Source organism: Pleurodeles waltl, chromosome 9, assembly GCF_031143425.1.
Source record: "Pleurodeles waltl isolate 20211129_DDA chromosome 9, aPleWal1.hap1.20221129, whole genome shotgun sequence".
Lineage (NCBI taxonomy): Eukaryota > Metazoa > Chordata > Amphibia > Caudata > Salamandridae > Pleurodeles > Pleurodeles waltl.
In genome coordinates this window covers 896372963-896661320 of record NC_090448.1, presented here as the reverse complement: position 1 = coordinate 896661320, position 288358 = coordinate 896372963, and the positions used below count along the sequence as shown (strand labels likewise).

Genomic DNA, 288358 nt, shown 5'->3' with positions numbered 1-288358 from the left:
AGGCTGAAGAGGAGCATGAAGAAACTCTTACTCGCATGCCACCTCCTGGATCAGATGTTGCAAGAGCAGCAGAGGGATGTTCATGTCAAGATAATCTGACTAACATCTATTTTGAAGAACAATAAAACAATTTGTTATACATGTAAATAAAAGAATAGCTCAAAGTGTAATGATCAAACCTCCCAAAAAATTATGGACAAAATATCTGCTATCATTTTTAATTTTTTTTTACCATAAAATAAAGCAATTATTCACTTGCTCAAAAAATCTTTCTAAAGTTTAGGTGACTAGTTATACCTTTGTAATCCACTACATGACCTTTGTAGAGAATGTTGGCTGCGCCTTTCTTGCCCTTCAATACTGTGACATCTAGTGTTCATGGTTGTAGCAGGTTCACCCACAGAAATACTGCTCACACTTGAGCCCTTTTCGATTTTCCCAACAGAGCTTGGTGGCCTATTTCCAGCATTAGCAATTTGCATTTTTAACGGGGTTGGTTATTTTTGCAAGGCTCTTAGCTACATCATCACTGTGGTCCACCAACTCAATCTGCATTTTAGCTGTTCTCCTACACATTGTTGATGTCATAGAAGCCAAACTTTTCACAGATAATTCTATTTCTTCTGGACAATTGTGTCTGTTGACTCCAGGGTGAAGCGGAGACTTGTGCCATTTGAGCAGCCATATTTTTTATTGCCACAGTTAAGTCCTCAAAGCCTGCTCTCGTAACATCATCGCCTTCTCGAATTGCTCTCTCTATTATTTCCACTCTTCTACTTAATTGGGATGTTGTTCTTTGAGACTTACATTGTATTTCCACATGGATTGCTCCAATACATAAAACAGTGCAGTAGTAGTACATGGGTGTCTTGCCTCTGATACCTCACATTCTGTCTTAGAGGCCTTCCTCTTCTATGCACTGCAGGTACCAATGCCATGTTTTGCTCTTCTTTGTCTGCTGAATTGTCATGAGTTTTAATTTATTAATATATTATATTAAAGCTGTGGTGTTGATCTGACTGCTTGCTGATCTGTCTGGGTCAGTATGAACTAGGCCTCGGCGCAGTTCACGGAGTTCTGCTAAGTTGAACTCCGCGAAATGCCGAAAAAACTCCACAAAGCGACGCTGAGTTCCACGAACTGTAGAGTTTGGGTAAGTTGCACTGTTTGCACGGAATTTCAGTGCCAGGAGTTTCTCCTGTGCTGTAAAATCAGTGTGAACGGCATCACACAGAGCGGAAGAGGGCGCTAACCTCTTTCTGCAGTAGTAGCTTCCTCAATGTGAGCAGCAGTTTTCTCATTCCGAGCGGTTGCGGCATACTGGCCCATATCTTAGACCATATTTGCTTTTTAGTCGTTTTTCTGCGCTGGGTGTGGTCCACATTCCGTCCATTTGTGACATTTGCAAATTGTGATTCATACCAATTCACATTTAATGATTTGGTATTTAAAAACATTGAATCATACCAAACCTCAATTTGGGTAAAGTAAAGCTAGGTAAATAAAAATTTGTATTTCGTAATTCGTGAGGAAGTAAAGGTCGTAAATTAGGAATCTGTAAATTGGATTTTCAGGAATCAGACCCAAACTTCTGAAAAACTCTACATCTGTAAAAACCAAATTCCAAATTATCATGTGAATGTTAATCATGGCTTTCAATCATGCCGACAACTGCAGAAACGCTGTAGCTCTTTTGTCGCATGGAGACTTCACAATTTGTACGTTTCCCCCTCTCTATATTTTTATAGCTGAATAATGGTAAGACTTTAGGCCTGTACTGACTTCCCGCAACACAGAGCAATAAGGGACATTGCTGTGTTGCATTGCGTGAAAGTGAAAGCCCAGGACAGTTCATATGTACAACGATATGGTGCAGTTCAGCTCTCTCCTTGCGCTGTTGCACTTTGTGCTGCCCAGCACCAATACAGGCACCCTTACTCGATGGTGCAAGAGTGTCTGTTTTAAGGTCCAGATAGATATTGTGCAGGAACAGATACCTCAGTTGAGGCTTATTCCTTTCTGTATGTGTGCTGCAGAAAGCAGCACACTTGCAAAGAGGAAATAAGAAGGAGAAAAGTGTACTTCTTGTTACATCAGCTTAGGATAGGCATACTATTTTGACACAAACCCATATTTACAAGTCTTTATAAATGTGGTTTTGCGTCAAAACACATGGGTGAATGCACACCAATGCCCAGGTTCCACCCATGTAATGTCTGCCTGATGCACATTTTTTTAACAAAGCCATGCAAAGCCGCGCAAATCAGGCTTTGCGTTGCTTTGTAAATACCAAAAGTGATTTAATGTTTGGGATGCGCCAAAAAAGTTTGTGCCAGAAAAGTGACACAACCCTCTCGCAAAAACTCAGTAACTCCCAAACTTTTAGGAGTAGCTGTACTGTTTTAGCCATTAAATCTAGTGATAGTATTGGTTCCACAGAAATTTACTGTCATTTCCTTCCCAGAAATTGTATTGAGTCGACTATGTAATTGTCTATAAGTGCCCACTATAGTGTCAATTTCCATATGATATTCTGAATGCAAGCGTTTCTTACTTATTTGAAAAATGTGTAGATTGTTCAACTGACTATGAATGTAAATACTCAGGTAAAGACAAAGATGATCACTTAGAATTTACCTGCACAGGAGACCTGCCATAAATCAGCATTTCTCCCTCCGCCAAAACCTTTGCTCGTCCTGCCCAGTTTAGAGATGAGAGAAGACCAGATTAACATTGGTTTAGCATTGGCTGGCCATAAGTGAATGCCAGCCATTTTACAAAGTAGTGGAAGTCACAAGTAGGGTAATCAAATATTTCTCCTGATGCTCAGAGACAAAAAATAATTGAGAGTTACAGTCATTAGAATTTTGTGTTTCCAAAAACATCTTCCCCTTCAGGAATGTTTACGGCAAACAAAATAATTCGCTGAATCTGAGTAACAAATATGGCACCCGCTCAACAAAGTTCACAGTCTTTACTGGAACTGCTACACTGCAAGAAGATTTACCGATCTCTGGCAGACAGGTAAGGAAGATTTCTGGCAATGAAGGGGGAACTCTACCAGAGGAGCAAAGGCAAAAGGCTTTGAGGAACTGGGAAAAGGTGGGATGGGCTGGCAGTTTGCAAACACTGAAGGAATGTGATTTACCACAATTCATTACATTCTGATCAGGGTGCCAATCCTTTGTACTACAGATATCATGCTTTTGACAAATTTCAACAAGACATAAGAGGATTAAGGAAAAATTTAAACAAAAACCCATCAATGATATCAATAATCTATAATATTTCCTCATTTACACACAATGCTCACAACAACATAATTACAAATACGCATATAATTGAATAGAGGACACATCTTATGATATGAATTCCGAAAACTTGACATACCTTTCCATATTTTCTCTATTAAAGGATAAAAGCATCATATCCCGTTTTCATGATAAAAAATGGGGTTGTTCTTTGTTTCCACTCTCTTCAATATTTAGATTAGTCTCTGTACTTGGAAACATAACGGTTTGAATAAATTAAATACAAAAACTGACGTGTTGTGCAACAAAAAACAAATGTCATGCCACTTTACAGAATATGCAGACCTAAGATAGGCAATCGTACAGAGCTCTAGAGCTGTGTCAGTAAAAACCACAGGGCCAAGAGCAAACTGAGCTTGAGCCACAAATATAAAAAATAAACATAATAGTGCATTTCTGTAACTCACGTTGTATGTGAAAGAAATGTAAATCAAAAGGAAATTATATTATGAAGTAAAACCAAAAGCACTGGCATTGAAGAGAGCTAGCTTGTGTGTAGATGTGCTCCTTGTAAGAGAGCAATATTTAGTCACTGAAAGTGAAGTCACTTATTGGCTCAAGTAGGCTGACCCCCTGCCCCATGCTATATGCTGTAGTGGGTGGAAGCAAAATATGAAAGACACAACAACAGACCAATTGCTGAAAGATCCTTGATGTAAGTATATTATAATTTTTTTAGTAAAATCAAAAGGTTTTGGCACCCCAGACCTAAAAAGGCCTCAATTAGCCATGCTTGTTAACAGCCAGTAAATGGTTCAGCTGCTGTTCAACAACACAATCATCAATAGGGAGTGTTGCTTCTCCACAATCATACACTGGAGTTGCCAGTCATAGAAGTTTCAACCGAAACAGGGTGGAAGTTCAAGCATCAGAGAATCAATACTGTGTTAGAAGACTATGGCCCTCATTACGACCCTGGCGGTGAGTGATGAAGTGGCGGTAATACCGCCAAAAGGCTATCAGTAAGTACTGCCAAATTATGACTATGGCGGTGATAACTCCCATAGACATCCAATGTACCACACCAACAGCCAGGGCGGAAACAACACTCACCACAATGGTAGCCGTCAACAGCCAGGCGGGAGACAAAGTGACGCCCAACTTATCATGACACTGCAAACTGCCACCTTTTCTGGGGCGGTACCAACGCCAACAAAAGCCTGGTGGAAACAGAGCTCAGAAGTGAAAGGACTCACCATTGGAGACACAGGGAAGAACCACGCAGCCATGGAACCCAAACTGCAAGTTTTCCCGATGATCTTCTACGTTATGCTCTACCTGGAACACCAACACCGACGAAGACAGCGACAGTGAGTACAGTCGCCTAGCACACAAGAGAGGGTGGGAGGAAAAAGAGAATGGCACACACATGCACCACACACATCAGACACACACACACCATATACACAACCAGCTGCACACGTAAACCAATCGCACAAAACACACAGCATAATAAAACACATAACATAATGCTGGAGTAACAACAATGATTAGAATAGCAAAATCCACCACACAAATCAGATATATACAATATATCCATAAAGGGCCAATGCCCAGTCTAAAGTCATGAGGGCACACAAGGCCACAGTGCACAGTCCAAGGCCCAACATGTTTCCTGACAAAGCTGGAGAGAACACTGCAGGGGTATCATTTTGCAAGTGGGAGGCACCTCAGAGGAATGGGGGGGCACCTCAGCCGAATACGTGAATGTTCCCATTGGTTCTGGATGAGGAAACATGGCCACTGCTTTATCCTGGGAAGTACAAGGCCACAGTCTCTGGGGTGGGTGACTTGCCCACTGGTTCTGGATGGGGCAACATGCCCATTGCTTTGTCCTGGGGAGTGCAAGGCCCCAGTCTGCCAGGTGGGTGACTTGCCCACTGGTTCTGGATGGGGCAACATGCCCATTGCTTTGTCCTGGGGAATGCAAGGCCACAGTCTCCGGAGTGGGTGACTTGCCCACTTGTTCTGGATGGGGCAACATGACCATTGCTTTGTCCTGGGGAGTGCAAGGCCATAGTCTCTCAGGTGGGTGACTTGCCCACTGGTTCTGGAGGAGGCAACATGCCCATTGCTTTTTCCTGGGGAGTGCAAGGCCACAGTCTCTGCTCTGGAGTAGGTGACTTGCCTACTGGTTCTGGACGGGGCAACATGCCCATTGCTTTGTCCTGGGGAGTACAAGGCCACAGTCTCTGGAGTGGGTGACTTGCCCACTGGTTCTGGATGGGTCAACATGCCCATTGTTTTATCCTGGGAAGTGCAAGGCCACAGTCTCTGGAGAGGTTGACTTGCCCACTGGTTTTGGATTTGGCAACATGCCCATGGCTATGTTCTGGGGAGTGCAAGGCCACAGCCTATGGAGTTAGTGACTTCCCCACTTGTTCTGGAGGGGGCAGCCTGCACAGTAGCCCCTGGAGGGTGGCCTACATGGCGTCCGCCGGCAGTGACGGCTGCACTGTGGTGGTGGTTGGAGGAGTCTCCCGGGCAGACCTTGCACTCACTGATTGCTGCATTGTGGTGGTGGTTGGAGGAGTCTCCTGGGCAGCCCCTGCACTCACTGATGGGTGCATTGTGGTAGTGGTTGGAGGAGCCTCCTGGCCAGCCCCTGCACTCCCTGATGGCTGCACTTCCACACCTGGCGGGGGGCCATGACAGCTGGTGGTGGTGTTAACCTGACAGCTTCCGCTGGCGTAAAGTACCTTGTCTCCTCCTGTCTATGGGTCGTGGATCCCTTACCCTTCCTGGCAGGGGTGGATGGGCTCTTCCCCTCTCTGCCTGGTTGTGCAGGCTCCTTCCCCTTCTTCACAGCTGGTGCAAGCTCCTTCCCCTTCTTCACAGCTGGTGCAGGCTCCTTCCCCTTCTTCACAGCTGGTGCAGGCCCCTTCGCCTTCTTCACAGCTGGTGCAGGACTCTTCCCTTTCTTCCCTGGTGGTGCTGGCTCCTTCCTCTTCTGTGTTGTAGGTCTGGTATCCTTACCACCGTGAGCAGATGGTGCTACCACTGTCCCCATGGACTGTTTGGCTAAGGTGCTGGGCTGTGTCCTTGGTACACCGCCCATACATACAGGAGGGGGGAGGGGTAGGGAAGAGGTCAATTTGGGAAAGGAAAAGCTTTTTAGGGGCGTTGGGGTGGGAGGAGGGCAGAGTAATGGGAGTGGAGAATGAGGGAGTGGTTGTTAGAGGTGGATGTCTGCTGGATTTGGGTGCAGGTGCATAGGCTGTATGCTGATTTGAGGTGGATGCCTGTTGGGTGTCTGAGTGCTTGCGTTTATGTCCTTTAGGAGGAGGGGGACAGACATGGTGGGAGAGGACACAGGGGACGCGTGCATGGCTGTTGTGGAGTTGTCTGCCAGGAGGTATGTGTCATGTTTGATGTGGTGATGCTGATATTGGATGTAGATGTAGTCCATGCAAGTGTGAGTGTGGACGTGACTGGGAGGGAGGTAGAGGAGGAGGAGGAGGAGACAGTGGAGCCAGTGGATGCTGCCGTGTCTGCAACAGTATGGTGTTTGTGTGAGTGCCTGTGGGATGAATTGTGGTGCTTGTGTTTGACTGTGCCACTCTTGTGTGTTGCCTTGTGTGCATACTCATCTGTATGTGTGCTTGGGATGGGTTGGAGTTGAGGAGAATAGGACTGGGAAGTGGACGTTGGAGGGGAGACGATAGAAACAGGGACAATGGCTGCCTTCAGATAGGAGGCCAGAGCCTGAATCAATCTCTGTTGTGCCGCCAATCCACAGTGAATGCCCTCCAGGAATGCATTGCATTGCTGCATCTGGGATGCCTGCCCCTGGATGGCATTCACAATGGTTAACTGCCCTACAGAGATGGATCTCAGGAGGTCAGTAGCCTCCTCACTCAGGGCAGCAGGGCTCACTGGGGCAGGGCATGAGGTGCCTGGGGCGAAGGAGATGCCCATCCTCCTGGGTAAGCGGGCACGGGCAACTCACTGAGGGGCTACTGGGAGGGTGGTTCTGGTAGGGGGGTCACGGCTGTACCTGCATCTGGGGTGGTCACAGAGGCGTCCGCCACCACCAGGGAGCTCCCATAGGAGGAGTTATTAGAGTCTGTGTTGTCCCCTCCAGCCTCCCCTGTGGTGCTCCCCTCGCCCTCTGTCCCACTGGTTCCCTCGGCGTCGGTGGACTCTGCCTCCAGGGTCATTTGGGATGCAGCTCCCTCTGTCACTGGTGCCCCTTCTCCTCCACCAGATGATGCTAATGCACACAAGGACAGGATGACAAAACAAGAAGGGGGGGGGAGAGAGACAAAGGATGCACTGGGTCAGTGACTGCACCAACACCACCTTTGGCGGACAAAGCATCCTCACACACAGGGAACAGGCCTATGCACTATACATTGCACTACCAGTGAAATGGCTAGTCACCAAGGCATGAGGAGGAGCACACACCGCCAACTGCAGCACACTTGGGACCCACGCAGACTGCCTAGAAGTGACTACTAACAAGCTAGGTTACCTGTTTTTGCCATGCAACCATTACCCTTCAGAGGACCCACTCTGCAATGTCTGGCCTGGCCTTAGGGGCACTCACTAACACACAACCACCACCCGGATACCACACCACCAGCCAAAATATTTAATGATACCCACTGTACTCACCTCCTTGTGGATGCTTTGATTCCCTCAAGTGCCCATCCAGCTCAGGGTGGGCCACCACCAGCATGTGGGCCATCAGGGGGTCAGGGTCTGACAGGCACCCCTTCCTTGTTGGGAGGCCATCCCCAGCTGGGCCTCTGCGGTCTTCCATGCCCAGCATCTCAGGTCCTCCCACCGTTTCCGACAGTGGGTGCTCCGCCTGCCATAGACCCCCAGAGTCCGCTGGCACGCCATATTCCCTTCTAGTGATTGGAGCTGACCTGCATAAGCAATAACGACAGGAAAACCCCATTACGCTAACAGTCCAGGTTGTCACACACATGGCCCACCATGCCTGTTTCCATCACCATTGGCACACACATTGCCCAGCGCATGACATGTACACCACCACTAGATACTCCCCCCTTACACAATGCCTTCAATCACATCCCCATGCATCCATCACACATGCATCAAGCACACAGTGTACTCACCTGTTGGTCTGGAGACCCATACAGCAGTCCGTACTGGGGTAGGACCCCATCCACCAGTCTCTCCAACTCCTCCGAAGTGAAGGCTGGGGTCCTTTCCCCTGTCATACGGGCCATGGTAGGTTCCAGACACAGGTCACAGCAGCACATGCAGTGTAGGACTTCTCCTGTGGAAGGTCAGGAAACAAGTGAGGAATGTTTCAGAAAATGGAGGTCATGTCCATGGTTGTGTACACTGTCATCGCCGGCGTACATCCCCATTAGCCACTTTACCCCATAGGGCCCAATAGTATCAATGAGGAATTGCACGGTGGTTCACGACCGCCTACTGCCACGATGCCCAATGTCGGCAGAATTACCTCACTTCCACCTGCCCCTCCACACAGGTCAGGCAGTCGCCATTTCGGGGGGGGGGGGGTGAACAGGCCTATCGATAATTGCTGTATCACGGGATAAATAGGCACATACTTTGAAAATTACACTGTCCCAATACATAATTGCACGATGTGGACTGCTGTTGTGGTATAGTTGTTCAAATTGTGACAGCCTACTCACTCTTGTGCCCCTTAGATACCTACCACTGTGGATGAATAGGAGATGGAGACATATCCCAGTGTACAGAACCCTGGTGGACTCAGCTACACTGGAGGATACGCACATTATACTCACCTATAGACTGGACAGGGACACAATCACAGAGCTGTGTGCCCAGTTGGAGCCTGATCTGATCTCAGCTATCCGTCATCCGACTGGGAGACCTCCTCTTGTGCAGGTTCTCTCAGTGCTCCATTTCCTGGCAACTGGTTCTTTCCAAGTGACAGTAGGCTTGCCAGCAGGAATGTCACAGCCAATGTTCTTAATCGTGCTGGCAAGAGTGTTGTCTGCCCTGGTAAAACACATGTGCAGCTACATTGCTTTCCCCCAGGTGGAAGATTTGGCCACAGTGAAGGCCAGATTCTATGCAATGGGACATATCCTCAATATTATTGGTGCGATTTACGAAACACATATTACATTTGTCCCACCTGCAAGAATGAACAGGTGTACAGGAATCGTGAGAGTTTCCTCTCCATGAATGTGCAGATGGTGTGCCTGGCGGACCACCACATCAATGCTAAATATCCTGGGTCGGTGCATGATGCCTTTGTTCTGAGGAATAACAGCATCCCAAATGTGATGGGACAACTACAGAGGCACAGGGTGTGGCCTATAGGTGAGCCTTGGTCCCCACCCACTCTATGTTGGTGTATGCCTCTGCTGTTAAACAAATAGAATAGTGTGGGGCTAAATGTTGTCCCTCAATACTTGCAGGTGACTCTGGCTACCCAAATCTATTGTGGCTGCTGACCCCTTTGAGGAATGCCATGACAAGGGCTGAAGAACGTTATAATGAGGCACATGGGTGAACCAGAAGGATCATTGAGAGGACCTTCGGCCCCCTGAATGCCAGGTGCAGGTGCCTCCATCTGACAGGTGGATCCCTGTGGTACTCACTCAAGAAGGTCTGCCAAATAGTAGTGGCATGCTGCCTGTTGCACAACACGCCATGTACCTTTTCTGGAGGAGGAGGAGACCGGAGATGCCCCTGTGGCAGCAGTAGACTCTGAGGACAGTGAGGATGGGAGCAGAGGATGAGGATGTGGACAACAGAACATCAGTGATCCGTCAGTACTTCCAATGACACACAAGTGAGACAGTGCAACTTCACATTTCTAAGACTATTGTTGTATTCTGTGTGACAGTGGCATGCTGGCATTACCCACCTTTCCCTCTACTAACTGTCACCTATGGATTATCTTTTTACAGATGTTCGTGATATGACAACAATGTCCTGATGTGATCACTACAGCCAGCAACAGGTCATTTATTCTATGCTCCCACTATGTACAGTTCATTTGCAATGGATGTAGCTATTTCAATTGTCGCCTAGGCTCTCATTATCCTAATGAGACTACTGGATTTTGAGCGGCAAGATCGTTCACAGTGTGGGGGACTAGGTCTGACCCACGGTGAAGGACCCTTGTCACTCTAAATCCGGGTTTTTGTCTGGCTAACAAGCAGTGCCTCATCTCTCCCAAAGGGAAGAGATAATTGGGCAGCTGAGCGCATTACATCTTTAGTACTTCCCAGGGAAGTCGTGGTCACTCAGGCCACAACCGGTTCTCTCATACACAGTATGGTCTCATATAGAAATGACAAAGGCAGTTTGAGTTTTAAAGATTGGTTTAATAAAACGACTGCATTTTAGATAACAAAGCATGATCTGCAATAACCAGAACTATACAACACAGTAGGATTGAAATAGTAACGGTGAGCGTGTAGCACAAGAATAAGGCTATCTTAGTGCAACTAGATTATGTTCTCTCTAAGTTATATTCTGAGCAGAGCATGTGAAGCTCTAAGCCTGCCTTTCAGGTTCCCCCAGGAGGACATCAACCCTCATACCTGAGCAAAAGCCTGTAATCCACATCAGCATCTGCAACGGGGCAGTCAGCATCTAGTTGTAGGTTCCTGGTCGGAATATCCCTCTGACCTGTACTAGGACTAAGAAGTGTTTTTATAACTAACACACAGATGTTGTAAGAAAATGTCCCTATGTAAGAATGTGTATCTTCTACGAATACTGGAGACTAAACTTCTTCCACGTTTACCGGCAACGTACCAGTCTGTAGCCTTGACTGAAGCACAGGGCGATCAAGAATGCATTATTTGAGAACACAGTGCTGAACTAAGCTAAACAGTGTGATAGAAGGAAATAAAAACAAGACCGTGAAACTGGGTATTGAAAAATAACAGTGCAAGGTTGAATAAAATGTATCTAGGGCAAAGTGCACAGCGGCCTAGTATGTTAAACTAACGTGCATGAAGCTATATTAAAAATGGCTACACTACACCCTCCCCTTGTCGGTAGAAAGTGGTTTGAACCGAAGCTAACATGCCCTAAGCTAAAAGATATTTAAAACCCTATTGAAATTTTAACAAGAGGACACACAAGCATACTAGTTTGCAAATTTAAAACGAGCATGCGACCAAATGCCGAAATCAAAGTAAAAATGTCCAAATCAAGCATCAGTCATGGAAAGCAGGACATTCTCCACCTCGGCAGATGACAAAACCGGTAAGTCCACGTCAAAAACTATCAAGGAGCAGGTGTGTTCCAGAGCCCCAGTGTTAACCAAGGCGGCATCCCGTGCAGTGCCTCCGAACGGGTTTGGCCTACTCGTTCGAAAACCCCCCAAGGAGGTGACAAAACATTGATGATACCCGTTGGTATCTATTGGCCACAATAACCACCAGCCTGGAAGTGTCAGTGAAGTGTTAAATGTAGCATTTTGGACCCATTCACTAAGCTCACTAAAAGATGCATTTGTGTACTTTTGCCAGTTATTAAATTTTGCAGGGGCAGGTATACTGGGCATGTTTAATTCTCTGATCGTAGCTAAACCTAAGCAACTGGTCTGTTGTACTGTTTCCTTTAAAAAAATCATTTGAACAGGAATGAGACATGCTCTAAGCAATGTTTCTCTACCCCTTGTTTGCCATTTTTTTGTTCCCCAAACACTTTTCAAATCAACATTTTGTGACCAATATTCATAACCTTCAATTGTTAACCGTGAAACAAAGGAATCAGAATATATAAATTGTGTGTTGGTCAACAACATTTGTTTATCCCTAGTCGGAGTTATCTTAAAATAATATGACTCAGCCTTCTTTTGATGATGCCCAGAAAAATACGTAAATTAATCAAAATAAGTTTTTGAACTCCCTTGCGGGGCAGTTGGGCAATGTTCCCATTGCGAATAGTCAAATATCGTCTTTGGACTGCTCGCTTTATGTATGAAATGGTGCCCATAATAATTATAGCAAAACATGTCACCATAATTATCTTTAAACTGGTAAACATCCTCGTTTTCATAGACAGTATAATATTGCAATTCTGTCATCATTGAGTCAACTGTATTCACATCCCAATCATCAGATACAATGCCTGGTATTACTATATCATTCATAGATAACTTTAGCACATACGGTATTTGAAATATTTCAGTGGGACCATATTTATCAAACATTACTTTATCCCACACAATCCCATCTGGAATTGGCACAGCAGAAATGTTCACAAAGGACAAGTCTCTTCGAACCTTATGTGATGAAAAAAGTGGTTTCAACACCTCCTCCACCTGTTCAACCGCTGATCTCTAGGGAAGAAAATGACCATGTATCAACAGAAAAAAGGTAATGACAAACCCAATCCAAAGAAAAAATGCTAGCATAGTCAATAAAAGCCACAGATAGTTCCATGGAAAAACAAAATATGTATCTTTGAGCCAACATATCAGCTTACGTGGACCTGACAGGTCAGCAGTCGAAGAGGCAAACAAGTCCGATAGACCATCGTTGTTGTCAGCAAAGTAACCACAGGCAGTTTGTGCAAAAGGCGTTGCGAGGTCAATGGAGGAGTTGGTGTTTCCCATGGTGGTACACTGTAGACAGCACCATCCATCATGTTTGTAGTCATGGTGACTTGATAACATTTTTGTAAGTTGGTCGTTGTTAATGGAAATAATGCGAGATCCTCATCCACCCTCCCCAAGCTCGGAGAGTCAACAGTGTTGGTATAGACAACTTGAAGCGGAACTTCTTCTCCAGTAGTGAGAGGGATTCAGGAACTACTGGACGTTCCTCTTGGTCAGCTGTGTAGAATCGGCCACATGTTATAACATGACATTGTCAATAGAAACAAAGCGATTTTCTTTGGCACCTGGCAACGGGGGTAGAATAACAGTTCTGGTACTGTGTATGCCCAACACAGGGACTGGTGCACGATAAGAGGGGCCAAATTATTTTTTCACTGCGACCTTTTCACGCACAAGATCCCGAACCCTGGGAATCCAGCCCGTAGGTGTTACTGGCACATCCTTAATTCCTGTGGAGGCAGCACTTTTAGAAGAGTAATCTTCACGGAACTGCTGTAATTTCTGTAAAACAGTGACACGATCATTTATGTCAAAAGGTGTCTCTGCCGCCTCCACACCAGGACCATCAAGATCCGGAACAAACATTTGTGTTCCAAACAGGCACTCATGTGTAGTACGACCCCCCAGGGACCTTCTAGGCAGGATATTTTTAGTGCTTCCTGAACTCCATACAGGTAGGTTAGCCAACTATGACCCGTACCTAAGACTCTGGCTGTTAAGGATTGCTTTAAATCGCGGTTTAATCGCTCCACAACAGAATTTCCCTCAGATGAAATGGAGACGAGTACTGGAGCTGGACCCCCAACTAAGCCATGGTGTCCCTGAATGCCCTTGAGGCAAAAGCAGGGCCCTGGTCCGAATGGAATGGCGCAACTGCATATGTACAGACAAAGACTCGCAAATCTTTAATAACAGTCCGAGCGTCAGGCAAGCGTTGTGGCCACACCCACACAAATCTGGAGCAAGAATCCACAGCGACTAGTATATATTTGTATGCACTATCCGGTGTTAGTGGACCTCAATGATCCAAGTACACACATCGTAATGGACTGTTTGATATTAAGAGGGGTGTCTGCGTCGGGCACTTATCTGTTGAAACTTTAATTTGTTGACAGATATCGCAACAAAAGACGTACTGCTTAGTCTCTTTATAGAGACCAGGCCACTAATAACGGGCCTGCAATAGTGAAATTGTAGCTGCCACGCCAGCATGTGCAGATGCCACCCCCTCATGCGCTGCTTTAATCAATTGTGGCCTTACATCTTTATTGGGGATGTCGCGTAAGCCTACGCTTGGAATTTTAACTTCAGCGTTCAGCATACTTCCCATGAAGTATTGATACTTATTAGGAAATCCTTTAGGATAAGGCGTACCATCAACCGTAAGCCATAATATCTGTGTCTGGTTTGGAACTTGAACGAGTCACTGCAGCTACAGTGGCAACTGCCACTGCCAACTTTGCGGCTTCATCAGCCAAGGTATTTCCAGCAACGTGTATTCCATTGCACTGGTGCCCAAGTGTATGCACAGCATGGACTTTGGGTAGCATCTCTTTCAGGTCTGCTACCTTCCCCCACAATAGTCTGTGTTTTATGGTGTTGCCTTTCGAATCTCGGCACCCATTCAAGTGCCAGTAATGCAGGTATTCATTAAAGAACTGGACGCAATAATACGAATCACAAACAATCAGCATGAACTGTGTCGGATCTGTATGTTCTAGTGCTATTAGTAGAGCTTTTAGCTCAGCCAATTGTGCTGTACAATCCCCTAAGGTCTGTGTAAAGGTATGTTGGGGGCAGAATTTCTCCCCCTCCATTTAGCCACTCACAACTGCACATGCAGCAGAATACGGGTGTTTTGTTCCAATCGCTGGTTGCGCAGAGCCATCGGTGTACATGACTACCTGATATTGATCAATAGGAAATGTGTCAGCGGGAACTGGATATTCAACTTCATATTGTAGAAATTCCTGAGTTTGTAACTTTGGGTCAAAAATGTAGTCTACATCAGTGGCTGTTAAAGACGTAGCCCATTGTATCCATCGTGGGTGGAGTGCTTTTGCATTCGGGACGCTAGCTTTTATAACGGCCTCAAGGGCCGGAATAGGAGAAACGACTATCAATGCGTTTTCCCTGGGCAAGAGGTCTCTCTTTAATAACAGCCATCGGTACAGCAGTGAGAATTTTCTATGAGGGAGCAAATCTTTGTTCAGCAGCGGAATACAAGTGTGACTTGTATGCAATCGGGACTGTCTCACCTTCATTAAATGTGACATAAGTAAACCCAATGGCCCCAGCTATCACCCTGATGACGAAATGCGTCTTGTTGTCCCGCGTGTGTAGATGTTTTGCTGCTAGCATATCTGCTTGTAACTCCCAAAGAGTATGTGTATGTTCAATTGTCCAGAATTTGCTTGAAAAATCAGGACATGTTAATTCATATAAAGGTTTTATGCGCGTAGCATAATCAGGAATGTATGTTCTGCCAAAATTTAGAAAGCCCAACAATGATTGTAGTTTTTTAATCGTATTTGGTGGTTGTAATTGTGCACACTTTTCAAAAAATTGTGGTGCTAGGCTCTTTCTTCATTCGACAGCTCATATCCCAGGAACAGGACGCTGAGGAAGGCAATTTTTGATTGTTTGAAATTAAATTTGTAACCGATTTCGGCTAACCCTACAACAATGCGTGCTACCCGTCTTAAATGTTGTAGCAACTTGTAATTCGTGAGATATATATCATCCACATATGACAAACCTTCAGGGTCTAACCCATGTAAAATAGCAGTCACACGAGCTGTAAACAGTCCTGGGCTGTTCTTATACCCCTGAGGCAAACGACAGAATTTTTTCTGGGAGCCTAGTGCGCTAAAGCTTGTTAAATCTCTGCTTTCAGGTGCTATATTCTGGCAGAAGAATCCATTCGAGATATCCAAAGTCGTTTTATATTTTTTCCGCACAATGTACTCATTAGTGCAATGCCATGTGAATTTTGTATAGCATATGTACGTGTATGTACGTACAAATGTCTGTAGTCTAAGACTATTCTTTATGAATGGTCCGGTTTAGCTACAGGGAATAAGGGATTATTCATCGGTGAGACACAGGGTTCGATCACCCCCTGGTATTCTAATTGTGTAAGTATTTCTCTCACCGGTGCCCTTGCTTCATGTTTTATGGGATACTGCAGTTGTGGCTGAGGTTCACCTTTAATGGGAATTACATGGTATGGAGAATCCCTGTCCCACCCTAAGTGATTTCTATATAACGCAGGTGCCTGTGCGAGAGCCCATTCTATAGAATAGGACTCAGCGAGTTCCTCTGGAACAAGGGGCGAGAAGGAAGGTTAAATAACCTCCTCCCCAAGTGGGCAAGTGCGGACAAAATCAGGCGGCCAATCTTGTTCGGCCAACAAAATGTCGTGTATTTTAACCACACGATCCCAAAAGATCGCATGTATGGTGCGTTCAATGTCTCCTTCCAATTGTAGAGTTACTCTATACACCCTATCGGGTCTGTAAACACGCATGTCTGCTGTTTCTACTTGTATGAAGTCATCAGTTGCTTTCACCTCCAGATGCTCTAGAAGATTCCGGCGAACTATTGTGACCTCTGCCGCGCTGTCTAGGAGTGCTAGAGCCCAGATCTTGTTCTTCAAGAGAACCCTCTTCCTGAGTGGCATGTCTAACTGAGACTGCTGCCACTTTTTTCTTTTTAAGATAGAAACCTCCGAAGAGCGTTGTGATTCCTGTCTCGGTTTCACGTACTCTGTTCTCCGCTCTGATCGCCCACCTCTCTCATTTCTCTTTTCCGATAAGTCCTGAAAGGAACGAGATTGGCGTGTATCAGTATATTGATATAATTCAGGCGTTTTTATATTCTCTCTGTTTCTGAGATTATACCTATTCTGCGGGGTCTCCGTACGTGGAGATTCTCCCCTTTCTTTTTTAGGTGTTTGTTGTTTTTTCTCCCAGCGCTTCTTATTACCCTCAGGTTGCTGTTTTGTATTGTCTTTATTCATTTTTCCGTGAAATTTAGGTTTTTGTGGTCTAGCCCCCAGGCTATCTCGACCGATACTTGAATATGTTTCCGCCATTATTTTAGTCAGTTCCCGCTCCTGATCTTGTTGCGGAACGTCACGAAGACACATGCGCACTGCAAGTGCAACTGCTTCCCCTTTAAGATTACATAGGATAATTGAAGAAACCATGGCAAAGTTGCCCATCAGTTGCATTCCTAAATCTAAGGCCGGGGCAGCCCCGTATTCATCTTGAATTTGTTTAAGCACTTCCGGTAGGTTGGCTAGTGTCGGTGTACCGTGTGCCGTTGTATAGAGCGGGGCAAACACCGTGCCCCATGTATTACAGTGTTCACCTGTAGGAACCATCCCAAAGGGCAAGCACATAGTTAATATTCTATGTTTATCCTGAGGTCCCGTATGGGGAAATACTGCCTCCAGCGTATTCCTTTTTTTGTGCCAGCCAAAACGGAGTCTCCTCTCGTTTTGCTGGGACTTTACCCATAATAGAGTGTACAGTCACCGGATTTATACCAGGTGTTACTGCATGTGGTTGTGCTGGAGCAGCACGCGCTGGGTTCGTATTTAGTGTCTGTATCACAAATTGTGCTAATCGTCTATATATTGCTGTTAATTCAGTATATAAGCGTCGAACCTCATCTACCGCTATGTTCGCAAACGCAGGATGAAGTGTATATGTGGCCAATAAAGGCAAGGTAGGACCTTCATTACTTAGTGGACCTAACCTTCATGGTAAAATTGTATGGGTTAGGGCGCCATTAAGCCAATTATTATGTTCTTGATAAGATAAAGGTATCTCTAAGTATGCGTACGCCCTGTACTGCCCAGGCGCGTTCGCAACTGTATATGTATGGAATGTATTCGTATTCCCATCAACTGCTGGAAATGTGACCCAAGAATATAACAGCTCTGTTCTATAAGCTGCGTGAGCGTCCACCACAAATGTGGCTGGACCTCCATGTGCTAATAAATGTGTCGTAAGTGGTTGTCTCATATAAAGAGCTATTTTTACAGCCTTATTGTAAAATAACAGTGCGAGGTTGAATAAAATGTATCTAGGGCAAAGTGCACAGCGGCCGAGTATGTTAAACTAACGTGCATGAAGCTATATTAAAAATGGCTACACTACACAATCAATACAAATTTTCAATACATGAAATACTAGTAGACAAGTTTTATCCAAGGGTGTTTATTGTAGTGCGATGGAATGGGGTGATGATGGAGGAAAGTCCAGGGTATTGTTCCAGTCTGTTTGTAGCACAGGTGCAGTGTCCAGGGGGCCATAGGAAGGGGAGCAATGACAGTTCAAGGTGGACAAGGTAACTGAGTGGGACACAAGGGGGACAATCAGGAGAGTCTCTCTTCCTAGCGGTGGTCCTGGCAAGTGTCTCTGGCTTCTGTCTGGTCTGTAGGGAACGTTTGCGGGGTGGTTCACCTTCTGCAGGGGGAGGGATGCTGGTTGCCTGTGGGTCATGTGGCGGAGTCTCCTGGCCACTAGCAGCAGCAGACATGGAGGGCTGTTCAGTTGACTGGCCGGTGGTAGGGGCCCTCTGGTTTGCTGTTGCCTCCCTCATGATGTTGGCCATGTCTGCCAGCACCCCTGCTATGGAGATCAGGGTGTTGTTAATGGCCTGCAAGTCCTCCCTGACCCCCTGATACTGTCCCTCCTGCAGCCGCCTGTTCTCCTGCACCTTGTCTAGGATCTGGCCCATCGTATCCTGGGAATGTTGGTAGGCTACCAGGATCTTGGAGAGTGCCTCCTAGAGAGTCGGTTCCCTGCTCCTGTCCTCCCCCTGGCGCACAGCAGTCCTCTCAGTTTCCCTGTTGGCCTGTGCCCCTGTCCCCTGAACAGTGTGCCCACTGCCGCTGACCCCAGGTCCCTCATTGTCTTGGGGGCGAGGTGTGGCCTGGGGTCCCTGTACAAGTGGGCACACTGCTGATTGACGTGTCCTAGGAACAGAGTTTTGGGTACACTGGGTGGGTCCTGTGGTGTTGGTTCCTGATGGGGGAGGCTCTGTGGTGGTCTGTGAGTGGGCTTGGGTGACTGGCTGTTCAGTGGTCCCTGACGGGCCAGGTAGGTCCTCCAGATCCAGAAGTCCAGAGTTACTGTAATCACTGGGGGCCTCTTCTGTTGGGGGACTGGATAGCGGTGGCACCTCCTCTCCACTGACATTGACAGGGGTACCTGTGGGGATGTAAATGATGTATTATGCTGCAAGTGTATGACATTTGTACTTCCCTGGCTTTCCCTCTATGGTTAGTGTTTCCCTGCCAGCTTTTGCTTGTGTATGGTTATGTATTGTGGTTATGTTAGTTTTCCTGTGCTGTGCATGCTTTGGTGATGGGTGTCCATGCAGAGCTGGGAGGGGTGTCCATGCATTGTATGGCATGCAGGGCTTGGCATTGGGGTTAGTGAGATGTGTTGGTGCAGTGTGTGAGATGGAGTAGAGTGATGGGAGTGAGGGTGTGGGTGTGAGTTGGCATGCAGGTATTGGGGGGGTGATAGGCAGTAAATATTGACTTACCAGTGTCCAGTCCTCCGGCTACTCCAGCGAGTCCCTAAGGATGCAGTATTGCCAGTACCTGCTCCTCCCATGCTGTGAGCTGAGGGGGAGTAGGTGGGGGTCCACAACCAGTCCTCTGTATGGCGAGCTGGTGCCTTGCTGCTATGAAACGTACCTTCCCACGTAGGTCGTTTCACCTCTTCCCTTGTTCATGGGTGCTGTCCCACGGCGTTCACCCTGTCCACGATTCTCCGCCATAGCTCCATCTTCCTTGCAATGGAAATCTGCTGTACCTGTGATCCAAACAGCTGTAGCTCTACCCTGACAATTTCCTCCACCATGACCCTTAACTCATCCTCAGTGAAACGGGGGTGCCTTTGTGGTGCCATGGGTGTTGTGTGATGTGTGTTGGTGAGGGTGTGTTAGGTAATGTGGTGGGGTGAACGATGGGGTGAAAGATGTGGAGTGAGTGAGGGGTGAATGGGTGTAAGTGGTGTATGTGTCTAGTTATCTCTGTGCTCTTCTTCTCAGTCTCCTGGTGGCAATTCTTGTTCATAAGGGGTTATGGGTAATGTGGGTGTGTGTTTTATAGTGGTGTGGGTGTGTGGGTGTGGAGTGTGTATGGTGTCACATGGGTGTTTTTGATATTGGCCAATGTAGTGTTGTTTTGTATGTGGGTGTCCATTCTGAGCGTAACGGTACATGCCGCCAATGGTTTACCACTGTTGAATGTCCGCTGTGGTGAATCGTGGGTCATAATGTGATGGACGTTGTTTTGTTCGTGTAACAGTATGGGTTTTGGGTCTGCCAGTTTATCACTGACCTTTTGTCTGGAAGATTTTCATATGTGGCTGTATTCTGTCGGATAAGTGTGTGTGTGTCATAATGTGGTATACAGATATCTGCCACTGTGGTGGTATGTTGGTGGCCGTCAGCGTGGCGGTAAGCGATATTTACCACCAGTGTCATAATAAGGGACTATGGGGGTCATTCTGACCCTGGCGGTCTTTGACCGCCAGGGCGGAGGTCCGCGGGAGCACCGCCGACAGGCCGGCGGTGCTCCAATGGGGATTCCGACCGCGGCGGTAAAGCCGCGGTCGGACCGGCACCACTGGCGGGGTCCCGCCAGTGTACCGCGGCCCCATTGAATCCTCCGCGGCGGCGCAGCTTGCTGCACCGCCGCGGGGATTCCGACCCCCCCTACCGCCATCCAGATCCCGGCGGTCGGACCGCCGAGATCCGGATGGCGGTAGGGGGGGTCGCGGGGCCCCTGGGGGCCCCTGCAGTGCCCATGCCACTGGCATGGGCATTGCAGGGGCCCCCGTAAGAGGGCCCCTACATGTATTTCACTGTCTGCTGCGCAGACAGTGAAATACGCGACGGGTGCAACTGCACCCGTCGCACAGCTTCCACTCCGCCGGCTCGATTCCGAGCCGGCTTCATCGTGGAAGCCTCTTTCCCGCTGGGCTGGCTGGCGGTCTGAAGGCGACCGCCCGCCAGCCCAGCGGGAAAGTCAGAATTACCGCCGCGGTCTTTCGACCGCGGAACGGTAACCTGACGGCGGGACTTTGGCGGGCGGCCTCCGCCGCCCGCCAAGGTCAGAATGAGGGCCTATGTTATCTAGCAAACACAATTCCAAAGTCCGTTATAGGTATGTAGTAACCCTTTTAATTGGTATAGATAGCTTATGAAACAAGCAGTTACAACGGGTTTGTCCCGTATTGCCTACAGGTTTTCAGAGGAGAGTTAAAAGCTATATCCCTGTGGATTGTCTAAGACCTCATGTGAAGGCCTTAATATGATTGAGGTTGTGTGAAGGAAACTCTCCCCTCTTACGACTATACTATTGCCCACTGTACTGATGGTAGGAACACATAGATTGACCAAGCTAAACCTATCCTGTCAGTGTCCATGGTCCACATTCACCTGGAGACGTAATCCCTAGAACTTCATGAGCATGCAATATCCTCCTTTCAAAGGAGATTATAGGCTTCTGCTGAACGTTGGGGAAACTTGGACTGAGGCTGTGAAGTTGTGATATCTACCCTAACAAAACATGCAACATAACTAAGGTGAACTACAGATCTCAAGATGCCACAGAACCCTCTTGAGACTTGTCGCAGTCATCTTGATGCATTGGGTATACATTTCTCGTATTGTATGGTATTAATTGCTAGGCAGTTTGTTGCTGCAGCTAGGACTGTTGTTGAAAGAAGTTGAACTTCTTCTTATTGAGCTGTAGATCTTAATGCTGGAGTGTTGTATAAGGAGAGGTACCCCAGATAACACTGTAGACACTTTTAATTTTTGTGCTATGAACTCTATAATAGAGTCATCCGTTTTTGTGATATGAACAAAATACCAGAGTCCTTTGATTTCTTGCTATGAACTCTAAAGTGGGGTTCTCTCATTTTGGTTTCATGAACTGAATACTCAAGTCAATGTGCTGAGTCTACAAACTCCGTACAGCAAATATTCTTAGATCTATGCAGTCTATATCTGTGAAAGATGTGATCAATATAATAATTTCGCAAAGTGTCAATTACATGCTATTGGAAATGAGCATGGTGAACATTTTCTTTACCTTTGTTTATGCGTCTAACCTTATCTGGTTTCTTATTGTTAGATAATAAGGGGACACGTTAGAGGTTTGATAGGTCTTTTGACTGCGCTTAGTGTAGTTCTCACCATAAGACCCAGTTCCAAAATAAATCAATAACAATACCAATCAATAACATCAATAATCTTGGGAGTTAGTCATTTCCACGCACCATGATCCCTTAGTCATGAATAACCACACCTTTGTGTTAAAGTTAGAATGTTTATTTCCCTATATTAACAATGCTAGTATCACGTAACTTAGTCTGAGTATCAGATGATGGACATAGAGAAACAATACTGGTTGACCAAATCTTCTAAAGAATCGCAATTTAATAAAAGCTTGGACCACTACACATTCTAAAGTTACAGTCCAACATCAATAGCAAGAATGACTGTGCAAATGAAATGGCATACATTTAGATTCAGCTAGGAAAATACATCAATTGTTGTTAATATTTAGCAAGCATCATCAGTGAGTATCCTAGCTAACCTTCTGATTAAAATGGCATGTTTGGGCTTCATGCAAAACAATTTAGTACACACAAATTTGGAAAACATCTAACTTTGGCTCAATCAAAATTAGTGGTTGGTATCAAAAACTACTGAACAGATTTACAACATCACAAAAAGCATGCTTTTTAAACAAACCTCAAATTGTCTGCAAAATTTGGTTCAATTCCGTTTAGTTATTTAATCTGTATTGGAAAACAAAGTGTTCTATACTAATTGAAACTAGAAATTGCAGTATTGGGACCCCCCTTTTTCTTGGTCCTATTTGGCAGATCAGTCCACAACGTTCCATGACGTTTCATGCAAATTCATTAAATGGCTCCAAAGTTATTAAGAAAACAATGCCTGACCTAACTACAACTTCACAGGCAAGAGCCTCCTCGGTAATATATATATATATATATTTATATATATATATACATATATATATATATATATATATATATATATATATATTAGCTCAACTAACTATACCTTGTGCCCTGAAGTAACTATAACTCACACCCCACCATGCACACTGAAATCAACAATAATGTGATATCAGATGTTGCGATTATGTTATCATGCATGTCATAGAACATGTCTTTAGTTTTGGAATATTTGAGTTCATAAGCAGTTCACGGTGAGGATGCACGTTATATTTACTTTACGGCACAAGCTATAGTCACTTGAGAAAGCTATAATTGTTGAATTTTTGTGTTTTTTTAGAGTTTAAAATTTTATGTTGTTTCTGAAACATTTACCTAACTATAATGTTACTTTAACTGTTGTGTTTTCAGTGAAATCCTAAGGTTTGTATTTAAAGTAAAGTAAGATATGAGTACTGTAGGAGGCTGGCCTGGTTTGTAGTGGTCCACCTTAGGTACTTACACCTTATACCAGGTCCAGTTATCCCTTATTAGTGAAATGTAGGCATTGTCTAGAAGCCAGGCTCTCTAGGGGTAGCTGTACCTGAGCAGCCAAGGCTTATCTAGGAGACATGCAAAGCTCATGCAATACCAATGTAGTCACATAGTAGTCACACACATGAAAGAAAATACTCAGGCCCTCATTATGACGTTGATGGTAAATGCTGCCGACCGTCACTGTGATGGCCGCCAACATACTGCTGCGGCGGTGAATATCTATTCCCCATTTTATGACACACCAAACCGACAGGATACTGCGACATACACAAATACACAAGCCCAAAGGTCAGTGGTAAAGTGTCGGTACGAACACCCATACCGTTACGCCAACAAAACAATGCCCACCACATAATGACCAGCGAATCACCACAGCGGACATTCAACAGCGGTAAACCATTGGCGGTACACACTGGCACTCTCAGAATGACCAACCAATTACAAACCAGCACAGCATTGGCCAACACCAGAAACACACACCTGACACTCATACACACAACAACAGCACTATAAAACACACACCCACATTACACACAACCCTTTACGAATACCAAAAAGCACCACAAGACTAATACGAAGACCACTGAGACAACTACACACACACGCCACAAACACCCATCCATCCATCATGCACCCCACATCCTCCACCCCACCACATCACTTAACACCCTCTGCACACACACACCACACAACACTCATGCCCCACTAAGGCACCCCTGTTTTACTGATTTGCGGGTCATGGTCGAGGAAATAGTCAGGGTAGAGCCACAGCTGTTTGGAGCACAGGTACAGCAAATATCCATTGCCAGGAAGATGGAGCTATGGTGGAGAATCGTGGTCAGGGTGAACGGCATGGGACAGCATCCAAGAACAAGGGACAACATCAGGAAGAGGTGGAATGACCTACGGGGAAAGGTACGTTCTGTGGCAGCAAGGCACCAGCTCGCCATCCAGAGGACTGGCAGTGGACCCCCACCTCCACCCCCATAGCTCACAGCATGAGAGGAGCAAGTCTTGGCAATACTGCATGCTGAGGGACTGGGCACTGGTGAGTCGACATTTACTACTTATCACCCCCCATACCTGAATGCAATCTCACCCCCTCACCCTGACTCCCATTACCCCACTCCATCCCACACAGTGCACCACCCCAATTACCAAACTTAAATGGCAATCCCTGCATGCCATACCCACTGCATGCACATCCATTCCAGCTCTGCATGGACACCCATCACCAAAGCATGCACAGCAAGGAGAACTAACAAGCACACAATGCATCACCATACACAAACAAAGGTTTCAGGGCAACAGCAACAATAGAGGGGAAGCAAGGGATGTACAATATGTCACAGACAAGAAGTATAATATATCACTTACATCCCACAGGTGCCCCAGCCATTCTCAGTGATGAGGAGGTGTCACGACAAACCAGTCCCCCAACAGAAGTGATGACAGTAAATCTGGACTTCTGGATCGGGATAAACTACCTGGCCCATCAGGGACCACTGGTCAGTCGGCCACCCCAGTCCACTCACAGTCCACCACAGAGCCTCCCCCATCAGTATCCGACACCAAAGCACCCACCCAACGTCCCCACACCTATGTCCCCAGGACACATTAATCAGCAGTGTGCCCACCTATACAGGGACCCCAGTCCACATCTTACACCTAAGACAATCAGGGACCTGGGGTCAGTGGCAGTGGGCACACCTTACAGGGGACAGGGGACAGGGGAACATGGACATTCAGAGGACAGCTGTATGCCAGGGGGAGGACAGGCCCAGGGAACCGACTCTCCAGGAGGCACTCACTAATGACCTGGGGGCTTAGAAACCATCTCAGGACAAGATGGGCCAGATCCTTACCAACATGCAGGAGAACAAGGGGCTGCAGGAGGTACACCATCTGGAGATCAGGGAGGATTTGCAGGCCCTCAACACCACCATGCAGTCCATTGCAGGTGTGCTGGCAGATATGGCCAACATCATGAGGGAATGGACAGCTCACCAGCGGGCCCCTACCATTAGCCAGTCTACTGACCAGCCCACCACCTCTGCTGCCACAGACCCACAGGCCACCAGCACCCCTCGTCCTGCAGAAGGTGAACCACCCGCAAACTTTCCCTGTGACCCAGACAGAAGCCAGGGACACATGCCAAGGCCAAGACCACCACCAGGAAATGAGACCCTCCTGAATGGCCCCCTTGTGTTCCACCTTGTCACCTTGTCCACTTTGAACTGCCTTTGCTCTTCTTCCAATGGCCCTTTGGACACTGGACCTGTGCTACAAACTTACTGGAACAATACCCTGGACTTTCCTCAACCATCACCTCATTCCATTGCACTTTTCCATCAATAATGTGCACAACAATAAACACCCTTGAAACTATGTGAAAGTGTATTATCCGATGAAAATGTGCATTCATGGAAACAGTCACATCATGTGCAAATAATCTGAACACTGTTATAGCATGCATTTTATGACCTGTATCCGTCTGTAGTCATCACATCAGTACACTGTTGTCATATCACCAACATCTTCAAAATGAGAAGCCATAGGTGACAGTATGTAGAGATGCAAAGGAAGTGAATGCCATCTGGCTACAGCCACACAGATAACATTAACAATCAGAGGAATGGTCAGTTCCACTGTCTCACCTGAGTCTCATTGGAAGTATTGACATATAACTGATGCTCAGTTGTCCACATCCTCATCCTCTGCCTCCTCATCCTCATAGTCCTCAAGGTCCACTTCTGCCACAGGGGCAATTCCAGTCTCCTCCTCCTGCAGATAAGGCGCGTTCCGTCCGAGGGCCCAGTTGTGCAACATGCAGCATGCCACTACTATCTGGCAGACCTTCTCGGGTGAGTAGCACAGGGATCCAACTGTCTGATGGAGGCATCTGAACCTGGCCTTCAGGAGGCCGAAGGTCCTTTCAATAATTCTCCAAGTTCACCCACGTGCATCATTATAACGATTCTCAGCACCTGTCCTGGCATTCCTCACAGGGGTCAGGAGCCACAATAGGTTTGGGTAGCCAGAGTCACCTGCAAGTTTTGAGGGACAAACATCAGCCTTATACAATGGTATAGGGTCAACACCAGAAGGCTTACTCTGACATACGTTGGGTGGGGAGTCAGGCTCACCAATTAGCCTGTGCCTCTGTAGTTGTGCCATCACATTTGGGATGCTGTTATTCCTGAGGACGAAGGCGTCATGCACCGACCCAAGATACTTGGCAGTGACGTGTGAAATGTACTGCTCAACCAGGCACACCATTTGCACATTGAGTGGAGTGGAAACTCTTCCAATTCCTGAACACTTGTTCATTTTGGCGGGGGGACAAACGCAACATGTGTACCTTCAATTGCCCCAATAATGTTGGGTCTATGTTCCAATGCATAGAATACAGCCTTCACAGAGGCCAAATCTTCCACCTGGGGGAAAGCAATGTAGCTGCATATGTGTTTCACCAGGGCAGACAAACTCTTGCCAGCACAATTGAGAACATTGGCTGTGACACTCCTACTGCCAAGCCCACTGTCACTTGGAAAGAGCCAATTTCCAGGAAATGGAGCACAGATAGAACCTGCACAAGAGGAGGGGTCCTAGTGGGATGACGGATATCAGATTGGCTCCAATTGAGCACACAACTCTGTGATTGTGGCCCTGTTCAGTCTATAGGTGGGTATTATGTGCCTGTCTTCCAGTGTAGCCAAGTCCACAAGGGGTCTTTACACGGAGTCTTGCCTCCTCCTCCAATTCTCCACAGTGGTAGGTATCTAAGGGACACAAGAGTGAGTAGGCTGTCACAATTTGAAAAATGGAACCACCACCTCAGTGTACATAGAGCAGTAATGTGACTGGACATTATCAATGGCAATGTATGTGCAAATTATAGAAATGACGAAGTTCTTTGTTATTTGAATAGTCTCCACCATCATAAAATGGCGTCCGCCTGTCCTGTAAGTAGGGACAGGTGGAAGTGAGGTAACTCCACTGGTGTTGCAAGTCATGGCGGAAGGCGGTTTTGCATCGCCATGCTATTCCTCATTGGATAACATGGGGCTCTATAGGGTACAGTGGCCAATGGGGATCACCGGCGGCGGTAAAGGTGTACACCACCGCATATGTGACAGCCATTTTCTGCCTATAACCTCACCTGTTTCCTGACTTTCCACAGGACTACACCTACACTGTTTGTGCTGCAGTGACCTGTGTCTGGATCCTGCCATGGCCCGTGTGACGGGGAAAAGGGCCCCTGCCTTCACTTCAGAGGAGTTGGAGCGCTTGGTGGATAGGGTACTACCCCAGTATGAGCAGCTGTATGGGCCTCCAGACCAACATGTGAGTACACCTTCGACACGAGGCACGTGACAAGGTTGCATGGAGATGTGTGTGCAAGCATCGTGTCATTTGAGGGGGTTTGTATGTCTGGTGGTGGTGTACATGGTGGGCACTGGGTGATGTGTGTGCCAATGGGGATGGAAGGGGATTCGTGGGCCACATGTGTAACAGGGTGGATTGTCTGGTTAATGGTGTCCTCCTGTCTGTGTTTCCTCTGCAGGTCAGCGCCCATCAGAAGAAGGGATTGTGGTGTGCCATCGCCAAGGATGTGTGGACCCCGGGGGTCTACAGCACGTGGAGCACCCACTGTAGGAAGAGGTGGGAGAACCTGAGACACTGGGCCCGGAAGATCGCGGAGGCCCAGCTGGGGATTGCCTCTGAACGAGGGTGGGGTGCCAGTCGGAACGTGACACCCCGGATGGCCTGCATTCTGGTGGTGGCCTACCCAGAGCTAGATGGGTGCTTGAGGGCATCACAGCAGCCAAAAATGGGTGAGTACCATGTGCGTTACAACTATAATTGGTAGGTGGCATGGGAACCTGATGGTGGGTGTCAGTTAGTGGGTGCCCCTTAATGTCAGCTCAGAGAATGTAGTGTGATCCAGCTCAAGGGTAATGGTTGTGTTGCTAAATCTGGTAACCTAGCTAGGTTGCATTCTATGTCAGACAAGTCTTTGTGGGTCATTACAACATTGGTGGTAAAAGCCGATTACCGCCGTGCAGAAGACCGCCAACACACCGCCGCGGCCGCAGTATACCGCCACAGCTATTACGACCCACATCTTGGAATCTGGCAAAATCCAGACACCCACACAAGTCCGCCACACCAAAGGTCAGTGATAAACTGGCGATAACAAAACCTCCACCGTCACGCCAACAGGAATACGCCCACACTATCACGACCCACGAATCCACGCGGCGGTCTTTCAACCGTGGTATTCCATTGGCGGTACACACCGCTGCGCTCAAAATACACACACGTTTACAACCACTACCACATTGGACGATTCCAAATACACACACCTGAAACACATACACACACCACACCTACACATTCAATACAATATAAAACACACCCCCACATTACCCACAAACCCTTACGACCAGAAATTTAGACGAAGGCCAGAGAGACAGCACAGCAAAGACAACCTCACCATACAGAGGCACACAAAACCATCACACAGACACATCCACGCACAAAACACCACACACCCCGAAACATCACCCCACACATCACAACACACACCACCTCACACATCACCCACACCACCCCATGGCACTGCAAAGACACCCCAGGTTTTCTGAGGAGTTGCTCAGTGTCATGGTGGAGGAAATCATCCGAGTAGAGCCACAGCTATTCGGATCACAGGTGCAGCACACCACCATAGCTAGGAAGATGGAGCTATGGTGCATAATCGTGGATAGGGTCAAAGCAGTGGGACAGCACCCAAGAACTAGGGATGACATCAGGAATAGGTGGAACGACCTACGGGGGAAGGTACGTTCTGTGGTCTCAAGACACCACATCGCGGTTCAGAGGACTGGCGGCGGACCCCCACCTCCTCCCCCACAACTAACAACATGGGAGGAGCAGGTCTTGGCTATACTGCATCCTGAGGGCCTCGCAGGAGTAGCTGGAGGAATGGACTCTGGAAAGTCAAATCTTTCACTACTTCATCCCCCACCCTACCTGAATGCTATCAGATACCCCCACCCTCACCCTCATCCCCATCACTCCAACTCCTCACATATGTCCCACTATCACAACCCACCCATCCCAACACCAAGCCTTGCATGCAACACCAAAGCATGGACACCCATCACCAATGCATGGCCACTGCACATACCCACACACACCCCTAAACAATTATCACACAAGGTCCCACACCAGAATGCAAGCACTGGGGTACAGGGTCACCCACCCATTGCACACCATGGCACACACAGATGCAATAATTATGCCTTTACACCCCTGAAGGACCCCTACCCAACGTCACTGGACAGGAGGGTCCAGACATGTCCACTCCCCCCACAGAAGAGGCCCACAGTGATGACGGCAGCTCTGTCCAACTGGATCTAGAGGACCAGCCTGGCCCATCTGGGACCTCGGGACAGTCGGTTCCCCTCACACTGGCACAACCCACAACAGAGCCTCCCCCCTCTGGAAACACCAGTACAGCACCCACACAGTGGGCCCATACCTCTGTCCCCAGGACACGTCAAGCAGCAGTGTGTCCACCACTGCAGGGAACCCAGGCTAACCCACCACCCCAACAACAGGGACCTGGGGGTAGTGGCAGTGGGCATCCGGTTCAGGGGACAGAGGCCCAGGAACACAGGGGAACTGGGAGGGCTGCTGTGCGACAGGGGGAGGACAGGCCCAGGGAACCCACTCTCCACGAGGCCCTCTCCAACATCATGGGAGAATACCACCATTCCCAGCAGATGATGGCAACGGTACTGGCTAAGTTTCAGGAGACCCAGCGGCTGCAGGAGGAACAGTATTTGGGGTTCAGGGAGGAACTCAAATCCATCAATACCATCCTGGGCACCATTTTAGGGGTGCTGAAGGAACTTGTGAACACCAGGAGGGACACTGTGGCACAACAAGGGGCCCCTGACACTAGCCTGGACGATGAACTGCCCACCACCTCCGCTGGCGCTAGTGGACAGGAGACACCGCCACAGGACCACGACACCAGCACCCCACCCCCTGCAGATGGAGAACCGCCCCGCAAACGGTCCCTGAGATCCAGGACAAAGACAGAGAACAATGCCAAGACCCCCGCCAAGAAATTAGACCACCCTGATTGTTATCCTTTTGTCCCACTTTGTCACCCTGTCCATCCATCAACTGCCCCAGCTCCACTTCCTATGCCCCTTTGGACAATGCACCTGTGAGACTAATAGACTGGACTCTGCCATGGACATTCATCCACCATCACCCCTGACCATTTTACAACCCCCTCCACTAGTTAGCACTTAAATAAACACCCTTAAATTACAAAACTATCTGGAATCAGTCTGTGCTTTCGAAAATGTGTATTTCCAATAACTGAGGAAAAATGATATATCCATTGTATTTTCAACATACCTATGTCACACAGCTCTAGTCCATGAGGAAACAAAGCAGATGTCACACAGTGGGACCCACATCTGTGAAATCGGAAGGGAAAGTGACATCTCAAGGTCCATACACTGGGTGGAAGTGACAGTCAGATGAGAGGTAGAACAAGTGTGTCAGATGCAGCAGGCAGTGATGTCTTCTTACCTGTGTCTCACTGGAAGTATTGATGAATCACCGTGTTTCTGTTGTCGATATCCTCTTCTTCTGCTTCATCGTCTTCACTGTCCACAGGCTCCACAGCTGCCAAAAGGCCTCCATCTGGACCATCCTACGGCAGAAAAGGCACCTGTCGTCGCAAAGCCAAGTTGTGAAGCATTCAGCAGGCCACGATGATCTAGCACACCTTCTTTGGTGAATAGAATAGGGAACACCCTGTCATATGGAGGCACCTGAACCTGGCCTTCAGGAGGCCAAAGGTCCTCTCTAGAACCCTCCTAGTTCACCCAAGGGCCTCATAGTAGCGTTCCTCTGCCTTTGTCCTGGGATTTCTCACTGGGGTCAGTAGCAATGACAGGTTGGGGTACCCAGAGTCAGCTGCAAATGTTGAGGGACAACTGTTAGACACACACTAACGCTTAGGGACAGCCCCAGACCCAGACACCTAGTCACACTGTATAGGGTCCATGTCCTTACCTAATAGCCACACACGGTGCCTCTGGAGTTGGCCCATCACATAAGGGATACTGCTATTCCTCAGAATGTAAGCGTCATGCACTGAGCCAGGAAATTTGGAGTTCACATGGGAGATGTACTGGTCGGCCAAACACACCATCTGCAGATTCATAGAATGGTAACTCTTCTGCTTTCTGTACACCTGTTCACTCCTGCGGGGGGAAACAAGGCCACATGAGTCCCATCAATGGCACCTATGATGTTGGGGATATGTCCCAGGGCATAGAAGTAACCTTTCACTGTAGGCAAATCCTCCACCTGAGGGAAAACGATGTAGCTGTGCATGTGTTTCAGCAGGGCAGACAACACTCTGGACAACATGTTGGAAAACATAGGCTGGGACATTCCTGATGCTATGGCCCCTGTCGTCTGAAAAGACCCACTTGCCAGGAAATGGATACTGACAGCACCTGCACTAGAGGGGGCATACCTGTGGGATGGCGGATAGCTGACATCAGGTCTGGCTCCAACTGGGCACACAGTTCCTGGATTGTGGCACGGTCCAGTCATTAGGTGACAGTTACATGTCGCTCTTCCATTGCCAACAGGCCCACCAGCGGTCTGTACACCGGAGGATGCGGCCATCTCCTCACCTGCCCCAGAGGATGTGCTCTATGGAGGAGAACAGCGAGCAGAGGGTCAGCCAACACTGAGGTACAAAAACACTACTTTATTGCACACATTTTTCAATCAGCTATGTCCCTGTCTTAATGTGTATGCAAGGCCTAGATATGTGTGACACATTTAAAATTAATGCCATATGGCCCCCTGAAATGGCGGCTGCCTGACCTGTAATGTGGGACAAGGGGATATGAGGTAACTGCACTGGCGTTCTACACCGTCGCCGTAGGCGGTCGAAGACCGTGGCGCAATCCTGCATTAGTTTACATTCGACCCTATGGGTCCCAGGAGCCAATGACGATGTACGCCGGTGGTGAAGGTACGCACCGCAGCTGACATGACCGCCATTTTCTATCTGTTCACTCACTTGATACCTGATCTTCGACAGGAGAGGACCTACACTGCAAGTGCTGCTGTGACCTCTGGAAGAGACAATGGCTCATGTGTCTGGGGAAAGGGCACCCGCCTTCACCACGAAGGAGTTGGAGAAACTAGAGAATGGGGTCCTCCCCCAGTACACGCTACTGTACGGTCTTCCAGACAAACAGGTAAGTACACTGTGAGCATGCGGTATGGGCAATGCCTGTGTGGAGTGGTGTGGATGGAAGATAGTGGGCGGAGAATGAGGCGTGCATGAAACAACGGTGAGTGCATGTGCGTCATGGCAAGAGTAGGAATGCGGGCCAATGACTGTCACGGTCCGGACGTTATATCTTCTCCTTTTCCCCTGTACTATTCCTGTAGGTCAGCGCCTACCAGAAGAAGGATATTTGGCATGCCATCGCCAAGGAAGTCCGGACCCTGGGGGTCCACCACAGACAGAGCACCCACTGCCGTAAAAGATGGGAGGACATTCGCCGCTGGAGCAAGAAGATGGCAGAGGCCTGTCGCACCATGACCCCCCTGATGTTCCGGATCCTGGCGGTGGCATATCCGGAGTTGGATGGGCGCTTGAGAGCATCACAGCAGCCACAAGGGGGTGAGTACACTCTCATTTAGCTGATTCAGCGTGCATTACGAGGTGTCTGGGTGGGGGAGGTGGGCTGTGGGTTCTCCTAGGCCAGGGCGAGTTTAGTAGGCAAGGTCCTGTGACCGGGTGTTCCCGGCACAGAACGCTCCCAGTGACGTATCGGACGGTGCCGATACGTCATTTCCGCATCTCCCCGTTGTCGGGGAAACGCGTCGAGAGCGAGGCTGGCAGAATGCCGTTGCCGGGGAAACCATTATGGTTTCCCGGCACGACAAGGGTCAAAAGGAGAACGCGCCGCAACCAGGCGAGCGACCCGTGAGGGAAAAGAAGAACAGGAGTCAGGAGGAGAGAACCCGCGAGGAGGAACACCAAGAAGAAAAACTAACGAGGACGGCAGAACAAGGGAAGCCGGAAGACCACGAGGAGCTCAAGCTGAAATACACTGAAAGGAGAGAGCCACAGGAGGACCATTACAACGGGCTAACCAAGGTACGGTCCTTGTGGACCCAGAAAAAGGGCATAAATAATAAAAGGACTGGGGAGGGGATATAGAGGAGGGGTGGAAAGGGAGGATTAATAAGTGCACCTCGACCAGCACAAGTGTGGCACTTTTACCCGACCAAACTTTAGTTTGTGGGCACATCATTTCCCCAACTCCTCACTTGCACCAAACCCCTCCTTGTGTCTTTACCTTTTCCCCAGTCAATAAAAGGGAGAGAGAGTGAAAACCCTGTTATAAGACCCCATACTTACCCGAGCATTTTTGTCCTTCTGTTTCCGGTGTCGTCCTGGATACACCTGAGAGAACCAGCCAGCATTCAGCCTAAAAGGGACAACAAGGAAACAAAAGTAGAAGAAACCACCAAGCCTGGGGAAGCAGACGAACAAGACCAAAAGGGGAAAATCCAACCACCTCTGTTATAACACTTTATTTTCACCAATTAATAAGAATAAACCACTTACCTGATCAATTCCATACCTCTCCGTTGCCTTCATACTGTTCGATCTGTCACAGTGGTGTCAGAAGTGGGATCTTGTTTGGACCCCTCCCAGACAACCGAACAGTATACACCATGAGCGACACCCCCTCGTTGGAGGATATGATAAAACAATTAGCCGAAGGCCAGCGACACCTGCAGCTGGTATGGGAGGCCCATCAGCGAGAAGCAAAAGAGGACAGGGAAGCCTTACAGTCGGCTTTGAAAAGTCAGGCAACAATCCTTGCAAATAATCAACTGGTCCACGAGACGGCCATGAAGAAATTAACAGAGACTATTGCTATCAGTAAGGTTCACCCCAATGTCCCAAGTTCTGTGCTGCAGAAGTATCAAGACGGTGAAGACCCCGAAGCCTTTTTCACTAATTTTGAGAGGGTGGCTTCATCTGCTCAATGGCCTGAGGATAGATGGGGTCAGTATGTCGCACCTCTACTTACCGGGATATTACAAGCAGCATATCAAGCAGCAAACCTGGGTGGAACCACGCCGTACCAAGAAATAAAGACTAGTATCTTAGAACGAGTAGGACATGACACTGAATATTATAGGGTCAAATTCCGGAAAATCAAATGGGGACCGAATGAGGACCCCCGAACCTTTTACTATCGTGTAAAGGATTTGGCTTTGAAGTGGTTGGGTCCTTGCGGGAATAGCAGGGAAGAAGTGATCCAAACGATCGTTCTTGAACAATATCTAGATGCCTTGCCTACGGCTACAAAACACTGGATCCGTCAACATCCAAAGGTGAATACGGACATGGCGATTCATCTAGCATGTGCCTATCATCGCTCGGTGGATGTACGAAGTGTACCACCCCGACCCAGTATAAAACCAGGGCTATCCAACCCTAAAAGTACTCCCCGAGGCCTCCCCGACGAACCCGTTCCTCGCAGGCTAATCGAACATCCACCAGTAACTGGACCCCAATGTTACAACTGTGGGGAATGGGGACACATCGCCCGCATGTGTCCGAGGAAACAGGATAGTAGTGAGCCAATGGAGGTAGGAGTAACTCGGCGACGGGTACTGTGTACAGGCAGAGGTAACCTGAAGTTTAAACAGACCCTGAACATCAATGGACGAGCGGTATGGGCCCTGATTGATTCCGGGTGTAGCCAATCTGTAGTAAGGAACGATGTTGTAAACATAGCAGACAAGGAAGTAAAACGATGGGTGAATATTTGCTGTATTCACGGGGACAAAGAGCAATACCCGTTACACAATCTAACCATAGAGTGGAAAAATTACCGGGATGTCCTACCTATGGGACTAATGACCGATCTGATCGAGGAGTGTATCATCGGGACTGATTATGCACATTTCCAAGAAATCCTGGATCACGTCAGAAAACCCAAACTAACACAGGACTGTTGAGGGGAAGCTCCCTTTGCTGACAGTGATATTGAATGTCCCATAACCCGTAGGAAATTGTCACGTAGAGAGAAGCGGGCAGAAAGAGCGAATCACCAGGGAAGAGAGATATCAGGACAAAACCCAGGTCTTGTTGCCGTAACACATGAGGTACCTGTCAGTTTTCCCCAGCGACAGAGAGAAGATCCTTCTCTCGCCCAAGCTTGGAAGTCAGCAAAGTCAGAAGAAAGCGAGGAGGTGGGTCCCTACTTCTTAATTAAGAAAAACCTCTTATACCGGGTAACCACTACTCGTACAGGAGACCATAAACACCAATTATTAGTACCCAATCATTATAGAGAACATGTCCTCACTTTGGCTCATTGTCAACCCGGTGGGGGTCATTATGGGAGGGAAAAAACAGAAGAGTACCTCCTTCGGCGGTTTTATTGGCCAGGGGTTTTCGCCCACATACGCAAATATTGTTCCCAATGTCCCAGGTGCCAACTTACTGAACCGGGTAGACCTAAGAAAGCCCCTCTAATGCCCCTACCCATCATAGACATCCCTTTTAGTAGAATGGGAATGGACCTGATTGGTCCTGTGGTACCCTCAACGAAAGGTCACATGTATATCTTAGTTATGGTTGATTATGCCACTCGATACCCCGAGGCCGTTCCTCTAAAAAGTATTACAACCAAAACAGTTGCCCAAGCAATGATAAATGTCTTCTCTTGAGTGGGGTTTCCGCATGAAATACTCACCGATCAAGGAACCCCTTTTATGTCTACACTTATGAAGCAGGTGTGTAAGACATTAGGTATTTCCCAAATTCGAACTTCGGTGTACCATCCACAGACGGATGGCCTGGTGGAACGGTACAACCGAACAATAAAAACCCTACTGAAGAAAGTAGTGGAGGATTCAGGGAGAGACTGGGATCAGAAGTTACCATTAGTATTATACGCAATACGAACTCATGAACAGGCCTCAACATGCCACAGCCCTTTTGAGCTCGTGTTCGGAAGACAGCCTCGGTCCCTTTTAGACATGGCCATTGAAACATGGGAGGAAGAGGTGGAAGAAGGGGGAAGACCCTTATTAGAATATGCCCACAACTTACGTTCTCAACTACAAGGTTTATGGGAAACAGTCAGAGTAAATATGGAACGGGCTCAACAAAACCAAAAACAGTATTATGACCGAGGGAGTAAGTTAAGGGTTTTACAACCAGGAGACCAAGTACTAATTATGCGTCCCACGTCTGAACAAAAGTTGGTGGCAAAATGGCAGGGTCCCAATAAGGTTTTACGAGCCGTTTCTCCTGTCACTTACCTAGTTGAATTCTCGAACACTCCTCGGAAAACCCAAATTTACCATATAAATCTCTTTAAAAAATGGGAAGAACCAAACAACTCAGACGCTTCCGGAGCAATGGGCCAATTTCTATGTCCTAGCAAACACTTACATATCGAGTTTTGTCCAACCGAACACAATGATGGGGAAGGGCTACCCGCAGTAAACGAAACATTAACTAAATCAGAGATGCAACAGGTATATAGCTTACTAGAGCACTTCAGAAAGTTATTTTCAGAAGTGCCAGGTAAAACTACCATGATAACCCATAACATAAGGACTACACCGGGTAAAATAGTTAGGTTACGGCCATATCGTATCCCCGAGGCAAGGAAACAGATTATGGAGAACGAAATCCAGAAAATGCTAGAACTAGGAGTGATAGAGCCCTCAACTAGTCCCTGGTGCTCCCCAGTTGTCCTAGTACCGAAACCTGACGGTACTATTCGATTCTGTATTGACTTCAGGAAGCTTAACGAATATTCAATGTTCGACACATACCCCATACCTAGAGTGGATGACGTACTAGAAAAACTGGGGAAGGCAAAATATATGTCCACATTAGATTTAACTAAAGGATATTGGCAGATTCCATTAGCCCCAGAGGATAAAGAAAAAACGGCTTTTGCCACTCAGTCCGGTCTTTATCATTTCACCGTGTTACTGTTCGGGCTACACGGAGCGCCTGCTATGTTCCAAAGGTTAATGGACAGACTCTTAAATCCATTCCAAACGTTTGCAGCAGCTTACCTATATGACGTAGTTATCTTTCGTGAAACCTGGGATGATCATCTAATACATTTACAACGGATATTCCACACTCTTGCAACCGCTGGCTTAACTGCCAACCCAAAAAAGTGCGTTATAGGAAAACCCGACATTTCATACTTAGGATATAAAATCAGTCAGGGGAGCCTACAACCTCAAACTAAGAAAGTAGACGCCATTCTAAATGCACCTAACCCTACAACAAAAAAAGATTTGCGCTCATTCCTTGGGTTAGTAGGCTACTATCGAAGGTTCATACCCGACTATTCCACCCTGGCAGCCCCCCTCACAGATCTTCTGTCCAAATCCCATCCAAATCAGTTGGCCCCTTTTTCGGATCAACAGACGGCTAGCTTTGAGCAACTGAAGTCCTGTCTGACTAGAGACCCGATACTACGGTGCCCAGATTTCTCAAAACCCTTCCATCTATACACAGATGCCTCGGATGTAGGTTTGGGGGGAGTACTGGCCCAACCCGATGGGGAGGGTAGGGATCACCCATTAGTATATGTCAGTAGGAAGCTGTTTCCCCGGGAACGCCACTATCCTACCATTGAACGAGAATGTTTGGCCATTAAATGGGCCGTGGACACTTTACAGTATTACCTGTTAGGTCGACCTTTTATACTTTTTACGGATCATGCTCCCCTCACTTGGCTGTCCGCTCATAAGGATACAAATTCCCGGATTTTGAGATGGTTCCTTGACCTCCAACCGTTTTCCTTTCAGGTCCGTCACATACCCGGTCCCCAACAGGCCCCGGCTGATTATTTGTCTAGGTTCCCGGACTCTACTGCGGTCCTCGAACAGGACCGTTCATGGGGAGAGGTGTGTGACTGGGTGTTCCCGGCACAGAACGCTCCCAGTGACGTATCGGACGGTGCCGATACGTCATTTCCACGTCTCCCCGTTGTCGGGGAAACACGTCGAGAGCGAGGCTGGCAGAATGCCGTTGCCGGGGAAACCATTATGGTTTCCCGGTACGACAAGGGTCAAAAGGAGAACGCGCCGCAACCAGGCGAGCGACCCGTGAGGGAAAAGAAGAACAGGAGTCAGGAGGAGAGAACCCGCGAGGAGGAACACCAAGAAGAAAAACTAACGAGGACGGCAGAACGAGGGAAGCCGGAAGACCACGAGGAGCTCGAGCTGAAATACACTGAAAGGAGAGAGCCACAGGAGGACCGTTACAACGCCAGCCACGACCCTGGAGGGTCGTGGATAACCAAGGTACGGTCCTTGTGGACCCAGAAAAAGGGCATAAATAATAAAAGGACTGGGGAGGGGATATAGAGGAGGGGTGGAAAGGGAGGATTAATAAGGGCACCTCGACCAGCACAAGTGTGGCACTTTTACCCGACCAAACTTTAGTTTGTGGGCACATCATTTCCCCAACTCCTCACTTGCACCAAACCCCTCCTTGTGTCTTTACCTTTTCCCCAGTCAATAAAAGGGAGAGAGAGTGAAAATCCTGTTATAAGACCCCATACTTACCCAAGCATTTTTGTCCTTCTGTTTCCGGTGTCGTCCTGGATACACCTGAGAGAACCAGCCAGCATTCAGCCTAAAAGGGACAACAAGTAAACAAAAGTAGAAGAAACCACCAAGCCTGGGGAAGCAGACGAACAAGACCAAAAGGGGAAAATCCAACCACCTCTGTTATAACACTTTATTTTCACCAATTAATAAGAATAAACCACTTACCTGATCAATTCCATACCTCTCTGTTGCCTTCATACTGTTCGATCTGTCACAGGTCCCTTCGTAAGGCAGGCCATGTGGCACCCCACCCCACCAGTGTTCAGAGCCAACTACACCTAGTCAGGCTCATGTGACTTCCATGTGTGCATCAATCGGGCATCAGCCTTGTACCCCATGTCCCTGTGATTAATTAGGGAACTCTAAGTGCACGGCGTAGTGTAGAGGTCTTCTGTGTCTGTAGTGTCCGCCAACGGTAGCGGTATTGCATGCACTCAACATGTCTTTCTTCTGTCTCCCCCCCCCCTTTTTTTGGTCTCCCTGTTCTTGTGTGCAATAGCATCATCAGGCGGAGGAGCAGTGGCACCGGAGCAGGAGGGAGCTGCATCCCTCATGGCCCTGGAGGGCGAGACATCGGAGTCTGAAGGCACCAGTGGGACGGAGGCCGAGGGGAACTCCATGGTGGGTACAGGAGCTGAGACCAGCGACACAGACTCCTTCTCTGATGGGAGCTCCCTTGCAGTGGCGGGCCCCTCTGTGCCCCCGCATCTACAGGTACAGCCGCCACCCCTCCTACCAGCACCCCCCTCCCAGCAGCCCCTCAGCGTGTGGCCTGTGGCCTCTCACCCTGGAGGGTGGGCATCTCCTTTGCCCCAGGCACCTCAGCCCCTGCCCCTGTCAGCCCTGCTGCCCTCAGTGAGGAGGCCATTGACCTCCTCAGATCCCTCACTGTTGGGAAGTCTACCATTCTGAATGCCATCCAAGGTATAGAGAGGCAGTTGCAACAGACCAATGCATACCTTGAGGGCTTTCATTCTGGTCAGGCAGCCCAACAGCGAGCTTTTCAGACTCTGGCCTCAGCACTGATGGCAGCCATTGTCCCTGTGTCCAGCCTCCCTCCCCCCTCCAACTTCTTCCGCCCAGACCCAAATGCCTGTACCTCAGCCTATCCCAAGCACACCATCAGACCAGCATGCACACACCTCAACACACAAGGGAAGCTCTGGCAAACATAAGCACCACACATCCCACAGGCACTCACACACGCATCATACCAATGCAGACATACCAACAGCCACTGCCTCCACTGTCTCCCCCTCCTCCTCGTCCACCCCCTCCCTCCCTGTCACATCTTCACTCACACCTGCATGCACTACATCTTCATCCACTACGTCCATCACCAGCACACTCATCACCACACACCGCTCACGTGCACTCACCACCCCCACTACCATTCACACAACCCCTGTGTCCTCTCCCAGTGTGTCTGTGAGCCCACCTCCCAAGGTACACAAACGCAGTCACACACCCACCCAACAGCCATCCACCTCACCACAGCCTCCAGCCCATGCACCTTCACCCAAAGTCAGCAAACGTACACCTCCTACAACCACTACCTCTTCCTACACTCCCAAACCCCCTCCATCTACCCGTCCCAGTGTGTCTAAAAAACTTTTCCTGTCCAACCTTGACCTCTTCCCCTCACCTCCACAACCCCTTCAGTCCCCTAGGGCATGTCTTTCCAGGTCCCAACCCAGCATCTCAGCCACCACATCAGCGGGAACAGTGGTGCCAGCAGTAACCGGCTTCTGGATTGTGCCAAGCAGCAGGGCAGCCAGTGTGCCAACGAGCAAGACCATGGACAGTCCCCCATCTCAGAAGCATAAAAAGTTGGCCACTGCCCTGAGGGAGAAGGGTAAAACACCTTCCACCAAGGGCCCTCCCAGGACTACAGTTGGGAGTGGGAAGAAAGCTGCGCCACAATCCAAGGTGGGGAAGGGGCAAAGAAATAAAGGGAAGTCATCGCCAACCTGCATGGCGGACAAGACCGCTACTAGCACCGCTGCCCAGGACACCACCGCCACCAGCACCGCTGCCTAGAACACCGCCGCTACCAGCACCACTGCCAAGGACACCGCCGCAACCACCACTGCTGCCAAGGACACCGCCGCCACCAGCACTGCTGCCAAGGACACCGCCGCCAGCAGCACCGCTGCCCAGGACACCGCTGCCCAGGACTCAGCCGCCAGCAGCACACTCACTGAGCCACCCATCAGCAGCGCAGGCCAATGAGCGCCGCAAGCACCGCCGCTACTGAGGCCGCCACGAGCAGGATGAAGCACTCTGGGCATGAAGGCCCCTCCAGAACCAGTAGAGAAAGGCATCCACTACCTCTGTCCTTGGCAGGATGAAGCACTCTGGGCACAAAGCCCCCTCCAGCACCAGTGGAGATTCACATCCACTACCTTTGTCCTTGGCAGGATGAAGCACTCTGGGCACAAAGCCCCCTCCAGAACCAGTGGAGATTCACATCCACTACCTCTGTCCTTGGCAGGATGAAGCACTCTGGGCACAAAGTCCCCTCCAGAACCAGTGGAGATTCACATCCACTACCTCTGTCCCTGGCAGGATGAAGCACTGTGGGCACAAACCCCTCTCCAGAACCAGTGGAGAAAGGCATCCATTACCTCTGTCCTTGGCAGCATGAAGCACTCTGGGCACAAAGCCCCCTCCAGAACCAGTGGAGATTTGCATCCACTACCTCTGTCCTTGGCAGGATGAAGCACTCTGGGCACAAAGCCCCCTCCAGAACCAGTGGAGACTGTTACCCACTTGAGCGACTGTGGCTTTGCATTCCCCAGGATAAAGCAGTGGGCAAACCACCCACTTGAGAGACTTGAGAGACTGTGGCTTTGCGCTCCCCAGGATAAAGCAGTGGGCAAACCACCCACTGGAGAGACTTGAGAGACTGTGGCTTTGCACGCCCCAGGATAAAGCAGTGGGCAAACCACCCACTCGAGAGACTTGAGAGACTGTGGCTTTGCACTCCCCAGGATAAAGCAGTGGGAAAACCACCCATTGGTGAAACTTGAGACACTGTGGCTTTGCATTCCCCAGGATGCAGCAGTGGGCAAACCACCCACTGGAGAGAAGAGGGACTGTGGCTTTGCACTCCCCAGGATAAAGCAGTGGGCAAACCACCCACTGGAGAAACTTGAGAGACTGTGGCTTTGCACTCCCCAGGATGCAGCAGTGGGCAAACCACCCACTGGAGAGACTTGAGAGACTGTGGCTTTGCACTCCCCAGGTTGCAGCAGTGGGCAAACCACCCACTGGAGTGACTTGAGAGACTGTGGCTTTGCACTCCCCAGGATAAAGCAGTGGGCAAACCACCCACTGGAGAGACTTGAGAGATTGGGGCTTTGCACTCCCCAGGATAAAGCAGTGGGCAAACCACCCACTGGAGAGACTTGAGAGACTTTGGCTTTGCACTCCCCAGGATAAAGCAGTGGGCAAACCACCCACTTGAGAGACTTGACAGACTGTGGCATTGCACTCCCCTGGATACAGCAGTGGGCATTATGCCCCCTCGTGGATCTGGCGTCGTGCACTGATCCGGCTGAGGTGCCCCCCATTACCTTCCCCCTGAGGTGCCTGTTGTATTTCTATCTGATGCCCCTGCAGTGTTCTCTCCGTTTTGATCGGTTATCTTGTGTGGGCTTCACCCATGCATTTTGGGCCCAGTGGTCCACAGGCTATAAATGGTGCAATACCTGGACTTGTAAAATTGGTGTATATATTTGTTTATAGTGTATACATATTTTTGAGTAATGGATTTTAATTGATTACAATTGTTACAATCATTTCCTTTAGTCTTTACATTCTGCCAGGGGGTTGGGGGGTGTAACTGTAATGTATCAACATATATTAGTGTGTGTGTTGTAGTGGGTGAGGTTGAAAAGGGGGTGTTTCATGTTTCGTGTGTGTGTCATTTCCCTCCCCTGTGTCGTAGGTGCAGTACTCACCGTGGTCTTCGCCGCCGACGTTCGTGCTCCTGGTAGAGGAGCAGGAAGACAAAGGCAGGTAGAATATGGAGTTCTGTCTCCATGGCGTCCTGGTTCCTCGTGGGGTGAGTAAAGGTGAGCGTTTTCCCTTTCAAGTCCTGTTTCCGCCGTGTTTTTGTTCGCGGTGAAACCGCCCCGGAAAAGGTGGCGGATTAGCCTGTTGTAATACTGTGGTCCTGTCTGTTGGCGGTTACCGCCGCAGTGTTTGTTTGTACTGCCGTGGCAGTCGGAGTGTTAAAGTGGCTGTCTATGTTGGCGGTTTCCTCCATGGTTGTGATTCCATTTTTTCCGCCGGCCTGTTGGCGGTTTTACACCCGCTTTAAGACTGACCGCCAGGGTTGTAATGAGGGCCTTAGTGACTCCCAGGAGGGGTGCAGTTGGAAGTGTTTTCCTCTCATCTTGCTGTGGTACCTAGCAAATGTAATGCCAGTGCAATGCATGGTGCTCAATCATGATCCCTGTGTGTGACGGTAATGTGTATGCAATCTGTGGTGTTGGTGCTGTAATTGACCCAGTGATCCCTTTCCCTCTCCCCGTTTTTTTCTTCTGTCATCCTGTCCATGTGTGCATTAGCATCATCTGGAGGAGGAACAGGGGCACAGGCGACAGAGGGAGCTGCATCCCACAGGACCCAGGAGGCAGAGTTCACTGACGCCGAGGGGACCAGAAGGACAGAGGGGGAGGGGAGCACCACAGCGGGGACAGGAGGTGACAACACTAACTTTGATACCTCCTCCGATGGAAACTCCCTGGTGGTGGCGGACACCTCTGGGACCACCCCAGCTACAGGTACAGCCACCACCCCCATACCAGCAGCGCCCTGCCAGTATCCCCTTACCGAGTTGCCCGTGCCCGCTAACCCAAGATGGTGGGCGTCTCCTTCGCCCCAGGCACCTCAGGCCCTGCCCCATTGTGCCCTGCTGCCCTGAGTGAGGAGGCTATTGACCTCCTGAGATCCATCTCTGTAGGGCAGTCAACCATTTTGAATGCCACCCTGGGGCTGGCATCCCAAATGCATCAATGCAATGCATTCCTGGAGGGCATTCACGCTATATTGGTGGCCCAACAGAGATAGTTTCAGGCTCTGGCCTCCTCTCTAATGGCAGCCATTGTACCTGTTCCTACCGTCCCCCCTCTAGCTACACTTCCCAGTCCCAATCTCCTCAACCCCAACCCATCCCATGCACACATACAGACAAGTATGCACACAAATCATCACACAAGGGTGGCATAGAGAAACACAGGCAGCACACTTCAGGCCACAAGCACTCACACAAACAACAGACATTTGCACACACAACAACATCCACTGTCTCCCCTTCCTCCTCCTCCCACACTGTCACATCCGCACCCTCACCTACATGCACTTCATCAACAGACACCATCACCATACCAAGCAGCACACACATCTCACTTGCAGACACCCCCACAACATCCATACATGAGTCCCCTGTGTCCTCTCCCACCCTGTCTGCCCCCCAGGAGCACAAACACTGGCACTCAGACACCCAACAGCCATCCACCTCACATCAGCACACTGCCCATGAACCTGCACCCAAAGTCAGCAGACATACACCTTCAACAACCAATCCCTCAACCTCCACTCTCATCCCTCCTCCATCATCCCGCCCACTGTCCCTAAGAAGCTTTCCTTGCCCAAATTGACCTCTTCCCTCTCCCTCCCCCTCCCCCGTCCTGCCTGTAAGAGCAGGGTCACAACGGCCCAGTCCAGCACCTCAGCCAAATAGTCCACGGGGACAGTGGAGGCACCTCTTAGTTGTGGAGGAAGGAAAGGAAAGGATCCCACTCCACCACCCAAGAGGGGGACGGATCCCACTCCAACACCCAAGAGATGGAGGGATCCCACTCCACCACCCAAGAGGGGGAGGGATTCCACTCCACCACACAAGAGGGGAAGGATCCCACTCCACCACCCAAGAGAAGAAAGGATACGAATTCACCACCCAAGAGAGGGAAGTATCCCCCTCCAACAGCAGTGGGCAAGTAGCCCTCACCTCCAGCTGGGACACAGCAGCCCTCATATCCAGCTGGGAAACACAGCAGCCCTCACCTCCAGTTGGAACACAGCAGCCCTCACCTCCAGCTGGAACACAGCAGCCCTCACCTCCAGCTGGGACACAGCAGCCCTCACCTCCAGCTGGGAAACAGCAGCCCTCACCTCCAGCTGGTACACAACAGCCCTCACCTCCAGTTGAGACACAGAAGCCCTCACCTCAAGTTGTGACACAGCAGGCCTCACCTCCAGCTGTTACACAGCAGCCATCACCTCCAGCAGGGACACAGCAGCCCTCACCTCCAGCAGAGGGCATGTGGGCCACCCGCCAGGGACTGTTGTACAAGAAGGCCCCTCCAGAACCAGTGGGCAAGTCTCCCAACTCAGAGACTGCGATGTTGTACTCCCCAGCAAATTGTAATGAGCATGGAGCCCCCTCCAGAACCAGTGGAGAAGTCCCCCAACTCAGAGACTGTGACCTTGCACCCCCCAGTTAATTGTAATGGGCATGGAGCCCCCTCCAGAACCAGTGGGCAAGTCCCCCACTTCAGCTGACATGGCCCCATCCCCTTCCCCCTGAGGTGCCTGGCCATTCCCAACATGATGCCCCTACACAGTGTAGTGCGGAATACGTCAGGGAACGAGTTGGGCCTTGAATTGTGCCCTGTGGCCATGTGGGCATTTTGTACTTTGGACAGGCCATTGGCCCTTTCGGAACAGTGAGTCATGTATTGTTTTGTCATATGAATGATATGGTGGCTGTTTACATCCAATTACACTATCAGTTCTGAAATGTTGTAGTCCTTGCATTATTATGACGAGGGTCTGTGACATTGGTTTTCCTCTGCAGCTGGTTGTGTGTGAATGGTGTGTGTTGTGTGTATGTGTGTCATTCTCCTTTGACTCCCTCCCTCCCTTGTGTGCTAGGAGGCTGTACTCACCGTTGCTGTCTTCGTCGACGTTGGTGTTCCAGGTGGAGCATGGCGTAGAAGATCATCGGGAAGGCTTGAAATTCCGGTTCCATGGCGGCGTTGATCTTCTCTGTGTCTCTGATGGTGAGTCTTTCATCTTCTGTGTTCTATTTCCACCAGGCTTTTGATGGCATTGGTACTGCCCCGGAAATCATGGCGGTTTGCAATGTCTTAATATGGTGGTCGGTACTTTGTCTTCCGCCTGGCTGTTGATAGCTACCGACGTGTTCAGTGGTGTTAACACCCTGGCGGTTGGTGTGGTGCATTGGCTGTCTATGGGAGCTATCACCGCCATGGTAATAATTTGGAGGTAATTACACCCAGCCTGTTGGCGGTATTACCACCATCTTAACAGTCACCGCCAACATCATAATGACCACCTAAGTGTCACAAAAATAAAAGTAAAAAAATACCATGGAGACTATACTCCTTTAGGAGGTAAGTAATACACAACCTATATGCACTAGTATGCAGAAATGTGCATAAAAAACAATTAGAAAACAGTGCAATTAGTGAAAATCATAATAGTTAGAAATGGGCCTGGGGAACCTAAACCATATACTAAGAAAGTGGAATGCGAATGTCGGTTTCCCACCTAGGCAAGTGTAGTGTGTGGAGGGGTACAGGGAGTATTAGAAAACCCCAAAGGTAAGTAATAGAACCAACCCCAGAGCAAGGAAAGCTGGAGTAAATCACAGTAACTTTCCTAGAACACACAAGAACACGAGAGAGAAGAATATGCAAGAACCAGAAGAGGCTGCAAGACATCAACAGTGGATTCCTGGACCTGAAGACCTGTGGAAGAAGGAGACCAAGTCCAAGAGGCACAGAAGAGTCCAGGGAGAACAGGAGCCCTTGCTAACCCGGATGAAGGTGCAAAAGAGGAACAACCGGTGAAGAAAAACAGTCAGCACTGCACCCAAGAAGAAGGTTGGTGCAGATGATGTCCCACGCTGGATGGAAGATTGCAGTCTGGTTTGCGTCGCTGGATTCTGCCAACAAGCCTTGGCACATGCAAAGGTCTTGGTTAGCAGAAAATGGCACTGCCTGGACCCAGGAGGGACCTGGTGGACTCTGCCCAGATGGGAGAGTCAGAGGGGGCTCTCAACAACTCAGAGAGCCCTCAGAAGACCAGGCAGCACACACAGGAGTCCCACAGCACAGAGACAAAGGAGGTGTAAAAGGAGGCCAAAACAGCACTACAACAAAGGGTCCTACACTGCTGGAGAACCATGCATGAAGCTGTGCAACGCAGGATAGAGTGCTGGGGACCGGAGCTGGATGGTGCTTGAAGAACTTTGTGGAAGGATGTCAAAAAGCCTTGGCAACTGCAAAACATGCTGTGCACAGGGGTACTGTCTTGCGTGGGGAGGCAAGCTCTTACCTCCACCAAAGTGTGACAGTAGGACGTCAGGACCATTGGGAGCACTTCAGTCCACCACCTGTGATGCTGGATCCATGCAACTTGTCAGGAGAGGGGACCCACGTCACCTGTTGTCGACGCTGAGAGGTGCCTGCTGAAGCAGGGGAGTGACTCCTTCACTCCAAGGGAGATTCCTTCGTTCTTCTGGTGCAACCCGAACACAGGCTCTCCTCTGAGGATGTACGATCTGGAAACAGTTGCAGTTGCTGGCAGGAGCTGAAGATACAATGTTGTAGAAGTCATCTTTGCTCCTTGGTAGCAATTTGTAGAGTTCCGGGAGGGTCCAGATGCAGTTTCTTCAGTGAGAAGGTGAAGTAAAGGATGCAGAGGATTCCTGCTGGAGTCTTGCAATCCGAATCTGAAGAACCTCCCAAGAGAGAGACCCTAAATAGCCCTATAAGGGGGATTGGTCAGCTAAACAGGTAAGCACCTATCAGGGGTGTGCTCTGATGTCACCTGCTGGCCCTGGCCACTCAGATGCTCCCAGAGTTCCCTACCAACTTGGAATCCAAGATGGCAAAACCCAGGGACCCTCTGGAGGAGCTCTAAGTACCACCCCTGGGATAGTGATGGACAGGGGAGAGTTCACTCCCCTTTACTTTGTCCAGTTTCATGCCAGAACAGGGACTGGGGGTCCCTGAACCGGTGTAGACTGGATTATGCAAGTAAGGCACCAAATGTGCCCTTCAAATCATTTTCAAGCTTGTAACACTTATTTCCAAAGGGAGAGGGTGTAACACTTCTCTCCCAAAGAAAATCATTTGTTCTGCTTTCCTGGTCTTGGGCTACTCAGGCAACAGGAGGGCAGAAATCTGTCTGAGAGGTGGCAGCAGCTGGGGCTGCCTGGAAAACCTCAGAAGGCTGGAATAGCAATATCAGGAGTCCTCCAAGGAGCCCCCAGAGTGCATGGAATCATACAACCAATGCTTGAAAAACCACGGGGGTATGATTCCTACATGTTTGATACTAAACATGTCTATGTTCGGAGTTACCATTATGTAGCTGGACATAGGTGGTGACCTATGTCCAGTACACACGTAAAATGGCAGGTTGTAGGGGCATCTCTGCTAGTGCAGGGGTGCCATCACACACAGGCGCTCTGTACCCTGCCCTCAGGGCTGGAGGGCCTGCTATAAGGGTGACCTATAAGTGACCTGGTGCAGTGCAAATGGCAGTGAAAGTGTGCATGTACCTTTTCACACAGCCTGTAATAGCAGTCCTGTAGAAGCCTTTGCATGGGCTCCCTATGGGTGGCAAAAGAAACGCTGCAGCCCATAGAGATCCCCTGGAACCCCAATGTCCTGGGTACCTAAGTGCCATATACTAGGGACTTATAAGGAGACACCAGTATGCCAATTGTGTGTGAAATACTGGGTTACCAGTATGCGACAGCCATAATTTAAGGGAGAGAGCATAACTACTGGTGTCCTGATTAGCAGGATCCTAGTAGACACAGTCAAACACATTGACAAACAGGCCAAAAATGGGGGTAACCAAGTTTCCTACAAGTATGATAAATCATGTTAACCTTTATTTTTGCAGTGAACTTCTAGGAATCTTTAAACATATTGTAAAATTTTGTTACTGTATGCAAATCCAGCCTGTGGCCAGGTCTTTCATCCTACCCCTTGTGGGCAGCCAAACCCATGTTGTGCATTGTTTACAAGCATGAGCGGCATGGCATTGGCCTCAGGGCTTGACCTGCAGCCATGCCATGGATTCAACTACTTGAGGGCAGCCAACCCCACATAGCACATGGCCTTTGCATGCCCAACTCCCTGCAGGTGTTCAGCGCCCTGCAGCACACACCTTCTGGCATGCATAGCGTGCGGTTGGTCTTGCAGGTTCTGGTTGCACTTAGGCAGACTTACTGGCTTTGTAAAGGAGTCACAATACCAAAACATAAAAGTAGGCCGATTGGTTTTATCAAGGGTTGAGCCTATTCAAATATTTAAAGCACCTCTATAAATTTTCTTGAAAAATCACCAATATTTTTACTCAAATACATGTTTTAGTAATTCACACAATGCAATGATTAATAAGTGATTATTGTGAAAATGTTCAGTAAAGTTTGAATTAAAAAATAAAAATCAACATGTATGAAAGTCATTCTTTTAACATGGTTTTTATGATTACATTTTGTGGGCTGGAAATGTTAAAAGAAAGATTTAAAGACATGCTGGTTTTATTTTTGGGAAAAAACATTTTTCTGAAAGCAATCATTAACACAATCACAAGAGGGACTTGCACTCCAGATGAAGAGGATAGAGCTCAAGCTATAAGTGTTTCTTTTTGAATATGGTACGTTCTCCTGGGGTCCCAGGATACTTACTGGTTTTTTAATGTTAATGGTGGGCTGCTTAACTCCCTACAACTACCCACAAGATTAAAAAATTATAAGGGGTGCCCTTCCCTCTTCTAGGGACATCACAAAGCTCAAAAATTTGTAAGTAGCCCTCGCATGGCTTTATTGGGCTCTCCTTCAAGGAGCAGTGAACAGTAACTGAGCGGCACCTGCCTTATTATTCACTCTTTTTTTCTTTATTAGTTTGTATAATATCTTTGTGGCTGTCCCAGTGCCCCACGGGAACACCTACATGTTTAATTTTAGTTGGGGGCAGCAGGTGGAGTCCCAGGCTGCCTGACAGACACACATCATGTGTGCAGATGGGAGCCAGCATGTTTTTCTTAAGGGGGTGCCCTGGTGCCTACCCAGGGCACTCACAGCTACATTGCATGGGGGCTGTGGGGGGAGCCTCAGGCCCCCTGCTGGATCCTCTTGCAGGAGACAGACACTCTTTTAAGTGTAGGTGGGCCATGAATACCATCTGTTACACCCACACTGGAAGGGTATTTGGAGGCTGAGGGGAGCCCCTAGGCACTTCCTGCTCCTGCTTAATCCCTAGCCAACACCATACTGGGAATTAGCAGGAGCTGACACTTTTCCTTTGCTCCCACCAGGAAACATCTATTATCATTTTTGGATGATTAGAGAATATTACATCCAACCAAAACAGGTTTTCAACCTCGAAGTAGCACTGAAACAGCACTGTTAGCAGTCACTGATGAACTGAACTGCTCGATCTGAGTGCAGTCTTTGATACTGCATCCCACCCAAACCTAATCCAGTGATTGGAAGAGGCTGGAATTACCGGTTCAGCATTGAAATGGTTTGATTCTTTTTGGAATAACAGAAGCTTCGAAGTCGATGACAGGTCTTTTCACTCAGTTTCTCATCCTTTAAAGATGGGGGTCACACAGGGATCACCACTGAGATCAACACCATTTATTCGCACTTACTGATATAGTAGCAATTTCCTGTCAACCTAATATCTGTTTAAGGCAAGTATGAGAATGGATTTTCCAATAAAATGTATTTTCACAGTCTTGCAAGTATGGGTTTACCCTTTGAGACTTGGCAGCTTCACACACTTCTTCACGATTACAGGCGGCTGTAGTGGCACAGAGATTCCAATAAAATTACAACCAAATTTTATGCATCACCAGTGGGGAACTGATGCCAGTAAAAGAAGACTCTCATTAAGCCTCACATTGACCAGAAAAGCTAGAATCAAAACCATCTGCCAATGCCATGATGTAAAGACTCTTGAGATCTATATCCTTAGGAGACCCCAAATCAAGTGGGTCGAAACGCGTAGACATCTGCCACTAGGGTATTGATTGAAAGAAACTCTATGAGGAGTGAACTTCCGCGAGCACTGGCCTGTCCTTGTCAAAGGATTTATTACAACCCCTAGTTTATTCAAAAATTGAGTACAGACATTAGAACTTGTAATTTGGACATTTTGACCATGCCGCTTTGTTATGTATATGTCATTGCATTCCAATTTTTGATTGAGCACCTAGTGGTGTAGATACAGCAGAAGTTATTTCTGTGTTCTGTGTGGTTGTGTTTACTAAAAGTGTTGAACTATACTCTGTCATTAATATTTTTTTATTGAGCAAACTTTGTTGGAATTTTCAGCACTTTCATTCAGGAAATCTCTTATCATAACAAAGTACATATAATAATATGGTATCTTGTCTCATTATAACAGTATGATATATGTGAGTCCTTGGAAGTAATCAACAAAAAGATACAAAAACAACACACCTGTCTCTCCGCCTGAAAGTCGGTATTGAGTATGTTTACATGTTCAGGACTATGTTTGCCCCTGTGGCATGAAAAACAGAAGTATATCCAGAGAGACTTCTGCACCCCATCACAGGAGGGAGGTGGAGGGGAAGTAAGTGGCTCCCTAGCTGTCAGGCAAATCTCCTTAGGGCTTTTTGCAGCTAGGCATTCCCCTCAGTGATCCCACAGGAGAACTGGTTTGCAGACACCTTAGGCCATTTATCAGAGCACCCAGGCACGTGCCATATCAAGTGTGCCAATACCTTGTTTGGCCTCTCTCACTAGTGTCCTCCTCTCGCAGTCTGCCCATTTCTCGAACTGCTGGAACCAACTAAGTGGATTGTGAAGCAAAAAATGGCCCTGAGGGAGGTCAAATTCTGCCCGGAAGTCCCCAAACGGCATGAGCTCTGCTGTCTGATAGAGGTCTCCAGGATCTTGTAGTCAACGTTTAGCATCAAAACTGGTTTATATACCCTGTCATCCTGTGCAGGCTTACCAGGTTTGAGAATGGGGACCACCAGGGCCTCTCTGGAGGTCACCTGCTAACCCCTGGTGTTTCTGGACACTGTGTACAAAACAACCAGCCTGGAAACCAGCTCGTCAGCATGAATGATGTAAAGCTCAGTGGGGAGCTCGTCGGCTCCTAGAATCTTACAGATGCCAGGTTCTTGATGGCCACCTGTATTTCTTGTGAAGAGATGTTGCTACTGAGGACCTCTGCTCCCTCCTCAGTGCCGCCCGGGAGGGGCACTGATGTGAAATAGTGCCTGATCATTTCCCCATCATAGGGAGTTGTGCTTTGGTAAAGGCCAGAATAATACCTGCAGAAGTATGCAGTCATGCCCTCCTGACTGAATATGTGGTCCCCATCATTGATCTGTAACTCCATTATGGGTGATCCACACTTTGCTGGATTGATCAGGCAAGCTAGTAATGTTCCCAATCCATCCCACTAAAAGTGTGCCGGGTCCATGTAAGCCCTGAAGTCAAAACAGTTCAGCGTTTCTATCTGCGTCTTCACCCTCTTCTTACTGTTGACTAAGTATTGTGGGAGGTCTGTGTGGCCTGGTCTCTGTATTTGCGCATCACATAGTTCATGCTCTAGCGCTGTCCCTCTCCATCCGTAGTGTGCTCCTGACACCTTATGAAAGCTGCCATGCATTGCCCTCTCATCACCACTGTAAAAGTGTCCCCTTCTACTTGTGGAGTGGCTGCCATCTCCTCATTGTCAGCAAAATACTGCTCTATTTTATTCCTAATATCCTCCCTGAATTCTTGGTCCTCTAAAGGCTCAGGCTTCAGCCTCCATGTAGGAATGGGTTGTATCCAGTTCAAATAGAGGAGAAAACCATTGTGATCAGAGACAGTTTGTGCTAAATATTCTGTATCGTGGACCATTGCATGGACATCAGGAGTGCAGAGAAATGCATCATTGTGTGTGTGTAGTTCACGTAACTCCTAGGAAAAAGTAGTCATTTGACTGGGAGTGGATATGGTGCCAGGAGTCAATTAGTCCCCAATATTTCTGTGAGTAGGCAAACACACAGGCCAATCTTATCGGCTGAGCGTCAGGTAAAGAGGGGTGTGACCTTTCCATCTGGGGGTCTGCCTCAAAGTTAAAATGACCCCCAAAGATGGTTGGACGGGTAAGGAAGGGGGCTAGAGGGCTGGATGATGAAAGCAAGCTGATAAGTATTAGGACCATAGATATTAATAATAACTATCTCAGCCTTCCAATCAGCCTGTCACTCCTACATATTGTCCCTCAGGATTAATTAAACACCTGTATGTTGGAATGGTACCCCTGCTCGAATCTACACCATCGCTCCTGGGGCATATTCAAAGTATGTAGTAAAGTAAAGTTGACCTGAACCCCTCCATCGCCCCTTCAATGCCTGCCCTTCCTTGGCCGTTAAATGGGTTTCCTGTAAGAGTGGAATTTGAATGCCTCACCGGTGCAGATATGAGAGGCCCTTATAAAGTTTAGACATGGTAAGCATGCTACAGATGTTCCATGAGATAATTTTATATGTCTTCGGAAGACCCATTAGACATAAATGACAGGTGCTATGGTCCCTTCTTTCCCCTCGCAACCCACCCAGTCCCACCCATCATTGTCCTAGGATCCAGGGGCAATTGTTCTAGGAGGTTGTAACTCATGTGTTCCCAACATTTTAACAAATAACAAAAAAATTCAACTCCCATTCCCCAGGACGAGTGGGCAGAGGCTCCCCATCCAAACAATCATTTAACAATCTCTTCGTGTAGGAGTTCACACAAATCGGCTTCGTGGGGCTAAGCCAATGAAAGACACCCTGACGACTGTCCACCCACCTGGTGTTGGTTGCTACAAACAATCATAGTATTCATGGAGACATACAAGTTCAGGGGTGGGTTTTCTTCATAGTAGGCATTTCTTGGACGCCTCTGATGTTGCCCATTCAGAGCTGTAGTAGCCGCATCATCAGGATTCCCATCTCAAACAATTTCATCTGACGTTCTGGGCATGACATTCGGTAACACAACAGTAGAGTCCCCAGAAGTCTCAGAACCTCAGTCAATTTCCGAGCTCTCAACAACTCCACTATTCTTCGGTGTCATGGGTGGAGTTCCAATGCCACTTAATGATGCCATCGCCTCCATTGCTCAAATCCTCCCATGTTGGGCCTCGTCTTGTGATGGTGCAGCTGAACTAGGGTGTCTGTTCCTGCATCCTGTTCGAGACCCTCTAGGACAATGGTTCTGATGTCCCCCCTCGGTCATTGATTGTAGGTTTTGTTCGAGCCACTCCCACACCTATTCCGGGTAGGAGGCATCTCCCAAGGTCACTCTTTGCAGCTGTAGCCCTTTTTCCCAGGTGGTGATGATGATCCCGGAGAATCCCCAGGTCTTTTCCTAGAATGTCGATTTTTGTTTCAAGTACTTCTCTGGAGGTCGTAGTGGCCTGTAGAATGTTCTGGGGTGTGGAGCCTCTTTGGGTCCCAGGCCTCTTTGAGTCCCAGGCTGGGAGGCACAACTGCTCATAGCATCCTGGTAGGTAGTAGGGGCCTCTGGCGGCAGGTCCTCCATCCTTCCACTTTTTTCTTTGTAATTTTCCCCATGGCAGCAAGAGAGGCCAAGAAATTTGCGGCCTTGTATATCAGCAAGTTAACTGTAAAGCATACCCCAAGTAGTGAGCGAGTGCTAGAATTACCTTCCAGCTGGTCCACTAAAAAGAGAGGACGCCCTAGTGAACCTGCCCCCTACAGTAGTGCAACAATAGTATCAGTGGTGGGGGGAAGAGTACCAAATATTTTGTCTCCCCCTAGATGGCTGGGGGGTGATAAGGTAGACCCCAACCACATTTGTAGCAGGGGGCATTCCCCACCGTCGATGTATGTGTGTGAGAAACTGGGGCTGATTGCAGAGGCCCCATAACTTTTTGCCCCCATTTTCCACTTTATGCTGGTGTTTTCCTGACTCTGATGGTGCCCTGGGTACTGCTAACCAGTCCCAGGGCCTGTGCTCTGTGTAAAATGGATATGCAAATTAGGCTAATTATAATTGGCTAAGTTAACCTACCTATAAGTCCCTAGTATATGGTAGGGCATGTAGGTTTAGGGACCACAGCATAGGTGGTGCACACCTAGGTGCATTGCTGAGGTGCCCAGTGTCATTTTAAAAGCAAGCCTGCCTTGCTGGCTGCTTTTAAATTAAAGTTATATGCAAATTCGACTTTGGAATTAAAGGTACTTCCAAAGTCTTAAACTACCTTATTTTTACATATAAGTCACCCCTAAGGTGTGCCCTATGTGCCCCTAGGGCTGGGTGCCATGTAACTATAAGCAGGGACTTTATAAAAATAGATTTATAAGCCCTGGTGAGGTAAAAACAGCCAAATTCGTTTTCCCCTCATTGAAGTAAATGGCCTTCATAGGCTAGAATGGGCAGACTTTATTTAAAATTTTAAAGTCTCCTTAAATGTTACATACCAAGAATTTGGTATCAAATTGATTGTTATAATAAATCCCACAACTTCCAGTTGTTGGATTTAATATAACTAGTGCAGGTAAAAAGTTTAGACTTTACCTAAAAAGTTGCCAATTTCAGCTCTGCATTGTTTTTGCTGCTGTGCTCTGATTGGCCAGCCTGCAGCAGCTTCTGCCAGGCCACTTTAATGAGGTGTGAAGTGGCCTGGCTTCACACAAAGGAATGTGCTTGGGGGAGAGAATCTCCCCTCAGCAGATGGTGAGGCAGGAAGGGGGAGGGCTGCCAAACTGGTCTTCAAAGGCAGAGAAGGACATCTGGAGCACCCAGCAACACCCCCACCTCCTGCAACCCCAGACAGCTATGTGCCCCCTTGATTAGATTAGGAGAGGGCAGGAGAGGGGTGTGTTTATGATTTTTAGCCACACCAGTGGGTGGGCTCAGCCAGATCTCTCCTCCAAAAATCAGATTCATCCATTTTGGATTTTTAGAGACTGTTGCCTTCTGGGATGGATTTTTGCCACACTTCCCAGGAAGTGGTCATCACAGGGGGACGACCCTGTCCCTGATTGGAGAACCAGGGCCCCCCTGCTTTTCACCCAGGAGCAAGGATAAAACTGGCAGACCTGCACCCACGCCTCAGATCCCTGCCAGATTTCAAGAAGAAAAGAACTAAAGGAGAAGAAGGACTGCCCTGCTGGACCCCTGGCCTGCACCTGGACCCTGCACTCAGAAAGACTGCACCAGCTGCACACTTGGGCTTCACCACAAGAAGGACTTTGCCTGGCTTCCACTGGTTCAAGGAGGGACTCCCTGTTTGCTACAGGTGAAAAATTGCTAACCAGAGTCCCCTGCACCAACTCCTGAAAAAGTGACCAGCTGACCACTGTCTAGTGGCCAAAAAGGAGTTTGCGCCAGGTGCATTCTGGGAGTTGAAGTCCGCACTTCCCAAGGACCATCACAGAACTTCTGGACCCTTGGGGTGAGCTGTGGACCCCAAAAGAACCTTAAAAGAACATCTGGGTGAAGCCCCAGAAGTTTGGAAAAGATTGGAGAATTTTTGGAAAAAAGCTCCATAAAGTGACCGACCCGACGCGGAAATTCTAGCCGGCTTGCCTCAACCGCGACCCGGCCTGACTTCGTGGTTCGTCCCGGTAAAGAAAAACATCCAAAAAAAAGACTAAGTCCGAACGTAAAAAGTTGACCGGGACCTTCCAGCCATCGTATCCGAGAAGGGCTCCACGGACGTCGGATCAAGATCCAGGTTTACCCCGGTCGAAGGATTTTCATCTCGAAAAAACGACTAAGTCCGAAGGTAAAAATCACCACCGAGGAAACCGACTTCGCGTATACGGACAAGGGCTCCAGGAGGTCGGATCCAACTGGCAGGTTCGTCCCGGGGAAGAAAAACATCAAAAAAGAGACTAAGTCAGAAGGTAACTTTTTAACCGAGGCCTCCCGCGACTTGTAGCCGAGCAGGGCTCCATCGCGGTCGGCCTGAAAGTTTGACTTTGCCCCGGTCCTGGTGCAACCAGATGACCCGATTGGCGCTTTTTGTTTCTAAGCGCTAGAAAATAATAATACTTTAAAAATTCATATCTCCGGTTCCCCTGAACCGATTTTAATCGTTTTTGTGTCATTTTAAAGATAAAAATATAAGCTATTTTTATAAATTGGTTTTGGATTTTTAAACTGTTTCCTGTGTTTTATTTAATTACTGTTTTGTGATATTTGAATGCTTTACACTTTGTCTCCTAAGTTAAGCCTTGACGCTCGATGCCAAGCTACCAAGGGTAGAGCTGGGATTAATTTACTGAGACCTAACTGTACTTTTGTGGAGGTTTGTGGCTTGTTGCTAGGTGTAGGTACCTACCTGCCCTACCAATAACCCATTTTCCAACATAATTGGAAGCAGCGACGGGATCCTGTACTTGTGTTCAATATCACGTTACAGTTTTAGGTAAAACAAATTAAAAATCCTTTAAATTGTCCTAGTGCAAAAATTGTTTTTAATTTTTAATTTGGATTAATTTCAATTATTGAATTTTTGTAATTTTTCTAAATTCTTGTTTCCAATTTTTGCAAAAAGTTTTTGTTGACACAAAACTAGGGAACCATGGAGCTTGATCTGGCTAGCCTACCCACACTGACAGTAGTCCAGCTTAGGGGGTTGTGTCTTGAAAGAGGGTTGCCTGCAACCACTGATCTCAGGAAGCAAATCCTGATTAAATCCCTGACAGCATGGGCTGAGGCCCAAGAGCTAGGCACAGAGGAAGCTCCAGAGGGAGAAGAAAAAGGGGAGGATGCTAACTCTAACCTCTCAGGGGAGGGAAGGCATCTGAGCCCAAGTGAGGATGAGGAAGAACGGTCCTCAGTAAATACAGTCACTAGGGGCAGATCCAAAGCTAGTGGTGGGAAGGGGGTCCTTTCAGGAGGAGAGAACCCATCCATCAGAGAAAGAGAGCTGGAGGCCCAGCTAGCATACATAGCTTTGGAAGCAGAGAAGCTGGCCCTAGAAAAGAAAAAGTGGGCATACAAAGAAAAAAAAGATGGAAGCAGCGATAAAGAAGCTGAGGTGTCCATGGGTGGGGGAGTTTGCCCCAGATTACCCAAGGGGGTAGTTCCTGCTTATGTAGAGGGGGATGACATAGATAAGTGGCTAGGGGCCTTTGAGAGGGCACTCCAAATGAGAAGGGTTAGGCCTCAATACTGGGGTTCCCTTTTGTGGGAGTTGGTCCCCAACTCAGGGAGGGATAGGCTTCTGACCTTAAGGGGGGAGGAGGCAGATTTATACCCTAGTATGAAGAGGTGCTTAGTCAAGAAGTTTGGTCTGACCCCAGAGCAATATAGAATGAAGTTCAGGGACACCCAGAAGGTCAGTACCCAGTCTTGGGTTGACTTTGTGGACACCTCACTAAAGGCACTAGAGGGCTGGATTATTGGCAACAAAGTAAATACTTATGAGGGGTTATACAATCTGATCATGAGAGAGCACATCTTGACCAATTGTATCCAAGAAAGGTTACGCCAGCATCTAGTGGACTCTAAGCTGACCAACCCTAGAGAGCTAGGGGAGGCAGCTGATGAGTGGTTGAGAACCAGGGTGGTTGTCAAGTCCCAGGGGGGAGACTCCAAGAAGGGGGGGACAGGTCCCCAAAAACCTAAGGAGGGAGGTGGTAAGCCCACCACAGAGACTCCCTCTGTACCCCAGAACCCTAAGAAGGAGGAGAGTAAATCCCACTCCCAATCTGACATGCAGAGACAGGGAGACCCAGGGTTAAAAAAGCTCTTGGACAGTAGGGCTTGCTTTGACTGTCAGCAGACAGGTCACTTCAGAGGAGATGCAGCCTGTCCAAAGAAAGTGGTTAGCACTGGGCTGTCCAGTGTAGCCATAGAGGAGGATTCCTCAGACGATGAAGTCCTCCTAGCATTGTGCTGGGAGACAGGACCAGATGGTAAGCTGGTGATCCCTGAGGGTGGGAGTAGGCACTTCCACCACATTCAAGTGAATGGGATCCCTACCACTGGCCTGAGAGACACCGGTGCCAGTCACACTATAGTGAGTGACCGGTTAGTGACCCCAGACATGTATGTCCCAGGAAAGACAAAGAAAGTCAGGATAGCCACAGGGGAGGTCACCTCCAAACCTGTAGCCATAGTGCCCCTAGAGAGGGAGGGTATCCTTGACTGGATTAGGGTGGTAGTCAGTGCTGACCTTCCCCTAGATTGTATCCTGGGCAATGACCTCCCAGAGGTGAGTCTGGTCACAGATGGGGTGGTCGCCCAGGGCGCCCCCCCAACCCAAAGTCCTGGGGAGTCAGTCCCTACAGTTAGGAGACAGGGGTCCCCAAGAAAAGGAAAGAAGAAAAGGAAGGGTAGGCCACTCTTAAAGAGAGTTCCAGGGAGCCAAAGGCCTTCTGCCCCAGTAGGGGGGGAGCCCAGAGTTGGCACTGGTGAGGCCTCACCTGACCCCAAGGAAGTCCTGAGTAGTCAGGCAGCTGTCCAGATGCAAGGTGTTGCCCCTGCACTGACAGAAGGGAGAGTGGAAGGAGGGTGTCTGCCACAGGAGGTGGTAGCCCCCCACTCTAGACAGCAAGAGGGGTGCCAGGACCCCAAAGATGCCCCTAAAGCAGCTCAGCCACCTGTCAGTGGAGAGCTTAGGGTGTGGTTCTGGGTACTGACAGCTGTCAGTAGCCTCTGCTGGGTGCTAGCCTTCCTGGCAGCACTGTACTTGGCCTGGGAGGCAGACCCCAAGGCCAATAGCAAAGTAGGCCCCCTGACCCTATTGGTCATGGTGGGGTTGCTCAAGTGTTGGGTGGCCTCTTTGGGTAAGCTAGGTGTTGCCCTAGCAAAGTTTGGAGTAGGGGAGGTGGGCACCTCACTACCCAAGTTGGCAGAGAGAGAGGAGGAAGACCCCCCTAGAGGGAAGTTTCAGTTTGAGTTGGGTCCTTTTACTGTTGGGATGGCTTCACTACCCAGAGGGAGTGACCCTGACAGGAGGATATAAGGCAGAGTAGGCCCTGCAAAGGGACAGCCAGTTTTCTTCACTGTCTTCCTCGCCTAACAAGCCAGGAAGACTCTCCCAGGGTTGGGCTGAGTCTCCTGGGCGTGTGGGCTGGGGTGGGGGGTTGTGTGAGAAACTGGGGCTGATTGCAGAGGCCCCATAACTTTTTGCCCCCATTTTCCACTTTATGCTGGTGTTTTCCTGACTCTGATGGTGCCCTGGGTACTGCTAACCAGTCCCAGGGCCTGTGCTCTGTGTAAAATGGATATGCAAATTAGGCTAATTATAATTGGCTAAGTTAACCTACCTATAAGTCCCTAGTATATGGTAGGGCATGTAGGTTTAGGGACCACAGCATAGGTGGTGCACACCTAGGTGCATTGCTGAGGTGCCCAGTGTCATTTTAAAAGCAAGCCTGCCTTGCTGGCTGCTTTTAAATTAAAGTTATATGCAAATTCGACTTTGGAATTAAAGGTACTTCCAAAGTCTTAAACTACCTTATTTTTACATATAAGTCACCCCTAAGGTGTGCCCTATGTGCCCCTAGGGCTGGGTGCCATGTAACTATAAGCAGGGACTTTATAAAAATAGATTTATAAGCCCTGGTGAGGTAAAAACAGCCAAATTCGTTTTTCCCTCATTGAAGTAAATGGCCTTCATAGGCTAGAATGGGCAGACTTTATTTAAAATTTTAAAGTCTCCTTAAATGTTACATACCAAGAATTTGGTATCAAATTGATTGTTATAATAAATCCCACAACTTCCAGTTGTTGGATTTAATATAACTAGTGCAGGTAAAAAGTTTAGACTTTACCTAAAAAGTTGCCAATTTCAGCTCTGCATTGTTTTTGCTGCTGTGCTCTGATTGGCCAGCCTGCAGCAGCTTCTGCCAGGCCACTTTAATGAGGTGTGAAGTGGCCTGGCTTCACACAAAGGAATGTGCTTGGGGGAGAGAATCTCCCCTCAGCAGATGGTGAGGCAGGAAGGGGGAGGGCTGCCAAACTGGTCTTCAAAGGCAGAGAAGGACATCTGGAGCACCCAGCAACACCCCCACATCCTGCAACCCCAGACAGCTAGGTGCCCCCTTGATTAGATTAGGAGAGGGCAGGAGAGGGGTGTGTTTATGATTTTTAGCCACACCAGTGGGTGGGCTCAGCCAGATCTCTCCTCCAAAAATCAGATTCATCCATTTTGGATTTTTAGAGACTGTTGCCTTCTGGGATGGATTTTTGCCACACTTCCCAGGAAGTGGTCATCACAGGGGGACGACCCTGTCCCTGATTGGAGAACCAGGGCCCCCCTGCTTTTCACCCAGGAGCAAGGATAAAACTGGCAGACCTGCACCCACGCCTCAGATCCCTGCCAGATTTCAAGAAGAAAAGAACTAAAGGAGAAGAAGGACTGCCCTGCTGGACCCCTGGCCTGCACCTGGACCCTGCACTCAGAAAGACTGCACCAGCTGCACACTTGGGCTTCACCACAAGAAGGACTTTGCCTGGCTTCCACTGGTTCAAGGAGGGACTCCCTGTTTGCTACAGGTGAAAAATTGCTAACCAGAGTCCCCTGCACCAACTCCTGAAAAAGTGACCAGCTGACCACTGTCTAGTGGCCAAAAAGGAGTTTGCGCCAGGTGCATTCTGGGAGTTGAAGTCCGCACTTCCCAAGGACCATCACAGAACTTCTGGACCCTTGGGGTGAGCTGTGGACCCCAAAAGAACCTTAAAAGAACATCTGGGTGAAGCCCCAGAAGTTTGGAAAAGATTGGAGAATTTTTGGAAAAAAGCTCCATAAAGTGACCGACCCGACGCGGAAATTCTAGCCGGCTTGCCTCAACCGCGACCCGGCCTGACTTCGTGGTTCGTCCCGGTAAAGAAAAACATCCAAAAAAAAGACTAAGTCCGAACGTAAAAAGTTGACCGGGACCTTCCAGCCATCGTATCCGAGAAGGGCTCCACGGACGTCGGATCAAGATCCAGGTTTACCCCGGTCGAAGGATTTTCATCTCGAAAAAACGACTAAGTCCGAAGGTAAAAATCACCACCGAGGAAACCGACTTCGCGTATCCGGACAAGGGCTCCAGGAGGTCGGATCCAACTGGCAGGTTCGTCCCGGGGAAGAAAAACATCAAAAAAGAGACTAAGTCAGAAGGTAACTTTTTAACCGAGGCCTCCCGCGACTTGTAGCCGAGCAGGGCTCCATCGCGATCGGCCTGAAAGTTTGACTTTGCCCCGGTCCTGGTGCAACCAGATGACCCGATTGGCGCTTTTTGTTTCTAAGCGCTAGAAAATAATAATACTTTAAAAATTCATATCTCCGGTTCCCCTGAACCGATTTTAATCGTTTTTGTGTCATTTTAAAGATAAAAATATAAGCTATTTTTATAAATTGGTTTTGGATTTTTAAACTGTTTCCTGTGTTTTATTTAATTACTGTTTTGTGATATTTGAATGCTTTACACTTTGTCTCCTAAGTTAAGCCTTGACGCTCGATGCCAAGCTACCAAGGGTAGAGCTGGGATTAATTTACTGAGACCTAACTGTACTTTTGTGGAGGTTTGTGGCTTGTTGCTAGGTGTAGGTACCTACCTGCCCTACCAATAACCCATTTTCCAACAATGTGTCTGCAGTCATTTCTTGTGCCATCTCTAACACGCAAAACCCCACCACCCTTCCCTATGGGCTTGTTGTAAAGTGCTCCAAGTAACCACTCCTTAGGTCTTGCTGTCTGCTATTTATCAGGTTCTCTAGCAGGCAATTTTGAATGGTGATTCAGTTCTGGGGAGTAGCCGGCACTAGCACCGCATGGGTCCGTCCTCACTCACGCTGTAAAGTCTCTTTCGCCCCACAGATTACTGTCTGTTCAATTGAAAGGCAGGGCCACCCCACCAGCCAATACCACAAGTCCAAATGAGGGGATCTCGTGGCTTGAGCTGTTCACTGCCTCTCCAGGCGGAATAATGTGATTGTAGGGACCAGTCAATCAGGGCCCACCCAAGCTCTCAGTTTTGGTAAGGCAGTCTATAGTGTTATGATGGTGCTGCTGTGCCGGTGCCATCCGTGAGCCTAGGCCCTCCAGTATGTTTACCTCCTGGGTGGTCTGTCCCCACAGTTATTGATCAGCCTGGGCAGATAACCTACGGTGCTCAAATTTCTTATTAAGAATTCTTTAGTACGTCAGGAAAAGCAGCTGGTTTAAGCTCATGTTCACAAATTACAGAAGCCCAGAAACCCTCACAGTTATCTTAAGGAACATTTTATGTGAAAAGATAGATATCTCTTTACAGATGACAAGGATAAACATTCCTGGGTTCATGCTCCCATCTTCCGTTCCTTGTCACTTGATAAGTAAGTCCAATGCTTCCAATGTAAGATGTCTCTGACCATTATGGCCATTTTCCAGATCTAGCTTCACTAGCAATTTCAGCTAATATATTTATCATTTTCTCAGCCTCAAATTCAAGGACACACAGATGAACGACCCCTTCTGATTGATTGGGATGCTGGAGGAAGCTTTAGCCAAATCCATGAGCCGTTCCAATGGGACGCCTGCATAGTACTTTGCCTCATTATCAATGAGATCTATCAATCTGTAGTTTTTAGCTTTTGACATGTCGCCCCCCTTGAAGATTGGTGTGTTGATAGACCCTTTTCAGGAGACTGTGATTGTGGCACCTGACAAGGCATGGGAGAAGAGTGGGGCCATATGCCCAGCCCATTTTGTTGGATTTAACTTAAAGATGGCCTGAGGGATTCCATTTGGGCCAGGAGCGCCAGTAGGACTGCCTTCATTGATATGCCATTTTATCATGTCCTCCTCCAAGATTCCCTCCTCCTCTGGGGCGATGGGACCTGGATTGTATTGCCTAACTGCCAACGCTACCCCATGACTGCCCTGAGTGCCTGATATTTTTGTATAGATGTTAAAGTGAGCAGTAAGAAAGGAGACCCAGGCTTCCTTGGATAAGATTGATTTTGCCCATTGCGTGCTTTGTTTTTTAGGGAGTTGACAGTGCACCAAAAAGCATTGGCGTTGTGGTGCTTTATATACCAGATGAGCATTTGTTTCTTTTTGGTCCTGGTGGGCCTTTTTATCTCCTTCATCTTGCTCCTGTGGTTGATTTTGAATGCTTTGCTTTTAGGGAACCGTCATACCGCCCTCAGAGCCCTGTTGAACTCCCTTTAGAGGATTTTTATTTCTCTATGCACACTTTTGTTCCACTTTTATGCTGAGTGGCCATGTGTTGTTTGGGCTGTATGGATAATTACTTTTGAGTCCTACAGTAGGGAGAATGTTGTTAGGAATGTTTCCCAGTTTTGTGTTGTTTGGTTACTATCACTTTGGGCCAGTTTAAGTGATATTCGGCTTTCTTTTTCAGTGAGTTTATGTTGGTTGCTGACCATTTTACCCTTCTTAGGTCAGACAGGTAGGTAGATCCCTGTGGTTCTGCAGTTGGTATGTTTGCAGCCAAGGCCACTAAGAGATCCAGCTCCTGCGGCAGGTGGTCACTCGCTGATCTTTCCCCCATTTTGAAAGTTTGCCCTTGCTGTAAAAGAGGAAGGGATCCGAAAGTGTAGTCAATCAAAGAGTTGCAAGTAGTAGAGTGAAAAGACATTGCTGGCAGGGCATTCTCTTGGAAACAACCATATAGGGCCCATTAGCCCAGATGTTCCAATTTGCCAAACAGGATGTGGCCCCTTTGGTCCCATCTTCCCATCTCTGCATCTACTTGAGGTAGGATGACCCATTGGCACTCTTGTGCCTCAATTATCTCATTTGTTGGGGAGGATCCTAGTTAGTAAGTGTTGAAATCGTTGGTTACTAGGGTCAGAGAGTGCTGCTGGGAGGCTCCTAGCCTAAGGATGCTATTGCACAGTTTTTCCAGCCTGTCTGCATGATCTTTGTGGATTGGAGGTGCGTAAAGATTTAATAGCACCTTTAGGTGGCTTGTGATTGCTGTTCACCCTGTCTGCAGCCCTAGGTGCAGTATTTGAATGTTGACTGAGTCTATTATTTGCTCCTACACACTGATTTTAAGAGTTGTGGAGGCATAAATTGCAAGACTTCTTTTGCTACATCCAAATTTGGACTCTTTAGTCTCCAGGATTGTATGGTGTGAGAACCCTGGGATGGGTACTAGTTCTAGGGCCCAGGTCTCCTGTAGGGGGACCACCAAGAAGTTTCAGAAGTTCTGGACCAGATCATGATTGTCTAGTTTATTAGCTAAGCCGTGGATATTTCAGAAACAGAGTCTTAGATTTTGAGTTTCAGTGTCAGGGGTATTTCCTTGTGTTGTGGCAGTCACCAAGATGTTTGAGGCTTGTTTAAGGGCCTAGCAATCAATTCCCATTCTCTGATCGCTGGTCCAATCTGGGGGTTGGTTCATGGCATGGTGTAATGGATCTGGTTCCATGTCTTTTCCCTTGCTCTGTGGCAGGGAGATAGTTTTTCCTCGTTCGGTGCCCCCTCTTCTTCTTAGTGGGTACGGGTACCCTGATTCTTCTACACTTATACCTTAAGCTAGGAAGTAGTTAGTTTTGCATTGCACCTTGTTTGCAATATCCAGTGTGCTCCAGATGACCTTTGTGGAGTCTTCCTGTAACCCATGGTGTGTTTATAAATTTAGGGCCTGACTTAAGGAAAGTGGCATTGCACCCACTGCAGCGCCACTTTCGTTGTGCCCCTTAGCACCCCTCTAACGCCAGCATTTGTGCGCCGTATCTAAGATATGGTGCATATTGGCGGTAGTCAGGCAAACTAGCCTCAAAAATGTTGACGCTAGTTCAGAGCTTTGTAGGACTAGTGTCAAAACTGTTGCAACTAATTTTGTAAAGCCCATTGAAAACAATGATGTGCCTCCTTTTAACACCTGCTCTGAGCAGGTATTAAAAGTGACAAAAATTGATGCAAAGAAATCTCTTAGATTGCCTGACCTGGCACAGGCATATTGTAGCACAAAGCGTTGCAAAGAGGCGCACTGCATGCATTGCGCCACTTTGTAAATTTGGTGTGGGGATTTTGGCCTCGTTGGACCGCATTAGCATTAAAGAAATAACGCTAATGTGGTGCAAGGAGGCACTAGGGGCCTTAAATCAGCCCCTATGTATTCTATGTCAGCTGTGTTTACCCCACCTAGGTCTGGGATCTGTTTCAAAAGTGTAATGATATTACCTTGTTTGAGGATGTCCTCATTTCCTAATAATCTGTAAAGTGGGTGAAATAGAGTTATGCTGTGTCCTTTTGTAGCTGAGGTCTCATGAATTGTGCTCTTGGCAAGCGGCTGAGCTTTGATGAGTGGTGAGAGACCTGCATGTGTTTGTACTGCCAGGGAGTTCTCCGGTTTGGCCTGAATGGTTCTTGGTAGGTCCTGCTTATAGATTTTTGTGCTTCCTGAGAGGATATCTGAAGTCATTGTTCCAGGGGATCGCTGACCTCCTGCCAACTCGTCCTGGATTACTATCTCTTTCTGAGTGGCAATGAAATTCCTGCTAAGCGTTCCTCTTTTATTAGTTTGTGGGACTTTATAGAGGCTCTATGTGGTTTGGTTGAAGCTGATGGCGCACCCTGCTATTCTTTTGTTTTCTTTTTGTCTCTTGTGGCTGGCGGGGAGTTAGGGATGGAGGAGACCTTGGCTTTTGCTTATTGTCAGCTGGCACATTCCTGCCCTCAGCTGTTGGTGTTGTTTGTTGTAAAGGGAATTCATCTTCTATTATGTCTGCCTCTTCCCCCTCCCTCATTAGGGGACTTTGTCACGTTCCTTTCAGGCATTTGGGTGGTGTTAGCAAAGATAGCGTAGATCCTCTGCCAGTTGGTTTCAGGGAACTATTTGTTCCTTGACCCTTCCTTTTTATTTTTGGTTTTATTTTTATCTTATTTTTGGTCTTGCACTGCCAACTACTCCTGAGGAGCTTTCTGGTAGTATATTTGGAGGTAGACCATTTGGGCCAAAGTGGCTTGACTCTTTACTGCTACAGGGCTCACTGTTAGAATTGCTTCTCTTTATTTCCTGATCATGGCTATGTCTATTTCAGTTACTCTAGGCTCTTGAGCAGTGCTTGGAAGTGGAACGGTGCCTGAGAGACATTTGGCTGCTGAGCGAGTTTTGTTTTTGTGTTTAGTCAGTGTTGTGTTGCCACCATTGTCTGAATGTTTCTTCTGGGGGTAATTTTGGTCCACTATCCATTTAGGGCATCAGGAAGGCCTTTGGCTTGTCGAATAAATTTGCGAGCATGCTTAGTAACGTGCTCAGTTTATCCAGTACTGGGGAACAAGTCCACATAATGTTAGCCCTCTTGCATTGTTTTGGGCCTTTCTAATGAATTTGTTCAAATAAGAGATCTTACCATCGATCCCAGCCACAAAGGAGGCAACAGTGTTCAATATCTCTATGTGGATGTCCATTTTGGCTGAGTGGTATTCCATGGCGTTGACCATTTACTGTATTGTCTTCAGGATAGAAGGCCAGACCCCTGCTTCCAAGGGGGAATTGTTCCTTTACGTTGCAGCCTCAGTTTTACAGATCTCTGATTTTAGAATCGCCACTTTATGTTTGGCTACCAACTCAGTGTTGACAGTGTAGGAGGCTAACATCACGTCCCACTCTTCCTGTGTCAAGTAGGAGGTCTTTGCGTTCTCTGTGTGCTCTGTGCGTTTGTGGAAGTCTGCATGTTGTGGCCTTTTTTGGCCTGAGACTTTTCTATGTGCTTCTGTCAACATTTGGCTGGACCCATCCGATTTAGGGTGAGCTAGGGGAACTAGTGGAGGATCTGTAACTTTGGGCTACTGGAAGTCTGCAGCATCCACTGAAGCGTGGAGAGTGCGTGCTTGGTGCAATGGTTTAGAGTGATCATATGCTGCTATTTTTGGCTACTACGGTCCCAGCAGTCAGGGGGATAGAAGGGTCACCTGATATGTCCTGGTCTGTTGCCTTGTTTCCTGATCTTGCTGGACTAATGCCACTTGCTGGAGTTCCTTTGTTTATAGTTTCTGTTAGACCTTGTGTGCAAGAGCTTGAAATTTGAGGAGGAAATAGGCCTACTGCACCCCAGGCCAATGTATACGGGTTGGTCAGACTGGGGCGCGGGCTAGAGGTTAAGTATATGACCACCTCATAATCTTGAGACTTGCTAGCTGGGCCTGGAAGTGGTTCCTAATTTACACTTTCTGTACCCTCAGGGGGACTTTTATCCACCAGTTGAGGCTAGGAGATGTCCGTTGTTGTCCTAACATGGTGTGGTGCTATGTGATGACACTGCTACATAGTCCTTCCGTCTGTATTATTTTTGTTAATTCTATTGGGGAAGGCAGGCCTCTAGTCTTAGGTGAGTCAAGTACGATGGCCAGGTTTGTATCTCTCAGGAATTGAAATTTAGAGGTGATTCTTTCTTAGTTGTCAGAGCTAGCTGCCTGTCCCTGGAGCTAGTAGATAGTTACAGCAGGAGAGATTACAGGGGAGTGAGTGGATGAGTCACTGTGGAGGCTTCCTCCGTTTGCTTCCTTGCAGCAGTGAGCTCCTGGCTTTCCCTGACCTAATTTTATTGAGGTGTGTGAGTCATATAAGTCATACAATAGTTGAATTGTCTGTCTGGGACTGCTGGCTCCTGGCTGCCACCAGTAACTGAAGGCTGTTTGATGTATGGCTCGGTAACCTTGGGAATGAACTAAGCTGGCTGATTTGATCCTGTTTCTGGAGTTTTTCCCAGCGCTACCACGCCCCTCTCCTACAAAGATTAGCTAACCTGTGGGAGAGAGGAGCACAAGCAAAATATGAGAAGATTGGTGGGGGAGTTCTCTGCTTGCAGCAGGAGCCCTTGAGATCCCATGAGAGCACTTGAAAGTTTGTTATATGGGTGCCTTTGGGGGCTATCTCGAAGATCTTGGTCTTTTTCTAGCGCAGTCACATGCCTCTCTTAGGAGGATGTCTCACCTGGTGGAAGAGGAGAGAGGGGCACAAGCATGCTTTTGAGGCGACGATACTGTGATGCCCGAGGGATGTCCATGGGGTCCAAGATTCTGGGCATGAGTCTTCAGTAAAGCGACACTACCTGTGCCCAGGGCCTGTAAATTATAAGCTACTAGTAGGCCTGCAGCACTGTTTGTGTTATCCACTTAAAGTAGTTCTTTAAACATATCTCAGTTCTGCCATTTCAGTCTGTGTACAGTTTTAAACTGCCATTTCGACTTGGCAAATATTTTTTTTTTGCCAGTCCCACACCTTCTTTTTCAGTATATGTAAGTCACCCCTAGGTTAGGCTCTGGAAAGCCCAGAGGGAGGGTGCTGTGTATTTAAAAAGATGGGCATGTACTTTTAAGTTTTATGGCCCTCATTACAACCCTGCGGACAGAGACCGCCAGGGCTGTTTCGTCGGATTGCACCGCCAACAGGCTGGTGGGGCAATCCTATGTATTACGACCGCGGCGGAAGCGCCACGGTCGCACTGCCGGGACCGGCGGTTTACCACATTGGTCCCGGCGGTTGTAATCCTCCAGGGATTACGAGTCCCCCTCCCGCCAACCTTTTCATGGTGGCAGGAACCGCCATGAAAAGGCTGGCAGAAAGGGTAGTCGGGGGCCTCTGCATAGCAGACAGTGAAAAGCGCGACGGGTGCAACTGCACCCGTCGCTCCGCCGCAACAACGGCGGCTCTATTTGGAGCCGGCTCCCGTGTTGCGGCCAACATCCCCGCTGGGCCGGCGGGCAGAAACTCGGTTTCCGCCCGCCGGCCCAGCGGCAATGTTGAAATGGCCACCGCGGAAGTGCAGCCGCATTGGCGGCCGCGTGTCGGTTACAAGTTGGCGGCTGGCGGTTGCCGCCCACCAAAGTTGTATTGAGGGCCTATGTGTCTTGGTAGCAAAAAAGTGTTAAATTCATTTTTCACTACTGCAAGGCATGTCTCTCCTATAGACTAACATTACAGTTACCTTATTACATTGAATAGGCTGTAATTTCCAAATGAGAGCCATGAAGTAGGTCATGTTTGGTGTCTTTGGAATTGTAATGACAAATCCTACCTTATAAAAAAAAGTCAGATTTTAAATTAAAATTTTGAAAATGCCACTTTTTCAAAGTTGCCATTTTCCTGCCTTAGCCATTTCGTTGCTACAGCCTGTCCCTGTGTCTGACTAGGTGTAGTTGTCAGTTGGTCTCTGTTTATTCCTCCTAGACAAACAAACACAATGGAGAGCTTAGGTGTGCCTGGATGTGCCATCACTGGCAGGATGGGAGCCAAAGGATGCAGGATAGCTGTGGACTTCAAATTGAATTTTTAGAAGCTTCTCCCACCTTCCAGAGGAAGGGCACCAAGTATATATATTGCACTTCACATATCAACTCTGCAGTACACTTCTGACCTGTGGCTACTCTGGCAGTAAGAAAGACTTTTGTACTGCTGACCGAACTGTCACTTTGCTGGTCTGTAGATCCGAAGGAGAATTTCTGCTTTAGAGGAGTTTCACCTGCCTCAAACAGTAACCCAGTTTCTTGCAGACATACCTCACAAACACAGTATATTTCATTACTATGAGACCATCACTGTAACCCATTGAAAGGTTACTGACCACCAAGATTGAATGGTAACTAATTTTCAAAATGGAGTCACCACTGCACCCTTTTCCCAGTGTGATTTGTGGAGGAACTTTATGAGGGAGTTGGCAGTGGTCCAGAGAAGAAACGTTTTTTTAAGGAAATCGTGTTGCTTTAAAAAAATGTCTTTATTTAAACGCGTTCACCAACATGATGGTTTGCTGATCCCTGCAGGCCACCATCCCTGTCATCGTATTTAATTAGAGTGAGCCGCAGAGACTTACCTAATGAAAATTAATTAGGTAGGTCAGACTGCCCCCCACTATTATTTGAATGTTTTGGAACCAGTCTATTGGTACATATGTCCTATGTATGCCCTACATATATATGTCACAATGATTATTGATTGTAAGTTTGCATGTGCTGGAATTTTAGCAAAAGGTAAATAGCAAGAGATATTTGGTTTTACCGGATGCGTGTCTAAAGCACACAAAACTTGTAGTAGGGCACGATGATATCTAACCTCGGAATACCACTGTGCACATCTCATAATGGGGTCTTAATGGAGGATTTGAGAAACAGGCTACACTAGTGTTGAATATGTGCCAGTCCTAATGGTGATCTTTTTCATGACTGTTACAAAATGATTCAGACTGTGTTAAGTTTACGATTATTGTGAAACATTTGGTCAAAGTAACACAGGCAAAAGCAAATGTATTACAGCAATACAGACTGATGAAGCTGATGAGGCATCCAATTTCAGTCAAGACAATTTGGTTTAAACAAAGTTTAAACCAAGTTTACTTTGCGTGGGGTCTTTTTTCACTGTGTAACATCAGTTAATTAACAACAGAGCAAATTCGAAGTGTTCCCTACACTTTGGAATAGCCAATATTTGCCTATGCCTTCAGTGTTGGACATTAGCCTTACAGAGTTAACCAATTTCGAAGACTCAGCAAGAAACACAAGAGGCTCTAGATTGGTAAGAATGCACATTTAACTTCCTATTTTATTTTATTTTCTGATTTCAAATATTTTCTAATTATGTTTTGTGTCCACTACGTTCTAATCAGTTTATTGTTGTACAAGCAAAGAAGTGTGTTCCAATAGGCGAAGGAGTGGTTCGCGATTGAATATATCTTAACTGAGGTTCTTGGTATACTTTAATTTTCAAATGAAATGAATTTCTTTCTCCTCACCTGTGAATGTTAAAAGTTGGTTAGTCTTAAGTTATGAGCGCGGCTTTACTTGTACAGCATCCTGTGTTTCAAATGTTAATTGTTAGGAAATAAACGAAATATTTTCAAAACTTACTTTTAGATCCTACGGAATCAATACAAAAAGTCCAGGTTCACAATCGCTTAGATTTCTTTCTAGAATAATGTGGGCTTGTGACAAATGTGCATGATGTACAAAGGTAAAAAAAAGCCCAAGTTGCACAAATTGCATGTGCGTAAATCTGTGGCACGCCTGCGTAATTTAGGTTAAAACTCCACAATTTATATCTATTTATTGTGAGAACAGACGTAATGAGGTGGGTGTGGAAAGGGGCGAGCGTTCAAGTTGGCTATTTGCATATACAAAATTAGAGGGCCATGGAGGGATCAAACTCCCATGCAATGAGGGCAAAGGCCAAAAAATAGTCTATTCCAGATACAGAATAGCTGATTTGAAAAGGCTGAGCAAAGGACCTCTTACTCATACTCAGCCTGAAATACCAAAACTAAGTAGGGAGAAAAAGTGAGGTGAAGCACATAAAGTTTGAAAAAGACGTATATAAAAAGAGTCGTGTGGATGAGAGACATAATACATGGATTTTAAATCAAGTGATTGCGAGGGAAATAATGTTCTTTAAATTAGGTGTCTTGCATAGGACTTGACCGGCGCAGATAGCTATCAGGCACGTCATCTTTTATGAGAAACTCATACACTTAAAAGCACCTCGTGCATTAACACACATTTTCGGCAATATGTGTATGAAAATCTTTACGAAGCATCCACCAATGTAAATTTATTTTTCCATGTATGATTGTACTTAAATGTTATTAGTTTTAAATTATGTGTACAAAATACAAGTGCCTAGGAAGTGTGAAATGTGTGTGCCCTTAAAGTATATGGTACTAGTTACCTTATTGTAAGAGTGTTGTAGACTTGCACTGAGTAAGAGCAGACATACCTCTACACTGGGGGCATAATTACTAAACTTTAATGTAACGCAGGGCAGCGAGCAAAGTTGCTGCTCTGCGTTGCGTGAAAGGTAGAGGGCAGAAATGCTCCATATTTATAAAGATATGGAGCATTTCTTTTCTCTCCTTTTGCTGGTGATCTTCAGGGAGCACCAATGCACGCACTCTTGCACCATGGTGCATGGTGCATTGTCTCTCGAGACATTTTTCTCTTTCTATGTGTGCTGCAAACTGAAGCACACATAAAAAGAGGAAATAACAAGGAGAAAAAAAAATAATCTTCTTGCCACGCCATCCTCTGGGAGGCGTTGCAATTTCATGCAATTCCAGGTTGATAAACCTCTGAAAATCTGCGATTGCGTGAAATCCATGGATGGATGCATGGAAACACCAAAGTTGCACCCGTGGAACGCCTCCCAGAATGAAATGTACCGCAACACAGTGTAAACTACAATCAGCAGGCAAATGACCGTATACAAGCTAACCAACATCTCTAAAGACATTGAAATGGGGAATGCTGTTATATAAAAACTATGGGTGGGTGAAGAATTCCGCTCTGCCGGCAGAGTTTGCAGAGTTTGCAGAGTTTTCTCCACTCCGCATAGGATTCCGAAAACTCAATGAAGTGACGCAGAGCAGAGTTTTTTCTCTTGCCTGGCTCACCATCGTTAAGTTGGTGAGTGAGAGAAATTGCTAAGTTGGCAAGTGAGATTTCTGAACATGGGCGCTCTCAGCAGGTCACCACCGCTTGCTTTGAGAAAGCTGCTGCTCGTGTTGAGGAAGCTGCCGCCCAAGTAGAAAATCTACCCAAGCGGCAGAAAGAAGTTGGCACCCTCTGGCGCTCCACATGAGGCTGTTTGTGCTGAGAAACACTTGGTGCTGAAAATCAGAGCGAACAACTCAACTTACCCAAACACTGCTGCTCGTGGAACTCTGCGCAGTGGAGTTTTTTCAGCACTTTGCGGAGTTCCATGTAGCAGAACTCCATGAACTCAGCCCAGGCCAAATAAAAACTGAAAATCTACCTATGCATATTGTGTGACTTTTCTGGGCATAGGGATAGAATAGTGTCAGACATTCATTGCACAAGGTCCACTACACAACCTTCTCTTCATTTTAAAGTTCTGACAGTCCCGGTATGTTTTCTAGTGCAGAACCCACCCATCACTAGTCTCCTACATCTTGCTCTATATGATCTTGGAGTGATGCACTTCAGCAGAGTTGTAGGCTCTGTTGGACTGTTGTGGTCCACCCTTCATTATACTCCTATTTACATGAATGACAGCCAACTACGATTAAAAGGTGGTAGCAACTTGTATATTAGGAGGACAGAAAACATTTTGCATGAACCCCTGGAACTATGACTTTCACCTCTCTCTGTTAAATCTGTTTTGTAGGTTATGACTTGGCTCCCTCTTTCTCCTTAACTGTATGTGGAGTATACCTAAGTGTGCATGGGTAACATGAGGTGGGCTAACCAGGTTGGTATCCTCCCTGTATGCATGCAGCTAATTGAAGTGTGTGGAACCAAATACAGTGGTAAAATTCGTACTTACCTTTGGTTGTCTTTCTTCCATGGGCAATGCCATATCTTGAGAACTGAGAAGAATCTCTGCTTATGTTGAAGAAAGTAGGTGTATGCCTTCCTGGTGTGTAGAGAATCTGCCCTGCCAATCCAGAGAAAATCTTAAGCAATAAGCTATTTGCTATAAGGAGGTCAGAGACACTAAACCTGACAGTATCAAAAGCCTGCACAATGATGTATAGCCTGATTGACATTCTCCCTTAAATGTTGTCCTTGAAATTGTGTGTATCGACCCTGAAACTATGACTTACAGAACTTCCCTTAATTTACATCTGCAGCACGATTCTTCTGCTAGTGGTGATCATGTGGGGTGTGTACTGGTATCCTACAAATGTGCTCCTTTTCTGCTATCGTAATGGCTCACAATATGTGATTGACACCCTGCATCTAGCATCCTTTGTATGTGACTTGTGATGGTGTGTGGGCAATGACTTGGCACTCTTCAACTAACATCCTTCTTCTGCGACTTATGACCTTGAGTGGATTGTGCATCTGCATTCTCTATCTGCAATTCTTCTTCGGTGACTTGTGACTAGATGTAGCCTTTGTGTTGGCACCCAGCATTTGCTGACTTTTGGCTATGAACATGGTGATCATGCAAGCTCCCCTGGAGCCCACTGCATCTACCTTCTATTTTAGATTTTTTCCAAACTCCTCTGGATGGCCAGGCTTCATTGCAGAGGCTTATGTACCCATCTCTGTATTGCACTTTTGATGATTATGGCCACACAAGGAAGTCAGCACCAGCAAGTGGCGGTTGCAGAATATTTGAGGACTGCCACCTGCTGCTACTGAATCATAAGAAAAGCATAAACTCATTTTTTATGTAAAGAAAAAGACTAACACTCTGTATACAATCTATGTATATGTGTAGGATGCTTTAGATGTCCTACAACACACCACCCTCCAAGAGTAATCTTTGATCATTCATTTTTGGGGGACTGATTTAAAGTTTGGCAGACAGGATTACTTCATCCCAACATGATGGATATCCCATCCGCCGTATTATTACAATCCTAATATAGCTTATAAAGATCGTAATACATTGGATGGGATATTCATCACGTTTGCGATGGAGTAATTCATCCACAAAAATCTAAATCAGGCCCTCAGTGTAAAAAAGACGTAGTGAGCAATATATTAAGCTTGCAGCACTGCATAGTACTCATGTTCCAAACACCCCAAGTAATTGGCTTGACAAGAAGATGTTGGTGACGTTTGTGTAACAGTTTGATGATTGTTTTGATCATAGCTTCTCTTGAAAGCATGAATGAGTCATATGTCATTACTGAACTATTGATTGCTTACTCATAAATGTGTTTTTTCTAACCATCCAGAATGTGCTTTTCATTGTGGTTTTTGCCAATGGGGTAAGAAGAAGTGAGCTGTGGCCCTTTAAAAACACTATTTTTTTTTTTTTTAATTGTGGACCTTCTGGTTTGTGGATCTTTGCCCTGACTGACAACCCCTGAATAGAGTCTCTTATACAGTAAGCTTCAAGCAAAATGTTTTCAGCTGTAACTGCCAATGTCTGTCTACTGAAATGATTTCCACTGCTTCCCAGCTGGGCAAGACACTCTGAGCTGGTTACAAATGAAACTGTGTGTACATGTTTGCAGGCTGAGTGGGAAAGACTTTTGCCTGATGTAGTCTGGTATCTGCACACAGAGAGCCCTATCATAGATGGGTCCAAGAATTAAATGATTACGGCCTCCATAAGCCTTATAATTTCACTGGCAAGACAAAAAGGAATATTCACTTTATTTTTTGGCTGAGAGTAAGTCCATAGTGCTTCCCTGTATTTACTCTTTGAGTGAAAAGTATGTATCAATGTCAATTTTGGATCTTGGAATCTTGGATCTTTGGATTTTGGAATTTTGGTAGGGTCGTAGAGCCATCATTGCAACATGTCCTATATTTATCTGGGTCCTGAATGCATATACATTTTTAGTTTGGACTTATATATGTTGCTTCATTTACTTTGGGATTTGCAATATTTCCCTGAGCGAGCCCTAATGAGATTCAGGTTTTGAACTACTTTGCTGGCCCAGGTTAAATACTCTGCTGGAAAGACAGCAGTTCAAGCCATCCTACTAGACAATAGGCCTGTGGTTAGAAAGCTCCTGTGAATATGAAGGGGTGGTAAGGAATTTGCAGAGGATGATTAGTTGATACTCTCATACTTGCCTTGGCATCTCTTTCTCATAAGTTCAAAAGGGGAGCAGGAATAACTCTAGTACCAGTCACATCAGGGGTTCCCTTTGAGGTTTTGGAGCAAAGGCACCATTTTTTCAGTATCATTTAGGGGGCACAGCCAGGCTAAGGGAAGAGGTGTGGCTGACCTACACTTAATTCCCCCATCTTGAAAAATCACAAAATGCTGTGAAAGGGTGTGAGCCAGTCTGTGAGCTATCCTTGGTATATGTAATTTAGGGATGGAGGGGTTATGTAACATCTTTGGATGTGGGAGGGATGCTCAACTTCTAGAACTCACCACCACCACTTCTGAAAGCTCGCACAGAGTTGGAAACAGTAAGAAGAATGGAGGAATGGAAGAACAGAAGAACGACAAACAAGCTTGCTGACAAACTGTTCTCTGGACTATTGCATTCCGGACATGTACTCATTGCTCTTTATGAATTTTGTCTTCACGCCTGTGGCAGTGACCTCCCTAATTCTTTTGGCAGACCGTAGAGTTCGAACATGCTGCTGGCAACTCTAAAAGAACAGGATCCTCTTCAGGTTATTTGGGCTAGTTGTGGCTAAAAGTTTCATATGGAAGGGCACTCCAGACTCCTTCAATACCCATAAGTGACTTGCAAATGGTCAGGATGACTTGGGGCAAGGTGAGAATAGGCTGATGCTGTAGTCTGCCTGAAGGCTATAAGGTTTTGCTGCTGGCAGGCCCTTGGTCAGGAGAATATGAGGAAGTGGGGGAAGAAGTGTAGAGGTCCAAAGCTCTTCCTTAACAGAGAAAGAACAGTCTATAGAAAGCTACAGGAAAACCTACTGAAATTTCAGAGGCCAGGCGGCTTTCAAAGAGCACTCCCAGAGGTTAGAGCCCCTCAACGGAAGTTATATGCAAAAATCAACAAGAGTAACAGCACATCAGGGACAGAGAGATCAGCTCCTGCCCTGGCCCAGCAAGTGTGGTATTTTCTAAAGCCTGGTGTGTCCAAAAGGGCTTTCAGACTTTCCAGATCTCTACCCCAGCTTGCTATACTTATCTTAGGGGGGCCTGGGCTTCTGGATCCACTTAGTGATCAGCCATTGTTCAGAGATGTCATACTCATCTATTCCTTGAGTAAAGGTGGGGGCCTCCATGGAATGTTTTACTAAGCAGGGGAGGCCCTCTGCTTATGAATAACAGGCTTGCAAGAGGGAGCCACTCAAGCACAAAATGTACAGTAGTGCTGTCCCCAGCCCGCTCTCAGCGCAGTGACCTGCAGCATGGGGAGAGAGGAGGCTGGGTGGGAGATAGTCAATGAGCCAGTTCTCCCCCCATATGAAGAGTGTGGCTGGCATGGCTCCTGAACAGTTGAGTGGAGCCAAGTCGCCGGTGCTCCAGAACAGAAGCAGGGACACTTGCCATAAAAAACAATAACACTAGTGAGCACAGTTGAAAAAAATTGAAGAGAAAAAGGAAGAATTGAAAGGCTGCAACCTCGTCGAAGGGAGTGCTGAAGTCACTAAGGCTTGTCCTACACTCCCCAATGTAGGCCAACAAAGGCATTCCATATTTGTTGTGATGATGCCCCAGGAAGAGGGCAGGGACACCACCAAAAGAGTATGCACATGCTGTGGAGTGGCAAACCATCCACACTACATCTGAAATCTTTTTAACCTAAATCTCCAGGGGCTCAAAGGAGTGACCACAGGAAATATACTTTCTGAAATTTCAAACACTCTTGAAGCTGGGGCTTTTGACCAGAGGCTCTTGGGTGCATTCACATGTGCTATTGGGTCCTCTGTAGTTGCTAGTCACTGGTGTCAACATAGATGAAATGTTCTCTGTGTTATGGTTTGCTATTGCTGCAATATTATAGTGAATAATGAAAGTTAAATTCAGTGCATATTTCTAATACCATCTTCAATGTGTTGCCATAATTGAAATCAATTCTGATTAAAGGTTTTATGTTCTGCTATTAAATTGTTTGGTTACTTCCTGACCCAGCCAGCTACTATAGGAGATACCATTACATTTTCATTACTTAAACCTGGTGGCCTTTTTTGTTGTATACACAATGTAGTTTGCCATGCACTTTGGAGTATGTTTCATAGGCTTTTTCACCTGCCAGTTTCTGCATTTTTGCTCATAATACCGGTGACCTGACAGTAGTTTAGCGATGACTGTTGCGTTGCTAACTTCCTAGTTTGTAGTCCACAGCACCTACTCAGTCTGCGCTACTCTCAGTTTCAAGTGCCCAAGAGGCTATGTGGTTTCCAGTTTTAGGGTCAGCAGTATGGGAGCCCTGGGAGACCAAAATCAAAAGACCTCAGTTGATGCAATCAGCCCAAGTATTTTCTGACTGCCATGTGACTCTGACCTGGATTTCTACCAATAGGATTGATAGCGCGTCAGAGCCTTGATAAGTAAACTTGCAAGGACACACGCCTAGGTCGATGAACCTTTTGGACCACGTTCGGGGACTTCCCAGTACGAGATGACTTTTGGCATCACAAATTAATAGATCAATATCTCAACAATAATCGCAATAACTAATCATAAAGCTAATCAATAACCTTTAATGAGAGTCAATAAAGTGAACACACCGTGACCTTTCAGTCATGAGTAACCACACCAACTTAGTTAAGTGTTAGGATATTTATTTTCCTATTAGTTACAATCTAGAGTCATTTCTGTTAATCTCATTAGCAATTCATCTCATTAGTAACTTTTCAGATTTGCAATTAGAAATGCAATTAATCAACGTATAGAGAATATTCATTCAGTATTAACACGTCATCAATAAAAAGCAACTTAGCAAAGTCTCCGTAGTGCATGATTCAACAAAGCAAGAACTCAGTAATTTGTCTATTTGTCAGGTATTAGTGAAACACCTTAGCTAACCTTGAATTAGCATCAGCATGTTGGGCTTCATGCAAAACAATTTGACAAACACAAATTTGGAAAACATATAACTATGGCCCATATCAAAAGAGCAGTTGGCACCTAGAAAGAAAAGGCAAACAGACAATTACAATTTTTCATCAGATAGTTACCCATCCCACAGATCAGCAAACAGCGTCAGTCTTCGTCCTCAGGACATCAGTCGTTTTCATCTTCAGCAAAGATAGGACAGGACAAAGTCTCAGCATGGCATAGCTAAAGAACAAGAACTTCCCTCATATGGAGGAAAAGTAAGGATAAGGTAAGGAATAAGTAAAGGATGATTTAGAGTATCAGGACCAACAAACGGCAAAGTCTCAAAGCAAATGGCCTAAATGGCTCAGTAGAATGGCAAAGAATGTCTTGGAGTGGAATGTTTGATTTCTCCTTTGATCATGTGGTTAAATCAATACTACCTAATTTACTCCTAATTCCTCATTGGATAATAATTGGTGCTTCGTTATCTCTGTCCCATAATTCTTCACACACTTCACTAGAATTTTCCACACACCACAGTTCTTATGTCGTTGATTGGCCCATGTTATTGACGTCTTTATCGGTTGGAATGTCAGGTAAGAAAAGTTACACTTTACGCTCCAGTCAGTAGCTCAATTGTTTTCTCCTACTCCAGGCAGCCTTGCACCTTCTATGAATTACACTGTTGCATTCAGCAAGAATGCCTCCCCAAGTCGAGTCTCATGAGAAAGAATTTAATACAGCTACACACACATCTAGCTTCTGGAAAAGTACAGTTTTGTGTCCTGCAGGAAAACAGCACATTGCACGTTAGAAAAACACAGTTTAATATGAGACCTGGCAGCTAGGCCCAGACCCTTGCTAAACTAAGTCCTAATGCTTAATGAACAAACTCCTAATACATGACTCTAATTATGGTATGCTAATATAAATTCAAAACATTAGTACATAATTAATTCAGCATTAACAACTTTCATTAGGCTTCGTATACATTGGTAGCCACTCCCCGTGGGCACAATTCAAACGTGTGCATTATTTTCTACGTTAACACATTTTCTATGCAGCTTCATTACACAATATATTGCAAGCTTTTCATATTACTATTGCTTTCAAAAGACACAGTCCAACAGGATTGTGTATTTTTAGTTTTGTTTTCACCTATCCAAAAAACTATCTCAGTCAATATTACTTTCATTGTATCTACATGCACAATACATGTCGAATTTCTTGGATATAATGCCGTTTGGTAATGATATTCCCTTGTGAGATGTACCTGAAATTATTTGTTAATTTTTCCAGCAAATGTTGTCCATTTGTGTATGCATTGTTTTAATCAACAGTTTAAATGCTTACCAATATGAAGCAACCCTTCTGCCTCTACAGTCAATGTCTACTTGAACATGAAAAGTATTTCGCCAACAAGCCCCTTAATTTTTCAAGCACTGGAAGCAACTTGTCTCCAGGTAGTCAATGATACAAAAATGTTCTGCAAAAACTGCTTTTTCCTATTTTGGCGGATCGGCAAACGTTGTGAAGTGTATTATGAAATGTATTGCAGTGTCAGAGACAGAAATTCTGGAATTTACGTGTCGGTTCCATCACATTTGAAAACCTGCATTCAAAGGATGGATCACGTCACTTACCCCATGGTTGAAGCATAATAATCTAATGTTGCCGAATGCAGGGATTTGTTGCATGCGTTTTGTTGCTGCTTTATCTCTCGCGGCTAAATTCCCATTTTGAAATTATGCATTCCCCTAATACATATTACATCAGGAGTGAGTCGCACAGAGGAAAAGTGGAACAATTTTGCATGTTTTCACTGTTTACATGAAAACAATAATTATCATATTGATACTTAGATCATTTCTCTCAAGTATACATTTTTCCATGTTTCATTCAGGAGGTTCATAAAACTCAATGAAGGTTTAAAGTCGTGCAATGAAAACAACCACTTTCAGTAAACAAAGCCAAAGCCAGTGGCACTTAAGTGCTCTTAAACATTCAAATAGAGATAAAGAAAGTCTTTAAAGAATGGGAAATTTAGGTGACCTTACATTCAAATGGGAAAGGTGTCATTAGTTTTGTTGGAGAAAAGCTTGTCAACAAACTTTAAGACACATTGGGTCTGATTACAACTTTGGAGGAGGGTGTTAATCCGTCCCAAATGTGACGGATATCCTGCCCACGTATCATAGGATATGATGGACTCGTTATACGGCGGGTGGTATATCCGTCACATTTGGAACGGATTAACACCCTCCTCCAAGGTTGAAACCAGGCCCATTAGGTTTTTAGGTCTGGCTACAGACAGCTGTGGCTGTTTGGAAACCTTTATGATCAATTCTTCCAAAGACATTCTAAGAAGGAGTACCGAAAGAGATTAAGATTTGGTCAGCCACCTTCAATCATTGGCTTTCATGTATTTTTCATGGTTTGCCATTGCTTATAAGTGCTGTTCCTCAAACCTTGTACCTCAAGGGTGGTTATACCATATCATTTTTACTTCCATTATGTTTTGGTGATAGGTTATTGTTGGACCTAGCCACGTTTGCAGGTTTAGCCCCCAAAATTTTGCCTTTCTCCACCTATTTTTCTGACCTACCTTTTGTTGGCGTTAGGACTCTGGGCACTTTCCCCCTGCTAATCAGTGCTAAGGTGTGCATGCTCTCACCTCTAAAACTGGTATAATTGGTTTACACCTGTTTGACATATCTGATTTACTTGCAAGTCCCTTGTAAAGAGGTACACCATATACCCAGTACCCGTAAATTAAATGCTATTAATGGGCCTGCAGCACAGATTGTGCCAGCTACAGAAGTAGCCTTTCAAACCTGTCTCAAGCCAGTCACCGCAGTGCTTGTGTGTGCAATTCACTGCCACTTTGACTTGGCAATTAAAACTACTTGCCAAGCCTTGAACTCCCCTTTTTATTGCACAAAGGTCACCCCTGAGGTAGGGCTTCTGCAGCCCTGCGGTCAGCGAGCTGTGTAAGTAAAAGGTAGGACATGTACTTTTATGTTTTGCATGTCCTAGTAGTGACAGAAAGCCTATTTCATTTTTCAATACTGTGAGGTCTGCTCCTCTGACAGGCTGGCAATGGGAATTCCCTTATACACCCTTAAGTGTAGCTTTGTCAGGTTTGGTGTGTTTGGAAAAGTAATGATAAATCCTGCTTACTGGTAAAGTTGGATTCCACATTACTATTTAGAAAGTGGGCATGTCTCTGTGCTTATAACTCTGTGTGCTTTGCAGCCTGTCTCTAGTACATGCCTGGCCTAGGTGACACCTAAACTTTTGTGCACTTTTTAGACAGCCACAACACAGGAAGGGCTGGGTTTGACAGGGGATACCTCTGCATTCATCTGAATACTGGTGGTTTTCCTGGGCTGGGAGAGGGAGAGGCCATCCACACTTTACCTTTGTATAGATTGTGTCCTTCTGTCACACAAACAGCTGATTTTCCTCTTACTGACATTTGGAGCCAGGGCGGGGTTGAAAGGCTTTGTTGTGCACTTGAAAGTATTCCTTTGAAGTCAACCCTTGATCAGAGACAATTGTGAGTACAAGTACAAGAGCTATGACCCCATTATTTTAGGATACTGAGTGGGACTTATAACCAGACGCTGCTGGTTCCACATCTGCACACTGTCAGGAGGACTGCTGTGCTGCCATGAGGAACCACCATTAGGACTATCTGCTTTGTTGTGATCATCTGTGGCCTACTGATTGCTGGGCTGCAGAAGGGACTGCCGCTTTGCAACTTATCTGATGTGATGGCCTGCCTGCCTGTTGCTTCCTGTGTGCCCCCAGTTCTCTCCAAGGGCCTGTTAGCTTCCCCCCTCTTCTTTACAATCTCAGGGCCTAAAGGATTGCCTCTAAGTCCCTCTGATGTGGTACTCCACCTCTTCAGAGTCCAGCAGTAGAGGGCTAGGTGAGGAGCTGTAATTATCTACTCCTCGTCAAAAGATTTCCAAATCATTGTGTTGCAAAGCGTTGGTGATATTATCTGGAAGAGGCGTCCTGGAGTGTGGACTTGACCCCGCAGCACCAAAGAGAGACCTTGACCTGCCTCATGTGCTGGAGAGAAGACCTGGATGGAACACAAACAAACAAACACAAATGATGGATGGAATGTGGAACCAATCAAAGAGTCACCCCAGTCACAGATCTGGGTTTAATCCATCAATTCTTTTGCTCATCATGCCACCCCAGTTTGGACCCAGCCATATGCAAATCAGTCTTGACCCTGATCACCATGGGAACAGTCCAGCCGAACTGCCAGGCCAGGTCCTCCCTGGACCAGAGACAAGCATCCTGGGACCAGTTTCAGGGGATCACCCTTTATCAGCCAGGCTAGCTTGAATCCAGTGGCACAGTGAGCCCGGGACCCACGTCTGGGCATACCCAGCGCACTTATGGCAACAAAAGGAAACAAACACAAATGATGGACGGAATGTGGAGCCAATCAAATATTTACCCCCAGTCACAGATCTGGGTTTAATCCATCAATTATTTTGCTCATCATGCTACCCCAGTTTGGACCCAGCCATATGCAAATCAGTCTTGACCCTGTTCCCCATGGGAACAGTCCAGCCCGAACTGCCAGGCCAGGCCCTCCCTGAACCGGAAACAAGCATCCTGGGACCGGTTTCAGGGGATCTCCCTTCATCAGCCAAGCTAGCTTGAATCCATTGGCACAGTGAGCTGGGACCCACCTCTGGGCATACCCGGCGCACTTATGGCGACAAAAGGAAACAAACACAAATTATGGATGGAATGTGGAGCCAATCAAACATTCACCCCCAGTCCCAGATCTGGGTTCAATACATCAATTATTTTGCTCATCATGCAACCCCAGTTTGGACCCAGCCATATGCAAATCAGTCTTGGCCCTGTTCCCCATGGGAACAGTCTAGCCCGAACTGCCAGGCCAGGTCCTCCCTGGACCGGAAACAAGCACCCTCGGACCGGTTTCAGGGGATCACCCTTTATCAGCCAGGCTAGCTTGAATCCAGTGGTATAGTGAGCCCGGGACCCACATCTGGGCATACCCGGCGCGCTTATGGCAACAAAAGCAAACAAACACAAATGATGGACGGAATGTGGAGCCAATCAAACGTTCACCCCCAGTCACAGAACTGTGTTTAATCCATCAATTCTTTTGCTCATCATGCCACCCCAGTTTGGACCCAGCCATATGCAAATCAGTCTTGACCCTGTTGCCCATGGGAACAGTTTATCTGTTCTCTTTGCATCTGGATGTGACACAGGCACTGCCGTCTCAAAGACTGCATTTGTTTCACCATCACGGCACACAGGTAAATAGTCTGAAATGGCCAGCCGATGTTTCCTTGATGCATTGCTGAGGCAACAAGGAGACTCCCAGCGATGTCAGAGATGTGCTGACCCACCCCCAGGAATACCCGGGTTTGCTAACATGAACCCCCCTTCTTAGGCCCGCCAACAAGTAGACAGCACCATTCTGAGGAATCCCAGTTGAGCTGCGGAGTCCTTACTAGAGGTTTTGTCGGAGACTGGATCCCAGGGGGAACAAGAAAAGCACACCATTCCCGTTTGCAAGCTGACCTATTTCTCACAGTACTTTGTAGTTCCCATAGAGAGAGTGTTCAAGTGGTTCAAGTGGTAGCGGAGGGTTTCAGAACCACTGTGGTTTGAGGGAATCATTGTTTCCACCTTCTGGAGGTGACACCTCCAAGAAATGCACTGCCTGAAAGACTTTTCTTGAGGGGGCTCTAAGAAATTAATGCTTTATAGATAGTGGGTGCGCAAGTGCTCTCATGCCCTACCTTGTTATTGTAAGTTCATTTGTTCCAGCTCGCTGTTCTGTAACCCTGCTAGTAGAAGTGCAGGTGTCCATGGATCCATGGTTACTGACTAATAATAATTAACTTTGTTGTGGTATTTCCTGCACTACCGTTATGACACATAAGTTGGATGCACAGTAATTATGATCCTGGCATAGTATGTACAGTATTTGATTTATGTCGCTTTGGTCTAAGTTACATACAATATATAATATTTTTATGTAACCTTGTGCAGAGTCTCTTTTGTGGTGTAATCATTGTGTTACTGTGTGAGTGTGATGCACAAATGCTTTCCACATTGCCTCTAATGATACGCCAGCCAGCTCTGCTCCAAGCTACCAGAGGGTAAGCACAGGTTATCTTTGGTGCATAACTCACTTGCCCAGACTAGAATGGTAGGTTCTGCCTAGCTTAGGTGCATACCCTAGAAAACCAGAAACCCCATTTCTAACAGGTATCAAATAGTCTTTTTTAAGCTGCAGATGTAATGCAAGTTTATCCTGCAAATGACAGCCAATTTGTATTATCTGACATATTGACTTTGATAACACAATTGCATCTTAATTGCTACTTTATGACATTTGATTGGGACGTGTGTGCTGTTTGAAAGTATTAATATTAATCAGTAATCATTCATTCATTTGTTTTATTTTTCTGCTATGATAATATGCTACAGGGTTTATGGCTTTTATGTTCCCAAACTCAAAATGTGAATACATACATAAGCTTGCTTAAAGATGCAAGTAAAATAATTGTACTTTATCTAATTTATCTGTTATAACTTAGATTGCTATTTATACATGTTTATTTCACTACTTCATCTTTTGGTTCCTTTTTTCATCACACTCTTCTTTGAGGGTACAGCTTAGCTATGTTCGGCAAAGGGACCCTACCCCAAGGTTCTATACTATTGTAGCCACAAATTTGCTTTCATTATAGGATTTGCACAACATCCAACTGCCCAATTATTACTAAACCCTTGTTGAAAGAAAAAGCCTGACCCAATAACCTTGCCAGTTTTATTTACCTAGGTGAATGCCAGATGCAGTGAATGATTATGAAAACAGAGGTGAATCCAGAGTATTATTGAGCAACTTAAATTAGAGATTTCTTAGCCCCTACCTGCAAAGAAGTGCTAACGCTTCCCACCCTAGGTAATTTACTTACTCTGGGACTCGTTTTAGGGCAATGAACCTTTTGACCCTGATTGGAGACACCTTAAGACGAGATAACTAATCAGCATATCAATCGATAGGTTAATAGTCTCATCAATATTCACAACAGCAAATTAATCAAATTAGTTAATGAAATAAATAGGAATCAAACTCACCATGACCTTTCAGCCATGGATAACCACACAAATTTAGTAAGATTTATTTTTATATATTTATTCCCTATTTGTTACACTTTACTAGCAAGTTTATTAGTCTCAATACCAGAAAACACATCAATAATATCACAATATGGCAACTTGAGTAAGATTTAAGCAAAGATGATAAACATTAGGACAAAACACGGCGTCAACATGGATCTATTTAGCAGAGTATCATTAGCGCATCTATTCAACACAGCAAAGATTCAGTCATTTTGTCTATTTGCACCAATATTAGTGAACTCCTTGACTAACCTCGAATTAGCATCAGCATGTTGGGCTTCATGCAAACCAATTTAGTAACACAAATTTGGAAAACATCTAACTATGGACAATTACAATTTCATTATCATATAGTTACCCTCCGTAATGGGTCATCATACAGAGTCAGTCTTCGTCCTCAGGACAGTAGTCGATCCGCCATCAGGCAGGACAGAACAACAAAGTCTCAGCTAACGGGGCAGAAAGTTCTTCCCTCTTAAGGAGGTGAAGTAAATGTTGGGTAAAGAAGATGGTTCAAAGTAAGAAAAAGTCTCTCAAGGTAATGGCTTCAAGGAACGGCAAAGGATGACAAAAGAGTGGACGATTTCTCCTTGCGGCATGTTAATAGATTAAATCCGACGAACAAACCCTTAACTTCCAATTGGGCAAAATCTGGGGCACCACTATCTCTGTCCAATAGTTGAGTGGTCACCTCACTAGAATTTTCACCTACGACAGTTCTCATACAGTTCATTGGCTCCTGTGATTTACGTCTTCAACGGGTAGAATGTCAGGTATAAAAGAGTAACACTCCTTGTTTTAGTCAGTAGCTTCATTGTCTTTACCAGTTTGAGCAACCTTGTACCTGTTGCGAATTACACTGTTGCATTCAACAAGAATGTCTCCTTGAGCAAGTCGGGTCTCATGAGAAAGAATTTACTACGGTTACACACACATCTCCGGCTTCTGGAAAAGTACAGCTACACGTCCTTTAGGAGGACAGCACATTGCACGTTAGAAAAATACATTTAATATGAGACCAGGCAGCTAGGCCCAGACTCTTGCTAACTAAGGTCTAATGACTTATTCGACAAAACTTTAACATATAACTCTTAATGCTAAAACAGAATCATACATTAGTACATTAATAATTCATTATTAATCAATTTCATTAATCATCGTATACATTGGTGGCCACTCCCTGTGGGCACATCTCAAATGCGTACATTAATTTTAGTCAGTCACATTTTCTATGCAGCTCGTTTACACATTAATTTGCAAGCAGTTCATGTTAATTTTTTATTATAAAAGCTACACTCCAACAATCCCTCCTCTGATGACTCTTGTCATCACACAAATCCTTCCTCTAATGACTTTGTCACTTCTTGATCTCTTTTATCTCAATTTCGTCCTTTTGTTTTGCCGTTTCATATTTTGCTCTGGTCATTTTCTCCCTTTTCTTTTTTTCCCTCCTTGCTTTATGTTTTGCCAATTTTGCTTTCATTCTTTTGCTAATTTTGCATGATAATCATAGTCCAAATAAACAAGCTAGAATAATCACTATTCCCTGTATTAATTTTCCCAATATCCCATGCCAAATACTACTAAACCAACTTCCCACATTAGCAAGTCCTTTTCCAACCTTTTCCCAAACTCCTGGTTCCTTCAGTTCCTTCAAATCTGCACTATCTCTTGTTAGGTTAGTAAGCATACTTCTAATCTCATTACTATTGTCAGGTATGTAGGCACAGCAGTGACGCTCATTAAGCATCTTACAGACCCCGCCACTCTTCGCTAAAAGAATGTCTAAAGCAAGCCTGTTCTGAAGAGTCATAGCCCTCTCCGCAGCCAGTTCAGTATCCATCAGGTGTATAGCCCCTGTGAAGTTTGTCAACATGTTATCCACAATAGTAGACAACTTTCGCATTTTTACAGAGTTTAAGACAACCCCTACTGAAGGAATTATCTCTCCAAATATGTCTCCTACTACACCAGCAGCAGTTTCTCTCTTTTGTCTAGCACGAAGCAATTCAGTCACTTTCGGGAATTTCTTTAAATCTTCTAGCTGGTAAATCTTTGGGAAAACTATCCCCAAGTAACATCTCCCATACCATCCCTTTGGAAGATGGTAATAAGCATTAAGTCCACAAATATAGTAAACCCCTGGGATCGCTTGATCCATTCCATTTAGCATGAAGGTCCATTTATTTTGAAACAAAAACACATGCTTACACTCACTCGTTCCTACAAACACATTGTCATAATATTACTTCGGCCGTGTTATAAAAAGCCTACCTACATGTTTCGCATCTAAAGCTAGCTTCCCTTGTTCCCTAATCCCATTGTAATTGCCATTATTAAGAAATGATCGTTGCTGCAAGCCCTTTTCTAATTTCCCTTTTAAAACCCTCCTTCTGTCTTCAGTGTGATCTAGAAAGCTTTTCTTTACGGGTGTAAGCAAGCATGTCAAATTATTGCGGTGTGCATATGATGTAATGATCGCTAATCTAGGTTCAAAGAATCCTTTAATCAATTTTATGGCAAAATATTTAGCTACATAATTCAGAGCTTGTATGATAGGCACATAAGAGAATACAAAGTCATAGTTAGAGTAAAAATATTGCACTTCTTCTTGTTTATAGAAACGCGTTAGTAGCAGACTCCTTCGCCTTCTGGATCTGTCAAGGCTTCGACTTCAAACCCGTATCCGTCTGCTTCTGGAAGAACCTCTCTTTGGGTCGGTTCGCCTGGTGCCTCAGTTGAGATAGGCCCACCGTCAGCCCTCTGGATCTCATTTACTGTTTGAGTGACCAGGCCGTCCTCAACGGGCTCTCCTCCAGTCTCAGTTCCCCTTTAATTACTTTCCGGCCCTGAGACTTCCTTTTCTGTAGCTGTTATTTTCGATAACTCAATTTCCTCATCAGTTGGGCATATCACCTTCTTTGTATGACTGGCATGGATCCAATTTGGAATTCCCGCACACTTCACAGCAGTGGTAGTTGTTAGTATCACTTGATACGGACCCTTCCAACGTGGCTCCAAACACGACTTCCTCACATGTTTCTTAACAACAACCCAGTCACCAGCTTTCAGGTTGTGACCTGGATCATTTATCGGTGGCAGTGTGGTTGCTTCCACCTGGTGAGAGAAAGAGCGGACCACGTCAGTCAGACCCTTGCAGTAGTCCAACACCATATCATCTGTGATATTCACAAGAGCATTTGCAGGTACTGCGGGCAATCGCATAGCTCAGCCCATGAGAATTTCATGAGGAGACAGTCCTGTTTTCTTGTTCGGTGTGTTTCTCATTGACTTCAACACTGAGGGCAATGCATCCAGCCATTTCAAATTTGTAGCTGCACACATTTTTGCCATTCTAGACTTCAGAGTACCATTCACTTGTTCCACTAGTTCTGATGCTTCAGGGCGATAACTGCAATGCAACTTTTGTTCAATGTTCAGCGCAGCACACAAGAGCTTAACCACCTCATTGTTGAAGTGACTTCCTCTATCTGACTCTAACGAGATCGGAAACCCGAAACATGGTATCAATTCACTAAGCAGCACCTTCGCTACTGTGAGACTGTCATTCCTACGTGTAGGGTAAGCTTCAATCCAGTGACTAAAGATGCACACAATCACCAACACGTATCTCAGACCTCCACACACAGGCATCTTGATGAAATCCAATTGCATCCTGCTAAATGGACCTCCAGCTCTCCCAATGTGGCTCAAATTCACCACTGTCCCTTTCCCCGCATTCATCTGCTGACAGATGATGCACTGGTGACAGATCACTGCTGCGGCTTGTCTGAATTTTGGATTGAACCAATCAATTCTGAACAATCTGATCATGGCGTCTCTCCCAATATGTGCTTGACCATGGTAAAACCTTGCAAACTGAGACAAAAGACTGTTTGGCAAAACCATTTTCCCCTTATCTGAAACCCACAAATCATCTGGTCTTTGTACACACTGCATTTTGAGCCAAGAGTGTTTCTCCTCCCTGGTGGCGTGACCCTGTAGCAATTTTAATTCTTCCATCGTGTCAACCACCCTCAATGCGTAACCTGTGCATGTCTCGTTTTCTGTTTCAGGTAACAATTCCCACTGATCCTTGAATGATACAAGTCAATGCGCAAAACCTTGCGACTTGATCTGCATATCCATTTCCCATTGACACAAAATCTTGCGATTTCACATGAGCATTGCATCTCACCACGGTAATTTCAAAAGGTAACTGAATCGCGTGCAACAATTCCTTAATTCTTTCACCATTTTTCACTGGAGAACCAGAAGAGGTCATGAAACCCCTCTGGGACCATAGCTGGCCAAAATCATGGACAATCCCAAATCCGTATCTGCCATCGGAATAGATAGTCACTTTCAATTTGTCAGCGGCATGGCATGCCCTAGTAAGAGCAATAAATTCAGACCCCTGAGCAGAGTATACTCTTTCAACCCAAGATGCTTCTAGAATACCAGTCATTGTACATACAGCATATCCGGCTCTCAGTACTCCTACTGAGTCTCTCAGACATGAGCCATCAACAAAGATAATGTAGTCATTTTCTTCCAGTTGAGTATCCTTAATGTCAGGTCTCGGTTTGGTGCACAGTTCAGTTACCTCAAGACAATCATGTTCTACCTCTTCAGCATCATCAACATTTGTATTTTCATTGGGAAGCAGAGTTGCCAGGTTTAATACAGTACAACGTTTTAGTGACACATTTGGTGACCCCAATATAATTGTCTCGTTCTTGGTCAATCTAGCATTTGTCATGTGCTGGGTCTTAGTTCAGGTCAATAGCATTTCAACTGAATGTGGGACCATTACTGTTAAGGGATGTCCCATCACTATGCCTTCGCACTGAGTGAGGCTTTGACCAACTGCTGCAACTGCACGCAGACAACCCGGTAAGGCTGCTGCGACTGGGTCCAAAGTAGTGGAAAAATATGCTACTGGTAGGTTTGCACCTCCATGGACCTGGGTCAGGACAGACAAAGAACAAGCATCATGTTCATGACAAAACAGGATAAAAGGCTTTGTGTAATCAGGCATGCCTAAAGCTGGAGCCCTGCACATACACTCCCTCAACTCAATGAACGCCCTTATCTCTTTCTCGGACATAGTTAGGGTATCTGGGCCATCCTTATCCTCCTTAGCTGTCAGTCTCACCAAGTGCTTGGAGATAATGGAGAAATTCGGGATCCACTGACGACAGTAGCCCACCATCCCCAGAAACATCCTGACATCTCTCCTGGATGTCGGGGGGTTCATCTGTAATATGGCAGTCACTCTTTCCTTAGATATCTTCCTTGACCCTTTCTCAATCAAATGACCTAAATATTTCACCTCTTTCTGACAGTACTGCAGCTTCTTTGGGGACACATTGTGTCCATTCTTTCCCAAGTGATTCAATAGGGCAATAGTATCGTACTTGCAATCATCTCTTCTTTTGGAGGCAATCAACAAATCGTCAATGTACTGTACTAGAGTTGATTGGAAAGGCAGTTCCATCACTCCAAATCTTTCTTCAGAATTTGGTTGAAGGTAGATGGTGACTCCGAAAACCCCTGGGGGATTTGACACCAACTGTAAACCTTGTCTAGGAATTTGAAACTGAAGAGAAATTGGCTGTCCTCAAGAAGAGGCACAGAAAAGAACGCTTGGGAAAAGTCAACAACTGAGAACCATTCTGCATGGCATGGAACTTGAAACATGATCACAGCTAGATTTGGCACTATCGGGCAGCACTTTACCACTATGTCATTGATCTTTCTCAAGTCTTGAACAATTTGGACCTTCCCACTGGGCTTTCTTAGACCCATTATAGGTGAATTACATGGGCTGCTCATTACTTCCTTCAAGACCCCCTGTTTCACGAAGTCTGCAATTATCTGCGTCACCTGTATGAGGACATCCTGTGCCATGTAGTACTGCGGTACCTGGTGAAACACGGCATTTGGCTTCACATTGACTTTGACTGGTTCTACTCCTCTGATCAGTCCCACTTCCTTTCCTGTCAAGTCCCACACCTTCTCTGTGACTGTCCGCTGCAGGAGCGCGGACAAATCTGTTATTGTGAACATCGGGAAGAAGCTTATCAAGAGGTACTCTTCATCTGTAGTCTCCGTTTCCGGCTCTGAGATCTGACCATCATCCCTCTCGTCATCACTGTTTGTCCGCACCTCTATTCCCTCATTCGAACCGGTGATAGAACACCTCATCTTACACAGTAAGTCTCTTCCCAGTAGGGACGCGGGACTTGAATCACAGACTACAAACCTGTGCAATCCCTGAAAGATACCAATTTCGACTTGAACCGGATCTGTGATCGGGTTGCTCAGGAGCTGGTTTGCCACTCCCACTACTTTTATTGTGCGTCCTGAAAGGGGCAATTTCGGAACCTCTGCACTCCTGACTGTAGAGCGTATACCAAAAATGAGACCTTGTGACCCATCACCTTCCCTTGCACATAGGGTCCCCTCTGATCTACTTCTAGGGACGCTGCAAGCCTGCACTCCTCACTATCTGAACTGTCATCCGACCATTCATCGTTTATTCCATTCTCACCATACAATGGGAACTGTTGTACTGTGTTATTTTGACCCATTCCTTGACTTGTGACCTGTTGAGGAAGCATCACCTGTTGCTGTCCCATTGGCGCTAAGGGCAACTGCATTTGCAGTCTAGGTACCACTGGAATCTGCTGTTGCACTTGCTGCATCTGCACTGGTTGCAAACGTGGCATCTGCACCTGTTTCATGGGTTGAAGACCCTGCATTTGAACCATGTTATTCTGAAAATTGGGATTAGGACCCCTCATTCTTGGTCCTTTAACATTTTGAAATGCACTGACATCATTGCTTTGTTGAACCGCACCTTCCTGCACCATCATCGGGCACTCCCGCTTCCAATGTCCCACGCGCCTGCACGCATGGCATGGTAACACCTTCTTCATCCCTTGCACGTCATTTTGTACCACAACGGTATTCAAATCTGGACCACGATGGTCAAAACCTCCCTGATCTCTGCTTCTCGTTTGCGCCTGAAACATTCCGTTTCCCTGCGGCTGTTGCACCATCTGTTGCACTCCGTTTCCCTGCATCCCTGCTTGCGCTGCCTTAATTTGCATCACCATAACTTTCTCCTTTAACTTTTTCTGCTTCAATTCGATTTCATCACTACAGTATTTTGCATACTGCAATACCTCATCTATCGGCTTCGCTTGCCAGTAAATTAAATGATTCTTAGTCATCTGGCATATTTCTGGTCTCAACCCTTCAACGAACCTGAACACAAGGTGATTCATGTCTTTCGGCTCTATGACGTCCGTGCCACTGTAATGCTTGAATGCTTTCAACAACCTCTCATAGTAAGCATGTATCAACTCCTTGCCCTCTTGTGCCATTCAATCAATCTTTTGCCAATCAATATTCTGCAGCGACACTTTCTACTTCAAAAACTCAATTACTTTGTAGTAATGCTTCATTACCTCTGGAGAGGGTGCTCCGGTAACCCTATCCCTTGCCGGTTCTGCAGTCGGCCAGTCAACACTTCTCTTGCACTCGAGCCACAAGTCGGCAGGAACTATGATCTCAAACAATGTATTCAAGTCTTCCCAAAGACACTTGGCAAGCTTCACAAATCTGTCTGTCTGCTGATACCACTCTATCGGCTTTTCCCTCAGCCTGGGTAAGTCGTTCATGAAGGACAGAATGTCACCTCTGGACCACGGTACGTAGACAAGAACCCCTGCAGCTGTTTCTCTCATGGGTAGCATCTTTATGGTACCGGTATCTGGCACTGGTTTTGCCTGCTGCTGCTGCTCCAAGCAGTCACTTTTCCTTTTGTCTCTCTTCTTTGCCCATCTGCCTTCCCAGTTCTCTAAGGCTCCCCAAACCTGCGCGCTCTGTAAAATTTCTTTAAGGTGTGCTTTCATCCCAGTAGACCTTATGTGATCAAAATCTTTGGGTTCAAAGTCCAATCTGTAACTCCTCTTTAGGTGCTTAGTATTGTCTAAGTCTATGCCACATTTGTCTGCTAGATTCGCCAACCTTTGGTGCACCTTGCTTACTTTTTTGGTTATTTTTGGACACAGATACCTCAATTCTGCTTCAGTGTATGACTCTAGTCTATTCACTCCCATGCTCCCTTCAACTAATTCAGCTGCTTCCACACCCAACCTCACAAAATTCAGGTATTCCTCTCTTTCTGACCGCTCTGCTGTCGCAGGAGCAGTCTGTGGTGATCTCAGCTTGTCTAGCCATTCATTCAGTTGTTGAGCAGTCAGACCTTGCAACAAAATATTTCCAGCCTGCATCACTGGTTGTTGTGACATGTTCGTACTGGGTATCTGTGAAGTTAGTAGTCCCAACCCAGCCTGTCTCATTGTCTCTAGAGGGCCCCGAATCAGACTGAAATCCAACAAGGACCTAGATCTCTCTGTTATCTGTTCTCCCGGTGTCCTCCCTTGGGAACTTCCTGCGAACCCTCCTATTAGCATCTCTTGAATCATTACCCCTTGGTCACATACACTAGGCTTTGCCTGTGCATACAAAGGTACGGGTGGACCGACTGTAATCGGCAAAGATATAGCACTGGGACCTGCCTGTCTCCCAGACCCTGGGGAGCATTACCTCGCACCGTCAAATTCATTCCGGGTGCTGTGACTGACTGCGGTCCTGTGACCGAAGTGTAATTCAGAACCATCTGTTGCGGCGGCTGGGGCAGCAGAAGTGGAGTTGGCTCAATCTATACCAACTTTGATCTTGCATATGCTTGATCGGGCGGCACCATCAAATTCGTAGTGGTCTCTAATACTGGAACATCAGGGTAGAGCATCTGAACCGGTGGTGGCTGCAACTGTGTCTGCATCTCTGGCGCATTGGATACACTGACAATAATCTGTACTAGAGCTGGTGTCGCAACTGCATTCACCTGAGCTGTATGTGCTGTTCCCTGATTCTGCATTGAATTTACAGGACCTGCACTAGTACTTGGTCTGTTATCATTCATAGCATATGGCGGTGGACGATCCTGCAACAACTGATTAAGGAACTCATCATCATCTGAGTCATCTGCATCTGCCCAAGACCTGTTATTCACTTTCCCTCTACTCAAACCCTTGTCTGTTTTACAAGTGGCCTTTCTTCCTTGTGTGTCGGCTTCTTGAGTTATTGCGGGAAACATCCTGACTCCATCTGTTATTTCTCTTCTCCACATCCTGGTCTCGCTATCCCACCTAGCCTCCGCTAGCCTCTTTTCTGCTTTTCTCATTCTCCTCTCAAGCTTTTGCTGCCTTTGTCGTATGCCCATTAATTCCCAAATTGCTAACGCTTCGAACTGTGCTGGCCTTGGAGGCGGCTTCTGCTCATTTAGCGCCTTCGCAAATTCTCTAGAACCCCTATGTTGAACGTCCCATTCTCTGGAAACACCAAACACCCATCTTTCTCTGTTAATTTGCACCATTGCTTTAGCCAAGGACATGGCGCGACTCCCTTCTCCTCCATTACAGCATAAGCCGGCATATCCTCTGGCGGTGTAGGCTCCCCCACGCTCGCGGTAATGTACACATCTCCCCTCAAAGCGCTCTTTAGGGCCTTGAAGAACTTAATTTTTGCGTCTCTTATTTTGTTTATAACTGAATCAGGAAGTGACTTTAATTCCCAGAACACCCTTCGCCTACCTCCTTAACCAATTGTCTCTCACGGACGGCTGCCAATCCATCGCGACCCTTCTCATTAACTGACCTATCCCAGCGCTGCTCCAATGACGTCACATTCACACACACTGCGGCTGACAAAGTCTTGCAGCTTGTCTTCCTCACTCTCTATTCACGCAAAACAAATGCAATATATTGCGAGCACTTTCACAACAAACTAAAATTTGCCGGTTTACTACAGGAAGGGTAACACAATCTCTTCAGAACTTTACAGAGATTTCATTTGAATCATCAGCCGCTACTCTCTCCTTCTCATATCCCGCACTCGCAAGCAAAATTTGACCCGCACATTTCACTCTCGACTTGTCAATGGCTCGTCCTAGTGCACTTTAGAACTTACCAAATATCCATCAAAGGTTTTCACTCACACACTGTGACGCAAACTCGACTCGTCAATCACGCCCGATTGACCTATTAAACCGCGCAAATTACAACATAAACCAAGTGTCTCATACACTTATCAATATACTCCGGAGTTTTAGACCACGCAGGGTCCGTACATCACCAACAACCACGTGGACAATTTTTTAGCACAAAGCACCACACTCACATGAAGTTCGCCGACTTCGCTACTCTCATACTGCGGAGTACGCCCACTCCTACTAAAACATCACTTGGCCTAAAATTCTCACAAACATCACAATTCAACTGCGGTATGCATAAGCTGTGCAAGCGCAAATCCTACTTCACTCACACTATCACTAGAACGCTGAGAACATACCCATCTCACTTCGGCAAGCTCCGGGGTCCCGAGAAAGTAATTTGGGCTTAGGGGAACATCATCTCTCCACTTTGCATCATTTGAAAAACAATCCTAAACAACGGTTCTTCGTCTTAGGGCCCCAAAGGGCTGTAACCGTCCTCTGCTACCAGAACTGCTAACGCGTCCCACCCTAGGTAATTTACTTACTCTGCGACTCGTTTTAGGCCAATGAACCTTTTGACCCTGATTGGAGACACCTTAAGACAAGATAACTAATCAGCATATCAATCGATAGGTCAATAGTCTCATCAATATTCACAACAGCAAATTAATCAAATTAGTTAATGACATTAATAGGAATCAAGCTCACCATGACCTTTCAGCCATGAATAACCACACAAATTTAATAAGATTTTTTTTTATATTTATTCCCTATTTGTTACACTCTACTAGCAAGTTTATTAGTCTCAATACCAGAAAACACATCAATAATGTCACAATATGGCAACTTGAGTAAGAGTTAAGCAAAGCAAAGATGATAAACATTAGGACAAAACACGGCGTCAACATGGATCTCTTTAGCAGAGTATCATTACGCATCTATTCAACACAGCAAAGATTCAGTCATTTTGTCTATTTTCACCCAATATTAGTGAACTCCTTGACTAACCTCGAATTAGCATCAGCATGTTGGGCTTCATGCAAACCAATTTAGTAACACAAATTTGGAAAACATCTAACTATGGTCTCTGTCAAAAGCAATTGGTACCTAGAAAGGAAAGGCAAGCAGACAATTACAATTTCATTATCATATAGTTACCCTCTGTAATGGGTCAGCATACAGAGTCAGTCTTCGTCCTCAGGACAGTAGTCGATCCGCCATCAGGCAGGGCAGAACAGCAAAGTCTCAGCTAACGGGGCAGAAAGTTCTTCCCTCTTAAGGAGGTGAAGTAAATGTTGGGTAAAGAAGATGGTTCAAAGTAAGAAAAAGTCTCTCAAGGTAATGGCTTCAAGGAACGGCGAAGGATGGCAAAAGAGTGGACGATTTCTCCTTGAGGCATGTCAATAGATTAAATCCGTCGAACAAACCCTTAATTTCCAATTGGGCAAAATCAGGCGCACCACTATCTCTGTCCAATAGTTGAGTGGTCACCTCACTAGAATTTTCACCTAAGACAGTTCTCATACAGTTCATTGGCTCCTGTGATTTACGTCTTCAACGGGTAGAATGTCAGGTAAAAAAGAGTAACACTCCTTGCTTTAGTCAGTAGCTCCATTGTCTTTACCAGTTTGAGCGACCTTGTACCTTTTGCGAATTACACTGTTGCATTCAACAAGAATGTCTTCTTGAGCAAGTCGGGTCTCATGAGAAAGAATTTACTACGGTTACACACACATCTCCGGTTTCTGGAAAAGTACAGCTACACGTCCTTTAGGAGGACAGCACATTGCACGTTAGAAAAACACATTTAATATGAGACCAGGCAGCTAGGCCCAGACTCTTGCTAACTAAGGTCTAATGACTTATTCGACAAAACTTCAACATATAATTCTTAATGCTAAAACAGAATCATACATTAGTACATTAATAATTCATTATTAGTCAACTTCATTAATCATCGTATATATTGGTGGCCACTCCCCGTGGGCACATCTCAAATGCGTACATTAATTTTAGTCTGTCACCTTTTCTATGCAGATCCTTTACACATTAATTTGCAAGCAGTTCATGTTAATTTTTTATTATAGAAGCTACACTCCAACAGAAGTCCTAAGTTATTTGTCTACTAGCTGCCTTCCAATGACAAAACCCTGACAGCTAGCCTGTGTATCAGCCTCTGCTGAGTACACTAGTAAGATAGTAGACATCTGGCACCCGTGATATTGCTCAGCAATACATATTAAAGCTTCTTCTGTAAATATGTACCAAAAATATAGTGTCCATAGCATCAAAGTGCCTTAAATAATGGAGTTGGGGGTGGTGAAGGTGATCACAGCGTTGGATTCTTCAAGCCAGCACTTTTCTATTCATCTAATGCATCAAAGCAACATAATTAAACATAAGCTGTATGTGCTGCTACTTCTGTCCCCAAAGGGCAGTTTACAGCCTGTACCCAATCGTGTAGAAATGCCTCCTTATGCATACTCACTCCCACATTGTTGGACTGATGCTGCTGTTTTTGACTCTTAGAGTGGACTGAGGCCTGCCATCCAGACCTCTCTGAGCCCTAGTATATGGCACCTAGGGCATGTAAGGCAGAGTGTCCACTCAGGGCTGTAGCACTATGCATGACACCATGTGTGTGAAAAAGTACAAAATGGCTCCCAGCCTGCCACTGCACACTGAAAGGACATTGTTTACACTGCCATCTTCATTTTGCTATTAAAACCAAAGGAAAAGCCAACCCTTCCCCTAACAATGTATGCAAGTCTCCTCTAAGTAAGACCTATAGGGCCCTATGGCAGGGAGCTGTGTTTTGTTGAGTCAGGCATACATTTTTCATATATCTTAACAGCAACATTTCCAAATTGTCACTTCACTGTGGATAAGTTAGTAGCCACATTAGCTAACACAGGTTTACAGGCTGGCACCCCAGCATGGCTAATATCTGCCTCACAAAGGCCGTGGCACACAGATTGTTTTCAGCCTGCTTGGGGAGATGTGTGAATGACTCCCAGGATGAGGAACAAAGGCAGTTGCCACAGAATGCAGTGTCGCCTCCTGTTCCAGGATGGCCACTCATGGCGTTAGCCCAGAAGGCGTGCTTCAAAGGGGAAGCTGCCTTTATCTGGGAAGTGGTGGTAACACCTCTGAGCAGGATGCCTTTTGTTCCTGTAGAAAAAGTAGAGGCAGAGACAGATAGAACAAGAGAGGGAAAACCCATCCCCACACCGTTTTGTACATGGGCGTGTAGCCCTTTGGTGCCTGACCTCTATTGTGGGCTACCCAGCTCCTGGTGACCAAACAAGGGTCATGCCATCTTGAAAGGGGCAGAAATGTTACACTCTGGGATAGCCAGATGCCACACATCACAGGAAACTCTTCACTAGGAGCTAGGGGACCCAGTAGCTCATTGGCTAGTGACCGCATAGTCCCTGGGTCTTACCTGGGACAAAAATGGCACTCTGGCACCCTGCCACTCAGATCAAATTGGATTTGGTGAGAGGACTGAAAAAAGACTGCCAAGCTGCCCTTGGAACCTCACAGAGCGAGCCTGCACTGTAGGAAAGACTGTGCTGCTGCATTTTGGGGTAGTGAAGTTCAGACTGTGCCTGTGGCTCCAGACTCAGGGAAAAGTTGACTCGCAGCCCCATATCAAAACAGTGACTCCAAGGATCTGTTGGGTGATCCCCTGGACACAAGAGCTGATGAAGCCCAAACTGACAATTTGCTAGCTACCGCAGAAATGTTGCTACTATCAGTCACCGGGCACCCAAAAGGACAAATCCAAGATTGTCAAAAGTTGCACCCAAGTCTGCCAGACCCTGGAGTGATATCAAAGATTAGATTAATTGCACCCAAAGGACACTAGCCCCCATCTTAGGGGTTTTGCCTCAACTGCCATGCTTGGAGACCAGTAGCTCAGCACCGGCTGGCCTGCTATTGCAATGTAGAGAACTTCAAGGGGCACCAATCTCTCTGGCCAAAAATGGCTCTCTTCACCTGCAGACCAAGGAGCAACTAAAAAGACACCATGTTGCCGGCACCACATTCAAAGCATCATTTGAGCATCTTTTAACTGTATCCTCAGCATCAGAACCACTCTACTGATGTCTAATTTGGAACTAGCCTTAAGAAAACTTTGGGCTAGGTAACTGTCCATGGTGTCCTCTCTGGCCACCTTGTCCACTCTGGCCACCTTGACTTCTATCCAGTCTGAATTGGTCGTTCGACCCAGGCTGGAGTAGTCAAAGTAACTGTTTCAAACTTTTCAAAAGTTTACAAATGTTTTGTTGACCAATGCTTGCTTATAGATACGTATAGTAATATATATTTCCACCAGTCAAATTCTAGAAGATATCATGATGACTCTGGGAGCCAGCACTGTGTTGCACCAATCCTCATTTTCCAAGGGGGCCCGACCAGTCCTCCCACTGGGTTCTAAGGTGGCCAAATGTGTTGGGAGCATTAATGATAAGCGTGTGATACATCTGTGAGACACCACCCTTGCCCAGGGTGCCCATCAGGAGCTTAGCTTCTACAGGGCTAAATTCCAGGAGTGATGTGCCATGTGAGATGTGAGGACATAGTGCATATTGCAAATATTTATGAAATTGTTTTGAGGATAATGTATATGTATCTTGGAGTTCCTGACAGGAGTACATTTGCATACCGGACCAAACATCACCTATGTGTGTGATGCCAATGGTGTTCCATTGAGTGAAACCCTCCAGAACAGCAACTTCACTCAGCCATGTGCCCTGCCACGAGGGAGTTTGGTGGGCGAGTTTAGAGTTCCACCCAGTGTGATCAAGTGCAGCCTGCCAACCAAAAAAATATTCTATTTTTATAAATTGGTGTCTGATTTCTTTTGTGTTGTGTGACTTTCATATTTCATTGTTTGGTGCTGTTTAATGCTTTACACTAAGATCTGTTGCCAAGCCTTACTGCTCACAGCTACATAGGATTTAGCTTAAGGTTAAGTAAACAATCTTGACTGGACCCAATGTGGTATTTGCAAGTGTACTGCACGATAAGGATCCACAGTCATATCAAATAGTCCACCCGAATCCTCACTTTGGTGGCAGTGGTGTGATCCACATCTTGTACCAGGCAATTAGTAAGTAAGTAACCACTGAAAAAAATGGCCAAGTCAAAAGTAAGAATTTTTTTTAAAAAGTTGCCAAGACCTGACATTTCAAAGGCTTTTGCTGCCAAGAAGAAAAGTTACAAAGTTACAAAGTTGCAAAGAGTTTTTTCTACAAAGGACAATGAACAGGGGAATTGACATGGTCACCATCCCCACATTGAGAATAAATTAGCCAATAGCACTATTCAAGAAGAGAAAAATGTTTCAAGGGATCTCTGCCAAGAAAGATATGGAGAAAGCCCCCAAAGCCTGAGAAGAGCCAAGGAAACCCCAAGGACCGTCCCCCCAAACCATGAGGAAATATAGCACCAAATTTAAAAAGTCAGAAAAGCCCCAAAGAGACCCCAAAAGAAGCCCAAGGAGGACATCACAGAGCCACATCCCAATCAAAGGGGAGGGATATCAGGGAACGATTTATGTCCCATGAAAGGCTGAGGTGTGTTATGACTGCAGATTTCTGAGGCATGCACCAAAAAGGCACCCGCTGGTGTTAACACTGAATTCACTAATGATTGTTCATGTATTCTGAGTGTTGAGTTTGCATAGAACATGTATTAACTTAGAGAAAAATAATGCACACATTTGAAGGTGCACCCACCAGAGTGGCTGTCAATGTTCACTGAGTGTACTTATCAATAGCTTATTAATATGAAATGATGAGCTTATGTTTGATTAATGTAGTAATATGTCATATTAAGGGTCATGCATTATGTATTAGCTGTATTAATCATAGGCCTTAACTTAGCAAGGTCTTGGCCTAGTTGCATGGCCTAATGTCAAGTTGCATTTCCTAATCGACTTATAAAATGGCTGTCTAGAGAATTAAATTGTGATTTTCCACTGTGCTGACCAAGTGCTCTTGAGTCTTTCTCATGAGAACTGCTTGCTAAAAGATGATGTACTAGCTAGGATACTTTGTATCTTGTAATGTGTGTAAGACTGACCTTCCCCTGAGAAGACAATGGATGCACTGACTGGAGTATGAGCTGCAACAATATTGATACCTGATAAACCAAGCGATGGGAACAGGGGAAGAGGAGCCAATCATCGATATGTGAACCATGTATTAGTAAAAGTGTAGATTTAGGATTTTGTTTTCATTGGACTAAAAGCAAACATGTGATTCTTTAACCAATAAGGACATGGGAAGTAGTTTTAGGAAATCTAACTTAGCCAGACTGCACTGAGTGGAAGACGCCATTTGCCCATTTTCCGTTTGCCATACTGCCATTATTTTCTTGACCGTCCCGAGAAGAGACGTGCTTAACTTTATTGCTTAGAGAGACTTTGCTTTTTCTGAATTTTAATGCTGAATCCTGATGCCTTGCTGACCGAACTGATGTCTTATTGACGAAGACTGTCACAGATTGCTGAACCATGTTGAGGACAGGTATTAAAACAATGTCATTGATTGTTATGTCTATTAGTTTTTGTTTCTAGGTACCAACCGCTATTTTGATAGAGTCATAGCGAGATGTCTTTCTAGATTTGTGTTGGCTAAATTCTTTTGCATAAGGTCCAAACATGCTATTCTAATCTGATGTTAGTTAGGGTACTCACTGATGATGCTCGCTACATGTATTAACAGTTGATGTCTCTTCTTTGCTGAATCCAAATGTATGTTATTTCATTTGCACAGTTATTCTTGCTATTAATTTGCAGTGTAACCTTAGACGGTGTACTGGCTCAAGCTTTGATTAGATTGCGATTCTTTCTCCGCTTTGGTCAGCCAGTGTTGTTTCTGTATGTTTATCATATTTTGAGACTAAGTTACGTGACATTAGCATTGTTAACATAGGGAAATAAACATTGTAACTTTAACATAAAGGTGTGGTTATTCATGGTTGCAAGGTCATGGTTTGTGGAAATTACTGACTCCTATTGTTTATTGATGATATTGGTATGTTTATTTATTTGTATTTGTACAGGGTCCAAGGTGGGAAAAACTCAAAGCGCAGTCAAAAGGTCCATCGGCCTATTCGCGTCTCCTTGTAAGTTTACTTACTTAAGGTGTGACGCGCTAACACTGATGACACTCCCAAGGGGATTGCCAGTGTAGGAACTGGGGTGGACGTTGTCCCTGGGGATTGCAAGGGGACACTGAAACCACATTAGTTTCCCTGGGTGGTGAGGAAACTGAATCTATGCCCACTGGCCTTCCAGTATGGTAAAGTACAGGCAATGGCTCAAATTCAATGGGCTTGAAGTCCAGCCCTTGAGGGATACATGTGCCAACATAACCATGCTATGGCTAAGATGGTTTCCCCAAGCCAAATTCTACCTGATGAGGTGCATGAGGTACTTACCTCTGACAGTGTAACAAAGTCACCTCCCATTGCTGTGGTTGACTGAGTGGAGAAGGGTTACTGGCCCTAAGAAAGTATGTGTGTCCCCTGCCATCCCAGTGGAGTGTCTATTGGGCAACAACCTTGAAACTTCTGCCTGGGCATGGGTGGAGTGAAGGACTCTTGAAGCAGTGGGTTTGTGTCACTACTAAAGCATAGAAGGCCTTAAGGGAAGGTCAAGGGAATGTGGAGCAAGTCCCTACTACCAAGAGGAAGGGAAAGTCTCCTAGCCAGGCTCCTCCAAAAGTCCACAGAGCCAGAAGGAGCCTCACTCTCAGGTTGAGGACCTGTTCTCTGAAGAGAAGAATGCTGCCTTGAGAGACTTGCCTCACTTGTCAGAACTTTAAGGATCAAGCGGTCCCTCCAGAGAGGAGTTAAGCCAGGGATAAAAATCCTGTCCCACTCTTGAGGGCCAGAGACAGTTGGCTGTCCAATGGTAGGAAGGATGGTCAGTGTTACCCATAAGGTGTACTGGGAGGAGGGAATCCTGCAGAGTTAGGCAAAGGAACCCAAACCGGGGGACAAGAAAGTGGTGGACCCCGAACAGTACAGAGAATTCCTCCTTAACTTGGCCCATGGTATCCCCTTACCTAGACATCTGGAGCAGAACATAACCTGGGACAGGTTGGTCAATCACTTATACTGGGCCCAAATGTCAGAAGAGGTAAAGGATTTTTGTCACTCCTGTGTTACCTGCCAGTCCAGTGGTAAAGCAGTTAGCAAGCCAAAAGCACACCTCATACCACTGCCTCCTCACGCCAATCAATTGATAAAACCCATCTACTTGACTCCCAAATCTGATCTGGTAGATCTGCGTTCAACACACTTTCAGTTGCTACACTTTCTAGTACAGGGCTTGCTAGTGTGTTCTTACATACTACTTGATGTAACAGAGAAACAGCACTCCTAGGCAAATGCACAGATATAGACCTCAGCTACTGTCCTTGATAATATTCACCCTTTATGTTTCCTGTGCTTACTTTGCAGGTGCATCACCAGAGGCGGCTGGTGAAATTTGAAAGTGGTGGCGCTAGAAGTTCAATGTGTACTTTAAATGGAAAACATGCATATCTTTAAATATTCTGTTTTCATCCCTGCTCGGAGTTCACATTAAGGACTGAAAAATAGCAGTGCAGCTGCACTTTCTGATTCACGTTTCCATATCTGCCTAACGGTGGTTATAAAAACAGTTTTACCCTAATTATCTGTCATTAATGTGAGTTCCCAGCAGAGCTGAAAAAGGAAAACAGAAAGACCAAGAGACATGAGTGCATGTTTGTAGGAGGCTGGACTGGCTTGTAGTGAGTACCAAGGGGTACTTACACCTTGCACCAGGCCCAGGTATCCCTTATTAGTGTAGAGGGGTGTCTAACAGCTTAGGCTGATAGAAAAGGTAGCTTAGCAGAGCAGCTTAGGCTGAACTAGGAGACGAGTGAAGCTCCTACAGTACCACTAGTGTCATATGCACAATATCATAAGAAAACACAATACACAGATATACTAAAAATAAATGTACTTTATTTTTATGACAATATGCCAAAAGTATCTCAGTGAGTACCCTCAGTATGAGGATAGCAAATATACACAAGATATATGTACACAATACCAAAATATGCAGTAATAGCAATAGAAAACAGTGCAAACAATGTATAGTCACAATAGAATGCAATGGGGGCACATAGGGATAGGGGCAACACAAACCATATACTCTAGAAGTGGAATGCGAACCACGAATGGACCCCAAACCTATGTGACCTTGTAGAGATTCGCTGGGACTGTAAGAAAACAGTGAGGGTTAGAAAAATAGCCCACCCCAAGACCCTGAAAAGTGGGTGCAAAGTGCACCTAAGTTCCCCAAAGAGCACAGAAGGCGTGATAGGGGAATTCTGCAGGAAAGACCAACACCAGCAATGCAACCACGATGGATTTCCAGACGAGAGTACCTGTGGAACAAGGGGACCAAGTCCAAAAGTCACGATCAAGTTGGGAGTGGGCAGATGCCCAGGAAATGCCAGCTGTGGGTGCAAAGAAGCTGCCACCGGATGGTAGAAGCTGAGGATTCTGCAAGAACGACAAGGGCTAGAAACTTCCCCTTTGGAGGATGGATGTCCCACGTCGTGAAGAGTCGTACAGAAGTGTTTTCCCACAGAAAGACCGCAAACAAGCCTTGCTATCTGCAAGGGTTGCTGTTAGGGTTTTTGGATGCTGCTGTGGCCCAGGAGGGACCAAGATGTCACCAATTGCGTGAGGGGACAGAGGGGGCATCCAGCAAGACAAAGAGCCCACTCAGAAGCAAGCAGCACCCGCAGAAGTGCCAGAATAGGCACTACAAAGTGGAGTGAACCGGAGCTCATCCGAAGTTGCACAAAAGGGTCCCACAAAGCCGGAGGACAACTCAGGAGGTCGTGCAATGCAGGTTAGAGTGCCGGGGACCCAGGCTTGGCTGTGCACAAAGGAAATCCTCAAAGAGTGCACAGGAGCCGGAGTAGCTGCAAAACATGCAGTTCCCAGCAATGCAGTCTAGCGTGGGAAGGCAAAGACTTACCTCCACCAAACTTGGACTGAAGAGTCACTGGACTGTGGGAGTCACTTGGACAGAGTTGCTGAGTTCAAGGGACCTCGCTCATCGTGCTGAGAGGAGACCCAGAGAACTGGTGATGCAGTTCTTTGGTGCCTGCGGTTGCAGAGGGAAGATTCCGTCGACCCACGGGAGATTTCTTCAGAGCTTCTAGTGCAGAGAGGAGGCAGACTACCCCCACAGCATGCACCACCAGGAAAACAGTCGAGAAGGCGGCAGGATCAGCGTTACAAGGTCGCAGTAGTCGTCTTTGCTACTTTGTTGCAGTTTTGCAGGCTTCCAGCGCGGTCAGCAGTCGATTCCTTGGCAGAAGGTGAAGAGAGAGATGCAGAGGAACTCTGATGAGCTCTTGCATTCGTTATTTAAGGAATTCCCCAAAGCAGAGACCCTAAATAGCCAGAAAAGGAGGTTTGGCTACCTAGGAGAGAGGATAGGCTAGCAACACCTGAAGGAGCCTATCAGAAGGAGTCTCTGACATCACCTGCTGGCCCTGGCCACTCAGAGCAGTCCAGTGTGCCAGCAGCACCTCTGTTTCCAAGATGGCAGAGGTCTGGAGCACACTGGACTAGCTCTGGGCACCTCACAGGGGAGGTGCAGGTCAGGGGAGTGGTCACTACCCTTTCCTTTGTCCAGTTTTGCGCCAGAGCAGGGCTGAGGGATCCCTGAACCGGTGTAGACTGGCATATGCAGAGATGGGCACCATCTGTGCCCATCAAAGCATTTCCAGAGGCTGGGGGAGGTTACTCCTCCCCAGCCCTGACACCTTATTCCAAAGGGAGAGGGTGTTACACCCTCTCTCTGAGGAAGTCCTTTGTTCTGCCTTCCTGGGCCAAACCTGGCTGAGCCCCAGGAGGGCAGAAACCTGTCTGAGGGGTTGGCAGCAGCAGCAGCTGCAGTGAAACCCCGGAAAAGGCAGTTTGGCAGTACCTGGGTCTGTGCTAGAGACCCGGGGAATCATGGGATTGTCTCCCCAATACCAGGATGGCATTGGGGGGGCAAGTCCATGATCTTAGACATGTTACATGGCCATATTCGGAGTTACCATTGTGAAGCTATACATAGATAGTGACCTATGTATAGTGCACGCGTGTAATGGTGTCCCCACACTCACAAAGTCCGGGGAATTGGCCCTGAACAATGTGGGGGCACCTTGGCTAGTGCCAGGGTGCCCACACACTAAGTAACTTAGCACCCAACCTTTACCAGGTAAAGGTTAGACATGTAGGTGATTTATAAGTTACTTAAGTGCAGTGTAAAATGGCTGTGAAATAACGTGGATGTTATTTCACTCAGGCTGCAGTGGCAGGCCTGTGTAAGAATTGTCAGAGCTCCCTATGGGTGGCAAAAGAAATTCTGCACCCCATAGGGATCTCCTGGAACCCCAATACCCTGGTTACCTCAGTACCATATACTAGGGAATTATAAGGGTGTTCCAGTATGCCAATGTAAATTGGTTAAATTGGTCACTAGCCTGTTAGTGACAATTTGGAAAGAAATGAGAGACCATAACCACTGAGGTTCTGATTAGCAGAGCCTCAGTGAGACAGTTAGTCATAACACAGGTAACACATACAGGGCACACTTATGAGCACTGGGGCCCTGGCTGGCAGGGTCCCAGTGACACATACAACTAAAACAACATATATACAGTGAAATATGGGGGTCACATCCCAGGCAAGAGGGTACTTTCCTACACAATCCTCCCCCCCCCCCAAACGAAGGACAATAAGACTAGCCATGACCTGATGAGTCTTCATGGTCTAAGTGGAAATATCTGGAGAGTCCATCTGCATTGGAGTGGGTACTCCCAGGTCTATGTTCCACTGTATAATCCATTCCCTGTAGGGATATGGACCACCTCAACAATTTAGGGTTTTCACCTTTCATTTGTTTCAGCCAAAGTAGAGGTTTGTGGTCTGTCTGAACAATGAAGTGAGTGCCAAACAGGTATGGCCTTAACTTCTTCAGTGCCCTGACCACAGCAAAGGCCTCCCTCTCTATGGCAGACCAACGCTTTTCTCTAGGGGTCAACCTCCTGCTGATAAAAGCAACAGGTTGATCCTGGTCCTCAGAATTAAGTTGTGATAAGACTGCCCCTACCCCTAATTCAGATGCATCAGTTTGGACAATGAATTTTTTGGAGTAACAGGGGCTTTTCAGCACAGGTGCAGAGCACATGGCCCGCTTTAGCTCCTCAAAAGCTTTCTGACAGCTAGCTGTCCACAATACCTTTTTAGGCATTTTCTTAGATGTGAGGTCATTAAGAGGGGCTGCAATGGAGCCATAGTTCTTTATGAACCTCCTGTAATACCCAGTGAGGCCTAAGAAGGCTCTCACCTGGGTCTGAGTTGTAGGGGGAACCCAATCTATAATAGTTTGGATTTTCCCCTGAAGTGGTGCAATCTGTTCTCCACCTACCAGGTGTCCCAGATAAACCACTTTCCCCTGCCCTGTCTGGCACTTTGAAGCCTTGATAGTGAGGCCTGCCTTCTGCAGGGCCTCCAAAACTTTCCATAGGTGGACCAGGTGATCATCCCAGCTGGAGCTAAAGACAGCTATATCATCTAGATATGCTGCACTAAAAGCTTCCAGCCCTTGCAGGACTGTGTTCACCAACCTTTGAAAAGTGGCAGGTGCATTTTTCAATCCAAAATGCATTACTGTGAATTGGTAATGGCCTCCAATGGTTGAAAATGCAGTTTTTGCTTTTGCATCCTCTGATAACTTGATCTGCCAATACCCTGCAGTCAAATCAAAGGTGCTTAGATACTTGGCAGATGCCAGTGTATCTATTAGCTCATCTTCCCTGGGTATAGGGTGAGCATCAGTTTTGGTTACCTGGTTGAGACCTCTATAGTCTACACAAAACCGCATTTCCTTCTTTCCATCCTTGGAATGAGGTTTTGGTACAAGTACCACAGGAGAGGCCCATGGATTTTCAGAGTGCTCAACCACTCCCAGTTCAAGCATTTTCTGCACTTCTTGCTTTATGCAGTCTCTGACATGGTCAGGCTGCCTATAGATCTTACTTTTGACAGGCAAGCTGTCTCCCGTATCTATAGTGTGCTCACACCAAGAAGTGGTGCCTGGCACAGTAGAGAAGAGTTCAGAAAACTGATCCAGGAGATTTATGCAGTGGTCTTCCTGCTCAGCAGTAAGACAATCTGCCAAAACTACACCTTCCACTAGAGCATCTTGTTCTGTGGAAGAGAAGAGATCAGGGAGAGGGTCACTCTCTTCTTCCTGTCCCTCATCTGTTGCCATGAGCAGGGTGAGATCAGCCCTGTCATAGTAGGGTTTCAGGCGATTGACATGGAGCACCCTAAGGGGACTCCTGGCAGTGCCTAAGTCAACTAAGTAGGTGACTTCTCCCTTCTTTTCAACAATGATGTGGGGTCCACTCCATTTATCTTGGAGTGCTCTTGGGACCACAGGCTCCAAGACCCACACTTTCTGCCCTGGTTGGTACTGAACCAAAACAGCCTTCTGGTCATGCCATTGCTTTTGGAGCTCTTGGCTGGCCTGAAGGTTTTTACTGGCCTTTTTCATGTACTTAGCCATCCTAGATCTTAGGCCAAGTACATAGTCCACTATGTCTTGCTTTGGAGCTTTTAAAGGTTGTTCCCAACCCTCCTTAACAAGTGTTAGAGGACCTCTTACAGGGTGTCCAAATAGGAGTTCAAAGGGGCTGAAGCCCACTCCTTTTTGGGGTACCTCTCTGTAAGCAAAAAGGAGGCAAGGTAACAGGATATCCCATCTCCTGCGGAGTTTTTCAGGGAGTTCCATTATCATACCTTTGAGAGTTTTGTTAAATCTCTCCACCAGTCCATTTGTTTGTGGATGATAGGGTGTGGTGAACTTGTATGTCACACCACATTCCTTCCACATGGCCTTTAAGTAAGCAGACATGAAATTGCTTACCCTGTCTGATACCACCTCTTTTGGAAAGCCCACCCTGGAAAAGATTCCCAGGAGGGCCTTTGCCACTGCAGGAGCTGTAGTGGTCCTTAGAGGAATTGCTTCAGGATATCTGGTGGCATGGTCCACTACCACCAAGATAAACCTATTGCCTGAAGCAGTAGGAGGGTCAAGGGGGCCAACTATGTCAACCCCTACCCTTTCAAAGGGAACCCCAACCACAGGCAGTGGAATAAGGGGTGCCTTTGGAGTGCCACCTGTCTTGCCACTGGCTTGACAGGTTTCACAGGACTTACAAAATTCCTTTGTGTCCTCTGACATTCTAGGCCAATGGAACAAGGGGACAAGCCTGTCCCAAGTTTTCATTTGCCCCAAATGTCCAGCTAAGGGAATGTCGTGGGCTAGAGTTAGGAGGAACTTTCTGTACTCCTGAGGAATCACCAATCTCCTGGCAGCTCCAGGTTTTGGATCCCTTGCTTCAGTGTACAAAAGGTTATCCTCCCAGTAAACTTTGTGAGAGTCACTGACATCCCCATTTGCTTGTTTGACAGCTTGCTGCTTTAGACCCTCTAGTGTGGGACAGGTATGCTGTACCACACTCAGCTCCTCCCTGGCAGGCCCCCCTTCACCCAAAAGCTCAGCAGTGTCTGCTTCCAGCTCCTCTGGTGTAGGTTCTGCACAGGGTGGACATTCTTCTTCCTCAGAAGTTGAATTCACTGTAGAGGGAGGGATAGTAGGTAGTGATTTACCTTTACTAACCCTAGCTTTAGGGAGCACTTGGTCCATTCTTCCAGGATCCAAGTCACCCTGTTCTTTTTGCTTTTTGGCCTGAGCCCTGGTTATAGCAAAAATATGCCCTGGAATGCCCAGCATTGCTGCATGAGCCTCCAACTCCACATCTGACCAAGCTGATGTCTCTAAATCATTCCCTAGTAGACAGTCTACAGGTAAATCTGAGGCAACCACAACTTTCTTTGGACCAGCAAACCCCCCCCCCCAGTTGACATTTACAACAGCCATGGGGTGGCTAAGTGTGTTGTTATGAGCATCAGTTACTTGGTACTGGTGACCAAGTAGGTGTTGTTCAGGGTGGACCAGTTTCTCTATTACCATGGTAACACTGGCACCTGTGTCCCTGTAGGCCTGAACCTCAACACCATTTATTAGGGGTAGTTGCTTGTACTTATCCATATTCAGGGGACAAGCAACCAAGGTGGCTAAATCAATAGCCCCCTCAGAGACTAACACAGCCTCTGTGGTCTCCCTAACAAGACCGACCCCAACTAAATTACCAAAAGTGAGCCCAGCTACTCCCTTGGATTGGCTATTAGTAGGTTTGCTCCCACCACCACTGCTATTACTAGGGGCACTAGGTGTAGCAGCAGGGGTTGTAGTGGTAGGAGGCTTGGTGCTTTTCTTTGGACAACTGGGATCTGTTGTCCAATGGCCTTTTATTTTACATGAATAGCACCATGGTTTCTTTTCTTTGTTTTCATTTGAAGAGGATTTGGGCACACCACCCCCACCAGAGTGGTTTTGTGGGCCTGATGAAGACTCATTTTTAGATTTTTCCCCACCCTTGTCAGAAGACTTACCATCCTTCTTCTTGCCATCCTTGTTACCCCCTGTATGAACTTTTCTGTTCACTTTTCTGTTCACCCTTGTTCTGACCCATTTGTCAGATCAGAGTCTACCAGGTACTGGTGTAACAAATCAGACACACAATTATTAAGTATATGCTCTCTCAGGATTAAGTTATACAGGCTTTCATAGTCAGAAACTTTACTGCCATGTAACCACCCCTCCAAGGCCTTCACTGAATGGTCAACAAAGTCTACCCAGTCTTGTGAAGACTCCTTTTTGGTTTCTCTGAACTTCATCCTGTACTGTTCAGTGGTTAAGCCATAACCATCTAGGAGTGCATTCTTAAGAACTGAAAAATTATTGGCATCACTTTCCTTTACAGTAAGGAGCCTATCCCTACCCTTTCCACTGAAAGATAGCCATAGGATAGCAGCCCACTGCCTTTGTGGGACCTCTTGTACAACACAGGCCCTCTCAAGTGCAGCAAACCACTTGTTAATGTCATCCCCCTCCTTGTAAGGGGGAACTATCTTGTGCAGATTCCTAGAATCATGCTCTTTTGCAGGATGACTATTTGGAATACTGCTGCTGCCACCATGGGGTCCTAACCCCAACCTCTGTCTTTCTTTTTCTAAATCTAAGGTTTGCCTATCCAAATCCAGCTGTTGCTTCTTGAGCTTCAGCCTGGATTCTTCCACTCTCAATCTATTGAGCTCCCTTTCTAACACTCTGTCATCAGGGTGGGTGGGTGGGGCATGCCTTGAAACAGAAGAATGGTGAGAATGAACAGGGGGAGACCTGGCCCTAACAGATGGCACTCTAACATTCTGGCCTACAGAAGTAACACTTCTACTGTGATGAGAAGCAACACTATTACTGTGATGTCAAGCAATACTCTTACTGTGATGTGAATTCACATCAGTACCAGCTATGCTAGGTGGCCTGCTAAGGGGCAGGTTGGAAAGATTCCCTCCCAAATCTTTTGCTAGGGGTGCCCCAGGATCAGATTGGGGCCCATCAGCCAATTTCTCACCAGAAGTGCCAACTAAGGTCTTATCTTGTTCAGTTAGCATATTAACCAACAGCTGTCTTGAGGGATTCTTCCCTACCCCTAAACCTCTATCTATGCAGAGACTCCTTGCTTCCTTCCAGCTAAGGTTGTCATAAGCTATGCTGGACAAATCAAGAGTTTGGCCTGTACCAGACATGATAGACAAGAGTTTAAGGGACAGTAAAAGAAAAAAAGTTTCAGAACTTTTAAAGAACAGAAAAAAAACGTATAAAACTTTTTAAGAACTTTTTTGAAAGTTTAGAGGTACTTTTCAGCACTTAGTAAAAGAAGTGAGAGAAGAAAAGCAAAACTTTTTGGTTAGGTGTACATACACTGAACTTGTTTTGTATATTTTTCTCTTATGAAAAGTACAATGACAAAAGTGGTAAGTAGTTGCAAAGTACTTATCCCACCGCTGCACAACCAATGTAGGAAGCTGGACTGGCTTGTAGTGAGTACCAAGGGGTACTTACACCTTGCACCAGGCCCAGGTATCCCTTATTAGTGTAGAGGGGTATCTAGCAGCTTAGGCTGATAGAAAAGGTAGCTTAGCAGAGTAGCTTAGGCTGAACTAGGAGACGAGTGAAGCTCCTACAGTACCACTAGTGTCATATGCACAATATCATAAGAAAACACAATACATAGATATACTAAAAATAAAGGTACTTTATTTTTATGACAATATGCCAAAAGTATCTCAGTGAGTACCCTCAGTATGAGGATAGCAAATATACACAAGATATATGTACACAATACCAAAATATGCAGTAATAGCAATATAAAACAGTGCAAACAATGTATAGTCACAATAGAATGCAATGGGGGCACATTGGGATAGGGGCAACACAAACCATATACTCTAGAAGTGGAATGCGAACCACGAATGGACCCCAAACCTATGTGACCTTGTAGAGGGTCGCTGGGAATGTAAGAAAACAGTGAGGGTTAGAAAAATAGCCCACCCCAAGACCCTGAAAAGTGGGTGCAAAGTGCACCCAAGTTCCCCAAAGAGCACAGAAGGCGCGATAGGGGAATTCTGCAGGAAAGACCAACACCAGCAATGCAACCACAATGGATTTCCAGATGAGAGTACCTGTGGAACAAGGGGACCAAGTCCAAAAGTCACGATCAAGTCAGGAGTGGGCCGATGCCCAGGAAATGCCAGCTGTGGGTGCAAAGAAGATGCCACAGGATGGTAGAAGCTGAGGATACTGCAAGAACGACAAGGGCTAGAAACTTCCCCTTTGGAGGATGGATGTCCCACTTCGTGAAGAGTCGTGCAGAAGTGTTTTCCCGCAGAAAGACTGCAAACAAGCCTTGCTAGCTGCAAGGGTTGCTGTTAGGGTTTTTGGATGCTGCTGTGGCCCAGGAGGGACCAGGATGTCACCAATTGTGTGAGGGGACAGAGGGGGCATCCAGCAAGACAAAGAGCCCACTCAGAAGCAAGCAGCACCCACAGAAGTGCCAGAACAGGCACTACGAAGTGGAGTGAACTGGAGCTCACCCGAAGTTGCACAAAAGGGTCCCACGAAGCCGGAGGACAACTCAGGAGGTCGTGCAATGCAGGTTAGAGTGCCAGGGACCCAGGCTTGGCTGTGCACAAAGGAAATCCTCGAAGAGTGCACAGGAGCCGGAGTAGCTGCAAAACATGTGGTTCCCAGCAATGCAGTCTAGCGTGGGGAGGCAAGGACTTACCTCCACCAAACTTGGACTGAAGAGTCACTGGACTGTGGGAGTCACTTGGACAGAGTTGCTGAGTTCAAGGGACCTCGCTCGTCATGCTGAGAGGAGACCCAGAGGACCGGTGATGCAGTTCTTTGGTGCCTGCGGTTGCAGGGGGAAGATTCCGTCGACCCACAGGAGATTTCTTCAGAGCTTCTAGTGCAGAGAGGAGGCAGACTACCCCCACAGCATGCACCACCAGGAAAACAGTTGAGAAGGCGGCAGGATCAGCGTTACAAGGTCGCAGTAGTCGTCTTTGCTACTTTGTTGCAGTTTTGCAGGCTTCCAGCGCGGTCAGCAGTCGATTCCTTGGCAGAAGGTGAAGAGAGAGATGCAGAGGAACTCTGATGAGCTCTTGCATTCGTTATCTAAGGAATTCCCCAAAGCAGAGACCCTAAATAGCCAGAAAAGGAGGTTTGGCTACCTAGGAGAGAGGATAGGCTAGCAACACCTGAAGGAGCCTATCAGAAGGAGTCTCTGACATCACCTGCTGGCCCTGGCCACTCAGAGCAGTCCAGTGTGCCAGAAGCACCTCTGTTTCCAAGATGGCAGAGGTCTGGAGCACACTGGAGGAGCTCTGGGCACCTCCCAGGGGAGGTGCAGGTCAGGGGAGTGGTCACTCTCCTTTCCTTTGTCCAGTTTCGCGCCAGAGCAGGGCTGAGGGATCCCTGAACCGGTGTAGACTGGCTTATGCAGAGATGGGCACCATCTGTGCCCATCAAAGCATTTCCAGAGGCTGGGGGAGGCTACTCCTCCCCAGCCCTGACACCTTATTCCAAAGGGAGAGGGTGTAACACCCTCTCTCTGAGGAAGTCCTTTTTTCTGCCTTCCTGGGCCAAGCCTGGCTGGACCCCAGGAGGGCAGAAACCTGTCTGAGGGGTTGGCAGCAGCAGCAGCTGCAGTGAAACCCCGGGAAATGCAGTTTGGCAGTACATGGGTCTGTGCTAGAGACCCGGGAATCATGGGATTGTCTCCCCAATACCAGGATGGCATTGGGGGGGGCAATTCCATGATCTTAGACATGTTACATGGCCATATTCGGAGTTACCATTGTGAAGCTATACATAGGTAATGACCTATGTATAGTGCACGCGTGTAATGGTATCCCCGCACTCACAAAGTCCGGGGAATTGGCCCTGAACAATGTGGGGGCACCTTGGCTAGTGCCAGGGTGCCCACACACTAAGTAACTTAGCACCCAACCTTTACCAGGTAAAGGTTAGACATATAGGTGACTTATAAGTTACTTAAGTGCAGTGTAAAATGGCTGTGAAATAACGTGGACGTTATTTCACTCAGGCTGCAGTGGCAGGCCTGTGTAAGAATTGTCAGAGCTCCCTATGGGTGGCAAAAGAAATGCTGCAGCCCATAGGGTTCTCCTGGAACCCCAATACCCTGGGTACCTCAGTACCATATACTAGGGAATTATATGGGTGTTCCAGTATGCCAATGTAAATTGGTTAAATTGGTCACTAGCCTGTTAGTGACAATTTGGAAAGAAATGAGAGAGCATAACCACTGAGGTTCTGATTAGCAGAGCCTCAGTGAGACAGTTAGTCATAACACAGGTAACACATACAGGGCACACTTATGAGCACTGGGGCCCTGGCTGGCAGGGTCCCAGTGACACATACAACTAAAACAACATATATACAGTGAAATATGGGGGTAACATGCCAGGCAAGATGGTACTTTCCTACAATGTTTTACATTTAAAGTGCGGGACTGCAGCAACAATAAAACATCAATCAACTGGTGGTTGTTGTTGCTGAAGTCAGGGGCAGTTTACTTTCAATGAACTACCAATGAAGGCACTAACCTGTTCAATGGAGACAGTTTCAAAAGTAAATAAAGCTGTAATAAAACCACTCACTAAAGTCAGCTTAGCTGGTGAAAGATAAAGAGCTATTCCTCAGAATACAAGACAACTTGCTTCTTCTTCAATGCCTCTGAATCATCAGAAACCAAAAGTGAAAACACTGATATCTTACTGCACCCTACCCCTTAGCTTTAAAAAGTTAACCAACAGTGGCTGATAGTGGAGCAGTAAGAGCCCTCAGTAGGTTGTTCCCCACCCACTCCTTTCTTCAACTCATCAGTCTGCTCCACCCTGGCCCTTTGATTGAAAGGATTTCTGCTGTCCCCGCCCTGGGCCACAGCAGTAAACATCCAAATACAAACCTATTCAGCACTGTTTGGCCTAGCCTATCAATGTGATGTCACTGTTCTGGCTTGTGCCTCCAGGGCAAGGGCTTTCTGGACATGCTCAGAGTTCTCTTTTCCTAGCACCAATCCGTCACTCAAAAAAGTAAAATAAATCTAGGCTGAAGCATCACAAGCATCTAGTAGTTCACTGTGCTAAACTGTTTGAATTTCATTCCCCTCCTCCACAATGATGGCAGGTCAATGTCCATCACACCCTTAAGCACCATTCACACGTGGCCATCATCATGTCAGAACATGTCTTTGTGTATTATGATCTAGTATGTGATACTGAAACCTTTATACTTAAAATTATAATAAAAAATAGAAAATATATATGATTGCTTTCCCTTTAGATTATCACAGTCCAGGTTGTCATCAACAGATTTTGATTGTGGTATGCGTTGTAAACAGGTGAACTTAGTTTAGAAACATGAGTGTAGCTCTATTCTGCACCAGTATGAATAATCATGCTATGTCCCAACACACGGAAACTGTTTTTTTAGAGATTCTGGCACTAAGGACTTAGAACCAGATTTGCAAAGATTTTGTGATTTGTGTTGCTTTGTAGTAACACAACCCAGCACATTGCACTGCCATGCATTATGTTGCATCATGGAGGCATTCTATGGTTGGTACGTTTCCGTTCCCGTGCATCTATTCATAGATTTTGACACAAATCCATATTTACAAAGAGTTATAGACATGGGTCTGTGCCAAAATTAAGTGTCTGCCTAAAGTTGGTGTAATGAGGAAAAACGTCTTTATTTTACCTCGTTAATTTCTATGTGTGCTGCATTCAATACCTCCAAAGATATTTTTTGCAGAAAGGTATTCCTTTGTGCACAAAAACTATCCTGACCACAGTACCCATGTACTATTGTGCAAAGGTGGCTGCATTGGCACCAGGGAGCCCAAAGTGCATCAGCACAGGAAGAAAACAGAAGTGTACCATTTCTCCTAAATATGGCACTGTTTTGCTCTCTCTCCTTCACACAAGGCAACACAGCAACTTTAGTTACAAGGCTGTATTGTGTGAAATGTAAATATGGGTCTAAGTCAATATGCCAACCTGTTGTGGAAAACCTGTTGGGCTGCAACCATCCCACAATCCACTTGATTGAGGAGCATTGTAGGTAACTATCAGTCCTTGAAATTGTCACAGGTATAGTTAGTGAATGCTAAACCATATTTCATAATATATAGGCACACAAAAGAACACTAGGAAACGAGGAATATAGTTTCAAGATTTATTAAAAAGTCAAAATCGTATCATAGTGCACATAATATGAATGAACATATTACCAAATACACAATCATACTTATCAGGTGGCACAATATAAAAAATATTTTAATTTTATACTAGCATCTTAAAGCTTCTTCACATTAATATCCACAATCTTGCCTTTCTCTCTGCTACTTAAGCTAAACAAAGCACCAAAAGAGTCTTCTTCAAGTTTCAAAGATGGTTCACAAAAGCATACTTTTCCAAACAATTAAGTCACTGTTGAGCCAAAGAAACAACAGCTTCTATTCTTGTTTGCATCCTCAAGTTGGCAGATTACCTTAGTGAAGATTGGATGTGCCTTCTCTGCAGCCTCCAACAAAGGAAATTGATCAAAGCTCTGTATGATCATCTGCATCAAAAATCTTGTACAAAGTTCTTCTCTATCTTGTTACATTCTGTTCTAGTTTATATAGTATTTCTCAATATTGTTGAACAAACAATTAGTAGCAAAGCCCTTACAGCCTTTCACTTACTTACATGCTATGAAAGCTTGCTTTTTGTTTTTAAGTGGAAGGTCAAGATATCAATTTCTATGAAGCCTCATTCATTATCTAAAAATAATCACTGGAAAGAGAATTCAAACTTTACAGAAAATAGGTGTATATTAAAGCAGGTAAAATAATCACAGTGAAATGAATAATACAATTAACTACTACTGTGAAAGGCAAAAAGGCTTCTCCATCAGGAAAATATTTTCACTTGATTGTAAAGTAGAAGAAAAATGAATAATTCTGCATGATCACAATTCCACATCATTTTCCTACTGGAAAATTTGCATGAACACATTTTATGGATTGGAGTGCTCTATGTCTGACGTAGATGGAAATATACTCCAAACATTGGATTAATACTACTCAGTGCCTTACTCAAGCAGCACTATGTAGCATGTTTTGTAGCGTTGCAAAACATACTACAAAGTGCTATTCAAAAACTGCACTTAAACTTTTGAGTAACTTCTCATTATTCACAAACTGCACTTTTGTGGTAAGTTACAATTTTGTGGTAAGTCCCTAGTGCCATTATTTTCTATGGGATGGTATTGTAATACCAGTGGCTGGTCACATGTAGTGCTGGACTTCCTACAAAAGTATAAGTTACTACAAAGCAGCAAGTTACTTCAAAAGTGCAGTTTGTAAACATAGAAAAGTAGTACATTTACTCAAAAGTGTAAGTTACCTTTACTCAAAAGTGTAAGTTACCTTTGCAAATCAGACTTTAGGTTTCCAATTTTAAGAATGACTGCGCAATTTGGGACCATTATGACCGCTACTCTCATTTAGGCTGTAGGAGAAGGCCTGGCCTTTTCATAAGGATCCTTGTCTTGTCTATTAATTTTTGGACTCAGAAGCCTCTTCATATTATTGTTCTTCTGGGTCCATCAGAATTATTGAGTCACTCTTAGTGAGGGTGGGAGTAATAACTCCTATTTGGTCATTAGGAGCCACATGTACGAAGCTACGGAATTGCGAGTCAGAAATAGCGACGCGTTGCGAATCGCTATTTCCGACTCGCAAAATGTGATGTAGGAAAAAATTGCAATACCAATATCGCAAATTGCCCAAGGGTGTGGTCCGGAGTTACAAATTGCGAATGGCTCGGAAATTGCGCGCAGGTGCAAAAAAAATAGGTGAAAACACACTTCCTGGTTCTGAGTGATGACATCAGAACCAGTAAGTACCCCCATGGAACAGGGAGGAGCCTACCCACCACAGACAGCAGAGGCACACCCGGCTGAGAGGAGCAACTACAGCCATGTCAGCTCAGGACAAGGAGACACCCACTGCTGGGAGGAAGAGGAAACTAAGGTTTTCAGAAAAGGAGATGGAGGTCCTGACTGAGGAGTGCTGCCTGCACTATGATGTCTTGTTAGGCAAGGCATCAATGAGTGTCCCTGACGCACAAAAGAAGAAGATCTGGCAGGACATCTTGAGTAAAATCAATGCAATTGGAGTCATCCATCGCAACATCAATGAGGTCCACAAAAGGTGGTACGACCTCAGGTCCAGGACCAAAGAAAGGGTGGCAGAGCGGATGAGGGAGGTGCACAAAACTGGAGGAGGACCATCAACAGTACCACCTCCTACAGCCATTGAGAGCATGGTGGTAGGAATCGGAGACCTGGACATTTCTGCACCGGGAACATCCAAAAGTAAGTAGCAAAAATCACTTATGTACACCACTGAATTGTCAGTCACCAGATCCTCGGGGTCTGCACACGTTCCCAACACGTCCACCACTGAACAGCTCCAAGACTCTGATAGATAAATCACAGAGGCTAAGAGAGTTCAAGAGGGGAAGAAGGGATTAGGAAGGGAAACAGCTGGGAAGGAGACCTGTAGAAAGAAAAAATTAGAACACACAATATGAAAATTATATCTCCTGAAATCAATACTAGACTATGATTCTAAGCATAGTCATTCTGAAAACATGAACAATCTAAGAATTAAGTTTAAAATGACTAAGTTTCAAGATGGCCGGATACCTGTAAGGGAATCAAGATGGATTAAATGAAAACTTTCTTATTCAAGTACTTTCCTTTACATGAGAATCATAAAAAGATTCTGACTAAATTTTAAACCAGTCATATAAATCCTTTTTTTTGAGAATGCATACTAGGACCATACAATATTGCATCTGGAAACTCTGATCTTCTGTGTACTCTTAAAATGTTTCAACACAAATTGTGCATATTATAGATTTATATATATATATATATATATATATATAGTAAACACCATAAAAGGATTGTGCACCATGAATAACACAATATGGATTCAGGAAAAACAAATCACATAACTTGTCAACTCGAATATTACATGATTAATATCTTAGAATAGTGGCATACAATAAACAACATGAATTAAACTCGAGGAGAGAATTGTGCGTCTTGACGATTCGAGTGTCACCATGTAAAAAGCCAAGAAATGGTAGTACGCAATGAATATCAAAGTCAAATCATCATTAAACTAATCACGCGTCCTGACGATTCGTAAACCACGATGTAAATGCCAAGAAATAACAGCTCACAATGAATAACAAGATCAACGTACAATCAAACGAATCGCGCGTCTTTTGCCGATTCTTAAGCCACCATGTAAATGTCAAGAAATGGTAGGGCGCAATGAACAACAAAGTTAAAACACCATAAAACGAATAGCGCGTCTTGCCGATTCATAAGCCACCATGTAAATGTCAAGAAATGGTAGGGCGCAATGAACAACAAAATTAAAACACCATAAAACGAATCGCGTGTCTTGCCGATTCTTAAGCCACCATGCAACTGTCAAGAAATGGTAACGTGCAATGAATAACAAGATTAAATTATCATGAAACGAATCGCGCATCTTGTCGATTCGCAAGTCACCCTGCAAATGTCATAAACACTCAAGCACATATTTCACACGCGCAAAGTACTCTGTCAAATCATAAAAGAATTAGTCCCAAGAACAAGAGAGTTCTCGATAACGGTGTTGGGAGGCCAACCCAACCACCGTCTTACCACCCAGAACAAGGATCTCCAAATGAAGAATGAAAGTCAGATTTCTGGAAGATCAAATAGGCCACCGGGACAGGAGCTCAGGAAGTAGCTGCTGCTCTGCACCAGGACCTCTGAATAGTGAGCACTTGGAGCTGGGCTGTCTCCTTTTTATAGAGTCCTGGCCCAGCCCACATCCACACCCAGGCATGTTGCAGGGAAAGTCTCTGGAAGGCCCTGCAAAGGGACCACACCCTAACACCCTCTGAAAGCCTGCAGCAATACATTGCAAATGAACAGCATTTGTAAGCACATTAAAAATAAGTCTTCAGGATTGAACTCTGCAATGCAAAAGGTTAAACAACAACATATCAGCACAATGCATAAATTACGTTGTTTTGAGAGTGCTGGGTTTTTGCATTCTAGTCGCCAATAGAGCGCGCACTGCCCTGGTGTTGACATCAATGCACCATGCACACAACCACAGTACACAAAAGCATGCATCCTCCAGATTTGCACCATTCCTATATTGCAACCTACATAACAATGCATTATGGTCAATGTAGTACAGTAGTCCAACTGTTGAGAAATATTTATTGTGATACACCAAACATATGAGAGGCACTGACAGTGTATCCCCTGTGTCCCACAGGTCTCCCACAAGTACCCACCAGCAACCCTACTGTGCAGGGAGAAGATTCTGCCACCAACACAGCAGACAAGGCAGCCAGTGTTACAGCAGGGGAGTGCATGACTACACCACTTGTCCACCATGCACAAGAGTCCTCCGAGGACACAGATATCGATCATGAGACAGGCAACCTGACACCGAGGCCACAGATGAGTGGGAGTTGGCCACATAGGTCAGCTGGGTCTGGGCGGAGACGGCAACGTCAAACACAGTCAGCCAGTGAGGAAGAGGTCACAGGTGAACAATTTCTAGGACTGGAGGCATCGTTACTGAGCAGTCACCGCCTGCAAAATAAACATATGCAGGTTATGAACAGGAACCTGCACAGACTGCAACAGACCCTCCCACAGGGTTTTGCCAATGTCGACAACCAATTCACTGCCATGAACAACAACATGGCAAACCTCACCAGCTCCATCAATAACTTGATCAGAGAAATGGTGGCAGATAGGGCCCATGCAAGGCGCAGACAGCGCAACACTGTTGTCTGTTTGGACGAATGAGTCAGTCGATTGGGCGCCTTGCTACCACTACTACCTGCCTGTCAAGGCGCACTGTAAGGCTGCAGGTGGGACTTGGCCATTTTGCTTGTGATGTAGCAAGGGTACTCAGCACTTCAGCCATGCAGTGGACCTAATAGAGACAACACAGGCAGCAAGGGGCATTGGCGATACCACTCAGGATAGTGAGGACATCTCCAGGGTGAGTAGCGTTTCAGCCTCAGATGCACGCATCCTGCGGAGTAGCAGTGCCTGCCAAGGATCAGGGGACCAACCAGGATTGGGCCATGGTGGCCGTAGTCGCAGGAGGGTGTGATCTACCTATTCTGTGCTTTGCCTCAGGCACATGATGTAAATGTATCAGACATTACATTTTGCTTTTTCTTGCTGTTGAGATGTCAAAAGGGCATTATTACACTCCTGACTTTAAAGGGATTTTTTTTTTTGTACTGCACCACCTGGCTATGTGTATCTTACATTTGTGTGTGTTGTCACGGTTGCCACGTACCTGCTAAAGTAGTGAGTTGCAATGTGGTCCCATCTCCGTCTGCCCTCCAATGCAGTGCTACCTTCCCCAGGCTGTCGGTGTGGTAGCTCTTGCTCCTCATTCTCTGAATCTGTGTCATCAAGGGTGAGATGTAGGCCACGTCTGGTGGCAATGTTGTGGAGGATGGCACATGTAGCCACGATCTGGCATGCAGTCTCTGGGGCATACTGGAGTGCCCCTCCATTTTTGTGCAGGCATCGGAAACGTTACTTCAATAAGCCAAAGGTCCTCTCAATGACAGCACTGGTCTGCCGATCTCCTATGTTGTATCGCCTCTCATTCTGATTGGCAGGTGTTAGGTATGGGGTGAGTATCCATGGCCTCAGAGCATATGCACTGTCACCTATGTGACAAAAGAGCTGAAATGAGCATGGCATCACAGGGTTATGCAGTGACATGTATTTAAGACATCAGAGTGTACTACACAGTACCTAATAAATATCCTTCGCCAAACTCCCACGTTCTAGGTGTCGGTGTATCCCACTGTGCCAGAATATGTATACATCATGTGTACTCCCTGGAAATTTAGCCACAATGTCAGTAATGACATTATGGGCATCACATACCACCTGGATGTTTAGTGAGTGGGTACATTTCCTATTGTGGAACACATATTCCAGATTTTCTGGTGGGCAAATTGGTATATGTGTCCCGTCCACACACCCTATTACATGGAGGAAGTTGGCAATTCTGTAGAAGTCCAAATTGGTGCTGTTAATTTCCACCTCATTCCTGGGAAGGTATATATATCTGGACATGTGTGTAAGTATGGCATCTAGGAACCGTCTGAAGAATTGTGACAGGGCACTTTGGGACACCCCACCAGCAACAGCAATCACCCTCTGGTAGCTACCCCAGGCCAAGAGGTGCAGTGAGCAGAGCACTTGCACATGTGTGGGGATATAGCAGCTGCGCATTGTCTGGCGTTCTAGCTGAGGTTTCAGCAGTTCAATAATCTCTAGGATAACTGCGCTGCTCAGTTTGTATTTATCATAAATCTCGTCCTCAGTTTGTTGAAATAGGGTCTGCCTGGTTTGGTATATCCTCTCCTGTCTCTGCGTTCTCCTCCTCTGCTGGGCAGCCTGGACTCTCCTTCTCCATGCAATCACGTATAGTGCAGCCATTTTGAGAAACCCTGATGCCTTCTGGGTCTGCTTTTCAACCTTGGTTCTGGTTACCACCTGTTTGGAATCATTGCTAATCTGGGTATGCAAAACGGGCTTTTTGCAACTACTTGCAATTTGCGACTGCCTTGAGTATTCGGTTTGCGACTCGCAATTTGCGATTTCTTAATTGCGAGTCGCAATTTTTGCAAGTTGGCAATAGGTAGCATCGCTATTTGGAACTCCAAAATGGCATTGGAACATATCATTTCACTTTTTGTGAGGTCGCAAATAGCACTGCGACCGATTTGTGACTCGCAAAACTTTCGTACATGTGGCCCTAGATTCTTAAAATGCTGTTTAGCTAAATTTGGGTGACCCTAAGCAACTGAAAACTTCATAATGTGTTAAAAATTAACCTATTCCGACATTTTGCCCTGTTAACCTTTTGCTTTCAAGTTTTGTGGCACTTTTGGTTCCCTTTGTGGCAACATAGAATTTTCAAATAAAAATAATATTGCCCCTGAAGATAGATCACATAAAAAAATGCTTCGCAGGACTTCATTTAAAAATGAATCTGAGTTAGGAAGCATTAATTTGTTGGATTTCCTGATGGTCCAATCTGCAGTTTCCCGACCTTTTTTGCAGGTAGGAAATCGGCTTACTTTTTGATACCAGACCCTTAGCTGATTCCATTAGAAACACCTAACTGTGAGGCCAGTTTCAGAATAACAGCTCCCATCGTGATATAGGAAGGGCAGCTCTGGCTAGGACAAGCCTTTCAAAGTTGAATTTTCCTGCCCAGGAGCACCACATGTACTATGATGGTCCCGAACACATGAAAACAGAAGGACCACGATTTTTCACTGGGGAGAAATACCCAGCCGGTCATGTATGTTGATTTATTTGTGATCCAGAAACAAATAATCTTTGTGCATTTGAGCACACCTATGTTTCCATGAAGTCAGTCAGTCAAGCAAAAAAAAAGTTTATTAGACTTTAGTCCTTAAACACTTATCGATCTGAAACAAAACCCATACATTAAAATCACAAGAATCTATAGACTAAAAGATGTATTTTATAAATAACTTCAGCATAAAACCCGACTATCCTACCTACACAGAAAATCATTTTTAGCCGCAATCATAAAACTCCAGATTGTACAAGCAATATCAAGTGAACGCATTTCAATAATAATTCAGCTGCTTCCACCGTTTTTTATCATACTGTAAAAAAAATAAGTTGTAAAATCCTTTTCCGTGGAGTTAAAACTTTTCAGCAATCCAATAAAATGTGCAAAATATTGTATTTTCTTGCTCCTTTGGCACCCCCCTACTGCCACCATGTTTGAGTCGTTTTTACTATACAGCGCACCATGGCACAGGATACGGGTAATAGCATCAAACATTTTGACACTATTGATGTACTGTGCAGGATTAGTGCTAAACTTCTGACACTAATCCTGCAGAGTACATAGGAGCCCATTGAAAACAATGGTATGCTCCCTTGTAACACCTACTATGTGCAGGTGTTAAAAAATAGCAGCTATGAGTGGCGTAGTGGAATCTCTTAGATTCCACTGCGTCATTTTTGTGCGTCCCCTAATAGGGGAACGCCCCCCCCTTGCATACATAATGCCTGGTGCAGGCATAATGTAGTGCAAGGGATTACAAAGTGGCACAATGCATACGGTGCTCGAATTAGGCCTTGTTGGGCCACATTAGCATCATAAAAAATGACACCAATGTGGCACAAGGAGGCGCTAGACCCTCATAAATCTGTGTCTTAGTATTTAAGCCACCTGTGCAGTACCCTCGTTTCCAACATCATCCTTTGCATCTTCTCATTAACATAAGAGTTAATTCTGTTCGTTAGCCGTAGCAATTCAATTTTAAGCCAACAGTTTGGTAAGATATCTACTTACGGAAAACAATTCCTATTTCACCACGAAGAACACATAAAATGAAACAGATTTTTTCCCCTCAAGGTATTGTTGATCATAAATACAAGACCTTTCCTTGCTCATTGTCCTGAGTTCATTTTTTGTAACCATTATATATAGATTCTGTGGTTCCCACTTAGCTCCCATATCTCAACTAACGTCCTCATGCTTTCCCTTATTCCTTCTACCCATTCATTTTTCTGAATTTCATTTTTGCACCTTAGAGGTGCCTAGTTCTCCTCCCCCATATCCAGCCATTGCCAGAATCTAATCATCGCTGCCTAGCCAATGCACTCCATGACACCAAGTCAGTCTCCATCCTTATGGCATGGGTCATAGAAGACCTAGGTAGGGACAACAAACATTTTAAACATTTTCCCTCCTCCACGTCCCACACCCATTTTCCATTTATATATAGCAATTCAGCTCCATACTGAAACTGTGTGTGGGGGGGTATTATAGCTGCATAAGCTTCCAGGACAGGCCTATGTGACATCTCCCCATAATCCTTATTATTTTTTTTCAAGCTGCCAGCTGATGCAAGAGCTCTAACTTTCAGTGCCTCAAGATGAATCTTCCATTTAAGGGACTTCTCAAAGAAAATTCCTAGGTATTTATATTCCTTAATTATTTCTAACCTTGAGGCACCTAACACTCATTTTAACTTTCCGCTTTTTGCACCAAAACTCAAAACTTTCGTTTTTTCCATGTTTAACACCATTTATTTTTGCTATAGTACTACTGAAATGCATTCAGCTGCCTGTGCAGACCCATCTCAGTTTGATCTAATATTACTAAATTGTCTGCATTAAAGGGGCAAGCAAATTGTTTCCCATCCATTTTAGGGCTGGCACCATGATCATCCTCCAAAACTGATGGTATATCTTCCATACATATGGAAAACAATAGGGGTGCCAATAAGGACCCCTGCCTCAGCGCATTTTCAATACATATTTACTTTGTCAGGGTCCCCTCTGAATCTATTATGACCTGAAGCCAATTTTGGCTGGGAAGTTCCTGAATCATTGCTAGTAGTCCCTTAGGCATATCATACTTAGACAGGGGTGCCCATAAACAATTGCTATCTACTAGATCAAACGCCAACTGAAAGTCGAAAAAGCAGCAATACAAGCTACCCCACTACTCTACTGACTTCCATGCAATAGACAAGAGGGAAAAGCAATAATCAATAATAGTATGACCCTCCCTAAAACCACCTTGTTCTGGTGGTATAATATGAGATTCTTCTACCCATCCCCTAAGCTTTTCTAAACAGATGTGTGCAAACACCTTTTCTCCTATATCCAAGAGGTTTATCATCCTATAATTCTTAGAGGATTGCATATCTCCCTGTTTATGAATGGGACTAATAATAGCTCCTCTCAAATTTTCTGGGATCTGCTCTGTGTCTAAAATGTCAACAAAAATTCAGGCAAAAAATTCAGCCCACCAATCTGGCCAAGTTTGTATTATCACGGCCGGCAGAATATCATGCCCAGCCGCCCTTGTCAGTGTTAAACTTGCTACAAAACAACTCATGTTACTTACTGAAAAGTGAGACCTATCGTGGTTCTCTGTATCCGGCAACTTGGTAATTCTCTTTCCGATCGATTCTGTCCTTTTCCCATATATTTCTTCCAGATGTTCTTCCCAGGCATCTTCTTCCACCACGCAGTTCATGGTCCCCTGTGCTTTTCTGAAACCTTCCTGTATTAACCTCCAGAATTTCTTTACATTTCTCATTGCTTTTGCTGCCAGTAGATCACCCCAACACTTCTCTTTTTATATCCTTTTCTGTTTCCTAATAAACATCTTATGCATTTTCTTTTTCTTCTCAAGATCGTAGTAGCTTTCAGTGCTATACCTTTTCCTAAGGTTTTTTAACCCTTCGTTATCTGTCTGCAATCATTAGCACACTCAAGCCTAAACAACTGTCTTTGCCAATGCAAGTATCACCGAAGACGTTGTTCCTTGGCCACGAATTGTTTGGTATCATATGTATGACACTTGTAAATTAATTTATAAGCAAGAGAAAGTTGAAAAAGAAAGTTCATCAGTGGTTACGCAAACTGTTTTCTATTTTTTTCTCATGATGCAAAAACATTTAAGTAAAATTGACTGTGGCAGTAGTTTGCACAGTTTGCATAGTTATGTGCTAAAAAAGCACAAAACTAATGCGAAAATGTTGCTGCGCTAATATTTTTATTGGTGCAACATTTTAGTATACAACACCTAGGGCCTGTTTTAGAGTTGGGCAGATGGCTTAGTCTGTCACAGACGTCAGTCAGTCAGTCAGAATGCTTGATTCGGTTAATTAAAACCATAAAAATACACAGTATATACAAATACATATAAATCTGCATAGACAAAACATACAAAATCTTTAAAACATCATAGCATGCAAAAATGAAAACAGATCGAGGATTTTAGTCATATTTCAGGTTAGGAACCAGGGGTGTCCTGTCCGCCGTATTACTAGTCCATTACATCCTATGACAATTGTATTATGACAGATGGGATATCACCATCCACAAAACTATAAATCAAGCCCTTAGTGTCAAATCAAATTGTTTTATACTTGCTTTAGTGTATATCCTATTTTCTTAATTTCCAATTAAACAAGCAGAAAGTTGCAGAAGTTTATGTGGCCAGTATTTTTCTATCAACTCAAATTACTATAATTGGCTTCATTATTTCTGATCGAGAATTCAAATGAAATATGTTTTCTTTTCTGGTTTAAAAACTTGTAAGGAAAATATGAGAGAAGTGCTATGCCCTGTGTAAATACAAAATGAGAAAACATTTTATTTGTGACATTACATGTCTGAATTTCTATTCCAGGTCACACGAAGAAGCACTGCAGATCTTCTAAAGTAACAATGAAAGTTGCAGTTTCCTGTTTTATACTATTGGGACTTCATGCTGTGGTTGACTTGTCATCGGGCATAATACATGATCCAGAAACGAACCATTCACCCATTAATGCAGCACAGTACCACTCCATGCCTGGCAAGGAACATCTAGAGGGGGCTTTTCAGGGGGCACTTTTCATGAGTAATGCCACCCTGAAAAACGATAACTTTGGTTTCAATCTGTACCGACTGATTGCAAACGAGCATGATGATAATGTGTTCTTCTCTCCACTCTGCGTGTCCTTTGCTCTGGCTTCCATGCTGCTTGGGACCAAGGGTGTGACACGTGATGAAATCCTCCAGAGCATGGATTTGCATCTCCTTCAGGACAAAGATCAGCCCAACTTGGTGCCCACTGTTTTTAAGCGCATTAAAGACCTCATCACACACAATCAAGAGCTTATGATCGACCAAGGAAACGTTGCCTTCATTCACGAGCAATTCCCTGTGAAAGAGTCCTTCCTAAACATGTCCAAGCAGTATTTTGACATGGAAGTCCTTCCTGTCGATTTTCAAAACTCCACAATTGCGAAGGACATCGTCAACCAATACATCAGAAAATTTACAGGAGGCAAAATCCCAAAACTCTATGATTCCCTCGATCCACAAACGAAATACATCCTGATCAATTACATTCTTTTTAAAGGTAACTTCCGGGAATTCATGCGTTACTGTAATGTAACTACGTAATTTGCTTTTGTCTTGCCGCTGGAAGGCTGAATTATGCTTAATGTGAATATTGTGAGCCGGGTGTTTGGCCGTGTATTTCCCTGCATGTGGTAGTTAGGGCTCCACAGAAAAGCAGAATTCCAAACACAATTCCACTAGTCACACCAGGGAGAACACTTTTTCTCCACAAAATAACCGTGAAAAAAATATGACCATAGGTAAATTGCTTGCCATATCAGTCTACGTCGAACATGCATGGCCAGTGCTTGAATGTGTGCACAAAGTGTCTGGAAGCAGTGATCATTTATGCACACTTATGTCTGCACACATAGTTATGGCCAATTCAATGTTATAGTGAATAGTAAGACATACAGTGATGCTTTGTGAAAGTGCTTGCCTCCGAGGCTAAGCAACAGTCTGACAAGGAATGCTAACAGTTACACGACCACCAATCAGGGGATAGATGTTCTTAATGATGAAAGTATGAGGCAAATACACTAATTCCACAAACTTCTCAATTTGCTGATCACATGGAGTAGAAAATGATCATCAGCAGCGAAATTTCGTGTTCCAAAAATCTGCTGAGATAGCTTTCAGTCTTGATAGTAAACTAACTTGGAATCATTCACAAAGAACATTCTGCCAAACTCCAACCAGAAAACATTTAACTCAGCCTGATAAATTGAAAAGAGGCGAGTCACACATCCGAAGGTCAGTAAATGTTTTATTCCTCAAGCGCCAAAGCAGTAAGTCACCAGTACATTATTTCTCCCAGCATTCAATGAATGCCTCTCACGGAATTCCCGACCCCCACATCCCACGCAAACCCAATATAAATCTGAAAAGTGCAATTAACCAAACGCTCCCTCCTAATTTTGGACCTAATACACAACCATCATTTCCCTCTACCAGGCCTCTTCTAAAATAGATCTCTATAACCCACTCCCATCATGGGTAAGATGGTTGAGAACCAGACTAAAATATTGCACATGGTGAACAAGAAAGCCTGCAGAATAAGTCAGGTGGCTACAGTAAAGTTTTCACATTCAACAAAATAGTCTTAACCACAAACTCCTCACACCAGCACATCCATTTGATGCATCCATCCAATTCTTATTTAATTTCAAATTATTGAATTGCTTAGGTATCGCAGAAAGGAAACTAGGTGGGAATTCCTCCTTCGCTGCCATATTCTGCAGACTAGGCAAGCTGTTCCAAGCCACTGCCAAAAGAAAGTTTTTCTTGGGCACGTAAATCTTATTGGTCAATGACAAAAACAAACGGGTAAGGATTCATAGAGCAAACGTTGTCAGATGGCTGTGTTCCTAATGAACAACTCAATCCAGACTTTCCGGTTTATGTGATATTGCACAGGTTAAAAAACATTCCTAGGTCTGAATTCTTTGAAGCTGAACAGTAAGCTTACGGGGCAGGCCAGAACTGATAAAGTCATAAGAACCGAAGTATGCTAGGATGAGAGCTCTCCTCAGTTTGACTCTGAGATCAGGGAGAAGAAAGAGGACGATGTTCTGCAAGTGCAGGTGGGAAATCAGCATCAAAAAGAATCCCAGGATTCCTTAGTTTTGATGATATAGTTTGCGGTCACCAAGGTGTGAGGGACAGAATATAGTTGGTCAAGCTTAGAGTCTCTGCTGTAAGTTTGGTACTGGTGCCCTGCAAGCTCAGGAAACTCTCTGTCACCCATGCAAACCCCTGGTCCAAGCATGAGGTTCTATAAATTTGGTTTTCAGAGGGAAGTGGATTTGTATGTCCTCAGGAACAAATAGCTGTAGGTAGACATTGAATCAGGTTGACCCTGATGAACACCCTAAGATATAGATGTGCCAACAACTCAAAGTAAGAGGGCAAGAGTTTCCGGCTGCCCTTAGTGAAACATTAATGGAACCAGTGCAAAGTAGTGTTGAATATGTCAGCCCTGTTTTCAAGCCCTTTCAGTAGCTTTGTGTTTGACAGTGTCACAGGCAGCGCATAACTGAGGTGAATGAGTGCTGTAATGCTATCCTCATCCAAGGTCAGCAATATTCAACCATGTATGATGGCTCCGGTGGCTTTGGTACCTGCTAACAAGTGAAATGGAGACTGTTTGTCCTGAAGGACATTTTGCTTTATGGGATCTTGGACATGTCTCATTACCTCCCTTTCTAGGATCTTGATGTATGGGCCCATTAGAGATAAGTCAGCAGAAGTTTAATCTATTAGCGCAGCAGATATTCCTTTTCAAGAGAGTAGCGATAAAGACATATTTCAAAGGGTCTGGTTTATTGCCAGAGAGAATGGAGGTGTTCATAACATTTCGTGTGTTAACTGCAACCCGAAATAAGAGTTGATTAAGGCATGTCCATGAGCAAGGATCCATAGGCGATTTGGATGCTCTAATTCGGAGGACCAGGAGTGGTATTTCCACAGTTTCTAGAGGTTTTAAAGAGGTGAATGAAAATTAAAGCAGGGCGGAGAAATATGATGATATATTTAGTAATCTTTCATTTGAAGAATTCAAGGAGGTGACATAGGCGGTCATTCCAACCCTGGCGGTCCGAGACCGCCAGGGTTGGGGACCGCGGGAGCACCGCCAACAGGCTGGCGGTGCTCCTATGGGCATTCTGACCGCGGCGGTACAGCCGCGTTCAGTGACGGAAAACCGGCGGTGTACCGCCGGTTTTCCGCTGCCCTGGGGAATCCTCCATGGTGGCGCAGCTTCCGACCCCCATACCGCCATCCTGTTCCTGGCGGTTTCGGCCGCCAGGAAGAGGATGGCGGTATGGGGTGTCGTGGGGCCCCTGGGGGCCCCTGCAGTGCCCATGCCAATGGCATGGGCACTGCAGGAGCCCCCTAACAGGGCCCCACAAAGATTTTCAGTGTCTGCCATGCAGACACTGAAAATCGCGACGGGTGCAACTGCACCCGTCGCACCCCTTCCACTCCGCCGGCTCCATTCGGAGCCGGCATCCTCATGGAAGGGTGTTTCCCGCTGGGCTGGCGGGCGGCCTTCTGGCGGTCGCCCGCCAGCCCAGCGGGAAACCCAGAATAACCGCGGCGGTCTTCTGACCGCGCAGCGGTATTCTGGCGGCTCCCGCCGGCCCTGCGGTTACCGCGGCCGGCGGGAGTCAGAATGACCCCCATAGTTTGCTGAGATATGCAAGACCTATTTTGTATGCCATTGGAGTTATAGATTTCCTTGTAGATTTTGAAGATTTTCTTCATCTGGTTGGGTGGCTTGTGTAGTAATCTCAAGTTTTGCTTCCAGCAGGTTTTGTGCTATTTGGCCTTTGATTTCAACCATTGCTGTTTCGTGGTTTAATTGCCAGTTTTCATCTTAGCAATATGCCTGATAAACTACTCGTCATAAGATTTGATGACCCCATGGGTCTTCTGGTTTGTCATGAGTAAGACTGTCTAGTGGGGATGTTATGTGGAGGGAAAGGTTGTCAACCAACATGTTAGGGTCAATTACTGGGACAGTGGTTGGGTTTTGGGGCACTGCAGGTATGTATTTATATTTTACTTAAAACCTTAATGCAGAGTGGGTATTGGGATTTCGGATGTGGTTCATAGATTCGTAGAGTAGATTAATAAGGTTCACAGTGATGAAGGAATGCTCTCACCATACCAGTAGTAAAGGATTTACTGGGTGATTCGAATCTGTGTTAACATAATCCTGTGAACAAAAACATGGACATTTTCAGAGTGTTTTTAAATCATAAATTTACACAACATATGTGGTATACCATTCCCGTGCACGTTCTGTTTGAAGAGTTGGACTGGATGTATTATTTTTCTACTAACTTGGATCATCTCGTACGCAATATCATAGTTATATTATGTTATATTTTGTATTGTCTTGTGTTATGTTAAGCTATGTTATGTTAGGAGTTTTGTTCAGTGTGCAAACGCCTGGAAGTTGCACAGGCACTAGAAGACTGAACACAAATGTTCCTCTGCCAAGCAGAGGGAAACCATGGACGTCAATTACCCAACATGACAGGGATAGCAGAAATTACATAACAGGAAGTCACATCATAGGATCATTGACTATACATGTCGCAAGGAATTGTTGTCACATGACCTTAACCCTGAATGCATTGAAATAATTGAAATCGCTGAATTTCTGTAATAACTGCACATTCAATATAACACAACACAGAAAATAGACCATTTTAGAAACCACTTACATTAGGGAGCTGACATGATATTTAAAAGTGGTGGGATGTAATGCTTACTTGTAGTGAGTCAGACCAATTTTTGGTGGGCGTTGGATAGAGTGGGGGAATCTCACTCTGAGAACATTTTTTTTTTTAAATGGGGCCAAATAGTGTATTAAAAAGCACAATTTTAACATACATTTACTAAAAAGCTACAGACACTGAAAGGCCACTCATTCATAATTAATTTCTTTCAAACGTGCTGAGCCAACGAAACCTGGAAACTCTCAAGGACTTCACCCTATTGTTTTCAGAATATGCTATGTATGGTCCCATATGTCAAAACTTATCTCCAGTGAGCAAGGGCCAGCATTTTGTCAGGGATCTGCACCATTGCAAACAGATTATTCACAGTGTGGCAGCTCGGTTGGTCCTGAAGTTTCTAGTTCATACCTCGTCACAGCCCCTCTATGAATGCTGCCCTGGCTACCTATTTGTAGCCATTTTAAATTTAAAGTCCTCACCTTTGCTTACAGAGCTTGCGAACAGAAAGGACTTAGGTATCTGAGGGAAAGATTATTGCCCTACCACCAGTCTACTGTCAGCAATCAGACGCTTCAGTCTAATGGACAAAAACTGCTTCTTGTTCCGGTTAGCAGGGCAAGGAGAGGCGGACGGTCGTTCTCTTAGTTGACCACCAAATTATGGAATTCCTTGCCTGCTTATCTCCATTTGGTAGCCTCTGAATCAGCCTGTTGGAAATCCCTGAAGACTTATCTGTTTGATATTTAGGAATTGCCTGTCGGTGGAGTTTCAGGTGTCTGTGCATTTTAAGGCCACTAGAGCTGTGTGTTGGAAAATGGGTGATTGGCAAGGGCAGGTAAGTACCTACACTTAGCAATAGGCCACTAACCTCCACTTAGGTTCAGTTAGGTCTCAGTAAATTAAACCTAGCTCAACCCTTGGTAGCTTGGCAATGAGTGACAAGGCTTAATTTAGGAGACGAAGCATAAAGCATTCAAATATCACAAAACAGTGTTTCATTAAAACACAGGAAACAGTTTATAAATCCAAAATCAATTTATAAAGATAGGTAATATTTCTAGCTTTAAAAATGACACCAAAATGAATAAAATCAGATAGGGGGAATCGGAGATATGCACTTTTAAAGAATTATTGCTTTCTAGCGCATAGAAACAAAAAGCACCAATCTGGTCATCTGGTCGCACCTCGACCAGGGCAAAGTCAATGTTTAAGGCTGACCGCGATGGAGCCCGGCTCATCTACAGACTACGGGAGGCCTCGGTCAAAAGTTTATATTAGGACTTAGTCGTTTTTCTGGAGATTTTCTTTAGCGGGACGAACCTGCCAGTCCAATCCGACCTCCAGGAACTCTTCCTCGGATACGCGTCGTGGGAGCCCTCGGTGGAGATTTTTACCTTCAGACTTAGTCGTTTTTTCGAGGTGAAAATCCTTCAACTGGTGCAAACCTGAATCTTCATCCGACGTCCTTGGAGCCCTCTTCGGAAACATTGCCTGGGAGGTCCCGGTCAACTTCCTACATTTGGACGTAGTCACTTTTTGGGAGATTTTCTTCACCGGCACGAACCTGCAAGTCAGGCCGGGTCACAGTTGAGGCAAGCCGCTAGAGTTGCCGCAGAGGGTCGGTCGCTCTATGGAGTTGTTTTTTTTAGGTCCACAGTTCACCCCAATGTTCCAGAAGCTCTGAGATGCTCCTTGAGGGTGCAGACTAAAACTAGCAGAATGCACCTGGGCAGTGGTCAGCTGGTTGGTTGAAGTCAGGCAAAGTCCTTCTTGTGCTGAAGCCCAAGTGTGCAGCTGGCGCAGTCCTCCAGAGTGCAGTGTCCAGGTGCAGGTCAGGGGTCCAACAGGGTAGTCCTTCTGGTAGGGAACTGAGGTGTGGGTGAAGGTCTACCAGTTATATCCTTGTTCCTGGGTGAAAAACAGGGGGGTCTTGATTCTCCAATCAGGGACAGGGCCCTTCTCCCTTTGATGACCACTTTTTGGGAAGTGTGACAAAAATCAATCCCAGGGAGCAACATTCCTCAAAAATCCATCATGACTGAAAGTGCTTTTTGGAGGTTACATCTGGCTGAGCCCACCCACTGGTGTGGCTAAACATCCTAAACACACCCCTCTCCTAATCTAATCAAGGGGGCACCTAATTGTCTGGGTTTGCAGGATGTGAGGGTGTTGCTGGGTTGCTCCAAATGTCCTTCCCTGCCTTTGAAGCCCAGTTTGGCAGCCCTTCCTGCTTCCCCATCTGCTGAGGGGAGGTCTCCTCCCCCAGGCACATCTCTGTGTTGACTCAGGCCACTTCACACCTCATCAAGGCAGCCTGGCCAGGCTGCCATAGGCTGGACAATCAGAGCAAAGCAGCAAAAACACTGCAGGGCTGAAGTTGGCAACTTTTCAGGTAAAGTTTAAAACTCTTTACCTGAACAAGTTATATTAAATCCAACAACTGGAAGTTGTGGGATTTATTATAACAATTGATTTGATACCATATTGTTGTATCTGTTACTTAAGGGAACTTTTACAATTAAAATAAAGTCTCCCCATTCTAGCCTATGGAGGCCATTCACTACAATGAGGGAAAAACGAATTTGGCTGTATTTCCTCACCAGGGCTCATAAAACTATTTGTATAAGGTCCCTGCTTATAGCTACATGGCACCCAGCCCTAGGGGCACATAGGGCACACCGTTGGGGTGACGTATATGTAAAAATAAGGTCGTTTAAGACTTTGGAACTACTTTTAATTCCAAAGCCGAATTTGCATGTAACGTGAACTTAAAAAGCAGCCAGCAAGGCAGGCCTGCCTTTAAAATGACACTGGGCACCTCAGCAGTGCACCCATGGGTGCACTACCTATGCTATGGTCCCTAAACCTACATGCCCTACCATATACTAGGGATTTATAGGTAGGATGACTTAGCCAATTATAATTAGCCTAATTTGCATACTGATTCTGCACAGAGCACAGGCCCTGGGACTGGTTAGCAGTACCCAGGGCACCATCAGAGTCAGGAAAACACCAGCAAAAAGTGGAAAATGGGGGCAAAAAGTTAGTGGGCCTCTGCAATCAGCCCTGTTCTCTCACACTGTGACACCTCTCTGGAGGAGCCGAACACTTCATAAATGTATTGTATTGTATTGTATATACCAAAGAATACCTGCAATATCTCTGTTTCAGAATTTTGCAATTAATGCCATCATATACCTTGGATAGCCCTTATGTCACATTATCTCTAGTGCTTCATGACCAGTATTTTTTTCACTGTTGCCCCCCTCTCATTTTTTTCAGTATGGTAGTGACAGCATTTTTCAATGGGTGAACATTAGGCCAAGAACTACCTCAATTGTGCTAGCACTTGTATAGTTAACAGGTATTTGTCATGCTGTCAACTGCCTGCAGTGTGCCATTAGCAGTATTTTTCCATGAGTGCCTCAATAAGACAAGAATTACGTTCCGTATTCCACGGTCAATGGCAGACTAGCAAGCATGTAATCACATTCTTACTCACGCTTACTTACATTCATTCACTCACACTTGTTCTCACTCAGGGCCATATTTACAAGTGGCTAGCGCTGCCAGTGCATCACTTTTTTTGACATACCGATGGTGCAGGCCTATATCTACAAGGCCACACAAAGCCACTTTGCGTGGCTTTTCATGGCCTTGTAGATATGGAGTAAGGCAACACAGCGCAAGTAGCTGCGTTGCCTTACTGTGCATCAAAGAGGTATACCCACACATCACCCATGGATTTTGATGCATTCCCAGATTTACACAGATTTGTAAACCTGGGAATGCATCAAAAGCCTACGCTTCCCCAGGGGAGGCGTAAGGGAGGCACAAGGAGAAATACATTTATTTCTCCTCATGTTTTCCTTTTTCTAGGTGTGCTGCATTCTGTAGCACACATAGAAAGAAGAACATTATCTTTTTATTATTATTGTGCAAGAAGATGTCCCTTCCTGCACAAAAACAATCAGACCCACAAGGCAGACACCCTTGGTGTAAGGGGGTCTGAGTTGGTGCATGGCAGCCCGTTGTGCTCCAGCACAAGGGAAATGGACAGGAATGTGCCATATCTTTTAGATGCCGTGCATTCCTGCCCTTTTCTTTTGACACTAGGTAGTGCTGCAAGAAAGCTTGCGGCACTGACCTGCATTATTCTCACTATCTTGCACTTGCTCTAGCTCATTCTCACTCATTCTTACTCTGACTTAGTCATACTTACTCATACTCACTCGCACTCACCATGTCATTCTCACTCATGTTCCCTTATTCTCACACACTCTCACTCATTCTCCTTCATTCACACTCACTCACATTCACTCTAAATCGCACTCTCTCTTACTTATGTGCACTCTTATTGTCACTCATGATGATACACATACTGACTGACACTCAGGCCCTCATATCGAGTTTGACGGTCTCATGACCGCCATGTTGGCGGCAGCGTTCGCACCAAAATATGACCATGGCGGTGTCCCCAACAGAACCCAGCCAAGCTACCACCAGTGCGGATAGGCCACCGCCGATGGCAATAGGCACCTTCAGACCACATTAAGAGGCTGCTCACCGCCAGCCTTTCGGCCGTGGTCACACCACCACCAAAACCCTGGAGGAAAGCAACTCTATAAAAGGGAACACTCACCTTCAGGGACACATACCTGCCGGGAGCCCAGGGGCGACTCCTCCGTGAGGGAGGAGGAGCGTCACTACCCCCAGCAGCAGCAGAAGCTGTAAAACCTTTCACAACAAAGGGATAATGAACTATATTTATCATCCCTTTGTTGTGAAAGAGGTGGGGCTGTGGGGGTGACGAGCAGTGAGGTGAGTGCACTGTGCACTCCCCAAAGTGTGCATGTATATTTGGCCGGCTGTCTCGGGCCGGCCAAACACACTTGCGCAGTAGGCTCTCTCCAGACCAGCACTGTGTTGCCGGGCTGCAGAGAGCCTGCACAGGCTCCCAGTCTGCCTGGGAGTGCCCTGGATGGACACTCCCAGCCAATCCTGACACAGCTTTGAGCAGTGTCAGAACTGGCTGCAGGGCAGGCTGGGATTCTGTACCTGCAGCAAGATGGAGGAGAGGAGCGGTGACGAGCGAGGTAAGTTTTTATTTTATTATTATTATTTTTTAAACAATTTTTAGACCCACTCCGACCACCCCCCACTGCGTGCCTCACTCGCCCCGCTCCTTATGAGCAAAGTGAGCTGCGAGTGCCAGAGCCACCATGCAGCCTGAACTCGAAGTCCTTCCACTTCTCCTGCTCATAAAATGACTCTGGAACCAGCAGCAAAGACAACAACCGTAAGTACGCACACCTAGCACACACTGGAGTGAAAGATTTTAGTACACATGCACACACAACACACACATCCTGGACGGCTTGCCAAAAACACACACATGTAACCACACACCCATACGAACACACTCACACACCTTCATACACACATGCACCCACACATAACACATCCACACCCAAACTACATACACCATGGCCAACACACGTGCCATACTCACACCAACACGCGCACACACACTACCGCCACTGTCTAACATAATCATTCACAATACCGCCGACTCACACAGCAACATCGCAACCTCAACTACACAAATGCTTCACCAAGCACTCTCACTGCACACCTCCACGTGACAACACACACATACGACATGTTACAACACCATAATACCAATCAACATTATCACACTGCCAGACAACAAACTATTTGTCACACCACGCACACACCACACACAACGCATAGGACATAGCCAACACCACACACACGGACACACTCACAACAACCACACAAGGGCACACAACACCACTGTTAGACCTGACAGCCTTAGGGTGGTCAACCCTAACTGTTTGCCTGCCTCCCTCCACTTTTTAGACACTGTTTTTGCTGGTTTTAAGACTCTGCGTACTTTACCACTGCAAACTAGAGTTAAAGTGCATATGCTCTCTCCCTTTAAACATGGTAACATTGGATCATACCCAATTGGACAATTTAATTTTCTTATAAGTGCTTAGTAGAGTGCACTATGTGTGCCCAGGGCCTGTAGGTTAAATGCTACTAGTGGGCCTGCAGCACTGATTGTGCCACCCACTTAAGTAGCCCCTGAACCTTGTCTTCGGCCTGCCATTGCAAGGCCTGTGTGTGTAGTTTCACTGCCAATTCAACTTGGCATTTAAAAGTACTTGCCAATCCTAAAACACACCTTTTTCTACATATAAGTAAGGTATGCCCTAGGTAACCCATAAGGCAGGGTGCTGTGTAGGCAAAAGGCAGGACATGCACCTCTGTATTTTACATGCCCTGGCAGTGTAAAACTCCTAAATTCGTTTTTACACTGCAGTGAGGCCTGCTCCCTTCATAGTCTATCTTTGGGGCTGCCCTCACACATTGCTTGAGTGGTAGCTGCTGATCTGAAAGGAGTAGGAAGATCATATTTAGTATGACCAGAATGGTGATACAAAACCCTGTTGACTGGTGAACTTGGATTTAATTTTTCTATTTTAGAAATGCCACTTTTAGAAAGTGAGCCTTTCTCTGCCCTTAAATCTTTCTGTGCCTTACAATCCACGTCTGGCTGGGTTTAGTTGACAGTTCCTTGTGCATTCACTCAGACACACCCCAAACACAGTATACTCAGCCTCAATTGCATACATCTGCATTTTGAATGGGTCTTCCTGTGCTGGGAGGGTGGAGGGCCTGCTCTCACACAAAGGACTGCCACACCCCCTACTGGAACCCTGGCAGACAGGATTGAACTGAAAGGGGACCTGGGGCACTTCTAAGCCACTCTTTGAAGTCTCCCCCACTTCAAAGGCACATTTAGGTATTTAAACAGGGCCTCTGCCCCTACCAACTCAGACACTTCCTGGAGAAGAAACTTCTAACCAGAACCTGCATCCTGCCAAGAAGAACTGCCTGGCTGCCCAAAGGACTCACCTGACTGCTTTCTGTGGAAGACTGCTGCCTTGCTGTTTCCCTGCTGCCTTGCTGCTCTCTGGCTGAGGGGAAGAGGTGCTCTCCAAGGGCTTGGGTAGAGCTCGCCTCCTGTTCCCTGAAGTCTCAGGACCAAAAATACTTCATCTCTGCAAGAAGGACTCCTTGTGCGACGAAACTTCGATGCACAGCCTGCCAGAAATGGCACACAGCCTGCACCGTGGTGAAAATTTCACTGCATGCCAAACCAGAATGACGCAGCCCGACTTCGCAACAAGAAGATCGATGCAGTGCCAGCGTAGCGACCAGAAATTTGCTGCACGGCCCACTGGATCTATGCACAGCTGAGCCGGAATGACACAGCCTGACTTCCAGAGAGGAATCGACGCAGAGCCTGCCGTGCAGTAGAAAATTCGACACAATGCCCACCGGATTGACACAGCTCCTGTGACTTCGTCATACCAGCCCAGGAAATCCACGCACCGTCCCCGGGGCATCTGAAAACCCTGCAACACGAAGAGGATCCATGAACGAGTGCCAGAAATCGACGCACAGCCGTCCCTGCTTGAAAACTAAACGACGCCTTGCCATGTGTGGCCTAAGAAATCAACCCACACCCCTTTGTTTCCACACTTCTCCTCCTCTGCAGTTCTTTGTAGAGATTTTTCATGCGAACCAGGTACTTTAGGCTTGAAAAAACTTTGTTTGCTTTTAAAAGACTTAAGACACTTTATATCACTTTTCAGTGATATCTCAACAATTACTTATTGCATCTTTAATTGTTTTGACCTACATTTATCCAGATACAAATTATTATATATTTCTCTAAACACTGTGTGGTGTATTTTTGTGGTGCTATATGGTGGTATTCTATGATTTATTGCACAAATACTTTACACATTGCCTTCTAAGCTAAGCCTGACTGCTCAGTGCCAAGCTACCAGAGGGTGGGCACAGGATCATTTGGATTGTGTGTGACTTACCCTGACTAGAGTGAGGGTCCTTACTTGGACAGGGGGTAACCTAACTGCCAACCAAAGACCCCATTTCTAACAACCACCCTTGCACATGCCAACACAAACTATACACAGTTTGGCTACACACATGCATGTACCAAACACAAACATATCCTATACACAAAACACAGCAAAGACAGCAGTACCAATGGCAGGGTCACACACACACATGCAGCCCAGGCACAACAGCTAGCACAACCAACACACAAACACATCTCACGCACACACAAACCAAAGCCTACAAACACTAGACAGACATGTATAAGGAAAGGCAGGACAAGTATGTTACCATCAATACCAGCAACATGTTGACCCAGATGTATTAAAATATTAAAAGATTTAAAAATAACTGTACACAAATAGAAGGCCATTGTCCAGACCATAGTCTTAGGTGCCCAAAACACAAATGGCACCTCACTGTGCCCCAACTTGACTCCTGACTAAAAAATGACCTCAACAGGGTAGGGGCATCAAGGGGACAGGCAGTCAACTTACGGTTTGGGGGGTTACAGGGAGTTTGTGCTTGCGTTTGGGAGGGGGGTCCTTGCTCTTGAGGTTGGGAGGAGGGTCCTTGGGCTTGGGAGGGGGGTCCTTGGGCCTAGGCTTGGGAGGGGCAGATTTCTTGGCGGGGGAGGGGCATGGGCACTAGTGGGGGGCAGTGGAGGACTTGGAGGTAGAATGGCTGGACTAGGGCAGGGACACAGAGAGCTTGGGGGCCTCACGGGGGAGAGGGGTAGGGAACATGGAAAACTCCATGAGGAAAAGCTTCTTGGACACACAAGTGTGGTCATGGCAAAATGGTTTGTGAGTGGAGGGAGAAGGAGTTGTTGTCAGATGTGTAGGTGTGGATGTCTTTGGTGCAGGTGCTTGTGTGGAATGCTTGTGGATACGGGGCGTCTGTTGGGTGGGTGGGTGAGTGTGGGCATTTAGGTGTTTTGGGGGGAGGGGGAAGAGGTGCTTGGAGATGCTGTGGTGGATGGGTGATTGTTGAGGTGGTGTCTGCAGGAATGGGACATGTGCTGCATGTGGGGGTGTCAGTGGTTGTGGTGGCTGTGGATGTAGCGACTGGGGTGGAGGTCTGCGGATCTGCTATTGTGCTGGCTGTGGGTAAGATGGGACTGGTGGCTGGATCCATGCATGATGGTGTTGTGGCTGTAGGTGTGGCTGGTGTAGTGTCTGTGAGGGAGGGGCTGGCAGGGGAGTTAGAGCAGTGAGTGGATGTTGGTGTGTCTGCAGGTGGGTGTTGCTTGTGTGCATGCCGGTGGTGGGACTTGTGGTGCTTGTGTTTGTCTGAGCTACCCTGCTCTGTTGAGGTGGATGTATACCTGGGTGTGCATGTGCGTTGGATGGGTATGGGGAAAGGGGCCTGGGATTGGTCAGAGGTAGTTGGAGGAGGGACGGAAGACAAAGGGACACTGGCTGCCATCAGAGTGCAGGCCAGAACCTGAAAGGATCTTTGTAGGCAAGCCATGGCAGCGTGAATGCCCTCCAGGAACGCATTGCTCTATTGGACCTGAGCTGGCAGTCCCTAGATGGTATTCGCGATGGTCGACGGACCCACAGATATGGACCTCAAGAGGTCAATAGTCTCCTCACTGAGGGCAGCAGAGCTGACAGGGGCAGAGGCGGAGATGCCGGCGGCAAAGGAGGCGCCCACCTTCCTGGGTGAGCGGGCACGGGCAATTGGGTGGGGAGCTACTGGGAGGGTGGTAAGACAAGGATGGAGCTGGGGTGGTCCCAGATGTGTCTGTCACCGTGAGGGAGTGTCCACTGGAGGAGGATTCTGAGGATGAGGTGTTCGATCTGGTCTCCCCTGGGGCAGTCCCCTCACTCCCTGTCCCACTGGGACACTCAGTGTCACTGGTGCCAGCTTCTTGGGTCCCGTGGGCTGCTGCTTCCCCAATCGCCTGTGCCCCTTCTCCTTCACCAGATGATGTTGATGCACATAATGAGAGAGAGAGAGAGAGAGAGAGGGAAGGAGAGAGGGAGAGAGAGAGCTAGGGGGCACAATAGTTAACATATACCTCCTGTTGACACAGCTAAACATGCACAGATGTCACAATACATATCATGGCTAGAACATTGCATTTGCCAATACACATTACCTACATCATGTCATGCCATGTCACTACTACTCACGCATTTCTGCCAACCCAAACACCTACAGCTATACCACAGTGGGACTGCACTGCTAGGCTCATCCCCATGATACCAACCTAAGCCCTTTAGCTGACATTGCTTGCCCTGGATGCAGTAGCAATAATATTCCTGTATACAAATCTTACCTCTCCATACCCCTTTCACCCATTGCATGTGTAGCTGACTAGACAAAACACATAAATCCTCTACAGTCACCACACCTGCTTAGTCCATGTCCTCTCTAACATGTCCATCACAGTGACAACAATTCCACTCACAGACCACACACCACCTACCTGTCATTTTACATGTCTGCCCACTCAGTATACTGATGCCATCATGGAGGACAACTCAGATTTAGGCAATACTAGTCAGACACCCAAACAGATCACATCAGATGTGTACTCTGAAAATCCGTGATATAGCTATGTGAGTTGTGAAAGCAAGAGCCAGGACAGGTGACACACAACAAATATATTACTACCCAATATACTGCTTATTACATCAACAATGGGCCATGTACTACATGTAATACATCCTAACACATCCACTGAGTGCACTATCACAACAGATGTACCTCATAGACACAAATACCACACCATGGACCACTTCCAAGGCCACCACACATGCAGGTACACCATTTGGACTGCAATGATAATAATGATAGCTCCACCCTCACACACACCATTCCACAAATGGCAACACCTATCACTGAGCCCAGAGAGCACACTTTTCAGGGGATATACATTAGCATTCATTAGACACACATGGACAAACACCACTGCCAGTACACCAAATACGCATCCCACTACCACATAAGCAGTCTGAGGAGACTGAATACAGCTGTTCCTGCTCATGAACAGGTCATGTGTCATGAAGTATCCACACCACTCCTAATCTGCCACTACCTAAAAGCCAAAGGAAGCTGTGATATTCCCAGGCGATCAGATGTGCACCCAACTATCCATGATGACATGATGTAGGCAGTCAGTCAGCAATGCAGCATAGGACTTGCTAGGACTTTGACCTACATGCCATGTACACACTATGGTGACAATTAAGGGATCTCCCAGGGCACTTACCACCTCCAGTACCAACCCATATGATGGAAGGCCACCTCCCCACAAGTATAGCCCCTAGGAATTTATTAATGGTGCCATCAGACCTCACCAATTCCACATGTTATAGTATCCCAGGTTGACTACCTAGACATACCCTACAGTCAGCAGATCACCTATACATTTGCCTAGTCTGCTATCAGGCCAATACTCATGTCCTATGAAGGCCAGTTCTGTGGTGGAACTGGATTGGCAGCCCCACTATTTGTCATTACCATTACGCGTACATGATTAATATGGTCCCACTGATATGAGTAGAGTGACACAGTCTCATATACAGGTCAGGCTACACAGATGGGAGTGGACTGACATCTCAGAACCACTAATGCAGATGTCTGGAACTGCTCATACACAATGCTTAGGGTGAGACAAACAAACACATCCATTGTATGGCCAGGATTGAGTCACACATGTGCCTATGACATTAGTGCATCTCCACATTACAGACATGGAGAGATATGGAAATGGGAGACGAACATCCACTGACAGTACAGCATGGAGACACATCTACACATTTTTTACAATCCACATCTGGCTGGGTTTAGTTGACAGCTCCTTGTGCATTCACTCAGACACACCCCAAACACAGGGTACTCAGCCTCACTTGCATACATCTGCATTTTGAATGTGTCTTCCTGGGCTGGGAGGGTGGAGGGCCTACCCTCACACAAAGGACTGCCACACCCCTTACTGGGACCCTGGCAGACAGGATTGAACTGAAAGGGGACCTGGTGCATTTCTTAGCCACTCTTTGAAGTCACCCCCACTTCAAAGGCACAATTTAGTATAAAACAGGGCATCTGCCCTACCTTATCAGACACTTGCTGGAGAAGAAACCTGAACCAGAACCTGCATCCTGCCAAGAAGAACTGCCTGGCTGCCTAAAGGACTCACCTGACTGCTTTCTACAAAGGACTGTTGCCTTGCTGTTGCGCCGCTGCCTTGCTGAACTCTTGTCTTGCTGTAAAAGTGCTCTCCAAGGGCTTGGATAGAGCTTGCCTCCTGTTCCCTGAAGTCTCAGGACCAAAAAGACTTCTCTTTTTCATTTGGACTCTTCGTGCAACGAAAATTTTGACGCACAGCTTGCTCCGCAGCGAGAAAATCACCGCACACCAATGCTGATCGACGCGATGCCTTCGGGGCGACCGGAACTTCGACGCACGGCCTCGCAAGGACAACGCCGCCCGACTTCCAGAGGGGAAATCGACGTGACGCCTGCCATGAGAGCGAAACTTCGACGCACAGCCCTGCGGAACGACGCGCAGCCGGAAAACAAGCAGGAGAATCCACTCACAGACCCCGGGACATCTGGTAATCCCGCGACCCACAGAAAGAGACTGTCCACGCACCGGAAAACGACGCACGACTTACCCGCGTGAAAAATAACGACGTGCAGAGGAGAAATTGACGCGCACACCATTTTTCCACATATCTCTTCTTCTGCAGCCCTTTGCGGAGATTTTCCACTCCAAACCAGGTACTTTGTGCTCGAAAGAGACTTTGTTAGCTTTTTAAAGACTTAAGACACTTTGGCCCATATTTATACTTTTTTAGCGCCGCATTTGCGTCGTTTTTTTTACGCAAAATCGGCGCAAACTTACAAAATACAATTGTCCTTTGTAAGTTTGTGCCGATTTTGCGTCCAAAAACGACGCAAATGCGGCGCTAATAAAGTATAAATATGGGCCTTTATATCACTTTTTAGTGATATCTTTACAAATTCATATTGCATCTTTTATCGTTTTGACCTGCAAATACCCAGATAAGTATTATATATTTTTCTAAACACTGTGTGGTGTATTTTTGTGGTGCTATTTTATGGTATTGTATGATTTATTGCACAAATGCTTTACACATTGCCTTCTAAGTTAAGCCTGACTGCTCATACCAAGCTACCAGAGGGTGGGCACAGACTAATTTTGGATTGTGTGTGACTTACCCTGACTAGAGTGAGGGTTCTTGCTTGGACAGAGGGTTACTTGACTGCCAACCAAAAACCCAATTTCTAACATTGGTGGCAGCGGTGGGATGAATGAAGCAGGGCGGCTTCTATAAGCACCCTGACCATGTTGGACTCTGGGGGTACCGCTCCAGGAGGGAGGGTACGGAGCCCCAGGGGGTAGGACCAGGTTCAAGCTGTCATCCCTGACCTGGTGGAAGGGAGAGTGGTTAAAGGGTGCCCAGCACCTGGGGCTACCACCCCCCACTCTCCACAGCCACAGTGGTGGGAGAGCTTTGAGAGGCCTGGGGCCTGGCTCTCATCCCTGACAGCTGTCAGTAACCACTGTGGCTTGCTGTCCAGGTGGACAGAGTTATCCCTGGGGAGGGGACAAGAGTCACACCCCAGGGGTGGAGTGGGCAACACCACTGTGTTGGTCCTGGTGGTACTATCCTGCTCCTGGGATACATCTGTGGGCAACGTAAGGTTAGGTGCTGCACAGATGGTATCCGCAGGAAAGGAGAAAGGTTCCCCATGGGTTGGCTTAGTGGGCCCTGAGAGAGTGGACAGAGGGATCCAATTGGAGTCAGGAAGTCAAAGAACTGGAGCATGCCCCTGCTGTTGTGGGCCTGGGTCCTTGTTCTGTCGCCTCAAACAGGGAAGTACATCAGGATAGTGATTGTTCTCCCCTGGCTTTAGGCTGGTAGGGGGTCATGTTGGACCTGGCTTTTTGTCGACTATTCTCTGCCATAACTGGCTACAGAGGTTTGCTGTAACTGTACTCCTAAGAGTTGTGGCTCTACCCTGATGATTACATCGAGCATGACCCTCAACTCACTGTCACTGAAGCGTGGGTGCTTTTGACATGACAAAGGTCCCCTGGGCATGGCCATTGGGCAAGGGGGCATGACTCCTGTCTTTGCTAAGACAGGAGTAATTTCAATGGGGGTTGTGGGTCACAAAATGGTGCAAGTCCGGTTTGAGGCATGATTTTTGCCTCAAACCTGACTTGCACCATTTTTTGACGCACAACCCCCATTTTCCCCTACTCCGGCGCTGCCTGGTTTGAGTCATTTTTTTTACTCTGACCAGTCCGCAGCGCCGGCTAACGTCATTCCTTAAATAAGGCACCCACATGGCACGTAGGAATGGCGTTAGCCAGCGGTAAACTTTTTGACGCAAACCAGCACCGGCGCTGGTTTGCGTCAAAAAGTATAAATATGGGCCTTAAACCTCAGATTTCACTAAGAGGTTCAGAGGAGCAAAAATAATGTCAAATAAATAGCTACAAAACTGCTGTGGTAAGCCAGAAGACAAATTCTCCATTTAATTTATTCTCCATTCATGCCAACCGAAGGGAGCTGTTAGGCCTATCAGCCTGTCCTTCCCCAAACTTTGCAGCATATTTACAAGTCCCTGACACCTCCTTGCGCCACTCTAGAATATTTTTTTTTATGCTAAGGCAGCATCAAGGAGGTCTTTTGCCTGCACCAGATTTACAAAGTGGCGCAATGCAAGCATTGTGCCACTTTGTAACCCCTTGTGCCACATTTTTCCTGCGCCAGGCATAAAGTATGCTAGTACGGCGTTCCCCAATTAGGAGGCCCAGAAAAATGGGGCAGTGACATTTCTGAGATTTCACTGCACCAATTTTCCCATCATTTTTAACGCCTGCTCAATTGTTTTCAATAGCCTCCCCACACATTGCTGGACTAGAGCCATAAGTTTTGGAGCTACTCAACCAATGTGCCACAGTAGCATCACAAATTTTGACGCTATTGTGCTAATGTGCTTCATGGTGGCCGATATTGTAAATACAGCGCTTCAATGGTGATGTTTGAGGGGCCGGGGGGCAAAATAAAAGTGGAGCATCATAGCTGATGTGCCATTTTATTGTAAATATGCTCCTTTGTGTTTAACTCCTCCATTTTTACTGACTTTGTTTTTTGTGGCCTATAACTCTGTTCCCTTTACTACTGCTAACCAGTGCTGAAGTGTTTCTGCTGTGTCTTCTAAACATGGTAACATTGGCATTTACCCAACTGGCATATTCAATTTACTTATAAGACCCTAGAAAAGTGGAGCTAGGTGTGCCAAGGGCCTGTAAATTAAATGTTACTGGAGGGCCTGTTGTTGTGTGGCCATTTTAGTTGTAGCTTCATGCACGTTATTTTAGCATACTAGGCCAGCAGCTGTGCACTTTACCCTAGATATATTTTTATTCAGCTTCGTTTTATTATTCTTACCTTAGCCACTTTTACGGTCTTGTTTTATTTCTCTCTATCTAGCTGTTTTTGCCTAGGCCAGCACTACGTTCTCAAACAAGACATTCTTGCTCACTTTTTTGAAGGCTGCAGTAAGATAGGTTGCTGGTGAATGTAGTACAAGTTTTGTCTCTGATTTTCATAGAAAAACACACATCTTTTACGTAGGGACATTTTCTCAGAACATTAGCTGTTTTATTATAAAAACACTTCTCTGTCCCTTACACATTAGAGGGAGATTCCAGCCAGAGAACCACAACTGTAGACTGATTACTGAATGCTTTGCTACAGATGCTTATGCAGAGTTCAGGTCTTTGCTCAGGTATGAGGGATGATGTCTTCCCAGGGGAACCTGAAGGGCAGAATTAGAGCTTAATATGCTGTGCTCTATTATAGCCTAGGTAGGAATTAGTCGATTGACTCTAGTGACAATATGGTAACGTTATTTCTATGCTTCAATCTCCTTGTCACAATTCTAATCTTATCATGCTGCATCACCCTGGTTATTGCAGTACATGCTTTGCTATCTAAAATGCAGTTGCTTCATTAATTTTGAAACCTATACTGCCTCTGTTTATCATTGTGTATATGAGACTAATGTAACTGAGAGAAACGGATGAGATCTGAGTGACCACGGTTTCCCTGAGAAATCAATGATGTCATGCACTTGTCTGCCCAATCATCCTTGCCCTTGGGTAGGTATGAGGCACTGCTAGTTAGCCAGAGCAAAACCCAGATTAGTGCGACAGGTGTCAACTGTAGTGGGTAAGACTCAGTCTCCCACACAACAGGCGATTCTGCTGCTCAAAATCCAGTAGTCTCATTAGAATAATGAGAGCCTACCTGACACTGTAACACCAATTGTGCTACCCACTTAAGTAACTCCTTAAGAATCCAGCATTAGGAATAATACCAGCGGTGTTCAGCTGTGACCTTAGTTAATTAATTAGTTGCATAATTTACAATGGTGTTTTCGGAACTGTATCGCGCAACCGCGCTGCAATGACTTACAAATGCGTGTAAACAATTTGAAAAACTATCAATGACTAAACATGTTGTTGTGTGTGCATAATGTTTAATAAACAGATTTTAAAAAAAAAAGAATGTCTTAGGGCTGCCCTTGCAGAACCTATGTTTGCAGCTCTAAACTGCCATTTCGGCTTGGCAAAATGTATTTAAAAAGTAGGACACATACCTTTAAGTTTTACATGTCCTGGTAGTGAAAAAATCTTACATTTGTTTTTCACTACTGCAAGGCCTATCTCACCATAGGACAACATTTGAGTTGCATTATTACACTTTATAACTGTAACTTCCAAATGGGAGTAGATAACCAGTTAATGTTTGGTGAAGAAGTTGAATTTTAAATTGTAATTCTGAAACTTTTCTTGCCCTTAGCAATTGAGTGCCTGTAGCCTATCTCTGGTCACATGACTGAGGCCCATATTTATACTTTTTTAGCGCCGCAATTGTGTCGCTTTTTGACGCAAAAGCGGCGCAAACGTACAAAATACAATTGTTTTTTGTAAGTTTGCGCCGCTTTTGGGGCGCTACAAAAATATAAATATGGGCCTGATTGTAGCTGATAGTAGACATTTGTGTATTCCTCCTAGACAACCACACACAACAGGGAGCTTATATGTTCATGGATTGGCCAACAATGGCAGCATGTGCGGAAGGAGATGGGCACAGCCCTACTTACACCTGAATAGTCTGTGGACTGACACCACACAAAAGGCTGCATACCCCCTGTAGTTAGTCTGGAACCAGGGCAGGGAAGGCAAGATGCCACAGGACTTCTAATGGAAACCTCTAGAAGATCCCCCACCCCCCACTTCAAAGGCACAACTAGGTAATAAATACTGGACCCTAGACACCAAATCTTCAGTACACGTTTGGAACTCTGGATATTCAACAAGGAAGAAGGGCTGCTGTGCTGCTACAAGGGCTGCCACTCTGCTGGACTGCTGTTAGAAGGAACTGCTGTCCAGCTATGCTGACCTGCTGCAATCTTGCCACAGTGAGTAGGGCTGGACCTGCACCTCTTGAACCCAGAACCCAGAGGGACCTCAACCTCTCGACTCACACTCAGGGATTAGTGAAGGTGTAGAGATAGGTGACTAAGGGCCATAAGTACGAAAAAGCTTTTTCCCATAGACACAGAATGGGTAAAATCCTTTCGTACATCTGGCCCTAAACACCTAGGCTGGAGTAACAGGATCACTGACCAAACTTCTCTCTGGAATATTGATCTCATAAACAAGGTGAGTGGTTTGCGGGGTTTTACCAGATGAGACTTGATTGGAATAGATAAACTGGGTGATGTGTGTGGAGGGCCACTCACTGATGGCCTTTGAAGACCTTCGGCAGTAATTTGAAATGGCAGAAAAGGAGCGCTATAGATACCTAAAGCTGGGCCATGCTCACATACCAAAAGGAGAACAGTTGCCTGAGGTGTCGCTGCTGGAACTGTTAAAGCTGTATCTCTTATTTATAGGAAAATAATAAACAACTCTCCAGACCTGATGCTGTCACTGAGAGAGGCCTGGAAGGGAGACATTGGGATATTAGAGAATGATGATTTGGCAGAAGTTCTACAGAGCCCACACAAGATTGCAATACAGGCCTGTTTTAGATAAATCCAGTTGCAAATCCTGCACAGATCATACTACTCCAGAGTATTACTCCACACGAGTCTCCAATAAGCAGGCAGGGCTGCAGGCAAGAGGGCACCTTATTTCACATTCTTTGGCAGTGTCCAGCAATTGAAGATTACGGGAATGGGGTGGTACAAACACTGGCTCAGGCAATAGACCCAGTGATCCTACAGATGTGAAATGGATCTTGATGGCCATTACAGGAGAAACACCATGGTCCAGGAAACAAAAGATTTGGTTGATAGTGGTAGCCAAATGCAACATAGTACGCACTGGAGGCTCTAGCGGACCCCCCACTCACATTGAAGACTAGGAATCTGACATGGATTGGTGCCAGCAAGCAGAACAAGTGGGTTAACAAAGCCAGGGCTGCCCACAAAAATGGGAAAAAGTCTGGGGCAACTGGCACACCTGCAGTGGATACTGAATGACGGGCGACACAGACAATTGGGAATTGGGGGGAATAGTATTTGTTTGTCTGTTATTATTTGGTGCTTATGATCTCTGATTATAATGTAACAAATGGTCTCTGATTGTTGCTAATGTCTTAAATTCACTACTATTTGCTCTTGTTTCCCTTTAAATTTTTCAACTAAATCACATATCAACTGTGCTGCATGATGAACAGTGTTGAATAAAAAGAGTTTTAAATTAAAAAAAAAACCCTGTCAATTAGTGCCACCTCAGTCCTAGACCCTTGGAAGTGGGCTCAATGTGCTCTGCCAGCCGCTGTGGAACCAGTGCATCCAACACATCTCTGCTGTGTGGTGCAAACCCGAGCAGAACCGACACATCGACAATGTGGAATGGACCTGTTGCAAAGATCCGCATCACAGCTCTTCGGAACTCCTACATCACATCGACTGCATGATGTACCCTCGAAGAAGGCCCTCACACCCCTCATTGATGCCAGACTCTATGACAAAGTTTGATTCTGCAGCAGGTCCTCATATCTGAAGCATCACCCTGACTGCTCGGCACGTATTTGAAGTCAGGCTTCGCAACATAAGTCACATTGGCGTGACCCTCAACGATGATGGAGGCCCTTGCATTGCAGCCTTGCCTCTTCTCAGACTGGATGCATTGATTCAGCTATGCAATGTATCTTCAATGCAGTTCCTCACCACGCTTCACAAATCAGGATTATGGTACTGTGCTAAGCAGAACTAACTAGGTCCCTGTATCCAACCCATGCTCCATTGCACTCAGCCTGATCTTGTGATTTTGTACTGGTGCAGCGTGAACAGTGAGCCACAGTTGGTGATTTGTGCTTTTTGGTGATATTTTCACCTAAATCTACTGATTGGATTTTTGTAGATTTGGTCTTGTGTTTTTTTATTAAAGAAACGTATTTTTCTTAACCTTGTTTGGGATTCTTTTCATGTGGCGTTTTGACTATTTTACCCTTTGAAGTGTTACACAAATGCTTTACACATTGCCTCCAAGTTAAGTCTGACTACTCTGTGCCAAGCTACTGCGTGGTTGAGCACAGGATCATTTGGGATTTGCTTGTGCCTTACCCTGACAGGGTTTACGGTTGCTGCTTGACCACACCCTAGTCAACCAGTAACCTAATTCCTTACAGCAGCCTTATTTTGCAAACTAAAAAGACTGTGATTAAGAAAATTACCTCGCTAAAACAATACTAATAATTTATCATATTCTTTGTTTTCTTATTTAACCAGCTAGTAATTAAAATACTGGTGCTTTGCTAGTAAAAAGGGGGAATGAATTGAAATACTTTTTTGCCAACAACATAGATAAGGTCCTGTTTTTATTACAGTTCTTGAAAGAAGGCAGATACCTTTTAGATGGAAGCTTTTATGGAACCACGCTCGGTTCAAGGAGAATACCAGCAGTAAATCAGACCAAAAAGATGGCTTTGGTCTACCACTTTAGATAATCAACACATCAGCAATTAAACAGTAGTACAGAGGTCTCCTGTAATGGCCATGCAATTAAAATTACCCACTATGTTCCATTCCCTTGACCAGCCACTGCTACTAACGTGGATACATGACGTCGTGGACACCCATGACTTTGCTATGAAATATGTTTTAAACTGATGTAACGCATTTACATCTGAGTCCATACGTGTGACGCTAAGGCACATCAATCTCTGCCTTGTAAAACATCAACACATATCTGCAACTGTCCACAAATTGCTTTCATTGCTTTTAGTAAATTCAACACTTACCTGATTGACAGAAAATCTGCAGTCTTTAAAGTGATTCTTAAGATTATCACACTTATATTCAATGCATCTTGGAATGGTAAGCACATGGATATTGTTTGAATTGCTAACTTCAATTGAATCGAAATAAGGATTGCTGTTGCTGACATTTTCTATTATGTTGCCTATTCCTAGAAACTCACATTAGAAATTGTGTCTTATTGGAATGCTTTTGAGTAGGAGAAAGGTAAATCTTTAAGTATTTTATTTGACTCAGAGATATTCATGTGCCCTCAAGACAATGCAATTATTTAATCGCAGAATTATTATGGTCAGTGTGCTTTTGCAATTCTGTGTCAGAAGATCATATACGGACCATTTCTAGACAAAGAGTAGACTCTTTAAGCCTCAGGTCTTCATGAAAACTGCAACATGAGCCTTCATGAAAACTATGATTTAGGCTTGCATATCAACAGTTCTTAGAAGGTTATTTGGGTTGGTTACGTGTCAAAATTAAAATAAAGTTCATGATTTTCACTATCATAATAAGCACAATAGGAAAGTGCACCACAATAAAAGGCTAATATTTTATTCAGCTGCCGGAACATTTCAATAACATATCGAATCCCGGCGGGAAAGTTGCAAAATCAATATGGTCAGAAGTAAAGGCAGATACTTTGCCTATTATATGTTTTGTCACAATTTATAGGCCTGTAGAAGTGAAACAAGAGCAGATATCCTTTCAACAAATATTAAAACTGTGCTAATTCGAATTTCTTATATTTTTTCATCCTACTAATAATCTCTTTTGATTTAAATGTTCTTCCCCTACAGGCATGTGGCTGTATCCATTCAACAAAGCCTTCACAGAACCAACCCCCTTTTTTATAAACAAATATAAGAAGATCAAGGTGCCCATGATGTTCAAAGCTGACGAAATTTCTTCAACTGTTGATAAAAAACTTAGATGCACAGTGCTAAAGTTGCCCTACCGAGGGAATGCAGCCATGCTGGTGGTCCTACCAAGAGAAGAGGGGGATTATGGGTCTATTGAAGACAACTTGACGGGTGACCTTGTGCAGTCGTGGCTGGCAAAAATGGAAACCAGGTAACGTCAACCTTGTTTACGTAGACTAGTGATGTTCTTTAGAAATGCTGTACAGTGATAATGGCTTAAAGTATCAATACCATCCAGAAAGCTTTACTACCATGTTTAGTGACATCAAGATGTTGAACAACCAGTAGTATGAGGCCAGGGCCAGTATGTTCTGTAGCTTCATGTGTGTGTTTACCACTATCTTTTAGATACCATAAAACACTATCAAAAAGGGCCATGAAATCTCACAGCACTATAGGCAAATAAATAAAAGCCCACAAAAAAAGGATTTAGAAAGTGCAACATCTGCTCCATGGAGTGTCCTAGCTATGAAGTATGATGGCAGAATATGGCTGTTCTGTCCATATAAACTATCCCTTTCTTGTCCTGTTTGAGTTCTTGTCAACTGAAGTGGTGTATGTTGTTCTGGCTTTCACACAATTCATCCTACTTTGTGCGTTAGTCCCTCCTTGTTTTCTATAAACTAAGGGCCATAGTTATGGCAAAGTGGTGCAGTGCTGCACAGCGAGTCACCTTGCTTGGCTTCACTAAATCACTGGGAAAGGACAGGAATGTGCCATATTTAAGGCATAGGGCGCATACCTGTCCTTTCCCCCTGAGTTTGGGCTACAATGGGTTGCCTATTGCCAATGCAGGCACCCTTGCACCATGGCGTGCCATGCAGGGGTGGCTCCTCCATAAGGACAGAGGAGCGTCCCCACCCCTCCGCCAGCAGCGACAGCCACAAACCTTTTCCCCAAAAATGACAGTATACTGTGTTTATTATTGTTTTAGAGGAAAAGGGACAGGGCCACAGGGGTGACAAGCAATGAGAGGGGAGTACTCAGCATTCCCCCTCACTGTACATGTATGTTTAGCAGGCTGTAGCGGCCTGGCCAAACACACATGCGCAGAAAGGTCTCTCATGCCCAGCAACACAGTTGCCGGGCTAGTGAGAGCCTGCACAGGCACCAGTCTGCCTGGAGAACCCTGGCTGGGTGCTCCCAGCCAATCCTGATGCTTGTCTGAGCAGCGTCAGGATTGGCCACAGAGCAGGCTGGGAGCCTGTGCCTGCAGTCAACCAGCGGGGAGGAGCAGCGCGTCGAGGAGCAGGTAAGTGGTTTTTAAACTATTTTTTTATAATGTAATGTGCTCCCCCCCACGGGCACCGCCCTGCCCCTTCTGCGAGCCGCGACTGGTGCCATGGCTGGGAGCCTGTGTCTACAGTCAACCAGCAGAGAGGAGCAGTGAGTCGAGGAGAGAGGTAAGTGTTTTTTTTAAACAAATGTTTTATAATGTAATGTGCTCCCCCCCCGCGCGCACCGTCCTGCCCCTTCTGCGAGCCGCAACTGGTGCCATGGTCCACTAGTGCCTGAATTGCAGCCATTCATTGAAGCAGTTCAAAGCCATTCAAAGTGGCTTTGCATGGCTTAAACAAAATATGACTTAGGAGTTTGTGTCAAGCATGTACCATGTTGTGTGGTGTAAGCATAATGCATCACACATAGAAATCGAAAGTAACAAAGAGAAATAAAGATATTTCTGCTTGTCAACTCTCTCCTGGGGAGGCATAGTTTTATGGAGCATTACCAGATTTGGTAAATCTGGTAATGCATCAAAAACCATGGGATCTGGGTGAGAACACCCACTCAGTTCCCATGGAACGCCTCCCTTATGCAGAGTAACGCAACACAGCGATTTGTGCTGCGTTGAATTACTGCAGATTTTTTAAGTGATTCAAAGCCATGCAAAGTGGCTTTACGTGGTTTCAAAAATCTGATTTGGAGGTTGGCGTCACGCATGTAACTCCTTGTGTGGTGCAAGCTTGATGGAAGAGTCTCATAAATATGTCCCTAAAACTTTTGAGCCCAGTAGAATGGAAAGGGCAATTTTGAGAATACTGTTATTGAAGAAAGTTTAGTATGTCACAAATAGCACTTTTAAATCTCTCAAATGTATAGCTAGGATTTTAGATGTTCTCCTGCTTGCTTGTGTAGAGAAGATATTGAAATGATTTTCAGGCAGGGCTCCAAACCCACATTCTGTTTCACAGCTTACTAAAAATACAGAGACCTCTGCTGATTTGTGATACCAGTGACTAGCTGTGGAGATAGACTAGAATTTTTTTGAAAATGGTGGAGCTTGTTGGCAGGCCACATGGCTATGGTGAAAGCAAAACTAGACGCTCTCTTTCAGTTGGATCTTCATGCCAATCCCCCAGCAAATTCCGAACTGCACTCCCAATAGACCGCTACTGCCTTCCAAGTAATTAAAGTGGCAAATACTTCCATTACCCCCTCTTTAATTGCTCTCGTTTACTTAATATGAAAGCTAATCACACTAATTTGCTGATTTTCGTATGGAAGAGGGGTTGCTCAAAATCATATTTAGCTGCATGGGGCAACCTTCAAGCCTACTGTCTTGGAAACAGCATCTGTTGAAATGAGAAACAGCCCTGTATATTTTTCTACAATGCTAATTCCTCAGTTAAACCACCTGAATTTCACAGAAGACTCAATACCCATCGCAGTGGGAAGAGGGTCGGTAGTGGTGAGGGGGGTGATTTGCTTGGGCAGTTATTTCTGCACCACAAAGGTTATTAAACTGAGGGACCAGTTGACTGCAAGAGTATTGTTTTATTAGGTATTATGGGTTGTAGCCTGAGAGTCCCCTGAGTAATGAGGAAATTACAATTTTTTGAATCCTAGGTCTTCATTCACACCCACTGATTCCCCTAGATTTATTGGCTACTTTCAGCAGCCGGTGTGTCTTCTGGAAAAATGACGGTTCCCCTGGGTTGGGCTGTTCTTAGTGTTGGCCTGATAGGCCAGAGTATGGGCCGGTTATTTGGTTGTTTGTGGATCTGTCTTTTTGTCTGATTGGCCTGTTTTTACCATTGATCGCCTTGATATTACAAAAAACACTGTCTGTAGGAAGCACAATCACACGCAGTCAGCCACACCTTGCAAAACATTGATGCAGCATATTTTTACAAGTTAAATACTGCCCTAACTTGTAATGTTGGACACTTTGGCCCATATTTATACTTTTTGACGCAAAACTGCGCTAACGCAGTTTTGCGCCAAAAAAATTAGCACGTCTAACGCCATTCTGAAGCGCCATGCGGGCGCCGTATTTATTGAATGGCGTTAACCGGCGTTAGCCGACCGGCGCTGCCTGGTGTGCGTGAAAAAAAAACACGTACACCAGGCAGCGCCGGCGTAGGGAAAAATGGCGTTTGGGCGTCTAAAAATGGGGCAAGTCAGGCTGAGGCAAAAAAAACGTCTTAACCCGATTTGCGCCATTTTTTTACGACGCCCATCCCCCATTGAAATGACTCCTGTCTTAGCAAAGACAGGAGTCATGCCCCCTTGCCCAATGGCCATATGGTCATTGGGCATAGTGGCATGTAGGGGGGCACAAATCAGGACCCCCTATGCCACAAAAAAAAAAAAAAAAATACTTACCTGGACTTACCTTAATGTCCCTGGGGTGGGTCCCTCCATCCTTGGGTGTCCTCCTGGGGTGGGCAAGGGTGGCAGGGGGTGTCCCTGGGGGCAGGGGAGGGCACCTCTGGGCTCATTCTGAGCCCACAGGTCCCTTAACGCCTGCCCTGACCCAGGCGCTAAAATCCGGCGCAAATGCAGGTTTTTTAGACCCGCCCACTCCCGGGCGTCATTTTTGCCCGGGAGTATAAATACGACGCAATAGCATCGGAGTAATTTTTTAAGACAGGAACGCCTACCTTGCATATCATTAACGCAAGGAAGGTGTTCACGCAAAAAAATGATGCTAATTCCAGGAACTTTGGCGCTAGACGCGTCTAACGCCAAAGTATAAATATGGAGTTAGTTTTGCGTCGAATTTGCGTAGAAAAAAACGACGCAAATTCGGCGCAAACGGAGTATAAATATGCCCCTTTATTTTCGCTATCTGATTTGAAATGTGGGCCAGGTTTATTTTGGGTGCCCTGCACTATTTTCTGTCCCAGTCCTACACTGCAGATCCACCGTCGTTGACCTAGTAATCTGTTTGGCTGGGGGGAATTTCCTGGTTAATGTGTGATTTTTCCCGGCCCAGGACCCCAGCGTTTCAAGGCCAGCTCTGTTCTGCAGACCTCGAAATAATTCTTAAATAGATTGTTTTAAATACCGTTTCCTTCAATTTATTTTTAATGTGGGTGGTGTATTGGAGTCTACTATTACAGACATTTTTCAAGGAAATGTGCTTGTTTCCTGCAGAATTGGTAAAAAAAGTGTCTTTTAGATCGACACAGGACCTCACATAGGAGAAATGGGAGAGGGACGGTTACGGATATTATTTGCAGTAATATAAGTGAGCAGCTGCTGTGTTACAATATTGAAACTTCATGCCACTATCCCCGACTATTCGGTGCACACATTTACAATTTGGGATGTGCCTGTGCACCACCAGAGGCCTGGCCAAAGAAAGCATGAACCGGCTGAAATTTAATCATAAATTCAAATCTGTCTGGGGCCCCAAAATCCGTTTGGGCAAGGACCTTTAAAATACTTAAAATGACGCTGGGTTTTCCCAATGAGAAACTTTCACCCCGAAAAATGTGTGCAAACGAAAAAGGCATAAGAAATGCTTACAGACAATTGATTTACATTTTGAAATGTAAGTATTATGTTTTCTCTGGACAGTCAGACAGTAGCTTATCACACAGACTGAGAATGATGAATACAATAGTGTAGCGTGGTAGAAATGTATGACCTAGACATCATAGTTAGTAAAATGCATACAAATAAACGCCAGGTAAAGTTAGAAAGCAAGCTGGTATTATTCTGGGCAGCCTTTTAAACTTTTAGAATTTGTTTAGGAACATTGAAAAACATTTCCCCTTTTTTGGTAGAACTGCATTGTGAATATGTGGATTCTCGTAGAAAGGAATAGACTAATGGCTGTATACTAAAACACCATGATTGATTATTGTTACTGAAGAAGGGAACAGCAGTATAGGGCAAAAGCAAATAAAAGTTCACTTGCACAACTTATTCTGTGAATTTAAAAAAAAAAAAGGCAATTTAAATATATATTTTGGTCGGAGCGGTCCAGATACTTTCTGGTACTCTTCATTACTCCAAGTAGAAGTTGAGATTTGCAGACTTTATTAGAAGTGGTTGTTGATTGTGTGTTGAGTTTTGGACGTCTCAAAAACTGGGACTGCGAAGTCTTTGAAAACAATTATGGACCCAGTACTGGAAAAAAAACGTAAATATCAAATGCACGTACATAACCACGCTGGTTGACATCAGGGCTCATACAGCAGGGCTGGAAAGGGACATCATTTTTTTATAGAGAATATAAGATCTAAGATCCGAATTTTGTAACTTTAAAAAATAAAGGGGGTCATTCCGACCCCGGCGGGCCGGGGTCGGCGGGAGCACCGCCAACAGGCTGGCGGTGCTCCGCCGGGCATTCTGACCGCGGCGGTACAGCCGCGGCTAGAAACAGAAAGTCGGCGGTGTACCGCCGACTTTCCGCTGCCCATGGGGATTCCGACCCCCTCACCGCCATCCTGTTCCTGGCGGTTTCGACCGCCAGGAACAGGATGGCGGTGAGGGGTGTCGTGGGGCCCCTGGGGGCCCCTGCAGTGCCCATGCCAATGGCATGGGCACTGCAGGGGCCCCCGTAAGAGGGCCCCACTTTGAATTTCAGTGTCTGCTCAGCAGACACTGAAATTCGCGACGGGTGCCACTGCACCCGTCGCACACCTTCCACTCCGCCGGTTCCATTCGGAGCCGGCTTCATCGTGGAAGGGTGTTTCCCTCTGGGCTGGCGGGCGGCCTTTTGGCTGTCGCCCGCCAGCCCAGTGGGAAACCCAGAATGACCGCCGCGGTCTTTTGACCGCGGTACGGTCTTCTGGCGGTCCCAGCCAGGCCAGCGGCTACCGCCGCCGACCGGGGTCAGAATGACCCCCAAAGTCTTTGATCATTTGAATGTCTGGAGTCGCCATTTAAAAAATCATAGAGGACTTCAAAATGTAGCATAATTGCACAATTATAAGGGCACTACCATTTATTGCGTTGTGATTTGCGTGAGTATATCATAACAAAATCCCAGAAAATCACTGACAAAAACTTACATTATTAAGACTAGAATTAAAGACTAGGGGGCTTAATAGCAAGCCCCTAGCGCCACTGTTGTGTCAATATTTTTGATACAGTGATGGTGCTAAGCAGTCCTCTACAGTGAACCACATTTATAAACTGGGGCAATGGGACCCTTGCACCAGTTTGTAAAGCCTTGCACCACATTATACCTGTGCCAGGTATAATGTATGCAAGGTAGGCGTTCTAATGTAAAAAGCCAGGCAGAACTGGTGTGTCATTCAGCGACTTCACTGCGTCAGAATTTTAACGCCTCCTCAGAGCAGCCTTGGAGGACCCAAGAGGGTTGGGACTGCTGCCTTCCAGCCAATGAGGGAAGGCAGCAGTCCCAGCCTCGTCACAGAGTGGGATGGGGTCAGTGAGAGTGCTGACCCCACCCCAATCTGTGACGAAGTGTCACTGATTGACACTCGCCCTGGGTGCTTCTGGACTTAAACCTGAAGCACTCAGGTCGAAGTCAGTGGGTGACGCTTTCCTAGTCACCCAGGGGAGGGCCTTGATCACCTTTGCTGAGCCCATTGGAGCTGTGACCTCCTCAGCCCAGCAAAGTTCAGCTCAGGCAGCCACGAGTCTGCTCAAATTGCGCATGTCTGCTCCTGGCTGCCTGACCTGAACATGAAGAGTATCTGTCAGGCTGACCTTTGTTCAGCCTGACAGACACTCTTTATGAGGGGCAAAAGGTGGGGCCCCTCCGCCCAAAAGGATGGGCCTCGCCTGACCACTAGACCATCAGGGATGATGCACAGGGATGAGCCTGGGGGTTGAGGAGGGCCTCGAACTGAGAGTCAGAAGTCCCTCAGTTCGTCCCAGGCAAGAGGCAGAAGCAGCAGCAGCTAGAGGAGCTGGGGAGCAACGCATAACTTTAGCGCATGATTTGTGATGCCTTTGTCAAAAAATGCACCACGGAGCTCTGTATTGTAAATACAGTACATCCATGGCGTCATTAGGGGGGCACAGGGCAACGCAAGAAATCTGACGCATCAGAGCCAATGCGTCAAATTCTTGTAAATGAGGCCCTAGAAGTTGATTATCTGTTATTATGGCCAACATGAGATCCCTAACTCTTTCACAGTGAAAATCAAGCAGAAAGAAGCTTCAATTCAGTGGACCTTCAGGTATTGGTGATTGCCCCCAAGTTAGAAATTTTTAATTCTTAGCTTTACCATATCATTTCTCATTGTATTTATTTCAGTGATGTATTTCTATGTCTTTTACAGATTCAGCAACAGTGACTCAGTAACTATGACGTTCCACTGAAAACACACTTTTTTGCTTTGCTGAGAGCTGTGGCACACCTTGGGGAATCATCACAAACATTTCAATCAATCAATCAATCAATCAAAGAGACTTATAGAGCACGCTACTTACCCGTGAGGGTCTCAAGGCGCTGGGGGGGAGGGAGAAAGGAGGGGGAGAGGGGAGATCACTGTTCGAAAAGCCAGGTCTTAAGGCTCTTCCTGAAGAGTAGGAGGTCCTGGGTCTTGCGGAGGTGGGTGGGGAGGGAGTTCCAGGCCCTGGGGGCTAGGTAGGAGAAAGATCTGCCGCCCGTGGTGGTGTGTTTGATGCGAGGAACAGTGGCGAGAGAGAGAGGTCGGCGGAGCGGAGGTGGCGTGTGGGAGTGTGGAAGGTCACTCTTTCGTTAAGGTAGGTTGGGCCGGTGTTGTGGAGCGATTTGTGTGCGTAGATGAGGATCTTAAAGGTGATCCTTTTGTCTATGGGGAGCCAGTGGAGGGATTTGAGGTGTGGTGAGATGTGTTCATGTCGGGGGGAGGTCGAGGATGAGTCGTGCTGCTGAGTTCTGGATTCGCTGTAGTTTGAGTTTGAGTTTTAGTGTGGTGCCGGCGTGGAGGGCGTTGCCGTAGTCAAGGCTGCTGCTGATGAGTGCGTGGGTGGCTGTCTTTCTGGTCTCTGTGGGGATCCACTTGAATGTTTTTTTCAGTGTGCGGAGTGTGTTGAAACACGAGGAGGTGAGGGCATTGATTTGTTGGGTCATCGAGAGGGTGGAGTCCAGGATGATGCTGAGGTTGCGTGCGTGGTTTGCGGGGGTGGGTGAGGGGCCTAGCGTGGTGGGCCACCATGAGGGGTCTCAAGTGTTTTTGTGTGGGCCAAAGATGATTATTTCAGTTTTGTTGGAGTTGAATTTTAGGTGGTTGGCTGTCATCCAGGCAGCGGTGTCAAGGAGTGCAGTGTGTAGGTTGGATTTGGCAGTGTTGGGGTTGCGGGTGAGGGAGAAGATGAGTTGTGTGTCATCAGCGTATGAGAGGATGGTGATGCCCTGGGGTTTGAGGATGTTGGCTAGTGGGGTCATGTAGATGTTAAAGAGTGTGGGGCTGAGGGAGGAGCCTTGTGGGACTCCGCAGGTGATTTTGGTGGCGGAGGATTGGAAGGGTGGGAGACGGACTTTTTGGGTTCTGTCGGTAAGGAAGAAGGTGAGCCAGTCCAGGGCTTTGTGGCTGATCCCGGCGTCGTGAAGACGCGTGCAGAGTGTGTGGTGGCAGACAGTGTCAAAGGCTGCGGGGAGGTCCAGGAGTATGAGTGCTACGGTCTCACCCATGTCAACTCTGGATCTGATTTAGTCGGTGCATGCGATGAGAGTGGTTTCTGTGCTGTGGTTCTTGCGGAACCCAGATTGGGAGGGGTCGAGTGTGTGGTTTGTCTCGAGGAAGTGGGATAGGCAGGAGTTGACTATTTTTTCCGTGACCTTGGCTGGGAATGGGAGGAGGGAGATAGGGCGGTAGTTGGAGAGGTCGTCTGGGTCAGCTTTGTTTTTTTTTAGGAGCGCAGTGACTTCCGCGTGTTTCCAGAGGTCTGGGAAGGTGGCGGTTTCGAATGAGCTGTTGATTATGGCTCGGAGTATGGGGGCGATGGCGGGGCTGGCCCTGTTGTATATTCGATGGGGGCATGGGTCGGAGGGGGAGCCAGAGTTCATTGTGTTTTCAGTTTCTGCGTCGGTGGTGGGGGCCCAGGTGGGGAGTAGGTTGGGGGGTGTGTGGTGGGTTTGCGTTGGGTGGGTGGAGGGTGCGTGTGGAGGGTGTGTGTGGTGTGAAGCTGTTGTGTATGTCCAGGATTTTGCGATGGAAGTGATTTGAGAGGGAGTTGCAGAGGGTTTGTGTGTGCGTGGGGTCTTGGTTGCTGGCTTTGGGTTTGGAGAGCTCTTTGATGATGGTAAAGAGTTCTTTGCTGCTTTGGGAGTTGTCAATGCGTTCCTTGTAGTGTGCTCTTTTGGCGGTGCATATGAGTTGGTGGTGGATGCGTGTGGTGGTTTTGAGGGCGGAGAAGTTTGTGGTGGAAGGTTCTTGTCTCCAAGTTTTCTCTGCTTTGCGGCATTTGCGTTTGGACTCGTGGAGTTCAGTGGTGAACCGTGGGGCGTTCTTGATATTGCGGGTGGTGATGTTTTTTCTGAGGGGCGCGAGAGCGTCGGCACAGGTGGTTATCCATTTGTTGAGGTTGTGTGCGGCGGTGTTGGGGTCGGTGATGTTGGGGGGGGTTTGTGTCAGTTGGGAGTTCAGGAGCTCAGTGGGGATCTTGTCCCACATGCGGTAGGGGGTGGTGTGTTGGTGGTGGTGTGTGGGTGGTTTGTTGTAGGAGAAGTGGACGCAATGGTGATCCGTCCACTGTAGTTTGGTGGTGTGGTGGTGTAGGTGACGTGTTGCCTTGAAGTGAAAATTGCGTCGAGTGTGTGTCCAGCCGAGTGGGTGGGGGCTGTGACCAGTTGTTTGAGTCCCAGGTTGGTGAGGTTGTCTAGGAGGGAGGAGGAGTTGTGGTCGTGAGGGTATTCCAGGTGGAAGTTGAAGTCGCCGAGGAGTATGTAGTCTGTGGAGGTGAGAGCGTGCATGCTGATGGTGTCAGCGATGGTGTCACAGAATGGGGGCGTGGTCCTCGGGGTCTGTATATGAGTGTGCCTCTGAGGGTGGTGGTGTTGTTGATGTGGATGAGGAAGTGCGGGTTATCTGCGTTGTTGAGGGTGTCGAGGGTGTTGGTAGTGACCTTGATAGTGTCTCTGTGAAGGATGGCGATGCCGCCTCCTGCTTTGTTTGAGGCGGTCTTTGCGTTGGAGTTTGTAGCCCTCCGGGGTGGCTGTGGCTATGTCTGGCTCTGATGTGAGGTTTGTCTATGTTTCTGTGAGGAGGACGATGTCGGGTGAGTGTGATGTGATGAGGTCCCAGAGTTCTATGGCATGTTTGTGTAGGGAACGGGTGTTTAGTAGCAGACAGCTGAGATGGTTGCGGGTGGTGTGGTTGTTGTGATGTGTGATAGTGTTTGCGGGGATGCTTGTGGTGTTGCTGAGAGCAGAGGTGGCATTGGCGTGGGGCTTGCGTAGGTTGTGGGGTTTGTTGGTGGGTGCGGATGTTGTTGTGTGGAGGCTGTTGTGTTTGGTGTTGGTGTGGGGGGTGGAGCAGAAGAATAGGTAGGTGCGGCAGGAGACGGGGCCTTGTGTGTATGTGGGGCTGGTTTGAAAGCAGTTGGGGCGGGCTCCGGGGTTGAGGGAGAGGAGCGAGTGGGGGTGGGTGTGTAGTCTGGGGGGATTTTGGCTGGTTGGGTCAGGGGGACTGACGCTGCAGCGACCGCCATTAAGAGGGGGAGGTGGGATGGAGGGGCAGCTGGGAGGCGGGTGGGAACGGGAGAGCAAATGGGGGCGGGAGGGGGGCGGGGCCGCAGGGACGCTGTGGCGGGGAGTAAGCAGAGCCGGGGGAGCGCACAAGGGTCGAGATGGCCCGGAGAAGGTAAAAACTGCGGAAAAAGGGCAAAACTACAAAAAACTATGCACAGAATAGCAAAGAGCAGCGGAAGGTAAAAAGATACGGTCAGAATCGGTGGAAAAAAAAGGCACAACAACAGGAAACAATCCACAGAATAGCAAAGAACAACTGAAGACGGGAGGTAGAAAGATACAGTCAGAAACAGTGGAAAGGCACAATAACAAAACACACTGCACAGAATAGCAGAGAACAGCGGAAGACAGGAGGTAAAAAGATCTGGTCAGAAACAGTGGAAAGGCACAATAACAAAACACACTGCACAGAATAGCAGAGAACAGCGGAAGACAGAAAGTAAAAAGATACGGTCAGAAACAGTGGGAAGGCACAATAACAAAAATACAATGCACAGGGTAGAACACTTACCAGCGTCGCTGGACACCAGGGATGAGGAGGAGGGCCTCGAACACGCGCTCGGTCGCGTGGGCGGGGGTGGGGAGAAGCGGCACAGCAAGGTGGTGCTGTCGGCGCAGGGGAGCGAGCTCCGCCAAAAGGTCAGGGGTCTCTCACCTGCGTCGCGCAGCGACCGCCATTAAGAGGGGGAGGTGGGAGGGAGGGGCAGCTGGGAGGCGGGCGGGAACGGGAGAGCGAATGGGGGCCGGAGGGGGGCGGGGCCGCAGGGACGCACCGGCGGGGAGTAAGCAGAGCCGGGGGAGCGCATAAGGGTCAAGATGGCCCGGAGAAGGTAAAAACAGTGGAAAAAAGGCAAAACTACAAAAAACAATGCACATGCACATTTGAAATCAAATAGCAATGAATAGCTACATTCAGGCATGCTACGTTTCATGCAGTTTAGATATAAAGGTGGTGGCAAAAAATTAGGGGGCATATTTATACTCCTTTTGCGCCGATTGTGCGTCAAAACATTTGACGCACAATCAGGGCAAACGTTGCCCCATATTTAAACTCTGATGCCCGAGCCCGCGGACAACAAAATTCCGCCGTGTGCGTCATTTCTTGGATGCGGCAACCCGCCCTGCGTTAATGATATGCAGGGTAGGCGTTCCCGTCCAAAAAACGAAGCAAACGGCCGTGCGTCGTATTTATGCTTCCGGGCAAAAATGACGCACGGCCGGGAGGCGGAGCCAGAAAATGACGCACAGCCCGATTTGTGTCAAAATTTAACGCCTGGGTCAGGGCAGGCATTAAAATGGGGCAAACACACCTGTATTTAATCAGAACACACAGAACAAACAGCAGAGCAGCAGAGCAGTAGAGCAGCAACAGGGAGACATGGAGGTGATTCTTATCCAGCGTACACGCAGACGCAGAGCCCAGCAGCAACAACAGCAGCTACCACAACACCAGCAGGGACCCCAAAGGCAGCGCAGAAGGCAGGAGAGGATATTCCACCCAAGAACCACCCTTCAGGGCCTCAGGGAACACGACATCATACAGAGGTACCAGTTGAAATGGCAGGCCATCCAGCAGCTGCTGCGAAACATTGAACAGTAGTTGGCCCCCACTTTGGTGACACCCCGCACCACACCAACAGAAACAAAGCTGCTTGCTGTACTTCACCTGCTGGCAAGTGGCTCATTTCAAACAACTGGTGCCCTGGTTGGCGGAATATCACAACCATCATTCTCCGCATTTCTGCCAAAAGTACTGGATGCCATAATTTGCCTGACACCCCGCCACATCTGCTTCCCTAACACACTGCAGAAGCAGCAGGAAACTAAACAGGGGTTCTACGCAATCAGTGGCTTCCCACACGTCCTTTGTGCAATCGACTGTACACAAGTACACCTTGTGCCACCTGCTGCGACTGAGCACCTCTACCGCAACAGGAAGCACACACATTCAATCAACGTGCAGGCCATAGTCGATCACCAGGGATTGATCACCAACATCGTGGCTAAATATCCTGGGAGTGTACATGACTCATTCATCTTCCCTCACTGTACCATCAACCAACACTTCCAGGATGGACGGTATGGCAATGGACTACTTGTTGGTAAGCACTAAAACCTACTTATTCACACACTGCACAGCAACCCTCTAGGACACACAACAAATACACCACAACAGCAACATCTAGACAGGAACACACTGAGGTCCTGACATCACTAGCCATGTTTCGTAAGTCACCATTGAACCTGTCACACATCTGAATTTACTGTACAGCCTAATGTGAGGACGTCAATGAGTGTGCTAGCCGAAATGTCACCTTGCAAATTGTAAGTCTCACAATGACCTTTACATTAATACACTGCCTAAGTCTAAAGGTATGAGATGTCCAGGATACTTCCATATGAACGTGCTAACAACACTTCTAAATTAAACTCTACATTGAACTATCTACTCACCCCAAGTGAAGACACAAGGACACCTGTATCAAAAGTCACAATGCTAGGGAGGGCACACTGCACTGAAAATCACCAAACATACTGATGACAAACGGTTAGCAGACAAACACGTGCTCAGCCAAGGTAAAAACACAATGCAGATGGTATAGCCTACAAGTATGGGATGTCACATCAGTACACAAAAGAGTCACAGACAACACAAGACAACTACTGCCATGAACGGTCTTTTCGATAATGCAAGCTACATCAACATGATCCCATTCTTTTTTTTCTTTCAGCTGATCAGGGGTATGGCATCCAGACATGGATAATGACACCATTTGGGAACCCGAGTACTGCTGCAGAGCGGGCATACAACGACGCCCATAAGAGGACACGCAGCATTGTCGAGCGGACCTTCGGCATCCTCAAGTCAAGGTTCCGCTGCCTCGACATCACTGGTGGTAGCCTACTATATTCCCTTGAGATGGTCTGTAGGATCATACTCACATGTGCAATATTGCACAACATTTGTGTCAAAAGGAACATTCCCTTCCTCGAACCAGACCCATACATGCCTGAAGACGAAGAAGAGGAGGATGCTGGCCTGCAACAGGAGGGGGAACAACCAAACATGGCTGCTGGAGTGCGTAGGCGCCAACAGATTGTAAATAATTTATTTTCATAATTATCACCATCACCACTTAATGCACTGTTGTAAATAAACACTGATAACAAACACCACATCATGGTTTGGCCTATTCATTTCTGCCCCCCTTTAGCTTTAAATACCAGAAGAAGAATGTTGTCTCATGGAGCAATAATGATATAACAATCAGGACACAGAAAAATACACTGCAAATGTAATGGCCACCATACAATGGTCACATACACACACAATGTAAATGACTGACATCCTGTACAGTTCACCTTTGAAGGGCACTAGCTGAGGACCACATATATGACACACATACATGTAGGAAACATGGATCATCGCAGCAGATGGCACACAACTAAAAAACCATCACTCAACTAGGGGAAAACAGGCCTCATACATCAGGCAGTTCACATGCTTATGCTTCAGGAACAGGAATGTATTACCAGACTCTTGGCAACAGTAATTCCAACTACTTACTATCTTTGCAATGACTATCTGTCACTAGAGTTACACATAAGCACAACATACACAGCACAAGTGCTACACATATGACAAGCATCCAGCACATAACTACCCATCCACATGTCAGCCCTTTACTAAAAACATCACACACACCTGCGGCTGGTCACACCCCACCTGTCTGAAGAGGTCCCTGGAATGCTGATATTTGTACACTGAGATTCCCTCATCTAGACACACACACTCACAAGAGTCATCCAGTGTGCCACACCCTTTCCTATGCCTACCATTGTCACAGTACCATCTCACTGCATGGAACTCAGCTCATATAATACACTGGCTTGGAGTTTTTAAGGCCTGGTATCACCTGTAGATTGATTCTTGTGAAAGGTACTGTAGGCTAATTTTCAGCAAATCTCATCTGACAGGACTAGTGAGACACTGATGGAGGCCACACCAGTGATCCCCTCCATGCACACCACCCAAATGTACATGCCCCGTCCCTGCTGATGCCTCCTACAGCATAGATGTTGGCATTTGGGCAATTACATCATTAAGCATTGCTACTAATGTTGCTGTGTAACACTTTATCAGGGTTCATGTGTCACCTTCAAAACAACACAGGACATACACAGTGTGACATGTCAACTGTCTACTGCTCCCTCTGACCAGTTCTAGTCAGACCAGTGATCATGTAATTTCTGAAAGAACTGGCTCCTGATTGACCCAGCATCCTGTCAGCCTGACTGGCACCTGTCTGTGGGTCACCCTAAAGATACCTGGGGTTCCACCTATGGACCACACGTGCTGTCCAAAACCTCTTGTACCTCAGACACTAATTTGTCATTAGCCTCATCAATGTATACTCAAATACATAGTATTGCATCATCTGACTGTTATTTGTATCATATTTGTGACAGTGCCCTTGAATAGCTAAATCATGGCCCTTCCGTTGTCTGGGCCTCATGAATGCCTAAACTACAAAGTGTGACAGTGTACCTGGACCATAGCGTTTGATGGTGTACGTGGCCTCCAGCCGAACCAGCAACCTCAGATAATGTCCATGAAAAGTCAACACATATGAGGACCCTGACAGTTCACATGCAGAGTTACATTGTTCAAATAATAAAGATGAGTCGTGTGTGCTGAATACCAGCCATTTACTTCTACACAGAGGCTATGATGTTGCCTGATACATTACCATCCACAGAGGACAACTTGAGTACAAATGTTGCAATGACACATGCCGGATCCAGACACCTGAGACATTCTCTCACTCAGCACGCCAAGGTTGCCCAGTTGAAAGTCTCATTACACGTCTTCAGTGACAGGGTGGTACCATCCACTTGTAGGTGACCATGTCCTCAATGACTTTTCTCAAATTTTGCTACAAACGATACTCATTAGATACACGATTAGCTGCCACTAACTCATGAGGAGACCTGGACGTTACAGTGACAACATACACCTTGACAGTTGATACTGAATCAATATTGGACCACACATGTACATGTACCATCCAATCAAAAAAATGGTTGCAAGCAGCCTATCACAGTAGTGTCTCAGTTGTAACATAGCAGGAAGAATGAAACATGCCTCTAAACCAGGTAATGCATAAAGGGCCACAAACATCAACAACCTATTTGCTATCATGACATAAGGAACGTTGAGATTTTGCTATAAAATCAATGCAAAATGGTATGTCAGAATTCTCCAAAGAATCAATAGGGCAAACGTCAAATGGGCAAATGGGATTACAGATTAGCAAACAGTAAATCATACCCAATTTGCTTCCATGGGCCTGCTGCCGATGGTTTTGCATTACTGAATTTGGGAAACCCTTGGATAAAGTTGCAAGTCTGGAAGAGCAAACCCCAGGGTGCTGGGGGCCTAAGTCCCCCTCTGCTGCCCCCCAAATATACATTTTTATGCACATGTGAAGCACACACATGCATAAGGTGCATGTGTGCCCTACATGTCAAAAGTGAAACACATTTTAGATAAATTAACTCGTACAGCTCTCATCTAAAGAAATGGTTTCTTCCAGAAAGTGACTTGAGAACTGTTTAAGCCCTAGTGCACCTTGGTGGTAATGTCCTGCTTTAATGAACATCACTGCATTGAAATTCCCTCTAAAGATTGCATGGTCACCCGGGAAATGCAGAACTACATTTTTCACTGTCTCCATCCTTGACCTTGCTTGTTGTGGATGGACCTGCATGCTCACAAAATTGTAGGCTTGCCCAGAGATTTGTGCTTTGACCACCAAGTATCTATCCTAGTGGTCTGTTTCAACCTTGGATGCCAGCATGAGAAGCGGCTTGTGTTTCAGGATTGCCACACTGCAGGACCCCCTAGAGTATCCATATGAAACAATCTGTCATATCCATATCTAGCTAAGGGAGAGCATTTGATGCCCAGCATGTGAGTGTCTTGTAGCAGCAAGACTTTTGGCATATGAAGCCTTGCGAAGCCCAGCACCACCCCCTCATTACTCTGTCAAGAAATCTATTGATGTTCCATGTCATAAATTTAGAGCCATGCGTTGTAAGGCTCAAAATACAGTACAAAAGGTTAAGGGCCCTATTGGCTCCCAGGGGGGGCAGTTCCCCAACTCCTGTCATCTCTAAAATCATGCACAAGAAGAAAGTATTGTTATACTCCCTGACCCCTCTCTTAGACACCACAGAAAACCATCATGGAAAAATTCTCCCCAAGTGTCCACCTGATCCCCTCTCCCAATCCACACTTCCTTCCAAGAAGTTGCCCCAAATTCACAAAACACACAACTGGTGAAAAGTTTACAGGTTACATTTCCCCAAACCGGCCAACCCAGGAATGTTAAGTAGAAAAGAATAAATTGTTGCTGGTAAGGCAAACTATTAGGGACTGTGTCAGGAAAGTTTAGATAATGGAGACAACCCATCTCTGCCTATGATTTGATAGCATCACAAGGGTGAGATCCCTCCTTCCTGTACCTGTGCTGTGACCAAGGCATCTGCAGATGCAAAGGAACCGTGACCACCTCTTGGAGCTGGCCAGTCAATGCCTGATGTAGAGGATTCAGATGAACATCTACAGGAGTCTCACCTCCTCCAGGAGCTTCACTGTTTCCCACTGCCTCTATGTCAGGCTTCCAGCAGTGGCTCATGTTTAGCCATCGGTTACCCCCTTGCCAGTCGAGGATTACACCTCAAAGGCTGCTGTTCCATTGCCTATTACCAAGCTGCCTCCAGTGTGTCCAAGAAGAGAGATGTGGGTGCATGAACCACCTGGAGTTTAATGGGAAATGGGAGCATGTAATGACCCTTCAGTGCCCTTAGCTTTTGCTTACCGGCACTGAGGGATTTACACTGCAGCAAAACTTGGTGAGTATTGTCTGGGAAAATCTTGCATGACTGGTACATCGGGCCGCCTTTCTCTCTAGCTAGCCTAAGTATAATGTCTCAGTCTCTGTACCTTTTTAAAAAAAAGTTTTTTTTATAAATTTTCACCAAAAGCAACACAAGTAGCGTACAGAACTTCTCTCAAATGTTGATTACATACTTATAGCGCTTCAGCCACATCAGTGACGTCAAGTGTGATATCACTTGACGTCACTAGCGGTAGGAGTTTCAGATCAATCAGTGCAATTGGGACCGTAACAGACAAAAAAACATAAAACTCCCCCCAAACAATTTCTAACAGTTCAATGTAGTGACAATGTTCATTCACAAAGAATGGCAAACAGTTTGTTGCTGTACATCCTTGCCATGGCACTTCAGTGAATTCCCAGGAAATCTCTGTAGAAGGCCCATAGAGGCTTCACTAGGTTATACAATTCTTGCAGAGTGATGGTCAGAAATAAAACTGTGTTAGTATGACAAACATGTATGCATTGACAGTAATTCAGTGACACATACTGGTATGAGATAGGAGCTCAGTGTGTATGGGAGCATATCCTCCAGCATGGTACATTTGATAGAGTGCACAACAACTAGTAGGCGCTGGAATGTTAGGCAAGTGAGCTTTTCCTGTCAACGTGTAGATCAGACAGCAACACTTGCCAGTCAGCTGCGACCGGGTATTTGCACAGGCCTCGGATCTCTTTGCGTCTAAGCGCTGCCAATTCCGCTCAACCCAATTTGAGTATCGTCCTGCACCCATACAACAGCCCAGTAGAATGTCTGTCTTTCAGTGCATTGCAATGAGATGAAAGACTATCAACAGTGCAAAATCTATTATTTGGGTATTTGCTATTCCCATTTGGTGCCGTCTAAATAAGCCTAGAAGGGCTTCTTCCATCGTCCCCAAGTCTGAACAGCCTGTCACTACTCTCAACGCTTCCAGAACCTCCGCCATAAGGATACCACTGCTGAGCAAGCCCAGAACATGTGCAGGAAGCCTGCTCCCTGCTGGGGTCCTCGGGGACACTTTGAGGAGGAAACAAACATCTGATGCAAATGGGTAGGAGTGAGGTAGGCCCTGTTAAGTATATTATGCAGGATGTATTGGAACTTTATGTTCCATGATACTTTAGTAGGGTAATGTAACACTTTCTCCCATTCCTTCTGAGTGAACTCCCTGTCCATATTCACCTCCCAACAATCTCGGGTTGCTGCCAATGGGTCTCCGGTAGTGTAGGCCAGCACACAGACCAGCCATGTGACAAGTTTAGTTCCACATTTCATGATGTAGTGTGTGTGTGGATTAATGGATATTGTGAAGGTTCAGAGTCTGTAATTCCCCAGTGTCATTCAGGAAACTACCATATGCCGTAAAGTGCTCTGCAGGGAGGTCAGTCCACTCCTGAAGCTGCTCCTAGCACAGGAGAGCACGATCATTGAACAAGTCACCAATAGCGCTCACTCCTGCTGCCTCCCAGATTTCCATCCCTGCCCTGCCTAACATTCAAGAAAAAGTTCCATGGAGCTTAATGGAATATCAGGGGAGTATCTGGGGATGCGCGGCATAAATTGTACACTTCGTTAGACGCTGAGGAAAGTGATTTGAAACAAATGGTTTACCCTGTGTGGGATCCTGGCATTCAGTAAAAAGGCACGTTGCACCAGCTGCCAGGGTTGAGAGTCATCAGGAGCACCCAGCTCCTCCACAAGACAACCCATCAGCCAGTGAGAGGGCCACTGTAATACAACTCAAAGTTAGGGGCACCCAGCTCACCCCTCTCCATGGACAACTGTAGTGCGAAGTGCCACACACCTCCTCTCCTCATTCCAGATAAAGCTGCTTAAGTCAGCATGCAACATTCGAAAGCTGGATTTGGGGACATGGTCCGGGAGGTTATGGAATAAATATAAAGCCATGTGAGGCTGCAGTGAGGCAATTGCTCTGGTTAGCTTGCCATCAATGGCATCTTGTGTCTCATGGTACATGTTTATTCCTAGGTAACGGAATGTACGAGCTTCCGAGCGGATTGGGCAGACATCAGCTATATAGAGCTGTTGTGGGCAGTCCGGATGCAGGAGGAATAGGCCCTAATATATATTAACACATTGTCTGCATATTGCGTGACAATAGTAGGTCTCACCATTAAACAGAATACCCCATTCTCGTCCCCGTTGGCTTAGTCTCTGAGCTAGGGTCTCCGTAGCCAGGGCAAACAGAAGAGGGGACAGAGGACATCCCTGTCTTGTCCCTCTTCTCACTGTAAAGGAATGTGAAATGCATTTGTCCATTTTTATTTGAATGGAGGCCCCAGTTCAAAGAAGGTGGATGAGACTCAGAGCCTTCCCCGTGTTGCCGAAGGCTATAAGGATTGAGAATAAATACTCCCAGTCCACTGTGGCGAAGGTATTCTCCAGATCAAGTACTAAGCATGGTGCATAAGGATGCCAGACCCAACAAGCGCACAGGCACAAACCCATTGTGATCTGAGTACACCAGAAGTGGTAGGTGCTCATATAAACAGCTGGTGATGATCGAACTCATCACCTTATAGTCAGATCCCAGCATAGATAGCGGGCAATAGGAGGCAAGCTCCAAATGGGTCTTGTCCTGGCTTTGGTAGAGAGATGAAAAGTGACTCTCTCAATGTGTGTGAAAGGCACCCCTCTTCTTGGGCAACCTGAAACAATTTTAGTGATTTGGGAGAGAGTTGGGGTTCGTGTATATTGGAAAATTCTAAAGCAAATCTGTTGAGACCTAGGGTTTTACATGTGCCACCTCCTCGAATAGCACCCTGCACCTCCTGTAATGCAAGGGCAGCATTCATATTTTTTTTTCTTCTAGAGAACCAATTGTAGAGAGATTCACTGTTCCAAGGAAGTTGTCTATGGCCTACCGTTGGTTCACCGGAGGGGGTTCATACAGTGCCTGACAATGTGTGGTGAACGCATCACATACTCCTGTTTGATGCATTACTGTAAGACGGTCTGGGATCCTAATCATTGTGATCGGTGTCATTGAGATGGCACTATGCAGTAGCCATGCTAATAAGCGTCCAGACTTTTTCCCTTCAGACTGCAACTTCGCCTGATATGTGAGAAAATCTCTGCATCACACTTGCTCAATTAGTTAGGTATGTAGTTCTAAGGCTTCAGCAATTGCCTGTACATTTGGTTGGTCAATGCAACCCCTAGTCTCTAAACCGCTCAGAGACTCCTCAACGCCCATCAGGTCTTTTTGTAGACTCACCCGCACTCCCACTACTGCATGTATGCAAGGTCTACGCATCATTACCTTTGTTACTTCCCTAAATATCATCTTTGAGAAGGAAGTTTCCCAGTTATCCGTCAAGCATTGAATCAATGTCTCTGCAGTTGTGTCTCAGAACACTGGGTCCTCTAACATGGAGGACTGCAGTCGCCATGAAGGGACTTGGCTCACCACCCTCCACACTCCAGTTGTAGCTGCAGGAGATTGTGAACTGAGAAGGTCTTCCTCAGATACCCCGCTCCCATTGCCAGGAGTCTGGTGACTGGATCACAAAGTATGGGGTCTAGCCTAACATGTAAATCATGTACAGCTGAATTGAAGGAGTACTCCCTGGGTGTAGGGACCTCCAGCGTGAGAAGTATGCCACTGTCATGACTATCAGGGAGGTTGGTAGTGGTGCATGTCAGCACTCTAGTTGTTGGTCAAGGACACAATTAAAATCCCCCCAGTAGCCATGGTATAAGCTCCCATTTGGTTAGGAGTGCTGATAGTTTCACGAAAAAAAATGGTTGGCCTGAGTTAGGGCCATATATGCTTCCCAACAATACTTCTCTTCCATCTAGGAACCCCTCCACCAGTACATAACAGCCCTCAGATCTATTTTGGTCCCTATGCATTTGAAGGGGACTCCAGCCCAGACCCAAATTAGCGCACAACGTTCGAAGCCGGAGTATGTGGTTCAGAAGCATTGACCCCACCAACACCTCTGCAAGTTGATCTCCTCTCCCAGCTTGTGCATCTCCTATAGCAGTGCTATCTGTGCACCCCACCGGGTAAAGTATTGCTGAACTATGAGTAGCTTGCGTACTGGTCCATGTTCCAATTGATAATTCCTACTTTGCTCATCTCGGTGGCAAAGCTCAAACATTTTGTACGAAGGGTGATTACTAATTGCAACATTTGTGCCACATGTGTAAGGTGTACATGCATGCCATGTGAAGGATATAGGATAACACACCACGTTATACAATAAAATGGATTACTATAACCCCACAACTCCCTACCCAGGGTGACCCATGAATACATGGCCACCCAAACAATCAACATTAGGCTCCATAGATGGGACACTTCTACATGTGCAGGCACTCACATGTATATCGCCCAGGAATGAAGAGATGGGGGAGCCAGTAAATCAACAATGTCATAGCTTAAAGGACAGCCTATAGGGCTAAATAGCATTGCCCCCCCCAAGGTAGACCCCTTTTTTCTTCCATAATTTTGATGCCCAACCATTATTTTTATCTTGGCTGGGAAAATAACTGAGTACAGGAGCTCAGCCTGTCATACCTTACACTTCACTCCCTGTAAGGAGACCCAGCAGCACTGCACCAATAGGGTGTAATCTGGAAATATGAAGACTTTTGCAATATCATATTGCAGTGGTGAGCTCTCTCTAGTTGCTTGAAGGATCGCATCCTTATCCCTGTAGTTCATTATCCTGGCCGTTATACCGCGCAAGGACCCTACAAGCACATTCAAACAGGAAATGTGTGGAGAGATGACCCAGCGCTACTTCCTGTGAACAGGGTCAGACTCCTCCACTCCCTCTGGGACCCCCACTATGTGAAGGTTATTGCAGTGGGAGCCGCCCTCCGAGTCCTCAGCCCACACCTCTAATTACTGTATCTTTGTGGTGAGGGAGAATACCTGTCCTAGTTCTTTCATCTACAGATGCATTTCTGTAAGCTCTTGTTCCGTGTGGGTGACATGCGCAGCTAGTTTTTGTTGATCTTCTCGAACTAGCCCCAATTCTATCACCACTGCACCCACCCTGGTGTGCAGATCCTAGCGAGTGTCTGCTATGGCAGCCAGACATTTCTCCAATTTAAGGTCAGTGGAGGGCTCAGTTAGGGGCATTACAGGAACCCGGGCATCCACCAGGACTCTTGAACCATACTCTTATTTATCCTGCTGACGCTGAGGCCCAGTGCCCCACTGGAAAGGAATGATTCAGGAGCAGTAGAGCACAGTTCCCCCATCCTGAGCACCACTGTCACCAGGAGTAGGGTCAAGTATGCTCAGCAGTCTGCCTTTGATCGGTTTCCCAGATGAGAATAGTATTGACAGACCTTGGGGGATATACACCAGGACCCGCCTTGCCCCTCTTCTCTTTCCCGAGGCGGCACAAGCAGTCCCAGACATTATTCCCCCATGCTGCACTGCAACTCTACCACAGTCAACTTAACCACAGTAAGAGGTACCACATAAACAGTGCAACTCACAAACTCCAAGTACCATGGGAGCCCCACACAACCTGGGCCATCTTCCTGAGGAATATTCCTCTCTACAGTCCAGATTATTTAGTTTAGTAGACCACCCCGGAACTAGGTGCACAGCACTGGCCTCAGCATTCCACAAGGCCTGATCTCATTTGCCTTCTGAGGGGCCCCTTGACCCCTCTCTTGCATGTCAAGGTCTTGTGTGTGGGACACAAGTATGTGCATGTGTGAAGGACTTTCACAGTTAAAGCAGGAGGAGCAGGAGCAGTGATATCCTTCCCTCTGCCGCCCCTGTATGTGCAGCAGTACGTTATTTCAATGTTGGTGGCTGAACAGGCCCTTTTGGGGGGCTTCATACAAGTGTGTCACAGGTTTGGGCTGGCATCAGCCCACCAGGAGTGGAAGAAGGAAGGAGGTGTCCATTGTGCTGTTGTGTAGCTATCCCTCTCCCTCACTCACTGCACCTCGCTGGTGTGCATCACACTTTTTTGCCTGCCTGCCTCTGGGAGTCCCCACGTACGGCTTCTGTTCATGCTGCCACGGCTGTCGTGGGCTCCATTATTCATTCCAGCGAGTACCCACAGGCCTCCAGGCCAGACCTCGCTCTCCTGCAGTGTTTATTCGGTCCTGCCACCCTCCGGGCAGGAGGCTGCCTCAGGTCCACGGTACTCCTCAGGCCCACACCATGCCACAGGCCCATGTGCCATGCACAACCCCTCCGCAAAGAGTGATCTGCACCATTCTTGTCTCAATCAGTGCTGCCTACCTCCCTAATCACAGCACCCTAAGTAATGGGCCCTTTAAGGTGCAGATGGTGGCGGGTGTGGTCCGATGACGGGTTTCCCTTCAAGAGCAACTGTGAAGCCTGACTGCCACTGCCGAGCACCCAAACAATAAAAGAATAATGATAGCAAGGGCGTCTAGGGACCCCCTCCGTCACAGCACAGCCCACCCCTTTCCACTGGGTAGAAACAGTCATGCTCAATGGGGAGAGGGACAGGGCACAAAACCACTTGCTTATGGGGACCACACCACTGAGCAGCATGTACAGTCGGGCAAGACTTTTCATTGGGTGATGCAGCTGAGTTGTCCCAGTCGGACCTCTAACAGACTAATCGCACTGGTCCAGGTTCACATTTATCTCTCGTACATCTGTGCGCCTACATGATGGTTTGAGCAGATCTGGGGAGAGGCACCCCAACCTGCTCGCTTGAGGGCACCTAACCTCCCCAAAGCACTAGCATCCCGACAGGCCCTGCAATTGGGTCCTCTGCTAACTTGCCCCCTAGCCAAAGCACACCTGAGCTCCCACCGGGTGACTCACTTGCATGGGAGTATTGCTCATTGAAGTGGGGCCTTCTGCAGACTTCAACAGAGCATATCCTCTTGTCCAGCAATAGACCTGGGCAACAGCCCTTCACCCCAGGGAACAGAATCACTCTGGTCCTCCAGGTTGGCCAATACAGTATGCCCTCTCAAGTCCTGGTTGCTAGCTTCTCGTCCCCAACCACCCTTAGCACCCTCTTGGATGTCCAACGACACCACAGATGGCCATCGCCCCTCCTGCGGTAGTCACTGGGTTGACAGTTGCTTGGCTGCTGACATATAGGCGGTCATTCTGACCGCGGCGGTCGCCGCCCGCCAAGCGGTTCCCGCTGAAATACCGCTCCGTGGTCAAAAGACCGCGGCGGCCATTCCGGCTTTCCCGCTGGGCCGGCGGGCGACCGCCAGAAGACCGCCGGCCGGCCCAGCGGGAAAGCCCCTTCAACAATGAAGCCGGCTCCGAATGGAGCCGGCGGAGTTGCAGGGGTGCGACGGGTGCAGTGGCACCTGTCGCGATTTTCACTGTCTGCAAAGCAGACAGTGAAAATCTTTCTGGGGCCCTGTTAGGGGGCCCCTGCACTGCCCATGGACACCGCCAAAAACAGGCTGGCGGGAAGGGGGTCGGAATCCCCATGGCGGATTCTCTGGGCCAGCGGGAAACCGGCAGGAAACCGCCGGCTCCCCTTTTCTGACTGCGGCTTTACCGCCGCGGTCAGAATCGCCCAGGAAGCACCGCCAGCCTGTTGGCGGTGCTTCCGCTGCCCTCCGCCATGGCGGTCATGGACCGCCAGGGTCAGAATGACCCCCATAATGATGTACACCTCAGTTCACAACCTCTGCAGCCTACTCCGGAGCCCTGGACACTCCTGCCACCTTCAGTGAAGCAATCCTGTTCCAGAGTTGTACCAGCAATGTGGATTAGTTAGGGCAAATGTCCGGGGAGGCCAGGAGTCATAAGAGAATGCTCACCATCTCAGCTGTGTCCCCAAAAGTTAGATCGTTACTCAAAAAGTGTGCTTTTCTTATTTTGGTGGAAATCTTTTCAGCCGTTTTTGAGAAATCAGGGTTTAAGTCATAGTGATAGCTGGGTGGATGGTCCCGCCCAAGTACTGTGGCATTTCCATAGTACCACAAACCTAAAAAATAAAGCATTCTAGTTGACCATGAGGACTTTTTTTCCCCAGCAAGCCCTATGGCCCCACAAGACCAACACCAGTCTTGCTGAACCAAGCAATCTGATTGGCTGGCTGGACCATGAAGATAAATGTTGTTGCTGCTATTACAGAACAAGGGAACTTAGTCCCTATTTCCTGAACTTAAATTTAAAATAACATATAAAGGAGAAGTTCTGGGTGGCTATACAGAAGGACCCGCCAAAAGCCCAAAGTAAAAAAAAATTGTGCCACAGCACGGACTCCCTGGGTGCTGCAGTGGGAGTCACAGTACCATGACACAAAGCAAGCTTTGCAAAATTAAGCTTGCATGGTCTCATGGTACCAAGGTTGAAGCTTGGCATTGGTACCATGGGAGTACTGCAGTACAGGAAAAAATATAATTAAAAAGAAAAAATAGGATAGATGTGGGATGGGGTACATGGGGGTTTAGGACTACCACAGGAGACACAGAAATGCAAGACTGAGCAGGCTTCACTAACTGAAGTTTATATAATTTAATGGTACCAGGGGTTGGTGCTTGGCTGCGTTACCATGGGAGGGTTGAGTGCTGCACTTTTTATTGTTGGAGTCCCTGCTTCAGTGGGCTACAAGGGTATATAAGGACATTCTGTCATCATACAGCAGAATGGTCTTATACCTTTCTAGTTCACTATAGGAAGCTAATACAGTCGTTAAAGTCAAAATCTTGTGTTATAGGTACATGTGTTACGCTTTCACAAATAACAGTAGACTGTGCACAACCTCCCATGGACAGCCCACTTCCTCGGGACAAACAAGCCCCCTGAGGTGTTCAAAACCCCACTGAACATTCCCTTCCCCCTATTCTGAATCCTTTATGGACAGCCAAACCCCTGTGGGCAAGCAGCCACACCCGAATGGACACACCAATGCTTAGCATGGTCTTTGCTCTGTGCTGAACCCCTAATGGACAGCCCATTCACTCCAGAAGCCCAAACCCTCTTATGTAGCCAAACCTGCAGTACTCATGGCCTTCATCCAGTGCAAAACCTTTTGCAGACAGCCAACCCCCGTGTGGCAACTAACTGCACAAGTGGGCAAGCCTTTGTTGTGCATGGTCTTTGCTCTGTGCATTACCTCTCATGGACAGTCCACTCCCTCTAAACACCAAAACACCCTTAGATAGACAAGCCCCAAATGCAGGACCTCTGTGGTCAGCCAACTGTCCCTGCAGGCAACCACCCATGCACTTGTAGGTAAGCGATGCTTGCCTTGGTCACAAATACTGCCGGACAGCCCACTTCCCTCAGACACCATTGCCTGCTTTCATGGCCAAATGCCAATTATGCATGGCCTTCACTCTGTACTGAATCTGGGATTTATAGTCTGCTGTAGCAGACTAGTGTAGCCTTTAGAGTCCAAGTCTGTTGTTATAGGTATTTGGCTTTTGGTTGAACCTTTAACAGTGGAGTAGGGATTTACTAGTTATTGTAGTCTACTTTGACAGAGTCAAAAGGTATTTTAAGACAGACATGACAAGCAGCATATTTTGTTCTATTTTTTAAACCATGAGAGGTGGTTCTAACGAGCCTTGCAGCCAATTCCTTTGCTTTGCATGGCTAAAGGCTGCGTGCCAGGGGGCTTTCTGATTGCAGGGTGTTTGGTGAAGGGCCAAGCCACATACATCACTGATCACATCACTGAGACCATCCAAGCTTTTGCCCTGTGCACAGAGTTGCATCAAAAATGGCAGTCTCTTGGTAAGGTCCAGCATGTCAAGTTTGGAAAACTTCTGTGCAGGGAGAAATAAGTTAAGGGGATAGTGAAAAACAGTGTGTTTTACAATGTTATCTCTCAAAGGAAATTTTGCATGTGCTTATAGCATAATCAGTTCAACAGATTTATATCTAACTGGGGGAGAAAGAAGAATGTTACTCATAAAGAATACTTTAATTTGCTAATTAAATCCATTCAATCATTCTAAAGATAAACACCTTTAAAAAAGTTGCTGGGAGTCAAAGGGTTAACATTTTTGTCTATCTCTATTTTTCAAATAAAAAAATCGAGACTCCTATCAATCAAGCTTGAATTTTGTAATAAAATCTGATTGGCAGGAGCATGGTATAAAATATTTTTGAACATCTTAAAATTCCAAAGTTTCACGCTGTGGAAAAAAAAAATCACAGCTCGCAGCGATACCATGAGAGCTGCGTGACCTATCAGGAGTGTTGTGGGACACCCAGAGACATAGAAAAATGTGACAAGAAACCCCAGATCATGGGTATAAGGCATGAACATTGGAATTTTTGTTCAGCGGCCACCATTTTGTAAACAAAATAAGGCATAATTTCATGCTGAAAATCACAAGGTTGATTAAAATTGTGAATGTTCATGTAAAATAATATTAAAAAAATTGAAGAAATTAGGAAAATATTTTGTCATTGTTTGGGACTGATTTAGATCTTGGTGGAAACGGTCCTGCCATTGGTTTTCCGTCAGATGATCCATTCGCTGAGTAGGCAGTCCGCCAGCTATATTTAGATATTGACTGGCCCATAAACGAAAGTCCGTCGGCGAACCGCCAACATCACCATAATTTTCCACCCCTGTCGATGGCGCCATAGGCAAAAGTGGGACCACTGCCAGTATTATCACAGGGCCAAATACAATTTTCCTTCCTGCCTACATAACTGTGGCGGCTAAACCTCCACATCTGAATTGGCAGAATCAAAGAAATATGAGATTGAAACTTACCTTTATTTCTACTTTTCACTTTCCATGCCACAGTAAACCCAATTGTACAAGTCCTACCTTTGCTTCAGCTACTGGGCCACAATGAAAATCAACCCCATCATCTCCAGAACCGAAGGTAAGTGACTGTTTTACCTGTTACCATCAGAATTGTCTGTGCACATTAGCTCCTGACTCGTGCATTTAAACAAAATACTTGCAAGCAATAGTACAAGACTGCCCAATGAATATGTGTGTAATGTGGTAGTTTAGGAAATTTAAAGAAACACACATCAATATTTTATTAACTTTTATCAATTTGGTCCAAACTGCCTTCATGTTAATGGACACCTACACAAAAAGTTATGTTAATCCCATATAAACACACCTGTATCCATACAGGTGTGTTTGATGATGATGACGAATACGACTTATATTGCGCACAGATACTCTGCAGAGTGTCTGGTGCAGTACATAGTACAGAACCAAAACACCATTGTTGAGTCCTGATCTTCCTCAGTAAGTGGCATCTAGTGTAGGCACCACAATGATCTTTCTTGGGAGAAGTGGGTATGGGTTTTTTAGGGGAATGGACAGGTAGGCAGTAAAATCGGGTGGGGGAGTAGGGTTAGAAGGGGTGGGAGAGGATAGGGTTTGGAATGTAAAGGGAGCTTGAGTGGGTGTTGTGTGTGCATATGTCTGTTTTGCAGGTGCATATGGGCCTGCTGCATGTGCATGTGGTATATGTTTGGGTGTGTATTTCTTTGAAGGTGTGTTGTTTTTGGGTGAGTGTGTGCTTTTTCATTTGGTAGGTGTTGATGTGTGCTTTTCTGTGAGTGTGTTTGCTTGACTGTGCTGATGAGGTGGTTGGTATGGTGTGTTGTGTGTGTGTCTGTACGCGTGGTAGATGTATGAGTGTCTGGTGTATGTTTGGATGTGTGTGGTTTTGTAGGTGAACTGTAGTCAGATGATTGTGAGTGTGTGTGTTTGGTGGGTGTTGTTTTTCATCTAGGTGTACGTGTGTGTGTGACTGTATGTGTTTGGATGAGTGTGATATAGAGGTGGATGGTGTGGTTGTGGTGCTTGCGGGAGTGGTGGTGGTGGTTCCTGTGTCTGTGGTGGTTGTTTTCCCTGACCAATGTCTCCTTCACCTGCTCCTGAAGATACTGAAAAGATATGGAAAACATTTTTATTCTATCTGTGCAAATTAAAATGATCACGTGGTTACTTAACAAAACATTTCCAAATTTGTATTTTTTACCTCCTTCAAGGCTATAAAACTTAGGTATACTTTGCCATTACCCCATGCATGTAGAGAGCATATTATGGACTTAATTGTTCACAGTTTTGTAAATGACCGTCATTAGTCCCATTTCAAATTAGATCATTTCTCTTACACACTTTCAATTTTTCATGGAATCGTTTAACACCTCTGAATGATACAGAGTGTATGTTTTGAAAGTAAACTCGTCACAAAAATGTATATCTAGCAAGAAACCTTTGTACTATGTATATTGTCCATCTGCAAAAGTCCCTATCAATAACTCCTTTGCTTCAACATTGATTTATCATCTGGACACAACAAAGGACACAAAAATGTTGCTTTGGGTACATGTAACTCTATCACCAATGTGTACACATCCTGCCTGTTTCAATCAATAATGTTTTCCTACTAAATTCAAGTTTGTTGAAACAGACTGGCTTTCATGCACGTTTGTGAAATAGTAAGGCTTCATGCCAATCTGTACTGACTTGAATTTTGCAGTGAAACATATTTGTGAAATGTTTTTGCTAAGAAATGTTGCCATTGTACTCATGATTCTAGTCATTTTGGATCAGATGATCAATATTGTTTGGTCATTATACCAACTCACCATTGTAAAGTCAGAAACAGCCACTGTATTGTATCATGTATGCTATGTCACCTGTAATAGGTCCAACATAACCTCCTCACAAATGTGATGGAGTATCACAACTGACAGACTCATCAATTGTGATCTGTTTGGTACAACTGTCCCTTATAACATAGACAAAATCCAGATACCTTTTTTTTCTTAAGTAGGTATGTCTGTGCTCAAAACAGTCCTTTGGTGATAAGAAATCTAGTGGCAATCTATAACTCAAATCAGTACATAAAACATATCATCATATGCCTTGTGCAAAACTTACACTTTACAGAACTCTTCTTGAGTGTTGGATGTGTGTCAACCTTTATGTTGATGCCAGAAATTATTGCTGAAACAAAAATTAGTTAACTAACAATAAGAACTTAAAATATAATGTACTACTTTCATGCTAGTGTTGGGCTCTCAAATGCCCATCAAGGTCCGATAGGTTACTACAAGTATGCAGGCCATGAGGGAGGTCAGTGTGTGGCTCAGGGGGCTTCCCGCATTGGGAGTATTGGCCAAGCTGGACTTCAGATGACTTTCGGGTCCAGCATCGTAAGTACTCCCACTTCTTGTGGCAAATGGATGCTGTGCCAGTTTTAGTCTCCAGGGTCCACACCATCTTGCCTTTTTCTGATGGGCATTGGCCTGTATGGATACGAAAAAAGAAAGAAAAAAAAAGTTGCTGCCATGTGGGTCAGTGAGAGCACAGTTTTTGTTGATGTATGAACAAGATTGTGTATAGGAATGTGACAATTGTATAGGTCGCTGAGAGCCTGTGTCATATGTACTTGCAGCACAGGACATACCTTTCCCCATATGTGGCACCCTTACATGTATAATACATATACATACTCATTACTCAGACAATGGGATACATTTAAAGGGCAAAACAATGTAGACAAGTTCATAACATAAAAATGTTTTCCTGCACATTACATTTCTCTCATTTCATCATATGACTGTAATTTTTAATTGTACTTATGGCACATTTTCTACTGGCCACTGTAAGTTAACACCATTCAGGTAATAAATAGTACATTTTGAATTGTGAATAAATTGAAATGAAAAGTCACCTTATTAATTCAGATAACTTTTCATTTTGATTTTCAAACATTTAAAAACATTGTAAACCTCATTTTGTTCTCAGCAAAATTGTTGAGTTAAACACACTCCATTCACAACACTTCACTCAGGTTCTAAAAGAGACAACTTAGCCTGTGTTATTAAGAAAAAAATGAATTAGTCAGGAATAGATTTTCCATTCAAACATGTACCTGTTTTCCTGGGTTCCCAAACAGCTGACAAGTTAGGGGCCCTGCCACCTGTTTTGCCAGGCATCCTGGCTCACAGAGGTCGATACCAGCAGCAAAGCAAAAGTAGAGGTGTTGTTGGCTGCAGTGTTAGCAGGCAAGTGAGCTTTTTTCATAATGCTGTGTATATGTACACAACTAACCGATGGTCAACGGAGATGGACAAAGACATTGGCTTTCATACATTGCAATCACAGCCATTAGCCTATGGCTGTGTCCATCGTAGAGTGTTACACCTACTATGTGGTCAACTTCTGCTGACAGCCATCGGTTTGCTAATGTCCTGACGGCAAGGTCAGGCAGCCGCCATTTTGGGAACTTGATTGGGAATCAGTGTATTTTTAAATGTTGTGTGTTTTTCCCAAAAAAATTAAAAGGATAATGTGGTGCGTCAATGTGTTTAAATGCAATAGTGACACAATTTATTTTATACTTCAGATGACGAAATATTAGAAAAAAAACAATGGGGGTCATTATGACCCTGGCGGAAGGCGGAGAAGCCAACAGGCTGGCGGTCTTTTTTTTTGTATTATGACCATGGTGGTTACCGCCATGGTCATCCGCCGGTTCTCCGTTCCGCCTGCCAGGGCGGAGATGACCGCCGTGCTGGAGACCTGGGTCTCCAGCCCAGCGGCCGAAACTATACCTCCGGCGGTATTTTGACCCGGCTTACCGCTGTGGATTTCCTGCAGTTTGAACCGCCATGAAATCCATGGCGGTAAGCACTATCAGTGCCAGGGAATCCCTTCCCTGGCACTGATAGGGGTCTCCCCCACCCCCACCCCGACTCCCTCCCCTACACCCCCCACCACCCCTGTCACCCCCCAAAGGTGGCAGGGCCCCCCTCCAAACCCCGACCCCCAACATCACATCACCCATACCCACACGACACGCACGCAGGCACCACCTACACACTTACACGTACACACGTAAAACAGGTGGAACCCTACTCTACTACCCCTGATAAAGTATGCAAAATCACCAAGGCCTGCTGAATGTTGCACAACATAGCCCTGTGATGGAACATCTCATACATTGCAGAGGATGGAGACCATGATGAGCCACTGGGTGAGGATGTCAAAATGCCAAATGAAGATGATAGTGGTGAAGAAGAAGGAAGTGACATACGCCAAGATGTCATTGACAACTTCTTCACATGAGTGTAAGTATATCTTTCACCATCTTTAAATTCAATGCCCAAAGAACTTGTAATATAAAGAGTATATAAGTCTGTGCAGTTCATGTTTTCAGGAATGGGTAGTTTAGCAAATTCCAGGGAAAAAATCTTTGTTGATGACATTTCTGACACATTGACTTCTGTGTTCATTTGCATTGTTTATCTTTGATTGTTCTAATAAATGTGTCCTCATTATTTGTCATTTGAAATGTGTTTATTTTCTGTTTTAGGATCCTTCACCATGTCATTTTCCTTTGGGCATTTCAAAGTTGTAACATTTGCTGTTTTATACTGCTGTTGCAAAGTACAAAGGGAACATGTGTTGGTCCTGTGTGAGCCTGTGAAAAACACACACACTTTGGGTATACATAGATAACCTGCACAGTGGTGGAATTGACGTTTATGAGAATGCATTAGCCTTGTTTTCTGTTGAATGTTAATATGTGCTGCTTAACTTGCTCTGACCACTTGTAAGTCGACCCATAGCATACGGATCTTTCTTCACATTCGCTAAATCCTCATTTTTGTGTTACATGTATGAAGCTGTTGATGTTTCTCATCATTGTTGTAAGAATTTGCATGAAGCATAACACTTAAAGAAGGTTGTGACATGCTACCAAATACTGCCACAATATATTGGAAGGATCCTGTTGTCACAAAATTGTGTACTGCCATGATTTTGACTATTGGTGTTATTGATGTGGGATTCCTATTGTGAATAGGGAGGTTTGGCTCCAGCTGATGAAGTGAATCAATAATTGTTTTCCTACTGAATCTGTTTTAAATGAACATATCATGTTCCTCCATGCTGTCAAGGCCTGGAACTGAAACTAAAACCATAAATTACACAGACTATTTTGTTTATGCATGTGCTCTATTTTTTCTTCTTACATTTGGCAAATTATTTTTACTTACTGATGTATGAGATTAATGCATAAAGCATTGTGGTGTGTGTTATATGTTACTTTTTTGTACATGGGAGAAACATTACTTCAATATAACTTCTTTTGGGGTAAACAATGTTTTGATAATTTGCATTGTAAAAGGTCATTATGTAAATATGAAATAAAAAATGTGAAGCAACCAAGAACACAACACCTGTCCTTGCTTTTGTGCTTTTGGAATTTACAAACACAAATAAACTGGTACAGGATGAAACCAAATAACAAAGTGGAAAACCAAAAAGAAGAGGAAATCATGGAGGATGCAACTATTATTTTAGAGACAACATTGTTTGAAGTCCAATGACCAAAATACAACTGGCATCTAAAAGGTAAATGTGTCCTGAATATAGTCCACAGAGTGAATTGCAGTCACAAACGGCAGGAGAGTAGGTTCTTCATCTCTTGCTGGTATGGTGGAGGTCTTACCATACTGTCCTCGCAGATCAGATGACCGTCCCCTCTGGAGGGGGTCCACAGCTGCAGTGACTGAGCTTGTGGCCGAGCCTCCCTTTTTGTGGCTGAGTCAGGTGTGGTGGCCCTGGAAGTTGTAGTGCCACAAAAAGGGGTAGATAGTGCTCAGAAAGTCCTTCATAAGTGGTGGTAAATATCAAACAGCACCCCAGTCAGGGAGTTCAAATTAGAGTTTAGAGGCTGTATCTCTACATTGTGCTCCCTCTGTAGTTGCTCAATGTCCTGGTGTTCCGTAAGTACCTTGCCCATCCTGTCTTGGAACTGATATAGGGATCCCAACACTTGCCCAAAGCTGGACTGGGTGACAATGAACCCAGCGCCCTTACTTTACTGGCCCATCGATTCCCACACATGTTCCCTGCCACATTTGCCTGTGTCCTTGAGCCAGTGTGCTCTATCCTACTGGGTCATAGCTGAACTGGAGGTGGTGGTGGGGTTGGCTCAAAAGCAGCCAGGACTGGGGGGGGGGGACTGCCCAGACAGACCAGGTGACCAGGCTGATCCACATCAATCGGACTTGCAGAAGTAGAGTCCTCACTGAAGGCTTGATCCTGGTCCAGAGTTGAGGTATCGTCAGTCCCAGATGGATGTCCAAATACTCTGGGTGTAGGACCTAATATGAATTACAAGAAAAGAAATTGTAAAAGTCTGCATTGTGTACCTAATGTGTTTTGAGCTACAAATGAAGCAGACTAAAATTACTAAATTGGTATTTATAGTATGTGATGACCTTCCAGTGTTTGTTTGGTTATTACCCATACATTATAAATTACACACATGCAAACTTCCAAAAAAGGGAGGTGAAGAGATGTCCTGAAAAGAAAAAGATTACTTAAGAAATGTACATAGAGGATACAACCTATTCAACCCAACCAATTATAGAGGAAACATTAGAAGTTAGCCATTCCTATGCCTAGCAAGCTAAAATTCAGACTATTATACAGATTAGTAGGATTAATGACATTGGTCATCATATGAACTTTGCTAAGTAAAGGTATTAATTTTACTGCGCATATTCTGCATACAAAATGACATAATTTAACATCTTCAAGTCAACAAACTTTGAGCTGTGAAAGCAATTACATTACTTTAAATGAAATGACAAAAAAGTGACAACATACACAATTACATGAATTAATCCACTTTTTATTCACTGTATAAAAGGTGGTTTGTGAAATGCCTGACATTTTGATAACTATGCATATATGAAAGAAAAGAGAGAACAACTAACATCACATTGCAAACACACTGTCAATGTAAAAAACAATCCACCATGGTAGCTGTAGTTCTTTCAATTTAACATTGTCAACACTTGGAAAATTGGAAGTTGAATATTCCTAGTAAAATATATGCAGTGAAGATGTGCCCACATTTATTGGTGAAAACATATTTACAAGCACCATAGCTTCATGGTATAATGGATGGGGTCTTGAACCTGTTATCGTAACTACAACAAAATAGTCCCAAACATACAAGCAATCTAAAACAAGAAATGATAAATGGAGAACAACACCCATAATGACCACACATATTGCCTAGTAGAAAAGTGTTGGTACCATAATGCTGCTAATTTGATGATGACAATAGATTTGTGACCTTTGAAATTGTATGAAGGTAGAAAACCCAATAGGTGCAGCTAACCTAAGAGCTAGAAATGCTTTTATGTTTAGTGAGACATACCTATGCCTAACTTACCAGTTTCCACTCTACCAGGGATTCCTGTCAAGCCTTCAGGATGTAGGATCTTTAACCCCTTCGTTGCCAGGCCTTTTCCCCCTCATGTGCCAGGACTTTTTTTGGCTATTTGGGGCAGTTCCCGCTTAGGCCCTCATAACTTTTTGTCCACATAAGCTAGCCAAGCCAAATTTGCGTCCTTTTTTTCCAACATCCTAGGGATTCTAGAGGTACCCAGACTTTGTGGGTTCCCCTGAAGGAGGCCAAGAAATTAGCCAAAATACAGTGAAAATTTCGTTTTTTTCAAAGAAATTGGAAAAAGGGGCTGCACAAGAAGGCTTGTGTTTTTTTTCCCTGAAAATGGCATCAACAAAGGGTATGCGGTGCTAAAATCACCAGCTTCCCAGCTTTCAGGAACAGGCAGACTTGAATCAGAAAACCCAATTTTTCAACACAAATTTGGCATTTTACTGGGACATACCCCATTTTTACGAGTTTTTGTGCTTTCAGCCTCCTTCCAGTCAGTGACAGAAATGGGCATGAAACCAATGCTGGATCCCAGAAACCTAAACATTTCTGAAAAGTAGACATAATTCAGAATTTAGCAAGGGGTAATTTGTGTAGATCCTACAAGGGTTTCCTACAGAAAATAACAACTGAAAAAGAAAAATATTGAAATTGAGGTGAAAAAAGCAGCAATTTTTCTCTACGTTTTACTCTGTAACTTTTTCCTGCAATGTCAGATTTTTTAAAGCAATATACCGTTACGTCTGCAGGACTCTTCTGGTTGTGGGGATATATAGGGCTTGTAGGTTCATCAAGAACCCTAGGTACCCAGACCTTAAAATGAGCTGCAGCCTGCAGTGCGTTTTCATCCTATACCGGGTATGCAGCAATTCGTTTGCTGAAATATAAAGAGTGAAAAATAGCTATCAAGAAAACCTTTGTATTTCCAAAATGGGCACAAGATAAGGTGTTGAATAGCAGTGGTTATTTGCACATCTCTGACTACCGGGGTGACCATACTAGCATGTGAATTACAGGGCATTTCTCAAATAGACGTCTTTTTTACACACTCTCTTATATTTGGAAGGAAAAAATTTAGAGAAAGACAAGGGGCAATGACACTTGTTTTGCTATTCTATGTTCCCCCAAGTCTCCCGATAAAAATGATACCTCACTTGTGAGGGTTGGCCTAGCGCCCGCGACAGGAAATGCCCCAAAACACAACGTGGACACATCACATTTTTTGACAGAAAACAGATGTGTTTTTTGCAAAGTGCCTACCTGTAGATTTTGGCCTCTAGCTCAGTCGGCACCTAGGGAAACCTACCACACCTGTGCATTTTTGAAAACTAGAGACCTAGGGGAATCCAAGATTGGGTAACTTGTGGGGCTCTGACCAGGTTCTGTTACCCAGAATCCTTTGCAAACCTCAAAATGTGGCTAAATAAACACGTTTTCCTCACATTAAGGTGACAGAAAGTTCTGGAATCTGAGAGGAGCCACAAATTTTCTTCCACCCAGCTTTCCCCCAAGTCTCCCGGTAAAAATGATACCTCACTTGTGTGGGTAGGCCTAGCGACCGTGACAGGAAATGCCCCAAAACACAACGTGGACACATCACATTTTTTGAAAGAAAACAGAGGTGTTTTTTGCAAAGTGCCTACCTGTAGGTTTTGGCCTCTAGCTCATCCGGCACCTAGGGAAACCTACCAAACTTGTGCATTTTTGAAAACTAGAGACCTAGGGGAATCCAAGATGGGGTGACTTGTGGAGCTCTGACCAGGTTCTGTTGCCCAGAATCCTTGGCAAACCTCAAAATGTGGCTAAAAAAACACTTTTTCCTCACATTTCGGTGACAGAAAGTTCTAGAATCGGAGAGGAGCCACAAATTTCCTTCCACCCAGCGTTCCCCCAAGTCTCCCGATAACAATGGTACCTCACTTGTGTGGGTAGGCCTAGCGCCCACGAAAGGAAATGGCCCAAAACACAACGTGGACACATCACATTTTTTCACACAAAACAGTGCCTACCTGTGGATTTTGGCCTCTAGCTCAGCCGGTACCTGGGGAAACCTAGCAAAACAGTGCATTTTTGAAAACTAGAAACCTAAGGGAATCCAAGATGGGGTGACTTGTGGGACTCTGACCAGGTTCTGTTACCCAGAATACTTTGCAAACCTCAAAATTGGGCCAAAAAACACTTTTTCCTCTCATTTCGGTGACAGAAAGTTCTGGAATCTGAGAGGAGCCACAAATTTCCTTCCACCCAGCGTTCCCCTGAAGTCTCCCGATAAAAATGGTACCTCACTTGTGTGGGTAGGCCTAGCGCCCACGAAAGGAAATGGCCCAAAACACAACGTGGACACATCCCATTTTTTCACAGAAAACAGAGGTGTTTTTTGCAAAGTGCCTACCTGTGGATTTTGGACTCTAGCTCAGCCGGCCCCAGGGAGGGCAGAAATGGCCTAAAATAAATTCCCCACCCCCACCAAATCCCCCTCCGGGAGCGACCCTTGCCTACCGGGTCGCTCCCCTTGCGTGACATTGGTGCAAAAAAAAAATCCCCGGCGCCCAGTGGTTTCTGCCCCCTTGCGGGCAGATTGACCTAAAATCGGCCGATCTGCCCCCAAGGGGGGCAGAAATGGTCGGAATACAATTTGCCCCCCAGGGGAGCGACCCTTGCGTAATGGGTCGCTCCCCATCTCTAAAAAAAACAAACAAACAAAAAAAAAACACAAAAAATAATTTGCCCTGGTGCCTAGAGGTTTCTGCCCCCCCCCCGGGGGCAGAAATGGCCTGAAATAAATTTGCCCCCCACCCCCTCCCCAGGAGCGACCCTTGCCTACGGGTCACTCCCCTTGCTTGACATTGGCGCAAAAAAAAAATCCCCGGTGCCTAGTGGTTTCTGCCCCCTTGGGGGCAGATTGACCTAAAATCGGCCGATTTGCCCCCAAGGGGGGCAGAAATGGTCTAAATACAATTTGCCCCTCAGGGGAGCGACCCTTGCCTATTGGGTCGCTCCCCAGCTCTAAAAGAACAAACAAACAACAAAAAAACACAAAAAAAAAAATTGCCCTGGCGCCTAGAGGTTTCTTCCCCCCGGGGGCAGATCAACCTAATAACAATAGGCTGACCTGCCCCCAGGGGGGGGCAGAAATGGCCTAAAATAAATTCCCCCCCCCCACCCCCTAACCCTCCCCCAGGAGCGACCCTTGCCTACGGGGTCGCTCCCCCAGCCTGACATTGGCACCAAACAAAAAAATCCCCGGTGCCTAATGGTTTCTGCACCCTTGGGGGCAGATTGACCTAAAATCGGCCGATCTGCCCCCAAGGGGGGCAGAAATGGTTTAAATACAATTTGCCCCTCAGGGGAGCGACCCTTGCCTAATGGGTCTCCCCATCTCTAAAAAAAAAACTAACAAAAATTGCCCTGGCGCCTAGAGGTTTCTGCCCCTAGGGGGGCAGAAATGGCCTAAAATAAATTTGCCCCCCCCCCAGGAGCGACCCTTGCCTACGGGGTCGCTCACCCTGCGTGACATTGGCGCAAAAAAAAAATTCCAGGTGCCTAGTGGAAATGGCCTAATACAATTTTCCCCTCCAGGGGAGCGACCCTTGTCCAAGGGGTAGCTCCCCATCTGTAAAACAAAAAAACTAAAAAAATCACTGGTGCCTTGTGGTTTCTGCCCCCTTTGGGGGCAGATCGGCCTAATCAAAATAGGCTGATCTGCCCCAGGGGGGCAGAAAAGGCCTTCCAAAAAAATGCCCCCCCTGGGAGCGACCCTTGCCCAATGGGTCGCTCCTTTATGCCACTTTCACAAATAAAAAATAAATCCCTGGTGTCTAGTGGGCGTTTCAAAAGCCGGATTGCTTTGCAATCCGGCTTTTGAAACGCAGAGAGAGACTTCAAAGGGAAGGAAATAACTTTCCTTTCCTTTGAAGCCTCTCTCGGCCTCCCCCACGTGATCGGAAGAGAAATGCAAAGCATTTCTCTTCTGATCGCGCTGGAAGCTGAGCTTCCAGCGCGATGGGAGGAGGCCCTATGACAAATCAGCGCGCAATCGCGCGCTGACGTCACAGGGGGGGTGGGGGTGGTCAAGGGTGGAAGGGGAAAGGCTTCCCCTTCCATCCCTGCCTTGGGGGGGTGGGAGGGGTGCACATGGGGGGAGCGCCAATTCCTAAGGGGTTAAGACCTTCTGCTTCCAAGGAAAAATTTGTAAGGGGGCTGGAAGAACCACCACCAGTCCTCTGGGCCTCCAGGTGACACTTGGAGGGCAGTGAACACACTCTTTCTCGCAGGTCATTCCACCTCTTCCTAATTTCCTCCTGTGCACTCAGGTTTGTTTGCTACAGCACTCACTTTCTCAACTATTCTGACCCACCTCTGCCTTTTCTGAGATATGATTGTATTTTGTACTTGTGCACCAAATAATTGTGGCTCTACTCTAATGATTTCCTCCACCATGACTGACAACTTTCTCTCTGTAAAACGCAGATTTCCCCTCCCTGCCATTATGGGAAACTAAAAATAAATGAAATAATGGAACAAAAGTTAATGAAAAAAATAAGAAAATGTAACAAACGAAAAATGAACAGAGGGAGTGAAAAAATTAAATAACCTGACTTCTGAGTGGCAAATTCAGCAGCAAAATGTTGTTCCGTAGTGGAATGGCAAGGGATCATGGTCTAAAATGGAGAGTGTTTTATAGTTTGGTATGCACTATTGGGCAAAATACATCAGGTGTGTGCTGCTGGCATCCTTACAATAGTCACAGCCATAGTACAATGTTGAGTGGGTCCCGCGATGGACTCCCGCTGTCAGGAATCCGCCGCCAGAACAATGCCAGCACCACTATGAAATCTAAATATGTTTGGCACAAGCCCGCCGCCCTGATGGCAACGGAGTGCTGTTTGCCAGCATTGGAATCCGTCACGTCGACCACTTACGTGGTGGACTCTACTCTGTGAACGTGAACAGATGTTCATCAGCCATACATTTAAATATGCAATTGGAACTCTGTCACCTTGACAAAGTACTTGGAACCACCATTACAGTGGGACAGCAGAACTCCCAACAAGATCTAAATCAGGCCCTTTGACATTTAAAAAAAATGGACTCCAAGAAGCCTACAAAGTATGCACAATACAGGGGCTGGCCATCCAGGGTGGGCAGGGCAGAAGGCTGGACAGAGCAGAGGTTGGATAGCTCCATCATGTTGGACATAAAAGGGGATGTTCACCTCAGCAGGTCGGGCACAGTGTACGGGCCATAGTGAGGGCTTTGTAACCAACTTCGGATATAATGACAGAATTTTTGATTAAGCTTGAGCTTATGAGTTAAACTATGTCATACAAGTATCTTGCTATGTAGATCACTAGGTATGTCTTTTGTTTTTATCAATGATGTTTATTATTGTCTGAATGGTTGTGGACTTTAGACGCTTGAGACAGGCTGTGAAGCCGAAAGACATTGAAGGAACCCATTCCAGTGTGTGCTCATGTTTTCATTTCAGGCATTATAAATAATGGGACAACACAGATCTTACCAATGCCCCTTGGCAGAGGACCATTGAAAGCAGGAAAAATGAATGCACATTTGAAATAGATCCCACCACTGTATTGTCAGACTTACAGAGAAATTAATTTCAGAGTAGTCCAGCGATTGCATTTAAGTTCTTGAATGTCCATGCTCTCCCAAATACATTGGAAGTTCAATTTTCATTTCAAGAAAAGAGTTTTGAAGCATTTTAAAACGATTATGAACTTTGAATTTGACATCAACAGAGTGTTACGCTCCATTTGAGGAGGTGAGCAGGAGAAGACCTTTTGGCAGCTGAATTCCAGATACATACTGCAGCTCAGAACCAGACAGGTGATCTCAATATGGACGAGGAACGAGCAGCTCACAGAGTTGGGTTTTGCAACCTTCATATTATATATTTCTTAGACCTGACAGCCTTAGGGTAATCTTCCCTAACCTTTTGCGTGCCTCCTTCTATTTTTTTATTTCATTTGTGCTCGTTTTAGCACTCTGCGCACTTTACTACTGCTGACCAGTGCTAAAGTGCTTGTGCTCTGTCCTCTAAAAATGGTAACATTGGCTAATACCCAATTGTCTTATTTAATTCACCTATAAGTCCCTAATAAAGTACACTAGATGTGTCCAAGGCCTGTAAATTAAATGCTAATAGTGGGCATGCAGCACTGATTGTGTCACCCAGCTAAGTAGCCCCTTAAACATGTCTAAGGTCTGCCATTGCAAGGCCTGTGTGTGCAGTTTCACTGTCACTTCAACTTGGTATTTAGAACCACTTGCAAAGCCTTAAGTTCCCCTTTCATTACAGATACATCAGCCCTAAGGTAGGTACTAGGTAACCCATATGGCAGGGTGCTATGTAAGTAAAAAGGCTAGATATCTACTTATAAGTTTTACATGTCCTGGTAATAAAAAATTGCCAAAGTCATTTTTCACTACTGTGAAGCCTGCTGCTCTCATAGGCCAGCATTAGAAATTCCCTTATATGCTTTAAAGTGGTAATTTCTGATCCGAGAGGAATAGCCTTGTCATGTTTGGTATGTTTGGAATGGTAGTGAGAAATCCTACTTACTGGTGAAGTTGGATTCTACATTACTATTTTAGAAATGTCACTTATAGGAAGTAGGAATGTCTCTGCATTTACTGTTCTCTATGTTTTATAGCCTGTCTCCGATCCACATCTGGTCTGGGCTGGTTGAAAGCTACCCTTGTGCATTCCACCCAGACAGCCATAAACACAAGACACTCAGCTGCATCTGCATTCATCTGTATACTGATAGGTCTTCCTGGGCAGGAAGGGTGGAGGGGCTCTCACCTACACTTCAAAGGCTAGTAGCCTGCCCTCACACAAAGGGCTGATAACCCTCCCACGGGGCTCCTGGCAGACAGGGCTGGGTGGAAAGGGAAACCTGTGCACTTCAAACCTATTCTCGGACGTTTCCCCCACTTTAAAGGCACTTTTGGGAACATATACTGGGTCTGTGACCCTACCAAATCAGACACTTCTGGACCTACAACTGGACTCTGTCAGAAGGACTGCTGTGCTGCCCAAAGGACTCAGCTGGACTGCTTTGCTGGAAGGACTATTGTCATGCTTGTTGTCGTGCTGCCTGCTGGCCCCTGACTCTGCTGGAAAGACTGTGCCTTTCCTCACAAGTGCTCTTCAGTGACTTGTATTGAGCGTGGCTCATGTTCTGAAGTCTCAGGGCCATCAAAGACTTCACCGAAGAGAAGAAAATCCTGCACTTTGGAAAATTGACACAACACAAGCAAATTTCTATATAGTGCCTGTCTTGTGGCTGAAGAATCACTGCATTGCCAGCCGGTTTGATGCATTACCTGTTGTCTCTTTACAATGCGTCCTGGATTTCCTACATATTGTCCCTGGGAGTCAAAATATCCCCGCATTGCAGTGAGGAACCAAGGCTGCACTCCCAGAAACCAACGCATCACCTTCCCGCGTGGAAAGAAACAACGCATCACCTTCGCTACGCCCGAAAAACTAAAGCATTGCTTTGCTTTCCAACGCATCCCAGGTACTCTGTGTTAAATGGATACAAATGGATTCAACCACTCATTCTAAGGATTGAGACTCGTCTAAATCTTTAAAAAGTGATGTCTTGACTTGTGCATATTAGATTTTTGTCTTTTGGTCTTACTTTATTCAGATAAATATTATCTATATTCCTACATTCGTGTGGAGTATTTTTGTGGTGTTTTCACTGTGTTACTGCATTAGTTATTGCACAAATATTTCCACATTGCTTTCTGAGTTAAGCCTGACTGCTGTGTGCCGAGCTACCGGAGGGTGAACCCAGGATAATTTAGGTTGTGTTGTGACTTACCCTGACTACGATTGTGGTCCCTACTTGGACAGGGTGCATACCTTTGCCAACTAGAGACCCAAATTCTAATTGTTTGGAACTGCTGAGGTACTTCTCAATGTATTTGCTTGGTATGATATCTGCTTTTTACGTGGAATCACAGATAAACTGACATATAGATGTAATTTTGCTAATAATAGACTCAGAGTTGTCCAACAGGGGAGGATGTACATATTTCGTAAAGATACTACATATGACTCTTCTCTAGATAGATTTTGTTGAAAAATAAAGGATGCACCTTTTATTGTTGCCCAGCTTGGAGAAAAGCCATTAGTGCATGATCTCATATTGCTTGTTTGGCACAACTTCAATACCAAACAATGATGTTGTATGGGTTATATACTTTTTGTAATCCACCGGGGTGGGATATTTCTGTTAAGTCTGGGCACTCTTTGAGGGATGTTCAGTCTGTATTTTATAATCAGACCCAAAACCTGAATGTATGAGGTCGGATGGCTATATCCTCAGAGCAGACTCTATCGGACCTAATGGGTGATAATTTTACAGGTGCCTTCAATACACTTCTCATTGTAGGCTGTCTGATAAAGGACATGGAATGTTTATTTTGTTTAATAAGTTAGTCTGCTGTGTATAGTAGTGCATACCAAACTGGTTTGAATTATAATATCAAGATTGTATATAGTGAGAAAATGTCTTGTTAAGATAACACTTATAAATTATACTGTAGCCTACATGTGGACCATAAAGTATGTATTCTGTTTTTATCCATGGTGTTTGTTTATGTCTGTGGCACATGAAGCTAATTATATTCAAGAAAGACTGTACTGTGCTTCTGCACTAATACTTACAGAGAACACACCTAGGTGTTTGGAGATCTATCTATCTGTCTGTCTATCTATCTATCTATCTATCTATCTATCTATCTATCTATCTATCTATCTATCTATCTATCTATCTATCTACCCCCTCTCTCCTCTCACTCTCTCTCTCTCTCTATATACTGAAAAAGATAAGGTGAAAGTGGAATTATACATATGTAAGTGTGGAATGACCTACAGCTACATATAAGAGCCTCCTCCTCACTTTTAGAATTCCGCAAGAAGGTCAAGACCTGGCTTTTGGAACTGTCCCACCAGGTCATAGGTTTATCTAGACTCACACCTGCTCAGCGCCAGGATACCCTTCCTGGTAATAGTGTGCTCTACAAATCTTCACAACATAACAACATAACTAAGATTTTAAGAGAAAAGCCATTGACATTCACCAGTTATAGGTAACTGATCTAAGTATAACTTAACCCCAGTTATAGATAACTGATCTAAGTATAACTTAACACCCCATATATTTGAGGTGTCATCAGTGATGTGATTTATCATGTTATGAATGATGCATTATGTAAGGTCATAAGCTGTGCAATCAGGAGAGTACAAGTTATACTTAGTGTGAGTCATGGTCTGGCTGGTTGTTGTGGAGATATGGGTTGACGTAGAAATAGACGCAGAGTGTAACTTTTCTTGGAGATGTACAATAAATCATGAAAGGCGACTTCTACAAAAAGAGTTGAACAGTCATGTCTTCTTATAAACAAAAAGGAATCGACAGATGACTAAACAGCCTTATTAGAATGTAAGAAAAATGTTTGATTTGGCTCCACTGCAAAATAATAAGTAATTTCCCTCTATGTAACAGTTATTCACATGACCAGATAGATAGTATGTTTAATGGCTGGGTAATGTTTCATAAATGTGAGCAGAATAGCAAAGTGTTAAATGTTGAACTGTTGGATGGAAAAATCAAAATTTCATGTGATATATTTCTTGTCTTTCACAGAAAAACGTTTCTCTTTTTCCCCAAGTTCACACTCGACCACAGATATGAGATGGGTAAATTACTTCAAGAGTTGGGGATACAGGATCTGTTCTCTGGCAGTGCGAACTTCACAGAGTTAACAGACCAGAGAAATATGAGGCTTTCCGAGGTATGTTGTTATTTGGTCATCATTAGCTCAAAAGTACATAGGAGGTTAAGTTTCACATAGCCAACGTATGGAAAATGGTTTGTAACATACTTTTTGTAACGTAAACTAAAAAAAGAAAGCAGTGATTAAGAAAAAAAGCAATTTCAGCAGAGAAATATGGTACCGATGGTGATAATTTATCTCCGATAAAAAGGATCATTTACAGTCAGTCTGTGAAATTAATTTTGCCGCTCTCTCACTGCCAGACATTTCCTTACTTATACCTCACCCCATGAACGCAGAGCTCAGCTGTAGGGTGAATGGTCTAAATGATGGGTGCATCTGATTCAGTTTGTGGACATTTTTCTCAAGCTGTGTTTTTTATTATCTATTCAATTGTCTACCTCTTCGATTTAAAATTTTCACTACCATGGGACTTGCAATATTTGTTAAAGCTGAATGGAAAGTAAGAGCATGTAACTAGCCCGCATGCTTTAGACGGTATGACTGGCATTAACCAAGATCGTTTCATTTTAATAAAAGTATATATACATATAATAATATAGTGGCTTCCAGCCACCTTTGAGACTCCCATTGGCCTGCTAGAGCATCATCCGCATATTGATTCAACCACCAAAACAAACACCATGGGGCACAGGGTCATCCAACTACAACCATTGATTTACCATGAGTGATGTTCTGCTCATGAAGGGGCATATTTATACTCCGTTTGCGCCGGAATTGCGTCGTTTTTTTTAACGCAATTTCGACGCAAAACTAACTCCATATTTATACTTTGGCGTTAGACGCGTCTAGCGCCAAAGTCCATGGAGTTAGCGTCATTTTTTAGCGTGGACACCTACTTTGCGTTAATTATATGCAAGGTAGGCGTTCCCGTCTAAAAAATCGACTCCGAGGCATGTGCGTCGGATTTATACTCCCGGGCAAAAATCACGCCCGGGAGTGGGCGGGTCAAAAAAAATGACGTACGGCCGCTTTTGCGCCGTTTTTTAGCGCCTGCAAAAGGCAGGCATTAAGGGACCTGTGGGCTCTGAAGGAGCCCAGAGGTGCCCTCCCATGCCCCCAGGGACACCCCCTGTCACCCTTGCCCACCCCAGGAGGACACCCAAGGCTGGAGGGACCCATCCCAGGGACATTAAGGTAAGTTCAGGTAAGTATTTTTTTTTAATTATTTTTGTGGCATAGGGGTGCCTGATTTGTGCCCCCCTACATGCCACTATGCCCAATGACCATGCCCAGGGGACATAAGTCCCCTGGGCATGGCCATTGGGCAAGGGGGCAGGACTCCTGTCTTTGCTAAGACAGGAGTCATTTCTATGGGGGTTGGGAGTCGTAAAAAATGGCGCAAATCGGGTTGAGGCGAAAAAATTGCCTCAACCTGACTTGCCCCATTTCTTGACGCCCAAGCTCCATTTTCCCCCACGCCGGCGCTGCCTGGTGTACGTCGTTTTTTTTAACGCACACCAGACAGCGCCGGCGGCTAACGCCGGCTAACTTCATTCAATAAATACGGCAGCTGCATGGCGCTTCAGAATGGCGTTAGCCGGCGCTAATTTTTTTGACGCAAAACTGTGTTGGCGCAGTTTTGCGTCAAAAAGTATAAATATGGGCCGCAATTTGACAGAAACAAGTAGTGCCTTACATACTTTTGCAGAAAATCGGTCTGCTCTGTGGCTGCAATTATATAATTTCGGTATTTGTTGTATTTTTGTCACAGATACTACATTAACATATAATATTGCTTGCTGTTGTACACACTGGGCAGTCACGTCTTTTTTTCTGTTATTCATTACATTTCTAAAAGACAAATGCGTCTCTTTGACTAAACCTATTGTTGTGTAAAGCAGGGTGGTGCCCAAAACAAGGCCTTCAAAGCTTGCCTTCTCCCGTGTCTACTCAGCAATGGGTGTTTCTGTACCTCCAGATCATCATGTTTAATTATCAGCAATAATAGCTGGCAGCAGTGATACATCAAAGGTGACTTTATTTTCGTTACTTTCAGCCATGTTGCATAGCAGCTGCGCTGCTGTGCAACATGCTAAAAAAACATTGACTGTTGCAAATGGCTCTTCTTAGGGGATTTTCCTAAAATGTTGTGCTTTTTCCTCCCGGTCTTTTGCTGATTCTCTTTGTGTGGCCATAGGACTCTGGGCCCTTGTAAGGAAATGCCTCCTTGGCATGGTAACCCCCTGACTTTTTGCCTTTGCTGATGCTAAGTTTTGATTTGAAAGTGTGCTGAGGCCTGCTAACCAGGCCCCAGCACCAGTGTTCTTTCCCTAACCTTTACTTTTGTTTCCACAATTGGCACACCCTGGCATCCAGGTAAGTCCCTTGTAACTGGTACCCCTGGTAGCAAGGGCCCTGATGCCAGGGAAGGTCTCTAAGGGATGCAGCATGTCTTATGCCAACCTGGGTACCCCTCACTCAGCACAGACACACTGCTTGCCAGCTTGTGTGTGCTAGTGAGGACAAAACGAGTAAGTCGACATGGCACTCCCCTCAGGGTGCCATGCCAACCTCACACTGCCTATGCAGTATAGATAAGTCACCCCTCTAGCAGGCCTTACAGCCCTAAGGCAGGGTGCACTATACCATAGGTGAGGGCATCAGTGCATGAGCACTATGCCCCTACAGTGTCTAAGCAAAACCTTAGTCATTGTAAGTGCAGGGTAGCCATAAGAGTATATGGTCTGGGAGTCTTTCATGCACGAACTCCACAGCACCATAATGGCTACACTGAAAACTGTGAAGTTTGGTATCAAACTTCTCAGCACAATAAATGCACACTGATGCCAGTGTACATTTTATTGTAACATGCACCCCAGAGGGCACCATAGAGGTGCCCCCTGAAACCTTAACCGACTATCCGTGTAGGCTGACTAGTTCTAGCAGCCTGCCACACACCAGACATGTTGCTGGCCACATGGGGAGAGTGCCTTTGTCACTCTGTGGCTAGTAACAAAGCCTGTACTGGGTGGAGGTGCTTCACACCTCCCCCTGCAGGAACTGTAACACCTGGCGGTGAGCCTCAAAGGCTCACTCCCTTTGTTACAGCACCTCAGGACACTCCAGCAGGTGGAGTTGCCCGCCCTCTCCGGCCACGGCCCCACTTTTGGCAGCAAGGCCGGAGGAGATCATGAGAAAAACAAGGAGGAGTCACTGGCCAGTCAGGACTGCCCCTAAGGTGTCCTGAGCTGAGGTGACTCTAACTTTTAGAAATCCTCCATCTTGCAGATGGAGGATTCCCCCAATAGAGATAGGAATGTGCCCCCCTCCCCTCAGGGAAGAGGCACAAAGAGGGTGTACCCACCCTCAGGACTAGTAGCCATTGGCTACTAACCCCCCAGACCTAGACACGCCCTTAAATTTAGTATTTAAGGGCTCCCCAGAACCTAGGAACTCAGATTCCTGCAACCTAAGAAGAAGAGGACTGCTAAGCTGAAAAAACGTGCAGAGAAGACGGAGACACCAACTGCTTTGGCCCCAGCTCTACCGGCCTGTCTCCCCACTTCTGAAAACACTGCTCCAGCGACGCTCTCCCCAGGGACCAGCGACCTCTGAATCCTCAGAGGACTGCCCTGCATCTAGAAGGACCAAGAACTCCCAAGGACAGCGGCTCTGTTCACCCAAGACTGCAACTTTGCAACAAAGGAGCAACTTTAAAACAACTTGCGTTTCCCGCCGGAAGCGTGAGACTTGCCACTCTGCACCCGACGCCCCCGGCTCGACTTGTGGAGAACAATCACTTCAGGGAGGACTCCCCGGCGACTGCGAGACCGTGAGTAGCCAGAGTTGCCCCCCCTGAGCCCCCACAGCGACGCCTGCAGAGGGAATCCCGAGGCTCCCCCTGACTGCGACTGCCTGCTTCTCAGATCCCGACGCCTGGTAAAGACTCTGCACCCGCAGCCCCCAGGACCTGAAGGATCCGAACTCCAGTGCAGGAGTGACCCCCAGGAGGCCCTCTTCCTTGCCCAGGTGATGGCTACACCGAGGAGCCCCCCCCCTTGGCTGCCTGCATCGCTGAAGAGACCCCTTGGTCTCCCATTGATTTCTATTGAAAACCTGACGCGTGTTTGCACACTGCACCCGGCCGCCCCCGTGCTGCTGAGGGTGTACTTTCTGTGTGGACTTGTGTCCCCCCCGGTGCCCTACAAAACCCCCCTGTTCTGCCCTCCGAAGACGCGGGTACTTACCTGCTGGCAGACTGGAACCGGGGCACCCCCTTCTCCATTGAAGCCTATGTGTTTTGGGCACCACTTTGACCTCTGCACCTGACCGGCCCTGAGCTGCTGGTGTGGTAACTTTGGGGTTGCTCTGAACCCCCAATGGTGGGCTACCTTGGACCCAAACTTGAACCCCGTAGGTGGTTTACTTACCTGCAAAAACTAACAAACTCTTACTCCCCCCAGGAACTGTTGAAAATTGCAGGGTCTAGTTTTAAAATAGCTATATGTGATTTATGTGAAAAGTGTATATGCTATTTTGCTAATTCAAAGTTCCTAAAGTGCAATACCTTTCATTTGAAGTATTACATGTAAATCTTGAACCTGTGGTTCTTAAAATAAACTAAGAAAATATATTTTTCTACACAAAAACCTATTGGCCTGGAATTGTCTTTGAGTGTGTGTTCCTCATTTATTGCTTGTGTATGTACAACAAATGCTTAACACTACTCCTTTGATAAGCCTACTGCTCGACCACACTACCACAAAATAGAGCATTAGAATTATCTCTTTTTGCCACTATCTTACCTCTAAGGGGAACCCTTGGACTCTGTGCATACTATTCCTTACTTTGAAATAGTGCATACAGAGCCAACTTCCTACAGCCCTTTCCCACTGTACTGCAGTGGGAAAGTGCGCTTGCACTGCTATGCTAGGAGAGGAGCGCTTACTTGATTGGTTCACCTGGTGTACCCTGGAGGTCCCTGTGAAGAGGTCACCATATAACTGAGGTGGGAATAGCTCTGGCAACTATTGGGATGTTACACTGAGTGTGCCACCCACTAGAATAGTCAGTGAAGCACATAGCGGGCCTGCCAATGCAGGCCTATGGAGACATAGTTCGGTTGGGCTTAGGTTGGCACTACCTAAGCCCAAGTGACAAACTCACCACCTTTTTCCACTGCAAAATCCAGGACATCTACAACCGCCTTCGACACGGTCTCCCACAGCACTGTATGCACCAGACTCGACGACATAGGAATCCGTGCAACAACCCTGGAATGGATCTACTCCTTCCTCTCCGGGAGGACTCAGATGGTCAGACTACCGCCCTACACATACAGAGCCACAGGAGTCAACTGAGGAGTCCCCCAAGGATCCTCACTGATTCCCACACTGTTCAACGTATACATGGCCTCTCTTCACAGCCATCGTCAGAAGCCACAGTATGAACATCGTGTCATATGCCGATGACACACAACTCATCATTTCCTTTACCGAAGACCTGGACATGACCAAAAGGAACTTCCACTCAGGAATGGAAGCCGCAGCCACCTAGATGAGAGAAAGCTGCCTCAAGCTCAACTCTGACAAGACTGAGCTCATCATCTTCAGAAACGCCACCTCAGCTTGGGATGACTCCTGCTGGCCCACATCGCTCAACAACCCCTGCATCGACTGAGCACGCCTGCAACCTAGGCATCATCCTCAACTACTCCCAATCCATGACCTGCAAGGTAAATTCAGTTGCCTTCTGCTGCTGGCACACATTTTGCAAACTTCGGAAGCTCTTCAGATGGATCGGAGCAGACTGCTGCAGGACAGTCACCCACGCCTTATCACAAGCAAGCTCGACTACGGCAACACCCTCTACGCTGGCACCTCGACTAGAAACATAAAAAAACGACAACTCAACCAGAACACTGCCGCCAGACTCATCCTGGACCTCCCACGCTGAGAACATATCCCCCAACACCTGAGGATCCTCCAATGGCTCCCGGTCAAGAAACAAGTCACCTTCAAGCTACTCACCCACACGTACAAGGTCATACACAATGCGGGATCAGCCTACCTGAACCACTGTGTCTCATTCTACACCCCTGCCAGATCCCTCAGCTCCACCCAGCTTGCCCTGGCCATCATCCCTCGCATTCGTAAAACCACTGCCAGAGGACGATCCTTCACCTACACCGCAGCAAAGAGCTGGAAAAACCTCCTCCTGCACCTCGGACAAATCCCGTCGCTCACCATCTTCTGGAATAACCTCAAGATGTGGCTCTTCGGAAGATGTTCCCCCCCCCCCCCCCCAGTTCCTTGAGACCCTCACGGGTGAGTAGCTGCACTTTACTGATTGATTGATTAATAACATTGTAGCAAATCCTGAGGGAACCCTCCACTATCCCTAGAGCACCCCCTGGAGGGCTGAGCAGGCGGTAGACGTGAGGATGGGCAGGTACACATGCGTGTCCCATGCCCGGTAGGGAACAGCCCCCACATGGCTTCTCCCTACCTAAGGGGGGTTAGCTCTTCACATAGGTTTTTATTGATTCCCTACCTGGTGGCCTTAGGGCACTGGGCCTTTTCCCCCCATCAATACAGTGTGGAAGTGGGTGCACCTTCCTACATATACAAGGAAGTGGCGCTGGCCAGTGTGTGCGCACGGGCCCTCTTGCTCGCCAAACATGTACTGAGCCTAGCATAACAGGTCTGGGTATGTACACTAGCACATATAGGGGGTGATTCTAACTTCGGCGGGCGGCGGAGGCCGCCCGCCGAAGTTCCCCCACCAAAATACCGCTCCGCGGTCGAAAGACCGCTGAGGGTATTTTGGGATTTGCCCTGGGCTGGCGGGCGGCCGCCAAAAGGCCGCCCGCCAGCCCAGGGCAAATCAACCTTCCCACTAAGATGCCGGCTCAGAATTGAGCCGGCGGAGTGGGAAGGTGCGACGGGTGCAGTTGCACCCGTCGCGTATTTCAGTGTCTGCTAGGAAGACACTGAAATACTTTGTGGGGCCCTCTTACGGGGGCCCCTGCCGTGCCCATGCCATTGGCATGGGCACGGCAGGGGCCCCCAGGGGCCCCGCGGCACCCCCTACCGCCATCCTGTTCCTGGCGGGCGATCCGCCAGGAACAGGATGGCGGTAGGGGGTGTCAGAATCCCCCATGGCGGCGCAGCAAGCTGCGCCACCATGGGGGATTCTAAGGGCAGCGGTAAACCGGCGGGAGACCGCCGGTTTACCCTTTCTGACCGCGGCCAAACCGCCGCGGTCAGAATGCCCTGCGGGGCACTGCCGGTCTGTCGGCGGTGCTCCCGCCGACCCTGGCCCCGGCGGTCTGAGACCACCGGGGTTAGAATGAGGGCCATAGTGCTTTAAACTTGTTTCTAGTCTGTTGGAGCAGGCCTGTGCGTGCATACTACCACCTAGGGGGACTTAAAAATGTATCCAGCCAGTCACAGCAAGGGCCAAAGGGGTGCACACTAGCACCTATAGCATGTACAACATGTAACTTGCCTGACATAGCTGGCCTTTGTGTGCACGAGCACCTTTGATGCTAATGCAGGCTTGTATGTGCGCAAGGGCACATCTGCCCAGAGAGTGAAGCATACCCATGTGTGTTTTCACTGCACAGGAGAGCTGCTCTGCCCATAGGTTAACATAGTAGTAGGGTTACAATTATTTGAAGCTCCAACAGTGGATTGCACCAGAGCAGCCTCCTGTTGGTTACTATCACTGGATTCATCTTGACAAACCCCTTTCTAAGATAAAGGTGTTTTTTTCAATAGTCATGAAGAAATGCCACTTCTAGAAAGTGGACATTTCTCTGCCCTAAAATGCTTTGTGCGCCTTTTTAATATGACTCAAGTTTGGGGGATGGAGGAGCACATCTGTGTATTCCCCAGTGACAGCTATAAAACTTGGGCACACAACTGGAATGAAGACCTCTGCTATTTGAGGGCCTGGATGTGTAGATTGTAGGGAGAGATTCTGACTCTTGGCCCTTCTGAGCCATATCCTGGCCCACACTAAAGATTCAGATCTGCATTCTACAGCCAGACAGGACTGACATTTAGGGTAGACATATGTGGGTCAAAGGGGAACCCTCTGAACCTCCCCCAACTCCAAAGGTACAGCACAGTATAACTACTAGTGTCCCACTGCAGCAAAGTAGAGATGCACTTGCAGGAACATGGTGCACACTGCCAGAAGAACCTGTTGTGCACAAGGAGTTATTACTGCCAAGGAATGGACCGCATACTATTCCTGCATTGTGGCTGGCCTGGGAAAACTGGTTGCTGCTGTGTGGCCCTCTGAAGTGTGCTCTCCAAGGGCTTGTTGACTTGCTCCCTTTTCTCTGGTGGACATCTCAGGGACATCACAGACCTCCTGCGAGGGATTTATACCTTCTACCTGTGTCATCTGGAGAGTGGTGCCCTCTTGAGTGCCTACATTGTCTGCTGGATGCCACCTGGTAGCAGTGGTGCAGGGGAGTAGAACCAAGTATTTCATCTGGAGATCAGATTTGCCTTGTGCGGAGCCTTCAAAATACTGCCCGCATTCAAGGAGTGTGCCTTTTCATCGTAGGGTCATGACACGCATAAGCGTCTGGTTGGTAGTGAACAGATTCACTGATTGCGGGACCCCGCGTGGCCCGCCTCTGTCAAGCGTGCTGTATTTCTCTTGTAACACCCAGCTGCATGCTCATTGTGTGCTGTGTCTGACTTATGTATTCAACCCTCAGAGGTGGGGGGTACCCTAAGCAGTGTTACATTCTACCTCGTGCAGCACCGATGAACTTGCATCTCTGTGTGAGTGTGACCAGATTTGTCTCGTGCAACTCAAGTCATCGCACACCAGACGGTGTGCCTCATTCCATGTAGGTACGGCATTAGTAACTTCTCCTGTGTGTCTGGAATTGTCTGGTGTGACTCAAGTCATCGCGTACCAGACATTCTACCTTTAATTTGTAAAAAAAAATTTCATTCATTCATACTACCTCATTTCAGGGAGATACAGATTTGGTAACTCTTCCTGTGCAACCGGGACTGTCTGGGGCAACTCAAGTCATCGTGCCCCAGATGTTGTACCTCCTACCAGGGAGGTGGGGATTTGGTAACTATCTTTATATGGGAACACCAGGCTGGGCGAGTGCCACTCTGAACAGTGAGTGTCCCGGAGTGACCCTCCCCCTGTGCTTGACAGACTGGGGCCTGCGCCAGAAGGCACATTGCCTAGACCCCTGAGTGCACTCCCCAAATGGTGGCCAGATCTCCATTTGTCGACTATTGCCTGATCAGCCGTTATGTCTTTGCTTCTCTCCAGACTTTGCCCCGGGATCCTGAGTAAGCGTACTTCCAGCTGCGAGTGGCTTAGTTTCTGGTAAAGCGTGCTATTATCTCAAACTCATGAAGGGGCTGGGTAGTCGGAAATGGTTGGAGGGTAGAGGAAGGCTTGGACACAAGGAAGGGGGTCTATGAGAACAGTGACCACTAGCCTGCTGGATATCAGTGTACTGCATTAGAGTGCTTAGAGCGAGTGTGAGCAAGTGTGTGTTATACTAGCCTGCCTGATATCCGTGGCACTGCATAGCAGAGCAAGTGAAAGGGAGTGGCCACCTGTGATTGACTACCCCACACAGCAGTGTGGCGTACATGTTGTTTCTTGGTGTGAGGACTATCATGGTTGACGTAGGCTGCGGATCTATCTAAAAGTGCTGCTGTTCTCTATATGTTCATATTGCTGCTATTGTTGTGATCCAGGGTGCATCCTAGAATTGTGTGACATTGAACTGGGGAAATCGCTAGGGTGGTTCTCCGGCTGACAGCCTATTGGCACTGCATGATAGTGCTGGGAGGGAAAGTATTACTTTTCTCACATATACATACTGCTAATGTCATTTTAACACAGTTGGACCTAGTACTGCTAGTGATATTTCTAAATGTGATTTATGCCCAGATCTACATGATGTTCATTTTGTGTTAATTCCTGTGTGTCTTGAATACAAACTTTTGTGACGCTCAGTGTGTTTGTTGTATGGTAGTGATGCGCCAATGCTTTACACATTGTCCCTGCGATAAGCCTGACTGATCTATGCCAAGGTACACAAGGGTGAGTGTAAATTATACAGTGAATGTAATCACCCGCCCCTGATGGGAGTTGTAGGTTCTGTCTGACCGGGACCTCGCCTCAGCCAACCAGAACGTGCCGCCTCCAACATTGACAAAGCTGAGCTCATATAGGCAAGATCTATTGGCTTTCCCAAGGCTTGTTGCATATCATATTCTCATCTAGCCTTACCAGTGTGCTTAATACTCCAAACTAACTGCTGTGTCGGGTAAGGTTACAAGGTCTTTATGTTAGCAGCAGCGACAATTAGAGACAGCAGCTAAGGTGTTCATAAATGGCAGCTGAGGACAATCATGTCTGCTTGAGTCTGGCTGATTCTGATTGGTGTCTAACCATATCCCATGCCACCAACTAAGCCAAAAAGACTTCATTCACCTTAATCAAAGTGTTTTCGAAAAAGGACTGTACTGTGCACTCACCCCGGGTAACATGCTTAATCATGGAGGTCTCCTTGATCAGCACCCTGATGCCTGAGTCTGGGTGGGATTGTGGAGGGAATGGCACTAGGAAGGTCAGCAATTGTTTTTTTATCAGACTACCACCCGCATGCCTCAACATCAGCTGATTTGTGAGGGAGTGGTGGGGCATGCAGTCCATGTTAAGCATGTGCAGCATGCACCATCATTTTGTGCTTGATGGGAAGCCTAACTCTGTCAAGGTATCCTGCCACATTTAAAGATCTCTGGCTTCCTGAAGGAGATTTGCATGCCTTCATATGAGCTACATCTATGCCGGTTCCTCTGAAGCCACTAAAGGTTTGCTCAGTGGCCTCTAAGTTTCCTTTAATCTCTCAGTATATTTATTTGTTTTGAAAACATCTCCCAATGGTAAAGTTTGTTTTTGTAAAACAAAACACTAATGAACACCCTCTCAATTGTCTCAAAGCATGTATGGGTCATTTTTCTTTTATTCTGCTTAGGACAGCAAGGCTTTCTGTGGCGGTTCAAAATAGTGCAAACAGTCTGATGTACCTGAGCCAACAGACCAAAGTCTGTTGGGCCACTGGTGTAAGGATTCTACTGACAGAGTCAGCAAGTGATCCTCAGGAGGAGACATGGTGACGTGCTTGATTGTAAATAGAGCGGATGGATTGTCAGTTTGGTGGAGAGTGTACTCCACCAGTTTTGTGGAAAGAATATTCTAACAGCCAAACTAAATTAGGCCCTTAATCCTACAAAACATTCAGTCCCAGATTTAAGAAAAGTTAGCACTGCCTTTGCGCCATTTTTTTTACTCAAAAGTGGCGCTAACCCAGCGTCATATTTAGATTTTGTTGATAGAGCAGTCTAGCAACAAAATTCCTGACTTATCATAATTTTTTCAGAGCGCCACCTCACCTTGCGTCGTATAATGACAATGATATGGAAGGGGGGCGTTCCCTCCCACAAAATGACCCTAGCACCATATTTATAAGCCAACAGGAAGAGGACGCACGCATAGCACCTGGTCCAAAAAATGATGCTAATTCCGATTAGCATCACCATTTTAGTGTCTATTCAGACCAGGTTTTAAAAAGAGGCCCATCCACAACTACAGAAGGGAAACACACAGGAATAACACTAGCAAGCATCTGGGCAACATCGACCTGTTAGTGCTCCAGCTCAGCACATGGAGAAGAGGACAGCGACGATGCCTAGGGCCACAAGCACCATGCAGCAATCTCAAACCCCACCACAGCAGCCACAAAGGCAGCACAGAAGGAGGGAGAGGATATTTCGCCAGCACGTCTTCCATCCTTGGCCTAAGGGAAGAAGAGGTGATGAGACTCTACGGTCTGAAGCAAGAATCCATTGTATGGCTGCTCCACCTCATTGCCTTTGATAACACCGCAAGAGTGGAAAGCCACACAACCATACTACCCATGACCAGACTCCTGGCTGTCCTACACATGCTGGCCTCTGGATCATTCCAGACCACTGCTTCACAAGTAGGTGGTATCTCCCAACTATCCCTTTCTGCCTTCCTTCCTATGGTCCTGGACACCATCATTCGCCTCACACCCTACCACATCCGGTTCCCGAATACCCAGCATCTGCAGCAGAAGACCAAGCAAAGATTCCATCAAATTGCTGGGTTCCCGCATGTGCTGGGTGAAATGAACTGCAGCCATGTCCAACTTGTTCATCCTGCTGCAACGGAACACCTCTACAGGAACCACAAACATACAGACACAATTAATGTGCAGGCCATTGTGGACCACCATGGAATGTTCTCCAACATCCTTGCAAAATATCCTGGCAGCATCCATGATGGCAACATCTTCAGACACTCAACTATCAACCAACGATTCCAGGATGGACAATATGGTAATAGCCTACTTGTAGGTAAGCCAGCATACAATTCATAACACAGACAACACACCAAATTTGTGGGACAAACAACACATACACCACACTAACCACACATGGACAGGGAAACACAGATCTTTAGACAACAACACATGTCACATGCCACACTACACCGCATTCAATGCACATCACCCTCACATATGCCAGTATGTAAAAATTATTTGCACCACCGACTGACATTTTACATGACAGATAGGTGGAGCTTTGTCCCCTTTGCACACAAAAGCTGGGGTCAAACCACTACATGTGTCCACAGGTTGACAACAAAATGCAGATCCTTCGCACATAACACTTACCAAGGAATAGCTCAGCTATGTGTCTTGCACTGGCCATGCCACCGTAAAGCCACTCACATATTGGCACTGCCCCACATTTACCATGCTGAAGAAGCCTAAGGCAGGACCGATATTTAATGCCACACGGGTGATGCCATCACCAAAACATACCTGATATACTCATTGTGTACACCTTACCCTTGTGTGGTGCATGGTGCAGCACACATTGAAATACAACATTCCCATCATTGAAAGATCATGTGTAGGATCGGACACCTCACAGCAAACCAACAATAAAAGCTGTAAATCCCACATCTCCTTACCATAATACAAGGGTATCAACAGTGGACTGTGGCAGCTAAACTACTGCCAATATGCTGGTAGAGGCCAGAAATGCATATGATTGAGGAGAAATGGGACTTAGCAGGGCTGGCCTGGTGATGCAGGGCAGTGCAGAAAAGGATATCATGCCCTGTCCTGTCCCACAGGTGTCTGCAGACTCTTGCATACATCATAATACAACCCCTACAACTGTGCCACAATGTGAAAATGAACCTCGTGCACATAGGCATACCAGCCAGCAACTGGCGGCAACAACAGTTTGTGCAAGGAAGGCATTTCAAGGGCAAAGGGTTGGGAGTCACATGCAACAAACAGGACGCAACACCTGTTTCATGGCACACAGCACACAAATTAGGTACATATTTACCTAACAGCACTCTTCTGCAGGTCTAGACTGAAGGGACTAAGGGCCACTTTTTCTGCATACATGATGCCTGACACAGACATAAAGTGGTGCAAGGGGTTACAACGTGTTGAATGACCCCTTTTGGAAATCGAACCACTGATGCTGAGTGGGCTTACAATGAAGGCCACAGAAGGACCAGGAATGTGGAGGACATTTGGCCTCCTAAAATCCAGGTTCAGGTGGCTAGCTCTTACATGAGGAAGCCTGTTATACGCACCACCCTTTGTCTGCAAAATTACACGTGTGTGTGTTTTATTTTGCGTAACATTTGTGTTTGCACCAATGTCTCCCAGGACGAACAAGTAGATGTACCCAATAAGAAGGATGACGACAAGGAGGAGGGGGAACAGCCCAACTCTGCTGCTGGAACACGCAGTAGAGAACAAATTGTTTACAACTTTTTCTCATATACACTGTACTCCAAGATTCTCCATTTAAATATTGCAATAAAATCACTTTAACTCTGATTTCTCATGGCGGACTCATTATCATCATCACATTCCATTTTTAACTTGCCCATATCTCAGAGGACATGACTACACCACAAAAGATGTAAATAACTTTTGAACATAGGCCCAGATTTAAGAGGGCCCAGCGTTGTGCAACATTAGCGTCATTTGTTTATCCTAATGTGGCCCAATGAGGCCAAAATCGACACAGCAGATTTACAAGGTGGTGCACTGCATGCATTGCGCCACTTTGTAACCCTTTGCACTACATTATGCCTGCACCAGGCATAATTTATGCAAGGGGGCATACCCCTTTTAGGGGGGGCCGTAAAAATGGAGCAGCGGAATCAAAGAGATTCCACTTCACCATTTTTTGCAGCTATTTTTAACACCTGCTCATAGCAGGTGTTAAAAGGGGAAACACCATTGGTTTCAATGGGTTCCCTATGTACTGTTCAGGGTTAGCACCAAAATGTTGGCAGCTAAACCTGAACAGTACATCAATAGTGTCAAATAATTAGATGCTATTGCCCCCAACCCTGCTCCATGGTGTGCCTTATGTTAAATACGGCCCACACATGGTGGTGGTAGGGGGGCACTAAGGACAACAAGAATAGTGGTGCTGCACTGGGTACAGCGCCACTTTACTTAAATCTACCCCATAGTCTGGAACTAAAAACTAATTAGAAGAATGAACTATCACATGAATGTGTGTGTGAAATGTAGGCATAGTCTGTAGCAATTACAATTGACATTGTCACACCCATATCACACAAGTGTGTTGGCTTGCCACATGCCTGCAGCAATCCTGGAAATACACGTGAAGACTGTTGTACAGATGTATGGCCTAGGTAGGAAAAGGGTAGCAATTACCCACAAGGGCAGGCTTATGTCTGCTAGGTAACCAAGTAAAGTCTGAATTACACTATCACAAGCAATAATTGAAAATATACTCCTCAGTGGCACTCCCATGTTTGACCAAGAGAGAGTGACATACAGGGACAAAAACTCCTAAATGTCTAGGTCTCTCACACTCAATCCAGTTTGGTATGTGCATTTAAGTCAAGCAATGTTCAAACAAGTCAAAGACCATTGCCAAATTGTCCGCGTAATGAAGGAGACAGATAGGTTGAATGTTGCATCTCCTCTACTCATAGTTGTCATGAGTACTAACACTTACAAAATACTTTCATGGTAAATGTGCCATAGGTTGCAGAATGCAGATGTGAACGTCTTCCCATGTTGAATAAATGATGTGGAAGGACAGCTGAGAGGCTCTCTTACGTCACTTTGCGATCCCGTATGTGGAGGTCACTCAGACACTATACAAGTGCTGTGGCTGGTGTTCTGTAATGTTTGGGGGTCAGTCATGTGATCCAGTAAAGCCTGGAAATGTGAGGGATACAATTTCTTAGCCTGTAGAAGAAACTGTGTCCATCTACAAAGTACACAAGTCTGACTTACTATGCTGTTCATGAATGAAGGGACAATATTGATGAAGAAGATTGGTACTAAGGGTAATCAGTTCAAATTATGCCAGGAATGTTGAATTAGAACCATACATGACAAAATATGCCATCAATGTATGTGAAGGAACACACATAGACTAATGCTCACTGTACAACACAACAAGGTTTCCATGTAACACCAGACACATATTCACAGAGAATGTGTAGGTCAGTACATATTCCAGACACATTGACAATGACTACAACTATGTGTATTGGCCAGCACAAACAAGTGTGACAGAAGCTAGTGAAAAATGACAGTATCTGTATCCTGGGTCCAAAGACATGACCCAGTTCCACAATCTATCAATAATTGTGATTAAACAAAATGCTGCATACAGTAGTTCTCCATACATTGCAAATCACCAAAATGGAGCCTCGCACCTGCACATCTAATCTAGTCCACATGCCTTCAAGGAAAAATCCACGCATGGTCATAATGTGTCAAAAAAAGACACATACCATAGTAAGCATTACATTTACCAAAAATGACACCTCACACCTGCTCTTCTAATTTAGATCTTCTAATCTGAGTCGAAAGACCTTGTCAGCCTTCATAGAAAAATCCATGCATGCTCGTCGTGTATCAAAAAAAAGACGCGTATCAGAAAACATGACACATACTCCCAGGAAGTGATGTAATAGGGCTCCCTTGCTGCACACATGGAAAAATGAATTTACTTTCACTTTTACTTTACAGTCTTATATTCTGTGCTTGAGAGAGGTTGTGTGGTGGTTGTGCTGGTTTGAGGGGTGTTGAATTGAGATTGTTTTGTGCTGTGTCCTGTCTGTGTCTTGTCCATCTTGTAAATTTTGTAATTTTATTGCGCATTGTTGTCTTGTTATTGTGTAAGTATTGTGGCGGTGTCTGTCTTGGAGTAGTTAAGTTTGTTGGGTTAGTTGGGGAATATTTTTCTTATTGTTGGGGTAATTAGGTTGCAGTGGAGGGAAACTGCAAGGTGCCAGGGAAGGTAGGGGCACAGAGGATGACTGGCCACTACCTACCCCAACAGGGGGGTTATAAGTGGCCATGTTATCATGGGCTATCCATCTGAGACAAGGAAGCTGCGCTGGGGCAAGGTGCTCTACCGGCTTCGACACATCTTCCCAGTGGAGCACACAGACCACCAGTTGTAGCACTGGTGGGAGACCTTATTGCCTGTGAGCGGGATCTCCTTGATCGCCTGGAGATTCAGGTCAGCGGACAAGTTGGTAAGTACCCCTTATACATAGCAACATCATTATTTGCATGTGCGTGGCAGTAGGACCTAAGGATTGCTGCAGCATGTAAAGACATAGGTGAGGACAGCAGTTTTTTTTGTCTCAGCCAACCTGCATTCATAAGAGCTCAGCAATGCATCGGTTGCAGACAATTTGCACATTCCTCTCTTTGTACCTTGTGTATCACATAAACATATTGAAGTGCTGAGAATGAAACACACATGTGCAATGGTGCAAGGGTTCATGTTTCCCAGGCACAAATCTACATGTCTATCATGGGCTTCACAACTGTGGAAATTTATAAAGTAATGTTTAAGTGATGACAAACATGATTCTGGACTTTTGGTAGTCACATGTGTGTGTGTGTTCCTTGAGTCATGTATGTGCAGAGTGACACAACAAGGACACAAATGTGGGAAGGACTTACTGGCTCCTACTGCAGCATCAGTGTAATCGTTTTTGAAGGTAGTGAGGGTGTGTATTCCTGCGGTAGGAGGCACGCAAAAAATGAGTATTTTAATTAACTAGTTTCCATTGCAACATTTTTGGAGTGAACTGGAATGTGTGCCAAAGGCAGGTTGATCAAATGGCAATCCCATTATTTCCAAAATGCCTTATTTCATTTAGCAGATTTGGCACCTTCACATATCGTGCAAAGTATGCGAAGTGCCAACATGATGTCGTAAAATACGCCATGGTGTGCCATATCTCAAATACTGCATACACAGGGTGGAGTTTTGTGGTGGTAGTAGGGTGTTGAAAATGGTCAAGCATCTGAGTGCTTGCTCTATTTTCGCATAAATATACTTCAAGTACCAAGCTTCTGCCAATTGACAGCACCCTGTCCCCAAGAAATTGTAACACATGTATCTGAGACATGTATGTATCTGTAAATGTTTTTGTGGGCTAACTATGTCTGTCTGACTGACATGTTATCAATGCCAGTTGGACATTGCTAAAACTAAGCTGACTAGGTCACTCCGCTAAACAAGTGGAATGTGTAACAGTTGCCCGTGCTTTTCTTTGTTCAACAATTACACAGCTATGTCTTCCTGTCATGTCTTGCAGGTGGTCCTCCACCCTGCACTATTGACCAAGTTTCCCATTTCCAAGACCCTGATTCCAGTAAGTGTTACCTTGTATGTCACATATGTAGATCAAGGGTTGTTTGTGAGAGAGTATGATGTGTGCAATGTCATGTTCAAATGGCACGTGTGTCAATTAAGACAAAAGCATCTATCCTTGGGTATCACCATCATGTCTGATGTTATGTTGAGGATGTGAAATGAGTTGAATGATGCACAGGTGCCAACGTGTGCTGCAATAGATTAGTCAGTCTTTGGAAAAAGTAATTATGCCCACAAACACAATGATCTCTGTCAAGATATATGTCAGAGGTGCGGGCCTTCAGAAATGTATGGATGTTGACAACATATTAGTCTCAGCACGTTACTGCACTGTGTGTCACACATTGCACACATTTACTCTGGATATGGTACAATTTATGTACATGTGCTGAGGTCTCCAAGGGGCTCATCAATGAAACACTTGCACCACTGGTGCTTCACTACTCTACAGAAATGAAGTGAGGCACCAGCCGTGTAAGGAGCTTTTTGAGAAGGCCAACAGACAGTTGAGTACACATAGAGATTTCAGCTCTTCTCCAGATAGATGTGTGACATGTCTACGGATTGCAGCAAACAAGATGTGTGCAGAATAACCTACATGATCAAACCATCATGATGATTGTGAGCGAACATGGTTCCATCACTTGTGTATAAGATGTGCATGGTGAGTGTTTACCTGGTACTTAGGAGATACAGCAAGCTTGTGCACGGATGGTGTGCAACATTATAGACATTGGATAACCGTTATCCCTGCGACATGAACAATATATCGTAGATGCTTGGGAGGCAGATTGGTATAGACATGAGTCTTTACATTGTTTTTGGATGTCTGGTGGACAACATGTGTCATCTGAAGATGCTGTTTCCATTGCATGCTTGTCCTTCCTCTACCCAAAGCATTTTTTGCTAACATGTTCTCCTCATGTTTAACTGCCACGATGACTCCAGCACAGAAGCGTGCCTTTGAAAAGAGGGTAGAGTGGTCCAGGCACATCTGCGAGGTCAAGAGAGGGTACAGCAGGATGGCCAAAACGTACAGAAGGGAGAAGACATCGGGGTCATGGCAGGTGTTTCCACAAGGGGGACCAGCAAAACAGTTTGCAACAATAACCAAGAAGAGTGTGACCTCAACGCAGAGGGTCAGGGATGCCTCAGCAGGTCCCAGTCCCTCCACATCCACGGCCCATACAACACCAGCATCCCAGCAACAGCCACCACCAGGTGTCACTGACTCAATCTTTGAGGCAGATATGCTCAAGGACATGGCTGAGGTGAAAGCAAGGTTGGCCTAGCTGGAGGAGGACAATGAACAAAACTACAAACTGTTAAAACACATCAAGAAGAAGCTGAAGAAGCTCAAAGTGTGGACAGTGTCCTCTTCCCAGGACATTCCCTTCCCCTAGTGTCAATTGTACATAGTTTTAGTGGGTTTTAGGTGGGTAGGCATAGGTTGGGTAGCACACAGTAGGTTAGTTGTAGGTAATAGTATAGTTAGGGGGTGAGATTTAGGATTTTATTTGTTTTGGGTTGTTGGGAGGTTATGTACAGGGGTATGATATGTTTTTAAAAAAAGGAAATAAAAAAGATAAAAAATATATATTTCTTTAGGCAATAGGTTTAGTTAGTCTATGTTTAGCTTTAGTTCATGTTGTCCTACTCCTCTATTGTCTCTTAAAGGGGGTGGGGAGGGCAATGTGTATTGTGTGGCGTTACATGTATAGGATAAGTTTAGATTAGGATAGATAGCTGTAGGGATAAGTTAAGATAAGTTAGTATAGGTGAGGTTGGGGTAGGCTAGTGTGTAGTTTAGGTTTTTTAAAAGGTAGTGTTTCTTAGTAATAATAAATCTTGTTAGTTTTCTACAATATGGTGTCCATGATGATTGTGTTATTGTGTCTGCACTGGCCACGTTAGACATTTGCCTTTGGGTATGCATTCATATTAATTTACATATTTGACTATGTGTATCCCCTATGACCAAGGACCTGTAGGTATGGCATCGGTATGACATCAGTTACTCAATACATTTATCAGCGCGGTACCTGGCACTCAGATTCTGTATGGATATCAATTCTAAGACAGATAATCATGCAACATCTATTGTTTGGCTGACCCTCACAGTCTTACATATGCCTATATTGTTGTTCACATCAATGTTGTACTGGTACAATCATCAGGGATTCTTCCAGACACTTGTGTTCTGAACCACACATGCCATATGTAGACTTGCATTGTACCTGTTTATCACATGCTTGGAAGACTCAGACATTTTATCATAGTCTACAATGCTATCAATCACCTTAATCATGTTTGGATCTCTATGTGTGCTTTGTGTCAGACAGAAAGCCACACATGACCTTTTGTTCTGGGGTCATTGTCCTAGCTTCACACAATGCATACATTTGAAACAGTTGATGGATGACAGCAAAATACAGAACATATGTGATTAGGGTAATTTATTTACATATGCAAGTTTTTTTACCAGGTGATGTACAATGTACAATTCACTGACCCCATGAGAGGTTCCAAGCCATTGAATGTCCAGTCAGAGTCCTGGGGTGAGGGATATGTCATGAGACGTGTAGGAGAGGTGAGTATCAGTGAGGAGGTGTCAAAATTATCTATATGTAGGCATTGAGACTATAGCAGTCCAGGCATGAAGTTGGCAGCTGTCACTGCACTGGCATGATCTAAAGCACAGAACAAAAGATATACTGTTCATTTGGTGCAGACTGTAGCTACCGGGTGGTTTTTCTAGTGAATGTTGTTCCTTCCATATCTTCATCCTCTGATGTATGTGGTGCCTCTTGTGCCATGGGTGGTGTTGTTATTGAACTTGAGGGGGGCACACACACATCAGTGAATAGAGATGTGGAAGCAAAGGTCCTGCCAGCTGCCATTTGTGGGAAAGCTAAAGGCATCACTGGAGCTAGGAGGAACAGCTGGTTTTGCAAAACAGCAGCTACATCACGGTGGTAGGAAGCCATGTTTTTAATGAGGGAGGCCATGTCCCGCTGCATGGACTACAGCACATTTCGGATGGCCCCCAATCTGTTGTCAATCATGCTGGTGCCATTTTGGGAGGGCAATTGCTCCAGCCTCTGCCTCAGGACAGCAGCTATGTAAGCCAGAGACTACTGGAGTCCACGTAGTGGAGAGAGGGTGTGTCTGATGACAGCATAGCTGTTCTTATTTGGGCTGAGGTACCTCTGCACTCCCTCAAGGCTGCCTGCCGTGGTCTCCATCCCCACCTGCACCTGCTGTGCTAGCTCCCACTGGACTACGACTGCTGTCCTCTGAAAAGTAATGTCTGGGTCCTCAGATTCTAGGGCTGTGGCTGGATTGGTCGATGCAGAGTGTTGGTTGTTGGATGGTTCATGTGGGGACCCTGCAGCACTGTGTGTCCTTCCTGTGACTGGAGATGGTGTCTGGAAGGAACCCAGGACATCCTGGAGAGTGTCAGCATTGATGGTGGGCAGCTAGTCAACCGGATCATCAGAAAAATCCAGGACAGGCAGCTCCGCAGGAGATAAGGCTTCATCCTCTGCAATGGGATAATAAAAGGTCAATTTTGGACTGTGGTGGCTGTTGACACGAGTCATCATTTACTTGCTACTGGTGGCTTTGTGACATGGTACAGACCCACACATCAAGGAACACATTCATGGACCTCTAGTCTTACAGATGCCACCTGAGCATTATTTCAATGGAGTCACCATTGGCACGATCTGCCAGTCCACATTCCCCAGTGTGTTACCCCCACCTTGATTGCCTTATCATGGTTTTCTGCATATGTTTCACTTTCATTGATTTGACTGTATGACATATGCATGCCATAGGCATTGTTAGGGATTTATGCACACACCACAAACAGAGATGGACAGAATATTTAGCATTTGTTTTTAGAGATATTTGAGTGAATAACTGACTCCTCTGTCACCCTACGTATGCTGTGGAGTGATGGAAGGGTCTGAGCTATCAACATGCATCCTCCTAGCCACTTTGAATCATGTGTCCAGCATCATGAACCACACATTGTGAGATGATTCAGCCACCTTGTGTGTATGTGTGCAAACAGGAATTTTACTCTTTTTGCAGAAAAACACTCATTCATGCATCACAGATTTCCTTGTTGCAGGCCTGCAAGAATGCCTGCATATCTGAAATGATTGTTGTTTTGGAGGAAGGTAGACATTCTGTATGCACACATCTTTTAAGAGACTAGCCTCTCTCTAAGAGAACAATGTTAAATTATTGTCTTCTTTTCTCCAGGATTCAGAGGTATCCAAGGTTCTCTGAAGAACAGTTCAAAGGTTCACAAATAAACAATCTACTAATGTATTTTACAGGAAAAAAAAACACTTTCTCAAGGTTCAGTTTTCTCAATCACAGTCTCTAGGAATTAGTCTGAGCACTGAGGTTTGTCTAAGACTGGCAAGTCTGCAAGGCAAAGAGTTTTTGAATATATATTTACATATATATATTGGCAAGTCTGGAAATCATACAAAAGGATTCCTTGCTGCAGTTGCTTGAAGTTCTGTTAAGCCAAAACCAACTCTCCCCAGAAAGCTGATAGCCAGTTCTTGGAAGAAGGAAAACATTCAGCTTCTTCAGAAGGGAGCATGTAGCTGGTATGCACACTGTAACAGAAAATGAAATAATTACTCAAAACTGGAAGAATTCTCTATGAAATGAAGCTCCTCAGGAACACTGCTCATTCACCTCAGGATGGCAGTTGAAGTGCACAGCTCCCAGAGAGTAACAGCTGGAGGGAAGCTTCAGCACGAGACTAAGGTAGAAACACTAGAGCGCTGACCTCACAAAGATTTGCAGCCATCATGTTGAGTGGCAGTTAAACCTGAAGAAGCTAGTTCTAAGAACAGCCTCCGCAAGAGCCACCGGAAGTGAGGACGCCGCTGCAACCAAGTGGGTACAAGGAAAAGAGTAATCATTTTTGCTGAGGGAATAAGTTTACAACAATGGCAATAGTTTTCCTGACAGGCAGACAGCATTTCTGTTAGTTGAATTTGCAGAATGTGTACCCTCCTTCACATGTGCATTCAGACCGGCAAGAGGGACACCCCTAGACCATGAAGTTTGTGTGGCAAAGTTGGTATTGTCCATCATATGTTGTGACATAAGCAAGATTAACAGAGGGATGCATTGACTATCTGTGACAACTACACACCTCTGCACATTTGACATGATAAAGCACAGCACAGCACAACAAGCCCAACTGTTGCACTGTGCCTTTCCTAATAAATGGGTGCATATGACCCAGAAAATCCAGACACAGACATCATTGTGCTCTACCAGTGCATCTTTTTGTTACCGTACACTCCAGTGGTGGAAAGTAGTAGCTCATAAGTACCCTGCCAAGGCAAGGCACCTTGCACACCTGATCCTGTCTTAAATCTCATGTCCCCCTCTCACACCTGACACTGCATGTAGTAGGCATTCCATGGGTATTTTTGGGATCTTCCCATGGAACACGTTGGACTTACCCAGCTTCTGATGCCTTTAAGAATATTGCACATTTGTATTTGGTTCAGCATAGTCCAGGAACTCAAGGGTGGTGTGTGAGTTACAAGTGGGTGTGTGACAAGTTTGTATTTTCAAGTAGTTGTTCATTGTGTGTTGCATTGTGTATCACACATAGGGTAAACTTTCTGTGTATTTGGTATTTTGATCCCAGACCACAATTTCCCTAGAGCACCCTTGCCCCAGCCAACAACACCATGGAGCCACGGTATTTACATTACTGGTCACCATGCTGGCCATTTCCCCAGCAGCCTCATGATTTTGTTACTATTTTATCTGCTTTGGCACCATATATGATGTCACTAGTGCAGCAAAGCACAGGGATGTCTATTGCTTCAATGCTTGCATCACCCTCACATATGCCATTGGCAGGCCTATCAAATTAGGTTTACAGATAGTACAGGGCAATCTTTATGGAATGTCTGCCCCACTTGTTCTTCCCTCCATACATAAGAAATATTTCCTTGCATACATCATATATAGCACAGGCATATGGTGGTGCAAGGATGTACATAGTGGATCTATGCATGCATTGTGTGACTTTGTTAAGGTAGCACAAGGGGAATGGATGGCTTGAGTCCACATTGGCATCATATGATATGATGCTAATGTTGCAGTAAGGGCTTGTAAATATGTTCCCTTAGTGAAACAGTGAGACTAATTGAAGCTGATGTTATGCATGCCAGTGTCCCTTTGTGGACAACACCAACCATTCCTAGTACACAGGCAACCTTGATACTTGTTGACATGGAAGCTACTTGTTCGGTAGCACAGATGATGATCATAGACATGTCCGATAAGTTGTGTCTGATCACTTTTGTGGCCATGCCCAATGGTGCATCGAGGTGTCTGGCAGTTCTGGTTGGCCCAGCCTGTGCAACAAGTGTTGTACATGTTGCCCAATGAGTGTTACACATGGGCAGGTGGTTCAGTTGCAACAGTGTAAGGATTGATGTGTGGGTCTGTGCATATAGGGGGTAAGGTGTGAGTGCATTAGAAGTGTTTGGGCATTATTGTGTCCTGATGCTAGCCCTTTGCATATATTCAGTGTGTCTTATTTACCTCCCTGTCTGCCATTTGTTTCAAGATTGCCCCCATTGCAACTTACCCTGCATTTGCGTTAGGTTTTGGAAGTCTGCGCTGTCCTGTCCTACAACTCCGGTAACCTGCTCCTTCGGGATGCCCGTTGCCACCAACTCATCCAGGCCCTCCTGTGGTGCGGGACTTCCACCACCAGTCTACAGTGCTGCCTTTCTCTTCTTGGCTAATTTCTCTTTAGTTCTGTGCTTGGAATCGTGCCAGTGCTTCTTACAATCAATGACAGTCCTCTTCACCTCTGCCACTCTGTTGACTTTATCGATGATTGACTGCCATATGGTCTCCTTCCTACCTATTGGCAATTTGTAGGTGACAAAGAGCTAGTGTTGGAGCTCCGTCACCTCTCTGAATAAAATGTCATTCTCCTCACTGAAGCAACACCTACGGGATTTTGCTGGTCCATCCTGGCTTGTACTGGGCTGATTGAGATCTCACTGGGGTCTCTCCTGTCTTGCATTCTCCATCTTGGGTGCTTGTTTATTTTTTTCTTTCTTGCTAATCTGCAAAATAAGGCGCTATCACGATTAGCATTAAAAAAAACGTGCCACTAATCATGCTAACAGCAATTTTGCAGCATTAACGCTGTTTTTCCTCACGACGTGTCGCTAAGGTTAGCATCATTTATTTTTACGTTAACATTTCCTTAGCGCCATGGTGCGTCAATTTCTAAATGTGACGCACGGATGGCGCAAAGAAATGTCATTAGCTGGCGTAAATTTTTTTGACGCACAACTGCGCTAGTGCAGTTGTGCTTCATTTTTTTTAAATCTGGGCCTCAGAATTTGCAATGGGAAGATCAGTAGCCACTACAAAAGTGTGATGTTTTGAATCTTGGGTACTATCTGTAAGGAACTGGTTATTAGTAGAAAGTGATGTGATGCGGTCCTTGTCAGGGTGAGACACAAAAGTAACCAAATAAACCTTTACCTATCAATCTGGTAGCTTGGCACAATTGCAGTTGGGCTTCACTCAGAGGCAATATGTGAAATATTTTTATAGCACTCAAACAGTAATGAAGTGAAAACACAATACAAGAAAACACCTAAACTAATTTAGAGCAACAGGGTACATTTGAATAAATAAAATAAAACCCAAATGACAAAGATCCAATAAATAGTACAGAAGTTAAGAATTTGTAAAGTTTCAGGTAAAATTAGCACCAAAAAGCATGAATTGCAACTCGTGGTTAACTGTTCACGCCAGACCTGGCCAAAGTTATATGTTCAGGGTGGCTGCTATGGAGCACAGTTCAAATAAAGGAATTTGATTTGTCTCGGAGAAGGGTTTACATTTTTGAGTCCAAGTCCACTCAAGATATTTCTGCATTAAATGCAGAACTAGTCAAATTATTTAATTAGACTAGTTCTGCATTTCATGCATCAATGCGATATCTTACGACCCTGTTAAAACTTTGGACATCCTGTAATGCAGAAGGAAAATACATTGAAATGTCCAAACCATTGGAGGTTTTACAATCATCAGTATATGGCTTTTAATGTTGCAAAGCAAATAGTGTAAAAAACTGGAGGTTTGGGAGCAAAGTGAGGTTCAGCGAAGGATGCATCTGAGATGTTCTGTCTGCTAAGCTGAGCCAAGTGCTCTTTAGTCTTATGGAACAGAGGATACAGAAATGTAATACAAGACCCACTGTCGTAGATAAAAGGGTTCCAGCAGAAAGAATTAAGTTTTGATCACAACATGGCATACGCTTTGTAGAATTAAATGGTAAACAGTACATTAACCACCCTTTCACATAACGATGGCAGAGGTAATTGGCGTTCTGTGGTAGACACGTCCACAGCTGCAAGTTTATAGCAAACTTTTCTTCTCAAGGGAGTCTGCAATGTTTATGGTCATGCCATTTGGAAGTGGGCTGTGGCAGAGCCTGTGATGGTCTCTGGTGTCTTCCTGTCCTTGGAGAGGAGATCATTGGGGGTTCCTGCAAATTTAAGTGGTGGGCAGTATTTGATATTTCAAATAGCAAAAACCAGAGCAGAGTGCACAAGCAAGATTAAGGGAAGAAAAAGGTTGTAAAGCATGTAGGAGCAGTTTACGCGCTACTCTATCTTGTGTTTTAATTATTTTATTGGGTTTTAAGGTAAGCAAAGAAAATAAGGCAGAGTATCATACAAAGTAAGCAAAATGTATATAAATGCCATGTAGTGTAAAAAATAGAACCTTTAGCCTATAGAGCAACGTTTGATATCATCCTGAGGCACGCTGTGACTTTATTGCAGATCAATTTTAATAGTCTCAAGTCTCACTTACGGGTACCTGCAAACCCAAGAAACTGCTATTGATCATGATGAGAGAACAAGGGTGAACAAACCGTCTATAAGGAGTGGGGCCTATAAGCAAAGTCAAGTATCATGTAAGGAATGAACCCAAACATCCTCAAAAATAGACAATTGATCATTGTGCTCGTATATCAATCTCTCAATCTCTCATGTGGGGCGACTGTTGCCATTCTAGCAGTGTAGTATGCAGATTACAGTTGTTGCTAATGCCAATCTCTGACACCGCTTCTTATTTTAGCCAGTTCCAGGCATGTTTGGAGCTTAATGGAGTAGGGCAAGTACTGGTGATGGCTGCAGAGGTAGATCACTTCCCCCTCTGCAGCTGCCTCCATATTGAGATCTAGACCTATCGTATTACTACACAGGACCATAGAATATAATCATATCTCCCCTACATTGCAAGTGTCTCCATCATGATGCATCCTCTAGTTTTTAGTCTCTAACTAGTTTATATGGTGACCAGTGCAAGTTGTGAATAATTTTAAAGAACTCATATTTTAATCTTGCATACAGGAGGCTGCGCTTATGGATGGATAGTAAGTTTGACGATTCCTGATCTGTTAGCTCTGTTTGTGCATGAGGCTGCCATGTCAGTTGGAAGACATTGGTTTAGAAAAGTTTCCCTGTTTTCAGTTTGCCCATAGATACCAGATTGTTTTCTTGTAGCCACTTGTTTAAGTAAATAGGAATGTATCAGCATTTTTTACAACTACCTTCTTCTTTAAGTTTGTCCATTAGACAGCTTTTTCGGAGGTATCTCAGCTGATATGGGCTATCAAAGTGGCATTTAACACTTGAGTCCAAGAAGTGCTTCATAGTTCTGTTCAAAGGTACATGGCTTAGGGTAAGTATTACTTTCTCTAGCCACTGTGTCCATTTAATTATCTAGCCAACTATACAGATCTCATTATTGTCCCAGAGATGTCCTTGCAAGTGTATCAAGTCATTGTGGTTAATACTCTGCATGCATTAGCCCAAATCTGGAATTAATTTGATATGATGGTGTTCTCCTTCCCACCATCAGGTACATTTATTTTCTAGAGCAGTTGTGGACCAATATGTTGTCTCCAATCATGGTTTTCACTTGTCACCCACTCTGGGGTTTCAAATTCACTACTAAAGTAGTATCCTAGCCGCTAATATTTTGGGCACTGCAATACATAGTTATGTTGGGGAAGTGTAGACCAATAGAGGTAGTTTCCACATAGAACTTCACCATGGCTAGTCATAGCTTTTTTCTGCCTGGTATAGGTTGGAATCAGCTGATCTATTGGACGGAGTTGGAGGCATGATACTGTGATTGGTAGCATGCAAAATACATAGTTAAAACATGAAGCCACCACCTTTTCCATCATTTGAGTTCTGACACTTGAGGATGGGTGCAGTTCTCCCCATTGTAAAGTCCCATTGCATTTGATCAATGAGAATGGAGAAACTGTCTCTGGTCACTGTTTGGAATTTATGGCTGATCTAGGTGAATAGATTTTTCATTCTCTTTGGGTTCCATTAAAAAAGAAAACAAACAAGAGATGCTACGCATCACATACTGTGTTTCATCACAGGCATTTTCTTTCTATTCACCAAGCTCATTTTGTATCCGGAGAAAGATGCACATGTTGGAATCATGTATATGAGCATTATAATGGATACTTCTGGGGAAGTCAGGGTGAGAAAGATATTATCTGTGTACAGCATGAGTTTTAAGGGACCAGCAGTTATTAACCTCCTTTATATATTCATCATTTCAAATGGCAATTGGCAATTTTTCCATTGTGAATAGGAAGGGCAGTGGGGACTGTGCACACCCCTGTCTAGTTCCCTGCCTATCTAAAGTTTATTGGAATTAATGTTATGTTTTTCCAATGAACAATTGTACTAGGGTCAGTTTGGAGCCATGTTGTCATGGACAGAAATTATTGGCCTATGCCTATTCTGTCCATTGTTCAAAATAGGTTTCCCCACTCAACATAACTGAAAGTTTTTTTCTCCATCAAGGCTGAGGGCCACTTTGTTGTAATTTTCCGTTCTGTAGCTCGATAACAGATGCAGCAAAGTGATCATATGGTTCTGGGGATTTTGGCCAGGAGCAACGTCAACTTGATTCCTATGTGTTAGTTGCAGTATCATTTCTTTAAATCTATCTCCAAGGACGTTCCCGCAAATTTTGATGTTTCAATTAAGCAATGGTATTGGCCAGAAGTTACTATTATTTTAGCTTTTAGGCCTCCATCATTCGCAGCTTCCCTTAACATATTCGCCCAAGCAAGGATTGAATGTTCTGCACTGATCTTATAACATTTAATTGGGAAAGCGTTCTCTCCACAGTCTTTGTTTTTTGACATGCATTTGGTTGTGTCTGCAGTTTCCTCATTAGTTTTTTCATTGTCAAAGCTCTCTCTTTGATGTGAGTGGTTGGGATTAGCAGCTGATCTTCAAACAGTTATTCAATCACCAGCTCTACTGGAGACTCTGAAGAGTATAGTGTGGTCTATAAGGAGTAAATGACCGTATTGATTTCCCATTGGTTTGTGAGCAGACGTTCTTGATAGTCATAGAGCACTGGTGTAGTTTATCTAGCCTCTCTCTGTTTGGTGTGTAGAGACGTCTTCCAGCATTTCAGTTGTTTTCATGTTGTCTGCTCTTGATATGTTAAAAAGGCTTTCTCAGCTTTTTGTGATAAAAATGTATTCAATTACTATTTTCTAAGGTAAGGGCTGTACCGTTCATGGAGGTCAGTGATTTCTTGTTCAAGTTTCTATTGCCTGCCAGCATCCATTTAGTGTGACCTGGATGATCCTTGTAGCATTGGTCCTCGAACATATGATTTCCCTGCTTCTAATAATTTTGACAGGGAGCTAAGTAAATCTTAATTCAGCGTTATATACTCTCTGAAGTGTTCCTTCAGCACCTTGCTTTCCTCTGGCATCTTGTATTGCAGCATAATCATCTGCCATGTTCTGTAAATGAGTTGTGGTTGTTGAAGATCTAGGCTCAAGATAATCAGGGCATGTTCCGAGATGGAGGTGACCCCAATACCATAACTTAGGATTTTGGTTAGTGGAGTAGCATGAGTTAGGTAGCAGTCAATCCTTGTTTTGGTGTCATAGAACTATGGTAGGAGTGTATGTTCTCTGTCCTAGGATGGTGGAGTCTACTGACATTATGTCTTGTAGAAACCCTCTTTCATCTTTGCTGCACCGGTCTAGTTGACTGATCTAAAATTGGGTGAATGGAGAGATTACAGGCACCCTTAATTATCACTGTTGTGAAATTCAGTCAATATCCCATTTAGCTGATTGAAGAAGACAGCTTTTGTGGTATTTGAATAGTACATTGAGTCTAACAGTGTAGTTTGATCATACAATAGCAATTTAGCAAATTCAAAATGCCCTTGCAAGCTTTCCATAGCTTAAGCATTTGGATCAGGAGATTTTTATGCATTAGAATTGTTACTCCATTTTTTTCTTTGTGGTACTGTAGTAGTACCAGGTGGTCTGGTTACACCAGCTGCTCTTGAAGCCATGATCACCTTTGCTACACCGTATCCCTTTTCAGCTTATCTGCTTCTATTTGAGAAATTAGTGTTTCTAATCTCATTGCAATATCAAGGTTTTCCTATTTCATATAGGTTAATATATTTTTGGCAGTACACAGTTTGTGAGGCTATGAACATTCAGAGACCATATATTCAGGAATTTGGCAGCATATATTGCCATTTTGTTTAGATGCAACAAAGTCTGAGCAATGAGAGGGTCTATAGAAGTATTATTTTAGTTGCTATTCCTTTATAAGGGTGAGTTTTCTTAAGGGGGAATTTCACCATCCTCATCATGGTTTATTGATTGTTCTGCTCAGGTATATTAAATGAAAAAGTGGGGGGTACAGCGGGTTAAACATTATTGTTTTATTGGGGATAGATGACCATGTGCCTAATTGCTTCACAAATTTCTCTATGATTTAAGGGTGACTTACAATTGCATCTGTCTTTTAAGTAACGGTCCTCATGATCGTTGGTCTGCATGTTGTGTCAGACTCTTAGATGTGTTTATGCAGCAGTGTTGAAAGAAAGATGGTCAAAAAATTGCATATATCATTTGCTTCTTCAGGTTCCGGTAGACCCTACATGCACATTGTGTCTACTGTGGTCCCCCAAATCAATTCTTTTTTTTGCAGGTTCCAGATATCTGTAATCCAACCCAGAGTGTCTATCAGTGTCTGATGTAGAGTTGTGACCTTTCTATCTGTATTTTCTAATTGCAGGTGACATTTCTGAAACACATAGATTTCAGCTCCTTAACAGTCTCCATTGACCATTTTTCCACAAGCATATTGATGCTTTTATATATTTAGGTTCCTTCATTATGGAATCAAAAAATTATGACACCATGTTAGGTTCTGGGTTGTGGGGCCCTCTTTTTTGCTGCATTTCACCCCTTCAGAAATCAAAAGCTGCCTGGAGGCCTTGGGTTGGTTTAGTGATGTAGATATAGGACAGGGCATTAACCCCTACTGTGCCCTGGACGAGGTGATCTTGTCCAGGGCACCGGTTCCCAGGTGCCTTGGACGAGATCACCTCGTCCTGCACTCAGGAACTGGGGGGAGCGCTAGCGCTCCCCCCGTTCTACCCACCCACTCCCCCAAGGCAGGGATGGAAGGGGAAGCCCTTCCCCTTCCAGCCCGACCCCCCCCCCACCCACCCTATGACGTCAGCACGCATCGCGCGCTGACAATCACAGAGGCCTCCTCCATCACGCTGGAAGCTCAGCTTCCAGCGCGATCGGAAGAGAACTGCAAAGCATTTCTCTTTCGATCACGTGGGGGAGGCCCAGAGAGGCTTCAAAGGGAAGGAAAGTTGTTTCCTTCCCTTTGAAGTCTCTCTCTGCGTTTCAAAAGCCGGGGTGGCAGAAACCTCTAGGCGCCAGGGCAAATTTTTTTTTGTGTTTTTTTTTTTGTTTGTTTGTTTGTTTAGAGATGGGGAGCGACCCATTAGGCAAGGGTCGCTCCCCTGGGGGGAAAATTGTATTTACACCATTCCTGCCCCCCTTGGGCGCAGATCAGCAGATTTTAGGTCAATCTGCCCACAAGGGGGCAGAAACCACTAGGCACCGGGATTTTTTTTTTGTGCCAATGTCACGCAAGGGGAGCGACCCCGTATGCAAGGGTCGCTCCTGGGAGGGGGTGGGGGGGTTAGGGGGGCAAATTTATTTTAAGCCATTTCTGCCCCCCCTGGTGGCAGATCGGCCTATTATTAGGCCGATCTGCCCCCAGTGGTGGCAAAAACCTCTAGGCGCCAGGGCACATTTATTATTATTTTTTTTTTTTTTTTGTTTGTTTGTTTTTTTAGAGATGGGGAGCGGCGACCCATTAGGCAAGGGTCGCTCCCCTGGGGGGCAAATTGTATTTAGACCATTTCAGCAGATTTTATGTCAATCTGCCCCCAAGGGGGCAGAAACCACTAGGAGGCGGGGATTTTTTTTTGTGCCAATGTCACGCAAGGGGTCGCTTCCGAGGGGGGGGTTGGGGGCAAATTTATTTTAGGCTATTTCTGCCCCCCCCGGGGGTAGAACGGCCTATTATTGGGCCGATCTGCCCCCAGGGGTGGCAGAAACCTCTCGGCACCAGGGCAAATTTTATTTATGTGTTTTTTTGTTTTTGTTTTTTTTTAGATGGGGATTGACCCATTAGGCAAGGGTCGCTCCCCTGGGGGGCAAATTGTATTTAAACCATTTCTGCCCCCCTTGGGGGCAGATCGGCCGATTTTAGGTCAATCTGCCCCCAAGGGGGCAGAAACCACTAGGCACCGGAGATTATTTTTTTTGCGGCAATGTCACGCAAGGGGAGAGACCACGTAGGCAAGGGTCGCTCCCGGGGAGCGGTTGGGGGGTGGGGGGCAAATTTATTTTAGGCCATTTCTGCCCCCTCTAGGGCCGGCTGAGCTAGAGTCCAAAATCCACAGGTAGGCACTTTGCAAAAAACACCTCTGTTTTCTGTGAAAAAATGGGATGTGTCCACGTTGTGTTTTGGGCCATTTCTTGTCACGGGAGCTAGGCCTACCCACACAAGTGAGGTACCATTTTTATCGGGAGACTTCGGGGGAACGCTGGGTGGAAGGAAATTTGTGGCTCCTCTCAGATTCCAGAACTTTCTGTCACCGAAATGAGAGGAAAAAGTGTTTTTATGGCCCAATTTTGAGGTTTGCAAGGGATTCTGGGTAACAGAACCTGGTCAGAGCCCCACAAGTCACCCCATCTTGGATTCCCTTAGGTTTCTAGTTTTCAAAAATGCACTGTTTTGCTAGGTTTCCCCAGGTGCCGGCTGAGCTAGAGGCCAAAATCCACAGGTAGGCACTGTTTTGTGTGAAAAAATGTGATGTGTCCACGTTGTGTTTTGGGCCATTTCCTTTCGTGGGCACTAGGCCTACCCACACAAGTGAGGTACCATTGTTATCGGGAGACTTGGGGGAACGCTGGGTGGAAGGAAATTTGTGGCTCCTCTCCGATTCTAGAGCTTTTTGTCACCAAAATGTGAGGAAAACGTGCTTTTTTAGCCAAAGTTTGAGGTTTGCAAAGGATTCTGAGAAACAGAACCTGGTCAGAGCCCCACAAGTTACCCCATCTTGGATTCCCCTAGGTCTCTAGTTTTTACAAATGCACAGGTGTGGTAGGTTTCCCTAGGTGCCGGCTGAGCTAGAGGCCAAAATCTACAGGTAGGCACTTTGCAAAAAACACCTCTGTTTTCTGTCAAAAAATGTGATGTTTCCACGTTGTGTTTTGGGGCATTTCCTGTCGCGGGCGCTAGGCCTACCCACACAAGTGAGGTATCATTTTTATCGGGAGACTTGGGGGAACATAGAATAGCAAAAGAAGTGTTATTGCCCCTTGTCTTTCTCTACATTTGTTCCTTCCAAATATAAGAGAGTGTGTAAAAAAGACGTCTATTTGAGAAATGCCCTGTAATTCACATGCTAGTATGGTCACCCCGGTATTCAGAGATGTGCAAATAACCACTGCTCCTCAACACCTTATCTTGTGCCTATTTTGGAAATACAAAGGTTTTCTTGATAGCTGTTTTTCACTCTTTATATTTCAGCAAATGAATTGCTGTATACCTGGTATAGGATGAAAACGCACTGCAGGCTGCAGCTCATTTATTGGCTCTGGGTACCTAGGGTTCTTGATGAACTTACAAGCCCTATATATCCCCTCAACCAGAAGAGTCCCGCAGACGTAACGGTATATTGCTTTAAAAAATCTGACATTGCAGGAAAAAGTTACAGAGTTAAACGTAGTGAAAAATTGCTGTTTTTTTCACCTCAATTTCAATATTTTTCTTTTTCAGTTGTTATTTTCTGTAGGAAACCCTTGTAGGATCTACACAAATTACCCCTTACTGAATACAGAATTTTGTCTACTTTTCAGAAATGTTTAGGTTTCTGGGATCCAGCATTGGTTTCACGCCCATTTCTGTCACTGACTGGAAGGAGGCTGAAAGCACAAAAAATCATTAAAATGGGGTATGTCCCAGTAAAATGCCTAATTTGTGTTGAAAAATTGGGTTTTCTGATTCAAGTCTGCCTGTTCCTGAAAGCTGGGAAGCTGGTGATTTTAGAACCACAAACTCTTTGTTGGTGCCCTTTTCAGGGGAAAAACCACAAGCCTTCTTCTGCAGCCACTTTTTCCCATTTTTTTTTAAAAAACGAAATTTTCACTGTATGTTGGCTAATTTCTTGGCCTCCTTCAGGGGAACCCACAAAGTCTGGGTACCTCTAGAATCGCTAGGATGTTGGAAAAAAAGGACGCAAATTTGGCTTGGCTAGCTTATGTGGACAAAAAGTTATGAGGGCCTAACCGCGAACTGCCCCAAATAGCCAAAAAAAGGCCTGGCACAGGAGGGGCAAAAGGCCTGGCAGCGAAGGGATTAAGTACCTATCAGTAATTTCATGGAAGAGTCCCTAAATATTGTCTCTAGCAAAGGTTTTGCAGGCCGTAATTATCGCAGTAAGAATGCAGTTCCTGTCCATCACCTCTAGATGGTAGTGAAGAATTATCTATGCTTCCATTGTCTCAATAGGACAATCCAAGTCATGCAAGAAAAAAACAAAAACAAAGTGCGTTCTGTTTCACAGTGTGGTAGCCCAATCAAAAATATCAGCCCCCTCATATACAAAGAAGACAGTATAAGTTATGACATCCCTCTTTAATGGCTGCCCAATCAAAGTTAGTGGCCCTTTATCTGAATTAGTGGAAGCAGGTCCCAGAGGAAACCAGTCAAGGCCTGCAACCCCCCTCCCAAACCAGGGAATTTAAGGTAAAATAAGGAAAGAAAATGAAACTGAGTAGAGAAGTATTTATGGATGCTTGAGGCATGTCGGCTGCAGAGGGTAATGCATTAGACAGCTCGGTGATTTACAAAGTAGGCAGAGGCAGCTTACCTTAAGGGAAGTTCTAGTTGGGGTTAGTAGTGAGGCACATGAGTCAATGAGCTCCACTGTGAGTCAGCCTCTCTCCTTTCCCCCGCCATGTATTGTATGGAGCCTGCAAAATTGTGGTGGGAGGCCCTGCCATCCATTCAGAAGCTCTGGCTGATTCCCCACTCAAGCAATCTGGGGAATCACTAATCTTCTTGTTCACACCAAACTTTCAGTCTAATTCAAGCACACATCAACTTGCCTATCCCCCTTTACAGAACAGGCTGCCTGCCCCCTAAACATTTTTAGCACGGCTACCAGTTCCAACTTACTCACCCTGGCTTAATCATTCTACATAATCTTCTGTTGTCAGTTGGCATGTCAAACCCCATTGACCCAGATAAAGGTCAGTCTTCTAAAGCCTGGACAGGGCTGGGCATGGGGCAGCTTTTCCAAGTGCTCTTCCTCAGACACGCACTGTGGTCTCATATGGTCATAAGGATGTCTCAGCCCACAGAGCACCACAAAGCAGCAGAAGACAAATGCAATTGGAAAATGAGAGACAATCAGATTGAATGTAGTCTGCATAGTGCAGGGATGAAAGGAGAGAAGTCCTTTGTGCTTGCCATCATCAATTTACCAGCAAGCTATCTAAAGCAGTGTAAATAAGGCCAGCTTACTAGTGCAGTGGTAGAAAAAGAATTCATGGACCTGTGAGAATTTTTTTTACACATTAAATGGACCAACAGCAGCTTGTGAAGAAGTTCCCTATGTGGCAGGCATCTTGTTGATAAGAGATCAGGGCCCAGATTTACTAACTACTTTCATAGCTGTTGAGTCAATCAAGACAATGCAAGGCATGCAAGCCCTTAAGTCAACTTTTAGTAAATCTGGAGTAAAGCAAGTTGCTGCCTGCTGCATGCCGTGTGGGTGCTCCCATGCATCCACCCAAGGTTTTGGCACATTCCCAGATGTACTTAGGCCAGTAAAACTGGGATTGCGTTAAAATGGCACGCCATCCAAACAGAGGCACAATAAGAAGAAATGTCTTTATTTCTCCTTGGTAATTGTTCTTTCTATGTGTACTGTCTTCTGCAGCACACATAGAAAGAGGAAAATGCTTCTTAGGATTGTTTTTTAGGGGAAGGTATCCATTCCTGCACAAAAACCATCCAGCCTGTAACACAGGAACCCATACACCATGGCACAAGGGTACCTATGTTGTCGCTAAGCAGCACCTAGTGCACCAGAGCACCAGTGCACAGATAGCACAGGAATGCACAATATATTAGTAGATGTCGATCATTCCTGCTCTCTCCATTTGACACAGCTCAGGATGTTGTCTTGCTGTGTTGAGCTAAATCTTAGTAAATCTGAGCCCTGACATCTAACCTACAACCAACATTTTGCCTTTTAGGTTTAGTTTCATGATTGCTTCAGCTACTCCCCTTCACTGGAATATCCATATCACTAACTCTTACCCTCAAAATACCCATTTACATGTCTCCCATGAAGCAATATTTTGCATTAGATGGAGAAGCCTGTAGCATGTGTTGCAGTGTTGTGCAAACTAAGGGACTCATTTAGGAGGCCTGTGACACAGGGTGGTGCAGCAAGTACCTTGCTGAGCCACCCTGCATCACGAGAAAGGGCAGAAATGCACCCTATCCAAAAGATACAGAACATTTCTATCCTCTCTGCCCCATTTGTTCACAAATTGCTGCCTTGCATCAATGCAGGCACCCTTGCACCATGGTGCAAGGATGCCTGCGTTGTGGGGATGAATGTTTTTGTGCAGGAAGGGAAACGTTTCTGCCTAAAACAATCACAAGAGGTGTTTTCCTCTTTCTATGTGTTACAGAAAGCAGCACACGTAGAAAGAGGAACAGGGGGGGGGTTTATCAAAAGCAGGTGGACAGCAGAGCAGTTGGACATCCAACCAATACCACATAATATATCATGAAAATGAAAAAGAATATAACTTAAAGGAAAAGGATTTTATTTATATATATATATATATATATATATATATATATATATATATATATATATGTATATTTATTTATAATAATTTGGTAAACAATTTCAAATCACACATATATGTTAAGAGGACATAAATTCCCAGGAAACCAAAGAACATAAGAGGAAGACCTATTGCAAGAACTTGTCATGTCCAGGTATACTCACCTGGAGGTAGCACTTCAGAACAATGGCCTTATAATAAAGAGGTCCAACCCTTCTTTCTGTTCAGACCTGTGTAGATGTTTTTTGAGCAAATAGTCCATCTCAGTACTTCTTTGTTAAGAATGTTCGAAATGTCACCTCATCCTGTTGGTGGTTTCACAACAGAGAAGTGTTCAACAAGAGGGGCACTGGTAATCTTATCGCAGTCAGCTTCTGTGTTGACAAATCCGGATGCAGCCTTTTTGTGTTGTTTAGCCAATATGGCACAATTCAAATTGCTAGTGTTACAGTGGTCATCTTTACATCATTGTAAACAAATTCCCTTTGTATCAAAAGTCAAATCACAAACACTGAAATTCCCACATTTAAAATGACCAATCAAAAGGGGTGGGTGTCCAATAATAAAAAAGGGTTTTTGGGCCTAATGGGAGACATACTCGCCCTGACTAGGTGATCCTTGAGGCTAGGACTTTTATGAAATGCAAAAAGTGGTCGTTCATGAGTAACATCTCCTGCATTTGAAAAAAAAACAGTGTTTCAGGACACTTTTTTGACTAAATTTGAGATGGGGAGAAAGTGGTGACACAAACTAATGTGTCACTTTGAGTTTTTTCTTTTGGTGCCAAAAAAAGCTCCCTGGGGCAATATCAGACTCTCTTCATTGATCTTCTTACTAATGTATGTGGATACCCTCTGGCAATAGGTCAATTAATTAACATGGCTGCCTCATGAAAAAAATCTTTCTTAAAGAAACAATTCCTCCTAATCCTTAAAAACTGAGAATAGGGAAGTGAATCTATAAGTGCTCTTGTATATGCCAGTAATGTGTTCCTTTCTGCTTACTTCCTGTATGATGATGTATATATTTCTCCAGCCTTGATTCTGATCATAAGATGGAGGAAAGGGATCTCCTACTTGCTGTATGTGAGAGTGAACCTGAGGTCCATACAATTGACATTAAGCCACCCTTGGAGTTCCAGCAGGCTGCCAATAGATCCACGCCAAATCAAAAATATATAATCAATAAACCGCTTCCATATACCAATATGGCTACAGAACGGATTGATGGCACAAAGAACTACTACATTCTCAAGATCATTCATAACCAGTATAGACAAATTGAGAGCAAAAACTGCTCCCAGGGATGTATCTTTGACTGATAAAAAACACCATTAAACTCAAAGAAGTTGCAGGATAGTGCTAGAGTCAGCAATACTATAATGAATGATGTTGGTACCGCATGGGGGCATGCTCTTTCTTTAAGAACTTTCTGTATAAATAAAATACCATCTTGCTGCCAAATGTTGTATATAGGGACTCAATGTCCATAGTGCATAAAAAACAATCAGGTCTGATATATGGCAGATATACTCATCTTCGAGTAGCTTCCACTTCCGCATGCTGGGATTCCTTGCATACCAGGAGACACTCCATCTTGTGCATCATACATACCACAGTACCTGGAGTAGCACACTCAGTGATAACACACAGCCTATATTTCATTTGACTACTCATACATATAGAGTGCTATTGCCTGTTTAGCATAGCAAATAGGCAACCAAGTTTTTTGGGGAATCTGCTTTCCATCAGTCCCTTTAGCAGGGTTCACATTGCTGCCCTGCACAGAGGAGAGTATGAGAGGGGGAAACTTCTCACCAGTTGTCACAGAGATATTCATATTGATTCCCTTAAACAACTTGACTGTTTAGGATCATGACTGAATCTTTGCCATTTAATTATTTATGAATTTCCCAGAACACCAGCTAATATATCTTTTTTTGTACCCATGTGAAGCTGTGTTCACATAAAACTAAAATACCACTAGCAGTTTTCAACCCCGATAAATTCAAATACCTCTGACACAATCAGTTTACATGACACTGTCAATAACACAGACAAATCCAACAACAGCTGACACAAAACCTCTTACCTGATAACCGATCTAAAACAGTTGAAGTGAAATGTCTGAGAATGTCAGCCACTAACTCTGAAACTCTCTCCCCTTGTCCTTCAGGTTACCCAAAGAGCAATGATTGAAGTGAACGAGAAAGGAACTGAGGCTTCAGTTGTCACAGGATCAGAAATAGTAGGCCATGCGTTGCCCACTACTATAAGAGTGGAGCGCCCATTCATCTTCATAATCATAGAAGAATTACTGAACTCCATATTGTTCATAGGCAGAGTGGTTAATCCAATAGAACAGTAAGTGTGACTGCCATCCACCCTCAATGTATTATTCTACAGAGCATTCATCCATCTCCAACTCCGGAATTCATTGGTTTGTGATGATCACATCCATTAATTAGAGCTAAGTTTGGAAGATTTGGAAACCTGCCATGGACCTGAAACAAGTTATTTGTCTTGCAGAGAGTGTCACCGTAAATTTATTTAGGAGATGTACATATTTCTTTAGTATTCACAATTGTTTAAAAGTACTTTTACTAAAGCATTTTAAACACATATGCACTAAATATAAGTGGTTTTCAATATCAGAAATGTTGATCTTCCTGTTATTAAAAGTGATGATCGCTTGACACAAGTAATTAAAACATTCTATTCAATAAGAGAGTATCAGAAGAAGTCTCAAGTTCATTGGCCAAAACTATACACAGTGAAGGCCTGAATGACCAATAGGTCTCACAGTTATCAAAATAAACCATTTATGAAGCAAACTGGCAATTTGATTTGGTTGTGTCTTTGTTGGTTCTAAAAGTTCTTTAGTTTCTTTATTGATCTATCTATAGAGTTTATATATATATATATATATATATATATATATATATATATATATATATATAAGAAATTCACGAAAAAACTAACATTGCAGGGATATTGTAGTTAGGAAATAGAATTAAAAAAACTTAGACATTCAATTAAAAAACAGAGGATACAGGGACATTATAGATAGGTTCAGATTTAAACACACAAAATCATATAAATTCGGCAGTTAGAGTTAGAGTTAACTCAGGTAACTATAGCTCGTCCCCTAAGGTAACTAGAACTCGAGCTCCAACCATGCACAGTTTTCTCGTTAAATGTTTTACAGCAAATGTTGCAATGATATTATTAATGAAGTCATAGAAGATGTCATAAGTGATGTAATATGTGGGGTAATTAGCAGTGCATGGCGAAGGCGTGAGTTATAGTTACCTTGAGGCATGAGTTATACTTACTTGAGATAACCGACTCGATTCCTCACGCAGGAAGTTGGGCTGCATCATTCCGGCTTGAAGATGCATCCATCCCTTATGGCTGTGCGTCAAAGTTCCGGTCGCAACACAGGTGCTGCATGATCTGCACTCGAGGAGCTGGGCTGTGTCGTTCCAGTTCAGAAGGCGAGCTCAATCCAAGCCCTTGGAGAGCACTTCTCAGCAGAGCCAGAGGCCAGCAAGGCAGTACGGCAACAGCAAGACAGCAATCCTTCACAGCACAGCAGTCCCAGTGAGTTCTTTGGGCAGCCAGGCAGCTCCTTTTCACAGGTTGCAGGATCTGGTTCAGAGTGTCCGTCCCAGTAGGTGGGGTCAGGGATCCAGTTTATATGCCCCAAAGAGCCTTTGAAGTGGGGAGACTTCAAAGAGTGGTTTTGAAGTGCACATGGTCCTCTTTCAGTACAGGTCTGTCTGCCAGAGTCCCAGTATGGGGTTTGGTAGTCCATTTGTGAGGGCAGGCCACTAGCCTTTGAAATGTAAGTGTCAGGCCCTCCACCCTGCCAGCCCAGGAAGACCCTGTCAGTATGCAGATGAGTGCAGGTGTGACTGGGTATCATGTGTTTGTGGTTGAAATGCACAAAGGAGCTGTCAACCAGCCCAGCCCATACGTGGATTGGAAACAGGCTGTAAGGCACAGATGGATTTTAAGAGCAGCAAAATGGCCATTTTCTAAAAGTGGAATTTCTAAAATAGTAATATAAAATCCAACCTCATCAATAAGCAAGATTTTGTATTACCATTCTGGCCATACTAAACATGACCTGTTTAACCCTTTCTGATCAGAATCTACCACTCAAACAGTATATGAGGGTAGCCCTAATGTTATCTTATGAAAGGAGCATGCCTCACACTAGTGGAAAACGAATGTAGGAGTTTTCCACTACCAGGACATATAAAACACATAGGTATATGTCCTGCCTTTTACCTTACAGCATCCTGCCCTATGGGTTACCTAGGGCCTACCTTAGGGGTGACTTATATGTAGAAAACTGGAGCTTAAGGCTTGGCAAGTACTTTTAAATGCCCAGTCAAAGTGGCAGTGAAACTGCACACACAGGCCATAGCAATGACAGGCCTGAGACATGGTTAAGGGGCTACTTATGTGGGTGGCACAACCAGTGCTGCAAGCCCACTAGTAGTATTCAATCTAAAGGCCCTGGGCACCTGTAGTGCACTTTACTAGGGACTTACAAGTAGAGCAAATATGCCAATTGGGTGTGAACCAATGTTACCATGTTTTAAGGGTAAGAGCATATGCACTTTAGCACCGGTTAGCAGTGGTAAAGTGTGCAGAGTGTTAGCAGTGGTAAAGTGTACAGAGTCCTACAACCAGCAAAAACAGTGTCAGAAAGGTGGAGGGAGGCAGGCAAAACGTGGGGGGCGCTATCCAACCCCTTGGAAGCTCTCATCGCTAAGGTGGAAGTATCTAGAGAGAACATCATCATTGGCGTGGTCACTCCCTGGGTGATGCTCCACCGTAAAGTCCATCACCTGTAGGGACATGGACCACCTCAAGAGTTTAGGATTTTCACCCCTCATCTGCATGAGCCATCTGAGGGGCCTGTGGTCTGTCAGAACCCGGAAGTGAGTCCCAAACAGGTATGGTCTCATCTTCTTCAGTGCCCAGACCACAACAAATGCTTCTCTTTCAATAGCACTCCAACTCTGTTCCTGTGGTAATAGTCTTCCGTTAATAAAGGCTATCGGTTGGTCTAGGCCCTCCTCATTCAGCTGTGCTAGAACCACCCCATGCCATGCTTTGAAGCATCTGTCTGCACAATGAATTCTTTGGAGTAGTCAGGGGCCTTGAGCACGGGAGCTGTACACATGGTTTCCTTCGGGGAGTCAAAGGCTTTTTGACAAGCCTCTGCCCAATTCACCAACCTAGGTTGATTTTTGGATGTGAGTTCTGTTAAGAGGGCACTATGGTGCCATAGCCCTTAACAAATCTGCGGTAATACCCGGTGAGACCTAAAAAGGCTCTCACCTCTGTCTGGGTTGTAGGTGGTTGCCAGGCCTTGATTGTCAGGCTGTCATGTCTAACACTACTGAACAGATTTATACCAAATTGCAAAAAGGGCTCTTTCTGGCTGCAGTTATGTCTAAAATTCTGATGGGAAATTGCATTGGGTAAACATATTTTAGGATCCCCGCCCCTTTTTCACAGCCCCCGCTTGGTGGATTACCAAGAAACTTTCCAGATAATAGCTGAAGAGACTAGTAAAAAAAAAAGTTAGGCACCAAACCAAAAGAAGAGAGATCTTAGATTTATCACAGAAAAAGCATGGCAATTGCAACATATAAGGCTGGGATCTGGGGCATGACCAAGGTAAAGAGTAAGACCTTACAACAAGTGGAAAATAACTTTTTGAAAAATGTATTGGTGGTCCCACACAGCTGCACCAATTCTATTTCCAGAGCTGGGATGGGCCTTCCATATATAGAGGATCAAATTAAGTTATCTCTCCTCTGACTATGGCATTCCATCTGGGTAAGTGAGGTGACCGCGCTTATCAAGATAGTCATAAATGATTACCTACAACTTCTTGCTGATCTGGCTATCCCATGGTTGTGAAAAAAATCAGTGAGGAGATACGCCGGACTGGTTTATTTGCCACCTGAGATTCCCATCACGTTATTGATAAAGGTACCATAAAGCAACTATTATATGATAAGTCCTCGTTGACTAGAGACAAGGCTGATAATCTCAAACCTTTGGTATGTTCTTACAAATTGGTCCATACACATAATGGCCTACAACAGTATCTTTTGTTTATCTTAAATAGACAGCAGAGATTTGTCCTCACTAGATTTTGATTGAACCTTTTACCTTTGATGGTTGGGATTCCTGCCAGCCATTGTAATCTATCTGATTTGAGCCCATGTACCCGTGAAGGGTGGTCTCGCCCGTCCACCTTATATAATTGGGGACATATTTACAATTGTTAGTGCAGGGCAGTGCCACAAGCCTTCTTGCTGCATTGACCTGTGTCAAAAAAGGGCAGGAAAGACCTGTATCAATAAGATACAGCGCATTACTGCCCTTTTACACTGTGCTGGCGTACAATGGCTGCCTTGCGCCAACAAAGGCAACCTTGCTCATCGTTCAGGGGTGTCCTCATTGCAGGGATGATTGTTTTTGTACAGGAAGGGACACCTTCCTGTACAAAAACAATCATGAGAGGAGTTTTCCTCTTTCTGTGTGTGCTGCATAATGCAGCACAAATAGGAAAAGGAAAAAGAAGGAGAAATAAAGGTATTTCTCCTTGTTGCACCTCTTTTACGCCTCCCCTGGGGAGACATAGGCTTTTGATGCATTCCTATCTTTACAAAATATTGTAAATCTGGGAATGTGTCAAATGGCATGGGTGTTACTTGCCAACACCCACCGTAACACCCTTGGCACATCTGCCTATAGCAGGGTGAGGCAACACAGCCACTTGCGCTGCATTGCCTCAGTCCATATTTACAACGCCATGAAAAAACACTCAGGGTGGCTTTACGTGGCCTTTTAAATATGGCCCTGCAGTGTGCACTGTGGGAACATCACTAAAAGTGACGTTCCAGCAGCGCAAAGGGCCTTGTAAATAAGCCAAGCCCCTATGTTCGTTTTCCCTTTTTATCAAACGCCTTGAAGAAAGTTTTTACTATCAACTCTTAAAGCTCTCAAATTTCACAAATGCAGATGTATTCTAATGTTTCTTCAGCAGTTACATATCTCTTTGATCTGTTGTTTGGTGGCTTAATTTATTTGGCATACACAAACTGGAGAAATGTGAAATATTGTGAGATTGTGATCACTGTGCAGGTATTTAGCTGTATCTTCAACTTGGGGTATGGATGTTTCTTTTATCAGAGATATTTAACTGTTAATTAAATGTGCTATACTGTGACACTCTTGCATGTTGTTCAGGAAATGTATTTATTCAGCTTTTACGGTATTTTGTATTTTCTTTTAATCTTTTAGGCCACAGAAATGCAGTGAATAAAGATATTCTTGACTAGTACATTAGTTTTGAAAATTTCGTGAAGATTCATCAAAGGGCTCCAAAGTTATCCACAAAACAAAAAAAGCTTAATCAATGGAAACTAGTTCCTAAGTATAGATAAATATTGGCGACCGTCAGTAGGTAAAATATATATTTATATCCAATGGGCCTATAGGTTCAAAAAGCATATTTTAAAAGGTCCAAGTATACAAACTCACTGTATCAAATACAGTGTGCATTAGTAAAAGTCTAAGAAGCTGTGAGCTTGGGGAAAACAAATAAATACACATTTGGCTTGAATTAACAGGCAAATGTTTTTATCAAGTTTAGTTCCACAGAGAGATGTTTCCGAAGGTAGATAGATGGGAATCAGCAATAGAGACCAAATATAAATGAATATCAATAGCACTAGTCTACATAAGATTGTATACGTTTATAAACTTGTCCCTTTTAAGATACCCTTTTTGGAGTTACAGGACCATTGGATATTGGATGATTAGTTTTCATAATTGCAAACCACCTGGCGGCAGCCAACTGTGGCAGTACTCGACAATTCCAAAAGTATCCTTTTGCTCTAACAGATGAATTTATGCTGGAATCAGGTGTTTTTTTGCTTATCTGAACCTTTAATAACAATTATACCAATATGTCTCCCGCATTGGGTAATTCATTCATCAACTCGTTTCTAGTAATTTTCGTTTGCATTGCGTGAAAGATTAGTTTTGTTCATTTTAGGGTACTGTTATTCACAAAATGTATTTACCAGACGGACTGAGTAGTAAGACAAAATGACTGAATAATATGGTTGATACAGGCTACCAATTAGTGTCTAAAACTAAGGGATATGAGTTGTTTCACTGGGGTTTGTTTTGCATTATGGTTACAAAGGTATACAATCATGTTTTCCTTTATTCAATATCAAAATGCTTAAATGAGCAATAGGTACAAAATGCCACAATACCGTGCAAAATACATATACTTTTAACTGTATGTTCCAAGGTGGCGGATCAACGTTGCACTATTATCAGCAGTTGTATTCTCGAATCCTGTTTTGTTGCTTATGTTCACTAAAAAGTATATGTGGTAGGGTAAACATAGCCACCCTGTGCGTGAACAAGGCTGTTAAGCTGAGCCACGTTGCAGGAGCTGAATTTTGTACAATAAAGCCTTGCGGATGACACCGAGTGTGCGGACACCACACACCACTCCTGCAGCTCAGCATTTGCGGCACTTGCAAGGGACGTGAGATATATATATATATATATATATATATATATATATATATATATATATATATATATATATATATATGTGTGTGTGTATATATATGTGTGTGTGTGTGTGTGTGTGTATATATATATATATATATATATACACACACACACACATATATATTTATGTGTGTGTTTTTTTTTTTTTTTTTAAACAATGCAGTCCGCATACTGGGCAGCACGCTGCACAGTGCCGATGCTCTCGCGAGGCCGGACCTCCTCCACAAATTTTTCAAACAGAATAATGAGAAGCACTGCAGAAGTGGATTGATTACTGTTTATTCCTTCATGAACAGCCAACATGTTTCGACCAACTCGGTCACTCGGTCTTGATCACGGCTGCTAGTCCTTCATCCAAATTCATCTTATATAGGTCTAATACCACACCAATGCATTCTGGTCCACGTAGTCAAATCTATACCACACAACCAGTTAATGATATCATGGCCTCATTTTCTCAACATCAATCAAATTGCATATTTCTATTATCATTTTTCTCAATATTGTCAACCCCAAACCAAAACTTTGCCCACTAAGTGAGCATCCTCCAAAGAAAAATTCACAAAATACAAAAATAAATTTCTCGCCTATTCTATGCCCTAAGTGGGACTCTCCTTCAAACTCTTATCTATACATTTTACGTCCATATCTATCCATATAAAAAATGTACATATGCACAAATAATTATTCATTAAAGTTGAGGCCATTTGGGCTCTTTGTTATCAGTCTCATTTTGTATCTGGATTCCTTCTCTGTTAACATACGTGCCCTGTCTCCACCCCTCGGTGATTTGGGTACCGCATCAATACCATAGTATGTCAGCATTCTCCAGGTAGCCCTAATATGTACCTTATTAATGCATTTCGCCACCGCATAGGTAGTGTCAATACTTTCCACTGCTCTGATATGTTCTAGAAGTCTCTTTCTCAAAGGACAAAGAGTACTTCCAATATACCTTAAGCCACACATACAATCTTAAACATATATAGCATAAGCTATTCCACAATGAATCCTGATTAATACTGATCTTAGCTCCATTATAATCCAACACTGTCTTTACATTCTGTCCAACTGTGCAGACTTTGTACTGAAAACACTTTCTAAACCCTTTTGTTCATAGTTTGATTCTTCCTATTTGTCATCAAAGTAACTATGTACCAGGTTATCCTTGATCGAAGGGGTCTTTCTGTATGCTATTGACACACTAGACCTTAGACTATCTTTTATATCCGGATCCTTCCTTAAGTAGTGCAAATACTTCTGGAGAATATTTCTAATCACAGCACTCTCTTTGCTACAAGTCAAAATCACTCACAACTCCTGTATCTTCAACTTACTTTGTTTGCTACTCTTCTCTTTATTCATGATCCAGATTTCAGTGTGATTAGCCTCCCCCGCTCTATCAAATCCTCTCTGTATATGATGTTCCTGATAGCCTATTGCTCAGAGTCTATTCAAGGTTACTCCTCTGCTTTTGGAGTACTTCTCTGTATTCTTTGTTTGATATATAGATATATATATATACATATATATGTATTTATTTATAGATCTATCTCAGTGGGAACCATCGCTGGATAGTTAGGCCTGTGTTTCCATGGGAAGCATTCTTTGATTTGCTTATAACTTTGGTGTTGTTTGACAAATCTTCACAAAAATTCCCCCCAAAAGTCATAATTCTCAGTTCTTTCCTTGAAGGTTTAGGGTTGATTCACCTTGCGGGGGCTGAGAAAACGGGGGTCCCAAAACCTGTACTCCTATTCATTTTCCCATAGGAAAATTGAACAGAGATACCACATTTGACAGAAAGCTAGATCTTGGTCCAGAAAGTATGCCTTTTGCAATTTGGAGTAAATATGTTCAGTAGTTTTTGAGAAATTAAGGCTCAAAAACTTGTATATTTCAACTGGTGGAGGGTCCGTGTGCCGGCAGATCTAGAAATAAAATCTGATTTGTTCCCACCACAACAACATAGGTGTGGCAACAGCCATTTTAGGAAGTGGGGACTGAGCCCCCAGTACTCAAAACATGCTAAAAAAATAACAAATGGGAGGCAGGGTACTGGACTGCTAATTACCTCTGAAATTGCACCACTCATTACGTTTCTATAACAGCATTAATAACATCACTGCAACATCTGAAATGACATTATTGTTGACAACACAGTGCATGATGGGGGTGCATGTTCTAGTTATTTTAGGGCACAAGTTATGGTTACTTGAGATGACTATAAGAGGTGAATTGTAGTGGTTTCAGTGGACTACAAAAGAATTAGGTTCTCATTTACCAAAAAAAATGACGCATTGGAATAGATGAACAAGTTACTTACCTTCGGTAACAAATTATCTGGTAGACACTCTATCTAGCTGCAGATTCCTTACTTTAGAATTCCGTGGCATCAGCTTCGAATCTGGAATTTTTCTGCTGAGCAGTACCCTGCACGCGCCGTCGGGTGGTGTTGTTCGGGTTCCATGTTAATAAGCCTCTTAGTTCTTTTTGGAGTCTTTAATAAGAATATGCTGGGCTCACCACCAACAAACAAGATCCTGATGACTCAAACCATATACTGGGCAATCCCAAACCAAAGCATGTGCCTATCTTTCCGAATGGTCAAAAAGGGCATCAAATCTGACAATGAATTAGAACATCTTAATCTAAGAGTTATTAAAGACCACTCCCTTATAGATAGTTCACCAGTGGCTTCTTTTCACAACCACTCAAACAGTACTCTAATTGACTTTACAATATTATCAAATCCTATGAATCATCTGGCTAAAAGTTTCCGAATAGCAGCAAAGGACTTAAGGGACCACCTGCAGCAGGAGCTGACTCTCGCTATTAACCTTGCCCAACAAACGCCAGCAATAGAAACATATAGATCAGCTTACACAGTCAACAATAAAAGAATAAAATGGTCAACAAGCTCAGCTCACAATCAGTGATAGGCTCTGGCCAACAGACTTGTAGAACAAGATTGCCTGTCTCTCCTGAACTAAAAGTACTAAAACACAAGCTAAATAAAGCACTAAGAGCATACCAAAAGCCACCAGTTGATAAAACCCTCAAAGGTGCTGTGGCAAAGGTGGAAACACAGCTATCAGCTAAGGACAGAGAATAACCATAAATTCTGGGCTAGGCTGCAACATAATATCAAAACAAATGGACACAAGAGATTCTGGAAGACTGTGAATAGGCTTAATGACCCCAAAAAAGCTATAGAAACTTCAAATATATCAGAACGCTGGTTGGAGTTTCTGTTAAACCAAGTTGTTGGAAAACGCAGTTGATTGCAGAAAAGCCCCCTCACTTTTTGCTGCCATTTTAGCTGATACTGGTGTTTTCTTCCTCTGACTGTTCCCTGGGCGCTGCTAACAAGTCCCAGGGTTATTGCTCTGTTCAAAATGGTACATGCAAAATTTGGCCTAATTATAAATGACTCTGACAACCTACCTATAAGTCCCTAGTACAAGGTAGGGCAAAATTGACATTGGAATTAAAAGGACTTCCTTATTTCTGCATATAGGCCACCCTAAGGTCCACCCTAGGTGTACACATTGGTAGGTGCAATGTAAATATCAGCAGGGACCTTATAAAATATGTTTTATTAGCCTTGCTGAGGGAAAAAACAACCAAATTTGTTTTCCCTCATTGTAGTAAATGGGTTCCATAGGCTAACATTTGGGAGACTTTATTTTAAAGCATCTGGTGGGTGGAGAACTGCTGCAGCAGATGGCAGAGCAAGATGGGGAAACAGTAGCCAAACTGGTCTTCAAAGGAGAGAAAGCCACTTGGGACAGAAACTGGACCTCTCCCTTTCCTGCTCCCCCAGACAGATGGGAGCCCCACTGATTAGCTTAGGAGGGGGGCTGGTAGGGGTATGTAAAGAGAGACTTAGCCACACTAGTGGGTGGACTCAGTCAGATCTAACCTCCAAGGATTAATTTTTGCCATCTTGGATTTTTAAAGAATGCTGCTTTCTGGGATTGATTTTTGCCACACTTCACAGGAAGTGGTCACCCCAGAGGGTGGTGGCCTCCACCCTATTGGACAGGAGTAAACCCCTGCTTCCCACCCCAGAAGCAAGGATAAATACATGAGAGCAGCCCCACAATTTATAACCCTGCTGGGAAAAGATAATCGAGAAGAAGGACTGCCCTGTTAGCCCCTTGGCCTGCACCTGAAGAACTGCACCCACAAGGACTGCACTAGCTGCACACTTTGGGCTTCACCCAGAAATAGACTTTGCCTTGCCTCTGCAACTCCAGGTGTAGACTTCCTGTAAGTTATAGGTACAAAGGAGCTGAGCACAGTCCCCTGCATCAAGTTCTGCAAGAAGAGCCCAGCTTCCAGAGGCCATTTGAGGAATCTGACTAGTTGTATTCTGGGAATTGTAGTCCCAACGACCAAGCACCAACTCAGAGCTTCTTGAACCTTGGATCAAGTTTGTGGACACCTCAATTACCCCAAAAGGACATCTGGAAGAAGATCCAGGAGTTTGGAGATGTTTGGAGCAACTATTGTAAAAAAGCTCCATACGCTGAAGAGGTGAATTGTGGGAGTTGTAGTCCCAGACCACAAGGCAAACCAAAGACTCTGAGCCCTTGGCTGGTGCTGTGGACCACTTTCCTGAATCAAGAAACACTTCTGAAAGTAAGTGTAACAGTGAAACATCATGGGTGGCCTAAACTCTGGACTTTGTCCTTGTCCAGTGCAGCCATTTTTTAACCCTTTGAGCGCTATTTGCTTCTAAGCGCTAGTTTTGTTTTAATCTTTACAAAAATCATATCTCTGGTTCCCTACATTGGATTTTTGTTGTTTTGGTATCATTTTAAATATAAAAATATTTCCTGTGTTTATAAATTGGTGTTGGATTTTTATTGTGTGTTGTGTTTTTCTTATTTACTGTTTTGCTGATATTAAATGCTTTACACACCTGTTTCCTAAGTTAAGCCTAACTGCTCATGAACCAGGCTACCAAGGGTTGAGCAAGGATTAATTTACTGAGACCCTGACTGGACCAAGTGTTTTTTTTTGGCCTATTGCTAAGTGTAGGTACATACCTGCCCTTACCAGTAACCCCCTTTCCAACACAAGCCAACTAATTCTTATTAACGAATAACAAACAAAGTGCCACAGTCCATGCAATGCTCTGTCTAGAAAGTGCCAAAGGTCCCCCAGAAGGACAATTAGGGAAATAAATGGAAATGAAGTTAGGGATAGCACAGCAGTAAGCAACTCTTGCAAAACCAGCCCCTTAAAGATACAAATGGATATTAAAAAACAGATTGCTCTGGGCCAACGAGCAGAAGCAGCAGGGCCCAATGACACCCCCTAGCCCGGTGTCCTCCAATGAGAACCTGGAGATTGGGGCAGCAAGCATGGAGCTGGTTTTTAATAGCATTGTAACTGTAAATGCTATACAGGATTCTTGGAAGATGTTGATCATTTCACCCATTTACAAAGGAGATGATAGCTCAGATCCTGCATTTTTGATTGCTCGAATCCCGCAAACCTTCAGCTGATAGCCCTCCTTGACGAAGAGTTGAAGTACTTTGCGGGGTGCCTATTGAAGAAATTAACAATCTAGGCCACGGAACAGCGCATAATCCCTCTTAATCAAATTGCCTTCTAAAAGGATATGGGGGCAACAATATCTCTACTTTATCAACTTCAGGGTGGCCTACGACCAAGTTAATTGAAGGTAGCTCTGACAGAAGCTGGCCAGCTGGAACATCCTGTGGTCCTTGCTACAGGCCCGGATTCTTCTCCACACGGACACATGGATCATGGTAATGCTGGGGAGTAGCGCCCACCTGTCCAGGATGTTTGCCCCTATCCTTTTCAGTTCATTCTTGGCAGAATTACCACTAACTCTAGACAAGATTAACATCTCCCCCAAAATCTAAAGATTCTCCACTTCCCTAGCTTGATGTACACCGACAACCTAATTTTGATTAGCTGCACAATGTTTGGCCTCCAAGGACTCTTGAATGGCACATAAAGCTACTCAACGGAGAGCTCAATGGAAGTAAATATGAGAAAAACAAAAACCATGGTAATGAGGAAGCAAACTACTAATTCAATGACATGGCATCTGGAAGAAGCAAAACTCAACTACCGAATCTAAATATCTTGGACTGCTGTTCGGCAGATTGAGGTCCTTTAAGCACGCCAGAGAGACCATGCTCCTGAAAACTAAATTCTTTCTCATGGCCTTTCACCGACTTAGAGCAAAGATCAACAGGCCAGCACTTGCAAACAATCCAGGCAAAACTGGTGTTGAATGCAAGACGAGGAAGACAAAGTGAACATCAGGTGTATTTGTTGGACTTCACTCGCTGCTTCCACCTTCATGTCGTCTCGTTAGCAGTTCCACACACCCAACGTTCTAAAGCAGCCTCCCTTGGTCTCCGGGCCATTCCATTACCTCGTGTGAGAGGGGGAGGAAGGGCTGTACTATTACAGTGCTTTTAATTACAAACAAAAGGTGTCATCAACCATAACATAACAAAAACGCTAATTATAACACATCCCCCAACCTACACAAATTTGAGCTCTCTGTGGTGAGATAAATTACATTAGAGTACATCAACGCATAGCTGTGCCTAGAGGGGTAACAATACCTAGCAAAGTCAAATATAACCCCTATGGCAAGTCACAAATCACTCTATTTTATGACATAGTCTTTGTGCCAAACGGGAGGCCTACGACTTCTTCCTTCCCAGCACCTGATGTTGGAAGATGATGAGGTGCTATTGCTTGTCTTGTTCCCTGTGGGTTGCTGTTTTACCAATCTGTCCATGCTCCACATTTGACTATTGTCCATTATGACTACATTGTGTTTCACTTTTGCAATGCGCATGGGGTCATAAAACTTGGAGACATCTTCACTCCTTCTAAAGGGTTTCTTAACGTAGACCCAGCCTCCCGTTTCACATTTTTGCTGTTTGGTTCTATGTGTGCAGTCATAATACTCTTTATATTTGTTCTGGTGTCAAATTATTTTGTCCTTTCTTTTCTCTGCATTGTACATCACCTAAGTTCCCCCTCCTAACTAACCAAGAAACAATTTGGTGCAGAGTTTCCTTCCTTTGAGTGCTCCAAACGAGGAAATCCCTGTAATTAGGTTTGGGGTGGTGTGGTACGCCCAGAGCATGTCTCGGATTTCTGTCTCCACTTGAATATGATTTGTGTAAGCTAATTGAATACAGTCTTTTATCATTCTATTAAGTCTTTCCACCATACCATTGGATTTAGGGCAGTATAATGCTGTTCTTAAATGTCTGATTCCTAGTTGCGTTAAAAATTCATTAATTGCAAGGGAAGTGAATTGTACCCCATTGTCCGTCAAAATAGTATAAGGCACGCCTTCATCCTAAATGTGTCTATTAAAAATGTTAAGAGAGAGCTTGTGGTAATTTGATTTATCATCCTTGCAAACACCAAATGCGATTGGTAATTGACCAATACAAATGCAAATCTCTTTGTTAGACCCTTATGGTTGATTAGGCCAATTATGTTGAGAGCTACCTTCTCTGAAAGTTTGTCCAGAACAGGCACTGGAGATATAGGAGTCTTAGTAATTGTTTTCGATTTATCACTGTTGGCACAAATAGTACAGTTTTTTACCTTAACTTCAATGGCGGAGTCCATTCCAGGAAACCAGTAATGTTCCCTCAGTCGAAACTTAGTGAGGCTTCTGCCTAAATGACCCTCTTGTACTAGGTCTATGATTTTTTCTCTCAATGCATCTGGGGGGACTATTTTGTCATTCCTCATTATCAGGTGGAGCTCCTGACATACCTCCCAATATTGTTTGATGTCCTCCTGTAAGTTTTTGTTATTCTTTGGCCATCTTTGCAGAGTGTAGTTTTTTAGGTGCTGTAACACCTCATCCTCCGAGGTGCACTTTTCCCATTCTTCAATATTAAAGACTGTTGAACTGATTTCTAAAATGGGATATTCAAAGGTCTCATATTTTTCTTCTTTGTTCAATGGGACTCTTGAAAGTAAATCTGCAACTGTGTTGAGATTTCATGGGACGTATTCTACTTTGAAGCAAAAACCCTCCAATCCTTACACCCATCTGGCTATGCGTGGAGTACTGTTGGCAGCTCCTTTGTTTGTAAACATATACGTCAGGGGTTTGTGATTAGTACTGATTTTGAATTGTAGCCCCCACAAAAATAATTTGAAATGTGTGACCCTCCAGAAACATGCCACAGCTTCCTTACTTCATTTCAGATTTGCTGAGAGATTGTGAGGTGAACGCGAGGATTCTTTTTTTGCCATTAATTATTTGGGAGAGGGTAGCCCCCAGACTTTTATTGCTGGCATCTGTAGTTAGTATGGTTCTCCTGTTGGGGTCGAAGCTGCACAGATGGGGAGCTGTAAGGATAGCCTCTTTCAATTTTACAAAGGATTTTTTATGCTCATCCAGCTATCTGTATTTAGTGTGATTTTTCAACAGTTCCCTTAAATTAGCTGCTATGGAAGCAAAGTTCTTGACATACTTCGCCATATACTCCCCAAGCCTAAGAAGGATTCTTTAGTTTCTGGAGCACAAGCTTCCTTTATTGCCTCTAGTAAGCATATTTTGGGTTTAAAACCCTCCTTGGATATGGTATGGCCAAAATAGTTTACCGCGCTAACTCCGATTCTGCATTTGTCCTTCCGTAAAGTGAGCCCTGCTCCTTTGAGCTTGTGGAGGACATTGTGAAGTATTTTATTGTGTTCTTCTACTGTGGAGCCGTAGATTAGGACGTCATCTTGGAAACACAAGGTTTTGGGTATCCCTTCCAGAATGTGCTGCATTATTTTTTGGAATACTGCGGCCGCAGATGCCAGACCAAATGGCATTCTGCTGAACATGAAAGTGCCCATAGGTATGGTGAACGCATTTAACACCTAGACTCCGGGTGCAATTCTACTTGGTTATATGCCATTGATAAGTCAAGTACGGAAAAACATGTGGCTTCGGCCATAGTACTTAGCGTTTCATGGATGCGAGGCAGTGGATGTCTCTCAACACATATGTTGTCGTTCAGGTGGCGTAGATCAACAAATAATCTGATGCCGTCACCGTTAGCTTTCCTGGCTAATACAATTGGGGATATCCATTCTGAACAGTCTATAGGTTGTATGACTCCTAAATCTTTTAGCCTGGTTAATTCCTTTTCTAATGGGCCCCACATTAAGTGTGGTATAGGTCTTGTCTTATGTACAACCGGTTTGCAGTTTGTTTTCAACTTAATCTTGTGTTGGTACTGTTTTAGGAGTCCTAATTTTTCAGAAAATACTTCAGGGAATTCATCGCCTATATGTTCGCTTGCAGTGGATTGATCCACTAGTAGTACTTGTTCCGGGTTATTGGGATCTAACTTTATTTCTAATTCTTTCTGATGTTGCCAACCAAGAAGATTCAAGCCTTCTTGTACTATGTACACTTTGCCCATGGTGGATCGGGTCTTTAGTGTATCCTCTTGGTGAAATATATTCGATCTCAGGATAGCTGTTATTGGTTATGAACTTGAAGTCGGAGATGTTGATAAGTGTGAATGGTGAACAAGAGTATGCGAACATTCTCACCGGTTTGCCATTTAAACTAATGTCGCACACTGGATATCTTATTTGGTTGGCTGAGCTGTCATCCCCTATTTGTAAAATTATATTTTTTTATACTTTGGGAATCTTCATCTCTCACACTATTCTCCTTGCCTCCTGAGTTCTTTGATAAGTCTCTGCATACTCTGGCAAAATGACCCTTCTTATTGCACCTCCTGCTTATGGCACCCTTGGCTTGGCAATTCAAATAGTTGGCCAAATGGTTACTGCTCCCACATAGATAACACTTAGTTTTACTTTGCATAGTTACGTTTTTTTACGATAGTCCTTACTTGAATCATTTTTCAATTGAATCTTACATATATTGCTCTCCAGGTCCTCTTCTGATATTTTGGACACCTGTTCATTTACAGTAGTGACCTTCATTTCCTTCAAACATATTGCTGTGTGTTCTATAGATTTGGTCATTTCTATGGCCTCCAATAAGTGCGGTTGCTTTTGCAGTAACTTTTCTTGGATTTTTATGTTGTTTGTACATCTAACTAGTTGGTCTCTTATTAAAGAATCTGGGAGACTTCCAAAATCACAGAATTTGCTTTAGCCTCAAACAGCTGCAACATAATTAGTTATGTTTTCTTGTGTGCCTTGCACACGGCTGAAGAATTTGTGACGTTCCAGAACAATGTTGACTTTGTCCCCATCTTGATTTTGAAGTTTTAATAAAGTGATTTTGTACTCATCTATGTCATTGTCCATTATTTCCGGTTAAGAAATCATTTCAAATATTTTCCTGCTATGGGGTCCCAGGTTGTGCAAAAAAATATGATGTTTTCTTACTGAGCTAAATTTGGCACCACCTATAGCTATCAGGTAGGATTCATAGACTTGGACCCATTCACTCCATGGTTTGTTGGGTTCCCCCAACTCACTTAAGAATGGTGGAGGTTGAAGCATACTGGCAGCTGCCATGGTGGTAATGAAGTCTTAAGAATTGTGGTAGGTAAGTAGAATGTATGTGCATAAGTTAGTAGCACCTATATTTCTTACAATAGTACAACTAAACACTTGGACAGTTGGCCCTGAATAAGGACTGCTTAAGGCAAATTACACAAAATGTAGGATGAACATCTTGAGATGTGAAATTGACAACTGATAATGCTGTGTGTTGAAGACACATACAGGGAGTGCAGAATTATTAGGCAAGTTGTATTTTTGAGGATTAATTTTATTATTGAACAACAACCATGTTCTCAATGAACCCAAAAAACTCATTAATATCAAAGCTGAATATTTTTGGAAGTAGTTTTTAGTTTGTTTTTAGTTTTAGCTATGTTAGGGGGATATCTGTGTGTGCAGGTGACTATCACTGTGCATAATTATTAGGCAACTTAACAAAAAAAAATATATACCCATTTCAATTATTTATTATTACCAGTGAAACCAATATAACATCTCAACATTCACAAATATACATTTCTGACATTCAAAAACAAAACAAAAACAAATCAGTGACCAATATAGCCACCTTTCTTTGCAAGGACACTCAAAAGCCTGCCATCCATGGATTCTGTCAGTGTTTTGATCTGTTCACCATCAACATTGCGTGCAGCAGCAACCACAGCCTCCCAGACACTGTTCAGAGAGGTGTACTGTTTTCCCTCCTTGTAAATCTCACATTTGATGATGGACCACAGGTTCTCAATGGGGTTCAGATCAGGTGAACAAGGAGGCCATGTCATTAGATTTCCTTCTTTTATACCCTTTCTTGCCAGCCACGCTGTGGAGTACTTGGACGCGTGTGATGGAGCATTGTCCTGCATGAAAATCATGTTTTTCTTGAAGGATGCAGACTTCTTCCTGTACCACTGCTTGAAGAAGGTGTCTTCCAGGAACTGGCAGTAGGACTGGGAGTTGAGCTTGACTCCATCCTCAACCCGAAAAGGCCCCACAAGCTCATCTTTGATGATACCAGCCCAAACCAGTACTCCACCTCCACCTTGCTGGCGTCTGAGTCGGACTGGAGCTCTCTGCCCTTTACCAATCCAGCCACGGGCCCATCCATCTGGCCCATCAAGACTCACTCTCATTTCATCAGTCCATAAAACCTTAGAAAAATCAGTCTTGAGATATTTCTTGGCCCAGTCTTGACGTTTCAGCTTGTGTGTCTTGTTCAGTGGTGGTCGTCTTTCAGCCTTTCTTACCTTGGCCATGTCTCTGAGTATTGCACACCTTGTGCTTTTGGGCACTCCAGTGATGTTGCAGCTCTGAAATATGGCCAAACTGGTGGCAAGTGGCATCGTGGCAGCTGCACGCTTGACTTTTCTCAGTTCATGGGCAGTTATTTTGCGCCTTGGTTTTTCCACACGCTTCTTGCGACCCTGTTGACTATTTTGAATGAAACGCTTGATTGTTCGATGATCACGCTTCAGAAGCTTTGCAATTTTAAGAGTGCTGCATCCCTCTGCAAGATATCTCACTATTTTTGACTTTTCTGAGCCTGTCAAGTCCTTCTTTTGACCCATTTTGCCAAAGGAAAGGAAGTTGCCTAATAATTATGCATACCTGATATAGGGTGTTGATGTCATTAGACCACACCCCTTCTCATTACAGAGATGCACATCACCTAATATGCTTAATTGGTAGTAGGCTTTCGAGCCTATACAGCTTGGAGTAAGACAACATGCATAAAGAGGATGATGTGGTCAAAATACTCATTTGCCTAATAATTCTGCACTCTCTGTATACACACCTCATCAATTTACACGTATGTTCAAACACAGTATATGCTTAGAATAAGGTAATTGTAAGAGCTTAAAATTTGTTGGTATTCTCAATACAGCCAGAAGATGGCACTATAAGATCAGAAAACTTTGTAATGCACATTTTTACTATGAATAAAAGTTATTTATGTGAACAGCCCACACCATTAATTTCTGAAATAGATTTGTTAACAGTTTAATACAGTCCCATGTGTTAAATAGCTGAAGGAAACATCACTGTACACAATGCTACACATCTATGCCATGAAAGGGTTCAGACGAGGAGCAGATTGTCCAAGTATTAATAACACGGTGTGCGTGTCACCGGCAATCCACCATGACACACAGAAATTACTTTTCAACAATGAAGTAACATGGTGTGCGCATCACTGAGGGTGTGCGAATGATTGCTGGCTGGGGAGCAATAAACACGGAGCTGAGAGGCATTAGCACTTCCTGCATGAAAGTATTTGAGGAAGCCGGACACTCCTCATGGGGAGCGCCCAAGGCTTAACCCTTCAGTGTCTGAGCAAGAGAGACTTCAACTCCCGCCTGATGTTACTGGGGGCAAGGCATTGTTATACGCCCCCCAGGAGACGTAAAATTAAACTGTGAAACACTTGTTGTCACAGTACCTTGTTTTGACGGCAAATAATCTCCCTCAAGTAATAACATGAGGGAAGGTGGCTATCCAAAGGCTGGAAGCGGCGGCATTCAGAAGGGGTGAACACCACACTGCCCTCTTTCGCAGATATCTCGTCACCAATAAATGTTGAATGCAAGACGAGGAAGACGAAGTGAACATCAAGTGTATTTATTGGTCTTTACTTTCTGCTTCCCCCTTCATGTCATCCCGTTAGCAGTTCCACACACCCAACGTGCTAAAGCAGCCTCCCTCGGTCTCAGGGCCATTCCATTATCTTGTGTGAGAGGGGGAGGAAGGGCTGTACCATTACAGTGCTTTTAATTACCAACAAAAGGTGTCATCAAACATAACATAATAACAATGCTAATTATAACAACCCTAGCATACAGTGGCTAGGCTTTAAGGGGAAATGATTGAGCCCTCCTAGACAAGATCATAGCCAGAACATATAGGTCCGTATTGAATCTGCCTTGGAATACAACAACTTCCAAGTTGAGGATGGTTTTGGTCTAGTAAAATGTATTGTAAAACAAACTTTGGACGGGCATGGGACATTCATCAAATGCTGTTTTAAGCTAAAAAAAAAAAAAAAAAAAAAAAACACCAGTGCACAGACTTTAAACCATCATCTATGGCAGGAAATCGGCATAAGATACCACTCTCCGGCAAGAGCATATTTAGAATCATCACTGACAGCTCTTGGCCTAAACTCACTATGGGATATTCAGAGCAAATATACTCGTTTGAAAGTTATGATGAATATAGCAGTCAAATGTATCTCACTGCTGGCTGATAAAGTAGTATTTTCCAAGCAGCAACATGCCTGTATGACAAAAGCCTGCTAAACAACACTGCAACACCAGTTATATCTATATAGTTCAACATCTACAACAAATGGAGGTTTTTGAAATATCGTGTCGGGTGTCTTCCCTCATCCCTACACTTTTCACCATGGCAACGAGTTAAGGGAATAGAGTTTTGCCAGTTACGTGATCAAGAATTCAAATCAATGTTACACATATACTGTTCATGCAAGGCAACACTGAAAGTCTGTAAGTCCATATTAAGAGTGGTGTTTAACAGTAGAGGACTACGTCACTGTAGGCAGGCTGTCATAGCCTGCTTTAAATCAACCAACATTCAGCTAAACTGCAGGCTGCTGAAATAACTCTCCAGAGTTGAGCGAAAGCTCGAGAAGATATCCGCCAATGGCGAGGACATACAACCAGTGGCTATGCCAACACCTTTGCCCACTCAGTCAGTAGGCCGATATCTCACACGTGTCTCTACTCCTAGATCCATCCAGATGAGCACCGTAGTCTGTACCATCATATGCCAGATGCGCAGCGGGCATATCTGTTTAGTCACCTTGCACTGCAATCAAAGTAGCCAGTTTGAATTACTGTTTTAAGCCTAGAGAATAATTTAAAGTTAAGAGTGCAAGAATTACCATCCTTATTGTGTCTCTTTTTACTATGCTTGAACTCTAATATGTGGTTTTATTATTGTAATGGTTTTAATTAATCATGCAATACTTTTTGTTTTATAAAAAAAAGGTTACTTGAGTGAAGAATATGCAAACATTATCTGACTTATGTTGAGCAAACAAGGGTAAATATCATTCTTGTCCAAGAATTTGATTTAACATGAACTGCAGTTCATTGAATTGGAGGAATGCTCTGAGTACAGGAAAGCAACCAGTCATTCCGTTGCAAACACCGATAACCAAACGCATCACTGTGGATTGCAGAAGATGTGGATATTAAAAAAATATTTTCTGTATCTAATGAATGTGGCCCAGTGTTGGATGATTGGGAGGCTGTGGAACAGCTATTACTCGACCTTTGAGGCTTCTTTGTCTCAATTATTGTTAGCAGAGATAATACAATTGCCATCATAGACCTAGAGAGATGTAAATTAAATTATGTCAAGAAACATTCAGGGGTGAGCATGAACGACACCCTGAAGATTTTAGCGCAGTGCTTCGCTCTTTTATGACACAGTTTGTGGGCTTAACATGGGGACACCTCTCATTTTACTTCACCAGAGCATCTAATACCAGAGTCAGTCTCAAATGGATTTGTTTTTATAATCGAGGGGTACTGGTTGCCAACAGAGATCTACCCAAAAACAATTTCAAACTATTCTCCATTATTTTTGTTTCTCCTATATAGTAAACAATTTTTATAATAAAATAAAATATCAAAATAAACTCAGCAATTATTTTTGAAATGGGAAGCATGCGAGCCAAAGAATAATTGGAAAAAGGTGGTCACTGCAGCTCGAGAAATAGAGATGAATTGATAATGGCTTCTTAGCATGGAATTTTTACGTCAGACGGTATGAAGACAAAATCCATTTTTTATGTGGGTGGATTTCATTCTGTACATTGTGCCTGAAACTTTAGGCTTGGCATTACTTCTTTGCAATTCCATGATTGATATGATGCAGTTGTTTCAATAGGAGCTCCAAGGGGACTGGTTCTTGTGCTATATTGAGGTAGAATTTTTCAAGAAGATTACAAAAGCCCAGTGTTTTTAGCTTTATTCTCTAAATAGGTGTAGTAATTTCTTAGATGCCAAGCATTACCTCCAAGTAGATACTTTGTCATAATTAATTATGCAGTGAGAGGTGGTCAGCCTCAGACATACCCATCAACTCATTCCAAAGTATTAAAAGCTTCATCCAGGTAACCCACGTCCAGTTTTTTGGGTTGAGTCTTGGACACCTACCTTTAATATATGAAGCTTTGGTGTTCACTGTAACATTTGGGAAGAATTGGAGTAGGTTGCAGCTCAGAGCTGGTGGTCTCCTCTTTCAATACACCTGGGGTACGACTTCGCCACAGAGTCTCAGAAGTTGCACAGGTGAGTTGAGCATCTTTCATGTTCTTGGAAGAGAGAGAGCCGAGGAAGACGCTGATGTGATGGAGGCGCTGGAATGCCTTGTGATACAACAGAGTAACCATCAAGTAAGTGAGGAAAAAAATGTCTTTTGAAAATTTGGATTGTTTCTCATTGGTATATTTTGAGTCTTTCCTCTTTTTTTGTCAATGGCCAGGAAGTCTTATGTATGCCTTTCCTCCATTCCCTCATCTCCTAGACTTCTTGAAAAAGCAAAAGTGATCTTGATTGCACCAGTCTGGCCTCACTACCCCTGGTATTCTCTTCTATTGCGGATGGAAGGGGACACCGAGTGGAACCATCCAATGTCCCCCTCTCCATCATGCCTCATCTTCAGGCCATGGTTTCAGGAAACTGCCACAAAGGTTTTTGACTTCAAAGTCCTATACCCAACATTGGAGAACTTTTTGTAGTTGGTGTGAGAAATGCCAGATCTCTCCAATTACTGTTTCTTGTTTAAAGATATTGGAGTTTCGACAGGATTATTGGAGTTTGGTCTTAAAATGACAAAGATCACACTCCAATGGGCAACTATTAAGGGCATCAAAGCATCCTTAGAAGATTCACAAAAGATATCAGTTTAGTCCGTGGGTTGTTTAAGGGCTTTTCCAATATAAGACCCGCCTTCAGACCTAATGTTCTACCATTGGGTTTAACATTGGTATTGAGAGTTCTACCCAGACATCGTTTTGAGCCTATCCAGTCTGTTTACCTATATGTGTTAATCATTAAAACTGGTTTTCCAGTGTTAATTACATCTGACAGACATCTGGGAGAGGTAGGTTCTTGTTCTCATAGGTTTCCTTTCCTGAAGATGTTTGAGGACAGAGTGGTCCTATGTTTAGGTCCTTCTTTTGTTCCTAAGTTTAATGCACGTTTTCATATAAAAAAGGAAATCATTTTACAAGTTTTTATCTTAATCTGCAGACAGAAGCAGAGACAGCACTTCACTGATCTGCTATTAAAATAAATCTACTGGTGTACCCGGAGAAGGTTGCAGAAATCAAAATCCTGGGTCCTTCTAGTTTGTTAATTTCACTTCAGGGAAAAAAAGATATAAACCTTCAATCCAAATGCAGCAGATGCATCAGGTCTACCATTGCTTTAGCTTACAAAGAATAGGGTCAGAACCAGTGGCAGCTCCTCGGCTATGGTGGCGGAGGAGCCTCGCCCCCCCCCCGCGAGCAGCAGCCTCTGCAATCCTTTAACAATGAAACAATAATAAACTGTTGTATTGTTTCGTTGTTAAAGGGGCGGGCCATGGGGAATCACTGGAAGGGGGGGGGAAAGCACTGTGCACTCTCTTCAGTGCGCATTAGTGTTTGGACGGCCGTCTCAGGCCAGCCAAACATACATGCGCACTGTGCTCTCACCAGCTAGGCACTGTGTTGGTGGGTTGGAGAGAGCAGGCACAGGCCCCCAGTCTGCCTGGGAGTGGCCTGGGTGAGCGCTCTGGACAATCCAAACGCTGCATTCATGCAGCATTAGGATTGGCTGAAGGGCAGGCTGGGTGCCTGTGTCTGCCTGCAGTGACCTGCAAAGAGGAGCAGGGCAGAGCGGCAGCCGAGCAGGTAAGTTTTTTTTTTCTAAAATTAAATGTTTTTGTTTACCCCATTCGTGCATCCCACCCCTTTACCGTGCAGCGAGCCGCGACTGGTCAGGACTCCTCTGTAGGCATTGAAGAAAGGTCAACACGAAGAAGCTACTTCCTGGCGGAATCACATGGAGCTTCTCTAGTCCTTACACTTTTGTTAAACATTACAGAGTTCTCCAAGACAAAGATTTAGAACGTGTATGGTACTAAACTTCTATCATTGATGACATAAATAGAAGAGAACTTCATCAAAATGACGAAATGACTGTAATTCCTTTCTCCTGTCCTGGTCGTTTTTTGACGTGGCTTTCTAAATCTCACTACATAAACAATCATAGCAAAGTACCTTTGAGGAGGTAATGCTCAATTACGTACCAGCATTAGTCCAATTAGGTAGTTGCCTCAATTAATTTTTATATGTAAGACCACACCCACAAAAACAGGATGCGGGTTGAGTGCGTGGTGTTTTAAAAAATATAGAATGAGTTGGTAGGAATGCTTCAGGCTGACAGCCTCTCACTTCCTAATTAATTCAGGCAATGTGCCTAATCAGAGTACTGCAATTACCGGTAAGTAACTAAGCATTTTGTACAAACTGAGTTTCAGGACATTTTTAGTGAGTGTCCAAACTACATCTCTTCTTTGATGTCTATTTGCATTTTCCCTGCATTTAGATACAAATTCCTCTCACTGTCTCTCAGAAGCATAGCATGCGTATTTCAGAAAAGTGATACCCTTCTTTGGTCATAGGCCAATATCTCCTGTATTATCGTTGAATGCGATTGTACCCTTAATCTTCATCACTACAATCACTATTATCTCCAGATTAAAGGCCTGATAATAAGCGGACCAGGGTCAAATGGAATATTTATTTTATCCAAACAAATCTGACACCATGGTATTTGGAATTTATTCGATGCTTTGATTATTGCCTATACCAAGTTATATCCTGAAATGGGGCACGGCATGTGAACTTAAGTGCTTACTGCACCAAAATCTGAATATCCCGGTATCCTCCAGGTATTTTTACTCTTTAAATTTCAGCAGGGTTTACTTATCAACATTTAATGAGGTGGGAAACATGCCATAAATATGACACTGCATAAATAGGTGTCACAATTTCCAGAGCCACTCAGAATCAGGACTTAGATTGCAAATTTTGTTTCATGCCTTTTTAGCAGTACTGCATAGGGCTTTCAACAAAACTCAATCATTGATTTGTCACAGGCAAAAACCTATTCTACACTCCTTGATTACTTGTGTCCCCCTATTTCTTTTGTGGGGTAATCTTCAGTGTAAGTCTTTCTTTCGAGGTGGTTCCAAATGTCTCTGCGGAATCTCCATCTCATTATTCACGAGTTATCCTTTATGAAGCTGTTACAGTAAAGTCTATAGTTTTAGCACCATCCATGCAGCCACCGCTATGCAGTTTGTGAATTACGTTATCTGAGGCTGGTGTTCTACAGTGTTTCCATGATTGCCTCATTGAAGATTTTTTGGTTTACTGCATCACTGAACGGGGTCTACTTATTTATTCTCCCCACGGTCCCCGAGCTCAGAGTCTGCAATAGTCCCCTTCCTTAGTAACCTGTTCTCAATATTATTGCTCATTGCAAAGGGAACCTCTCACGAAGCATGAATTCCTGATTGTTCATGTTTATTCCATTGTCTTTACAAAGCTCTCTGGCATTGCTTTCATAAGCTTTGATTTACTGCGTGTTGTGAACCCAAAAACTGGTGATCCTCTTCTTTGGAGTATGCTGAAAGCTGCCCCTTTAATCAGTGATTTCATGGTAAAATTAATTCTAGGGTAAACCTAATAGGTTTTGTTTAATGTCCCATGAGGCGGGTGGGATCATGTTTTTTTGTTTTTTCTTTTTAATTTCACCGTGTCCTTGCATATGTGGGGGAAACAACTGGTGAGCCCTAGGGTAGGTGTGAACCACAGTGTGTCATTCAACATGTTGGACCTGTGAAAGCTGAATTAATTGCTAATGCTTTTCATTTATTAATGGTTAAGAACTTGCAATGAATTAGGTTACGGTAGAAAATAATGTGCGACTTGGAAAATGTGCCCACTTGAGTGGCCATCATGTATACATAAATGTTTTTAGGGAATGAAAATTATTATTAGTTATTGTGAAAAATGTATTAGTATGTCATATTATGGATTTCATGCTATGTATTTGTTTAATTAACTTTAGGCCATAAATTGGCAAGGTTTGGGCCTAGTTTTCAAAACCTCATGTCAAGATGCAATGTTTAATAAATGGTGGGAAATGTATTGTAAGACTAGAGAATGAATGCTTTGATTGTTCACACTGAGCTGACCAATCAATTTGCAGATGTCTTTAACTTTCTCATGAGAACTGCTTGTAGAACCATGTCCTACTAAAGATCATTACAATGTAAACTTGATGTGTGAGACTGAAATGTTCCCAGGAACCAATAATGGATGCCATAAATGGAGTATGGATTGCAACAAAAGAATTACCTAATGAGCCTGACAGTGGGAACAGGAGAAGAGAAGCCAATCATCACTTGTGAAAGTCAGTTTAGTTAGATCTTAAATTTGGATTTTAGTTTTTATTGGACCAACTGTAAACGTCTGATTTCCTGACCAATGATGATGTGGGAAGATTCTTTAGGAAATTCTAACTTAGCCTTACTGCAAAGAGAGTTCAGGGTCATTAGTCATTTTGCCATTATCCCATTATTTTCCTTTGCACACTGTCTTATTCTGTTAGAGGAGCTGAACAGTTCCTAATGATTTTATTTTCTAACTTCATCTTTATTGCTTAAAATGCTAATGGTGAATGCTGCTCCCTTTGAGATCGCTACTTAAATGGTTCAGATAGCTTAGAGCCCTCTGTGTCTGAACCATTCCCTTTCACTGCCAGTTGCTGAAGCTGACCAGACGGATGTTCAACTAACGAAGAGAATCGCGTCTTGCCGATCCATTGAGGAGAAGTATAACAAAATGTTATTGGTTGTTGTAGATTTTGTTCTTTTGATTCTAGGTACCAACCGCTATTTTTGTAGAGTTAGATGGTTTACCAAATAAACTTTTGACTAAATTGCTTTTCCATGAAGTCCATACATGCTTTTCTAATTGGAGGGTTAGTTAGTAATCCCGATGTTGACAAATGCTGTTAACTGAGAGTTGATCTTGTTCACCTTTTGATTCTAGGTGTATGTCATTTCTATTGCACAGTTATTGTTGCTATTGGTTTGTACTGTGACTCTTATATGCTGAATTGTAAATGCTTTGGTTAAATTGAGATTCTTTAGAATATTTGGTCAGCCAGTGTTATTTATATATGTTTATCATTTGGTATTGAGACTAATATACGTAATGTTAGCATTGTTAATATAGGGAAATAAACGTTCAAACTTTTACTAAAAGGTGTGGTTATTCATGGCCACACAGGTCATGATGTGTAAAGTTTACGGACTCAATATTTTGACAAATTGATTTTTTATCTGTTGTGATCACTAGATTTGGTTGTGGAGAGAGTTGGGAGTAATGATGGTGAGATTCCTCTAAACACAGTCAAAAGGTCTTTCGAACCTCTAATGCGTCCCCTTATGAATAATTTATAAAATACCAAATAAGGTCAGATGCGCTCCCTATCGGTGGAGGTCTGGTTAAAGTCTGTCCTGTCTCTAGATGGTGTTCTGGCAGCCCTCTGGAATCTCGCATGGTCTCATGAGATCCATTTTCAACTTGGGCATTACCTCTTTATATATACACGTCCAGCCAATCATCTCTTTTCAACACAATCACGGGTAGAGAGCAGAAGCACCCTGGCACTCCTCTGAAAGGATGCAGAGGATCATTGCACACTGCAACACAAGTGAATGCACCAAGATCTGAGAGACTGGAGAACATTGTTAAAGGCACACAGGTGACAAGAGCATAGTCCTAGAGGAGCTTTAGAACCACAGATTGATGTTTTATTATTGCAGAGAATATGATTGTCTAAAAAATTCTGATGGCAATCTGAATATCGTATAAAGAGAACAGCTGGGGATGGAAAGAGAACATTTTTTGCCAAAGCCCTGGGAGCAAACCAGAAAATATATAGAGTTCTCATTAGTAATTTAAAGAGACAACCATTGTGAGCAAGGGTTTAGTTGGTTAATCGGTGCACACAGGGGCGGCTCCTCCTTTAGGGCGGAGGAGCATCATCGACCCCGCCAGCAGCTGCAAAACCTTTACCTGAAAAAGATAATAAAGTGAGTTTATTATTGTTTTCTGGTAAAGGGGTATGGCCGCGTGGGTGACGAGCAGTGAGAGGGAGTGCACAGCACTACCCCTCACTGCGCATGTATGTTTGTCTGGCCGTCTCGGGCCGGTCAAACACACACGCGTAGTAGGCTCTCTCCAGCCCAGCAACACAGTTGCCAGGCTGGAGAGCTTGCACAGGCTCTCAGTCTGCCTGGGAGCACCAAGGCTGGGAGCTCCCAGCCAATCCTGACACTGTTCTGAGCAGCATCAGGATTGGCCTTGGGCAGGCTGGGTGCCTGCAGCCTGGAGCAATGACGAGGGAAAGCGGAGCGGCAGCGATCGAAGTAAGTGTTTTTTTAATTAAATGTTTATTTCCCCTTCCCCCCGCGCTGCCCCGCCCCTTCCGGGCTCCGAGAGCCACAGATGGTTGCAGATTGTAAAGAGATTATTGAAGATGAGAAGAGAATTCTGTTTGATAAAGTTCTGGACCAACTCGGAAGCAAGGATGAACATCGGTGATGAATCACAATAGGTGAGCTGGCAAAATCCAAGCTTCATGCAATCAGAATCTAATGATAAGGCTAAACCTAATCCAGTTTTGAAATTGTGTAAACTGTAGGGGTGGCCAAAACATTCTGTTTCACCGACAGAGTGTTCAGAGTTTTGCCACTCCGCCAACTGCCGTCTTGCAGAATTTTTTCTTGTGAATTGGTCATTAACGCTAAGTTGGCAAGCGTTAATTTGTATCCCCTAGCATGATTTTTGGTTGCTAGAAGGCCTCCCAGAGAGACTTCTCAGTGTGGGCGGTAGCAGCAGGTCACGCCCATTCTTGTCGAAAAATCTGCAAATTCAGTAGAAAATCTGTGGTTCTGTCGATTTCATTTTTCTTCCACCCACTCTAGCATGTACCAAAGTGCAATGTTTCAGCCGACTTCTGCCATTGTCTAACTACTGAGTTATGGTTTGCAGGCCTTCACAAGGAGCACATCAACACATAAAGTAGTTCCCTTCAGTAACAGGGAGTACTATGAGAACTTCGTCTTTTTTTAGACTAAGACAACATTTTTGCCTTTATCCAATGTTTTTGTTTAGATTGCGGCAGGCCCAACAGCTTCCTGAACGTAATGTTTTTCAAACACCATGATAAAACTAAACAAAACAAGATTTGCTAAAAGGTTGACTGTTAACTCAAGACCTACTGGCTTTGCCAGTGCGTGTTTATGTTGGTGAGGCCCAACAGCTCCCCCAACAAAGACGTTGTGCAACAGCATTGACGAAACTAAACCTGCAAAGATAAAGCTAACATGTTTGCAGTTAACACCAGATCGATTGGTGTTATCAATGTTTGTTATGCTCTTGCTTTATTCTCCGCCAGTATTTGATTAACCAAATCTTGATCTTTTGGACATAAACAGAAAAAAAAACATTCACAATATTGGTATCCTAATATCCCTTTCCGAATTCTGTTGCTGCTCTTCCTAACTGGTATGAAATAATCTGCTCTAAAGAGCACAATTAGTGAGTCAGCTTGCACTGGTTTCTATGATGAAGCCTTATAGATATGTTTTAACATATAAGGTAATCGGCAATATAAATAAAGATTGTTATAGGCTGTCCATGTCTTGCTTTCTGAAAGGGGAAATAGTGTACATACTGACTTTGAATACTGAAATGTACATTCAAATTAGGTTTAGCTTTCGGAAATAAATGCACAATAAAAGAGAGCATATCATTCCCTTCAGGGCTTCTCCTAGTCAACACGTCGTTAATTTGTTGCTGTTTACCCTGTTATGTATGTCTCCCATGTTAGAGATAAAAGATTTAATCAAATTCTTGCCTACCTTTCTTCGCTTCCACATTATCTTCCCTACTCCTACGTCGTTCTCATTGTAGTGAACTATACATTGATTTTAATTAAATTACTTTCCACAGCCACCGGACCGATTCCACTTGACAATTAAATAAGTAAAAATAAAAAAATGATCTGTACATACAGATGGTAGTTTTAGGTAAGCACCGCCATGTTAGTATTCTGAACCAACTTGGATTTTGCTCGGATGATAAAAAATAGGTTCTCTCTCTAGCCAGTTGAAGGACGTGAAGCCCACTCTGCCCTGAATCGACTCGAGCAAATGTTCACCAAAGTCTGAAGTTCCTACCCCGGTGCTTACCAAGAGCAGAACCAATCCCCCAGCAAAGCCCTAACATGCAACACGGCGACTTTTCCTCACTCCGGGGTTTGTAGTGGTGGATCAATTTCTGCAAGGGTAATGCTTTGAGTTTCAACACATATTACAGTATTTTTAACTGTCGGATATTCACTCCCTCCATCCCATGCTTTTCAGTATCAAAGAGAACAGACCTCCATCGGAGCAGGCAGGCTAACTACAGTTGAATGTAGCATGCGGAAACCTATTTCACTCTTATCCTAAGACGGACAATGCTTTTAGGGTGATTCATGAGAAATTGTTGAATAAGACATACAAAAAGGGACTGGATAGTAAATTGCAAATAAAAGTAAAAGCAACAGTTTGTTTTAAAAAAAGAAACACAAGCTATGATTAAAACAAATATGGCTTAGAAAAATAAAATGTCATGAATGTTAGTAGCAATTTCTTTAGTTTTTACATATTGTGAATTGCCAAGATGCATGTAGTTTGTTTGAAAATAGGAAAATCGGTAAATATTTCAGTAGCTTTGGCTGAGTGTTTAGGTCATGTGCTTTTATTTGAAAAATAAATCACTACATGCTGAATTGTAGCCTTTATATCCCTCAGTTAAGCAATGCCTTTAATAACGAAGATCTGTAAAGGGTCAGGCCAAGACTCTATGTATGTTTGATGTAAATAGACCAACCTGGCAAACCTACCTTTGCTACATGTTAGTACTGGCGAAATGAATGGACCAAATTGCAGTGCTACAAGTGTATGACTATAGCCAAGAGGCCAAAAATAGAATTGTCATAAGGAACACACTGCACTGTTACTGAAAGCTGACCACAGTAAAAAAACAAGGCAGTAACAAAATCGCCCCAAAGGGTTTTTGAAGGGCAAGCCCAGGAACGAGTGAAAGTGATGAGCGTGGGGTGGGCGTGGTGAAAAGCCTACAATATTTACAACAAGTCAAAGCACTTGCACGCTCAACCTAAAAAACAATAACAACATGACTGACATCCAATAGACATAGTGTAAAGGGATGACCAACAACAGGATAATGCACATCTACAAGTCATTCCTTCGAATCCCTTTAATCATACAGAAACAGTTAAGAATGCCAATGGGTAGATAACTAAATAATTTGCATCAAGAACAATTATCAACCAGCTTACCACTGTTAGCGCGTCAGAACCTTAATAAGTAAACTTACAAGGAGACGCGTTTAGGTCAATGAACCTTTGGACCACGTTCGGGGACTTCCCAGTACGAGATGTCTTTTTGGCCTCACAAATCAATAGATCAATAACCCAATCAATATTCACATTAACTAATCAACAAGCTAATCAATAACATTTAATAAGAATCAATAAGTTGAACACACCATGATCTTTAAGTCATGAATAACCACAACTATTTAGTTAAGTGATAGGATATTTATTTCCCTATTGAATACAATCTAATGTCATCTCTGTTATTCTCAATTTCGATAAACTTCATTGGGAACTCTTCTAATTAGCAATTAGAACGCAGTTATTCAATGCATAGAGAATATTCATTCAGTATTTAGGCACACCATTAATATGAAGCAACTTAGCAACGTCTCAGTAATACATGATTCAACAAAGCAAGAACTCAGTCATTTGTCTATTTGCGTAAGATATTTGTGAACACCTTAACTAACCTCAAATTAGCATTAGCATGTTGGGCTTCATGCAAAACATTTTAGTAAACACGACTTTGGAAAACATCTAAACTAAGGCCTCTATCAAAATAGCAGTTGGTACCTAGAAAGAAAAGGCAAACAGACATTACAATTTTGCATCAGATAGTTACCAATTCAACAGATCAGCAAACTGCATCAGTCTTCATCATCAGGACATCAGTCGATTCACCATCAACAGAGATAGGATGGGGCAAAGTCTCGATATAGCATAGCTAAGGAATAGGACCTTCCCTCATATGGAGGAGAAGTAAGTATCGGGCAAGAATGGGTAGAGGATGGTTTAAAGTATCAGGACAAAGCAAGAGTGAAAAGTCTCTGTGAGTCAGTGAAGTCTCTGTCAGCTAGTTTCTCCATGGGTCACTCCGTTAAATCAAAACTGTCTAATTAGCCCTTAACTCCTCATTGGATAATAATTGCTGCATTGTTATCTCTGTCCAATAATTCTTCACGCATCTTGCCAGAATTTTCCACACACCATAGTTCTCATGTCGCGGATTGGTCCATGTTATTGATGTCTTCGACGGATGGAATGTCAGGTAGGAAAAGTTACACTTTGCGCTCCAGTCAGTGTCTCCATTGTTGTCTCCTACTGCAGTTAACCTTGCACCTGTTATGAATTACACTGTTGCATTCAGCAAGAACGTCACCTTGAGCAAGTCAGTTCTCATGAGAAAGAATTGACTAGGGCTACACACACATAACTTCTGGAAAAGTACAGCTTCGTGTCCTTCAGGAAAGCAGAATATTGCACGTTAGAAAAATGCACTTTAATATGAGACCAGGCAGCTAGGCCCAGACCCTCGCTAAGCTAAGGCCTTCTAATTAATAGCAAACTCTTAATATATAACTCTAATTAAGATACGCTAATACAAATTCAAATCTTTATTGCATAATAATTCAGAATTAACAGCTTTTCATTAGTCTTCGTATACATTGGTAGCCACTCCCCATGGCCACATTTCAAATGTGTGCATTATTTTTCTATGTTAACACATTTTCTATGCAGCTTCATCACACAATATATTGTAAGCTTTTCATGTTAATATTGCTTTTAAAAGATACACGCCAACAATCCCTCCTCGGATGACTCTTGTCATCACACAAAACCTTCCCCACAAATTTTACATCCTAAAATTCTGTCAACTCCATTTCCTCCCTTATTGGCTTCCCCTTTGATTTTGCCCTATACAACTTTTCCCTTTGTTTTTCTTCCCTCCTATTATTATGTTTCGCCATCTTCAATTTTTTTTTTTTACTAATTTTACATGCCACCCATAATCCAAATAGGCAAGCTATAACAATCAATATCCCCTGTACTATTTTAGACAATATCCCATGCCAAATGTTACTAAGCCAATTTCCCAGTGAAGCAAATCCTTTTCCAACCTTTTCCTAAACACCTGGTTCTTTCAATTCCTTCAAGTCTGTACTATCCCTAGTCATGTTAGTAAGCATACTTCTAATCTCATTACTATTATCTGGTATATATGCGCAACAATGACGCTCATTAAGCATTCTACAAACTTCGCCATTTTTCGCTAAAAGAACGTCTAAGGCAAGCCTGTTTTGAACAGTCACAGCCCTCTCCGCAGCAAGTTCAGTATCCATCAGGAGTATATCCCCTGAAAAAATTGTTAGCATGTTATCCACAATAATAGACAACTTTCAAATCTTCATGGAGTTCAAAATAACTCCCACTGAAGGAATTATAACCCCAAATATGTCTCGCACTACACCAGTCTCTCTCTTCTGTCTAGTACGATGAAATTCAGACAATTTGGGAAACCTCTTCAAATCGTCACGTTGATATATCTTTGGGAAAACTATCCACAAATAACATGTCCCATACCATCCCTTTGGAAGACGGTAATAAGCATTAAGTCCACATATGTAATAGATCCCTGGGATCGCTGGATCCTGTCCATTTAACATGAACGTCCATTTACTCTGAAACAAAAACACATGCTTATATTCACTCATTCCCATAAACACATTGTCATATGATTTCGGCCTAGATATGCAAAGTTTCCCTACGTGTAGTGCATCTAAAGCTAGATACCCTTGCTCCCTAATTGCACCATAAACTTCACTACTAGCAAAAGCCCGCTGCTGCAATCCTTTTTCTAATTTACCCTTTAATGCCTTTCTTCTATCTTCCGTGTGATCTAAAAAGCTTTTCTCTACAGGTGTAAGCAAGCATGTCAAATTATTGATGTGTGCATAAGATATACTAATTGTCAACGTCGACTCAAAGAATCCTTTAACTAATTTTATACTATAGTATCTAGCTAGCCCACTCAAATCCTGTATTATAGGCACATAAGAAAACACAAGGTCATAATTTGAGTAAAAGTGTTCAATCTCTTCCTGGTTATAGAATCTTGTTAGTAGCAGACTACAACTTATCCCATAAGTTAGTGGCAAGATATGATAGGTAACACCTCTTGTACCGAAACAGGAATCTGTTTGCACACAAAGCAATCGTTCGCATCCATTGTGTCAACATACTCACCCAGCAAGCGATAGAAAACGTAGTGGAAAGTTCCACTTTTGTGTTAGTTCCCTCATGCAAATATCTTGTATCCAGCTCAAACCTCTCTCAAGCTGTTAGTGCAGTGGTAGTCTCAGGAATGGTAGCATTGTTAGCCCCACTCTTATCCATTAGCGTCATACCCATAATCACAACCATAATGAATATCACACACACAACACCTAAACCAACACCCAAATATTTACAGCGTCTACTCCCTCTATTATCCTGTCTAGTGTTAGCCATTATCTGTAAAGAATAAGAAACAGAAAGTGAAGGATGGTTAATTCAAACAACAACAGAGGATGGTTAGAAAAAAAATTATCTCTTTTTTTTCTCGCAGCAAAGTCAAAACAAGCGAAAGTCTACCTTCAGCAATTATTTACAGCTTTCAGTTTCACTCCCAGGATCCTTGTCAATTCAGGTTAGCAGCTTGTCAAAATCGGTTTTCCAACGTCAATTCAGTTTTTCAAAGTCTCATCCGGTAAATTCTCAGTCTCTTTTCTCAATTTTCAACTTTAATTTGATCTTTATACCAATTCAGTCTCTCCAGTCAGACACAGGTGCCAAAGTACTGACCTGGAATCTCTCGATCAAAGCAAAATGCCAAAAATGTTTGTTGTCATTCAGCTGTCGTTGCACACGCCCATTCAGGACCTGCCTTCTGTTTGCTACTCTTTTTCTCTTCAACTTGCAATCACCTTTCAACTCTCCTTTACTTCTCTCCTAGTTGTATCAACTTCTTCCTCTATTGCATCTTCGACAACCACTTCTCCCCTTTTCACTTGCAACTCTGGCCACTAGTCTCCTTTCTGTATCTCTCTGGTCTTTGATCTTTCCTGTGCCAACCCTTTGCCCTCTCTTGGCTTTATGGTGTTTTCTCTTGATGGACCTGCAATCTGCTCAGGAGGAGTTTGGACACTCTGGGGGTAATTCTAACCCTGGTGGTCGGCGACCGCCAGGGCTAAAATGACGGAAGCACCGCCAACAGGCTGGCGGTGCTTCCCAGCCCATTCTGACCGCGGCGGTAAAGCCGCGGTCAGAAAAGGGGATCCGGCGGTTTCCCGCCGGTTTACCCCTTGCTGGGCTGAATCTCCATGGCGGCGCTGCAAGCAGCGCCGCATGGAGATTCCGACCCCCTTCCCGCCATCCTGTTCCTGGTGGTTTTTACCACCAGGAACAGGATGGCGGGAACGGGTGTCATGGGGCCCCTGGGGGCCCCTGCACTGCCCATGCCACTGGCATGGGCAGTGCAGGGGCCCCCTAACAGGGCCCCAGCATGATTTTCACTGTCTGCTTAGCAGACAGTGAAAATCGTGACGGGTGCAACTGCACCCGTCGCACCCCTGCAACCCCGCCGGCTCCATTCGGAGCCGGCTTCTGAGTTGCAGGGCCTTTCCCGCTGGGCCGGCGGGCACCCGCCAGCCCAGCGGGAAAGCCAGAATGGCCTCCGGGGTCTTTTGACCGCGGAGCGGCCAAGTGGCGGTTCCCTCTTGGTGGGAGGTGACCGCCGCCCGCCAAGGTAGGAATGAGGGGCTCTGTCTCTCTTACACCTCAACTCCTTCGCCTTTTGGGTCTGTCAAAGGCTCTAGTTCAGTCCCATAATCGTCTGCTTCTGGGAGAACCTCCCTCTGATTAGGCTCTCCTGCTGCCTCAGTTGAGATAAGCTCACCGTCAACCCTCTGGATCTCTTCTCCCTCGTCTCTTACTGGAGTGACCAAGCCGTCCTCAACGGCCTCTCCTTTTGTCTCAGTTCACCTCGATCACTCTCCGGCCCTGAGACTTCCTTTTCTGTTGTTGGTACTTTCAACAACTCAACTTCCTCATCAGTTGGACATGTCACCTTTTGTGTGTGACTGGCATGTATCCAGTTCGGAATTCCCGCACACTTCACAGCAGTAGTAGTCGTTAGTATCACTTGATATGGCCCCTTCCAACGCGGCTCCAAACACGTCTTCCTTACGTGTTTCTTGATGACAACCCAGTCACCAGCTCTCAGGTTGTGTCCTGGATCATTTATCGGTGGCAGGGTGGTAGCTTCCACCTGGTGAGAAAAAGAGCGGACCACACCAGCCAGACCTTTGCAGTAGTCCAACACCATATCATCCGTGATATTCACAAGAGCATTCGCAGGCACTGCGGGCAGTCTCATAGCTCGGCCCATGAGAATCTCATGAGGGGACAGTCCTGTTTCCTTGTTGGTGTATTTCTCATTGACATTAACACCAAAGGTAATGCATCGGGCCATTTCAAATTCGTGGCTGCACACATTTTCGCCATTCTCGACTTCAGGGTACCATTCATTTGTTCCACTAGTCCTGATGCTTCAGGGCGGTAACTACAATGCAACTTCTGGTCAATGTTCAATGCTGCACACAATAACCTAACCACCTCGTTGTTGAAGTGACTTCCCCTATCTGATTCTAAAGAGATCGGAAAACCGAAATGTGGTATCCACTCCCCAAGCAGCAGCTTCGCTACTGTTAGGCTGTCATTCCTGCGTGTAGGGTACGCTTCAATCCAATTACTAAAGATACACACAATCACCAGCACATATCTCAAACCTCCACATACGGGCATCTCAATAAAATCCAATTGCATTCTGCTAAATGGACCCCCAGCTCTCCCACTTCATTTCACCACGGCAATTTCATGAGGTAACTGAATCGCGTGCAACAACTCCTTAATTCTCCCAATGTGGCTCAAATTCACCACTGTCCCTTTTCCCGCATTCATCTGTTGGCAGATGACACACCTATGGCAAATCACTTCTGCAGCTTGTCTGAACTTTGGGTTAAACCAGTCAATTTTGAACAACCTGATCATGGCATCCCTCCCAATATGTGCTTGACCATGGTAAAACCTTGCAAATTGTGACAAAAGACTGTTCGGCAAGACCATTTTCCCTTCATCTGAGACCCACAAGTCATCTGGCATTTGCACGCATTGCATCCTAACCTGAGAACGCTTCTCATCCTTGCTGGCACGACCCTGCAACAATCTCAATTCTTCTAACGTATCAATCACCCTTAATGCGTAACCTGTGCATGTCTCATTTTCTTTTTCAGGCAACAATTCCCATTGATCCTTAAACGATATACAGTTCAATGCACAAAACCTTGCGCACTGCATTTCACCACGGCAATTTCATGAGGTAACTGAATCGCGTGCAACAACTCCTTAATTCTCTCACCATTTTTCACTGGCAAACCAGAGGAGGTAAAAAAAAAACCTCCGTGACCATAGTTGGCCAAAATCATGGACAATTCCGAATCCGTATCGGCTATCAGTAAAGATAGTCACTCTCAGCTGGGCAGAGACATGGCAAGCTCTAGTAAGAGCAACCAATTCATCTACTTGAGCAGAATACACTCCTTGAAGCCAAGATGCTTCCAGGAAGCCAGAAATCGTCCATACAGCATATCCGGCTCTCAGCACTCCTACTGAGTCTCTCAAACATGAGCCATCGACAAAGATAATTTGGTCATTTTCTTCCAATTGGGTATCTTTAATATCAGGCCTCGGTTTAGTGCACATTTCTGTTACCTCAAGACAATCATCTTCTACATCTTCTACATTTTCAACCTCCATATTTTCACTTGGAAGCAAAGTTGCCGGGTTCAATACTGTATATCTTTTTAATGTTACATTTGGTGACCCCAATATAATCGTTTCATATTTAGTCAATCTTGCATTTGTCATGTGCTGCGTTTTAGTACGGGTCAACAGGATTTCAACTGAGTGAGGGACCATGACTGTTAGAGGATGCCCCATCACTATGCCTTCACACTGTGTGAGGCTTTGTCCAACTGCTGCTACTGCACGAGCCAACCCGGTAAGGCCACTGCAACTGGGTCCAAAGTAGCTGAAAAATATGCTACTGGTCGGTTTACACCTCCATGGACCTGTGCCAGGACAGACTAAGAACATGCATCACGTTCATGACAAAACAGAACAAAAGGCTTTGTGTAATCAGGCATACCTAAAGCTGGAGCTCTGCACATGCTCTCTCTTAACTCAGTAAATGTTTTCATTTCATTCTCTCTCAACACTATGACATCTGGCCCCTCTTTGACCGTCAGTCTCACCAATGGCTTCGAGATGACTCAGAAATTCGGGATCCACTGACGACAGTAACCCACCATTCCTAGAAACTTCTTGACATCTCTCCGTGTTGTTGGGGGATTCATCTGTAATAGTGCAGTTACTCTTTCCCTGGATAACTTTCTCGACCCTTTCTCAATTTGATGACCCAAGTACTTCACCTCTTTCTGGCAATATTGCAATTTCTTTGGGGACACCTTGTGTCTGTTCTTTCTCAAGTGATTCAGTAAGGCAATCGAATCATACTTGCACTCGTCCCTCGTTTTAAATGCGATCAACAAATCATCAATGTACTGCACTAGAGTTGATTGAAAAGGCAGCTCCAATGACTCCAAATCCTTCTTCAGTATCTGATTGAATATGGAAGGTGATTCCGAAAACCCTTGAGGAATTCGACACCAACTGTAAACCTTGTCCAGGAATTTAAAACTGAAGAGAAATTGGCTGTCCTCATGAAGAGGCACAGAAAAGAACGCTTGGGAGAGATCAATTACTGTGAACCATTCTGCATTGCATGGAATATGAAACATAATCACAGCTGGATTTGGCAACACTGGGCAGCATTTCACCAGTATGTCATTGATCTTTCTCAAATCTTCGACAATCCGAACCTTCCCACAAGGCTGTAATTATTGGCGAATTACATGGACTGCTCATCACTTCTTTCAAGACTCCCTGTTTAACAAAGTCTGCAATTAATTGCGCCACCTTTATAAGGACATCTAGCGCCATATGATACTGTGGTATCTGGGGGAACGCAGCATTTGGCTTCAAACTGACTTTGACTGGCTCTACTCCTTCTAACAGTCCTACTTCTTTCCCTGTCAAGTCCCACACCTTCTCTTGGACTGTTCCCTGCAAGTCTGCCGAGAGATCAGCCACTGTGAACACTGGGAAGAAATTTATCAGAGGATATTCCTCGTCTGTGGTCTCTGTTTCAGGCTCTGAAACCTGTTCCTCCCCTTCATCAGCACTGTTTGTCTGGACCTCAATCCCCTCATTGGAACAGGTGATAGAACACCTCGTCTTGCACAGTAAGTCTCTTCCCAGTAAGGACACAGGACTTGAATCGCAAACCACAAATCTGTGCAAACCTTGGAAAGTGCCAAGCTCAACCTGAACCGGATGTGTGATCAGGTTAGTCAGGAGTTGGTTTGCAACTCCCAGTACCTTAACTGTATGTCCTAGAAGGGGCAGTTTCGGAACCTCTGCACTTCTGATTGTAGAGCGTGTAGCTCCTGTGTCAACCAAGAAAGAAACCTTGTGACCCATTACCTTTCCCTGAACATAAGGCCCTTTCTGGACTACCTCTAATGATGCTGCAAGCCTACACTCTTCACTATCTGAACTCTCATCCGACCATTCATCGTTTATTCCATTCTCACCACGCAATGGGTACTGTTGTACTGTGTTATTTTGACTCATCCTTTGACCTGTGACCTGTTGAGGAAGCATCACCTGTTGCTATTCCATTGGCGCTAAAGGCACTTGCATTTGCTGTCTAGGTACCATGGGAACCTGCTGTTGCATTTGTTGTAACTGCATCGGCTGTATACACGGCATCTGCACCTGCTGCATGGATTCAAAACCCTGCATTTGATTTGCATTACTCTGAAAATTCGGATTTGGACCTCTCAGCCTCGGTCCTTTCAAGTTTTGAAATGAACTGACTTCATTGCTTTGTTGAACAATACCTTCCTGCACCATCATTAGGCACTCCCACTTCCACTGTCCAACGACCCCGCAAGCATGACAAGGTAACATCTTTTTCTTTCCCTTTACATCGTTTTGAACTACTACAGTGTTCAAATCTGGACTTCGGTTCACAAAACCTCCTCAACCTCTACCTCTCACTTGCGCCTGAAACATTCCATTTCCTTGCGGCTGTTGAACCATCTGCTGTAGACATCCTCCCTGCATCAACATCGCTTTCTCCTTCAACTTTCTCTGGTTTAACTCAATCTCATCACTACAGTATTTCGCATACTGCAACACCTCGTCAATCAGCTTTGCTTGCCAGCAAATCAAGTGACTCTTAATCATCCGGCTAATCTCAGGTCTCAACCCTTCAACAAACCTAAACACAAGGTGATTCATGTTCTTCGCTTCAACAACCTCTGTACCACTGTAGTGTTTGAACGCCTTCAACAACCTCTCATAATAGGCATGTATCGACTCCTTGGCTTCCTGAGCCGTTCGATAAATCCTTTGCCAATCAATATTCTTCGGCGAAACTCTCGATTTCAGAAACTCAATCACCTTATAGTAATACTTCATCACCTCAGGAGACGGTGCTCCTGTGATTCTATCCCTTGCCGGTTCCTCTGTCGGCCAATCCATGCTCCTCTTGCACTCGAGCCACAAATCAGCTGGAACTATGATCTCAAAGAGAGTATTCAGGTCTTCCCAAAGACATTTCGCAAGTTTCACAAACCTGTCCATCTGCTGATACCACTCTATTGGCTTCTCCCTCAGCCTGGGGAAATCATTTGTAAATGATAGAATATCACCTCTAGTCCACGGTACATAGACGAGAACCCCTCTGTCAGTCTCTCTCATTGGTACCATTTTTACCGTACCCGTACCCGGTAATGCTTTTGCTGGCTGCTCTATGCAGTCACTCTTCCTCTTGTCTCTTTTCTTCGCCCATCTGCCTTCCCACTTTTCTAAGGCTCCCCAAACGTGTGCACTCTGCAGTAACTCCTTGAGGTGTGCCTTCATCCCAGTAGACCTCATGTGGTCAAAATCCTCAGGCTCAAAGTCTAACCTATAACTCCTCTTCAGATGTTTGGTATTTTCTAAATCTACGCCGTATTTATCTACCAAATTTGCCACCCTCTGGTGCACCCTGCTCACTTCTAGTTCTCTTTGGACACAAGTATCTCAGTTTTGCTTCCGTGTATGACTCTAACCTGTTCACACCCATGCTCCTTTCAACAAGTTTATTTGCCTCCATGCCCAACCTCACAAAGTTCAGGTGTTCCTCTCCTTCCGCTCTCCCTGCAGCTACAGGAGCAGTTTGTGGAGTATTAAGCTTGTCTAACCAGTCGGTCAGCTCTTGTGCTGTTAAAACTTGTAATGAGATATTCCCAGCCTGCGCTAAAGGTGTCTGTGGTATATTCAGACTCGAGATCTGAGGAGTTAACAGTCTCTAACCTGTCTGTCTCATGGCCTCTGGAGGAGCCCCAATCAGACTGAAGTCTAACAGGGACCTAGATCCTTCAAATGTCAGTTCTACTGGAGTCGTTCCTTGGGAGCTTCCTACGAACCCCCCTCTTGTCATGTCTTGAGTCATTACCCCTTGATCGCACACACCAGGCTTCGCCTGTGCATACAATGGTACGGGCGGACCAACTTTAATAGGCAAACGTATGGCGGCTGGTGTCTACCTATTCCCCAAACCCTGTGGAGGATTAACTCCCATATTCTGGTTCATCACTGGTGCCATGGTTGATTGCTGCCCCGTGACCGAAGTATAATTTGGAATCATTTGCTGCTGTACCTGGGGCAGTAAAGGTGGAGTGGGATCAGTCTGAATCAACTTTGGTCCTCTATATACTTGCTCTGTCGGCACCATCAGATTTGTGGTAGACTCTAAGATTGGGACATTGGGGTGGTTGCAGCTGAGATTGCATACCTTGAGCAGTGGACACACTAAAACTACTCTGCACCGGAACTGGTGTAGAGACAGGACTAACCTGTATCGGATTCGTTGTCACCTTCTCTTGGGTTGAACCTGCAGGACATGTGCTAGTACTCGGTCTATTGTCATCTATCGCATATGGCGGTGGTCAGTCATTTAGTAACTGATTAAGGAACTCATCATCATCTGAGTCATCTACTTCTGACCAGGGCTTCCTAGCCTCCTTGTCTTTGGAAGGTCTTTTGTCAGACTTACAAGTAGCTTCCCCCTTTGTCTTCACCTTCTTGAGCTATTGCTGGAAACAGTCTGATTCCATCTATTGGTTCACTCCTCCAAACTCTCTGAGCACTATCCCACCTATCCTCCGCTAGTGTCTTTTCTGCTTTCCTCATTCTCCTCGCAAATTTCTGTTGCTGTTGTCGTATTGCCATCAGTTCCCAAATTGCTAACGCCTCAAACTGTGCTGGCCTCGGAGGTGGCTTTAGCTCATTTATCACCCTCCGTAAATTTTCCAAAATCCTCAAATTGAACGTTCCGTGCTCCAGAAACGCCAAGCACCCTTCTTTCTCTGTAGCTTTCCACAATTGCTTTAGTCAAAGACATGGCGCGACCCCCTTTTCCTCCATTACAGTATAAGCCGGTGTATCCTCTGGTGGTGTAACCTCCCCTACACTCGCAGAAATATATACGTCTCCCCTCAAAGCGCTCTTTAAAGCCTTGAAAAATTTCATTTTTACGTCTTTTATTTTTTGTTCACAATCAAATCAGGAAGTGACTTTAATTCCCAGAACTCTCTTTGTCTACCTTCTCAACCAATTGCCTCTCATGGACGGCTGCCAATCCGTGCGCGACCCTTCTCACCAACCAACCTATCCCAGCGCGGGCCCAATGACGTCACACTCACACAAACTGCAGCTGACAAAGTCTTGCAGCTTGTCTTCCCACTCTCGATTCACACAAAACTAATGCAATATACTGCGAGCACCAACCAAAACAAACTCAAATTTGCCAGTTTACTACAGGAAAGGGTATCACAATCGCTTCAGAGCAGAGATTTCGCTTAGTCTGGGCAGTTACTCTCTCCTTCTCAGATCCCGCACTCGCAAGCAAAATTTGACCCGCAAATTTTACTCTTGACCTGTCAATAGATTATTGTTCTAGTGCACTTTAGAACTCACCAAATCTCCATCGAAGTATTCCTCCACTCACTTTGACTCAAACTCGACTCGTCGATTTCACCTATTAAACCGCGCAAATTACAGCATAAACCAAGTGTCTCATACACTTCTCACTATACTCCGGAGTCTTAGACCACACAGGGTCCATTCATCATCAACAACCACGTGGACAATTTTTGAGCACAAAGCGACACTCACATGAAGTTCGCCGAATTCCCTACTCTCATACTGCGGAGTACGCACACTCCTACTAAGACATCATCATCTGGCCTAAAATCCTCACAAACTTCACAATTCACCTGCGATATGCATAAACTGTGCAAGCGCAAAACCCTACTTCATTCACACTATCACTAGAACGCCAAGAACACACTCAAACTTCCTTCGGCAAGCTCCAAGATTCCGGGAAAGTAATTTGGGACTTAGGGGCACATCATCTCTTCAATTTGCATCATTGAACAAAAATCTTTTCTCCCAAAACCCGATTTTTCCGATACACCTTGCTTACTTCTGAACCACGCCCATCCATCTCTATCAGAACCCAAAATAACCTTTTCTACCAAGACTGTAATTTTTTAACCATTGACTCTATCAAACCGTGGTACCTCACACTGTGGCCCCAAAGGGCCAAACCATCCGCACTGCTACCAAAAAAAGGTAGCGCATCAGAGCCTTAATAAGTAAACTTACAAAGAGACACATTTAGGTTGATGAACCTTTGTACCACGTTCGGGAACTTCACAGTATGAGATGTCCTTTTGGCATCACAAATCAATAGATCAATAACCCAATCATTATTCACAATAATTAATGAACAAGCTAATCAATAACATTTAATAAGAATCAATACGTTGAACACACCATGACCTTTCAGTCATGAATAACCACAACTATTTAGTTAAGTGTTAGGATATTTATTTCCCTATTGATTACAATCTAATGTCATCTCTGTTAATCTCAATTTCGATAAACTTCATTAGGAACTCTTCTATTTAGCAATTAGAACACAGTTATTCAATGCATAGCGAATATTCATTCAGTATTTAGGCGCACCATTAATATGAAGCAACTTAGCAACGTCTCAGTAATACATGATTCAACAAAGCAAGAACTCAGTCATTTGTCTATTTGCGTAAGATCAGCAAACAGCGTCAGTCTTCAGCCTCAGGACATCAGTCGATTCACCATCAGCAGAGATAGGATGGGGCAAAGTCTCGATATAGCATAGCTAAGGAATAGGACCTTCCCTCATATGGAGGAGAAGTAAGTATCAGGCAAGAATGGGTAGAGGATGGTTTAAAGTATCAGGACAAAGCAAGAGTGAAAAGTCTCTGTGAGTGAGTGAAATCTCTGTCTGAGCTCGTTTCTCCTTGGGTCACTCTGTTACATCAAAACTGTCTAATTAGCCCTTAACTCCTCATTGGATAATAATTGGTGCATCGTTATCTCTGTCCAATAATTCTGCACGCATCTTGCCAGAATTTTCTACAAACCACAGTTCTCATGTCGCGGATTGGTCCATGTTATTGACGTCTTCAACGGTTGGAATGTCAGGTAGGAAAAGTTACACTTTGCACTCCAGTCAGTGTCTCCATTGTTGTCTCCTACTACAGTTAACCTTGCAACTGTTAGGAATTACACTGTTGCATTCAGCAAGAACGTCGCCTTGAGCAAGTCAGTTCTCATGAGAAAGAATTTACTACGGCTACACACACATAACTTCTGGAAAAGTTGAGCTTCATGTCTTTCAGGAAAACAGCACATTACACGTTGGAAAAATGCACTTTAATATGAGACCAGGCAGCTAGGCCCAGACCCTTGCTAAGCTAAGGCCTTCTAATTAATGGGCAAACTCTTAATACATAACTCTAATTATGATACGCTAACACAAATTCAAAACATTATTGCATAATAATTCAGAACTAACAGCTTTTCATTAGTCTTCGTATACATTGGTAGCCACCCCCGTGGGCACATTACAAATGCGTGCATTATTTTCTATGTTAACACATTTTCTATGCAGCTTCATCACACAATATATTGCAAGCTTTTCATGTTAATATTGCTTTTAAAAGACACACTCCAACACCGCCAAATCACAAATAGTGTAAACTGAGTGGTATAACAGCTCATGCTGAATAACCAAAGTTACTGGAAATCTGAAATTTGGAGGCTCTTTTCTACGTAATTAATTTGTCAAATAATCCACTATCTTGTAGTTTGTTGTTTCTATCGCACACTAACCAAACGTTTCTGGAAATGCTGCTACCAGTGTTGCTGCACAGTGACGGATCACATTTCAGTTGCTTTTTGCTGTATTTAGATGTTAACCCTGTAAACCTAATACTAATGAGGTGAAACATTTGCCAACACAGTTTTAACATTGTAAAAAGTCACAAAATAGTAAGTGCACACAAGTGCACAAAATGTGCTGCATACATTTCCTTTTTTTTGCCTCATAATTTGAATTTGGTCTTCCACTACCATAAAATTCTAGTGGTCCTGTGCATTATTTACGACCGACTGCACCAGGTACAACTACCTCGACAAGCTAACTCTGAGCTCCACAGCGTTGCATGTTGTCTGCCAGTAAAGCACTTCAAAGGTTTGTCAGAGGTAGTGCTTTGTGAATCAACAATAGAATACCATAACAAAAATGATCCAGGTCAATGTGCGTCAAATGCAAGGCTGTAAATTAATGAGGCAGGGGTTAGATACATGGAAACCTGTTATGACACAATGTCAATTGCCTGATCTAAGGGCAGGCTTTTTGAAGGGAAGAAAGAAGCGCTCACACCTCATTCAGACTACTCCCATCAGGCCATCGCCCATATTTAGGGGCATATTTATACTTGTTTTGATGCAAATTTGCATCATTTTTTTAATGCAAATTCAGAGCAAAACGAACTCCATATTTATACTTTGGCACTAGACCCGTCTAGCGCCAAAGTTATGGAGTTAAAGTCATTTTTTGGACATGAAAACCTACCTTGCGTCAATGAGATGCAAGGTAGGCATTCCTGTGCAAAAAATGACTCTATGACCGGGGGTAGGAGGGGTCAAATAATGGCTCAAAGCTTGCTTTGCAGCATTATCTAACGCCTGGGCCAGGGCAGGCGTCAGGGGACCAGTGGGCCTATTTCCATGGTGGAACACCATGGAATAGGCCACAGGTGACCTCCCCAGGCCCACGGGACACCCCTACCCACACCAGAGGGACAGCGGAGGATGGGGGACCCCATCCAGGTAAGTACAGGTAAGTATATATATTTTTTTTAAAGTGCCATTGGGGACCCTGAAATGGGACCCCCTACATGGCACTGGGTGCAATGGCCATGCCTAATGGACCCTGGTTCCCTGTGCTGGCCATTGGGGTGGTGCGCATGACTCCTGTCTTTTCTAAGACAGGAGTCATGTGGTATGGCTGGTTTTGTGTCAGAAAATGACGCTAGGCTGGTTTGAGTCTTTTTTTTCTATAACCTGCCTAATGTAATTTTTGGGGGCAAAACCCCCTTCTCCCATACCGCCACCGCCACCAGGCTAATGTAATATTTTTTTACGCTAGCCTACTTTGCGCCGGCTTGCACAATTCCATAAATATGGTGCCCGGCTGGCGCTCAAGAATGGTGCAAGACGCTGCAAAACTTTTTTATGCAAAACTGCGTTAGTGCAGTCTTGCACCAAAAAGTATAAATATGCCTTGTGTTTTGAAGACAAAGCTAGCCCGGCTTCTGTTTACACCCCGAGCAGCCGATATGTTTCACAGAACGCCATACAGCTGCTCCTACCATGCAAGGCCTCACCTGGCAGTCTGGCTAGCTATCTGCCTTTTCCTGTT

At 45.1% G+C, this 288358-nt stretch overlaps 1 protein-coding gene across 1 annotated transcript; it reads left to right on the top strand.

The window, feature by feature from the left end:
* Positions 1 to 71572: 71572 nt before the first annotated feature.
* SERPINA10 (serpin family A member 10) lies at positions 71573 to 241715 on the top strand. Its single transcript, XM_069208240.1, has 5 exons — positions 71573 to 71693; positions 129780 to 130496; positions 155807 to 156080; positions 201605 to 201752; positions 241038 to 241715. Exons 2-5 carry the CDS (start codon positions 129818 to 129820, stop codon positions 241227 to 241229), a joined length of 1293 nt encoding a protein of 430 aa, XP_069064341.1. The 5' UTR covers positions 71573 to 71693; positions 129780 to 129817; the 3' UTR covers positions 241230 to 241715.
* The last annotated feature ends 46643 nt before the right edge of the window (positions 241716 to 288358 follow it).

Coding starts and splice junctions, on each gene's coding strand:
- SERPINA10 (XM_069208240.1), top strand. CDS start 129,818: ATGAAAGTTGCAGTTTCCTGTTTTATACTATTGGGACTTCATGCTGTG. Junction 130,497..155,806: donor CAATTACATTCTTTTTAAAG/GTAACTTCCGGG, acceptor CTTCCCCTACAG/GCATGTGGCTGTATCCATTC. Junction 201,753..241,037: donor GAAATATGAGGCTTTCCGAG/GTATGTTGTTAT, acceptor CTTGTCCTTCAG/GTTACCCAAAGAGCAATGAT.